At 38.3% G+C, this 288,358-nt stretch overlaps 1 protein-coding gene, 1 long non-coding RNA gene, 1 other non-coding gene and 2 pseudogenes across 5 annotated transcripts; 3 read left to right on the top strand and 2 right to left on the bottom strand.

Moving 5' to 3' along the window:
• Positions 1-67,378: 67,378 nt before the first annotated feature.
• Positions 67,379-227,603, bottom strand: DTWD2 (DTW domain containing 2). 3 transcript variants are annotated; one of them, XM_050795784.1, is made up of 7 exons: positions 227,298-227,603; positions 181,618-181,708; positions 177,273-177,367; positions 169,037-169,229; positions 167,465-167,524; positions 78,975-79,103; positions 67,379-71,532 (listed from the first exon to the last, which is right to left on the bottom strand). In XM_050795784.1, exons 1-7 carry the CDS (start codon positions 227,513-227,515, stop codon positions 71,362-71,364), a joined length of 957 nt encoding a protein of 318 aa, XP_050651741.1. In that variant the 5' UTR covers positions 227,516-227,603; the 3' UTR covers positions 67,379-71,361. The 3 variants fall into 3 exon arrangements, with proteins under 3 accessions (XP_050651741.1, XP_050651743.1, XP_050651742.1); XM_050795786.1 differs by lacking the exon at positions 227,298-227,603 and adding an exon at positions 227,134-227,215; XM_050795785.1 differs by lacking the exon at positions 167,465-167,524 and having other exon boundaries at positions 227,298-227,546.
• Positions 227,604-247,243: 19,640 nt separating this feature from the next.
• LOC126957709 (U6 spliceosomal RNA) lies at positions 247,244-247,347 on the top strand. Its single transcript, XR_007726889.1, has one exon. It is a non-coding gene; the product is annotated as a U6 spliceosomal RNA (small nuclear RNA).
• Positions 247,348-249,478: 2,131 nt separating this feature from the next.
• On the top strand, positions 249,479-250,226 carry LOC126957055 (N-acylneuraminate-9-phosphatase-like; annotated as a pseudogene).
• Positions 250,227-251,143: 917 nt separating this feature from the next.
• LOC126956131 (cation channel sperm-associated protein 2-like) lies at positions 251,144-251,707 on the top strand (annotated as a pseudogene).
• A 479-nt stretch (positions 251,708-252,186) lies between these two features.
• On the bottom strand, positions 252,187-257,235 carry LOC126957054 (uncharacterized). The gene is made up of 3 exons (XR_007726635.1): positions 257,183-257,235; positions 252,857-252,977; positions 252,187-252,347 (listed from the first exon to the last, which is right to left on the bottom strand). It is a non-coding gene; the product is annotated as an uncharacterized LOC126957054 (long non-coding RNA).
• Positions 257,236-288,358: the final 31,123 nt, after the last annotated feature.

Genomic DNA, 288,358 nt, shown 5'->3' with positions numbered 1-288,358 from the left:
AATCAACTAACAATCCCAAGTTCATGTGAGGGACAGTCAGACTGGCCTGTGAGCCAGAATGTCCTTGACATCTATTCCATTCCCTAACTGTTTCACGGCCTCACCACTAGTGACACAGAAAGGTAAAGCTTGACTAGGCGTAAAGCTTGACTAGGCCTTCTCGGCCTTGCAGTTCAGGTCTCTTCTCTGAGCAAGGAAGTGGCTTCGAGAGCCTTCCAACCAACTTCTGGACGCCAAACTACTCTCCCCAGCAAGGCCTTTTCCAGGCTCTCAGGAGTCATCCAGAAGTCCTTACTTCTTCTAGGCATGTTGGCAATATGTATAATTAAAAAACAAGCAATGGACAAAAGTTGGCATCAGACAAACCAAAGTCCTTTACTCCTCAGTTCCACCACCCAATAACCAGTGACTTTTGCTATTTCCTTGCACTTTCTGAGCCTCAGTTTCCTTAGCTATAAAGTTGAAGTAATGGTTAGAAAAAAATTGTTTATACCTGTCCAGTGATGATAGCATTTGGCTTATCCTGTTGTGATGGTCTCAGGCAGAAACCATCCATTTCATGTTGTCTTCTGCTTTGTGGCCCAAATCATCTTGGAAACCCTGACTCCAAGGGTTTTTCCAATGTCAAGGTGACATATTTTGGGATAGCTTATTTTAAACCTCATCATTATCAAATGAACATTTTTAAAACCCAAGGATTTCTTAACAGTTCATTTTTCTGAAATTGGGAAAGGCAAAATCAAGAAGAGCTGCGAGAAGAATATATATAAGACAAATTTATCATTGCTACAGGGCTAACCTAAATAATCCAAGCTCAAGTCAGTGCTACATTTACCTCATAGCCATGGGCAGACCGGCTTTTAGTAGATAGAGACTGACTGAAGGAATCTTACCTGTGTACACTGTTACTAGTTGAGATCCCAGTCTGTTGCAAAGAGAGTCTGACCAAATTTCAGTACAAAATCCACCCGAGAAAACCAGTATCAAAAGCCCATTAGGAAGGGCACTTATAAGGGTTGGGGTAATTACACTTAACTGTAGGATGGTCTTGGTAGAGATTCCTCAGAATTTGTAAATTAGGGAGCTGCTAGAAGTGTTAGTAATTATATCTTTAGAACATAAGTCCATACAGAGTTACTATTAGGTCAGTTTTTCTGTGGTCTTATCTACAACATATGAGCCTGAAAAAAATCAGTGTTAAAAAAGTTTGAATATAGATCATCTGTGATGCACATCATGTCTGGGTCTGGTGCAGTTAATGTTTTGCAAGTAAGGTACATTTTCAAGTTACGGTTTTGCTTTAGGTTTTCACCTCTTCTTTTGGATAAAGCATTTTTTAAAATCTTTGACATTCTTGATAGCTAGTTATTGAAACTGGCCCAACTGGCCCATAGAACTGATGTTAACAGTTTTTGAATAAACATACAAATTGACCCTCCCTGGTGTTAAAACTTGAAACTTAAATTTATCTTATTGGAGTTGCTTCCTCAGGAAACTGACCCTCAGATAAGGAACTAAAACACCAGATCACTCTGTCCAGACAATGAGATGCCAGATCTCTCATCCATCATGACTTTATGTAGCTACATTCCTTCCCTGCTATATAAACCCCCTATTTTAATCAGTTGAGGGAGATGGATATGAGACTGATCTCCCCTCTCTCTAGCTGATGTCACCTGAATAAAAAGCCTTCTTTCCTGGCAATACTCCCTGGCAATACTCATTGTTTCAGTGACTGGCTTTCTATGCAGGAAGCAACAGGGTCCCCCCTCCTGGTATTTCAGTAACAGATTTTGGTTTCCTGACTAGAAATGTGTTGCTCACAGTTCACTGGCCACAGGCCAGAAGAGTTTCAGAAGACCTCCTAGGCAGCTGCCTGTCTTTGTTTTTTTGGCCAAAGGTAAGTTTCAGTCTCTCTCTCTTTGACCCACCACTGCCAGCCCCAACCATCATCCTGATTGCCTAGGAAGAATAGCCCTTGAACATTGACATCTGGGGAGGCTGAGGCAGGAGAATGGCGTGAACCCAGGAGGCGGAACCCAGCAGTGAGCTGAGATCGTGCCACTGCACTCCAACCTGGGCAACAGAGCAAGACTCTGTCTCAAAAAAAAAAAAAAGAAAAGAAAAGAAAGAAAGAAAAGAAAATTGACATCTGCCTCTGGACAGATAAGTGTCTTTTGTGGGTTGCTGACAGCAAATATGGCTCCTCTAGATCTGAGGAATCTATTTGCAGGTTAAACAAGCCTAACCAATGAAGAGAGGAAAGCTCCCTGACTGTTTCAGTTTGGACACTCTTGGGGCTTGTTAATAATTGCTTATTTGTGTCTGTGTGTGCACATCTGCATCTGGACAAGTGAGTGTCTTCTGTGTGTCCAAAAAGCAGGAACTGCTCCTCTTGATTTGGGGAATTCTGAAGGAATTTCCATTTAAGGTTGAAAAATCCAAGCAGCTGAGAGAGGAAAGCACCCGGACTCAGTTTGGACACTTTTGGGGCTTGTTGATCGCTGCTGCAGTTGGACTGTGTCTTGATGACTGCTTAAGTGTATGTCAATGCAGACATGGGAGGCTGTGATTCGATCCCAGAGTGCAGCCCACTTGGGTGCATTTCAGGGTTGGTCTGAAGGTAGTTGTGGGCCAACGGAGTGAGGGAAAGTCTATGGCCATACCACCCTGAACGTGCCTGACTTTGCCCGATCTTGGATAGTCTTTGAATTGTAGTACTGTCCTTAATGGGAAAGCAGGATATATGCCTTGCATCCAGGCTTTTATGCTGCTGTTCTAAGCAGGTCAGGCCTGGTTATTACATGATGTTCCGCAGTGCTGTTTGGTCCTAGTATTCTTTGGAGTCTGAAAAGATTTGGCCTTAAAAAATCAAGCTTCTATGAAAACTGCTTTACCCAAAATTTTGGCTCACAGCCTTCACTGGATTACCTATTAGGGCAAACAAAGGTTAGCTATGTGAACATATTCATAACTCATGGCTAGAATTCCAAGGTAAAAGGTATTGGATCTTTATTTGTAAGTGGGTACATGTGTCTAAATGTTATGTGATGTTTTTACAGAATACCAAACTGGCTTTTAAATAAAGGAATATTCTGGCCAGGCAAAGTGGCTCACTCCTGTAATCTCAGCACTTTGGGAGGCTGAGGCAGGCAGATCGCTTGAGCCCAGGAGTTCGAGACCAGCCTTGCCAACATGCCGAAACTCCATCTCTACAGAAAATACAAAAATTAGCTGGGCATGGTGGTGCAAGCTGTACTCCCAGTTACTTGGGCGGCTGGGGTAGGAGGATCACTTGAACCCAGGAGGCAGAGGTTGCAGTAAGCTTAGATTGCACCACTGCACTCCAGCCTGGTTGACAGAGTGAGACCCTGTCTCAAAAAAATAATAATAATACATAAACAAATGAGCACTCATAAATTAAGTAAATAAGCTTAAGCACTTTCAAGTTACTATGAATTAAGTAAATTCTTAATAAACACGTTGGCTTTAAAATTATTGGTAAAATAAAAATAGAAATGTCTTCAGAATTATCAGCATACCTTTCGGTCGGGTTTTATATTTCTCTCTGCTTGCTATTTAAAGATATTTAAACTATGGTTTGGCACAAAAGGTTATAAGACTATAAACCCAGTCATGAACAGAATGATCTTTGTGTGATTTTTTTTATAAATAAGGCCAATTTAATATTGTTAGTGTAATTTTCAAAAACAGTTGAACCTGAGTTATTGGGAAAATATCCATGTATTTAAAGTTCTTGCTGAGATGAATACCTGATACTCACAGGCTATAAAAATGGTTAACAAGGAAATGATAACTAGCTTTGTCTAATATTTCAGTTCTCATAAGTAACCTAGATAAACTGCTAAAATGAATGAAATCCGAATAGGATAAATGTTGTAGGTAAACTCTTCATGTAATTTAAAATATTGAAATTATTTTGGATGCTCGTTAAATGTCTGTGTCATTCTAAGTAAGAAAGGATTACGATATGGGGAAACAGGTTTTTTTTTAAAATAGTGGAATGTTCTCATCTATAAAATGCTAATATCTGATAGTTCAGGATTTTTGTTCCTAGGTTTTCACTAAAATTTAAAGTTACTAAGCATAAGAATTCTAAGTAATATATAATTCTGTATATAAAATGTGCCATAAAAGATATGCTTTTATTGAGAAAAAGAATAATTTCTTTAATTCAGAAGTTATCTAAAGATTAATTCAAAGTATGGACTTGGAAGGTTATGTCTGAAACAAGGTAGAAAGGAACCAGTAAGTAGAGGAGAGAGATGTGAAAAAGATTGGTCCCCTGTATTAGAAAAGGTTTCTTTAAAATCTTGCCTTGCCGTTAATAAAATTACAAGAGGTTTTGATTTTGATGCTATAACCACTTTTTGAAAACTTACTGGATTCATATCTCAGAAGTGGAACTCTGTTGTGCCTTGCTGTTTTAGCTATTTTGTCCCCTTGCAAAGGCCGGAGATAATAACTCTCTCCTTCAACTTTTTCACAGCTCCTGTAAATTTTTCCCTCTGGTTCTAACCGCAATTGTGACTGGAATGTTTATCTTAAAGGATTAGAAAGCAATGCTTTCCTCCAATATAACTTGATTCTGTACTCTTGGCTTTTTTTGATATGTCTTAATTGCTCCATGTACCCAGAAAACTTCTCATGCTCTTCCCCTGCTCAAGGTACTAGTTTCCTAGTTTCTTGTTTCCTCTGTAATATAATATTCACCCACGACTCTGAACACACGCCTCCTGTGTCTGATTAATTCCAGTACCCTTTTCATCAGGTTATCTAAATGGGCTTCCTATAAGGAGAAGCAATCACACTGCAGAAGATCTTTCTTTGCCTGTTGGTAACTAGCCTAAGAAACAGATTTTACATTTCATCAAGAGAATTTCTATGTCATTGTTATTAACTTTCTGATTGCTTAAAAAAATAGATTTAAAAGAATTAAGGCTTTTACATGCACAAAACTTTCTGTATTACTTTTAAAGTCTTTTTGCCATTAAGTTACAGAGCTTTCACTCCTGGATCTGAAAATGGCACCAACTCCTACTAAATCTTGAACATTAACACCAGTCAAAACCTCGTCTTCAGACCCAGGAGAAGGTGACAATCAAAGTGAACTGCTTTCATGAGACACAGGGCCAGAAACAAACTACTGAATCCCTCTAGGCCCAGGACTATCATAGAAGAAAGAGGCATGAGATTGTAAGGGTCAATTTTGAGGGGTAAAATCCGTTAAGAGCTTTTCTATAAATTAAATGTTACTATCAAGAACACACTGATGCAAGGCCAGAATCTAGGTCCCTGTGTTAGAATAACATATGTTGTTATATTAACCTTTGCTTCCTGGGTGGCCATGGTATGGAGTTGCAACTGTGCTGCATTCAGTTATTAAAGGTAAAGTTACCAGTGAAATTTAGATATGAATTCAACTCCTGGGGAGGTGGTTCCCTGGATGTAAAAGGAAGTACAAACTAATAAGGAAAAAAGCAAAATAGTGAATCCCTTTGTTACTGTTATCTATAATAGTCACAATGGAAGTAAGAGAGTGCTGGGTTGGGTCTTGAGACTGGACCAGACTCAGATGTGGGTCTGTCTGAGCTCAGATCACTAGCCTCAAAGCTACCACAAAAGGGGAAATTATGCCAATGTACTAAGATTACCTCTGAAATCTGTGATTTCCAAGAAGGCAGTCAATGTTGGGGGAAGGGCAAAACAGAGTAGAGAGTAACTGTTATAACCAGAAGGTATAATGTGAAGAAATTATTCCATCTTGTAGATTGGTATCATCAGTTTCCTAAGAAATCTTTACTAAAATCAATTGTGAGTAACTAATTTGGGAGCAATGTCTTTTAAACGCAGCAGAGTGGAAGAGCACGTTTTGGTGGATGCAGGATCCATAGCTCACACTTGAGCAATTGCAGATGGATGTATATATAAACTAGACACACATGACATTATTCCCAAGAGAACAGCCAGCCTTGTGGACTGGGTAAAAGCCATTATAAGAGCTGCTTGCCCTGAAAAGAGGAACTGCTCAGTTTCACCTATCAATGCCAAGTGAAGCACCTCAGATGAAGCAGCGGGTGTGCTTTTGTGTGCAAGCCATGGGGGACTGGCTGTACAATGACAGGAATATTAAACTTACTTTTTGGCTTTTGGTTTTGGGGTTTTTTGTTACTTAAAGGGCTTTAAGGGTTAATGAGTGCCTGTCCACTTCCATTTCTGTCAGGACTAGTACATTTAATTGGCTGTAAGTCTTCTGACTCTAAGTTCTTTGGCCACAGGGTTCCCATTGAGGGACAGGATGGACCCAGGGCACACAGCCACACCACTCCAGCAACAGTATGGGACAAAATAAAAGCTTGGCCATGGATGCTGCCTCTGGCATGTATCAACAAAAGAGGGCCAAACTAAAAATAGAGCCCTAAGTCCCCCATCAGACTAACCAGACCCACTTTTGGCCAAGGAGACCCCAATTGCCAAAAGACAAATTTTATCTGGGAAAAAATCTTGCTCTTTGTCCTGCTGAGGATCTGAGTAGCCCCTGTAAGTGGGTTGGCTCTTATCCCCTTCGAAATGTGTGGGGACCATTTCTCCAGACTCCCTGTCACTTGAGGATTGTTTCTCCTCTGAAACAGAAGCTAGAGCATATGTAAAACAATGAGGAAGTATACCAACTAGTCTCTCAGCGTTTTCTTCCAACAGGGTACAGTTCCCTATAGAAGTGCCTCTCCACTCTTTGAAACTGCAGACCATGTCCACGACCTGGAAATTACACCAGGGTGAAGACCAGCTGCAACCACAATGGGTCAGCTCTTTTGAGGTGTTGCTGACCACTCACTCATCTGTCATGTTAGCTGGGGTTAAGCCATGGATTCATCATACTCAAGTAAAACTAGTGCCTCTGGGATTCATCATACTCAGGTAAAACCGGTGCCTCTGGGATCCTTCCAGGGGAAACAGTTATGGTTTTCTGAAATCTTAGACAGCCTTAAGTTGATATTCAAAACCCAGCCAAAGACTGTAGATGTGAAATCATCAAGTGAACATGCACTTTTCAGGTTGTTATTGCTCTCCAAAAAAAGACATCTTTTTGCCTGCAGGATGCAATGAATCAGGAAGACCTTTGGTAGGTTAAGGATTATTCTCTTGGACTCCCCAGGGGATCCACTCTATATTCTCTGTGATTTTTAAATTTGATTTATCTATGTTATTAATCATCTTAGTTTCTAAAACCATTAATAGAAGTACCCAGATCCTGGTGCTCCAACAAGCCAGATGGCAACCAGGCAGTCATGAGTACTTTCAATTGCAGATGTGATGTTTTCATTCCTCATCATTATCCCACAATGCCCCTCCTCAGCATGAAGCAGCCAGAAGGATCAATGATCAGGTTCCCTATGATTGAGGGATTGATAAATAGAAGGGACTGAAATTGGCCAAATTGGCCCAAAAAACAGATGTTTAGAGTTTTTAAAATAAATATAGAAATTGGCCCTCTCTGATGCTGAAACTTAAAGCTTACATTTGTCTTATTTGAGTTCCTTCCTCAGGAAACTGACCCTTAGGCAAGGAACTGAAACACCGCATCACCACATCCAATGAGATACCAGAGCCTTCATATGGCATGATTGCTTATTTACCCATTCCTAATTTCTGTTTTCCCACATGTAGCTCCATTCCTTCCTGGCTATAGAAACCCCCAATTTTAGTTGGTTGGGAGAGATGGATTTGAGACTGATCTCCCAACTTTATGGCTGACGTCACCTGAATAAAATCTTCTTCCCTGGCAGGACTCGTTGTCTCAGGGACTGGCTTTCTGCACAGCAAGCAGCAAGACCTAGACCAATGTTACCTGGCATTCTGATAACATTGTTGTCCAGTTTAGAAGTGAGGAGACTGAGGCTCAAAGAGGTTGCACACCAGGCACAGTGCCAGAGCCAGCAGTCACACAAGGGTCTGTCTTCAAAACTTACAGTTTTTCCACTAAACTGGGCATTCCCCTGGATTTTGAACCTTGTCTCTGCTATCTATTAACCTTACTGGTAGCAAGGTTTATATTTTTCACTGGAGATATACTCTTTCTTCATGGTGCGTGATCCTGGTGGGATGGTCACTCAGGGTATCCTGGCGTCCCTGACAAGAAAAATTGAAGCGGATCCTTCCCAACTGTCCCTTAATTCCTTCTACCTGAGTCCTTGGGGCTTCCCTTATTTCTGCCTTGTCTGAGACTTGTCTGGATGTTTTTTTTCCTTTGATATGAGTCATCTTACATATTTCTAGTAAATTCTGTTCTTAGTTAAGTCATCCAGAGTCTGTTTCTATTGCTCATAAAATTCCTAATTACAACAATTGTAGTACACACCTCATGGAGGCAGAGGGAAGACTAAATAACATTTTATTTACATAGCAGTTATCCCAATACCTAGTACACAGTAAGTGCTCAAATAAATATCAGTTGCTCTTACTACCACTACTGCTAATAATAATAACTATGAATACCATAGTATAAGACAGATTTGGCTGGGCATGGTGGCTCACGCTTGTAATCCCAGCACTTTGGGAGGCCAAGGTGGGTGGATCACAAGGTCAGGAGATCGAGACCAACCTGGCTAACACGGTGAAACCCCGTCTCTATGAAAAATACAAAAAATTAGCCAGTCATGGTGGTGGGCACCTGTAGTCCCAGCTACTCAGGAGGCTGAGGCAGGAGAATGGCGTGAACCCGGGAGGCAGAGCTTGTGGTGCGCCTAGATCGCGTCACTGTACTCCAGCCTGGGCGACAGAGCAAGATTCCATCTCAAAAAAAAAAGACAGATTTAGCAGCCTCCACTAAAGAAACATGGTCTTCTGTTTCTGATCAAGTACTGTAATTACAGCACTACACGAATTAAGAATCTAATATAAGGATCATTTCTTTGCTGTATTGCTCCTCTTTGACAGAATGGTGATCCCAATTATTTGTGGCTTTATATGGATCTATAGCCTCAAATAAGTCATTTCAATTTTCCCAAGTACTATTACTACACAGTTCACTATTTAATAACTAGGTGCATGGTTGTTCTATTTCATAGTTGGTGAGGTAACTAGCCGACAGAAAGAGACTAATTGGGTTGCCTTACTATAATAATATGAACAAAAACTGAGAGAAGGAAAACTGCCCACCAGAAACTCTTCCATAAAGCAGAAAAGTAGTTCTGGCAAGCAATTACATTTGCCAGCCTTCCTTGCATTCAGGGGTGATTGTTTGACTAGATCTTGCTAATGGAATGTGAGTAACAGTAACGTGTATCAGTTCTGGTGTGCCTTCTCCTCATAGCCTTCCCACTTCCACTGGCTTCATGAAAAGGCCTTTAAGACCCTAAGATATGGTAGAACCAGAAGACAGAAAGAACCTGGGTCCTCATGTTACCACATGGAGGAAAGCTATCTGCCTACTGACCAGGAAAACCCACTGTGTTACACAGCTGAAATTTTGTGGCTAATTTGCTGCACCAACAAATTACCCCAACAAATACAAAAGTTTAATTCCTAATTTAAATATGCATAATTACAAATCTTTCTCTAACATAGCCATAATTTAGAACAAGATATAAAGGAATGGTACTCAACAGCAAATGTTAAGAAATTCCTGAGTAAGCTTCATACATGATTATTATAATCAGCTGACTCCAATGATGTGGTTCTTAGAGACAAATCGTTCTTTATTTTTTTCCCACACATTGAGAACTATGATAAATTCCTAGATATAATAGTGAGTATCCAAAAAAATGACCAAAAGGCAACATAAATGCCTCTTACGAAGAGGAGGAGAGATATAGCTTGCTCCCCATGACGGTTCCATTGAGAATCCTTTCTTGGCCCAAGTATATTTTCCTTCAATCTTTCCTAACAATCAAAAACGTGTCTAAGAAATATATATCACAGCAGTACATCAGAGCAGCTTTGCTTCAAAAAGCCTACAGGCTGCCTTGTTTTGGTCTATACCCATTTGCTTAAATTTTTCAGAAAGGAACAATTCTTTTTGGACATACTTCCATTTAACAATTGCAACATCTCTCCCTTTGGTATCTTTCCAGTTTTCATTTCAAACCATTTGTTTGAATCCAGGACTATGAGAACCCCTTGACCATCTTCCTCCAGTCAAAACATTTCCTCAACATCTGCTTTTACTAATTTGCTAAACTTGTCTCCAGCCTCTGAACTTCAAAGAATCATATAAAAATATTTACTGAATTCTTTTAGATGATCCTTTAAGAGGTGAACATTGATTAGACTGAGTCCTTTCTTTCCTAAATCTGCATTTTAGACGCATTTAAATAGTTTTCAAACAGACAAAGCGGTTTCCTCACATTATGCAACAAAAACTTTAGGTAAAGTAAAATTCTTGTTCATTAGAAAAAGGAATGGACCCACGGAAGAATTCAGGATGGAATGCAAGTAAATACTAGTAGTTAATTATTCTGTTTTTTTTTTTTTTTTTTTTGATGGGAGGGGGTGTTTTGTTTTGTTTTGATGAAAGGATTTAAGGCACGAGCTTTATTTGTTTAACTGCATGTCACTCGGTTTACTGGAAATTCCTGAATGTTTTATAAATTAAAAGGCAGCAGGACGTCATAAAGGATATTAATAGTGTATATATGAAAAAAATTCACATTATTCCCTGGGAAAGGAAAGGGTTGCATTGATAACAAAGGCAAGCAGCACCCACCAAATCACAGGCTTTCATTCATTTCCACAGGTAATGCTATGGCAGCTTTCCACTCTGTTTATCTCTGCTGAATGTAAAAGTTTAATAAGCATTTTGAGTGTCTACTATATAGAAGGCCATGGATATTAAAATATGAGTAAGTCATGTTCTCAGCCTTCAAGGGGTTTCTGGTCCAGGGAAATAGAGGCAATAAAAGGAATTAAATTTGGGGTGATGAAAATGTTCTGGAGATGAATAGTGGTGATGACTGCACAACAGTATGAATGTACTTGAGACCACTGCACTATGCACCTGAAAATGGTTGAGATGGTATATTTTATGTTATGTATATTTTATCACACACACAAAAAGAAGGAATTAGAAACTCTCTCCTCTCCTTCTTCTGTCAGAGAAAGAATGAATCAAAATAAATCAAGTGGCACCAGCACAATTCCTTGGGCAAGAGAGAATTAGAAGCCAATGTGTGTGTTTTTCCCATTTGAGATTCTGTCAGGTCTAGGCAGATGGTAAAGACTCAAAGGCATCTCAGCGCCAACACAGGCTGTGTATTGTTCCTGAAGTGAAAGTCAGAGTCATGCCAGGGGGTAATGTTCTTTCCTGGAAAGGTACTGACTACAGTGTCTCTGAGAAAATTAATGAATAATTTTGGAAAGTGTACCCCATTTAGAGATGACCCAGTAAAGGCAGCAGCTGGGCTCCAGCTCTCACAGAAGGGCAAGGCCGCTTCCTGGGCATGAGACCAGTGCAGTCAAACAGGACGCTATGATGAGAAGGGCTCCTGTTTAGGGCTCTGCTGCACTATCTCAAAATTCTTAATAATTTTTTTAACAAGAGGTTTCACATTATCATTTTACACCAGGCCCAGAAAATTAGGTCGGTAGCAAGTCCTGCAGAGGTAGGAGGACACAGCCCCTTTCTGTTCAGAGCCTTCATGAAGGGCAGAGAAGGGTAATGCTCAGGAGGATGCAGCCACAGACATTTCACAACATGGGAGAAGCCAAAAGAAACCCAGAGAGAGAAATCTCCCATGGAAAGGAACAGAGTTGTCTCCCAGACCAAGAGACCAAAAAATGGGATTGCATAATTTGTGTGTGTGTGTGTGTGTGTGTGATGTGTGTGTGTGTCTATGTGTGTGTGGCAGGGTATGAGCCCAGTAAGGGGTACAGGCAGCATCCACATCACAAATTAGAAATGCCTTCCCTTAGGAAGTTCCGAGTTAACTAGAACTTTGACCTCTATAAAACTTTTCTTAGAATACTCAAACCTTCAAAAAAGATCTTATATATTGACATTAAAGTAAGTCATGTGGGTCTGGTGTAGGCTAATGGAGCTTTCCTTCTGAGCTCTGTTGCAAAAAGGCGTTGTTGCTGACCTCCCTGTCTACTCACACTCCACACCTGCAAGAGGCTTTCTGCAGTAATGGAGACTCCCTAATGCAGGAGGCACCCAAGAAGCTCCAAACTTCATGACTCACCCATCCCATGTGAAGATTTCCCCATAAGAAGAAAGAAGGACTCCAAGACCCCCAGTGTTGTGTTGACATATAGATTATGGCATTATTATACAGTATAATTATGATCTCTTCTTGTGCTGTTTGAAATTTTTTATCATAGGTATATGTAACTGGCTTATTGAACCCTGTCAACTCACTGGGATATAAGATGACTTTTTTTGGCAGTAGCTATTCCTAGATGTCTTATATAAGTAATGTCCTCCTTCATATAATCTTGACCCAGTTCCAAAAGTTTTCAGACACTCTGACTTATACAAACAGTACGCTTTCTGTTTCCATGATTTAGTCCTGTTTATTTAAAAAACTTCAATATCACATCTGATTCAAATCTCTTCTCTCTACTCCCACCCCTGCCCCAAGCATATGCAAGAGCTTTGATTTCACTCACCTGAAGTGGAGTGTTTGACTTCCACACCTCTCCTCTCCTCTTCCTCTACCCACTGTCGCTTGCGACCCTGTCAGGGTGGGGCTGAGGGAGCAAGAAGGGAACAAAAACTACCCTCCTGACTGGGCCAGTCTTGACTGATTTGTTGCAGTCTTGCCTGAGTTTGGTAGTATTAATTGCTGTTTTCACTCATTGTATATACACTCAGGGCAGTTGGTATGGATGGCTAGTTACTCCAACATGGCCCACTGGTAAAAACTCACTACCCTCATCTGATTTTCCCCAATTCCCTAGCAAAGCAGACATCCCAAAAAGAAATAAAAATGATAGTCACCCTTTTGGAAGGTTGCCCTCCCAACCCTTTTTTTTTTAAATGGAAATTCTTTCAGACCTCCTCTTATCCTTGGAGAAAGAAAGCATCTTCTCTCCAAAATGTGAGTGAGGGGATAGCCTCTCTTCTTGTGTTGACAGTGTGGAAGGAGGGTGGTTGGTGGTAGAGCTGGTTTCTGTATTTGTTTCCATCTTAAGCCTGAGGAGTGGTAGCTGAACCACCTATTGGCTTCACTTGAACTAAAAATGTGGGATTTAGCCATTATTCTGGTATAATCTGACAGCTTATTTGTTAACACTTGTATTTTTTCTATTAAAAATAAAAAATAATTATAATAATATATGGCCTATGAAAATATGGTATAGGTAAACACAGAGAACCCTTCATAGAACAGCAAAGGGCTACTTCCCCAATCCTACAGAAGGAAGGATCATGGACAATCTGCTAGAGAAGAGAATGTCTTACCTAAATCATAATCGAAAAGTAGAAATTATCCTACTGGAAACGAAGAGGTAGAGGAGGCTGGGCACGGTGGCTCACGCCTGTAATCCCAGCACTTTGGGAGGCCGAGACGGGCGGATCACGAGGTCAGGAGATCGAGACCATCCTGGCTAGCACAGTGAAAGCCCGTCTCTACTAAAAAATACAAAAAAATTAGCCGGGCGAGGTGGCGGGCGCCTGTAGTCCCAGCTACTTGGGAGGCTGAGGCAGGAGAATGGCGTGAACCTGGGAGGCGGAGCTTGCAGTGAGCTGAGATCCGGCCACTGTACTCCAGCCTGGGCGACAAAGCGAGACTCCGTCTCAAAAAAAAAAAAGAAGAGGTAGAGGAAGGTTAATCAACCTTGGCAATATTGACATTTGGACCAGATAATTCTTTGTTACGGAAGGCTGACATTTTTGGACTCTACACAGTACGTGTCAATAGCACCCCTCCCCAACTTATGACAAACAAAAATGTCTGCAGATGCTGTCAACTGTCTCATCAAGGGACAAAATTGTCCCTGGTTGAAAACCACTGGGGTAGAGTCTTACAGGCAGAGGAAAAAATCATAACCAAAGGCACCAGGTATGGAACAGCATGATATTTCTGAAAACTACACATAGTTCTATATTACTCGAGTACAAAGTGCAATGCCGAGCATGATGGGAGGTAGCAATGACAAACATAGGAGCCTGATAATGGAAGGTCTGGTCGAGAATGCAGATGTGATGCAATGGCATCCCTATGGTGATGGTAAGTCTCAGAAAGGGAATGGCACAGTCAGATTTGAATTTCAGACAGATGCTAAGAGGACATAGGAAGAGTAAGACTTTTGGCAGTTGGACCACTCAGGAGCTATGTCAGAAATCAAGACAGAGATGAGAAAATGCACCTGAACTGGAGGAATGGAAGGAGGGACAGGGAGGGGTTGAATTGTATGTAGGAAGCTTGGGTGGATGGTCCGACAGCTGATGAAAAGAGAAGACAGAAGGACAGGCTTTCACCTTCCTTGCTGGGAAGAAAAGTTTGGAAGGGTTGAGTTGTGGGTGCCTTCTTGTTGGTTAGTTTAAGAACTTAGCCTATGGAAATCTATTTCATCTTCATAGTTTTCTGAATTTTCCAATTCAGAATTCAAATTTTCTGGGAATTCAAATGGCAAAGACACTTAGATTTTGATCCTTTCACCTTAGGTAACTTATTCAACACACAAAGCATTACAAACAACTCAGCTGTGCTTTGTCAAAACAGAATTCCTCATTTCAAATGCCGTTGTGACATTATTTCAACATTGGTCAAACTACCAGTAAAAAGTTGTCATGGTTTTGATATTATCTCTGGAAGGCAATTTAAAAAAAAAAAAATGGGAGGGCCAACGTACCATAAGGAGGAGATGGGTCCTTTCAAAGAAGCTGATACAAAAGGCTTTGCCCCAGGTTGGCACTTTATCCTAGAGAACATGGCTACAATTTCGCTTTGATAGATTGCAAATTAATTCCAATGGAAACTGATTTCTGAACAGGAAAAGTATGGAGCAACAGTATAGATACAAAAGCAAAGCACTGTTGTTGTAGAATTGATGAGCAAACATCATCAGCATTTTTAATGTCCTACATGGGGTGAATCTTTTAAAAAGAGATTTGTCTCCTAAATAAACTTCATGGTAAGCAACCCAGAAAGTTAAGTTCCCTTATTAGCGTCTTTTTCTGTTCTTCTCAATGGCCCAGATCATTTAAAGTGATAAGCAGCAGCTGATAAACAGCAGGTGATGAGGAAGACCAGGAAGGGAAGGCTTAAAGCATGGGCAGAATTCAGCTCCAGTGAACATAAATCTCCACATGCAAATCCCTATCCTGGATGTGTGGCTATAGCAGTGCCCCCAAATGACACAGAAATGCATTTGTCTGATTTCTTTATTTAAGTATATTTTTCATGTGTTACCATTACAAACACATAAAAAAGGATTTCATTTTCTACTTGACATATTCATTCCCAATGGCTTGCATGTCTAAGTGAAGACCTGGAAACTCTCCAAACAACACAAATACACAATAATATGAGAGGAGGAAGGAAACGAAGAAGGTAGGGGTTGAGGAGGGGGTCGAGGTTAAAAGTAATTTGCATTTCTCTTTATGCTCCGTACTTGTTTAACAGGCTGTAATCAATATTACTACTGATTTGGTTCCAGCTAAGCTGCAAGCACAGCTGGTTTCAGCACTAGGAAAACTGACTACCAGATTAAAATATTATGGATAAGGTAGGGTAAGAGTGCCTATATTTCTTAGGCATCTATTAGTTAATGGCATCTGTGTTTCATTCTTGGTTGCCCACTGCAAATTGCTTCACTTTTCTATATAAGATAGTCCTAATCAGTAAAATGGGAATAATGTAGCCGGCACCATTCTGTGAGTATAGGCAGTATCTGATATTAAATTTGACCCCCTTAGAAATACCTCTAGAGCAATGGCAAAGTATGGTCCAAGGACCAGTGGCATCAACCTCATCTGGAAATTTATTAGAAATTCTGAATGACAAGCCCTACATGAGATTTTTGAAACGAATCAGAAATTGCATTTCAACAAGATATACTTAAGTAATACTGATGGATCAGTGCCCTAGAACCCTGCTGCTGACCTGCAAACGGTTCCTAGTCCATTACTAGATAAGTACAGAATTTGGGTGTAAGCAATTAAAACATTTATAGTCATTTGACCTTGTGGTCATATCCAAAGCACATACACAGTGAAGACTCATCTCCTTCGATAGAAATGGACCCAGGGAGGCTCCAGGCCTGGTGTGGTGAGTTGGATGGGACACAAGTTGCTATCAGTCATGGACAACAGAACTACACATCGACATGATGGATTTTTTAAAGGAAATGAAAGAGGGAAAGTAGCCCATTACAGTGTCTGAAAAGCACTACTCTAGAGCATGGGTCAGCAAAATTTTTCTATAAAGGGACAGATAGTAAATATCTTAAGCTCTGTAAGTCATAAGGCCTCTGTCACAACCATTCAATTTCATCACTGTAAAATGGCAATGGGCCATATGTAAGGAAATGTGCATGACTGTGTTTTAATAAAACTTTACTTATCAAAATAGGTAGAGGGTCAGATTTGGCCCATGTCCTGTGCTAACTCCTAATTTAGAGGACCAGTGTTAGCCAAATACAATGCCACCAGAAGATTATGCTGAATTCAGTTGATCCAATACAAACCCTTACCCTTAAGAACTAAGAAGGAGATAAGACACCCAGCTTCCATCTCCCACTTTTGTCGGTGATTTTCCCTACTTGCAGTGGCCATAGCAGAAACAGAACCTTCTCTGCTCCTTGTGTTCCTGTAATAGTGGGAAATCTGCTAGGACAAGGCCAAACACACGTGGACAACCCTCAACTACCATCCTAGCAAAACAAGAGGAAGAAAAAGGAAATGTCCATATTGGAGAAGGAAAAAAATTAATTCTCCCTTTTCCTAGTTCAGGGTTCTGCAAACTATGGCCCATAAGTTAAATCCAGCCTGCTGCCTATTTTTGTGAAGAAGGTTTTATTGGAACAAAGCTATGCCCATTCATCTACATATCACCCATGGCTGCTTTGAGCTAAAGTGGCAGAGTCGGGTAGCTGCAACTGAGACCTTATGGCCTGCAGAGCCTAAAATATTTATTATTTGGGTCTTTACAGAAAAGTTTGCCATCTCTGCTGTAGTTCCTCATGCCATGACTGGTAGCCCCTTGCGCTAGAGAGCTACCAACAAACGGAGAAGATGTAGGTTTCTATGTTGCCATTAATAGGACTGTTGCCAACTGCTTCCTCTGGAAAAATCTTCCTCAGATAAACAAACCAGCACAGACAGGGAGGCTTCCTGCTGAGTTTCTCCCAAGTTTCTTAGTGGCTTTCAAGTTCCTTTTAAGTAGGCTATTTTACTGTTAAAACTACATAGACAGAGTTACTTATTTATGAGGCAGTCTATTAGTCATGTAAAGGCAGGAATAACTTGGTGCCTTTTTACATTAAACTCATACAAAGAATATTAAAAGCCTTGACAAGCTAAAAGCTTGGCAGGGCAGACAATATCAACCTTGCATCTAGGCCTCTGGAACAGTCCCAATGTGGGTGAAGGGAGCAGGGAGAACAGTTGCCAAACAAACGGGGTCTCTTTTTTCCCAGAGAATTCAAGACTGTTTTTGTCAAAGCTTCAAAGAATAGAAAGCATCTTAAATACATGGAGCAAATTCAACAAACAAAACCTTCCGGCCTTTGAATTCATCATAAGTAACACTCCTAACACGGCAAGAAAGTAGGCTGTGATGGTTTGGGTGAAAGCAGAAATCCACAAAAAAAGCTCTGTGTAACATGGTGTTAACAAAACACAGTTGTTTCACTTTAGAGAGTTGGAAAGAAGCAAGTGCTGTTATCATTGACCAAAACTTCTGCAGTGGCTCCTTATAAATACTACTAGTGCCACCTTCTGGTCATCTGATTCTTGGCAGGCCTTTAACACAAGGCCTCACTTTCCCCAATCCAGCAAATGATGTGTATTGTAGAATCATGGGCTCCTAGCAAAAGAGATCTGCAGGGTTCTCTAGAGGTCGTTACAGATTACAGATCACCCAGACCAAGCTTCACTTTCAGGATTTCATATACTTCAAGCCAATGGTTTAGCCTCACTGGAAAAACCAGGAACACTCCCAGTCCTAATTCTTGGCTCCAAAAGCTTGAGAACTCTCTGTCAGCAAGAGAAATACAACTATGCAACTGAGATTTCACTCCCTCCCAGCTCTCCTCATATCCCCAGAGACAGCCAGGCAAAGGGCAAGTCACTGGAGAAGACAAGAACTAAGTCAATATTTGGAGCCACTTTCCCCAGACAAGAAGGAAAGGAAGCCCTACACCACTCAGAATTTGGACCACGTTTCTTTAGCCAGGATCCCATGTCCCCCATGGGAGTATTTTTGGGGCCAAAGAGTGGTAGGAAAGCTTGTTGCTCTTCTGTTTTGTAACTCTTGCTGCAGAAATTTGATTAAATAAATAAGCTGAGGAAGCACCCAGAAGCTGCTGGGCAAAGCCCTCCTACACAACACGAGAATACAACCGATCTTATTCCTCCTAGAACAAGACCTCTCTATACTCCCTGTCTTCACGGTCAGTCTCACACATTGGATAGAGAGCAGAGCAGGGCTCAGCTGAGAGGCTTTGAGGAGGAAGACCGGGAAGGGAAGGCTTAAAGCATGACAGGGAGGTACAGCCCAGTGGGAAATACAGAAGGGCCTCAGGGGAAAGGGAGTTTAGCTTTCTCCCCCTTGACAGAAATGCAGTCCTAGCCTCCCTGTGCTAAATCCTTTCGCTTCTGATTTAAAAAACATTTGGCTTCCTGAAAAGAAAAAGCTATCAGAGGCCTTTTCTTAATCCATCTTGCACATCCTCAGAGTTGATGTCAACAAGCCACAAAGGGAGTTCCTACCAGTCCTCCCTGGGCTGAGTAATGAGGGCAATGAGACAGGGCTAGTATGGTCCTGGATCCCCAGGGGAGGGAGTGGAAGGATGTTCACGGGGATTCTCTGGGTTCTGTCAGGAAGAGGGAGATCCTCTGAGGAGACAAGGCATTTGTCTCAACGAAAAATGGTTGTACTGGGGGTAAATGTCATACTTAATGAAGCCAACCAATGATAAAGGAAGCAAGCTGCCATCTCTTTGGAATGTCTGAAAAACAGTATATGGACTTAGAGATATTGTTATGATTTATAATTATAGCTTCAATTTATTGACAGACACTGTTTTCTTAAATCAGATTGGCGTTTGTTACCTCTGTTTTACTGATAATGAAACTCAGAAATGTTCAAGGTGAAAGGGAACAGGGAAAAGTAAACCTAGCTCTGTCTCCAAAGCCTGCATTCTGTCCACTTTGCCCCATGTCCCCCTTCATTATAGCAGTTGGTTTTCTTTCACAATATAAAGTCTAAAAATGAGCACCTGTATTGAGTTGTCTGCATTTCTGGAACAAAGAACCCGAAACATGGATTTCCACACTGGGAGAATTGCAGAAGTGTTCCTGTGGACAACTGACTCCTGACCTCCAAACTCCCAGCTGAAATGGACCAAGGGCTTAGGAGCTGGCTTTAGCAACAGCTCTTCTTGCAGCCAGAATAAGCCACAGTAGCTATCCTCTGCCAAGAGTCTTAGTTCAGGCTGCATAGACTGGGTGGGTTAGAAACAACAGAAATTTATTTCTTGCCGTTCTGGAAGCTAGAAACCTGAGATCAGGGTACCAGCATGGTGAAGGGCCTCTTCCAGGTTGCAGACTGCTGACTTCTCATTGTATCCTTACATAGAAGAAAGGGGACAAGAGAGTTATCTGAGTTTCTTTTTATAATGGCATTAACCTTGCTTATGAGTGTTGTACTCTGATGACCTAATTTCCTCCCAAAGTCCCCATCTCCTAATATACTGCAGGTTACAATTTCAATGTATAATTTCAGGAAGACACGAATACTCAGTCCATTGTACCAAGTCAACGGGCCAAAATGCACTGCTCATCTCAGCCCCACAGTCATCATCTCACTGCCATCTTTTTCTGTGTTCTTCACTTTTTACCTGGACTTCACGAGGGTGAGAGAAGAGGTCACGATCTGTAACAGGTAGATGTTTTACCTTCGTCCCTGATACACAGTGTTACCAGCCACAGTTTTTCTGTAGCAGACACCAGCAGCTCCATGATCCAGACAGATAAGAAACATCTCCACAGTGACCAGAGAAGACTCCAAAGACAGCGCAAAGATCCAGATAATAACTCATTACCATATACTGGCCTCCTTGAGTCTGCCCTCGCTGACACCCATATGGCACTTTAGGGAGCAGAAAGCAGAGGGGCAAATCCTTGGGGAAAAAAAAAAGAAAAGAAAAATATTCTTTTCTGGTAAGAAGTTTGTACCTTGAATTTAAATGAATATTTATCTGAAAGACACTTGAGCTAACCTAACAGAGTCCATTTAAAAACCAAAGAGGCCAAGTTATCAAGATACCAAGAACTGACAAGTTTTTTATTGACTTTTTTCTTGCTACTGTGTGGAATATGGGACTGAGGACAAAATGAGAGCACTTATAAGAAATAAAGGATACTACCTTTTTATTTTGCATATTTAAGTTGTAATGTATACTTGTCCGATGTTTACTTGTGTGTTTGCATGCATGTTTTATATGAAATAGCTCCTTTTTGACAAAGTTAATCTGGATTTCAGGAAGGCTTTTTTTTTTTAAGTTTCCCATCACATCTTTGAGGACAAGATGGAGAAATGCAGGCCAGTTGGTAAAACACTTGTATGAACTCTCCTGCTGCCTATATTTTGTTCCTCTTTGGACACCAAATTTTCAGGGAGACATTAGCAAAATGGATTTCCTGTAAGAGAATAACTGGTATAATGAAGAATCTGGTAATTCGATCCAAGGAGGAATGGATATTTTATCTTGGAAAAATGAAGACTCTGGGTGAAGTGGGATAAAGCGTATGCATCCGTGATAAAGTGGAATGAGTATCTCTGGGAGGCAACCAAGGTTCAAATCATGAATTTTTCTTTACTACAAAATGCTTTATGTCCTCCCCATACACTGTATGTATTATAACTCTATGGTTCTCGATAATATCTACAGGTCAGGTGAGCAGCGCAGGCTGCTGGGAGACAGAGAGCCAGAACTAGAGAAAAGGGGGTAGATAGCAAATGTAGGAAATGTGGGAGAAGAATCAGCAGCCCCAGGGAGGAGTTAGTAGTCACAAAGTAAGTCCATATTCCACATATGCTATCTCTGGTGCAAGTCCAAATGGAAGACAATAGGGTTCTATCACAAAGAAGTACAGAGAATGAGGCTTCAGAATGGTCAAGTGGGGCAGAGATGGTAAGACAGCCAAATCTGGAGCAGGGCTGTATCCAGGGAAATCAGTCTAGGAGTTGGTGGCAATGGTCATAAACAGGCCCAACCCCTAGATATGAACCCAGAAGGAACACAGCTTGAAACCAATACCCAGTCATCCTGGTGATAAGGGAGATATCCATATCTCAAACACCGTACTGACAGAGCAAGACAGGGAGAAAGCCCATGAAGAAAGGGATTAGTCTGCCTCAGGGGAAATACAGAAAGCTGCCCCCTTGCTAGGCCTACTGGACCATGGACTTACCTGAAATTCCACCTTAGGATGATAATTCCCTTGACTTAAATGTAAATGGACCTTCAGTGTTTCTTATCATAATGCCTGTAATCTCAGGAAAAATTGTTTATTAAACCATTTCAATGCATTAACACCTTAATGAGGCTTAGTTCCAGTAGTGGCACTCATTTCCAGTAGTGGCAGCCAGCTGGGATCCAGGTAGATTAAGAATCTGCTTTGTTTATCTTAGATGACTGACTAGGAGGGTCAAATGAGGGCATTATGCACTGCCTAGGGCTAGAAGACCTTTGCAGGCAGAGCAGAGCAAAAAGGAGCCCAGTGGCCTGAGAATACTAGGTATCTGGAAGCCAGGACAGGTGGAGGATGAAGCCCAGGAAACAGGAGATGGGTAACAGAAGGGTATGTGTGAGGGCCCTGAAGGCAAACCTCATCTACATGACAGTTCAATCGAGAGCCAGGGCCACCCACTGCTGCTGTATTTCACATCTTTCTGACAACAGCAAAATGCACATGCATTCACTCAGCAAATTTATTCGATCATTTGCAAAATTGTTCTTAACAGAATAGCTGAAAGAAACCACTTGTTCATTCATAAAACATAAAGTCTCCAAGATGAGACAGCTTTCCTTGAGGTCCTTAAAACTAAAAAGTAGACATTTGCCTTTTGCAAAATGCAAGGGCCAAACTCCCTCCACCTATTTTTCATACTCAAAACCCAGAAAGTAACTAGAAAATAAGGGGATGGAGGAAGATACTCAGCAAGTCAAACTAAATGCTCCCAAGTCAGTGTATTAAACATATGCACTGGAATTACATGTAAATCATTCAAGTTTTCCTTATCTTAGAAATATAAAACAAGAGGGAAGCCCAGGAATCTCTTTAAATTAGGCACATTGATGGTTCTAAGAAGTGACAGTTATCAGACAAAAATAGAAAATATCATAAACTAAGTAGAAAGCTAACAACCTGGGGTCTTCTGTACAGAAGGAAAGAGCTCTAGTTGTGTCAAAATCTTGAGGACATTAGAAGATTGAAGTTCACATTTCAGACTCAGTTATTTAAAAAAGAATGAGATTAAATGATTGTAAGAATACTTACCTCCATTTAAGCCTAACAACCTTTATTACCTGCATCCCATATTGGTACCCTTCTAGTAACTGAAATTATTTGGCATCTTAGATGTATCCCTGGATGGGCTAGAATTAATAATTAAGTTAGGCCGGGCGCGGTGGCTCACGCCTGTAATCCCAGCACTTTAGGAGGCCAAGGCAGACAGATCACAAGGTCAGGAGATCAAGACCATCCTGGCTAACACAGTGAAACCCCGTCTCTACTAAAAATACAAAAAAATTAGCCGGGCATGGTTGTGGGGGCACCTGTTGTCCCAGCTACTCAAGAGGCTGAGGCAGGAGAATGGCGTGAACCCGGGAGGTGGAGCTTGCAGTGAGCCGAGATCGTGCCACTGCACTCCAGCCTGGGCGACAGAGCAAGACTCTGTCTCAAAAAATAAATAAATAAATAAATAAATAAATAAATAAATAAATATTAATAAAAAGAAAGTTAAACAATTACTTAATCCAATTCCTGGACTGATGAGAGTCAAGTAAGGTGCTTTGCTCAGAAAAAAAATAAGGAAAGGTTTAATATGCCATACAAGTTCAGCTATGAATAAGACACGAGTCTCTCTCAACAAACATGAAGAAAGAGAATTTGTTGGCTGGGCGAGGTGGCTCACATCTGTAATCCCAAAACTGAGAGGCTGAGGTGGGAGGACTGCTTGAGCTCAGGTGTTCAAGAACAGTCTGAACAAGATGGCAAGACCCTGTTGTTACAAAAAAAAAAAAAAATTAATTAGCCAAGTGTGGTGGTTCACATCTGTAGTCTCAGCTACTTGGGAGGCTGAGGCTGGAGGATCACTGGAGCCCAGGAGTTCAAGGCTGCAATGAGCCATGTTTGCACCACTATGCTCCAGCATGGCTGACAGAGTGAGATCCTGTCTCAAACAATAATAATAATAATAATTTGTTGTAGAAATAATAAGGTACAAAAAGATTCCAGAAGAAAAGGACTAGGGAATCGCCAGACTGACCTAACTATGACAATCCCTCACTTTGAAGCCAAGAAGTGGAGTGTGAGAGCACAGAAGCTCCTGACCAAATCCTGTAGTTAGGACCACTTGGTAAGGGTTTCATTCTAACTCACCTGCCAAGATGTGACCCTGACTTAGGTATTTTCCAGAGAGAATGCTATCGTCTGCATGTTTGTATCCCCTCAAAATTCATATGATGAAATGCTAATCCCCAAGGCAATGGTATTAGAAGGTAGGGCCTTCTGGGAGGGCAATTAGATCATGATGGCAGTCTTCACAAATGGAATTAATGCTCTTATAAAATGAACTCAAGGGAGCTCATTTATCCTTCCTACCATGTAAGGACACAGTGAAAGGGTATGATCTATCAACCAGGAAATGGGCCCACATCCAACACCAAACTTGTTGGCATCTTGATCTTGAACCTCCCAGCCTTTAGAACTGTGAGTAATCCATGTTTGTTGTTTATAAGCCAGCTAGTGTATGGGATTTTGTCCTTTGACTAAGAGAAGTAACATACATAGGTCTGAAAAGAGTTCATTCCACCCACAGTGGATTCACACCAAAGACACACCAGCTCACAGAACACCATTTGTTAAAGGATTGCTGAGATTCCTAGGACTCAGACTGGGAGGAGGCAGGATATATTCTATTTAGTATACTCTATCTCAATATACATTTTTAGAAAAGCCTGTATGTGGAGAATGTTTAATATATTGGTTTCACAGGAGTCAACAGGGAAATTTGAAAATGATCAAGTACCGAGAAAGTACATTTTATTGACCAAGCTAGGCTTTTCACAAAATATTTTTCTCAATAAACTACTATGGAAAACAGGAAAATAATGTTTTAAAATAAGATACATTTTGGGACACTCGGTAGACATTGATCTTTCTCACTTCCATTATGCTGTCTTATGCCTTTGATTTTCATCTGAGAACTTATCCGTTGCTCTCTTTCAGTTCACTGGATGCTTCAGGTCTCCAGCCCAGCCCCAGGGGAGAAGTCAATGACCCAGGCCTAAGTCAACCAGTGCATAGCATTTCCCCACATCAGAGTCAAGATGAAGAAGTGCGCATGACCTAAATCAGTTCAACCAGAATTAATCCCACAAGTTTTACAGGATCACCTGGAAAAGAGGCAGAGAGTAGTAAGTCTGTGAGGCTAGAACAGCTGTAGCAATACTGCTGACCATAGGGAATTTAATCCAGATGAAGCAGAAATGAGAGATGGAGAGAAGAGTCCTGGTGATCCCATCTGAGCCCCTCCATCAAACAGCCCTACTTGTACCTTTCACTTTCAACTGGCATTAAAATCTCCTTTTGCTAAGTCCATTTTGGTTGGTTTTCCGTTACTAACCACTAAAATTACTGGCTACAATGATTTCAGATAAGTCAGATGTTACTGTATGGAAATAAATATTTATCAAGCCAATATAAGTGTGCATCAATTAATACTTCTATCCCTAGATTCTATTTTCCTCTTATATTAAACCTCAGGAATTATGAATTCTTCCTGAACATAAGACTACTATTCTTTGTAGCTGTAACCTAAAGCACATTGGACTATTCCTTCTTGTCTTCTTATAACTCCAAAATAGGAATTATAATTTCTTACTGAATTTTCCCTAAATTTTTTCTCACCAAAATTTACTTAATATTTCCCTAAAATTTCTTCACTATTTTTTCACTGAAATCTACTGTGTAATATTTTCTCTAGATGAAAACTTTCCCTGAAAATTGCAAGAAGTGAAAACATTGGCTTTGAAATGATAGATAATTCATAAATTATTCTTAAGGATTATTCTCAGGAATAATTATTTTGTTTGGTCTACATAACCCTAAATAGTGGTAAAATATATAGTAGTTTAAAACATGGTTAGGGGCCCAATCTAGAATAAAGAAAAACTGCCTGTGAGTAAAACAGTCACACATATTTTAGACACGTCTCACATCCACCAGTGTGAGTCGAGTGCAAAGGGTTAATGTAAACTGACCAGGTATTTGGAGGTCATCTTCAAACCCACATCAAACCACATCACCTCAGAGCCAGTTCTAGGACCCTTCACGGGTCAGCCTAATTTCCCTTGGCCCAGCATAAGCTGGCTCTTTCTGTTTGCACAGCAATGCTCACACACCCTAGCCAAAAAAGCCTTCAAAGCATTTCTCTTTGAATGAGCATAAAGTGCCTATTGAGACCAAGAAAGCCTCTTTATGATGGAGTTGACCCTACCACACTGTCCGCATTCCCCAGAGGTATGGACAGTAGCTAGAGCTGAGGAAATGTCATTCAGCAGTTTTTTGCAAATGAAGTTGGAGAAATTTGCATGATACATGTGGAGCCAATTGTTCATATCTAAGCTTATTAGCTGTTTTCCTCCTGAGAGCACAAAAGAGTTACTGAGAGTGAAAAGAAGTTCCATTGGAGGAGGGGAAACCTGAGGGGCCTCCCTGAGTACTCTTCACTGCAGGCTTCATTTCATTCCCAATGACTTCTGCAGAGGCCGATTTAAAGAAGGTCACAGGTATTTACCTTTCTTCCCTGTCTGTTTCAATCTGTTTTATGGAGAAGGAGTGAAAATGCCAATGCCAATGCTCATTCTCGAGCCCTCGGTGCATTCGTTCTGCAGATTTTTTTAATGAAAGGGTAGACTTTTAAAACAACAAAATAAAATGTCATTGGAATAGATTTAAGCTGTACTTCAACTTAAGATAGATTTCATTCTTTAGCTTAGACTGGATTACATTCACCCAGTGCTGTCATTTCTTACTAAGGGAGGAGACCACCCCTCATACTGTCTTATTCCCAATTTCTGCCTCCAAACAAAGAAGAAGTAAAAACTAAAAGGCAGAAATGAAATCCACAAGCAGACAGCCCGGTGCCACACCCTGGGCGTGGTAGTTAAAGATTGACCCCTGACCTAATCGGTTATGTCATCTGTAGATTTCAGACATTATATAGAAAAGCACTGTGAAAATCCCTGTCCTGCTCTGTTCCATTCTAATTACTGGTGCATGCAGCTCCCAGTCATGTACCCACTGCTTGCTCAATTGATCACAACCCTCTCACATGGACCTCCTTAGAGTTGTGAGCCCTCAAAAGGGACAGGAATTGCTCACTCGGGGAGCTCAGTTGTTGGAGACATGAGTCTTGCCGAAGCTCCCAGCTGAATAAAGCCCTTCCTTCTTTAACTCGGTGTCTGAGGGGTTTTGTCTGTGGCTTATCCTGCTACATTACAAGTAATGCTCTGTCAGTACAGAGTAGTGAGTAGTGGTGGGCATTTATGGCCTAACACATTCTTAAATATCTCCCATCTCTGATAGTACTGAAACACTGCTCACATAAAGAACGGCAAAAAACATAAATAATTCTATTAAAAAACGGGCCAAAGATCTGAATAGACGTTTCTCAAAAGAAGACATACACATAGCCTACAGATATATGAACAAATGCTCAATATCACTAATAATCAGAGAAAAGCAAATCAAACCACAGTGAGATATCATTTCACCCCAGTTAAAATGGCTTTTATCAAGAAGACATGAAATAACAGATGCTGGTAAAGATACAGAGAAAGGGGAACCCCCATACACTGTTGATGGGAATGTAAATTAGTATAGCCACTATGAAGAACAGTATGGAGGTTCCCCAAAAAACTAAAAACAGAACTACAATATAATCCAGCAATTCTACTATTGGGCATATATCCAAAAGAAAGGAAATCGATACATCAGAAAGACATCTGCACTCCATGTTTATTGTAGCACTATTTACAATCGCCAAAATATGGAATCAGTCTAAGTATCCATTAACACATGAACGAATATAGAAAATGTGGCAAATATGCACAATGGAATATTATCTGGGCATAAAAAAGAGTGAAATTCTGTCATTTTCAGCAACATGGGTGGAACTGCACGTCTTTATGCTCAGTGAAATAGGCCAGGCACACAAAAACAAGTATTACATGTTCTCATTCATATGTGGGAGCAAAAAAAGTGGATCTCATGAAGATGGAGAGTAGACTCATGATTACCAGAGGCCAGGAATGATGGGCAGATGAAGGATGAAGAGAAGTCAATTAATGAGTACAAATATGCAGTTTGATAGAAGAAATAAGACTGTTAACTATTGTTTACAGTAATCTATTGTACATTTCAAAATAGCTAGAAGAGAAGAACTGAATGGTTCCAGCAAAAAGAAAGGACAAATATTTAAAGTGACAGATATCCTAGTTTCACTGATTTGATCTTTACAAATTATGTGAATGTACTGTATTGTCATATGTGCCCCCAAAACTATGTATATCTATTACGCAACAATGAAAAAATTTTAATTTGTCTAAAGTTGTGTGTGTGTGTGTGTGTGTGTGTGTGTGTGTTTGTGTCCCATAGTAACCTATGGGTTCTTCAGTGTTTTATGCCAGCATGGTGTCATACCAAAAGATATTTTAGTTTTGCATCTAAAATACTTGAAAAATAACTTAAATATTTATAATACTCCTTGCAAAAAAATGATAAAGAAATATATTTAGTGGAAATTCTTTCTTTTTTTTTTTTTTTTTTAACAGAGTCTTACTGTGTCACCCAGGCTGGAGTACAGTGGTGCAATCTCGGCTCACTGCAACTTCCGCCTCCTGGATTCAAGCGATTCACCTGCCTCAGTCTCACAAGTAGCTGGGATTACAGGCATGCACCACCACTCCTGGCTTATTTTTGAATTTTTAGTAGAGATGGGGTTTCACCACATTGGTTGGCCAGGCTGGTCTCGAACTCTCGACCTCAGGTGATCCGCCGGCGTCAGCCTCCCAAAGTGCTGGGATTACACGCGTGAGCCATCACGCCCAGCAGTGGAAATTCTTAAAAGTGCTTTTAGCTCATTTGAATTAGTCATTCAATCTCTCACACCTACAATTCTCCCCTACCCCAGATAAATACTTACCCCTCACTCAGTCCCTTCAAACCAACAACACTTATTCCTCACTCCACTTTCTTTTTGGTCCTTTTCCATATCAAATGTGACTGTTATTCCAATAAGCATCAGTGATCTTTAGCATGTCTTCCCCACTAATCTGTAGGCAGAGTGAGAGAAATAACCATGTCTTTCTTCTTTCCCTCTACATCCCAGTGTGAAGAAGAATGTGCTAAATATAGTTCACTGAACACATTCACATACATACACTCATACCTAATAATGTTTTACAGAATTTAATTAATCCTCTATATACCTTTCAATCACTTACATTGTACACGGTGAGCAATTTTCTAAGTCATTACAATAATTTTCTACAGACAACTTCTTACTGGTTACATAATATTCCGCTATAGACCTGTTTCATAACTTCATCACTTCCCTATCTGAATTTTTTTTACTTTTGTCTGCATATATAATGCAGCAATAAACATCATTGCACATGATTGTATATCTAAGATATTCCCTTAGAATGATTTTCTAAAAGTAGGACCATTGGACTTGACTCAATATGAACTTTTTAAGGTCTCAATATAGACTGCCAAATTGCTTTATAGAACAGTTGTGACAATTTCATTCCCACTGCACATAAATGTGCCCTTCTACCTGACCCCTTATTTACACAGAGTACTGGAGGTTTTTTGTTTTTATCTTTTCAAAATTGAAATTTGAGAAACAATATATTTCTTTTGGATATTTTATTACCTTCAATAAGCACTCACTTGACCTGGGAGGCAACATGTATTAAATCCTATATAATAAATTATACAGTTAAAGTTTCCGAGGTGACCCTATGTCCAAGTTGATATCTTACATTTTTTTTTTTTGAAAAAAGGTGGACTATAAGTGAATGCATCCTCCATGTTCTTAATGTGCACCTCACTAGTGCTGCCAGGAGAGATAGTAGAAGACTGTCCCATGTGTAATAGAAACACGTAAGAAAAACTTTGGAGAGAACACAGAAGATGTTTTGGAGAAGAAAAATAATCAAAAGGAGTTTTTAATCAATGTTCTTTAACAGGTAGACCATGAAGGTAAATGCGTGTGCTAGACTGTTACGGGACTGCATCAATGAGTCACATATCCTGGAATCCAGGTCCTTTCTTGCTTTTCTTTTTATTTATTTATTTTTTTTTTAGAGATGGGGTCTCGCTATGTTGCCCAGGCTGGCCTCAAATTCCTGGACTCAAGCAATCCTCCCCCCTCAGCCTCCCAAAGTACTGGCATCACAGGCAAGAGCTACCGTGCCCACTCCCAGGTCCTTTCATAGTCCTCTCCCACATTGACTCTGAGCTTAGTTCATGACCTGCTTTGGCCAAGGGAACATCAGCAAACACGATAGAGCAGAATCTTTGTAAGTACTTGTCCAATGGGATTTGCCCATCATCATGTGAAAAAGCCCAGGGGAAAGACACAAAGAGAAAGAAGTTTAGTCATACGAATCCCAACTGAGGCACCAGACACATGAGTAAGCCTGTGTTAGACCATCTAGTCCCAACCAAGCTACCAGCTGACTGCAGCCACGTGAGTAAGCCCAAAGGAGACTAATGAAAATATCATCCAGTCGCATTAGTGTTGTTTTCAGTGACAAATTTAGATGGTTTGTTAGACAGCAATTGATAACTGATCCAACACACCCTAGGACAAGAAATGGCACTTATCCAGCACTTACTAAGTTCTTAAGAGTGCACAACCCTGAGAAAAAGACTTGCAAATTAAATCAAGATAACTATGGTGTGGAAAGAGCTGTAATATTTGATAGATAAGGGCACAAAGGAAGGAGTCCTCTGCTTTGGTTAGTCAAAGACTTCACAGAAAAGAAAATACATGAATTTTGTCTTGAAAGATAACCCAGCTGATTAAAAATAAAAAGATTCGAATAGGTACAGAAAACAATGAAGGTATAGAGGTGAGAAATCAACAAGATGTTCAGAAGCCTGTGTATGATTTTATCCAGTAAAAGTAAAGGTAGGTGTTTCAGAGAATGAAAAGATGAAGCACTTTAGACTCAGATAAGGATTAAGTAAATTCTTAGTACCCCATTTTATGAATTTTAGGTGAGAATGTCAGAATAGAAGTCAGTCTGTGCTCTTAAGTCTACACTATTTTGCCTCTCTAAAATTTCCAATACACTTCTGCAGCATCTAAATGCATCAGTGTTCTATAAAGTATCACATTTCAGTTTGAACATAGGTGATAAGGCATTAACAGGAAAAGTATTCAGCAGTGTTAGGTCGTATCTCACCTTGGATAGCTCATAAGTTCATTCCAGCAAATTCCTCACTGAATGTCTAATATCTAAACATCTAATTCAGCAAAATTTTAGAAAAATGTTCTCAAGATTTTTATGGAAATCTGATACGACTTAACCCACGAATATAAAAATTTGCTAAATATAAAAATTTAGCAAGATTTGGGATATAGATATAGAGACCAGAATGACATCCAACAAACATGAAACCAGCAGCAATAACCTTTAAAAGGGTGTACTAATTGTTTATACCAATTATAGGATTAGATCTAAAGTTGTTTTAAACAAGCCACACAATTTTTTGATATGCATATACTTGACAGTAAAATGAAGCAACAGCAGCATTTAATCCTTAGCTGGCAAGAGCAAATTAATTATTAAATCTCCAAATGCTATTTCCACATAAAGGCAGGATCTTACATTCGTAAAAATATAATGTAAAAAAATAACAATAATATGAAGACAAAGTCAAAATTTAGTTTGTAGATATCCATGCTGGTATTGGCTGTTCAACCACTATTGGTGTTTGTAAAAAGAGAAAGCCATAACTTGTAATTTGATCTTGGAAAATGTGCAACGCAGTAAGCTCCAAGACCTGGCCCTCCACAGAGATACACACTACGAACATTAACTGACACCAGGATAGATTGAGTTCCCCTTAACCTCATCAGCTGTTTATATTTACAGAAGAGTCTCCTTTTACTCTAGATAAGGACTGACAGATCATGCAACAAATTACTAAGGGTCAATAGAACAAGAGTTAGCAGTTAATCGATTGCAGAAGGAAAGCTTCAGTGAAAGAAGACAGACCTGTTTTCTCAGGATAATCAAATGCCTGACTCATGTAGACTCATAAAATTGACTTGTTTTTTTTTTTGGTTTTTTTTTTTTTTTTTTTTTTTGGTCTAATTGACTGACACCTGGGTATTATATAAACCTTAGGTGTCCTCAAGATAAGACTTAAAACTATACTACTAAAGCCTGACATCTAATTAGTTTTGTACCACATGAAAAACAGCCCAATGAAATGGATGGATGTCTTTCCCATCAAGACAAGCCTTTGCTTTGAAAGAATCAAGGAGCTCTGTATAAGCCCTATTGAGAACACCTTATATAAGTCATGTCAATGAGATAAAATTTTAGCTATAAACAGTAAAGAAGCTATAACTACAAAATACATGGCACACATAACTATCACTCTGAATTCCATTTTGCCTATTCAAAACTGATCATATTATGGTATATTATAACTTTCGTTCCATTTTAAATTATAGAATATCAGACTTAGGAGGGACTTCAGAACTTTTCTAGCCCAGTAAGTCACCTAAAAAAGAAACCTCATATACAGTATCTCTGAAGATCACACATAAATGTACATGATGAAAAGAAAGAGAATAAAACAGATTATAAAGTTGAAAAACTCAAATCAACCCATTTCATTTCTGAATAGTTCTAATTATAAGAAAATTATCCCATGAATTCGGGCTAAATAAGATTCCTGAAGTTCTACTCAGTGGCACCTTCTGGAAATTCATCTGATTAATGTAGGACATTTGGTCTTGTGTGTATACCAAGCTGTATAACTGAACTTGTTACACTTTGCTCTTGTGAAACTCTTAGTATTTGTTATTTAAGGAAGCCTCAGATAAATTTCTATATTTACATACTAAGATTTTTCAAATGTTTCATTACACATTCTCAAAATGAGTAGTTTTTAGATAGTTTTGATCCAATACCTCCATTAGTAAATATTTTTAAGCATGCTCTCAAATATATAAATATATATTCATATTTATAAGTATATAAATATATGTTCATATTTATAAGTATATAAATATATGTTCATATTTATAAGTATATAAATATATGTTCATATTTATACATGTATATAAATATATGTTCATATTTATACATGTATATATATATTCATATTTATAAATATATAGTCATATTTATAAATTTATAAATATATATAAATTGCATACATGTTTTTATACAATTAAATTAGTATAAGACATATACCAATATAAATTTTTAATAATGTCATTTAGAAAAATAAAGAGTTCTAAACCACCCATTAAACACAGTAGGTTATACACACACATTTATCTCTATCCTCATAAAAATGACAGTAAAAGATTTAAAGATGACAAAAAACTGAAATCTTGTAGGTTATGGAGGGAGGGGGCTTATTCAAAGAAGTGAAGTAACCAGAAAGACAGCAAGTCAGTTCACAACACAAATTTGCAGGAAGACTTAGAGCTACAGACCCAGGCCTGGCCCAGAACCAGATCAGCTCCCATGGACTCAGACTTCAGGATAGCCCCCAAGGACCCCAATCCCAGGCCCATTCTCATGAACCCAGATGTCTTCCAGAGGGATGTCCCACCAGGGACCCACTGGACCCTGCACCAGACCAGAACCTACACATCCAGGCTCCAGGTCCACCTTCAAAGACCTAGCCACCATACCTGTCCACACAGACCCAACTTCAGGCCTACTTCAGTGGAACCAGGACTCAGGACCACTCCAGGTAATTCAGGCACTAGGCTGGCCCCTGTGGATACAGGTACCAAAACCACATACCTGCTGATTCAGACATCAGTCAAGTCTACCCAAGAAGTTCAGTAGCAACCACAGAAATGAACCCTACCAGTCAGCCCACCAAGAATCTCTGAATGAGCTGACTGGTAAAGGACTTTACCTGTCAAACCCAGTCTTTAAAGACTGGAATAGATGTCTACTTCTTCAAATGTGAAATCACCAACACAAGGCAATAAGGATAATGAATAATATGACCAACGAAACAAAATAAAGCACCAGTAACTGACCCTAAAGGAATGGAGATCTATGAAGTGAGTGGCAAAGAACTCAAAATAATTGTCTTAAAGAAGTTCAGTGAGCAGGAGAACATAGAAAGACCACTAAATAATATCAGCAAAACAATACTTAGCAAAATGAAAAGTTCTACAAAAAGAAACCATAAAAAAGAACCAAACAGAAATTCTGGAGCTGAAGAACACAATGACTTTGCTGAAAAATTCCATCAGGAGCTTCAATAGCCAACTCAGTCAAATGGATGAAAGAATCAGGAAGCTCAAAGACAGGTCATTTGAAATTACCCACCCAGTCAGAGGACAAATAGGAAAAAACATTAAAAAGTAAAGAAACCTATGGAACACTATCAAATAAACCAACACACATATGGTGGAAGTTCCAGATGGAGCAAAGAAGAAGAAAGAAGCATATTTAGAAGAAAGAAGCATAGTTTAAAAAAAGCATATTTAAGAAACAATGACAGAAAACTTCCCAAATCAAGGAAGGGAAATAAATATCCAGATCCATGAATAGCAAATAGATCAAATATAAAGAGATATTCAACAAGACACATTATAATCAAATTCTCAAAGTCAAAGAAGAAAAAAAAGAGAATCTTGAAAGCAGCAACAGAAAAGCATGTCACATACAAAATAATCCCCATTAGATTATCACCAGCTTTCTTATTAGAAACTTTGCAGACCAAGACAGCATGGGTTAATATACTCAAAGTGCTGAAAAAAAAAGGGCTGCCAACCAAGAATACTATACCTAGCAAATCTGTTTTTTTCAGAATGAAAGAGAGATGAAGACTCTTAGACAAAAATAAGCTGAGGGAGATCATTACCACTAAAATTGCCTTACAGGAAATGACAACAGGAGTTCTTCAAGTTGAAATGAAAGAACACTAACAAAATAAAAACATATGAAAGTATACAACTCACTGTAAAGTAAAAATATAGTCCAATTCAGAATACACTAATACTATAATGGTGATGCATAAATAATTTTTGACTCTGAGGTAAATGCTAAAAGGCAAAAGTGTTCCAAATAACTAGAGTTTTTAAAAGGTGTTAATGGATACATAATATAAAAATGTGCAAATTGTGACCTTTGGAGTAAGGAGAAGTTAAAATGTTGAGTTTTTGTACGTTATCAAAGTTAAGTTGTAATCAGCTTAAAATGGATTGTTTTAACTATACAATATTTTATGTAAGCCTCATGGTAAACCCACACACAAACAAAATCTGTACTAGATACACAAAAGATAAATAGACAAAAGAAGAAGAAAAGAACAAGTAACTATAAAACAGTTCAAAACAATCAATAAGAACACATGGACACAGGGAGGGGAACATCACACACTGGGGCCTGTCAGGGAGTCAGGGGCTTGGGGAGGGATAGCATTAGAAGAAATACCTAATGTAGATGACAGGTTGATGGGTGCAACAAACCACCATGGCACGTGTATACCTATGTAACAAACCTGCACATTCTTCACACGTATCCCAGAACTTAAAGTATAATTTAAAAACAAAACAGTTTAAAACAGTTAACAAATAGCATTAGTAAGTCCTTACCTATCAATAATTTCTTTAAATGCAAATGGACTAAACTCTCCAATCAAAAGACATACAGTGGCTGAATGGATTTAAAAACAAGATCAAACCTTATGCTGCCTATAAGAGATTAATTTTAGATTTAAGCATACACATATGCTACAAGTGAAGGGATGGAAAAAGATATTCCATGTAAATGGTAACCAAATGAGAGCAGGGGTAGCTATATATCAGAAAAATAAACTTTAAGTAAAAAACCATAAAAAGAGACAAAGAAGATAATTACATAATGATAAAAGGGTCAATTCATCAAGAAGATACAAAAATTATGATTATATATGCACCCAACATCAGAGCACCTAAATGTATATAAAGCAAACACTAATAGAACTAAGGGGAAAAAATATGCAGCAATACAATAATAGTGGAAAACATAAATAACCCACTTGCAACAATAAACAGATCATTGAAATAGAAAATCAATAAGGAAATAGTGGATTTGAACAACACAATAGACCAAATGTACCTAACAGGCATATGCATATATTCCATCCAACAGTAGCAGAAGACACATTCATCTCAAGCACACACAAAATTTCTCCAATATAGGTCATCTGTTAGTCCAGAAAATAAGTGTTGAAATTTTTAAGAAAACTGAAATTATATTAAGCACTCCATAATGATATGAAAGCAGAAATCAATAATAGAAGAAAAATTAGAAAACACACAAATATGTAGGAATCGACCAATACATTCCTGAACAACCAATCAAAAAACATCACAACAGAAATGTTTTAAAATACCGCGAGTAAAAGGAAAATGGAAACACAACATACCAAAACTTAGAATATGCAATGAAAGCAGCACTAAGAGGGAAGTTTATACTGATAAATGCCAATAGATCTCAAATTTAAATACCTGACTTTCAACCTCAAAGAACTAGAAAAAGAAAAACAAATGAATACCAAATATAGCAGAAGAAAAGAAATAAACATCAGAACCAAAATAAATGAACTAGTGACTAACAAAAAAAAAGTAAGAGATCAATAAAATTAAGAGAAGGTTTTTTGAAAAGATGAACAAAATTGACAAACCTTTAGATTCACTAAGAAAAAGAGAGAAGACTCAAATAAATAAAATTTTAAATGAAAAAAGGGACATTACAACTGAAAGAAAATAAATATAAAGGATTGCAGGGCACAGTGGCTCACAACCGTAATCCTAACATTTCGGGAGGCCAAAGTATGAGGATCACCTAAGCCTAGGAGTTCAAGACAAGCTCAGGCAATATAGTGGAACCCCGTCTCTACAAAAATTAAAATTAAAATTAAAGAAATTAGCCAGGCATGGTGGAATGTGCCTGTAGTCTCAGCTACTCAGGAGACTAAGACAGGAAGACTGCTTGAGCCCACGAGGTAAAGGCTGCAGTGAGCCATGATTGCACCACTGCACTCCAGCCTGGACAACAGAGCAAGTCCCTGTCTCAAAAAAAAAAAGAAAAGAAAAGAGTCACAAGAGACTACTATGAACAACTATATACCAACCAATTGGACAAGCTAGCAGAAAGAGTTAAATTATTGGAAACATACAACCAACCAAGGCTGAATCACAAAGAAATAGAAAATGTGAACAGAAAAATCAGTAAGGAGATTAAATCAGTAGTCAAAATTATCTGAAGAAAGAAAAGCCCAGGACTCGATGACTTCACTCATTAATTCTATCAAACTTTTAATCAATGCCAATTTTTCTCAAACTCTTCAAAAAATTGAGGTGGAGGGAACATTTCCAAATTCATTGTGTAAGGCCAACATTACACTGATACCAAAGCCACAGAAGGACAGTACCAAAAAAAAAAAAAAGAAAATTACAGAACAATATCCCTGGCAAATACTGATGAAAAATTTTTCAGCAAAATACTAGCAAATGGAATTCAGCAGCACATTAAAAAGATCATGCACTGTGATCAAGTGAGACTTATTCAGCAGTACAAGGATAGTTCAACACATGCAAATCAGTAAGTATGATAAACCATATTAACAGAATGAAGAATAAAAATGTAGAAAATAATTTATATAATTCAATGTCTTTTCTAATTTTCTCAATAAATTAGGTATAGAAGAAATGCACCTCAATACAATAAAGACCACATATGACAAGGCCACAGCCAATATCATAGTCAGTGGTAAAAAGCCAAAAGTTTTTTCTCCATAAACAGGAATAAAACAAGGATGACCACTCACCATTTTTATTCAATATAGTATTGAAGCGCTAAGCCAGAGGAATTAGGCAAGAGTAAGAAATTAAAGGTATTCAAATTAGAAAGGTAGTAAAATAGTCTCTTTGCAAATGACATAATCATATATATAGAAAATCCTAAAGACTCAACCAGAACACTGTTAGAACTAATACACAAAGTCAATAAAGTTGCAGAATACAAAATCAACAAACAAAAACTAGCTACATTCCTGTACAGCAACTATGAACTCAGAAATAGAAACTAAGAAAATAATGCCATTACAATAGCACCAAAAAATAAAATATTTAGTAATAAATTTTACCAAGAAGGTAAAATATCTATACACTGAAAATTATAAAAGAAACTAAAGAAGATAAAAATCAATAGAAAAGTATCCTGTGTTCATGAATTGGAAGAATTAATATTGCTACAATGTCACATAACCAAAGTGATATACAGATTCAGTGTAATCCCTACCAAATTCCAATGAAATTTTTCACAGAAACACAAAAAACAACCTAAAATCCATACATTAGGACAAAAGACCCAGACTAACTAAAGCCATCTTAAGCAAGAACAAACCTAGAGGAAACACATTACCTAATATTAAAATATACAACAAAGCTATGGCAATCAAATCAGTATGATACCAGCATAAAAAAAGACAGTAGACTGGCTGGGCGCAGTGGCTCACGCCTGGAATCCCAGCACTTTGGGAGGCCAAGGCGGGCGGATCACCTGAGGTCAGGAGTTCGAGATCAGCCTGGGCAATACGGTGAAACCCTGTCTCTACTAAAAATACAAAATTAGCCAAGCATGGTGACACTTGCCTGCAATCCCAGCTACTCGGGAGGCTGAAGCAGGAGAATCTCTTGAACCTGGGAGGCGGAGGATGCGGTGAGCCGAGATCGCATCATTGCACTCCAGCCTTTGCAACAAGAATAAATCTCCATCTCACCAAAAAAAAAAAAAAAAAAAAAGAGACAGTAGACCAATGGAACACAGTAGTAGAGAGTTCAGAAATAAATCTACACATTTATGCAAAATTGATCTTAGGTGAAGTTGCCAAGAATGCAAAATGGGAAACAATTGGTCTCTTCAATAAACGGTGCTGGACAAACTAGACATCCACATTTAGAAGAATAAAACTGGACTCTGATCACACATCATTAAAAAAAGCAACTCAAAATGGATTAAAAAGTTAAATAAAACATGAAATTGTGAAAGCATTAGAAGAAAACTTAGGGGAACCGCTATTTGACATTGGTTTGGGCAAAGATTTTCTGGATATGACCCCAAAAGCCCAGTCAACAAAACAGACAAATGAGATTACATCCAAACACCAGCAAACTAAACTTAACACCTCATTAAAAAGATAACTCACTATGATTAACTGGATTCATACCAGGGATGCAAGAATGGCTCAATGTATGTAAATTAATAAACATAATATATACAATTAACAGAACCAAGAACAACATTCATATAATCACATTTTTATTATTATTATACTTTAAGTTCTAGGGTACATGTGCACAACGTGCAGGTTTGTTACATATGTATACATCTGCCATGTTGGTGTACTGCACCCATTAACTCGTCATTTACATGAGATATCTCTCCCAATGCTATCCCTCCCCCCACTGCCTCCCTACAATAGGACCCGATGTGTGATGATCCCCTTCCTGTGTCCAAGTGATCTCCTTCTTCAATTCCCACCTATGAGTGGGAACATGCGATATTTGGTTTTCTGTTCTTGCCATAGATTGCTGAGAATGATGGTTTCCAGCTGCATCCATGTCCCTACAAAGACACAAACTCATCCTTTTTTATGGCTGCATAGTATTCCATGGTGTATATATGCCACATTTTCTTAATCCAGTCTGTCACTGATGGACATTTGGGTTGATTCCCAGTCTTTGCTATTGTGAATAGTGCTGCAATAAACATATGTGTGCATGTGTCTTTATAGCAGCATGACTTATAATCCTTTGGGTATATCGCAAGTAATGGGATGGCAGGGTCAAATGGTATTTCTAGTTCTAGATCTTTGAGGAATCACCACACTATTTTCCACAATGGTTGAACTAGTTTACAGTCCCACCAACAGTGTAAAAGTGTTCCTATTTCTCCACATCCTCTCCAGCACCTGTTGTTTTCTGATTTTTTAATGATTGCCATTCTAACTGGTATGAGATGGTATCTCATTGTGGTTTTGATTTGCATTTCTCTGATGACGAGTGATGATGAGCATTTTCTCATGTGTTTGTTGACTGTATGAATGTCTTCTTTTGAGAACTGTCTGTTCATATCCTTTGCCCGCTTTTTGATGGGGTTGTTCTTTTCTTATAAATTTGATTGAGTTCTTTATAGGTTCTGGATATTAATCCTTTGTCAGATGAGTAGATTGCAAAAATTTTCTCCCATTCTTTAGGTTGCCTGTTCATCCTGATGGTAGTTTCTTTTGCTATGCAGAAGCTCTTTAGTTTAATTACATCCCATTTGTCAATTTTGGCTTTTGTTGCCTTTGCTTTTGGTGTTTTAGACATGAAGTCCTTGCCCATGCCTATGTCCTGAATGGTATTACCTAGGTTTTCTTCTAGGGTTTTTATGGTATTAGGTCTAACATTTAAGTCTCTAATTCATCTTCAATTAATTTTCATATAAGGAGTAAGGAAAGGATCCAGTTTCAGCTTTCTACTTATGGCTAGCCAATTTTCCCAGCATCATTTATTAAATAGGAAATCCTTTCCCCATTTCTTGTTTTTGTCAGGTTTGTCAAAGATCAGATGGCTGTAGATGTGTGGTATTATTTCTGAGGACTCTGTTCTGTTCCATTGGTGTACATCTCTGTTTTGGTACCAGTAACATGCTGTTTTGGTTACTGTAGCCTTGTAGTATAGTTTGAAGTCAGGTAGCGTGATGCCTCCAGTTTTGTTCTTTTGACTTAGGATTTTTTTGGCAATGTGGGCTCTTTTTTAGTTCCATATGAACTTTAAAGCAGTTTTTCCCAATTCTGTGAAGAAACTCATTGGTAGCTTGATGGGGATGGCATTGAACCTATAAATTACCTTGGGCAGTATGGCCATTTTCACTATATTGATTCTTCCTATCCATGAGCATGGTATGCTCTTCCATTTGTTTGTGTCTTCTTTTATTTCACTGAGAAATGGTTTTTAGTTCTCTTTGAAGAGGTCTTTTAATCCCTTGTAAGTTGGATTCCTATGTATTTTATTCTCTTTGAAGCTATTGTGAATGGGAGTTCATTCACGATTTGACTCTCTGTTTGTCTGTTACTGGTGTATAAGAATGCTTGTGATTTTTGCACATTGATTTTGTATCCTGAGACTTTGCTGACGTTGCTTATCAACTTAAGGAGATTTTGGGCTGAGACGATGGGGTTTTCTAAATATATAATCATGTCATCTGCAAACAGGGACAATTTGACTTCTTCTTTTCCTAACTGAATACCCTTGATTTCTTTCTCTTGCCTGATTGCCCTAGCCAGAACTTCCAACACTATGTTGAATAGGAGTGGTGAGAGAGGGCATCCCTGTCTTGTGCCAGTTTTCAAAGGGAATGCTTCCAGTTTTTGCCCATTCAGTATATTGGTTGTGGGTTTATCATAAATAGCTCTTATTATTTTGAGATGCGTTCCCATCAATACCGAATTTATTGAGAGGTTTTAGCATGAAGGGCTGTTGAATTTTGTCAAAGGCCTTTTCTGCATCTATTGAGATAATCATGTGTTTTTTGTCTTTGGTTCTGTTTATATGCTGGATTACATTTATTGATTTGCGTATGTTGAATCAGCCTTGCATCCCAGGGATGAAGCCCACTTGATCATGGTGGATATGCTTTTTGATGTGCTGCTGGATTCAGTTTCCCAGTATTTTATTGAGGATTTCTGCATCGACATTCATCAGGGATATTGCTCTAAAATTCTGTTTCTTTGTTGTATCTCTGTCAGGCTTTGGTATCAGAATGATGTTGGCCTCATAAAATGAGTTAGGGAGGATTCCCTTGTTTTCTATTGATTGGAATAGTTTCAGAAGGAATGGTACCAACTCCTCCTTGTACCTCTGGTAGAATTCGGCTGTGAATCCGTCTGGTCCTGGACTTTTTTTGGTTGGTAGGCTATTAATTATTGCCTCAATTTCAGAGCCTGCTATTGGTCTATTCAGGGACTCAACTTCTTCCTGGTTTAGTCTTGGGAGAGTGTAAGTGTCCTGGAAATTATCCATTTCTTCTAGGTTTTCTAGTTTATTTGTGTAGATGTGTTCACAGTATTCTCTGATGGTAGTTTATATTTCTGCGGGGTCAGTGGTGATATCCCCTTTATCATTTTTTTATTTCATCTATTTGATTCTTCTCTCTTTTCTTCTTTATTAGTCTTGCTAGCAGTCTATCAATTTTGTTGATCTTTTCAAAAAACCAGCTCCTGGATTCACTGATTTTTTGGAGGGTGTTTTGTGTCTCTATCTCCTTCAGTTCTGCTCTGATCTTAGTTATTTCTTGCCTTCTGCTAGCTTTTGAATGTGTTTGCTCTTGCTTCTCTAGTTCTTTTAATTGTGATGGCAGGGTGTCAATTTTAGATCTTTCCTGCTGTCTCTTGTGGGCATTTAGTGCTATAAATTTCCCTCTACACACTGCTTTAAATGTGTCCCAGAGATTCTGGTATGTTGTATCTTTGTTCTCATTGGTTTCAAAGAACATCTTTATTTCTGCCTTCATTTCGTTATGTACCCAGTAGTCATTCAGGAGCAGGTTGTTCAGTTTCCATGTAATTGAGCGGTTTTGATTGAGTTTCCTAGTCCTGAGTTCTAGTTTGATTGCACTGTGGTCTGAGAGACAGTTTGTTATAATTTCCGTTCTTTTACATTTGCTGAGGAGTGCTTTACTTCCAACTATGTGGTCAATTTTGGAATATGTGTGATGTGGTACTGAGAAGAATGTATATTCTGTTGATTTGAGGGGAGAGTTCTGTAGATGTCTATTAGGTCTGCTTGGTGCAGAGTTGAGTTCAATTCCTGGATATCCTTGTTAACTTTCTGTCTCGTTGATCTGTCTTATGTTGACAGTGGGGTGTTAAAGTCTCCCATTATTATTGTATGGGAGCCTAAGTCTCTTTGTAAGTCTCTAAGGACTTGCTTTATGAATCTGGGTGCTCCTGTTTGGGTGCATATATATTTAGGATAGTTAGCTCTTCCTGATGAATTAATCCCTTTACCATTATGTAATGGCCTTCTTTGTCTCTTTTGATCTTTGATGGTTTAAAGTCTGTTTCATCAGAGACTAGGATTGCAACTGCTGCTTTTTTTTTGTTTGTTTTCCATTTGCTTGGTAGATCTTCCTCCATTCCTTGTTTTTTGAGCCTATGTGTGTCTCTGAACATGACATGGGTCTCCTGAATACAGCAAACTGATGGGTCTTGACTCTTTATCCAATTTGCCAGTCTGTGTCTTTTAATTGGACCATTTAGTCCATTTACATTTAAGGTTAATATTGTTATGTGTGAGCTTGATCCTGTCATTATGATATTAGCTGGTTATTTGGCTCGCTAGTTGATGCAGTTTCTTCCTGGCATCGATGGACTTTACATTTTGACATGTTTTTGCAATGGCTGGTACCTGTTTTTCCTTTCCATGTTTAGGGCTTCCTTCAGGATCTCTTGTAGGGCAGGCATTGATTATTCTAGTTATCCATTCCTCCATTCTTTCTTCAAGATTTTTAGTTTCTTTGCACCAGTTACATAGTTCCTCCTTTAGCTCTGAGAAGTTTGATCAACTGAAGACTTCTTCTCTCAGCTTGTCAAAGTCATTCTCCATCCAGCTTTGCTCTGTTGCTGGCAATGAGCTGCATTCCTTTGGAGGGGGAGATGCGCTCTGATTTTTTGAATTTCCAGCTTTTCTGCACTGCTTTTTCCCCATCTTTGTGGTTTTATCTGCCTTTGGTCTTTGATGATGGTGACATACTGATGGGGTTTTGGTGTGGGTGTCCATTCTGTTTGTTAGTTTTCCTTCTAACAGTCAGGACCCTCAGCTGTAGGTCTGTTGGAGTTTGCTTGAGGTCCACTCCAGACCTGTTTGCCTGGGTATCAGCAGCGGAAGCTGCAGAAGATAGAATATTACTGAACAGCAAGTGTTGCTGTCTGATTCTTGCTCTGGAAGCTTCATCTCAGGGCTGTACCCTACCGTGAGAGGTGTGAGGTGTCAGTCTGCACCTAGTGGGGGATATCTCCGAGTTAGGCTACTCAGGGGTCAGAGACCCACTTGAGCAGGCAGTCTGTCCATTCTCAGATCTCAACCTCCATGCTGGGAGATCCACTGCTCTCTTCAAAGCAGTCAGACAGGAGCATTTATCTCTGCTGAGGTTTCTGCTGCTTTTTGTTTAGCTATGCCCTGTCCCTAAAGGAAGAGTCTACAGAGGCAGGCAGGCAGGCCTCCTTGTGCTGTGGTGGGCTCTACCCAATTCGAGCTTCCCGGCAGCTTTTTTCCATATGATCATTTTAATAGATGCTAAAAAGCATTTGATGAAATTCAATATGTCCTTATGATAAAATCCCTCAACAAACTGGGCATAGAAGAAACATACCTCAAAATAACTAAGGCCATATATAACAAAACCACAGCTAACACTGCATGAAATGGGGGAAAATGAAAAACCTTTTCTTTAAGATCTGGAACAAGACAAAGATGTCCACTTTCACCACTTCTATTCAACATAATACTGGAAGTCTTTTCCAGAGGAATTAGACAAGTAAAAGAAATAAAGGGTATCCAAACTGGAAAGGAAGAAATCAAATTAGCTTTGCTTGCAGAAGACATGATCTTATACTTGGAAAAACCAATTTTCCACCAAAGAACTGAGAGAACTGATCAACAAATTCATCAAAGTTGCAGGATACAAAATCAACTGCAAAACTTAGTAGCATTTATATAAGCAAATGACAAACCATCTGAAAAAGAAATCAAGAAAACAATCCTATTTACAATAGCTACAAAGAATGTAAAATACCTAGAAATCAATTTAATTAAAGAAGTGAAAGATCTATACAAGAAAAACTATAAAACACCAATGAAAGAAATTGAAGAGAACACACGCAAAAAAGGAAAGATATCCCATGCTCATGGATTGAAAGAATTAATGTTATCAAAATGTTCCTACTACCCAAAGCAATATACAAAGTCAATATACCAGTGATAAAATACCAATAACATTCTTCACAGACAGAAAAGAAATAATCCTAAAATTGATAAGGAACCACAAAAAAAACCCTCAAATACCCAAACCAATCCAAAAGTAATCCAAAATAGTAAAAGGAACAAAGCTGAAGACATGACATTATCTGACTTCAAAATATACCACAAAGCTATAATAGCCAAATCAGGATGATGCTGACATAGAAACAGACACATAGACCAATGGAACAGAACAGAAGACACAGATATAAATCCCCACATTTATAGCCAACTCATTTTCAAAAAAGGCACCAAGAACATACAATGAGCAAAGGACAATCTCAGTAAATGGTGAGCTAGACATAGTGGTGCACGCCTGTAGTCCTGTCTGTTTGGGAGGATTTGGTGGGAGGACTGTTTGAGCCCAGTAGTTTGAGGCTATTGTGAGTGGTAATTGTGGCATTGTACTCCTGTCTGGGCAACAGAGCCAGCCATTGACTCTAAAAAAAAAAAAAATAAAAAAATAGTGCTGTGTAAACTGAATAACCATATGCAGAAGAAAGAAACTATACTCCTATCTCTCAACACACACAAAAATAAAATCAAAATTGATTAAAGAGTTAAATATAAGACTTGAAACTATGAAACTACTAGAAAAACCACATTGGTGAAATGCTTCAGGTCATTGGTCTAAGAAAGATTTATTTATGTAAAACTACAACAGCACAGGCAAGCTAAGCAGAAATAGACAAATGAGATCACATAAAGCTAAAAAGCTTCTGCACATCAAAGGACACAACAAAGTGAAGAGATAACCCACAGAACGGGAGAAAATATTTGCCAACTATCCATCTGACAAGGGATTAATAAACAGAATATGTAAGAAGCTTCAACAAATCAGTAACAAAAAACATAAATAATTCTGTTAAAAAATGGGCCAAAGACCTAAATAGATACTTCTCAAAATAAGACATACACACAGCCTACAGGTATATGAACAAATGCTCAACATTACTAATCATCAAAGAAAAGCAAATCAAAACCACAATGAAATATCATTTCTCCCCAGTTAAAAGGGCTTTTATCAAGAAGACATGAAATAACAGATAATGGCAAAGATACAGAGAAAGGGGAACCCCCATACACTGTTGGTGGGAATGTAAATTAGTACAGCCACTATGAAGAACAGTATGGAGGTTCCCCAAAAAACTAAAAACAGAACTACCATATGATCTAGCAATTCTTCTATTGAGTATATATCCAAAAGGAAATCAATACATTCGAAAGACATCTGTGCTCCATGTTTATTGTAGCACTTTGCAATAGCCAAAATATGGAATTAACCTAAGTGTCTATATACAGATGAATAGATACAGAAAATGTGGATGGAACATTACTCAATGGAACATTACTCAGCTATAAAAAATGAAATCCTGTCATTTGCAACAACATAGATGGAATTGGAGGTTATTAAGTGAGAAAAGCCAAGCCCAGAAAGACAAATGTCTCGTGTTCTCACACATACGTGGAAGCTAAAAAAGTGGATCTCATGAAGATTGAGAGTAGACCAATGGTTATCAGAGGCTGGAAAGGGTAGGGAGAATGAGGGGATGTAGAAAGGTTGATTAATGGGTACAAATACACAGTTTGGTAGAATATATAAGGCCTACTGTTTGATAGATCAATATGGTGACTATAGTATACAATAATCCATTGTATTTTCAAAATAGCTACAGGAGAAAAATTTGAATGATTTCCACATAAAGAAGACAAATTTAAGGTGATGGATATCCCAATTTCACTGATTTGACCTTTACAACTCATATGAATGCATTAAATTATTACATGTACGCCCTCCCTCAGCCCACCCCCTAAAAAAAAGAAATATAGAGGTAAGTGGCAAAAAAAAAGAAACACCTCTGGGGAAAAGGAATGGGGGTGGTAATGGATGTAAACACACAACACTATATTTCTGTTATAAACTTCTTTTCATTTTTATACTCTATATGTATTTAACTTACATACCAAAATAAGTTACAGAAAAAAAATAATAATTCTAATATTTTCTTTTAGAACCCAGAGGATTGTGAACTAAACTGTGTATACTCTACTTTGGAGACAACCATTTGAAACAATATGACAAATAAGAACCTATTTCAACAGCAAAACCTCCTAGGAGCTCTGTAACTGAGAAGAGGTCATAGAAAGAGAATACAGAGAGAATACTCCAGACATCTCAAATAATGCATGAAAGACCTTTCATACTGAACCATGTAGTCTGCCTAGACTGAGCTCTAGGAATCCAGCAGTCCAGTGTCCTTTCCCTGCACAAAAACAGAGATTCTCATTTCATGGTGTGCAGAAAAACCACCTGGGGCATTAGTTAAAAATGGAGACTCCATACTCTGCAAGGCTCCAAAGATTTCTATTCAATAGAGAATATAACATTGGAACCCAGGAATCTTCATTTTTACAATCACCACAGGTGATTTTATGACTTTGATGCCCAGATCTTAAGAAAGAATGTCAGGTGCTCTTCCTAAGTTCCATGCTGTAGGGCAGGGATTGGCAAACTTTCTCTGTAAAGTACCAGATAGTTAATATTTTAGGCTTCAACAGTCATACAGTTTCTATTGCAATTACTCATCTTCACTGTTGCAGTGTGAAAGCAGCCATGGATCATATGTAAATGAATGAATGTTACTATGTACTAATAACAATGTAGTTATGGACACTGAAATTTGGATTTTATATTATTCTGACATGTCACTAAAACTTATTCTTCTTTTGATTTTTTTTAACTACTTAAAAGTATAAAAAAAATTCTTAGCTCCAGGGCTGTAAGAAAACAAGTATGGGACTGATTTGCCATCAGGCAGTAATTTGCTGATGAAAGGTGACAACCAATGAGTGCATGGGGGCAAGGAAGCTCCAGAAACCAGAGTTAGAAAATAAATCATTCATTCTCCTTGTCATTCATTTGATAATATTTATATATGACAATATTGGATATAAGGATTAATAAAATTATTTCATTACATGAAGCTGTTTTAGAGACACTGACCCCTGTAATTAAATGTATGTTCATAAGCATCAGTTTTTAGGGTTATATACAGAAGTATTCCTATGACCAGAATATTAGGATAATTCTTTCCTCAGAGTTAAGGCTTCCATAAAGATGGTCTGGCGTCTGTGAGGTTTTACTTGGCTTATATTTTCAAGCACCCACAGTTAGATTAGCAAGCATTCCAATTAAAGTTTAGCTTCTAAATCACCTAATTAAGCTTTTTTCTCTTTAATGTTTAATATAAAAATACATAGACCAGGCTGACATATATCACAATGTTTACCATCAATTTTTATCATTATTCTAGATTGTTTTGTGACTAACCAAATAAACTAATCTGTATATTTTTGTATCTTCAAGTTATAAATGGAAGTGTTTTGAAGGAATATAATAATTTAAGATGACTTCAGAAATAAAATGTGTATATTAAGGGCTCAAATTATATATCTTTGATTTTATCATGAAAAGTGATTAATGATTCCAAAATTTAGTGCAACTTAATGGTCTATTAGAGCTTAAAAATAAAAAAGCAGCAGATACTTCTGCACAGCTTTTGCAGACCTCAGTCAACACTGAAATAATAATGTGGCCTTGGAAATGAATCTGTCTACAATCTGTTAGCACCTCTGCCCCATTTTCCTCTTAGGTACCACTTCACATGCAGATAAACAGTTTTCAAAAAACCAGTGAAACTTTGATTTGTCCCATTCTGAGTGATTCTTACTGATTTGATTAATTATCCAACCTTAAAATTCCTTGAAAGACACTCAAAAATTATGCAAATGTCAACAGCAGTCAGCAGAGCAGATGTGTAGAAATGTAGACAAGAAAAGGCGGCGCTGGCATTTCAACTCTATCCTCGGTTTGTCTCATAGGTACCCTGTGTTATTTCCAATTCGGTCTGAATTATTCCCTGAAATCTCCCTCCTCTCCCTTTCTTTCAATCTCCTCTCCTTCATTCGCTCACTCTCATTTACTGTTCCACACCCACCCTACTCTTGATGCTCTCCAGAAAGGCTAGCCCCTTCAACATTTTTACATTCATCTTCCAACATTAGATTACTTCTTCAGATGCTCACTCTATAACACTTTTAACACACTCTTTCAATTAGGAGTAAAAATAAAAAGAAAAGAAAACATTAAGATCTCACATAAAAACTCTTCCAATTTATAGGAAAACAACAGAAGTATAACCACTTTTGCTTTAGTCTCTGTCATGAATCGCCAATATCCCCTATAAACATTAACTAGAGAGATAAAAACAATGATGGAGTGAATGCTGTGGATCCTGCCTACAATCTTAGCACTTTGGGAGGCTGAGGCCAAAATGCTTGAGGCCAAGACTTCAAGGCCAGCCTGAGCAACATAGCAAGACCCCATCTCTACAAACATTTTTTTTTTTTAATTAATCAGATGTGTTGGCACGTGCCTGTAGTCCCAGCTACTTGGAAAGCTGAGGTGGAAGAATCACTTGAGCCCAGGAGTTCAAGGCTGCAGTGAGTCATGATCATGCCACTGCACTCCAGCCTGGGCAACAGAGCAAGACCCTAATTCAAAAAATAAATAAATATAACAATGGAAGGTGAGCTGCCTCTGAATCTGAGATTGATTAGATTCAGTGCTTCATAGAGTTTCACTGATCTGCTGCTTCTGTTGTCCCTTATGATAGTACTAATAAACTCTTAAGAGTCTATTCATTCTTTAGTTGGTTGCTATGCATTCCTTAGTGTCTGTTCAAGACAGACACTATTCCTTCAAACCAATTTGTTTATTATTCCTATATAATGGAAATTTTTCTCAAGTACTCCAATCAGAAATAAAAGCATGTAAAATGTTTCAAGTGCAGACAGAAGCAGCAGACTATGTCTATATTAACGCTGCCTCAGCCACAAGGAACAAAGATTCTCAACCAAGCAACTCAGTTCAAATTTAACTACTGAAATATGATCTTTTTTTAAAACCAAAAAGACATGTACATCTAAGAAACCTCCATATTCACAGAAAAACTGAAAAAATCCTTAAACATATACAATATTATTTTATTCCATTTCTGTACCATTAGATCAGACAGATGTGTTGAGAGTAATATGTCAGCATCTATACCTACAACAAACAACTTATAGAATAGTGATGGGAGCATGAAAGTGTCTTTCTTAGCATCTTCTTTGACTAGGAGGACCTCCATCTGACTGTTTCCATGAAGGAATATGGGCCCAGTGAGGACAAATCTTTTAATTTTTGAAAGACGCCAGAAATCTGGATCTTTAAAGTGAGATTACCCAACATGAAATGCTAGTAACTAATTTTTAAACAATTAAATAAGTGTGCATGTTGCTTTTAAAAAATGTTAGTCCATGGGCTACCAGTCTGTCATATCTACTCTAAAGAAATTATTCATCATAGCCCTTCCAACTCTATCATCATGGAGCAATTCTTGAATGAATGAGCAAATCTTGAATAAGTCTGTGATAAAACCAAAGCAAGAATTATGTCCTATCTTTCACCTTCCTTAGGACTAATGATGGCATATTTTGGTAAGAGGAATATGGGACCATGATTAGAAGTGGACTAAGGAATCACTCACTTTCTTCTATTCATGATCACCTTAGTGTGTGAGAGATAAAGATGAAGTAGGCTGAGAATGCTCTGTAGAGTCTCACAGAAAGGTAGCTGGCCTCTTGGAGAAAGACGATTTAGCAAACATCTGTATAGAATGATGAGGTGATAGAACAGAGCTAAAGGTCAACGTACCACCATGTCATACATCTGTAACCCTAAGGCTTAGATCCCAGCTCCTGGTCTTGCCAGGGAAAGGGCTAGTGTTTCCCCCACAATAATTCATCTTTAAACCCCACATTCCAAGAGCTGAGTGTCTTGCTAGGAGCCTACCATCCAGCCATATTATGTGCCATGTTATATTTCTGTGCACAGTTCCAGAGGTGAAGGACAATGAGGAACTGCATACCTCCTACCGCTCCTCTCCTCTTAAGTTGTCTCCAACAGATGCTATTACAGGCCTAGGTGCACTGTCAGGTCACTCAATCTTGCAAGGCCTTTAAATGGACCGAGCAGAGGCTTCAGAAAGGAAGCGAGGAGAAGCTCAATATGCAGGTTGAGGTTTTTAAATCAGAATGATGAAAGGAGATTCTTTGTGGTTTGAATACGATCAAGCCCAGTTACCTAGGGTTGAAGGTTAAATGGTGATTAAGGCAGGACAGAAATATAACCACAAATGCATTTACTAGCAATTCCCCTGAGTTAGAACTCTCAGTAATAGGTGACAAAACAAGGTCCAATGAAAGGAAAGTGAGCTGGGATTCACAACTAACAGTGGGAAGCTAATTATTTCTATTGTAGAAAAGAAGACTGCCTAAGGCAAAGAATGCTGCAACATCACAATCTGCAGCTACATCATCAGCCAAGATCAGTTAGTAAAGTCTATTGTTCTTCTACATTCCTGCTGTTTCAGCTCAGCGTAAAAATGACTGATTATAATACTGGTCAAAAAACAGTAAGTTTTCCTTGAAAGATATTTTGTCCTATTAAAAGCAGTTTATACAGATAAAGTCATGTCAGTGTAGGGCTTTGGGGCTCTCCAAAAGGTTTAAAGAAAGAAGAAATGATGTCCACAAACTAGGCATAAACTGGTAAATTGTCTAATCACCCACAAGATACTTGAAAAATTTTTTTAATTTGGAATTTTTATAAAAATGGGGTTTTGCCATGTTACCTAGGCTAGCCTCAAATTCCTGTGCTCAGGCAATCCACCCACTTTGTCCTCTCAAAGTGCTGAGATTACAGGCGTGAGCCACTGTGCCTGGCTAAGATGTGTGAAAATTTTCAACATGAAAACGTTGAAAAGGTAAGATTTAGTTCATTAAGACAGATTGGATTCTTGATAAAATGAAAATAAAGAGGACTGTGAAATTAAAATTAACATGATAAAGACTGGTAATTCCTTTGTTATAGACGTTGAGCAAAAAAATGAAGACTTGATATTTTTGGCCAAAAAATTTATTTAGTGGTACAGTACAGAAATTAATCACTAATGAACAAATCAGAATGAATCCCCAATATCCTGAAGTTTTATAATGTTCAAGTGCTAGACTCGTAGGTAGTGTAAATGTTGACTTTTTGTTTTAAATCAGTGGAATACTTCACAAAGAATTCGTGCTACACAGGTAATTAGGCTTGATGGACAGAAATGGTGAAGTGTTTGGGTTTTCTTAGTAATTCAAAAGAAACAAACTATAACGTCTTCACCATACTTTCACAGTAAAACTAGGTGAATTTCAATTTTCTTCATATTCTGAGCTAAAATTTTTGAATACTTTAATAAACCAAAATGAACAATCAAGAGATAATTTTCTTACCTTTCCAAATGTGAAAAAAGGGGTTTTGGTTCTAAGCACAATTCCAGGGAACATTACTAAAATATTGCAGAATACGTGTACAACCTCCCAATCTTATTACTCTGATGACAATGCTCCTTTGGATGTTTATAACCAGGTATATTTTTAAGAAATCACTTTAATAATTTTATTTAAAATTTTCTACCACCAGTATTTTATAAAGGAATCTGTATGGCTTAGGGAGAGGATGGATATTCTTGAGACCGATGGTTACAGGTGTAGAACTTTATAGGGCTAGAACTCTTCCTTGTCTGAACTATATTTATACCCCTCTTCTCTCCTGTTACCACCTGTTTACAAGGGTCTCTGTAGACTAGTAAACACTTTTTTCTTCGTTTGTCATATATGTTTGACCCTTTTGAGAAAACACATTCATTTTTCATCATGAGCTCCAGAAATGCAATGAAGAAATCTCCCCATCTAGAAAGGCAACCCTGATATCATTCACAGGATGTGAGGATCCTGGGCAGCATACACATGATCCCAAGTACCTTTTCTGCACAGTGGGGATCAGTGTTAGCTGCCTGCTCCAGGACCCGTGTTTCCTCTGTCTGGTGTAACTGCTAATCTAACTGTTAAGTGCCCTTCAGGGTTTCTCTTCTGCTAGTCACAAGTTTTTCTAATAGTTCTCCTTGGCTTGGGTAACTCCCTGAACTCTAACACTATGACAAACCATTAGCTGGTTCATCTTCAACACTCAGCTGGAGATAGTCATAATACATTGTCAAGGGGGAGTAATTGGGGAATGAATAGTAAGTGTAAAGCCCTTAAGCAATAAATGTCGCCTTTTCCTCAAAAGGCAGCATACACATTTTAAAATTCAGCATATAGCAAGGACCATCGTTTCTCTTTGCTATTCCTGACTTTTGAGCAAGTCAGACAAGTTGAGAGTACAATACTCGATATTATGATATAGATTTTATTATTCATTTCCTACTTAAAAGGAGTGGGAAGATCCACTACTGACATTATGTTTAAGGTGCTGCCACAGAATCTGTTCCGGAATTTCTATGAGAATTTTAAAATCTGAGAATCAGGAGCCCAGTTTGCAATAAAATCAGGCTAAGTTCTCTACAAATTAGAGAGAACTTTTGGGGAACTTTTTTAAATACATGGGCAAACAAGTTGAAAGAGGAGAAAGAAGTTCTCATTGGAGTCTCAAACTCCTGGGAAAAAAAACCCTGTAACTTGTGAAATACTAGGATTGTGTACAGCTGATTGGTGGGATCCTAGCAATGCACAATGAGAATTTTCTTTGTAAATTAGAACACTTGGGTTTCATAATTTTATCATTTGAGAAAATCTTTTGTAAAAAAAAATATATATATATATTAGAGATCTATGAGCCATTACTTACCTTACTTACTCCTCATATATACTCCATGCAGGCCTAAGATAACAAGTTAAAAGTAGCTGTCAGATGTATAATGCCCCATTAATTAGCAATTATTTTAGGATTCTTCATATATCATCCCATTTTAATTTTCCATCTTACGACAATATACTTGAGGGCTCTGTATTCCATAACTTAATTTCAGAAATTTTTTTGCATGTTTGATAAATATTTAAATGAATTTAAGAAAAAAGATTATTAGCTTCAAAAAATATATCACTTCCTTTGGGGGGGGTGTGTGTTTGTGTGTGTGCTCATGTACTTGTGTGTTTATGCATAGTGCTGTTCTTATAACCAAGAAGTATTTTTTTAATTTTACCTTTTGGGGAATTTCTGTATTCACATCAAGTAATGCTGGTACAACTCCAGACAGCAAGCTCTCAAGCTCCTTCAGGTTCTATTTTTAAAGAGATTGTTTTGACAGCTCTAATTATGGCATACAGAAATGCCAGTTGGGTAGCTGAACTTGCATTTCAAAGACTAACCTTCAAGAATTGATTTATTAAATATGAAATATGAGCATTAAGAATATCATACATTTTACATAGAATATTTGGGTTCCAACATGATTTATTCTCTGGAATCAGTGGCCAATCCAATCTTTTGCTACTGTCTTACCTGAATTATGCACTAGGCAGGACATTTTCCTGTAGAAAGGAGCAAATAACTAGAACAACCTCTCTGCAGGAAGGCCCTGATAACACATATTACACTTCTTTTTCTGAACTGTACTCTCGTGATAATAAACTGAAGTAGGTTAAGAAAAGAAAATTAATTTTATTATAAGAAACACCGAATGAAGCTTTTATTCACTTATGACAGAGATTTACCACATGGTGAGAATAACATTCTGGACTCAAAGAAAAATTCAGATTCTATTCCCCACTCAAAAAGGAAGTAGATGTGACATGGATTTTAAGGTGATAAATTAGGGAATTAATGATTAGATCACAAGGATTGAGACAAATATTTTAATCTAACAAGTATATATAAGATATTACTGTTGTTATATCCTTCCTTACAAAGACCAAGATAGGATTAAAGGATTTGCTAAAGACTACTGATGCCTACCACTGCGATGAAAAGTAAAAGAAAAGTTAATAGGTCATTTGACTGGAATTAACATTGTTTTTTTCACCTAGACATTTATATCTACAAAAAAAGTATTAACGGGATAGTCATGTCATACAAGGTGGCTTTTTTCTTTTAAGAACAAAGTTTATTTTAGGAATAAATATCTATGTGAAAATATCCTAGCCCTATTAATTTTTCCTATCTAAACCCCAAAATATCGGAAAATCCAAGTAGCTAGATTTTTTTTTTTGCATACATCATTGTAAAATTAGCCATTTTGATGACCCTGAAACAGTGCTCCAGCACTCCGAAATACAATTTGAGTTAGAAAAATACCGATCATGATCGGTAACTTTTCAATGTTAAATATATTTAAATTATTTGAAAACGGATACACTGTGTGCATCTTAACTCTTAAATAACTAATGCAAATAGCAAGAATAATGTTCTCCAACCATTCTAAATAAATGCAAGTTGTACTGTACTTTTAGAGCTGTCAATAAAACTTCAAGAGTGAAACTCAAGGAATACTCCTTTTGCAAGGTTTGTTTTGATGGCTCCCAGTAGATGGACTAGAGCAAAATCCATCTTATGAGATGAAGGAAGGGAGCCCATTTGTTTTATTATTCAGAATAGTCTCTTCTGTATCTTTATCTTAGATGCAAAAAAGGACTTCTGTACCTTACCGAAGAAATTCAGATATTTATTTGCAGCAGTAAACATGAACTGGCTTATATTTTCTAATTCACGCTAAAATAAGTATCCCTATTCTATACTAAACATGTATGATGTCAAGATATTTTAAACACCAAGAACAAAATGTCCTTTTAAAAACTATACTATTCCTTAGTTATTCATTAATTTGACAACTATTCACATTGAACATTAAGGGCTAAGCAATATGGTAGACACGTGAGGAGACAATGGCAAGCAAAAACTTGGCAGAACTTGCAGTGCAGTCAAGGAGATGGATATTAATCAAATAGTTACCCAAATAAAAAATACTGTACCTGCAAAATGGTATCTGTATTAGTCCATTCTCATGCTGCTAATAAAGACATATGCAAGACTGGGTAATTTATAAAGGAAAGAGGTTTAATTGACTCTCAGTTCAGCATGGTTGGGGAGGCCTCGGGAAACTTACAATCCTGGTGGAAGGGGACACAAACACGTCCTTTTTCATATGGCAGCAGCAAGGAGAAGAATGAGCAAAGAGGGAAAACTCCCTTATAAAACCATCAGACCTCATGAGAACTCACTCACTACCATGAGAACAGCAGCATAGGGGTAACTGCCCCCATGATTCAATTACCTCCCACCAGGTCCTTCTCATGACACATGGGGATTACGAGAACTACAATTCAAGATGAGATCTGGGTGGAGACACAGCCAGACCCTATCAGTATCAAAGAGAACATAGCCTTATGTAAAGTGTGTATAACAGGGCTATGTGACTTGATGACATTAGGAAGGTTCTATCAAGAAAGCTGTTAGTAACCCACCATCGGAAGGATGTTAGACACTAACCAGGCCAATAAGAAAGCAAAAGCATGAAAGAGAGAAAGATACAACATGTGCAAATGTCTTAGAGTGGGAGGGAACATGGCAAATATGAGGACCTAAAAGATGATATTCTGTATCTGGGAGAGAAAGGGTAGCAAAGAAGGGAACATGGCACAAGATGAGGCTGTAGATGCAGGTTGACCATATAGAGTATTTTAGCACATATTATGCTTTGGCTTTGTTTTTATTAAGTGCAATAAGAAGCCATTAAAGATGTTAGATAAGAGACATACCTCCACTTTCCATTCTTTTATCCTAACTACCTACAGGCTTTCCACTGACCTTTCTCTCACCGTGTTCCAGGGAAAACAGAATGCTTTATCTAATAATCAATTTGGGAAGAATATCTAGACATGAGTAGTTCAACTCAAAAATCCTTCTTCCCTTTGCAAGTAGGCATGCCTCAGAAGAAATTACAATGTAAATCTTACTTTGGCAGACCTCCAATGAAGGCAGGCTACCTGGTCCAGCACTGGCCAGGGATGGGTGCGCAAATCTACCTGACTCTGAAGCAGTTTTCTATTTAGTTCTCAAGTAAACTACATTCTCTATGCACCACCTGCAGTGATAAGGATAATATTTTGGTTCTTCTTTTACTTCTATTCCTTGTTTTATTATATTGTTTATAATCCAGGCAAAAAGAGGCATGCTGTTTATTAGAGGACCCCTCAGAGACTCAGCAGAACAGTTCTGATGAGGGAGGCTACATGATAAAAGAAGAAATGGATGAAATAGTCGTTGAGAAGAGCAGAAGAGTAACTTAAGAGAAAAGTAAGTACAAATTAGACAAATATGGTGGCCTTTCTTGATGTTGATAATGGATTGATAATACTCAGTGTCCTCTCTTTAAACTTTTTTTTTTAGCACACTCATCTCTTTAAGAGACGTATAAAACAGTCAATACTTGGTCTCAGCCAGGGTTATAGTTTTGCTAGATAATGTGACTTGAAGAAAGAGGGGCACAGGATTTCAGGATATTGGCAAGAGTTTATCAGTTAATTTACTGCTGGATTTCCAAAGCTTAGATCAGTGCCTGACAGTTATTAGATGCTAAACATATATTTGTTGAATGAATGAATAAGATGGTTTAGAAAATAAAGCCGGGGTCTGATTGAGCAAAAGACAGTACAGGGATAAATGAACTGGAAGACTTTCTGAGGTCAAAGAAGGATTACAGTGAAACTATTAATACCTGAACAAGAGGGAAGAAGGCAGGTGGTAAGATACTAAAAGATCATTTTCAAGTTATAGCATTTACAAGTTAAATGGTGGAACACAGGGCAGTGAAATGGGAGGTTGAGGAAAAGTGGAGGAAGTTATTGAGGATGTGGAGGTTAAAAATCTTGGAGACCATAACAAGATCTCAGGAAGGCTGATATCAATACCTGGAAGGGGCAGAAAGAGTATAACAACTGATGCCTCTTCTTCATTCAGTGGGGAATGAAGGAATTGGTATTTCATTAATAATTGGTAAAAAGAGAAAGAAAAAAATTCTTGCCTAATTCATGTCAGTATTTCTTGTAAATCTTCATCAATTCTACTCCTATCTCAGTTGAACTCCTTCTTATCCTTAGGTTTATGATCCAGTTATAACTTTTAGCCAGGATTCATTTCTTTGAACTTAAATATTTGAGTGTACATGAGATGAGTCCAATAAAGTACTAACAAAGTTGTACTTGTAGGATTACCAATGTCATCAAACTGGGATATGAATGAAGCATGGTGAGAATACAGGACAATTTATCACACAGCATAGAAAGTAGGGTGTGATAGTTAATATGAAAGGCTCAGGAGTCATAAAAACCTAAGTTCCAATGCTGATTTTACCACCATTTGCTAGGATTTGCCATTTTCTTTAAAATCTAGGGAAAAAAAAAAAGGCCTCAGCTTCCTCATTTGTAAAATGCATCTAACAACCGAACAAACTTTAGAGTTCATTATGAATATTAAATGAAATAATGCACTTAAAAACTTTGTAGGATCTAAATACATACGAAACATTTATTATTGGTTTTTATTTTGCAACGATTAAAGTATTTTAAAAGAAATACAAAATATCTTACTACATATGTACCTATATCTGTGTGTGTGTATGTGTGTGTGTGTATACACTATCAAAGAGTACAGAAGAGCTGATAATAAATAGCAACAGTCTTCTTCCCTGCTTCTCTGGATACAAGTCCTTCACCATATATGTGACTTGTAAGTATTTTCTCACAGTTTGTGTCTTATCTTTCAAAGAGAAGGAATCTTAATTTTGATACCAATATGTTCATTTTTTCTTTTATAGATCATACTTTTGGTGTTGCATCTGAGACATTTTAGACAAATATAAGGTCACAAAGATTTTCTCTGTTTTCTTTTAAAAATTTTATAGTTTGAGGTCTTACATTGATGTCTAGGATCCATTTACAGTTAACTTCTGTATAAAATATGATGTTTACATAGAAGTTACATGTGTGTATTAAATTGTTCTGGCATTATTTGTTGAAAAGACTATCCTCTCTTACTGAATTGCATCGTACCTTTTCAGAATCATCTTTTATTTTTAAAACTTTTTTTTTTTTAGATGGAGTCTCATTCTGTTGCCCAGTTGAAGTGCAGTGGTGCGATCTCAGCTCACTGAAACCTCCACCTCCCACATTCAAGTGATTCTCCTGCCTCAGCCTCCCAAGTAGCTGGGACTACAGGCGCACACCACCACACCAGGCTAATTTTTCACATTTTTAGTAGAGATGGGATTTCATCATGTTATCCAGGATGGTCTCGATCTCCTGACCTTGTGATCCACTCACCTCAGCCTCACAAAGTGCTGCGATTACAGGCATAAGCCACTGCGCCTGGCCTTAAAAACACTTTTGAATAACAAGATATTCCAGGTTTATTCATGTACATTCTCTACTCCAGTCCTAGAATTAGCTATTTCTCCAGGGAGTGCTGGCTATTTTTAATAAGAAATATGTGTGTACTTCTTTACAGAATTTTGCTGGAAGTCCCACCCAACAACTTTCTTTTTTATATCATCCATACCCAGCTGCAAAAGATGCTAGACAATATAATTTTTTAGTGTGGTAGACTTTCTAGAGTACTGTTGTTATGGAATAAAGATAAGCTACATATTATGAGGCAATTTACATTTGTTCATAAGTTGAATAATGTGATAGAGAATAAATTCTTAAGACCAAAAGCACAACTTACATTGATACGGTTGATAACGTTACAATTAAATTTACTCTAGAATATATACTATTCTCAAAATATAGTCACAGTGGGAGAAGATTTATAACTTTCAAAAGAGAACCGGTGTCAAAATCAACAGAAGCCACACCTCATGAACCTTATCCACTGCTAGGATTAATATAGATCCAGATATCATGGATTTTGAGCTGATGCCATAATTACATGAGTCTTTTTGGGATCACAGAAAGGAATTAGTGAGTCTTGAATATGGAAGGATGTGAATTGTTGCTCGAAAGGCAAACTGAGGTAAGCTGTCTGCAAAAATAGCTGCCAAGAATTCCTACCATTCCCATATGTGTATGCCAGTCTTTTTGTCAAGAGATCGACTTTATATCCTTGTTTGAAACTCAGATCCCCTCATAACTTCTATCAGCTGCTAGAATATAGTAGGAATTACGTTGTGTGAATTCCAAGACCTCAGCTACAAGAGGGCTGGAAGCTTCTGCTTTCATTCCCTTGGGGGCCTGAGGCACCAATGTCAAGTAGTCTGGCCATGCTGTTCCATAGGTCACATGGAAAAAGGCCAAGAGAGCCTGTTTCAGCCATTACAGCTGAAGCAAAAGACATGTAAATGAAGCCATCTTGGATCATCTAGCTCTAGTCAAGTCTTCATATGACTACAGCTGTAAGAGCAATCTCATAACACTAGGAGAGGAAAAGCATACTTGAGACTAGTCCAACTGAGCACAATACAGCTATCAAAATAATGAGCAAATAAATGGTGGTTGCTTTAAAGCATTAAGTTTGAGGTGGTTTCTTACAAAGTAGTAGATATCTACGTGCGATGATATTTGTGAGTCATGTAAATAACTGCCAAAGAGCAACTTCAGTAGAGGAGGATCTTAATAATCAGGTGGACAAGATGACACCATCTATGGCTGTTAGTCTTTTTCCCCAGCCACGCATGCCCTTGCCCAATTGGCCCATGAACAAAGTGACCATAAAGACAAGGATATAAATTACACATGGGCTCAGCAACATGGATTTTCATTTCCCAAGGTTGATCTAACTACCGTCACTGCTGAGTACCCAAAATGCCAATAACAGAGACCAACATTTAACTCCATACCATTCCATGACTAGTTCAGCCAGTCACTTAGTGCCAGGTTGATTATACTGGACTACTTCCATCACAGGAAGCTCAGTGCTTTCTTCTCACTGAAACAGACATTTACCATGGACATAAATTTGTCTTCTCTGCCTGCAATGCTTCTGCCAAAACAACCACCTGTGGACTTAAGAGAAACACATATTCACTACTGTGATATTCCACATAGCATTGTTACTGACCAGGAAACTTCTTTTGTAGCAAATGAAATCTGGCAATGGGCTCTTGCTTATGGAACTCACTGGTATTACCACATTTCCCATCACCCTGAAGCAGATGGCCTGATAAAATAAAATAATGAAATCATTTGAAAATTCAGTTACAGCACAGTAGGATAACTGTATGGCTGAGATAATGTCCTCCAGAAGGTGGTACATGTCCTGAATCAGCAACAAAAATATGGTACCATTTCTCCAATTGCTAGGATCCATGGCTCTAGGAATCACAGGGGTAGAGGTGGGAATGACTCCTCCTTAAACCTTAACCCCAAAGATAAACTAGCAAAATTTTTGTTTCCTGTCCCTGCAATTCTAAGGCCAACTGGTTTAGATATCTTAGTTCCCAAGGAGGGATGCTTCCATCAGGGCATACAACAGTGGTTCCACTAAACTGGAAGCTGAGACTTCCACCTAGCCATTTCAGTTCCTCACGGCAGAAAACCAACAAGCAAATAAGAGGAGGGTTATAGTACTGACTGAGGTAACATAATCACTATCAAGGGCAACTGGGTTGCAAAATACAAAATGTGAGAGAGAAAAAGTATGTCTAGAATGAAGGAGATCCTCTACTGTGTTTCTTAGTTCTCATGTGTCCTGTGATAAAATTTAATGGAAGAGTGGCATCAGCAAAATGGCAAAATAGAAGATCCCCCAGCATCACTCCTCTCAAAAAAACGAAGCAGAAACTATTCAGAGACAAGAATACCACTCTAAATTAACAAGAACTTATGGGAGGAGCAGAGAAACTCCCTGGGCCCACAGAATGGAGAGAGGCCATGATCAGTAAGAGAAACCACCATTTCGGATTGTGCAGCCCTCTCCCCAAATCCTGTATAACAACACTCACAAAAAATTTCCCTAGACTCATGATTTCCAAAAAATTTGAGGTGAACATACAATCTCCCCAATGGTTTGAGAGTCTTTGTGGGAAGTCCACTCCTGCCCACAGGAACCACTGAGAATACCACGAGGATACTAATATTCATTCTAACCAATAGTATACTAGCTAGTGTTCCACTTCCTCTGCATCCTTGCCAGCATTTGTTATTTTTAGTCTTTTCAATAATAGTCATTTTAACTGGGCTGAGATAATATCTCATTGTGGTTTCCATTTCCATTTCCCTGATTAGTGATGTTGAGCTTTTTTTCATTTACCTGCTGGCCATCTGTATATCTTCTTTTGTGAAATGTCTATTCATAGTTATTTTGCCCATTTAGTAATTGAATTATAATTTTTTGCTATTAAGTTGTTTGAGCTCTGTATATATTCTGGTTATCAAGCTCTTCTCAGATGAGTAGTTTGCAAATATTTTCTTCCATTCTATAGGTTGTTTCTTCACTCTGTTGATTACTTTGATGTACAGAAGCTTTTTAGCTTACTGCAATCCCATTTGTCGATTTTTCCTTCTGTTGCCTGTGCTTTTGAGGTCTTACTCCAAAAACGTTTGCCCCAACAAATGTCCTGAAGTGTTTTCTCAAAGTTTTCTTCTATTAGTTTTATAGTGTGAGGTCTGTAAGTAATTCCAGCACTTTGGGAGGCCAAGGTAGGACTGCTTGAGGCTGAGAGTTCAAGACAAGCCTTGGCAACATAGCAAGGCTTGTCTCAAACTCTTGATATGTTGTTTCTACAAAAAACAAAACATTCATAGTGTCAGGTCTTAGAACTACGTTTTAATCCACTTTGATTTTTTTATATGTGGTGAGACACAGGGATCTAGTTTCACTCTTTGGCATACAGACATTCAGTTATCCCAGCACCATTTAGTGACTTCTCATTGTTTTCCCTAATGTATGTTCTTGGTGCCTTCATTGACAGTGAGTTGGCAGTAAATGCATGGATTTGTATATTCTCTACTCTGTTCCATTGGTCTACGTGTCTGTTTTCATGTCAGTACCATGCTGATTTGGTTACTATAGATTTGTAGTATATCTTGAAGCCTGGTGGTATGATGCCTCTAGCTTCATTTTTTCTGCTCACAATTGCTAAGGCTATTTGGGGCTTTCATGGTGCCAGATGGATTTTAGATTTTTTTTTTCTATTTCTGTGAAAAATGTCATTGGTATTAGGATAGCAATTGCATTGAATCTATAGATTGAGTAGTATAGGCATTTTAACAATATTGATTCTTCCAGTCCATAAACATGGAATATTTTTCCATTTCTTTGTGTACTCTTCAATCTCCCTCACCAATGTTTTATAGTTTTCATTGTAGAAATCTTTCACTTCTGTGGTTAATTCTCAGGTATTTAATTTTATTTGTCACTATTGTAAATGGGACTCCTTTCTTGATTTTTCAGATTGTTTGCAGTTGGCTTACAAAATTGCTACTGATTTTTGTATTTTGATTGTGTATCCTGCAACTTGACTGAATCTGTTGATAAATTCTAATAGTCTTTTAGTGGAGTATATAGTTTTTTCCAAATACAAGATCATATCATCTGCAAGGATAATTTGACTTCTTCCTTTCTATTTGGATGCCATTTCTTTCTTCCTCTTGTATATCCTTTCCCAGGGAGAAGATAGCATGTTTTCAGTTGTTCCATAGATACCTACATCATGGTAGACAGAAGCATTTTGCTATTTTCCTTATTTGGAAGTAAAGTTAAAAAGAGTGTGTGAAGGCCAAGCAAAAGTGGTCACTGTATTGTCACAACATGGTTAAACTAGGAACGTTATTTCCCAGAATTCTATTTCCTGTATGCATCCCAGTTAGGGTTGGCCTGAAGAGGAAGTTGCTTGAGATTTGGAAGGTGGAAGTAAAAGAAATGGCCATTATTTTCTGAAGGTCAGATAAGGTGTTAGACAAATGTAAAGCAGTCCAGCAGTTTCCAGCTTGTTCTGACTCTCCTTTCCTCTTGTTCCTGCCTGCTAGTCCACCTGACCAAGAGCAGCACTAGGCCCACTAGCAGACATCTTGACGGGAACCTACAGAGACAGTAGCTATTCTGAGGCAAATTCTCCTCACATTCCCACTTTGGTGGCCAAAAGTGCTTGGCTTCTCAGAAATTTCCTTTAAGATCTCACTTGCTCACCTATGCCAGTGCTTCAGGAGGACTGAGTAGTGACTCCTTTTCTGATCCTCTAATTCCCTCGTTTTGGATCTTCACTTTCCTAGTTCCACTCATAATTGTGTAAGGTCTAATACCTACAGTAAATCCCTTTTCCATAACACTCATATTGGTTCTGTTTCCCAGACTAAACCCTAAGACAAGGCCAAAGCATAGACCATTTCTTAGTCTATTCTGTGCTGCTGTAACAGAATGCCACAAACTGGGTAGTTTATAAAGAACAGAAATTTATTTTCATCACAGCTCTGGAGGCTGGGAAGTCCAAGATTGAGGAGTTGGCATCTTGTGAGTGCCTTCTTGCTGCATTATCCCATGATGGAAAGCAAAAGGGCAAGAGCCTAACAGGGGAACAAACTCACCCTTTCATAATGGTACCAACCCAGCCATGAGGGGACATTCAAACCACAGTAGATCACTTATTTTAAACTTACCTTCTAATACAGGCATACCTTAGAGATACTGTGGGTTCAGTTCCAGACCATGATAATAAAGTGAACATGACAATATTGATGATTGATTCCTTTGATCTATTATTTCTCTGAAAAGTCACCTCCTCCAGCAAGGCTTTTCCCAACTACTGTGACTAAAGTTTCATTATGCTCTCTACTATAGGAGCACTTTCATATCAGTTATCGACATCTGAAATTGTTTTATTATGCTCAACCATCAGAACTTCAACTTCTTTAACGCAGAAATTCTGTCTTCTACATCACTGTATTCTCTAATACCTAAAATCATGCCTGGCACCTAGTAAGTGCTAATTAAAATATCTATTGAATAAATGTATGGCTTATTGGGCTAATTACTGCGAATTACTAAAGAAACTAAAATCTATCTCCTAAACATAAAAGACAGAAGTTACAGAAAATGCTAATATATAGTAAAACCTGATATTTTATGGAAATCTAACCTTATTTCACTGCTAACATATTATATTTATTATCCAAATTAACAGTACATGCATGGGGAGATAATATTAACAGACTCTGCTCTTTGCTTCTAAATACAAGATATAATTCATATATTTCAAATTAAATATTTATTATATTTTAATAATGGGATTAATGAGAGCCATCAATGAAAAACTATGGCAATCACATTTTTAAAAACAATTCAAATAACTTTTCTTATTAACAATTAACAGTAAGAGCATACAACAAAAAATTATTAGTGATTTAACTATTTTTAAGTGAAAATGACATTTAGCATTATATTAGGAATTTACTATTAGATACTAGAAACCACAGATGTTTAGTTCTAAGTAAACTATTACTATATCCCATCAGCAAAGATATTAATGAACTAAGCTAAATGATGACCAATACTCTTTAAAGAAATGAAATCAATTAGCACAAGTGAAAAGTCAAAAAGTGACACTATAATTCATTTTCCCTACTTTAACTTACTAAACACTTTACAAATTAAAGAATTAGTCACTTTGTTAATGATGTATTTTACTTTAAAGATACTCATTATGTCTACTAATCTTTACTTTTACCTTATTCACTAAGTGGATTTTTTTCTTTTATAGGATACCATATATGTCTTGGGTAAAACTATCTATGATAGTTTGCCACATAGAATTTGAATGTGCAAGAGTTCGGAGAGTTGCCAAAAAAGTAAGTATTAAAATATGATGCCAAAACATTGGTTTCCTTTAAATAACTATAGACAATTCTAGAAATGGAAAAAAAGGGAAGTTTACATTTTAGACTCAAAATCACGTTCATTTAAAAATCTTTCTTCATTGATTTTACTAAGAGGCAACTTTAGAAATAAAGCTATTTAATAAAGCTAAAATACTAAACAATAAGTTTATAAAATTTAATGATCATATTGTAGATCATTGCCAGTTTTCCTAACAACTATTTCCCATAAAATTACATTTATATACAAAAAAAATCAAGAAATTTTCCCCTTGCAAATAACACATTTGGAGGCAGAAATGAGTAAATGATATTTGTATACAAAATCAGTAAGGAGTACTCTGTAATGAAAATAATCCTGAGGCAGGTACACTTTTTAAAAATGTTTTCATTGTTTAATATAATTCTAAGTAACAATAACAGTCTTATAGTATAATTTCTTATTCAAATAATGGTTTGTTTTGTTTTGTTTTGTTTTTTGAGACGGAGTCTCGCTCTGTCGCCCAGGCTGGAGTACAGTGGCGCGATCTCGGCTCACTGCAAGCTCCACCTCCCGGGTTCACGCCATTCTCCTGTCTCAGCCTCCCAGGTAGCTGGGACTACAGGCGCCCGCCACCACGCCCGGCTAATTTTTTTGTATTTTTAGTAGAGACGAGGTTTCACTGTGTTAGCCAGGATGGTCTCGATCTCCTGACCTCGTGATCCGCCTGCCTAAGCCACCGCGCCCGGCCTAAATAATGGTTTTTTAAAAAACTTACATTAAAAAGTTTCTTTTAAAAATAATTCTTACGTTGTTAGTTCAAGTGAATTTTTTTTTTTTTTTTGAGATGTTGGCTCGCTCGCCACCCAAGCTAGAGTACAGTGGCACATCTCAGCTCACTGCAACCTCTGCCTCCCAGGTTCAAGCAATTCTCTGCCTCAGCCTCCTGAAGCTGGGATTACAGGTGCCTGCCTGCCACTATGCCTGGCTAATTTTTGTATTTTTTGTAGAGACGAGGTTTCACCATCTTGGCCAGGCTGGTCTTGAACTCTTGACCTCGTGATTCATCCTCCTCGGCCTCCCAAAGTGCTGGAATTACAGACATGAACCACCATGCTCGGCTCAAGTGAATAATTCTTAAAAATTGAAAGACGATTACTTATTTATCTAATATGCTTTTTAGTAGAGTACAGGAGTTGCTATGATCTGAATGTCTGTGTCCCCACAAAACTCACATGTTGAAACCTTAATTCCCAAGGTATAGTATTACGAAGTGGAACCTTTGGGGGATGATTAGGTCACAAGGGTCCCAGAGAGCTAGCTCGACCCTTCCACTAGGTGAAGACACAGCTAGAACGCACCATCCATGAACCAGTGAGTGGGCCCCTCACCAGACACCAAATCTGCTGGGACCTTGATACTGTATTTCCCAGCTTCCAGATTTAGGAGAAATAAATTTCTGTTGTTTATAAGCTACCCAGTCTCTGGTATTCTGAGATAGCAGCCAGAATGGACTAAGACAGGAGCCAAGTGATCAGCATGGTGTAAAAAGTCAGGGATTTCTAGATATCCTGAATAATTTTTAAATATAAAATTGTAAACTGTTAGGATCACTACAGTATCTTTTGTTTAAAAACATGCTATGCAAGGATATATGAGTATTTGTATAAATAACAACAGCTAGTACATACGATAAGAATAGTAGAAAAGGAAGGGGGACAATGTAGGTGATGAAAGAGGGAGAGGAAGACCCTGGGAAGAAGGAAAAAAGTGTGACGAGAAAAGAGAGAGAATATGCTTTAAGTTAATGTAGCCAATAAAAATTTAGATTGGACAATTTAGGAGATAGTAATTCATTCTACAAAAAGCCTACTTATGGGGCAAATTAAATGCAAAGTTTCATTCCATCTACAATGCAATATTATTTATTCATAAAAATATCGATCCATACCTATTTTAAAGAAATACACCTACATAGTAAAATATAGTTATGTAAAACTTTTGAGTTTACTAAGTCGGATCTAATTTTTTACTTGTAGCATCAATAAAATTTACTTCTGAACCAGTAACAATTACATACAAGGGTGAACAATTTAGCTCCCTGAAATTCAGCATCCCTGAAATTCAATGGAAAGGATTTTCTAATAACGTGATCACATTTTTAAACCTATTTAGGGCAACAGTTGAAAACATGTGATGAAGAAACAATAAATTATACAGAAGTGCTCTTCTATATAATTTGCTGAGAGGCCAAGGCAGAAGGATCGCTTGAGGCCAGGAGTTCAGGACCAGCCTAAACAACACAGCGAGACCCCCATCTCCACAAAAATTAAATGAAATTAGTAAAATTTAAAATTAGCTGAGTGTGGTGGCATGGCGCTGAGGTTCTAGCCACTTGGGAGGCTGAGGCGGGAGGAACACGAGCCCAGGAGTTTGAGGCTGCAGTAAGCTATGATTACACCACTGCACTCCAAACTGGGTGACAGAAGGAGGTCCTGTCTCTAAAATATATAAATAAATAAATCACGAACTGGTGGTATAGTGAGGAGCTTATTCCTTCCAAAATCTTTGAAAAATATTACTGGTCATGACTAAGAAAAGTGTCTCTGGAGTCCTAAAGTCAGAGAAAATAATTTTTTCCCAATAGAATTCTCCTATTCCACATAAGAAGTCTTGTAATTCCAACCTGCAGAAAGTTGCCATGCACTGTGACTTACTACTTTGTCTAATCTAGTTCTCAACCCTTTATACTCATGTGCAAGAAACTCTCAATACCTCTCATTACACACAGTGATTTTCAACATACTGTAAATGAGCTGATTAAAAGTTAGGTCACTTTATGTATAAGGAAATACTATTCTCTGAGTTACATGATTCAAATAACTCACAAAACCATCTACACCACATCAAAGTGCAGATGGGGTAAACAAGTAATGCCTATTATCAGCTACAAATTCATAAAACTTGGAACTTCCAGGAAAATCAAGTAAATATAAAGAATCTGAATTTAAATCCAACTAATAAAATAGTAATTTTTAAAAGCCTGATTAATTTTTCAGTTAAAATACTCACATAATACTACATACTTGACAACTTTTAGTAATTAAAATAATGGCTTTTAAAACTTACTTACAGACCGGGCGCGGTGGCTCAAGCCTGTAATCTCAGCACTTTGGGAGGCCGAGACAGGCGGATCACAAGGTCAGGAGATCCAGACCATCCTGGCTAACACGGTGAAACCCCGTCTCTACTAAAAAATACAAAAAACTAGCCGGGCGAGGTGGCGGGCTCCTGTAGTCCCAGCTACTCGGGAGGCTGAGGCAGGAGAATGGCGTGAACCTGGGAGGCGGAGCTTGCAGTGAGCTGAAATCTGGCCACTGCACTCCAGCCTGGGCGGCAGAGCAAGACTCCGTCTCAAAAACAAAAAACAAAAAAACAAAAAACAAAAAAACAAAACAAAACTTACTTACAACTATTTAATGAGAACAGGTGACTAGAGAAGCATTTTATACCACAGATGATTAAATGGACTCACCTTGTTAGGAGGTCAGGAAAAAAAATAAGTAAAAAACAAGTGAAGTGAGTTAACAGGTCAGTAAAATAATTTGGAAAACTATTCATACTTCAAGAAAACTTTATACATTTCCAAGAACACTAAATTTTAAGCTTTTTAAGTCTTCAAAACTACTCTAAAATGTTTTATTTAAAAGATAAAAATAGCAGTTACTCTTAAAAATCAACAAAGTAAAATTTTGAGATACAAAATGGTATATTATGGGGTAAGGGGGGTTTTCTTTTTAAAAAGTAATAATGACGGCCGGGCACGGTGGTTCACGCCTGTAATCCCAGCACTTTGGGAGGCCGAGGCGGGTGGATCATGAGGTCAGGAGATCAAGACCATTCTGGCTAACATGGTGAAACTCCGTCTGTACTAAAAATACAAAAAATTAGCCGGGTGTGGTGGCGGGTGCCTGTAGTCTCAGCTACTCAGGAGGCTGAGGCAGGAGAATGGCGTGAACCTGGGAGGCGGAGCTTGCAGTGAGCCGAGATAGCGCCACCGCACTCCAGCCTGGGCTACAGAGTGAGGCTCTGTCTCAAAAATAATAATAATAATAATAACAGCTAAAAGAAACTCATAAAGTTTAATATCAATGTGAAAAATTAGCCCCAAAAAGAAACTATTATACATTATATGCTGTTTCTTTTCCAGTACACCAAATAATCATTTGATATTAGGTGCTTTATATTGTAAATCAGTTTGTTTATTTATTTATTTATTTTAGATAGGTCTCACTCTGTAGCCCAGGCATTCATTCATTCATTCATTCATTCATTCATTCATTTATTTTAGACAGGTCTCACTCTGTAGCCCAGGCTGCAGTACAGTAGAATGAACATAGCTCCTCGAAGCCTTCATCTCCTACACTCAAGTGATCCTCCCACCTCAGCCTCCTAAGTAGCTAGGACTACAGGTACACACCACCACATCCAGCTAATTATTTTTTTAAGAAATTTTGTATGGAGATGGGGTCTCACCATATTGCCAAAGCTAGTCTCAAACTCCTGGGCTCAAGCAATTCTCACATCTCAGCCTCCCAAAGTGCTGGGATTACAGGTGTGAGCAAACGGGCCCAGCCCTAATTTGTTTTTAAATCCAAAAATAAATCAACAATAGAAGCTAGCACTCTAACTTTTAATACTTCAAAATATTTTCTGCATAGTTTCCCCAAATATTAGCATTCTAATTGTGACCAGCATTATAGCTTTTAATGAGTCTAATCCAAGTAAATAATAAACAAACGAGCATGAAAACTGTGGGAAATAATCATTGGTATATGCTCTATAAATAGTTACCAAGTTTACCTTTAAATTGCATGTTTAGTTTTTCCTTACAACTTAACACCAGATACAGAAACTCTAGAAGTCATAAACAAAGACTAAACAAAATCCCCTCTTCTTGCCAAGATGTGTACATAATTGCAGTAGACTTAGGCTGCATATAAATATATGTTACATACATGTCTCTTATTCCATACAAAATCCCAGCAAATATTTTTCCACAAAGCAGGAGGAATTTTTTCTCTCAAATTCAAAGTTTTTGCCCATTAAAAAGGTTATCTTAAATAGCCCTAAAGAAATATGTTCCGAAAATAACAGTTGTATCATATTCCACTTATTATTTTCCATATGAAAACATCAATAAAATAAGTTTACCAAAGTCAATCAGCCTGTTCAATGAACATTGAAAAATACAAATTTATCCAGAGTGATTACAAATGAAAATGTGTGCTATTTCAAAATTACATGCACCTCTTTAAAAATCAGGGCAATTAATAGAGCACTTAAATCATATTAGCTGAGTTCAAATTTAGCCCCTAAATAATATTTAAAGTTTCCTTATTCCTTTATACTATTTTACAAAATAATAAAACTTGGTAATTATATTTTCTTTTGCTACTTACTTCAAACTATACAGTTAGGACTGCAAACCAATGTAGGTATCTTATATTATTGGTCTACACCTAATTATGTATAAACACTAATGGAAACAACACCGTTCCAATCCACTACGACAATTTCCTTCTATTTTACAAGTAAGAATTTCTAACCCATCTCAACAACGAATCACATTTTAATTTTGGGTTTGAAAACATATATTAGAGGCACATTTTTAAAAACAAGTACAATATGAAATCCTGCTTTTCAGTGAGCCAGTGAATTTTTGTTTATTTGTTTTTATGAATATTTGGTTTACTTCCTTCTTCTGGGTAAGATTAGTATGCAATTCTCATTCTTCTTCAGCAAGTCAAAAACCTACAGACCTAAACTATATGAAAACTTAACTTGGTATTGTTAGATGAAGACAGGTAAGCTAGCACCAAAAGAATAACTGTACTAAATTTTAACGCTATTCATTAACAATTCCATTTTCCTGAGTTTGCGTTTGTTCTTTGGCATTGGTTTAGTATATAATCCATTTTTCAGAAGGTGTTCCTTGCTGAGGCGAATTTGGGCACCATGCTGAAGTTGAAAAGAGCATAAAGCTTGAAGAGGGCGAAGCAAAGTCTGTTAAGAAAAAAAAAGACACTAAAAAAGTGTCTATGACAAATCATGATATTCTATCTACATTTTTCATTGAGAAATAGGAGTCATTATGTTTCTTTTATTATGATTGGCTTTTAACTATGAGAAACAGTAGGCACTCTGATAAATATGTAATTATTTCTAGATGAATAATGTCTTTAAAATTCACACCTTAATATCACACTAAGGAATTTTAGTAAAAACATACAAATACTGATTTTCCACATAGGTAATAAAGTCTGATATTAGTTTTATACATTAACTTATTCAAACACCAGGAAAAACTGTTGCCATTATAACTGAATCTGTAACAAGCAGACTAAATGAAACATTTAAATACAAAGATAAGTACATCAAACAGTCAATTCAGTTTCTATGACAAATTAATGCGAGCTTACTGACACCTGATAACAATTAGATGATGGCAGCAATGGGTAAACAGTTTGCTATTTCTCTCACATTAGTGCCATGGACCACATACAAGTTAGATACCCAGGTTTTGGTGCATTTGAAATCATTCTAACAATATCTGAACCTGTCTAAATTCAAATACCTATAGGCCAGTCACGTAACAGAAACAAGTAAACTAGGTGGATCTTTATAAGCCAACTGACAATAGTGGTGGTTGTAATACAACTGGAGTATATGCTCTACCTAAAGCTATTCAAATTCAAAAATTAAAAAAATAACAACACTATGCCAGTGTTTTAAACATATTTTGGGTGAGATTCCTTCCTTGGGCCTGAGACCCCTGATGCAGATGTTTTCAAAAATATAGCAAAAACAATTGAACAGATTGTTACAGGATCACAAAAGAAACAAAGAAAAACTGATAGATTGATAGATTTAACTACAAAAAATTGACAATGTCTACATGAAAACTTATTAACCCACAAAGAAAACCCCATGTGAATTAATAACTGCAGTAACGGTTCTCTTACACACGGCCAAATATCATTCCTAACTATAATATACACTCTCACATCTGTAATCCCAGCATTTTGGGAGGCTGACGCACAACATAAGTGATAGAAAAGGGGCTAATTAGCTTTAATTTACAATGAACTCTTAAAAATTGTGATAGTCACTGGTAGTTGCTTCTTCGTATTCATTTTCTCCCTTATTAAAATAATTCAAATTATATTCAAGGTAGCAATGTGTCCAGCTACTAATATTACATTGACTAATGACCCAATCTATCCAAGAAGATGTAACTAGAAGTCCTTGGATGGGGCTTCAAGAGATACTCTTTAAAGAGGACAAACTTAGCAGTCATAGGTTTTTGTCCTTTTTTCCTGCCTAGAAAATGATTGAAGGTAGGACAAGCATCATATGACTCCCAGACAATAAACATGAAGATTAAAGCCAAATACATAAGATGATGGACAGAAAGAAAAGAAAACTTGTCCCTGAAGTCTTTTTCAAGCTGCATTCCCAGTCAGGACTGCCCACCTCAGCATTTGTGATTTACAGGAGAAAAAGAAAACCCCATGTGAATTAACCACTACAGTAAGGGCTCTCTTACATGGAGGCAAATATAATTCCTTACTGTAATATACACCCTCACATCTGTAATCCCAGCATTTTGGGAGGCTGATGCAGGAGGATTGCTTGAGCCCACGAGTTTGAGACCAGCCTAGGCAACATGGCAAGACCCTGTTTCTATGAAAAGAAAAGAAAAGAAAAGAAAAGAAAAGAAAAGAAAAGAAAAGAAAAGAAAAGAAAAGAAAAGAAAAGAAAGAAGGAAGGAGGGAGGGAGGGAGGGAGGAAGGGAAGGAAGGAAGGAGAAAGAGAGAGAGAGAGAGAGAAAGAAAGAAAGAAAGAAAGAAAAGAAAAGAAAAGAAAAGAAAAGAAAAGAAAAGAAAAGAAAAGAAAAGAAAAGAAAAGAAAAGAAAAGAAAAGAAAGAAAGAAATTAGTCAGACATGGTGGTATGCACCTGTGGTCCCAGCTACTTGGGAGGCTGAGGCAGGAGGTCAAGGCAGCAGTGGACCATGATCATACCACTGCACTCCAGCCTCAGTGGCAGAATAAGAAACTTTCTTCTTCTTTTTTTTTGAGATGGAGTCTCACTCTGTTACCCAGGCTGGAGTGCAGTGGCATGATCTCAGCTCACTGCAACCTCTGCCTCCTGGATTCAAGTGATTCTTCCGCCTCAGCCTCCCAAGTAGCTGGGACTACAGGCATGCGCTATCATGCCCAGCTAATTTTTGTATTTTTAGTAGAGACAGGGTTTCAACATATTAGCCAGGCTGGTCTCAAACTCCTGACCTCCTGATCCGCCAGCCTCAGCCTCCCAAGTGCTGGGATTACAGGTGTGAGCCACTGCACCCAGTCCAGAATGAGAAACCAAAGAAAAGAAATAAAAAGAAGGAAGGAAAAGAAAAGGGAAAGGGAAGAAAAAAGGGAGGGAGGGAGGGAGAAAGAGAAAGAAAGAAAAAAGGTAAACATCTTGGAAAGGCTCTACACAATATTATTGTAGAAAACTCCTTAAGCATGTTCTCATAATTTATTTTAAAGGAGAAAACAAGAGAAGGAATGCTAAAATAACAATATATGACTTTACATACTTTACAGAGTCAGCACAGTGGACTGATTGGATTCTGAAACATCGTACCTAGGAAACATACCTAGGACTACATACAGAACAAGACAACTGAAGATTCTATTGATATTTTATGACATTTATTAGATTCTTGTATAGAGAAGAAAACTCATACTCTTATGGTCAATAGATTCCAACTTTTACATCCTGAAGACAAGATTCTATCAATTTACTGAGGTAATGAAGAGAATGAATTTTGGAAACAGGCAGATCTGAATCAGATCCCCACTCCATCTCTGTTGGTACTCCCTACAGCTGTTCACAAACAGTCCAGACCTCCTTCTTGACACATGAGTAGACTGGCATTTTCTATCCCTTTTTAAAGTTAGGCACAGCCATATCACTTGCTTTGGTTAATGAAATGTGAGTACAACTAATATGTGTCACCTTAGGGCAGAAGCATTAAAAGTGGTATAGGATTCACCACCTTCCTTGCCCCTTCCTTGATGAAAGTGGGATGAATTATCTAGATAGTTCCTCCATCAGGATGGATGCCTGGGTGACTGCAATGAGCAGAGGTCCTCAGGGTAATCCCACTAGACAAACAGCATGAGAGATGCATAAAGTTTTGTCATCTTATGTGATTTCAACTTTAGAGTTTTAAAGTTGTAGCCTATCCTAGTAAATCCTTTTTGCTGCATGTGAAAAGTGACAGTTTTCAAGGAACCATTACTACCGACCGCTGGTATTGGGTACAGTCAAAACATTCAGGCTATAGAAAAGGTTCTGCCACATCTATCTTTAAAAATTCCTATGATAAAACTTCGTAAGTAGAGAAGGTTCTGTAATAAAAAAGATCCCTAAGCTAAAGGCTTCCAAGGTCTGAAAAGTCCAGTAAACACTGCAGTAGCTAATGAAAGCCACCACCTTTTAGTTCACACTTTCTTTTGCCAATCTACAGGCAAAAATTAGAGGAAAAGAAGGGCAAAAGGATTAACTCTTTTTGAGTGCCTGTGCGGACAACTGTGGCAATTACTCATTATTACCTCAGTTCTTGAAATACTATGAGGTAACTATTTGTATATTACAGATAAGAACACAAGTACAAAGAAATTATGTGGTCTGCCCACTTGCAAAAGTGATGATAATAAGTTGTAATTCAAAACTACTTCAAAGTCCGTATCATGCTACTTTACTGTAGCCATACTTTCAGGTGCTTGAAAAACTGCTCTAGAATAGAGTGAGGATGAGACAACAGACTAACAAAGCTATTCTGTGCCAAGTTCTTTATTTTGAGGAGCCCTGCCTCTATAGAATAAAGCCAAGTGAAAACTGACTCTTCTCTGGTGGGCACGGTAGCTCAGGCCTGTAATTCCAACATTTTGGCAGGCCAAGGCAGATGGATCACTTAAATCCTCTAGGAGTTCAAGACCAATCTGGGCAACATGAGACTCCCCCCGCCTCTCCCATCTCTACAAAAAATACAAAAATTAGCTGGGCATGGTGGCATGCACCTGTAGTCCCAGCTACTTGGGAGGCTGAGGTGGGAAGATCACTTAAACCCGGGAGGCAGAAGGTGCAGTGAATCAAGATCATGCCACTGCACTCCAGCCTGGGTGACAGAGCAAGACTCTGTGGGAAAAGAAAAAGAAAAGCAAAGCAAAGTGAAGCAAAGAGAAGAGGAAAAAGAAAGGAAAAAGAAAAAGAAAATGTACTATTCTCCCCCACCATCTTAAGGTTTTATTAGAACGCCCCTGATAAAACATTATTGGGAAAAAGTGTGTGTCACCACTTTCCTCCCCAGGAGGGAAATAAAACCCCTATGTTCAGGGCAGACTGATACTGCATTTCACAAAGATGCTAATTTATTATCATAACTAGATGCTAATTTTTTTCTTGTAACTAGATTTGAAAAGGCTGGATGTGGGATTTCCCCACTAAGAAAACAGCTTTTACTATAAACTGTGGCTGGAGGCAATTTTTGCCATCTGTAATAATAAGTAACTTGAGATGTTTCGTTATGTATTTCTTCTGTTCACGCTCCCACCATGTTATCAGTACCTCCCAAATCACAGGTCTGACCGTCAAACATCCTTTTTCTACTCCTGGCCACTGCAGTACAATTACTCCTGGCAACCAAAGCAAGCAGAATGAGGGTTCCAATACCTCACTATTACTTTGGGACTTTATGTTTAATTTTATCTACAGACAACAATAACAAAAGCTGAAGAGATAATGGGTCCTGTCACCATTCCATTGTCTTAAACTTTGCCTTTTGTTACATATTACACTCAGAATGTATTTTGCAAGTCTCAAGTTGTCACAATAAGGATTCCTTTTTTGGTTTTGTTTTTTTAAGATATCACATCACAAAGCACAATCTAGCAAGATTCAAGTCAGCCTGTGGCTTTATGTCATCAATAAATGCCTTGGGTTATATAAAACAACAGAATTAATGAAAGAATGAAAAAATGCTGATGAAGAAGAGGCCCTAAAACAACATGAAGAAAGCTGTCCTAAATATATAATGTTATATCATTTTTTCAAAAACGTCCTTATCAGTTAACTTTGAAAGAATTCATTCTAATACTTTGTAGAGTCTAGAACATTTGTAAAATAAAGCCTGAAATATTTTTAGCTAATAGGGTTCCTAAATAAAAGGGTACATTAATTTTTAAATTTATCTTTTTTTACAAGTAGATGGTACATTAATTAACATCAAAATATTATAAAACTGGAGAGAAGGGAGCACTACGAGAATTAGTAGTAGTAGTAGTAGTACAAACCCTTTCCTTAACTGCAACCCTATTATTCTACAACTGCTATTACCATAACCAGCACCATTACTAACATTAAAGGTTACATTTAGGATTGTAGTAAAGATCCACTTCCAATTGTGGGAATAAGAGATATAAGTCCATAGAGAATTCTTTCCAGAACCCAAAAGGAGAGAAAAGTAAGCTTTAAATCTATAGCTAAGGAATATATTTTTCCCTCAAAATTTGAACTTTCAGTGGGTCCTTGTTTGGTCTGATGTTGTCTGATCCTAGAGTTTTACATCAACAAAAAAGAAAATGCAGAGACTGTAGACAAAGCAAGTTTAAACAATAGCACTGAGTTACATAACTCTATTATAAAGACACCTGTGAAGAGCGTGTATGTATATATATTTGCTTAAGAATATACAGAGATGATGGTAAATAAACAGAAAGATACGTATGGGGTATATAAAGTACTATGATCATGGCTAGGGACATGGGAGTAGGTGACATGGTTAGAGGAGATGGAAAGGTGTCTGAGAACACTCCCTGCTCATTTAAAGTAAGAATCTATGGTCCTTCATGAATTTTTTTTCAAAGGCAGAGAAAGTGAAATTGCCTAGACCCAAAACAAAGTCTACTCAAACACACACACACACACACACACACACACACACACACACATACACGAAAAGCCTACTTCTTTCAAAAGAAAAAAAAAAAAGTCTCCAACTCTGACATTTTCCACAGGTTAAGGTAGAGGAGAGGAAAAAAGTAATTCAATGCCTGCTTATAACATTTTTTTTTTTGAGACGGAGTCTTGCTCTGTCGCCCAGGCTGGAGTGCAGTGGTGCAATCTCGGCTCACTGCAAGCTCCGCCTCCTGGGTTCACGCCATTCTCCTGCCTCAGCCTCCCAAGTAGCTGAGACTTCAGGCACCCACCACCACGCCTGGCTAATTTTTTGTATTTTTAGTAGAGACGGGGTTTCACCACGTTAGCCAGGATGGTCTCGATCTGTTGACCTCATGATCCACCTGCCTCGGCCTCCCGAAGTGCTGGGATTACAGGCATGAGCCACTGCGCCTGGCCATGCCTGCCTCTAATATTCTTTAAAGCTCCTTGCTTTTGATATATTTTTGTTCTCTTTAGGATTAATATCTTGGTAGCTAATACATTTACTCTGAACTGAGCTTTCATCTGTTATTGAAATTTCCTTCGTGTTTAAGGCATACTCATAACTGTAACCATAATGGATAATGAGAGAGAAGGCAAGAAAGAGTACCTCACGTGCGTGTGTACATGCATGTGTGCATGCATGTGTTTATGCAGTGTTTTGAAGGCAGAGTTATAAATCCCATTTATTTGTGCTTATTATCCACTGACTTTCTTATTGAGTTGTATTTATCAAAACTTTTCAATAATTAAAAAACCATAACAATTTAGGTTTTATTTCACTATTTTTTCTTTTGCTACAAATGCTAAGTTTCTTATATGTTCCAAAAGACTGAGATGTTAGTAAGCACACTGAAACATTATTCTTTGCTGATGATTATTAATTTTATATGAAATCATCATGCTTTCATAGAAATTAAAATAATTGCAGGTTATAATGTTTTCATATTTTCTAGGCTTTTTTTTTCCAAGAAAAATGTCTTTTTTACATTCTAAGCAAGGTTAATATGAGAAACAGAAAGTTAGTATACCTCCTCAAATAACAGCACCAATGCAAAAATTAAAATGTTGCTATAGAATGTTCTTTTAACTAAAAAGAAGAAAAGGCTGAGCACAAGAGAACACAAAATACCAAAAAGAGAAGAGAAAACACTAGAAGAAAAATCTAGCCAAAAAACTATTTAATGTTGTGCTACTTAACTGTAATTTAGCGTATTACAAATTATTTTTGCACAGCTTAGTATGAATATTTAAATAATGCAATCTGGAATGCTCAACTAACACAGAAAAACACCAGAGGGGAAAGAAGGTTATAAAAGTACATAAATTTCTATCACAGAAGATTCTACTTGTCACATGAGTTACAAATTTAACAAGCATGTCTAAATCTTCTACGTAAAATTCAAGAAAATTCCCACTTTCAAAAACTATAACCTTCAAAAGACGTACCTCTTGTATGTAATTATTTTTCTCCAAGATGGAAAGAGCAACAGCTGCACACTCCAGTGTAGAAAGGCATCTATTAGTCGGTTGCATCCGAATTACATACTGACTAGAAATGCTAGTTTTTAACTGCACCTGAAATCAAACACAAAATAGAATGTAATTTTTGTTTTAAATTTAAAGTTATAAAGTCTGTGTTTTAAATACTAATTACTTTCCTTCCAAAACTGCCAGCAGCTTAGAAGTATTAAATGTATCAATATCTTTTATGTATAACATCCTTTTGTTATTACTGTTAAACAGTAGAAGCAAGAAGATAGCTATACAGAAGAAGACATATCCACAATATATACAAACTACTCCAAATCCAGGGTAAAAAGACTAATAATCCCCTTGCAGTAAAGAGTGAATATACACTTCACAAAAGAAGTTATAAGAATGGCAAATAGGTACATAAAAGAGTGTTCAACATGATCCAACGTAAATTAAAACCACAATAGGGTAACATTTCACACTCAATAGAGTAGCTAAAATCAAAAAGGCTACAGCTAAAATCAAAAAGGCTACAAGGCTACAATAACCAAAACAGCAGGGTACTGGTATTAAAACAGATATATAAACCAATGAAACAGAACAGAAGCCTCAGAAATAACGCCACACATCTACAAGCATCTGATCTTTGACAAACCCGACACAAACAAGCAATGGGGAAAGGATTCCCTATGTAATAAATGGTGTTGGGAAAACTGGCTAGCCATATGCAGAAAACTGAAACTGGACACCTTTCTTACACCTTACAAAAATTAACTCAAAATGGATTAAAGACTTAAGCATAAAACCAAAAACAGAAAAGCCCTAGAAGAAAACCCAGGCAATACCATTCAGGACATAGGCATGAGCAAAGACTTTATGACTAAAACACAGAAGCAATGGCAACAAAAGCCAAAATTGACAAATGGGATCTAATTAAACTAAAGAACTTCTGCACAGCAAATGAAACTATCATCAGAGTGAACAGGCAACCTACAAAATAGGAGAAAATTTTTGCAATCTATCCATCTGACAAAGGGCTAATATCCAGAATCTACAAGGAACTTAAACAAATTTACAAGAGAAAAGCAAACAACCCCATCAAAAAGTGGGCAAAGGCTATGAACAGACACTTCTCAAAAGTCTACATTTATGTGGCCAACAAACATGAAAAAAATCTCATCATCACTGGTCATTAGAGAAATACAAATCAAAACCACAATGAGATACCATCTCACGCCAGTTAGAATGGTGATCATTAAAAAGTCAGGAAACAACATACACTGGAGAGGATGTGGAGAAATAGGAACACTTTTACACTGTTGGTGGGAGTGTAAATTAGTTCAACCATTGTGGAAGACAGTGTGGCAATTCCTCAAGGATCTAGAACCAGAAACACCATTTGATCCAGCAATCCCATTACTGAGTATATACCCAAAGGATTATAAATCATTCTACTATAAAGATGCATGCACACATATGTTTATTGCAGCATTATTCATAATAGCAAAGACTTGAAACCAACCCAAATGCCTATCAATGACAGACTGGATAAAGAAAATGTGGCACATATACACCCTGGAATACTATGCAGCCATAAAAAGGATGAGTTCATGTCCTTTGCAGGGACATGGATGAAGCTGGAAACCATCATTCTCAGCAAACTAACACGGGAACAGAAAACCAAACACCGCATGTTCTCAGTTGTAAGTGGGAGTTGTACAATGAGAACACATGAACACAGGGAGGGGAACATCACACACTGGGGCCTGTTGGGGGGTGTGGGGGCTAGGAGAGGGATAGCATTAGGAGAAATACCTAATGTAGATGATGGGTTGAGCAAACCACCATGGCACGTGTATACCTATGTAACAAACCTGAAAGTTCTGTACATGTATCCCAGAACTTAAAGTATAATAATAAAAATAAAATAAAATAAAATAAAAAATGGGGAAAGAACTCCCTATTCAATAAATGGTGCTGGGATAACTGGTTTACCATATGCAGAAGAATGAAACTGGACCTCTACATATCACCATACACAAAAATTAATTCAAGATGGCCAGGTGGGGTGGCTCACACCTATAATCCCAGCACTTTAGGAAGCCGAGGCTGGCAGATCTCTTAAGGCCAGGAGTTTGAGACCAGCCTGGCCCATATGGTGAAACCCTGTCTCTACTAAAAATACAAAGAAAAAAAAATTGCCAGGCGTGGTGGCATGCACCTATAATCCCAGCTACTTGGGAGCCTGAGGCAGGAGAATCACTTGAACTCTGGAGGCAGAGGTTGCAGTGAGTCAAGATGGCACCACTGCCCTCCAGACTGGGTGACAGACCCAGATGCCACCTCAAAAAAAAAATTAATTCAAAATGGATTAGACTTAAATGTAAGGCCAAGGACTATAGAAATCCTAAAAGAAAACCTAGGAAATACCCTCTGGATATCAACTTTGGCAAAGAATTTATTACTAAGTCCTCAAAAGCAACTGCTACAAAAGCCCAAGAGTTGGCAAGTGGAATCTAATTAAACTAAAAAGCTTCTGCACAGAAAAAGAAACTATCAACACAGCAATCTGAAAACCTACAGAATGGGTGAAATTATTTGCAAACTATGCATCCAACAAATATCCAGAATCTACAAGGGGCTTAAACAAATTTCAAGCAAGAAACAAAGAACCCCATTAAAATGTGGTCAAAGGATGTGAAAATACATTTTTCAAAAGAGGACATACATGTGGCCAGCAAGCCGATGAAAAGATGCTCAGTATCATTAATCATTAGAGAAATGCAAATCAAAACCACAACAAGGCTGGGTGCAGTGGCTCAGGTCTATAATCCCATCACTTTCAGAGGCTGAGGTGGGTGGATCACATGAGGCTGGGAGTTCAAGAACAGCCTGGCCAACATGGTGAAACCCAATCTCTACTAAAAATACAAAAATTAGCTGGGCATGGTGGTACACATCTGTGGAGAATTGCTTGAACCCGCGAGGCAGAGACTGCAGTGAGCCAAGATTGTGCCACTGCACTCCAGCATGGGCGACAGAGAGACCCTGTCTCAAAAAAAAAAAAAAAAAAAAAAGAAAAGAAAAGAAAAGAAAAAGAAAAGAAAAAAACCAACACAATGAGATACCATCCCACACAAGTCAGAAGGGCTATTATTAAAAAGTCAAAAAATAGCAGATGCTGGCAAGAGGTTATGGAGAAAAGGGAATGTTTATACACTGCTTGTGGGAATGTAAATTAATTCAGCCACTGTGGAAAGCATTGTGGTGATTTCTCAAAGAAATTAAAACTGAACTATCAATTGACCCAGAAATTTCATTATTGGATATATATATATATCTAAAGGAATATAAATTGTTCTACCATAATGACACAGGTACTCGTAGATTGATTGCAGCACTATTCACAACAGCAAAGGCACGGAATCAACCATGATGGATTCAGTAAAGAAAGCGTGGTACATATACACCGTGGAACACTATGCATTCATCATTAAAAAAATGAAATCATGCCTTTGCAGCAACATGGATGCAGCTGGAGGCCATTATCCTATGTGAATTAACGCAGGAACAGAAAACCAAACCACATGTTCTCATCTGTAAGTGAGAGTTAAGTACTGGGCACACATGGGCATAAACACAGGAACACAGGCACTGGAGACTACTAGAGAGAGGAGAGAGGGAGTGGGGCAAGTGCTAAAAAACTACCTATCAGGTATTATGCTCACTACCTGGGTGACAGTATCATTCATACCCTAAACCTCAGCATCACACAATATACCTATGTAGCAAACCTGCACGTGTACCCCCGATCTAAAACACAAGTTGAAATTATTTTTTTAAGTCAGAAAATAACAGATGTTGGCAGGGCTGAAGAGAAAAGGAGATGCTTATACACTGTTGGTGGGAATGTAAATTAGTTCAGCCACTGTAGAAATTAGTTTAGAGATTTCTCAAAGGAATGAAAATAGAACCACCATTCAACCCAGCAATCCCATTACTGGCTATATACACAAAGGAAAAGAAATCATTCTACCGAAAAGATACATGCACTCATATGTTCACTGCAGCCCTATTCATAATAGCAAAGACAATGGAATCAACCTAGGTGCCCATATTGGTGGACTGGATAAAGAAAATGCGGTACATTTGCATTATGGAATACTACACAGCCATAAAAAGAATGAAATCATGTCCTTTGCAGCAACATGGATGCAGCTGGAGGCCATTATCCTAAGCAAATTAACACAGAAAATGAAAATCAAATACTGCATATTCTCTCTTATGAGTGGGAGCTAAACACTGTGTACACACCGACATAAAGATAGGAACCACAGACACAACAGGGAGGAGGGCAAGGATTGAAAAACTATGTATTGGGTACTATGCTCACTACGTAGGTCACACCTCAAACCTAAATGTCAGGCAATATATCCTTGTAAAAAACCTGCACATGTACCCTCTGAATCTACAAAGTTAAAAAATTTTAATACTTAAATTTAGGGAGTTTTGTGACTTTACTGGGGAAGAAGATGTGGGGATAAGGAGTGGAGAAAGGGAGTATTTAAAAAGGTTAAGGATTTGTGTCTGAATTCCAGCTTAGAAAGCTGATAAACAACTACTTTAATCAATTATTAACTTTTAGTTGGAAAATTTTAAATTGGTTAACAAGTATTGTTAGTCATAATTTGTATCTCTGGAGGAACTTTGGTAAGTTTATAAAGTGGAGGTAGCTCACAGCATACAAATATTACAATTACAAATTTAGACATTTTTTCACATTATGAAAAGTGGAATACATTTCCATTTAACCTGAGAAATCTATAAAAACTGCTTAGACTTTTGATCCAAATAAGAACTGTGTTTAATTTATAAAACATGCCATGCTTATCTAATCCTTTCCTAGGACTAGTAAAAGGATTGCTTTCTTTTATTCTATGCAACTCTAATTTTAATAATGCAAAATCTGAAAACCTTATGTCAAAATATTGTCATTAATTTCTCTGAGGATACAGGAAAAATTTAACCAGAGCAAAACTTAGCATGTTATTGAAATCTACATCAAGAATATAAATACATTATGTTTTCCAAACATTATGCCTTAAGGTGACATTTTTAGAGCACTCATTTAGAAAATATTCTAAAGAGAATATGCAATTTTTTAAATTATATAGTCATATAAGAAAAGTAGATGTTAAAAAGACCTTTTCTACAACCATTATATTTGTCTAATCACATAAACACAAAAGCAAACACACAAAAAAAATCAAAATAGAGATTTATTTATTCTCCCATAAAAATGGAGATACACCATATTCTTCAAGGTAGTCAACTCAAGAAATAGGTATAAACTTGATACTATGGGAAACTAGTGTTTCATTATCAATTACATCATTCATATGTTTCTAAAATATTTCACATTCTATATAAAGTTACACTTTTTTAAAGATTTTAAATTAATCATAGAAATATGGATTTGAAACCATATAATTTATATTTTTGTTCCTTTAAAATTAAAATGTTGACTGGGCACAGTGGCTCACACCTGTAATCTCAACAACAGGAGGCCAAGGTGGGAAGAGTTTGAGACTAGCCTGGGCAACAAGCCAGTGCCCAGGTGTTAACCATGGTTAGCCAAGTGTGGTGGCATGTGCCTGTAGTCCCAGTTACTCAGGAGTCTGCGGCAAGAGGATCACCTGCGCCTGGGAGGTTGAGGCTCCAGTGAGCCATGACTGCGCCACCACACTCCAGCCTAGATGACAGAGCAAAACTCTGTCTTAAAAAATATAATAATAATCATTTTCAGACCTATAACTAAGTATAAATATGAAATTATAAGAAGTTGTGGTAAAAAGTTTTAATTACATATTTACACTAAGTTCAACCTCTTATAATTACATATTTACACTTAGTTATAGGTTCTAAAAGAAATTCTAAATAAAAAAGTGTCTTGCACAGGCAGTGTCTTGCAAGCAAGGGGTATTTATCACACAGCCTTTAAAATTAACTTTTACTTAAAGCAAGTGATATGGGACTTTTTAAATTTTTATTTATTGTTTTTCTTTATTTAGCCCATTCCTGTTGAATGCAGGCAATTGTTTAATACTGCATATAAATAGATACATAAGTATGTATATTATACCAATAAAGAAAACACTAACCTAAATTTAGACTTATTAAAATACTGATGAAAGATACAGATGTTCATCTGAAAGTCTGCAATGGGAGTAAATATTGGGCCTGGTGATTGGCAAGAATATCTTTAGTATCAAGACTGATATGACAGTTTAATAGAATAGCATATAACTCAAGGTTACCACTCTTGTTAGAAACATACTGTAAAAATTTTGCATTTGTTATTTTACTTTCTATAATTATCTTTTCTAAATATAAAAAATGCATTTTAATTATTAAAGACCCACAAGATTTAGAAATGCATAATATAAAACGTCAAGTGCCCTGTAGTGTCACCAGCCAGAGAAAATGACTATTTACTTCAAGGTATTTACTTTACCAACACCTTAATTTTCAAAATATGATTATAAAATTGTTAATATTTATAAAATAGAATAGGTAATAGTTGAGCTATGAAGTATATGATTAAAACTGACATCCTTGAATCCTCTAATAACCATTTAAGAAATGGAATATGTCCAAAATGACTGACACTGTCAGTATGCTCCTCCCAGTATACTCCAGAGAAAGAGAACCAAGATCCATCCAAGTTCACTTATGAATGTCCATAATAAAACAGTAAAAGTTCTCCTAATAAACCCACCTTTTCTGAAATAGCCACTACTCTAAATTTTTAATAATTCTCTTACTTTTTGGTATCCTAAATAAGACACTGTTCGATTTTGCCTATTTTTGAACTTTATAAAAAGGTTATGTATTCTTCTATGACTTGTCTTTTTAACACTGTTATCTCAGGTATTCATCCATATTATTCCTATAGCTGCGGTATATTCAGTTTATTTCTATCTTATGAATCCCTCTCTGTGAATTTGCCACAATTTATGTATTCATTGAAATATTTGGGATATTTAAAGTTATTTGCTATTATAAACAGTAATAAAAATTAACCCATCTTAGTCTAGAACTACAGGAGTGTCACTAGAGTACACACGTAGGAGTGAAACTGATTTAAGTACTAGAGTAAGCACATTTGCAATATCATGAAACAATGACAAACTGTGTTCTAAAGTAGTTATACACACCCTTCAGTTCCGAATAAGAGTTCCATCTGTTCCATGTCATCTCCTACATTTAGTATCATCAGACTTTTAAAAATGTTTGCCAATCTAGTAGGTATAAAATGGTTTCTCATTGCGGATATTTTGTATTTTTCTTTACTACATTATTCATCAGTTTATAAAGCTATTTTATATCCTTTACCTTCACTCCAATGAGGCTTTGATGATGATGATGACGATGATATTATTATTATTATTATTATTATTATTATTATTTTGAGACGAGGTTTTGCTCTTGCTGCCCAGGCTGGAGTACAATGACATGATCTTGGCTCACTGCAACCTCTGCCTGCTGGGTTTAAGCGATTCTCCTGCCTCAGCCTCCCAAGTAGCTGGGATTACAGGCACCCATCACCACGCCCAGCTAATTTTTTTTTGCATTTTTAGTAGAGATGGGGTTTCACCATGTTGGCCAGGTCTTGAACGCCTGACCTCAGGTGATCCGCCCACCTCGGCCTCCCAAAGTGCTGGGATTACAGGCGTGAGCCACTGCACCCAGCAGCTTAGATTTTTATTGTTCATGTTATAAATGAAGAAATGTAGATGCACACATGTACTTCCATTTAAAAAAAAGTTTAAAAACTGTAAGAGATCTTAATAGCAGTCTCTACTCTGCCACTAACTAGATGAGTGAACTTTCCTAGTCATGTGTGTGGAGGTGTGTATATGTGTATGTTAAGCTTTTGTGGTTTTTTTTAATGAAGTATAACCTCTATGTGTACATATGTATACTTATATAATATAGAGTGTATAAGTCTTAATATGTGTCAGGCTTGATATATTTTACAAAATGAAAAGTTTTACTTTGGCCATATGTTGGTTTTTTTTTTTTTTTTTGCAGTTTCCTAATGACAAATGCTATTGAGAATCTTGTCTTATGCTCTCTGGCCATACACCTTTTTTTGTGAAATGCCTGTTTTAAGTCTTTTACTCATTTTACAAATATTGGGCTGTCTTCTTAATTTTTAGGAGTCTTTAAAAATTATAAATGTCTTCTCACTGTGAATTATATTTTTACTCTAGTGTCTTTTGATGACAAGTTATTGATTTTAATGAAACATAATTTATAAATATTTACTTTATGGTTACTGCTTTTCATATTGTGTTTAAGGAATCTTAAACACCAAAGTCACCTAAAAGAAAAGGAAACAGTAACTAGCAGATACACAGTGCTGGTCACCTGCCTGTTCCCACTAGATAGAGTGGAAAATCTGATGATTCACCTAGTATTGAGTGGAGTAGAGAATAGGCAGTAGTATATGAAAATATAAGCCAGATACCATGACTCACACTTGTACTCTCACCACTTTGGGAGGCCGAGACAGGAGGATCACTTGAGCCCAGGAGTTCAAAAGCAGCCTGGGCAACATGATAAATCCCTATCTCTACAAAAAATACAAAAATTAGCCATATGTGGTAGCATGCACCTGCAGTCCCAGCTACTTGGGGAGCTGAGGTGGGAGGATAGCTTGAGCCCAGGAAGTTGAGGCTGCAGTGAGCCAGGATAATGCCACTGTATTATTCCAGCCGGATTACTACAGAGACTCTGTCTCAAAAAATAAATAAAAATATATATAAATATATATTAGTTATGCTGCTATAACTTATTATATATTATATATAAAAGCATAGTATGTTTACAATATGGATTGTATTTAATATATTAATAATCTTAAATGAATATATAACATATAAATTAACATTCTTTCCTTTCTTACACAGAATGTATGCTATAAACATTGTTCTGTACCTTGCACTTTTCATTTAAATTACTCTTAAAAGTATCTAAATATCATTCCTTTCCATATTTCTTTTATATGTCTTTTTATAACAGTAGAATACTTGATTGTATAGCTATACCATAGTTTATTCAAGCAGTCCACTTTTTTGATATTTGGGTTGTTTTTCTAGTCATTTGCTATTTTAAGAAAAATAATAAATAGCTTTGTGTTAATCTTCCTAGGAATTGCTGGGTCAAAGGGAAAATTTATATAAATATTCATTAAATATGATCAAGTTACCCTCAATAAAGTGGTAACATTTTGCATTCCTAAAACAATATATGAAAGCACAAGTTTCCCCACAAGTTCATAACAGAGCATATTGTTTAGGATTTTTGACCACCTGATAGGTCAGAAATGGTATCTCAGTATAATTTTAATATGCAATATTCTTATTAGGACAGAGGTTGAGCCTTGTTGCCATATGTCTAAGGGCCCATTTAAACTTATTTTTTTCTTTAAGTTGTCTATTAATATCTTCTGCCTATTCTTCTACAAGATTAATGGTCTTTTCACTTTTAGAAATGATTGCATTACATAAGTCGCAAATGTTTTCCTGGTTTATCTCTTGTCTTTTGACTTTAAATCCACATCCACTTTGGGGTAAGCTAAATGCAAACTGCCTCCACTTCTCAATAGAAGTCAGGATGAGAATTCATTTGTATGCATGACTTCATTGCTTTACACTAGAACTGGGCTTTAAAGGACAATTTTCTCTAATTACTTACTAATTAATGTTTGAAAATGCCTTCACATAGAAGGGTTCTAAAAACAAAATGATGGTTGTTGCTAAATGTCTCCCAGTGGTTACCTGGATTAGAGTTAAATCATTTAAGCAGACATTGTGCAATGCAGTTTTTATTGGTGGGTTCACCTGGAAGTTACTTAGCCTAAAGTCTGATGTTCTAATGATACCATCAGATTGAATTTGATGATTAGAGTGAGCTTTTGGTAAAGCCCACTTAAAAGATTTCCAAACTAAAATAATTTCACTCTTGGGGCTTCATCTACCCATTTCAACAGTGCTGAGAGCAGGTACAGAAATTTAAAAATTTTTCCCTGAGGTAAATGTTGGCCTTGCTCAAAGGTATTAAGGTATTACCTTTATTTGTCCTACTTATAGAGGTAGCATAGCCTTCTACTGCAATAGCTGCCCTATAAGATCCTCAATCTCACCCTCAGTTTGGCTGATAACCCAAACACATAGGTTTTAACTAAACTAGTTTTTTTAAAAAAGAATAATTTCAAACTCACTATTTCTCAGTATTTTTTCTTTCAATAAACATTTATTGAGTACCAACTATGTGCCTGGTACCTAGAAAAGAGACTGGGATGAGGCAGAGACAGCAGGGGAGAAGTTCCCTGTGTCATTGGTCAGTATAGCCAAAAGAGCAAAAAATGAACATAAACACACAAAAATAATAGTACTTAGTGGTAGGTCCCAAAAAGAAAATAAAATGGGCTGATAGAAAGTAACTGGAGAGGCTCATTTAGAATGAGTAATCAGGGGAAAGACTCTGTCCAGGGAGGTAACATTTGAGCTGAGAGCTAAAGAGCTAAAACCGCAGGGATCTGGGGAAGCAAGTTCCAGGCAGCGCGAGTAACAACTGTAAAGGTGCTAAGTCAGAGGTCCCCAGGCCCCAGGCCATGGACTGGTACCATTCTGTGGCCTTGCAGGATGTGAGTGGCAGCAGATAGGTGAGCAGGCATTACCGCCTAAGCTTTGCCTTCCATCAGATCCGCCACAGCACTAGATTCTCGTAGAAGCGCCAACCCTATCATGAATTGCACAGGAGAGGGATCTAGGTTGCACATTCCTTATGAGGATCTAACTAATGCCTGATGATCTGATGATCTGAAGTAGTTTCATCCCAAAACCATCACCCCATTCGTGGAGAAACTCTTCCAGGAAACCAGTCCCTGGGTGCCAAAAAGGTTGGGGACTACCGGGCAAAGCAATAGCGGCATGTGCAAGGAACAGCTAGAAAGTTGGAGTGTCTGGACCATAGTGAGTAAAGAAGGGCATCCTTTTACATCCACGGAGTTTTAGATATCTATTCCTAGGGTAAAGCAAAAAGAATGTTAGAAATGGGGCAGATATAAACGAGAAGGTATCAAGGCAGCCTTGGTTACTTTATTGTCTTTGTATACAGGTCTTTTAGTGTGATTTAAAAATTAAAAAAGTGAAGATCTTGAATTTGCATCTCAAAACAGGGAATCCACTTAATATATTATTTACTTTGAAGAAACACAAAATACTATACATATATACCAATTTATATTATTATACTTCTTAGTTGGTAAAACAGTGTTGGTTTTCTACCTAACAATAATTTACCCCACCTTCCTTGCCACCAGAACCCCCAATTTGTTCAGATGTTCAGTTAACAAAGTACTCAGAGAAGGTGGGGCTAGCCTCAGGGAATGAATTGTAAGTACAAGCAAACTGTGACTATCCCATTATTCTTTCCCAGTGATTAGTTTAGGGGTCTTCATATGAGTCAATTTTGGTCAATGAGACATAACAGGAAGTCTGCTGTGGCACTTTTGGCAAAGTTTTATCTGATAAAAAGAGAGAGAGATGTTAAAAAGGCTATATCCCTTATTCTTCTTGCTTTGGACATTCTTATGTGAAAAGCTGATCCAGAGCCCTGATCTTGCTGAACTGCTGACTTAGCCAATCCTGAACTACCTACCTCTGGACTTTTTATGAGAAAGCCCGTATTTTTTCAAGCCACGTTTAATCACATACTCTGTTATATATAGGGAATGGCAACCTCAATAACACAAGTGGACACTGCATTATGTTTTTCAGTTCATAGCTTTTACTTTAAGTTATTTAACTTTATACTTTTTACTTTCCTAAATGTTCCAAATTATAAAAACAAATAGCTGTCCCCAGAAAAGGCAGAAGTTCCACAGATTCCACAATGGAATGCATACTATAAATCAAGTATGCATAAATTATATGCTGCCTATATTCTTCTGAATCCTTTCCACTGTGCATTCTATCTTTAAATTAATTACATGTCATCATCCACCAAACCAAGTAGGCATTAAACCATAGAGGAAAACATCTTATTCAAGAAGTCCTTTCCTATAAGAAGGAATACACATTTCAATGCACTTCCATTCTTTTGAGTCAACTGCATAGCTATTGCATAAAGAAGTCCTTAATAACAAATACAGTTACTTTAATTTTTGTGGGTGAGTAATGTGTGTGTGACTTCATACAGAAAAGAGACCTATGACTTTTAAGTTAATAAAAAAGTTTCCAGTTCAAAAAGGTTTTGAGTCATTGTATTAAAGGATTTGTGGACATAGAAGACATGCAGCTTGAGAGGAAAAGGTAATTTTGGACATTCTCATGGAAGGAGCAGATCCAGAGCCCTGATATTGTACATTTACAAAGTACCTAATAAGGTTTTATAAATACTATTATCTCATTTAATTAGTTTCCAAGTATATATAATTGTTCCTGTTTCCAAATTAGGAGACTAAGGCTCAAAAACAGAGTACACAATATGCCCAAAGCCATTAGCTAATAAAAGGGTTGAAACCATGTCTGTCTAGCCAAGGATCTTTCCCTTGCACATCAGGCATTAATACCAAAGATGGCATTAAAAAGTCCTCCGCAATCTGGGCCCTATCTTACTCTCTGGCCTCTTTTTTTTTTTGCCATTTCATTAGTTGTACCTTATTTTGCAAGAACCCTGACCTGCCTGTAGTTTCTTACATATATGATGCTCTTTCTCTCCTCTGAGACTTTGCTCCTACCCTCCCTCTTTATATAAGTGTCCTTCTCTTTCTCTGCTCATCTTCCCCTGGATGACTTTTACATATTCTTTAAGTGGGTAACACCCCTCCATTAGGAAACATTCCATAATTTCCCCTGCCAAAATACATGATATTTCTCTTCTCCCAAAATACCTACTTCCATTGTTCTTGGCATACTGCATCATAAGTATATTCGTGCATTTGTGCCCCTCAACTCTACTGTGATCCTTCAGAACAGAAATGTTCCTTTCCCCCCATCTTTGTATTTGCACCTAACAAAGGGACTGGCACATAAAATATACTGAATAAAATTTGCCTGATAAACACATGTGTAACCAAACACACTAGCCAACCAGTCACATTCCTTTCACAGGAAAGGCAGAAGTTTTACCTTTTAATTCTTTCTATGTTTTCCTTGACACAGAGAAAGTACCCTGGAATAGGATTTCATTTATATTGACATAAAAATACTCAAGATTTATGAAGAATACATCAAATTGGGAAGTAGTTTCTGAACTAAAATACTGATAATTATGAAAAGAATGCATATAATAGCACAGCTCTCCAGAAGGGCTTTTAATCATAAAATAATGCATGGCCCCAAACATGTTTCCTATCTCTGTTTTAAAAGTTACTATTAAAAGTAAGAAACATACAAGGAAGCTGGCCTCCTAACAACCAGTCAGTAAATTCTGAAATGCAACTTCAGCAAGATTTGCTTTAAAATGTTTTAGTATAATAGTAAAATAATTTTTTTCTTTACTTTTTCCTTGTTCTATCTTCAGCCAGATAAAATACTTTTTTTTTAAGTAAAAGTACTACACAGCTAAAGAAAGGACAGAACTGCTTCCCACATTGCTGCTATATTTAATGATATACCAGAGTTTATATTTTGCATCCACGCTTTTATTTGCCTTCTAAATGACTGCTATACATGAAGAGAAATATATGAAGTAGAAAAAAAAATCAGTTTGAAATGGTTGGTTAAGAGGCTGGTGAAATGGTAACTACTGTGATTTATTTACATTTGGCTCATTTTTAATGAACTTTTAGCATTAGAACTATGAGATGTTCCTAAGTACAGGACAATAAAGCAAAACAAAGTTCCCTAGCCGGATTAGGAAATTACTTTCCATTAATTAAAAATATGTACTTTTCCTCATCCATAGACTTTAGCACACTATTTCCTTAGCCATAAGTTAGCCAAGATTAAACAGATAAAGAAGCAGAAAAAAAATGAAAACTACAAAAACTTACTTCTCTTATTTTTCTGCTTATAGTTCATAAACATTTTATCATGTACTATATCATTATTTTATGCAGCACTACAATTTTAATAATAATTAATGATTAAAGCAATGTAAATAACATCACTGAAGGCGATGAGGAAGAATGGAGCTGGTATAAGTTACTTTGGAAAATGATAACTGGATACTGTTAGGCTAAAGACACAAAGAACTATATATAAACATAGCACTCTAGTAGGTAAATTTGTTTCTTGTGGGGGTAGGCATTAACAATTCTGAGACTAATTTATACGTATACTCAGTTTGAACACATAAATTACAGAGAATGGGAACCAGGTTTCTCAATGGCAGAGAAAGAAATTATACATAAGCAAAGAGGAAAGGCTAGAATGAACGGTGTGGTGCTGGATTAGAGTTTGAGATACCAGTATAAACTCATTTATCTTAACATATGGGAAATATTAATTAAAATTAATAAATTAAATATTTTATTTAATATATTAATATTTTAACATATGTGCTGCTAGATACAGAAATATTATATATGTAAGTATACATGGGTTAGTATACACAGACATATTTCCTAGGGCTGTCAACTGAGAGAATGTAGAAGCAGTGACACTGCATAGCAAGGAAGACACCTAGAGCCCATACCTTGGTTTCTAAATACAATTCATCAATAAAAGGAACCCAGGCTCCTTGGAGAAATGGGTGGTTTTAGGGCTAAAGCAGGAAAATCCAGATGAGCCTGGAGAACCTGGTAGTGACAGAAGTTAAGAAAGTCCTTAAGAAAAGAAAGGGAACAAGGGGTGGGGCATGTCAAAAGGATCCAGGAACCAATCTGAAAGAGCTCCCAGTGACCAAAGCTAAAACAAGTTGAGCAAAAAAAAAAAAAAATAAAGATAGAATTGGATTATAAACCAAAGAATAAAACAAATATCCCTGAGTCAATATTGACGTAAATGTTTAAACAATAACAATTCGTTAGAAGGAAAGAATTGTTGTAGATACTCCTTTACAAAAAATTTCAAGTAATATATTTAGATATTCCTGTTTCCAGGAGGTAGATCTTAATTCTCTCCACCTTGAATGTGGGCTGAATTTAGTGATTTAATTCCAACAAATAGGGAACAGAAATGAAAAATAGTAACTTTACAGTGGAGAAAGATGGCAGACATCACCTTAAACAAGTGATTCGGGTTAACAAGACCAGTGACAAGTCATATTGATATCATGTGCCCCTGAGATGATGAAAAGCACACGTTTGTTTGTTTTTTTTTTTTTTTTTTTTTTTTTTTTTTTTTTTTTTTTTTTTGAGACAGATCTCATTCTGTCGCCCAGGCTGGAATGCAGTGGCATGATCTCGGTTCACTGCAACCTCGACCTCCTAGGTTCAAGTGATTCTCCTGTCTCAGCCTCCCAAGTAGCTGGGACTATAGGCACCGGCCACCATGCCTAGATTATTTTTGTATTTTTAGTGGAGACAGGGTTTCACTATGTTGGCCAGGCTGATTTCGAACTCCTCACCTCAAGTGATCTGCCTGCCTTGGCCTCCCAAAGTGCTGGGATTAGAGGCATGAGCCACCAAGCCTGGACACTTCTGTATTCTGTATCAAGATCTATAACCCCAATATCATGAGAAGATAGCAGATAAACCCAAATTGAGGACAAAATACTTGACTAGTACTCTTCATAAGTGTCAAAGTCATGAGAAATAGGACTATGTAAAACAGTAACTACAAAATTGTCAAGAATAGAGGAGACTAAAGAAACGTGACTAAAAAACATGCTATGCTGGGTTGGTCCTGAAATAGAAAAAGAACATTAGTGGAAGAACTGGTGATATCTAAATAAAGTCTGTAGTTTAGTTAATAATACCGTACCAGTGTTAATTTGTTAGTTTTGACAAATGTACCATAGTTATTTTAGATGTTAATATTGATACATCTCTGATGAGTATCAGAGGGCTCTTGTCTCACGCCTAATTGGATAAAACAACACGGACACACATGGAGTGGTTTTAAAGAGCAGAGAGTTTAATCGGCAAGAAAGAAGGGAGACGAAAGAAGGAAGAAGCTCCCCTATATAGACACAGAGGGAGGGGGGCTCCAAAGCCAAGAGAAGAAACCCAGAGTGCCAGGCAGATAACAGCCAGTTATATGAGGAGGCTGGAAGAGGTGGTGTCTGATTTGCATAGGGCTCAGGGGATTGGTTTGACCAGGCATGTCATTCACTTAGCCTGAAAAAACTAGCCCTCCCACCCTAGACTTTTAATATGCAAATGAAGTACGCCATGCTGTTCTACACACGTGGGGATACGTGGGAACAGCCATGATGCCAGACACATGTGGGGGCAAGGGCAAGAGGACAAGGTGGGATTGAATCGCCATGTTTGGGTGGACCCAGTTTCTAATGGCCAACATTTGTACATCAAAGGTTGCTGGCAAGCTCTAAGAGCCAGGGCTTTCCCACTAGAAAGAAACGTTTCTGGAGCTGCTTTAAGAGACAAGAACTTTCCAAGGACCCCTTTTCCTCTCTGTCTGGCTAAAATAATTTCCTTTTTTTTTTTTTTTTTTTTTTTTTTTTTTGAGCCGGAGTCTCGCTCTGTCACCCAGGCTGGAGTGCAGCGGTGCAATCTCGGCTCACTGCAAGCTCTGCCTCCCGGGTTCACGCCATTCTCCTGCCTCAGCCTCCGGAGTAGCTGGGACTACAGGCTCCCGCCACCTCGCCCGGCTAGTTTTTTGTATTTTTTTTTTTTTTAGTAGAGACGGAGTTTCACCGTGTTAGCCAGGATGGTCTCGATCTCCTGACCTCGTGATCCGCCTGTCTCGGCCTCCCAAAGTGCTGGGATTACAGGCTTGAGCCACCGCGCCCGGCCTGTTTCTTAATAACTCCTATAACAACATTAGGGAAAGCTGGGTGAGAGAGATATAGAAAATCCCTGTACTGTCTCTGCAGATTTTCAGTGAAATATTCCAAACTAATAAGCCTTTTTTTTTAAGGTGATATAAAAATCAGTGAAAGAAATAAGGATAAAGAAAGTCACAGCATTAAAAAAGAAAATGTGGCTGGGTGTGGTGGCTCACCCTTATAATCCTAGCACTTTGGGAGACCAAGGAGGGAGGATTACTTGAGCCCAGGAGTTCCAGACCAGCCTACACAACAGGATGAAACCACATTTCTTTAAAAAATACAAAAATTAGCCAGGTATGGTGGCACGAGCCTGTAGTCCCGGCTGCTCAGGAAGCTGAGGCAGGATAATCAATTGAGCCTGGGAGGTAGAGGCTGCAGTGAGCCATGATCACACCACTGCACTCCAACCTGAGCAACAGAACAAGACCCTGTCTCAAAAAACAACAACAACAAAAGAAAATGTAATTACATATGCTGTCACATCACAAAAAAACTAAATCCATTAAGTCCTTAAGGAAATTAAACTATTTCAATGTCAAAAACTAAATCTAGGTATTGGCATCATTTTTTGAAGTCTTTCCCACCTTCTCCTACAATGGCTTTCTTTTAGTGTTAATTTTATATTTGTTTCAATTTAATAATGCTTCCAGAGATACTTTATGCCTAAAGCAAATACATATATATGGTGTCTCTCCCATCCTCATTTTTACCTAAATGTCACTAACACTATACACACTGTACCACAACCTTATTTTTTGTTTTTTTTCCCATTCACAATATAGCTTAGGGACCATTCTACAACTTTTAATAACTATCAACTGTATTGAATGCTACTGTTGATGAAGTAATTCTTCAAAATAAATTATGCTCTAAAAATATAAACAAAGACACAGGACTGGGTGGAATTAGCTTATGCAAAAAATAATTATATGTTTGCAAAACCAAAAAGAATTTCATAAAAATTAGTTTAAAAAATTAATACCAAAATAAAAACATTCAAATCTAAAGTGATGTCTCTGCCACCTTTTCCACATTATTGAATGTGGAAACAAATTTTAAATTAAAAATTACAAAGAAAACATCGCCAGTTAGAGAAAACAAGTATTTCCATGAATCTCACAAAGCAAGTAGGCAAATGTTTTTGGATTAATAAAATGTAGACTTGTTTATTGCCAAGAGTAAGAATCTGCAAGAGTTTGAATCATCAAGGACAAACTGAAATAGATTTTTCTCAACACTTAGGTTATAAATAATATGCTAAAAAGATACTCAAATTAACAGAATTTTCTTAATTTACCTAGTTAAAAACCAAAGAAACTGGAAAATACAAATATCATTTGCGATAAACTGTGTGTGTGTGTGTGTGTGTGTGTGTGTGTGTGTGTGTGTATATATACACTGGAAATACAGTAAGGAAAACTTGGACTATGCATAAACACATTTTAGTTATTTGGCTAAATTGAAAATATATTGGTATCATTAAATGTGAAAAAAGATATACTTAACTGAATATGTCCACATTTAAACAAAGAGGAAGGTTTATTTGCTCTAATTGCATTTTAATTATGCAGCCCTATTCAGAAGAGTGGGAAAATGCAAGATACTATTCATTAAGATTTTAATTTTGTATGGCAGATAACTTCTTTCATGGAAAAAATATAGCAATATTTACATTCATAACTTTGTGAAGACTGTATTTGAGAACTAGAACACCTCTGTTTCAGGGGACGCATCCTGCTGCCTGGGCTTACATATATGTGCTTCATGTTTATGTTTACATGTTCAAAAAAATAAAAGAATTTTTTTCAAATAAGGGCTCAATGCCTTCACTGCCCAGTCTTTTACGTTTCACTATAGGCCTACTAGGCAAAAGATTCAAATCTTTTCCTACTGTTGCTTTATTTCCAATATAACCAACAGGAACAAAAGATTCAAAAATAATATAATAAATAACATTCTCAAATTATTACAAAGCAAAGAGCTATAATTTAAAATTTTCTACCAATGAGTATTTTTTTATGTTTATTGACCAGTCTCCAAAAGTAGAAGTTAATTGCCTATGTTATTTAAAATGTTCCACACTACTGGAGAAGGTAAGTATATTAAAAAGAGCTTAAATCATGTTGAAGAAAACCATAAACATGTAGGGAGAAAAAAAAGAAATAACCAAGTGTTAAACTGGTCTCATATATACTCTAAGTACAAGAGGAATTGGAAATAAAGAAAAAACAGAAGACCACAAGGAAGAAGTAAAGGATATAAACAGTGTTATCAGAGGAATCTTTCTAAGAACTAGAGGAAGAGACAAAACAAGTAGCTCAAGTCTTAAGCTTATTGCTTAAATACCTATTTGAACTTTTGCTCACCCAACTTGTAACTAAAAGCATTGAGAGATTATTAGGGCCCATTCTTCTTCATTATATTTTCTAGTATTTAGGCTATTCAACAGTATGAACCAGTATCTGCAAGGACTCATAGCCTTTCCTCTTAAAACATAATCAACTTTAAATCTAAGAACCAAAAATATTATTTAAACCTCAGTAAAAACTGCAGTTAAAAAAAAAACACACTATTCTTATGTCCTATTTACTTCCAACTAAGATTAACAAATATACATGATGTTTTAACTAAACAAATTGTTTTTAAAATACTAACTATAAAAAGAACCACTTAAAATACTAGTGGCAAAACAGAAATGGATGCTATTAAAAATATCAAAGAAGATAAAGCCATATGTTTTTCACCTATTCCCAATTCTAAAATTCTAGCAGACTTATTATGTGTAAAAACTGTACAGTGCTATGTTACCACATATCATAATGCTCACTTATAGAACTTTTCTTTTTAATTGTTAGGTTGCCAAAGCCATACTGCGTATTTTTTCATAAACACAGAATAGCAGCCCTACCTCCTCTTAAATGCAAATAAAATCCTTTTTACCTACAAAAATTGTTAATGAAAGCATATATTGTCTGAAAAATTTAAACACACATACACACACACACACAGCATATAATGTACATGCCTTTCCAATCTCATGACTAATTATTCGCTTCATAACCTTACAATACACCCACAAGTGAGTACTTACAATTTCTGAAATACATTTGAATTTGAATTTGAGAAAAAGCATTCCTTCACAACCGGTAGACTTCAATCTAGACTGATTCTAGCTAGCTTCACGAATGATAATCACTTTAAAATAAGATACAAAAGCAATGTAAAACATGTTAAATGACATTACAACTGTCATACTTTATGCAAATACAGCATAAAGGAATAAAGCACTTGGCTGACTCAAGAACCACTGCTTTGGACTCATGAGTATAAATATGTACTTCCATGTTTACTTTCCCTTCAATTTGTTTCTAAATATACTATATAACAAAAATATGGTCTATGTAAAACAATAAAAAACAAAAATATTAGAGAAACAGAATCATACATTTAAATACATACATATTTAGAAAGTGAGAGAAAATAAAGCTTAAAATTTGAATCTTAATATTTTGGCATAGCTATGTTTTCTCAAACTTCCTTTGAAGTTAATTTTTAAAAACTGTCTAAATACATACAAATGAAAAATTTAAGACACACAAGAGTAGATGAAGAGCGATTGTATCTCAAGGAAAAATTATACTTCTTATTTTGCCTTACTTTAGCCTCATTTTTTAAAGCTACCAAACTGATGAGAGCAAAAGTGTCCTCATTTTATCTCACTGATTCACAACAAACATTTCAAAAATGGAAATAATTTTCCTTTTATTCATAAAGAATATAACCTATCTCCTTAGGATTCAATAAATCTAAAAAATAAGAACCACTTTTGATTTGCAACACATACTTAAGCAAGGACCTTACCTCTCTTGTAGACCTTAATATCATCAAAGCTTGCTCCAGAGCAGTTGACAACCAGTAGAAGTGTATGACATGTACCGAAGGTCTAAAAGAGGTACGTGTGTGTGTGTGTGTGTGTGTGTGTGTGTGTGTGTGTGTGTGTGTGTGTCTGTCTGTCTGTCAGTGATTTCTGGGAAGGAGAGTAACTGATGAGCCTTAGAAGCAAAATGCCTTAACATATTCCATTTTAGAACAACCAGGCAGTTATGAATCTAAAAACTGCTAAATTGTAACCTGCCTTTAAAAAAATCTCTCCCACTTAAAATTAATCAGTTGTTTCACACCAGAGAAGTCACTTAAAGTTCTTGAATTAGTTTCCTCACATGGAAATTTTGAAAGTACCAAAGACCTTACAGTTTAAAAATTTTATGATTCTTTAAAAAAAAAATCATCAAAAGCATCCAAACTTTCAAATCGTTTCTACAGACAGCATACTAGTGATTACAGAATCAGACACATACTATTTCCCATGAGAAAGCCATGGTTCAATTACATTCATAATAACACTGATGCAAAAATTCTGGAGTCTTCATAAGCAAATTGAATCCAGCAGTGTGACAAAAATGGAGTTCAAAAGATGGGAAAACATAAATGAACATTAATACTCTACAAGGGAACACAGAACACTTGAAATAAATTGAAAGGTAAAATATATAAGAAAAAGAAGAATTTTATGTTTTAAAAATATAAATTCTTCTTCAATTAAACTACAAAGTCAATATGATTTCAAAGAAACACCAACAAATACATTATAATTGTTGTCATAATTAGAGTTGAAAAAAAATATTTTTAGGCTGGAAAAAAAACAGGAAAATTCTGACAAATGTAGTAACGACTAATCTACTAAATATTCTACCAATCTACAAAAATACATTAAAAACTTACAGTTAAAGAAAACTACATTTATATTGGCCTGAAATGGACAAGCACATGACAAAATAGAATAATGGAATGAGGTAATGATTTATAAACTTTACAGGAAGAATATGTAATAGCTTAGTTCAAAATTGAACAGCATACATAATCTAATTTACCTCAAAATAACTGATCAGAAAGAAAAAATTCATTCTATGGATCCAAGATAGAATTACTTACTCCAAAAGACTTTAAAGAATTCCACAGGAGAAAAAAAAAAATTCCTTACAAGTATACTCCAGCTAAACATCTGTTCTCTAATTAATAATTTACATTATCTATCCTCCACCTTTTTAGCAAGACAATTTTTCAAGACAGCAGAATGATTAAAAACTCTCTTGAGCCAGACACCCTTCAAAACCAGGACTGTCACTTTCTAACAGCATGTCCTTGAGCAAGTTACCTAACCTCTCTGGACTTCCATTTTCATAACTAAGTATTATGGAAACATCTCAGAGAAATACATATGGTTACATCAGGTTGTCAGATTGAGCCCAGGAACGTATTCCCTCCCACCTAAAATGTCTTAAATTAATAGAAAAGAAAAATTTACATGAACATGCAGTCATCTATAACACACTTAAAAACCATAAACCACACTGCTGAAAGAAATTAAGGAAGACACCAATGAATGGAAAAATACCCCATGTTCATGGGTTAAAGGACTTAATATTGTTAAAATGCCAATACTACCCAAAGAAATCTACAAACCAATGCAATTCCTATCAAAATCCCAAGTCTTTTTTGCAGAAGTAAAAAACAAAAACAAAACAAAAAACCCTAAAATTTATATGGAATCTCAATAAACTACAAATAGTCAAAACAATCTTGAAAAAGAACTAAGTTGGAGATCCCATACTTCCTGATTTCAAAACTTAAGCTACAGAATCAAATAGTGTAGTACTGGAATAAAGGCTGATTAAAACCAATGAAACAGAATAAACAGCCCAAAAATAAATACTGGCATAATGGTAAAATGATTTTCAGTACAGGTTACAAGACCATTCAATGGGAAACAAACAATATTTTCAACAAATGGGGTCAGAAATAGGAGATACCCACATACAAAAGAACGTAGTTGGGCCCTTAGCTTACACCATACACAAAAAATTCACTCAAAATGAATCCAAGACTGAAACATAAGTGCTAAAACTATAAAATTCTTAGAAAAAAAAAATAGGGGGAAATCTTTACAACACTGGACTTGGGAATTGCTTTCTTGGATATGACACCAGGCATATCCAACGTACAGGCAACAACAACCAAAAAAACAGATAAATTATACAACCTCAAATTTTAAAACTGCATCAAAGAACACAAGAAAGTGAAAAGGCAACTCACAGAATGGTAGAAAATATTTGCAAATCATACATCTAATAAGAGGTTAATATCCAGAACATATAAAAATTCCTACAACTCAACAACAAACAAATAATGCCTCTAAATCCCAACACTTTGGGAAGCTGAGGCAGAAGGATCACTTGAATCCAGGAATTCGAGACCAGCCTGGGCAAGACAGTGAGACTGTCTCTACCAAAAAAATTAAAAACTAGCCAGTTGCAGTGGCATGTACCTGTAGCCCCAGCTACTCAGGAGGCTGAGGCAGAAGGATCACTTTAGCCTGGGAAGTTGAGGCTGCAGTGAACCGTGACTGCCACTGCATTCCAGCCTGAATGAGAGCTTAAGACCCTGTCTTTAAAAAAAAAAAAAAAAAAAAAGGAGGGGGTGGGAGGGGAGATTTTGGCTACACTACAGCATGGAAAATCTTGGAGAACATTATGCTAAGCAAAATAAGCTAGTCACAAAAAGACTAATACTGTAAAATTCTACTCATATGAGGTAACTAGAGGAGTCAAAGTTATAGAGAAACAAGGCAGAATAGTGGTTCCCAGGAGTTGAAGCACAAGAAAAAAGGAAAGTTATTATTTAATGCATACAGTCAGTTTTGCAAGAGAAAAAGAGTTGTGAAAATGGATGGTGGTGGTGGTTGTAAACTATGAATATACCTAATTCCACTGAAATATATATTTAAAAATGGTTAAGACTGTACATTTTATATGTGTATTTTACAACTTTTTTTTTTTTTACCAAACATTAAAAGAGATATCAGTTGATGAGAAATTGTTGGGATAGAAAATAGCTGGTGAGTGGATGGGATCGGATTGGTAGAAATGAAGTCAACCACAGCACAAAACTGCTAGAAAAAACTACAGCAGATCCACAAAAACTCCATGCTCAGGAGAAATAATACAAAGATTGAGGAGGGGTTCCTACTGCAATCTTTAGGATAATTAAACAACACTAAGGAACTAGACTACCCCTACCTATACTAAAACCCTCTCCCATATCCTAAGCTTCAAGGAACAGAGAAATTTTTGTTGCCAACCTAAAATACAAGAGCTGCTCTCTTTAAATATAATAAATAAATAACAGCATACCATAACATAATGTTCATCCTCCCCAGTAAATCAGGAAATGCAGTCAGTAAGATCTCTTTCCACAATCAATTTGGTCAGATTTTAATCATTAATTCAGTAGGTATGGAAAAACAGATACCCCAATATATTAACATAGCCTTTGTTATGATAACTTTATAGTTTTTATATCAATTTAAACACTTCGTCTGAGCCATTTTACTTCTAGTTATCTTATATGGCCTGGATGTGTATCTCTCCAAATCTCATGCTGAAATGTCTCATGCTCCAATGTTGGAGGTGGGGGCCTAGTAAGAGGTGTTGGATCATGGAGGGAGATACCTCATGAAAAGCTTAGAACCATCCCCTTGATGATGAGATTCTTGCTTTATCACCACTTTGCACAAGAGCTGGTTGTTTAAAAGAAGCCTGGCACCTCCTCCTCTCCCTCTTGCTCCCTCTCGTGCCATGTGATCTACTAGCTTCCCTTCTACCATGATTGTAAGCTTCCTGAAGCGTGCCCTCACCAGAAGCAGATGCCAGCACTGTGCTTTGTGTACAGCCTGAAGAACCATGAGCCAAATAAATCTCTTTTCTTTATAAACTACCCAGCCTTAGGTATTCCATCATAGCAATGCAAACAGCTTAATACATTATGTATCGCAGATAAAATATTCACATACACAAATGCATAATGACATTTACTATAGCACTATTTACTTAATAGCATTGAACTAGACACAAACTAAACATACATCAGAATGGCTGAATAAACTACAGTACAACTATTCAATGGAATGTCATGAAACACTTGTTTGACTGGTTATTTATTTGTGTATTTTAATTTGTACCAGCATTCCTCAGAGATATAGCAGGTTTAGGTTCCAGACAATGGCAATGAAGCAAATACCACAAACAAACAAGTCACAAATTTTTTGGTTTCCCAGCACACATAAAAGTTTTATAGTCTATTAGGTATGCAATATCATTTTGTCAAAAAAAATTTATATATCTTAATTTAAAAATACTTTATTGCTAAAAAATGCTTACAATCATCTGAGCCATCAGTGGGTCATCCTCCTTCGGTGGAGGGTCTTGTCTCAATGTTGATGTCTGCTGACTGATAGGAGTGGAGGTTGCTAAAGGTTGGGTTAGCTGTGGCAATTTCACAGAATAAGACAATAATGAAGTTTGCTGCATCAATGGACTCTTCCTTCCATGAAGGACTTCTCTGTAGCATGTGATGCTGTCTGACAGCATTTTACACACAGGAGAACTTCTTTTTTTCCACAGTAAACTTTTTTCAAAACTGGAGTCAATCCTCTCAACCCCTACTGCAGCTTATATAATATTCTAAATCATATATAATAACTTATATAATGCATATATTACATAATATACAATAATAACTAAGCTTATGTAATATTCTAAATCTTATATATTCTAAATTTTAATATTCTAAATCTTACATAATATTCTAAATCTTTTGTAGTCATCTCAACAATGTTCACAGCATCTTCAGCAGGAATAGATTCCATCTCAAGAAACCATGTTCTTTGCTCATTCATCAGAAGCAAATCCTCATCTGTTCAAGTTAAATTATGAAATTTCAACAATTCATTCGCATCTTTAGGTTCCACTTCTAATTCTAGTTTTCTTGTTATTTTCACTAGATCTGCAATTACCTCCTCACTGAAGTCTTGAACCCCTCAAAGTCATCCATGAGGGTTGGAATCAACTTCTTCCAAACTCCTGTTATTATTATTTTGACCTCCTCCCATGAATCACAAATGTTCTTAATGACATCTAGAATGGTGAATCCTTTCTAGGAGGTTTTTAACTTACTTTTTCCAGATCCATCAGAGGAATCACTATTTATGACAACTATAGCCTTATGAAATGTATTTCTTAAATTATAAGACTTGAAAGTCAAATTTACTCCTTGATCCACGGGCTGCAGAAAGGATGCTGTATCAGCAGGAGTGAAAACAACATGAATCTCCTTTATACATCTCCATCAGATCTCTTGGGTGAACAGTAATATTTTGAAAGAAATCTTTTTCCCTGAGCAATAGGTATCAAAAAGGAGCTAAAAATATTCAATAATCCATGCTGTAAACAAACGAACAATCATTCAGGGTTTCTTGTTCCAGTTGCAAAGCACAGAGTAGATTTTGCATAATTTTTAAGGGTCCTAGGTTTTTCAGAATGGTAAATCACCACTGGCATCAACCTGAAACTCACCAGCTGCATTATCCCCTAACAAGCCCGTCGGGCCTGTATTTTGAAACTCTGAAACCCAGGCACTGATTTCTCTCTCGCTATCAAAGTCCTTCTAATAGAAGGCTATTTTGTCTACATTAAAAACCTACTGTTTAGTGTAGACGCCTGCATCAATAATATTAGCTGGATATTCTGGATAGCTTGATGCAACTTCTACATCAGCACTTGACAATTCACCATGCACTTTTTTGTTAAAGAGATAGCTTCTCAAACCTCATGAACCAACCACTGCTGGCTTCAAACTTTTCTCCTGTAGCTTCGTCACCTCTCTCAATCTTAACAGAATTGAAGAGAGTTAGAGCCTTGCTCTGGGTTAAGCTTTACTAAGGGAATGTTATAGCTGGTTTGATCTTCTATCCAGACCACTCAAATTTTCTCCATATCAGCAATAAGGTTATTTTCACATTTTTATCATTTATATGTTCACTGGAGTAACACTTTTAATTTCCTTCAATAAATTTTCTTTTGTATTCACAACTTGGCTAACTAGCTTGGCACAAAAGGCCTAGCTTTCAGCCTATCTCTGCTTTTGTCATGCCTTCCTCAATGAGCTTAATCATTTCTAGCCTTTGATTTAAAGTAAGTGACATGTGACTCTTCCTTTCACTTGAACATTCAGAGGCCATTCTAGGATTACTAATTGGCCTAATTTCAAAATTGTTGTATCTCAGAAAATAGGACAGCCTGAGAAGAGGAAGAAAGAGAAAGGCCAGTACGTGGAACAATCAAAAAACACAAAACATTTATTAAGTCTGTCATCTTATACAGGTGAGGTTTGTGGCACCCCAAAACAATCACAAAAGTAACACCAAATATCACTGATCACAGACCACCACCATAACAGATAAAACACCAATGAAAATGTTTGAAACATTGTAAGAATTACCAAAATGTGATGCAGACATGATCTAAGCACATGTTGTCGGAAAAATGGTGCTGACAGATTTACATGAAGCAGAGTTGCTACAAATCTTCAATTTGTAAAAATCGCACTAGAAGATGGCCAACTAGACAGAAGCAAGTGGAATAGCTCCCATGGAGGAACTGAAATGACTGGCATGCTTGAAACAGATCTTCAGAGGGATGGCGCTGACAGTGAACAGAGGGAAGACACAGAAGCTGGGCAGAAGGAAGAGAAAGATAGGAACACTGAAAGGGCTAACATGCACTGGGACTCAATTTTGAGCCACAACAGCCCCAGGGAAGCAGGTGAGTTGAAAAGGCGAGGAGTAACCTGCTCTCACCATGGGCTTCTGGATCCCTGGCAGGAGGGGACCCCTTGACCACCACGGACACTGAAGTAGCAGGAAAAGCTGCTTAGAGAAGTAGTGGGGCAGCAAGCCGATATGGAACCCAGATGGTTTGGTGCAGGAGTGTCTATAGTGGAGCACAGCCCGGAACAGCCATCCCACTAGGCTCAACTTGCTCCCATAAGAGACTTTAGCCCTAGGGGAAATGTCATACCTGAACTCACACCTGAACTCTGCAGGGCAGTCTTGCACATCAGATAGGGCTCCTCTGACCCAAGCACCTCTTAGTTGGCTGGCCTCTCCCAGGGCCCCAGCCTAGTCACACTTGCTTAAAGAGCAGTCTCGTGTGCCCTGGGGGCCTACACCATAGCTTCTGCACAGACAGACTGTGTCTGACTGGTAGAGAGCTTCAGCAAGGCAGCTCCTACAGCCATACATGAGCCTGCATGCAGCTTCCTCATACTGCAGCATACCTGCAAGCCCACAGCAAATCCCCACCTCACTTTGCTGGTACATGTCTTCACAGTGAGTTTTGCTTTACTTGCACCACCCACATGTGAGAGTGCAGGACGCCCACCACCCTGCCAATCCCCACTGATGGCTGCCTTGGCGGGCACACAGCCAGTATGGTCCGCTTTCACCAGCAACCCACCCTTGCACTAACCCTGCAGAGAGAACAAGGAATCCTCCTACAACCTGAGAGACACTCCATCTTGAGGGGCACAGAGAAGGCACCTAGACCTGTACCAACCAGCATCCTGCCCCAAGCCAGCTCCATCTGAACTACAACAGAGCAGAGTCTCCAGGAGGAAGCCCCCTCTACTCACCCCACACAATTTGCCTTGCCTTCGCCACTGTGGTGAATGCCAGCAGGCAGGCAGGCACCCCTGCATCCACTAGCACTCTGCTGCACCTCAGACCCCCAAGTGCAGTGAATTCCAAGGCTTGAGGAGCCATTTTTCCAACAAAGTTTGGGTGCAATACAAGTCTCCAGGAGTTACAGCACTCAGTCTAAGAGGTGGGAGTTGAGCACTGGCCTCGTAAAATCTCCCAGAAACAAAACCAGTTGACTGAATCCACCTTATTCCACAATAAAACCCTCAAGGTCATCATACAAGATAAAAGAAAACGAAAACCCATTCAAGGGTGAGCAACCTCAAAGACTGAATGTAGATAAGCCCACAAAATGGGAAAGAATCAGTGCAAGAATGCTGAAAACTCATAAAGCCAGAGTATTTTCTTTCCTCCAAATGACCACATCACCTTTCCAACAAGGGTTTGGAACCAGGGTGAGGCTGAAATGAGAGAAATATAATTTAGAATATGAATATGAACAAAGTTTATTATCTACAGAAATACATTAAAACCCAATGCAAGGAAGCTAAAAATCATCATAACACAATGCAGGTGCTGACAGACAAAAGAGTCAATATAGAGAAGACTATAACCAACATGATAGAGCTGAAAAACACACCATAACAATTTCACAATGCAGTCAAAAGTATTAACAGCAGAACAGACCAAGTGGAGGAAAGAATCTCAGAGCTTAAAGACTGGCTTTGTAAAATAAAACAGGCAGACAAGAATAGAGAGAAAAGAAAGAAAAGGAATGAACAAAACCTCCAAAAAATATGTTGTCTTACGAAATGAACAAAACCTCCAAAAAATTTGTTGTCTTATGAAAAGAGAACAAATCTATGACTGATTGGGATACCTGAAAGAAATGGTGAGAAAGGAACCAACTTGGAAAACATATTTCAGGATATCATCTAGGAGAACTTCCCCAAGCTAGCTGGAGAGGCCAACATTTAAATTCCAGAAATGCAGAGAGCCCCAGTAATATACTCCATAAGAAGATCAACCACAAGACACACAATCATCAGATTCTCCAAGATCAAAATAAAATAAAATAAAATGTTAAAGGCAGTCAGAGAGAAATGCCAGGTCACTTACAAAGAGAAACCCTTCAGACAGTGAACCCCTCAGCAGAAACTATATAAGCCAGAAGAAACTGGAGGCCAATATTCAATATTTCTTAAAGAAAAGAAATCCAACCCAGAATTTCATAACTACCAAACTAAGATTCATAAGGAGGAAAAGATAAGATCATTTTCAAACAAGCAAATGCCGAGGGAAATTGTTAGCATCTGCCTTACGAGAGTTCATGAAGGAGGTATTAAATATGAAAAGGAAAGACCACTACAGCCACTACAAAAACAAACTGAACCAGTGACACGATAAAGCAACCACATAAACAAGTCTGCAAAATAACCAGCTAGAATCATGATGACAGGAACAAATCCACACATATCAATACTAACCTTAAATGTAAATGGGCTAAATGCCCCAATAAAAAGACACTGCATGGCAACCTGGATAAAGAACCAAGACCTATTGGTATGTTGTCTTCAAGAGACCATCTCACAAGCAGTGATATACATAGGCTCAAAATAAAGGGATGGAGAAAAATCTACCAAGCAAATAAAAAATACAAAAAAGGTAGGGGTTGCAATCCTAGTTTCTGGAAGAAAAAAAAAAAGACTAAACCAACAAAGATCTTAAAAGACAAAACGGTGCATTACATAATGGTAAAGGGTTCAATTCAACAAGAGCTAACTATCCTAAATATGTATGTGCCTAACACAGGAGCATCCAGATTTATAAAGCAAGTTCTTGGAGACCTTCAAGGAGACTTAGACTTCCACACAATAACAGTGGGAGACTTTAACACCCCATGGACAATCTTACACTAGCAAAATAACTACAAACTATTTTGTATAAAAACTAACAAAGATATTAAGGGCCTGAACTCAGCACTGGATCGAATGGCCTTAAATAGATATCTACATAAATCTCTGTGAAAAACAATAGAATATACATTCTTTTCTTTGCCACATAACACATACTCTAAAATTGATCACATAATTGGAAGTAAAACAATCTTCAGCAAATGCAAAAGAACTGAAATTACAATAAGTAGACTCCTGGACCACAACACAATCAAAATTAAAATCAAGACCAAGAAAATTCACTCTAAACCATACAATCACATGGAAATTAAAAAACCTGCTCCTGAATAACTTTTGGGTAAATAATGAAATCAAGGCAGAAATCAAGTTCTTTGAAACTAATCAGAACAAAGCTAAAACATGCCAGAACCTCCGGGACACAGGTAAGGCAGTGTTAGAAGGAAAATATATAGCACTAAATGCCCACATCAAAAAGTTACAAAGATCTCAAGTTAACAACCTAACATCTCAACTAAAAGAACTACAGAACCAAGAGCAAACAAATCCCAAAGCCAGCAGAGGACAAGAAATAACCACAATCAGAGCTGAAGGAGACTAAGACATGAAAAATCGTGAACTGAAGGAGACTAAGACATGAAAAACTATTCAAAAGATCAAGGAATTTAGGAGTTGATGTTTTGAAAAAATTAAAAAAAAAAAATAGACCACCAGCTAGACTTATGAACAAGAAAAGAGATATGATTCAAATAAACACAATCAGAAATGACAAGAGGGGTATTACCACTGACTCCACAGAAATACAAACAACTATCACAGAGTAGTATCAACACCTCTATGCACATAAACTAGAAAATCTAAAAGAAATGGATAAATTCCTGGACACATACACTCTCCCAAAACTGAAACAGGAAGAAATCCCTATATAGACCAATAATCAGCTCTGAAATTGAGGCAGTGATAAATATCCTACCAACCAAAAAAAGCCAAGGACCAGATGGAGTCACAGCTGAATTCTGCAAAATGTACAAGAAGAGCTGGTATCATTCCAACTAAAACTATTCCAAAAGATTGAGGAGGAGCGACTCCTCCCAAACTCATTCTGCAAGGCCAGCATCATCCTGATACCAAAACCTGGCAGAGATACAACAAAAGAAGAAAACTACAGGCAACTATTCTTGATGAACATCAATGCAAAAATGCCCAACACAATACTGGAAAACCAAATTCAACAGCACATCAAAAAGCTTATCCACCACAATCAAGTAGGCTTTATCCCTGGAACGCAAGGTTAGTTCAACACATGCAAATCAATAAATGTGCAAACAGAACTAAAGGCAAAAAACACTCATTATCTCAATAGATGCAGAAAAGGCTTTCAATAAAATTAAACATCCATTCATGTTAAAAACTCGCAGCTGGACGCGGTGGCTCACGCCTGTAATCCCAGCACTTTGGGAGGCCGAGGCAGGCGGATCACGAGGTCAGGAGATCGAGACCATCCTGGCAAACACAGTGAAACCCCGTCTCTATTAAAAATACAAAAAAATTAGCCAGGCATGGTGGCGGGCGCCTGTAGTCCCAGCTACTCAGGAGGCTGAGGCAGGAGAATGGCGTGAACCTGGGAGGTGGAGCTTGCAGTGAGCCGAGATCACGCCACTGCACTCTAGCCTGGTCGATACTGAGAGACTCCGTCTCAAAAAAAAAAAAAAAAAACAAAAAAACAAAAAAAAAACCTCTCAAGAGGCCAGGTGCAGTGGCTCACGCCTATAATCCCAGCACTTTGGGAGGCCGAGGCAGGTGGATCACAAGGTCAGGTAGGAGATTGAGACCAATCACAAGGTCAGGAGATTGAGACCAGCTAACACGGTGAAACTCCATCTCTACTAAAAATACAAAAAGGTAGCCAGGCGTGGTGGCAGGCACCTGTAGTCCCAGCTACTTGGAAGGCTGAGGCAGGAGAATGGCATGAACCTGGGAGATGGAGCTTGCAGTGAGCAGAGATTACACTACTGCACTCCAGCCTGGGAGACAGAACAAGACTCCATCTCAAAAAAAAAAAACAACTCTTGAGAAACCAATCATTGAACAAACATACTTCAAAATAGTAAGAACCATATATGACAAACCAGCAGCCAACACCATACTGAATGGGCGAAAGATCAAAGTATACCCCTTGAAAACCAGCACAAGACAAGGATGCCCTCTTTCACTACTCCTATTCAACATAGTATTTGACGTCCTGGCCAGGGCAATCAAGCAAGAGAAAGAAATAAAGGAAATCCAAAAAGGAAAAGAGAAAGTCAAACAATCCGTGTTGGTAGTCAACATGATCCTATACCTAGAAAACCCCAGAGTCTCATCCCAAAAGCTTCTTGAGCTGATAAACAACTTAAGCAAAGTTTCAGGATACAAAATAAATATGCAAAAATCACTAGCACGCCTATATACCAACAACAGTTAAGCTGAGAGCCAATTCAGAAACCTACTCCCATTCACAACTGCTACAAAAAGAAAAAAAGACCTAGGAATACAGCTAACTAGGGAGGTGAAAGATCTCTACAAGAACTACAAAACACTGCTCAGAGAAATCAGAGATCTCACAAACAAATGGAAAAACATTAAAATGGGCATACTACCCAGAGTAATTTATAGATTCAATGCTATTCCTATTAAATTCTCACTGAGATACTTCACAGAACTAGAAAAAAAAAATATTTTAAAGTGCATATGGAATGAAAAAAGAGCCCAAATAGCCAAGGCAATCCTAAGCAAAAAGGATGAAGCTGGAAGTATCACACTACCCGACTTTGAACTATATATACTACAGGGCTACAGTAACCAAAACAGCATGATATTGGTACAAAAACAGACACATAAACCAATGGAACAGAGTAAGGAACCCAGAAGTAAGCCCACACACCTACAACTATCTCATCTTTGACAGACCTAACAAAAACGAGCAATGGGGAAAGGAGTCCCTATACAATAAATGGTGCTGGGATAACTGGCTAGTCATATGCAGAAGATTGATACTGGACCCCTTCATTATACCATATGAAAAATTCATTCAAGATGAATTAAAAATTTAAATGTAAAACTCAAAACTATAAAAACCCTGAAAGACAACCTAGGTAAAACCATTCAGGACATAGGCACGGGCAGAAATTTCATAACAAAATCTATGTTGACACTGTCAAAAGCAATTGCAACAAAAGCAAAAATTGACAAATGGGATCTAATTAAACTGAAGAATTTCTGCACAGTAAAAGAAACCATCATCAGAGCAAACAGACAACCTACAGAATGTGAGAAAATTTTTGCAAACTATGCATCCAAAAAAGGAATACAATCTATCATCTACAAAGAACTTAAACAAATTCACGAGAAAAAAAAATCCTATTAAAAAATGGGCAAAGGATATGAACAGACACTTTTCAAAAGAAGACATACATGTAGCCAACAGTCATATGAAAAAAAGCTCAGTATCACTGATCATTAGAGAAATGCAAATCAAAACCACAATGAGATACCATCTCACACCAATCAAAATGGTTATTATTAAAAAGTCAAAAAGTAACAGATGCTGGCAAGGTTGTAGAGGAAAAGGAACACTTATACACTGTTAGTGGGACTGTAAATCAGCTCAGTCATTGTGAAAGGCAATTTGGAGATTCCTCCAAGACCGAAAGTCAGAAATATCATATGACCCAGAGGTCTCATTACTGGCAATATACTCTAAGGAATATAAATCATTCTACTATAAAGATACATGCATGTGTATCTTCACTGCAGCACTACTCACAATAGCAAAGTCATGGAAGCAACCTAAATGCCTATTAGTGATAGACTGAATAAGGAAAATGTGGTACATATTCACCATGGAATATTATGCAGCCATAAAAAAGAATAAGATCGGTCGAGTGCGGTGGCTCACACCTGTAATCTCAGCACTTTGGAAGACTGAGCAGGTGGATCACATGGTCAAGAGTCCGAGACCAGCCTAGCCAGCATGGTGAAACCCGTCTCTACTAAAAATACAAAAATTAGCTGGACATGGTGGTGCACACCTGTAGTCCCAGCTACTTGGGAGGCTGAGGCAGGAGAATCACTTGAACCCAGGAGGCAGAGGTTGCAGTAAACCGAGATCACGCCACTGCACTCAATACTGGGTGACAGAGTGAGACTCCAGCTCAAATAAAAAAAAAAAAAAAAAAAGAACAAGATCATGTCCTTTGCAGGAACATGGATAGAGCTAGAGGCCATTATCCTTACTAAACTAACGCAGGATTAGAAAATCAAGTATCACATGTTCTTACTTATAAGTAGAGCTAAGTGATGAGAACACATGAATACATACAGGGAAACAACACACACTGAGGCCTATTGGAGGGTGGAGAGTGGGAGGAGGGAGAAGATCAGGAAAAATAACTAATGAATACTAGGCTCAATACCTGAGTGATGAAATAATCTGTACAAAGAAACCCCATGACACACATTTACCTTTGTAACAAACCTGCCCATATACCACTAAACTTAAAATACAAGTTAAAAAAAACTTTTAATCGCACTATCTGCAAAGTGCAATAGAGTGAATACAATACAAAAGGGGTATGCCTCTATATCTTATGCACTGACACAGAAAGATAACTACAAATGAAGAATTATATTTTTGGCAGTTAAAAGAGAGTTTTAAAGTTGAACTAGTGTTCAATTCACATCCAGACTGCAGTATTTTTGTCACTTTAAATAAGCTGTTTGACATTTTTCTGTTGTGAACAAAAATCTTTTATCTGTCTAATTCTTAGACCCACATTTTCCTCCACATTTTACCATCTCTAAAATTAGGACATGTCTTATAATAAACAGAATTTTAGATTCCCAAACATCAAATACAACCTGTTTTAAAAATTAATGAGCTCAAAAACACTTATCAATCAGATGTGTGTAACAGTTGGGATTCCCTTTGGAATTTTAAAAACGCTCTTTAAAGCATGCCACCTAATTTTCAAGTGGAATGGGGTTTTTTTTGTTTTGTTTTTTTGTGTTTTTTTTAATTAGATTCTGGGCACAACTAAACCATTATTACATTTACTTATTTCCTTTTAGAAAACACATCTCAGTTTTTTTTCCATTTACAGATTATCTTAATTCTCACATATCTGTTGGGCTATAGCATCTCTACAAACACATACCACTGGAAAATATACACTAAAATGCATTTAAATGGTGTTACTCTTTATGTAAAGTGTATTCATTATTCTGAAAACAAAAGGCTATTGAACTAGTTATTTTTTACATATAAAAATAATATTATCTTTCTCATACATTTCATACTCTTTCCCAGCAGACTAGTCTAAAATGATTAAACACTGAAATAACTATCAAAACTCATGGCTAAACTTATACATGAACCAAGACCTTAACCCCTTTAGTTTGAAGAAGTATTTTGTTTGGGGGTTTCTTTAACAATTAAAACAAGTATGTTTTTCAATATTTTTATACAGCTTTTTGGAACTTGCTGAAAACCATTTCAATCACCTTAAAGTTAAATCACCACTAAACTTAAAATACAAGTTAAAAGCTTGTATTTTAAAAGCTCTAATGCTACCAGCAAAACGTGTTACATGCAAATGATTTGATCTTAGCTGATTAGTAACTTCATCCAACAGAATTAAACTCTTAGTTTTAGTTTTAATATTATACATTAGATTTTGAATGTATTCTAATATACATCTATTTTGGAGAAAAACACTTTATTTTTGCAACAAAATACTTAACATGCTAGCTACCTTGTGTTTCTCATACTATGTTTAAATTCACACAGAAAAAGCAAATACAGTACTAAAGGTGTAGGTACCATTTTTAAAATATCTATTAAGTCACACAAATTTCACAAGAATTTGATTCAACTGATATCTTTGCTTTCTGTTTTACCATAGGTTAACATGACTCTAAATACCATAATCTAAGACATAATTTTTTAAAATCTTCATTGCTAATTTCAAAAAATATAATTTGAGTATTTAAAAAGTTCATATGCCTAAGAAATAACAGGGCTTATGAGTATTAATAATTTGAAAGTATTATTTCTTTCTAATAGCTAACAGCATTATTTGAAACTGATATATTTCTAGAACCTCAGTATTTCTTTTAATAAAGAAATGAAAATCAAACACTACTGGTCTTAGAGAATGTACTAGTCTGTTTACACACTGCTATAAAGATACTACTTGAGACTGGGTAATTTATAAAGGAAAGAGGTTTAATTGACTCAGGGTTCCACATGGCTGGGGAGCCCTCAGGAAACTTACAATTGTGGCAGAAGGTGAAGGGGAAGCAGGCACCTCTTACATGACAGCAGAAGAGACAGTGAGCACAGGAGAAAACTGTCACTTTTAAAACCATCAGATCTCGTAAGAAATCCCTCACTATCACGAGAATGGCAAGAGAAAAACCAGCCCCATTATTCAATCACTTCCCAACAGGTCCATCCTCCAACACTGGGAATTAAAATTTGACATGAGATTTGGGTGGGGACACAGAGTCAAACTATATCATTCTGTCCCTTCCCCCTCCCAAATCCCATGTAATTTGCACATTTCAAAGCCAATCATGCCTTCATAGCAGTCCTCCAAAGTCTTAACTCATTCCCACATTAACCCAAAAGTCCAAGTTCAAAGCCTCATCTAGGACAAGGCAAGTCCCTTCTGCCTGTGAGCCAGTATAATTAAAAACAAGTTAGTTACTTCCAAGATACAATGGGGGTACAGGCATTGGGTAAATGTTCCTATCCCAAATGGGAGAAATTGGCCAAAACAAAAGGACCACAGGCCACATGCAAGTCTAAAACCTAGCTGGGGTGTCGCTAAACCTTAAAGCTCCAAAATATCCTTTGACTCCATGTCTCACATCCAGGGCAAGCTGATGCAACAGGAGGACTTCCAAAGCCTTGGACATCTCAGCCCCTGTGGCTCTGCTGGGCACAGCCCCTATGGCTGCTTTCATGGGCTGGCATTGAGTATCTGTGGCTTTTCCAGGTGCATGGTGCAAGCTGTCAGTGGATCTACATTCTGGGGTCTTGAGGACAGTAGTCCCCTTTTCAGAGCTCCACTAGGCAGTGCTCCAGTGGGGACTCTGTGTGGGGGCTCCAACCCCACATTTCCCTTCTGCACTGCCTTAGCAGAGGTTCTCCATGAGGGCACTTCACCTGCAGCAGACTTCTGCTTGTACATCCAGTCATTTCCATACATCCTTTGAAATCGAGGGTCCCAAAACTCAACTCTTGACTTCTGCACACCTACAGGCCCAAGACCACATGGAAACTGCCAAAGCTTGGGGCTTGCACCCTCTGAAACAATGTTCTGAGCTGTACCTTAGCCTACCCTTTTAGCAATGGCTGGAGATAGAGCTGCTGGGCGCAGGGCACCAAGTCCTGATGCTGCACAGAGCAGGAGGGCCCTGGGACCAGCCCACAAAACCATTTTTCCCTCCTAGGCCTCTGGGCCTGTGATAGGAGGGTCTGCCATGAAGATATCTGAATGCCCTGGAGACACATTCCCCATTGTCTTGCCTAGTAACATTCGACTCCTCATTACACACGCAAATTTCTACAGCCAGCTTGAATTCCTCCCCAGAAAATGAGTTTTTCTTTTCTACCTAATGGTTGGGCTGCAAATTTTCCAAACCTTTATGTTCTGCTTCCCTTTTAAACATAAGTTAACAAAAGTTCCAATATCAAACCATCTCTTTGTGAATACATCTAACTGAATGCATTCAGAATAGGCCAAGTCACATCCTGAATGCTTTGCTGCTTAGAAAATTTGTTCTGCCAGGTACCCTAAATCATCTCTTTCAAGTTCAAAGTTCCACAGACCTCTAGGGCAGGGACAAAATTCAGCCAATCTGTTTGCTAAAGCATAGCAAGAGTGACCTTTGCTCCAGTTCCCAATAAGTTTCTCATCTCCATCTGAGACTACCTCAGCCTGGACTTCATTGTCTATTTCATTACCAGCATTTTGGTCAAAACCATTCAACAAGTCTCTAGGAAGTTCCAAATTTTTCCACATTTTCCTGTCTTTCTGAGCCCTCCAAACTATTCCAACCTGTTACCAAATTCCAAAGCTGCTTTCACATTTTCAGATTATCTTTATAGCAGTACACACTCTGTCAGTACCAATTTCCTGTATTAGTCCGTTTTCACACTGCTATAAAGACACTACCTGAGACTGAGTAATTTATAAACAAAAGCAGTTCCATTGACTCACAGTTCCGTGCATGGATGAGGAGGCCTCAGGAAACTTACAGTCATGGTAGAGGACAAAGGGGAAGTAGGCATCTCTTACATGGCCACAGCAGAGAGAGTACACAGGGGAGACTGACACTTTTATAATCATCACATCTCATGAGAATTCCCTCACTATCACAAAAACAGCATCCCCACGATCCAATCACCTCCCACCAGGTCCCTCCCCTCAACACATGGGGATTACAATTGGAAATGAGATTTGGGTGGAGAGACAGAGCCAAACCATATCACAGGATAAAACTTACTCCAAAATCTTTTTACAGGAGAGAGAAAATAAATAAAGCTAACAAAAATGACACTTGAAAATGGTGGGACTATGAACTTTACAAATATTTATAGTTCTGTAAGTAATGAGCAGAAGAGACAGAATTGTATAGTTCAAAATTAGACAGCAGATTTTTGTAAATCTGTAAAAGCTCTTTTTCTGTAGATACAATTTTGCAGTTACTAAACTGGAAAGGAACAGGCAAAAAGAAACATGAGGACTATGATGAACATTTCTCATCTCTGTTTAATCAAATCTAGAATGTTCTTAATAAAATTTTTCCAGAAGCACTAACATTTGAGAGTAATGTATACTTCTCACTTCACTAATAGATCTGTGCTTTTACATACACATATACACGTAGTTCCTTTTGTATGTTTTTCAAAAACACACCCACAGAACCTGAACAGTACTAAATTCTTCATTCTCACTGGCTACTTCAAGAAATATGCTATCTTACTTATCCTGAGTTCTAGAAATGCTAACTTTGTAATATATTATTAACCTCCTACTCTCCTTCAGAAATCAGTGTCTAGGAACCACATCAATAACACCAGAAAATAATTCCATGTTATGTAAATTTGCCATAACTAAAAGTGAACTAAATTATCGACACACTCATACACAAAGTTCATCAAACACATATTTAAATTATCTTAGTACAGGGTACTGTACTACTTTACCCAACTCAAAAAAAATTTATTTCCTGAAAATATTTCACACTTTAGCCAATTAAAATTTTAAAAAATCATATGCAGTTTTTTCCTTTCACAAAAATTATTTCTTCAAATATCCTCTAACACTTTGTATCCTATTTCTCTCGACAGTTAAAATTTTAAGCTTTTAAAAACCTTCCAGGTTGGAGCCAGGTGTGGTGGCTCACACCTGTAATCCCAGCACTTTGGGAGGCCGAGGCGGGAGGATCACAAGGTCAGGAGATCCAGACCATCCTGGCTAACACAGTGAAAGCTCGTCTCTATTAAAAATATAAAAAATTAGCCGGGTGTGGTGGCAGGCGCCTGTAGTCCCAGCTACTTGGGAGGCTGAGGCAGGAGAATGGCATGAACCCAGGAGGCGGAGCTTGCAGTGAGCTGAGACTGCACCACTGCACTCCAGCCTGGGGGACAGAGCGAGACTCCGTCTCCAAACAAACAAACAAACAAACAAACAAAAACTGTCCAGGTTGGGTATAGTGGCTCATGCCTATGATCCCAACACTTTGGGCAGCCAAGGCAGGAGGACTGCTTAAGCCCAAGAGTTCAAGACCAGCCTGGGCAATATAGGGAGATGAAGTTATCTACAAAAAATTTAAAAAACACACACACACATTGGCCAGGTGCGGTGGCTCATGTCTATAATCCCAACACTTTGGGAGGCCGAAGTGGGCAGATCATGACGTCAAGAGATCGAGACCATTCTGGCTGGTATGGTGAAACCCTCTCTCTACTAAAACTACAAAAAATTAGCCGGGTGTGGTGGCAGGCCCTGCAGTCCCAGCTACTCAGGAGGCTGTGGCAAGAGAATCACTTGACCCCGGGAGATGGAAGTAGCAGCCAGCCGAGATCACGCCACTGCACTCCAGCCTGGGTGACAGAGCGAGACTCTATCTCAAAAAAAAAAAAAAAAAAAAAAAAAAAAAAAAAAAAAATTGGCCAGGCGCAGTGGCTCACACCTGAAATCCCAGCACTTCGGGAGGCCGAGGTGGGTGGATCACCTGAGGTCAGGAGTTTGAGACCAGCCTGGTCAACATGACGAAATCCCTTCTCTACAAAAAACACAAAATTAGCCAGGCATGGTAGCACACACCTGTAATCCCAGCTACTCAGGAGGCTGAGGCAGGAGAATTTCTTGAACCTGGGAGGTAGAGGTTATAGTGAGCCGAGACTGTGCCATTGCACTCCAGCCTAGGCAAAAAGAGTGAAACTCTGTATAAAATAATAATAATAATAAAAAATACTAATAATAAATTAGCCATACATGGTGGCACGCACCTGTAGTCAGCTACTTAGCAGACTGAGGTGGGGAGGATCCCTTGTACCTGGCAGGTTGAGGCTGCAATAAGCTGTGATCACACCACTACACCCCAGCCTAGGTGACAGAGTGAGACCCCTGTCTCATAGAAACACACACACAAACACACACACACACAAAAAAAAAAAAAAAAAAAAAAAAAAACTAAAAAACCTTTCCTAATCACTACCTGTGAAAAGAATGGGGGTTTGGGGGGAACTTCCTAATAAGCCAGAAGCATACAGAAACCACTATCCACTTTAATCTGGTTTATGTTTTATTATAAATTGTGCTTATTCACTGCAATTATTCAATTAACATACTGTCTATTCATCTCTGTACAATGATGTCTCATCTATCCATCCATCTATCCTCTAATATTTACCAAGTCTCTGTATGTAACCGGCACTGTTCTAGGGCACTGGAAAAAAACAACTGAAATGTTTGCCTTCAAAGAGTTTACAGTTACTGGAGATTGAGGATGATCAAGAGAAAATTCCTTTCTCAATTATCTTGCAGTCTACAAAGAAATGCAGGCAAACTCAACGGACAATTATTACAGCATGAAATAAATCCCTGTGAAGGAATATGTTGTGGGTACTATGGAAATAGTGGGAAGAAAAGTCTAACCTTATAACAGCATATCAAGGAAATCAAGTAGAGGAAATGCAATTGAAAACTGGGCTTATGGAACAAATACAAGTTAATCCAAGGAATATGTTTGAGACTTCTAGATATGCAAGGAATGGCAGGTAAAGCCAACAGGTAAGAAAATTCATATAGAAGTTAGGGAATTACAAAGAATCTATTATTAATGGACATAGAATTTAGGTGGCTAATAGAGAAAGAATGCTGTATACTACATTGTGTAATACAAGTTCTATTACGTATCCATTATTATTTCATCTATATTCACTTTATATTTATATAGTTTAAAAAGCTGAATGTTTCTATGAAATTTTTCTTACAACTGCATGTGAATCTACAATTATCTCAAAATAAAAAGTTTAATTTTAAAAAGCTAGATGGGGATTTTTCAAAATAGATTAGGATATCATTTTAAGCATAATTTCAGTAAGAAAATGTAATCCTTTGATTTCTTAACTCCAATAATTTTATAAGGGTAGAAAATTTGGGTAAGAAATTAATGCCGCTAAAGAAACCCAAATTAACAATAGGAAAAATACCGTGTTTATCTGTTTTACAATGTGTTGATCCATTCAGGATGCTCTCCCAAAAAGAAGTTAGAGGAAAGCAATTTAAAATTGGTATTACTAGCAAAAAAAAAAAAAAAAAAAAAAAGTTCTGACTGGTTTGGGTGGCTAGAAACTGTATGGTGTAGTGAATATGAGTAGTTTCTGTCCATTTCAAATCCTGGATCTGCCACTTTCTTAACTTGCTGGGGGTCTTTTAACTTAAAATTCATGATAAAAATATTCTATCCTCTAAAAGTTTGTGCAAGAATATCAGATACCGGGATATACCCTAATAAAGTTAGTTCACGGCTCTATAGAGTGATTCACAGAGATTCCCAGTTCATTTGATATTTGTTCTAGATAACTGGCACTAAGTTTGGACATGTGCTTGGACCAGGTTTTGATTGTCTGGGAAGACCATGGGTGATCAATAAAGACTGTGTACATGTCCAAATGTAAAGATCTACACTATTACAATAAATATTGCTTATCCCTAAGACAGATGGAGTACACCCAGCCACATGAGATGGTTCCCTCCACATATCAAAATCAGTATATTGCTCTAGCCTTCTGTATACAAAACCATGGGTCTGATGGGGAATGTTGAACTTCTAGATGTTTTTCTTTGGTTGGCTGGTGTTTTGTTCAAGACAGGGACTCGCTCTTTTGCACAAGTTGGAGGGCAGGAGTGCAGTCATGGCTCACTGCAGCCTCAAACTCCTGGGCTCAAGCAATTCTCCTGCTTCAGCCTCCCGAGTACCTAGGACCACAGACGTGTACCACCATACTTGGCTAATTGTTCCGTTTCAGTTTTTTTTTTTTTTTTTTTTTTTTTTTAGTAGAGACGAGGTCTCACTATGCTGCCCAGGCTCGTCTCAAACTCCTAAGCTCAAGGGATCCTCCTACCTTGGCCTCCCAAAGTTGTGGGATTACAGGCATGAGTTACCATGCCTGGCAAGTTCTAGATGTCTTCATGCAACCCTTACTCACTGGACAACACCATCTGCAGCTGTGTACACCCCAGCAAGAATTCTGAGGCTGGAGACTATTCCTGATCTCCTTAGCTATGACACACTTTCATCTGTTTCATTTTTACTTTTTTAATACTTTACTCAAGTGAAATTGACATAAACTGCACATATTTAAAGCATCCAATTTGGTAAGATTTGACATATGTATATACCTGTGAAATCATCACTGCTTTATGATTTTCATAAATGATGTTCACAAACGTTATGATTTCATAATGATGTTCACATCATTATGAACATAAGCATGGCACTCCTAACCCTTTGTAATCTCTGCTTCTTGTCTCCTTCTCCTTCCTTCATCCCATCAAGGCTAGCAATGATCTGCTTCCTGACTATACATTAGTTTGAATTTCCTACAATTTTATATAAATGAAATCATACAATAGGTACTCATGTTTATCTGGATTCTTTCAGATTATAATTATTTTCACATTCACCTGTGTTATAGTGTGTATCAATAGTGTACTGCTTTTTACTACTTAATAGTTTTTCGTTATATGGATATGCCATATTGTTTATCCATGCACCTGTTGTTCCTAGTTTGGGGCTATTACAGTTAAAGCTGTTACAAGCATTTACATGCAGGTCTTTGTATGGACATATACTTTTCATTTCTCTTGATTAAATACCTAGGAGTAAAATAGCTGGATCACGTTACCTGTATATTTAACTTCTTAAGAAACTGCCAAAATATGTTTCACAGTGATACTATCATTTTACATTACCACTAGCAATGTTTGAGAGTTTCAGTTACTCTCCACAGCTTTGCCAACACAAGGCACAGTTCTTAATCTTAACCATTCTAACAGGGGTGTAATGGTATCTCTTGTGGTCTTATTTGCATTTCTCTAATGACTAATGTTACTAATATCTTTTCGTGTGTATTTGACATTCATGTATCTTCACTGATAAAGTGTATGTTCCAAACTTTTATGCGTTTTTTAACTGAGATGTTTACTTATAACTAAGTATGAAAGTTAATTACACATTCTGAATACAAGTTTTTTCTCACATAATTCCTTAAAGACATTTCTCAGTCTGTGATTTGTCTTTTCATTCTCTTAATGTATGCCCTTTGTGTCTTTCAAAGAGATTTTTAATTTTGATGAAAGTCCAAATCAATCTGTTTTTTTATGGCTCATGCTTTTGGTGAAATCATAGACAAACTCAAGATCACAGTGAAAATTCCTCTTAGGGCCCTGGCCTGGTCCTTCCCTCACAGGTACTTCCTGAAAATAACAAGCCAAGAACAATTCATCTCATATAAAGATTAGTACTCAATCAATAAATAAAACAGCATAGAATCCATATAAAGCGAATACCAGAAAATGAGAAAAATAAACTGGAAAAACAAATGACTAAGGCAGAATAATTTAACATCAAGTAATAAAGTACATTCATACAAGAAATTCAAGGCAACTATAAAAATGAATAAAGAAGCTCTTCATATACAGATACAGAACAGGCCCTAAAACCCATTACAAAATGAAAAAAGCAAAATAGCAGATATTATCACATATCTAACAAGGGGGGATATGCATGTATATTTAGTTGTATATAAATAAAACTATTTTGAAAAATAAACAAGAGTTTTGATACATACATTGTCTCTAAGGAGAACTGGGTAGATGAAGCATAGCAGTCAGAGAAAGACTCTTCACTGTATACTCTCTCTTATCTTCTGATTTTTCAGCCATGTAAATATACTACTTTTACAAAAAATTTTAAATCTCAAAAAATGAATGATAGTTTTTTCAACAATTATTTCATTTTTGTGATATAAGAAAGTGATTAAGTCACTTAAGTCACTGCTTTCTAAGACTAAAATGTATCTCTTAAGAAATACAATTTTTCATGAAAGAATGAAAATCTACTTAGCTATCCCCTGAAACTCAAGATCCTCTGGCTTCAAAACTATATGCATCATTCTGTTACAATTTGGTAATAATATAATACAAAGTAAAATCTATTAACCAAGAAAAGATAAACTGAAGTGGGTAAGTCCATTTTCTGACCAAAGAAAGTAAATGTCATATAAAATACCAATAAATAACACTTGGTGAGTACTCAGTACAATCAGAAGCCATCTGAAGTGCTTTGCATGTATTATCTCACAACCATCTGTTAAGTAAATGCTATATTATTACCATTTTACAAATGAGGAAACTAAGGGCAGAGAGGTAATTTGCCATGTCAAATAGCAGATAAGCTGCAGAGACAGGAATAAAGTCAGTCTGACATCAAAGCCTGGGCTCCTAAGCATTAAGTCGTATTGTCTGTCCCACACATTTCATTACGCTAGGTACAATAAAGTTCCAAACAAATACTCTTATACTTACCTCAGTAACTCACATTTTGCACATTTTAAGGTTCTTAGATTTTAAATTAATTCATGTAAATGTCTACATATCTTTGAAAACAAGTGGACTTTATTTTAGACAGAATGCAATCCTAAGGATGCAAATTAAACCAAACTCCTGATTTCATGAGTTTTGTGCTCTAATTACATAAATTTCTATTCATGAGTTTTGTGCTCTAATTACATAAATTTCTATTTCAGAAGTCAAATAAATGTATAGTGGGGTCTTTTGGTTTTCCTTTTTTTTTTTTTTCTTTTGATACAGAGTCTGCTCTGTCACCAGGCTGGGGTGCAGTGGCACAATCTTGGCTCACTACAACCTCCGCCTCCCAGGTTCAAGCGATTCTTCTGCCTCAGCCTCCAGAGTAGCTGGGACTACAGGCGCACGCCACCACGCCTGGCTAATTTTTGTATTTTTAGTAGAGACGGGGTTTCACCATGTTGGCCAGGATGGTCTCGATCTCTTGACCTTGTGACCCACCCGCCTGAGTCTCCCAAAGTGTTGGGATTACAGGAATGGGCCACTGCACCCAGCCCAAAAAGTGTTTCTTAAAATGTCTGTAGTTCATTTGTGTTAAATTAGTTTGGAAGCTAACAATTTTAAATAAAGAAAATGTGCATAATTAGTAAGCAGATAGAAGAATAGAGCAGAAATATGATGAGAGCTAAATGTAAAATTCTGTAAGATGAAAAGTACCTACACATTTATATAACAACTCTACCAATAAAGAGATTTCATTAGTAATTTCCAAATGCAATGGAAGAGGTTTTTACTATAACTTCTTTCCTTGGATTAAATTTGGCTAAATTTCTCCATTTGTATTTAGATTGTTTTCAAAATCTACAAGAAAATTATCCTGATTTTTTAGAAAAAAAATATTTCATTATTAGTATAGCAATGTAGTAGAAGGTCAAGTATGTTTTTTTAGCCATCTGTTCCCACTATGCAATCCACATCACTCATAAACAGAAGCAGTTTTACCCACGATGCCCTGTAATTGAGGCACATAATCACACCAGCTGCCTAACTATGCTAAGCATGTCTGCTATGCCAACAGCTCTTCTTTCTCTGAATTAATTATGACTACTGGACCAATTTAATACAGTGCTTCTCCAGCATTACCTTTGCCAACAGTGACAGCTGTGGCAAAAAAGTCTACAACGCATACACTGCTACTCACAGCCTACTCTCAATTGTGGCTATGCAAAATATCTCTGAATAATGTACTCCTCTGAAAGAATGTAAGCAATTAGAGGCTTAAACACCAGCAGTCTTATAACACAGCTCACTAGAAGTTACAGTAAATGATATAAATACAAAGCCATTTCACTTTATTAGATGCTTTCAGATATGACTGTAACACAGTAAGATACATTGAATGACAGCACTAATATTTAATAAATAAATGAAATGTATTATAAACCTTTACTAACAGAATGGTTGAAATAATAAGGATAACTAAGAAACTACTAGTGACTGAATTAAGACCAAACTGCCTTTCGGCCTCTTGGCCTCAAACATTCAGAAAAAAAACCAACAAACTTTTATACAAGCAAGAAAATAAAATAATCTAGCTCAATGCTAATAAAATATATCATGTAAGCTATATGTGTAATGTTAAATTTTCTAATAGTCATATTTAAAGGAGTAAAAAAGGTGAAATTAATTTTAATAATATTTTATTTAACCTTACAGATCCAAAATAAAGTATTTTAACATGTAATCATTACAGATTATTAGTAAGAGATTTTGTTTTCAAAATAATCTTTGATCTCCAGTGTGTATTTTATCTATACAGAGCATTTTCATTAGGAAGCCAAATTTTAATCAAAAATATTTAATCTATATTTAGATTTTATCAAAAAGAGTTGAAAAAAGTAGTTCACACATCTAAGTTGTGCCAAGCACACCTCACATTTTACAATAAGATAATCATGTAAATACCTTCAAATAAATACTTTCCTTTAATATTCACACATTGACAAAATTGGTTTATCTTTTTAAAATCACTAATTTAACTCAGAAGCAAAAGCATATTGGTTTAAAAACTATGACAGTTCACAGTAAGTAAACTCACTAAAACCATAATGACATATGATAGAAATTGTTCTACATCTTTACATCTGTACTGAGGATTCTACATTTTAATTGCTGTGATGGTTACATGAAATGTATATTTGACAAAAAACATTAACTATACATTTTAAATTCATTTTATTTTATATAAATTATACTTAAATTAATTTGAAATACCATTTCTCACCCGTCCAATTGACAACAAACATTCAAAATCCTGACAACAAATTTGTGGGAAAGGCTACTGGGAAATACACATTGTCATAAAATAGCGGAAAATCAATGGAAGGAAATTTTATAGTATTTAACAAAACTACATATGTATTTTCCATCTGATCCTACTTCTAGCAGGTAAAAAAAAAAAAAAAAACTTCTATAAATATGAAACTACATATGTACAAACATTATTCAACACAGCATTATTTGTCAGGGCAAACATTAGAAACAATCTAAACACATTTCTATGGAAACTGGTTGAATAACTGTAATTTATCCACTTAAAGAATGTAACAAAGAATACAGAGGCTATAAAAAGAATAAGGAAGATCTCTGAACAGATAAGGGAGTGACTACCAGGAAAATACTGTTAAGTAAAAAAAATATATATATGCAAAGGAACATATACAGTACTGTACTTCTATATTTAAAAAGCGGAAATGAAGGGCCAAGCGTGGTGGCTCACGCCTGTAATCCCAGCACTTGAGAAGGCCAAAGCGAGCCAATACTTAAGATCAGGAGTTCAAGACCAGCCTGGCCAACATGGTGAAATGCTGTCTCTACTAAAAATACAAAAATTAGCATGCTCCTGTGGTCCATCTACTTGGGAGGCTGAGGCACGAGAATCGCTTGAACCTGGGAAGCGGAGGTTGCAGTGAGCTGAGATCGCACCACTGCACTCTAGCCTGGGCAACAGAGTAAGACACGGTCTCAAAAAAGAAAGTGGAAATGAGACTATTAATCTATACATGTGTGTATGTGTGTGTGTATCTGCTAGTTTTCTGAAAAATGCAACAGAGGAAAAATAACCAAGAAGCCAATGAAATTGATTACCCATAGAGGATATGTGGAAATAAGAAAGAAGGGACATAGAAAGAAATGAGACTTCTGAGTATATATTTTTATAATTTTTCAATTTTTGTAGATGTGATCAAATTAAAGATGTTCAGATGGGGAGATTATACTAGATTACATGAATGATCCCAATCTAGTCACATGAGTCCTTCAAATCTTTCCCAGAACTTTTACCAGTTGGGTCAGAAAGAGGAGACTGAAAAAGGAGGACAAACCACGCAGGCAATCAACCCACCATTGCTGGCTTTAAAAATGAATGGAGAAGACCACAAGCCAAGGAGCACAGATAGCCTCTAGAATCTGGGAATAGCCTTCAGCTGGCAGCCAGCAAGAAAACAGAAATCTCAGATCTACAAGCACAAAGAACTGAATTCTGCCAACAAGCCAAATGAGAAGGAAACAGTTTCTATCTCAGATCCTCCATAAAAGAGAACACAGTTGGCCAACAAACTGATTTTATTCCAGTGAGAGGGCAGAATAATAAATTTGTGCTGTTTTAAGCCACTGAAGCTTGTGGCAATTTTTAATGATTACAACAGAAAACTGATGCAGGTCAGGCGTAGTGGTACACGCCTGTAATCCCAGCACATTGGAAGACCAAGATGGGCAGGTCACCTGAGGTCAGGAGTTCAAGACCAACCTGGCCAACATGGAGAAGCCCCATTTCTACTAAAAATACAAAAATTAACCACATTTGGTGACGCACACGTGTAATCCGAGCTACTTGGGAGGCTGAGGCAGGAGAATTGTTTGAACCTGGGGGGCGGAGGTTGCAGTGAGCCGAGATCACACGCCACTGCACTCCAGCCTGGGTGACAGAGGGAGACTCTGTCTCAAAAAAAAAAAAAAAAAAAAAAAAAAGGAAACTGACACAGGTTTTAAAAGTATCTATACTCCCCTGTATAACATACCACCAGTGTCTTTCTTCTAGTCTTCATCATCTGTGACTTAAACTCTAGCAAACTGCTCTGACTTCAATCCTGCTCTCTTCTAACTCACTTTTAAACTGACAGAAAAGCGATCCTTCTAAAATGTAAATCTGATTAGAAAAGGCCAATTCACTCTCTATCCATCCCCACTTGTAATTCAATATGTACAATCCCAAACCAACTCCTAGCAAGATTTTTGTTGGAAAACAAAAAAATGATTCTAAAATTTATACACAGAAATTCAAAATAAAATTCAAAACAATTTTGATCAAAAAAAGAGAAAGAATAGAGTTTAAGGGATATACTACCTGATTTCAACTCTTCCCACAAAGCTACAATAATCACAGCAGTGTGGTATTGGTATTTAAAGACAGACATATAAATAAATAGAACAGGAAAGAGAACCCAAAAATATACTCACACATATTTGTTCAAGGTATTTTCAAAAAATGAATCAAGGTATCCCTGATGAACACAAATGTAAAAAGTATCAACAAAATACTAGCAAACAGAATTTAACGACACATTAAAAAGACCATTTACCATGATCAAGTGGGATTCATCCAAGGAATACAAGCATGTTCAACATACGCAAATCAATAAACATAATACATCACATTAACAGAACCAAGAACAAATGTTTCAACAGATGCTAAAAAAGATTTCAACAAAATTCAACATCCTTTCATGATAAAAACCCTCAATAAACCTGGTATAGAAGAAACATACCTCAACGTGATAAGGGCCATATATCACAAAACCACAGCTATTATCACACTGAATGGGGGACAACTGAAAGCCTTTCCAGTAAGAACTGAAACAAGACAAGAAAGCACACTTTCACCCATTGTTATGCACCATAGTACTGAAAGTCCTAGCTAGAACGATTAGGCAAAGGAAGAAATAAAGAACATCCAAATTGGAAAGGAAAAAGTCAAGTCAAATTAGCCTTGTTTGCAGATTACATGTCCTTATATTTTTTTAAAAAATCTAAAGACTCCGCAGAAAACACTTAGAATTAATACATTAAATAAAGTTGCAAGATGGGTACAAAATCAACATGCAAAAATGAACAGCATTTCCATACAGTAACAGTGATCAACCTGAAAAAATCAAGCAAGCAATGCCATTTATAATAGCTACAAAGAAAAAAAAAACACCTACAAATAAATTTCATCAAGGATGTTACAGATCTATATGAGGAAACCTGTAAAACACTGAGGAAAGGAATTGAAGAGAACATACAAAAAAATGGAAAGATACGCCATGCTCATGGATTGCAACAATTAATATTGTTAAAATGACCATACTGCCCTAAGCATCTTCAGATTCAATGCAATCCTTATCAAAATACTAATGACAGTCTTCATAGAACAGAAAAAGGAAATCCTACAATTCATATGAAACCACAAAACATGCTGAATAGCTAAAGCAATTCTGAGCAAAAAGAACAAAGCTGAAGGCATCACATTATCTGATTCCAAATACTATAAAGCTATAGCAAACAGAACAGTACGGCACTAGCATAAAAGGACACATAGACCAGTGGAACAGAATACAGTACCCAGATACAAGTCCACACACTTAATTACAGACAACTCCTTTTCAACAAAGGCACCAAGAATATACATTGGGGAAAGGGCAGTCTCTTTAATAAATGGTGATGGGAAAACTGGATACCCACATGCAGAAGGATAGAATTATTATATACCCCTATTTTTCACTATACCACCAAGCCTCAGTTCCTCATATAACATAGAACCATTAATAATATTCATTCAAACCGCCTTACAATTTGTTTAACGAATAAAATTATATAATTCACACAAAATTATTTTCTTTTCTAATATGCAGTAATATCCCATGAAGATGTCATTTATTGCTATTAATACTCAAAAATAAACATGATTACTGAATATAAATTATGGTTGAATAACATTCACTCAGGAGTTCTGAACATACTCAAATGTAAAATTATCAAACTATGAGCTAAAATATGAAACAGCCACTGACAGGATTCAAGGATTTTTCATGTTATTCATAAAGAAGGCTCCAAGGGCTCTTACGAACTATAAACCAGTGAATAAACAAGAAACATTTCCAATCACAGGCTGGAAAAGTTTCCATATTAAGAATAATTTCCAGTAATAAAAAGCAATAATATTTTCTACAAAGAGAATTCATGCTTCCATAGTTCTTCTGAAGAATAAAAATTATAGTACATCTGAGCCTGTAATACTACATGTAGGTCAGATTTTTCATTTTCAAGTGAAAAACATGAGTCTGAAAAAGGTTAAGATAAAAACTAGAACATATACTCTCTGAGGAGGACAGAATAAAAACATTAATTCTCTTAGAAACATAAGAGCCAAAAAAAAGATGTTACATATGTTAATAAAATCAGAGAAGGTATAGATAACATGAGCACAGAATTATTAAATTCCTTAACACTTTAAAAAGATGGTTTAGGGAAAAATTCTAAAAAGTAACATAAAACATTTATAAAATATGTGGCCGAATAGGGAGTTCATTACATCAATTAATACAGCTAAGAATAAAAATATGAGCTATTTCAGAAGTACAAGATTATTGAACAAATGATCTGCCTAGTCAGGGTAATCTGATTTCTTAATTGGCATTTCAGGGCTCTAATACTGGAGAGCTCACGTGCAGGCATTCCAGTCAATGGCCCCAGCTGAGTACAACCTTTCACCCATCCCTGTCAAAGTGCCAGGTGTGTACATAAAGCTGTCTTGGATTATCTTGCCCAGCCTAACCATTAGACGAAAACCACGAAGTAACCTCAAAGGACACCAAATCAAACCATGACTAAACTCTTAACAAATTCATAAGATACAATTAAATGGTTGTTGCTTTAAGACACTGTTTTGTAGGAGTTTGTTATGCAATATTTCGGGAGGACCCAAGACTACAGTCAGGTTTAGTGATTCCCTGGGACTCACAGAACTCAGTATATAGTGGAACTCATGGTTAAGACTTATTACAGTGAAAGAATACAAAGCAAAATCAGGAGAAAACACACATGGGACACAGTTCAGAGAAAACCAGGCACAAGTTTCCAAGTGTCTTCTCCCAGTGAAATCACATAGGATGTATTTACTTAAATCTTCTAGTATTGAACTGTAACATGTGTGAAGTGTTCTCTACTAAAAAAGTTCATTAGAGACATAGTATCTCTAACTTGAGGTTTATTGGAGGTCACCTTGTAGCACTGAAGTGCTATCTAGTGTTCCCGAGCTCAAGAAGACTTGTGATGTTTCTCGTGAAAAAAACGCATGTCAGAAAAGTTTAAATCAGACATGAGTTATAGTGCTATCGGGCATAAGTTCAATGTTAATGAATCGATGATATTTATGAAATATGGTGTATGTAAAAAGAAACACATGTAAAACAAGGCCATGTTGTACTGCTTGGTTATCTGTGATCAAAGGCTAGTAGGAACCTAATCCTATATTCCCCCCCAGGGACAATGGTTCAGTATTCACTAACATAGTGTTCACAGAAACTTTCTAGAACCCAACTGTCACAAATAAGCACTAACTGCATATACAAGCTTTTTCTGGAAGTCGAATATATATACAGAAGTGCCCAAATCATAACTATACAGCTCCATTAATCCACAAAATGAACACCCTTGTGTAACTAGTACCCAAGAAGCAGAATATAACCAGAATCCACAGACCACCTCATACTTCATTCCTGTCATTATGCCCTCCCTATAAAAGAAACTACTACCTTGACATCCAAAAACCATAGTTTTGTCAGTTTTAAACTTTATATAAATTGAATAATTAAATCATGTAAGTCATACTTTTTTTTTTTTTTTTTTTTTTTTTTTTTTGAGACGGAGTCTCGTTCTGTTGCCCAGGCTTGAGTGCAGTGGCGCCATGTCGGCTCACTGCAACCTCCGCCTCTCGGGTTCAAGCGATTCTCTTGCTTCGGCCTCCCAAGTAGCTGGGATTACAGGCACACCTAACCACACCCTGAAATTTTTTATATTTTTGGTAGAGAGGGGATTTCACTATGTTGACCAAGTTATCTGGTCTCAAATTCCTGACCCCAATTGATCTGCCCACCTCGGCCTCCCAAAGTGCTGGGATTACAAGGCATAAGCCACCGTGCACAGCCAAGTCATCCTTCTTTATGTCTGGTTTGTTTCACCAACAGTTTGTTTATATAATTCATTCATGTTGTTATGTGTACTTTGGTTTTTACTACTGTAGAGCGTTCCATTACATATAACACCATTTGTTCATTCTGTTGTTGACAGGAACTGGGGTTATTACAGATAGTATTAATATAAATAATGTTAATAACTTGCTAGCTTAATATTTTTAAAAACTTTTTCCCTTAATTACATTAAATGCAAATATTTTTAAAAAGCCACTTGTCACATAAACATCTCTAAATCAGTAGATGTAAACACAGTAATGCTACAAAACTGCAGGCAAGTTAACAGAGATGGTTCAGGAGTGAAGAAAAGAAGTATGAAGTTGTGGCAGTGAGCTAAATAAAGGAGCATTCATTTTACAGAAAAAAAAACTATCTAAAACTATAGTCATAATCCTGATATATAAAGAAGATAAAGTATTTTGTTTTAAGATAGACTGGATGACAGAGTTGATAGATTAAACTAAAACCAGTGATGAAAAAATGATTCAAAATCGAGGGCCAGGCGCGGTGGCTCACGCCTGTAATCCCAGCACTTTTGGAGGCCGAGGAGGGCAGATCACGAGGTCAGGATATCGGGACCCTCCTGGCTAACATGGTGAAACCCCGTCTCTACTAAAAATACAAAAAATTAGCCGGGCCTGGTGGTGGTTGCCTGTAGTCCCAGCTACTCCAGAGGCTGAAGCAGGAGAATGGCCTGAACACGGGAGGCGGAGCTTACCGTGAGCCGAGATCGCGCCACTGCACTCCAGCCTGGGCGACAGAGACTCCCGTCTCAAAAATTAAAAAAAAGATTTGAAAAAGACTCAAAATCGTATTTCCTACTATACTTTTAGTGGAGGTACTCAGTGATAATGATTATCAGAATAATTATCGCTACTCATTTATGTATTCACATATATTTTACATTCTGCAAAGATTCAACTGTATTATAAAATGTAAATATAATTACATTTATAATTACTTATAATAAAGACTTTTAGAACTTCTAACATCACTCACTTTGTTTTATCTAAGATATTTTACCTGTATTTTTTCGTAGTCATGAGACAATCAACACCCTATGATTTCCCTTTACATGATAATATTCTAAATACTAAAAAAGGGGAGGGGAGAATTCCAAACACACGTAAGTATTTACATTGCGCAGTAGGTATGCCTAATAATCCAGGGATTCAACAAACATAATAAAAACAATGAAGCAGCACTGAAACAATCAAATTTTGAGAAAAACCAGACAATACAGTTTCACAATCTCTAATCAGCTTCATTTTTTAAAATTTGATCTTCTCTACTGAAAATCAAATTAAAACAGATACCAGAATGCCTCTCTGATGATTCTTTTATCTAAGGCTTGGTATCTTGCCTAAGTCACAACTTTCATGTAGTTTAAGAAAATGCTATATTAGTACACATATATTAGAGTATACCATATGGGCTTAAAGGAGAAAGATAATCTTGTATCCAGCTAAGAAAATATCTAGAAAGTGTTACCACGGGCTACAAGTTAAATCTGAGACCTGTCAATAAAAATTAAAATAATAGTTAAATGTCTCCTAACTATCCATAAAGTAGATTATTTCCTCAGATTATCAAGATTAAAATGACTTAATTGGGAATTATTATTATTAAGAAATAGTGGTCTCACTATGTTGCTCGGCCTGATCTTGAACTCCGGGGCCCAAGCGATCCTTTTGCCTCAGCCTCCCAAGTAGCTGGGATTTTAGGCACAAGCCACTGCATCTGGCTCAGAAATGTTTATTCTCAACCCAAGCTAAACTCGTAATTAAATCAGGTGATTGACTCTAACCTCCAATTCTTTTTAATAATTCATACTTAATTACTTATTTTTAACAATTTACCATTAAACATATTCTAATAATTGTCTATATAATCACATAGCAATCCCTCCTCTCACCTTATGATACCAACACATATTGTGTATGGAACTGGTGGCTTCTTGGTCTCGCTGACTTCAAGAATGAAGCCGCAGACCCTCGCGGTAAGTGTTACAGTTCTTAAACATGGCAGTCCGGAGTTTGTTCCTTCAGACGTATCTGCAGTTTCTTCCTTCTGGTGGGTTCGTGGTCTTGCTGACAGGAGTGAAACTGCAGACCTTCAGGTGAGTGTTACAGCTCTTAAAAGGTGGCGTGTCTGAAGTTGTTCATTCTTCCCGTGGGTTTGTGGATACGTCTCGCTGGCTTCAGAAGTGAAGCTGCAGACCTTCGGGGTGAGTGTTACACCTCTTAACGGCGGCGTGGAATCAAAGCGTGGAACCAGAGTGAGCGGCAGCAAGATTTATTGCAAAGGGCCAAAGAACAAAAACTCCACACTGCGAAAGGGGACCCCAGCGGTTTGCCACTGCCGACTCCTGCAGCCCGCTTTTATTCCCTCGCCTGACTCCACTCACATCCTGCTGATTGGTCCACTGTACAGAGAGCTGATTGGTCTATTTTACAGAGAGCTGATTGACCCATTTCACAGGGAGCTCATTGGTCTGTTTTGATGGAGTACTGATTGGTGCATTTACAATCCTTGAGCTAGACACAGAGTGATAGACGGAAAAGTTCTCCAACTCCCCACTAGGTTAGCTAGATGCAGAGTATTGATTGGTGTATATGTAATCCCTTAGCTAGACATAAAGGTTTTCCAAGTCCCCACTAAACTCAGAAGCCCAGCTGGCTTCACCCAGTGGATCCTGCATTGGGACTGCAGGCGGAACTCCCTGCCAGTCCCGAGCGGGGCCTGCACTCCTCAGCCCTTGGGCGGTTGATGGGACCGGGCGCCATGGAGCAGGGGGCGGTGCCTGTTGGGGAGGCTCCGGCCGCGTGGGAGCCCACTGCCGAGAGGGGGTTCGGACATGGTAGGCTGCAGGTACCAAGCCCTGCCCCACAGGGAGGCAGCTGAGGCTTGGGGAGAATTCCAGCACAGCACAGGCAGGCCGGCACTGCTGGGGGACCTGGCGCACCCACGGCAGCTGTTGGTCCGGGTGCTAAGCCCCTCACTGCTCTGGGCCGGCAGTGCCGTCCAGCCGCTCCAGTGTGAGGCCCACCGAGCCCGCAACCGCGGGAACTCGCACTGGCCTGTGAGAGCCGCTGGCAGCCCCTGTTCCCACCGGCGCCTCTCCCTCCACACCTCCCGGCAAGCAGAGGGAGCTGGCTCTGGCCTCCGCCAGCCCAGAGAGGGGCTCCCACAGTGCAGTTGCGGGCTGAAGGGCTCCTCAAGCACCGCCAGAGTGGACGCGGAGGCTGAGGAGGTGCTGTGAGGGCTGCTAGCACATTGTCACCTCTCAATATCACTATATCTAGTGATCCTGAGAAACAAAATAAGTGATGAAAATATAATTTTTTAAACTGATGAAGTACTAAATAGTGGAAAGCTACAAATGTGCTACTTGAAATATCAATTATCAAATGTTCAAAGCCAAAAAGAAAAAAAAAGTCCTTTGTGTTAAATAGTAACTGAAACATAGTAGAAACTCAATAAATATGTATAGAATGAGCAAAGTATAAGTAGGTACATCTGGGGGAATGTATAGCTAAAATTATGGCGCACATGAATATATAACAACCAAAATCTATTTATACTTTAAAATAGATCAAACAATATATCACAAACTGGTAAAGGTACCCAGATTTCTGTAAATCAAATAATTATATCTTCAGATAAGAGAATCTTTACAGTTAAATTTAGTTATATCCATACATTCATCATAATTATTCTTCAACATAATTATCTCAATGGGTTTTCTTTATACTTAGAAAATACATATGTTTTTAGTTTCTGATCAATGTAAACAGTAAAAGCATGAAAGACTTTTTTTTCAATTACAACCACTCCTGGAAACACCCATTTGGAAAAAGTAAGCCTGTTACTCTCTATGGTAATCATCACATTACTTACAGTGTTCTTAATAACTACTGGAACTCATATAGAAATTTTTGAGATATCTTTTACCATGTATACACAAATGGTTGCCATATGGATCTTGAGATGTGGACTATATGCAAAGCTGTTAATGATCTCAAAGGACCAGATGCTCTAAGCTTATGAATCATTACAATGTTATTAATATCCTTTTATACCACATAAATAGTTTGGATCTTTAAAAATATCTGATATTATGTTACATCCTTTGGGTATGTCTATGTTATATCACATCATAACTAAAACCAGATTTTAGTACTAATAAATTTCTATGTTTTTAACTTAGTCATTAAAAGAGTATTTAAAATTACAGTCCTAGTGAAAATATTATATCCTAAAATTCCACATTTTTCACCAAAAATTTATTAATACTCATTGTGCTAAAATGGTTTAAAAAAAAAAAAAGACTTAAGTCAGTATGCCTCTAACAAAGTGACAATATTGCCTACAAGGTTTTTCTGGGAAACAAATAAGACAAACATTACACAGCTGTGAAAACTATAAACTTATCAATGTGTTTTTATAAGTACAAAAAATACTGATAATATTTCTTTGTCTAAAAAGACAGGGACAGAAATTATGAGAGACAAATGGAGAAGGTACACCTTATTAACTAAGAAGTAATAAATAACCTTCACATAGTTCCACTTTTGCTTTGTTTTTCTTGAAATATCAGAAAACTATAATCTAGTGGGAATATTAATCAGTGTTAAAGAGTTGAAAAGATTCCAATTGCACACAGTGAAAATTCAATTATACTTGAAGCTGGCTTCAAAATACTAATACAAGTATGATCTTGTCTCCAGAAGCTAAGCAGAATTTTCAAGGAGAATATTAGGATCTCTAAATCTCTAGCTAAAAAGCAGATTCTAACCACCCACATATGTTCTTTAAAAGCTCATTAAGTATTACAAACATTATGTTCTGTCATTATGAAGATGAAATCCCATTAAAAATAAAATTGAATTTCCTGGAAATGTAAAAAAAAATTATGAGAAGCAACAAAAGGGAAATAATAAAATCTCTACCATCTTTATCATCATCATAATCTTGTCTACTTATATATATTTGAATTTCAATCAAATGAAATAGAGTTAAAGAGAAGTAACAGTTATCTCTAAAAATACAGCATTCATATTAGAGAATTTTACATATATATTAGTATGAAATTATGTCAAAAGGATAGAGGATCAAAATCTCTGTACTTCCTTATTTAGGATTATAACCAATATTTTTAATGCATACTATTGTGTCTGTACTAAATTTAGGTTTACACCAAGACTGGTGACTCAATTAGAAAGATATTTAAAACAATGATCAGATACCACTTTCCAAAATTTACAATAATAATAAATACCCAGGGCTGTTGAGATTATGAGACCACCAGTGCTCTCACAGACTATTAGTGGACACTGACCTGGCAGTATCCTTCAAGATATGAAATACACACACCTTTTAACCCAAAATTCACTTCTAGAAATCTAATAAAAATACTCACATGTTCAAAAAGCTAATGTTTTCAAAGATATTCACTAACATATACCAATAACATCCTCAGTGTCTAATAAAAAGAATAGCTAAGTGTATTATCATACTTATACACTGAACTGACATAGAAAAATATCCATGACAGTATAAAAATAAAAAGCAAGTTCCTGAATAATATGTGTAAGAATGACACCATTTTTTGTATAACATATGCATGCACACACATGTTTATGTAGGAGGAATAAAACATTTTTTGTCCGTTTTTTAATCGACTGACATTAAGGTTTCTGCCTGTGTTTAGAAAAATTCCTTACATAAGATGGGTATACAGACAGAGAATCAAAGACCAGTAGTATCTCTCCTGAATTTGGAAATAGTGGCAAGTTAAGAAGCAAAAGAAAATAAAATAAGAAATTGATAGAAGAAACAGACATGCAGAGAAAAAGAGAGAGAACATGGCAAGAAACAAGAACTGGCAGCATGTGAAGAAAGAACAGGGTTATGAAACATTCAATTTTGAATAGTTCACCTTATTACAACTCTCCCCTCACCACTTTGGCTACTCCAACATTCACTAAAGTCTACATATACAAACAAAGGCTTTGTGAGAGTGACACTGGGTAAATTGTAGCCAAGGAGCTACATTCCAACTCTGAATAGGCAAGAAGCAGAGAACAGAATATTCAGGGGAGGTAAGAGTTTAGCAGCATAGGAACTCTGAGAAAGAGGTGACCCTAACATTTTTCCAAGAAAATTCCAAAGCATATTCGATAAACACCTTCACACAATTTTATTTAAATCTCAAAAGATAGAGCAATCTCTGCTAATAACTGCATATGTATGTATGTATATGTGTGTATATATGTGTGTGTTACATTAATGTATATGTATAAGCATATGTTTTAAAAAGAAAACATTACATTACCCACATTTGATTTGTTAAAATATATTTTCTCTTTTATTTCACATTGTAAATATTTAATGCTCCTTTCTCCAAGGAATAACTAATGGAATTTCCGTTTTAACTTTGAGAACACAGGCCCTCCTAATTAGCAACTGGAGGAATTGCTAATTAGGAATTCAGAAAGGAGTCTCAGAAAAATGAGAAGAGATGCTACTGCTCTCTCCCCTGCAGCTGCAGAGCGTAGAACATTCTGAGTAAGAGGGCCTGTCCTGATAAGATATAGAACTGAAAGCATTCACAATATCATAAGTCTAGTATAGAAGCTGTGTATAAAGTTATAACTGTAATCATCCTGTTCTATTTTCTATGATAAACAGTTCTTACAAATGTTATTTGTTTCTCAAGCCATCTGGAGTCAAAGAATCTTACTATGTCCTGTGATTCTAACCTCTATCTAAAAAACTCTGGTTTTTTAATTGGTTGTCTTGTTTCAAAACTGATTGCCCTGGTAAGACTATTTTAATAACATTTCTATTTCTGAAGATAAAAATATTTATCTTTGGATAACTTTTTTTTATAAATATGGCTTTGCTAACCTGAAAGGCTTTAAAATTTTATCTCTTCCCACTCTTCATGCATAAAAGTAAAATGAGCTAACTAATCTGGTAGATTCTTTATTTTTTAAAATCATGTATATGACTTTTTAAATTAATTAATTGAATTTCATCAAAATTAAGAAATTCTGCACATCTCAAGAAACTGTTTCAAGGATAAGAAGACACACTAGGAGAAAACATTTGCAAATCATATATTGAGGACTTGTATCCAGAATATGTAAAGAACTCTCAGGCTCATTAACAACAAAACAAAACAATATAAAAATGAGCAAAAGATGTGAATGTACACTTCACCAAAGATGATAAATAAGCACATGAAAAGATGTTCCACATCATTAGTCAGTAGTAAATGCAAATTAAAACCACAATGAGATATCCCTACTCAACTATTACAATAGCAAAAATTTCAAAGACCACCCATACCAAGTGTTGTTGGAGATAAGAAGAAACAAGATTTCTCATAAACTACTGGTAGGAGTGTAAAACGTTAAATACTACAGCCATTTTGGAAAACAGTTTGGTTTATTAAAGTTTAAAATACACCTACCATAGAATTGAGCCATTCTACTCCCGGGTAGTTATCCAAAAAAAAAGAAAGCATGCGTCCACACAAAGACTTGTATAAGAATGTCAATAACCATTTCATTTGTAAAGCCAAAAATAGAAAACAACCCAAATGGTCATTTGCAGATGCCCAGATAAACAAATTGTAGAATATGCAAACAATGGAATATTATTAAGCAATAAAAACAATGAACTTCTGATACATACAACAAAAATGAATTGTCCAATAATTATGCTTAATAAAATGAAGCCATTAAGAGTACATAATCTATGATTATATTTATATAAAATTCTATAAAACTCAAACTAATCCATAGTGACATAAACAAGATCATGGTTGCCTAAGGATAGGGAAAGCGTAGGAAGAAAAGATTACCACGGGGATAATCCCTTGATAATCATTTAGAGAGCAATGGATATCTTCATTATCTTGATTGTATTAATGGTTTTACAAGTGCGTATGTATGTCAAAACTTAGCAAACTGTACCCTTTAAACATTCAGTTTATTGGATGTGGATTAAAAAATGGAAACAGAATTATACAGACCCAAAATAAATATAAGACAATGTTATATCACATTTTTAGTAGCCTTTATGGAAAGAAAAGGTAATTAAACACTGAGAGGGACAAATTACAATTATCAGGCTTTCCAAAGGCAAAGAAAATGAGACTGGGAATATGACGACAAACTATGCTAACATAGCTTTCTTTACCTGGAAATTTTCCTGTCTACTTTAAATGATAATCCACAGAACCATGTTCCAATAGAAACTATGCTTAAAGGTACTCACATCAAGTGGAGCATGCAGTATGTCACAACATCATTTCCCATGAATTAGAAAGTTTCCCCACCTCTCCTTTCATATACAGTTTTGCCATTAACTAGCTGACACTAATTAGGAATTCATTTAACTGCATTGGGATTAATTTTTGTTCAACATTTCAAGTGGTTATTTTAGACCTGTATTAGGATTCTCCCCAGAAACAGAACTATTACGATATATAGAGAGCGTGAGAAAGAGATTTCTTATAAGGAATTGACACATAATTATGGAGGATGATCAGCCCACATCTGCAGTGTGAGCCAGCAGGTTCAAGACCCAAGAGGCTGGGCATGGTGGCTCACACCTGTAATCCCAGCACTTTGGGAGGCCGAGGTGGGCGGATCACCTGAGGTCAGCAGTTTGAGACCAGCCTGGTCAACATGGTGAAACTCCATCTCTACTAAAAATACAAAACTTAGCCAGGCATGGTGGCACATGCCTGTAATTCCAGCTACTCAGGAGTCTGAGGCAGGAGAATCGCTTGAACCCGAGAGGCAGAGATTGCAGTGAGCCAAGATTGTGCCACTGCACTCCAGCCTAGGCGACAGCAAGACTCCACATCAAAAAAAAAAAAAAGTCCAAAGGCCACCCAGGAGTCAGTGGCACAGACAAAGTCCAATGGCAGTCTGCTGGAGAATTCTTCTCTTACTCAGGGGAGGGTCAGTCTTTATGTTCTATTCAGGCCTTCAACTGACTGGATAAAGCCCACCCATATTATAGTGGACAATCTGCTTTACTCTATCAATAAAAAAGTTAATCTCCAAAATACTGGGAGAAACACTCAGAGTAATGTTTAAACAAATATTTGGGCACCCAGTGGCTCACTCAAGTGGACACATAAAACTAACCATCACAGGACCATATGAACTTGCCTTGAAGATGAAGATGCCTTGCACCTCTAAAATTCTTTAATTTCATGTTTATTAAAATTGAGCTCAGGACTTCTGTGTCCATGAAGATGAAACAGATGTAGTTTTCCCTATTTTTCCTCCTAAGTACAACAAAAAACTCTGGACATTGCATATTAAAGAAAACATGAAAAGACTGAAAAGTGACGAGAAGAAAGAAGACCTGCATAGGGACCTCAGGATCCTCAAGACCAAGGAGTGATATGGGTGAGTTCCCTGGATTTTCATTTTGCCTCATATATGCCTGGCTTGAAGCTAAAACAGTTGGCAGCCAGTGTATCTAACACCCTAGATACATGAATGAGTGCCAAAAACAAAAACAAAAAATCCAAACTTCATTGCATTTCTGGAGAAACTATGGCTCAGAGAAATTAAATGAGTAGTGTTAGTCAAAAAGCTAGTAATTAAGGAAACAGATTTCAAACGTGTATCTTCTAATGTCAAACCATGTCTTATATGGCCTAGAATAAATAACAAATGAGTAAATTCAAATTTGTAGAGACTGAATTATGAATGCAAGATAAACCAACTTCTAGGGAAACCAACAAAACAAATGCACCCCACACCACCACCAAAAAAAAAAAAAAAAAAAAAAAAAAAACACCTCACTGATACCCATCAAAATGAACAAAAGTAATAGAGAAGAAAATGTAATCTGAAGACCGCACCACCCTTCTGGTTAAAACATTTCAGTTGCAGATGATGAAAAATTAAACTCAAATCACTTACGCTAAAACACAATTGATCAGGAAGAACATCAGTGAGAAGGCAAAGTAGGAGATCCCAGCCTTCCGCCCACAAAAAAAAACTATTTTCCCATAAACAAAAATAGCTCTGAAAGAGCTCAGGAGTTAAGGAGCTGCAGCAACACAGTAAAGCAAGAGCCCAAAAATAACTGCCCAAAGATGGAAAGAAGAACAGACTCATTTTTCCTGAATGAAGCCAGTGCTTAGCAATACAAGGAAACTCCCTGACCCAAGAGTTCCCTTCACAAGAGAAAAGATTAAGGTTAGCAACCAGTTTCTCCATCCTTTTAGGGTTCTGCTTCAGTTATACTCCACCCAGATCAATGGGGAGACCAGCATAGCTGAGTCACCTGGAAACAGCTAGGAACAAAGAAGTGTGTGGCCTATTGGCATCAACCACATGGCAGGTTGTGGCCTTCTCAGCAAAAGACTCTAACACCTTTCAACATGGAGAAACTCAACTCAACAGCCCTTGGGGTCACTGCAGATGCTCCACAGCTGTGAGCACTAAGGACCTCAAGTGTTCATAGCCATGAACCCCAGAGGCCTGCTTTGCAGAGAACCCAAGAAGCTTTCACCACTGAAGAAACCAATAGCCAGCAAAGCCACTGCAGACCCCCGACAGCTTTTACTATCAAGGGCCTACCTGTTTTTCACCTTCTCAGACTCCACTTGCCTAAGCTACCTAAGTAAGCATCACCATGAGCAACCTAGCCCTGGGAACAAGGGCAGCCACCCCACACATGTCCACTACCACCCCAGGGCCCTGCCACCAGGTTCAGCTTCCACCAGCGTGCACACTCCTGCAATTAGACCCTGCAAGCGCACACAAGCAGATTTCAGGGCTGAAGCCCCAGTGCCAGATCCACAAGCACACAGATAAGAGTCCAAACAGTCCTCACAGCTACCAAGGACCTCCCACAATTCTTGCCACCAATGACTATGTAGCTGACAATAACACAAGAGAGCTGCCTGAAATGACGAGACACTGTGCCCCTGCCTCAGACCTGGAGCCACTGTATTTCCCCGTACTTAGCACTCCATACCATGAGACCTGGTTCCATAGCATGCTACAATATGCCCCCCAGTGAGCCCATCTGTGCTCTCCTCCTGCACATAAGATATTCATTTACTGAAGCCTGTGATGGAAGTAGCAGGCCCAATTATCTCCAAAATGACTTCAGGGTTATTCTTTCATTGTCTTGGTGAACAGCACCTGGCTTTTGCCCATCCATACCAATCTCCTTATAACACATGAACATTCATTGAGCCACACCATTAGTGTTCTCTCCCAAACACACTTTTTCATTCTTTAAAACATGGCCAGGGTGACAATTTTCCAAATCTTTAAAAGTTCTGCTTCCCTTTTGATTATAAATTCCATCTTTAATTTGTTTCTATCTTTTTGCATTTTACTATAAGCATTCAAGAGAAGCCATGCCTCGCCCTCAACACTTTGCTTAGAGATTTCTTCCACCAACTATACTTTTTCACTGCTCAGCAGTACTGCCTTCCACAAATCACTAGGACATGAACACAGCTCTACCAAGGTCTTGACTACTTAATAACAACATTAGCCTTTCCTCTCATTTCCAATAAAATCTTCCCATTTCCATCTGAGACCTCATCAGAATGACTTTTACTATCCATATTTTTACCAACATTTTAATCATGACCACTTAGGCCACTTCTAAGAAAACTGGGGCTTTCTCTGCAGTTGTCTTCTTCTGAGGCCTCGCCACAATTGCCCTTAATGCTCCATTCATGGCAGTGTAGGCTTTTTCTAGCATGTATGCCAAATTCTTCCAGACTCTCCCCACTACCCAGTTCCGAACCTGCTTCCACATTTTTAGTTATTTGTTACAACAGCACCCCACTTCTCAGCACCAATTTTCATCTCAGTCCATTCAAGCTACTGTAACAAAATACCTTAGGTTGGGTAATTAAACAACAGAAATGTATTTTTCACAGTTCTGGAGTACAGCCTGAGAAGTCCAAGATCAAGGCACCAGCAGATGTGGTGGCTGGTAAGGGCTTGTTTCTCAGAGATGGCACCTTCTATGTATTCTCAAATGGGGGAAGGCACAAATAAGCTCCCTCAGGCCTCTTTTAAAAGGGCACTAATCCAATTCATGAAGGCAGAGGCCTCGTGACCTAACCTCTTCCAAAGTCCCCACCTCTTAATACTATCACCTTGGGGGGTTAGGTTTCATATACAAGTTTTGAGGAGACACAAAAATTCGACCACAGCACCATATATCTGATCACGACAATCTCCAAAATACATAAGGAACTTATACAACTCAATAGCAAAAACTCAACCCAATTAATAAATCAGCAAATGACCTAAATAGACATTTCTCAAAAGAAGAAATTCATGTAAGTACGGCACACTAACTGATTGTGCCACTGGAACACCCAAAAAGAAGAAATTCACATGGTCAACAGGTATATAATCTCTAATCATCAAGAAAATATAAAGCGAACCCACAATGAGATATCAGCTCACATCTGTCAGAATAGCTATCAGCAAAGACAAAAGATAACAAATGTTGGCAAGGATGTAGAGAAATGTGAATTCTTATACACTGTTGGTGGGAAAGTAAATTGATATAGTGTATGGAAAACAGTAAGGAAGTTCCTCAAAGAAATAAATATAGAACTACCATATGATCCAGCAATCCTACATCTGGGTATATATCCAAAGGAATTGAAAACAGAATCATGAAAAGACATCTGCACTCCATGTTCACAGTAGCATTATTCACAATAGCCAAGTAATGGAAACAACCTAAATATCCTTCAATGGAAGAAAAGATAAAAATAAAATGTGGTGTGTGTGTACATATACATGCACACACATAAACACACACACAACGTAACATTATTCAGCCTTAAAAAAGGATTCTGCCATTTGCAACAACCTGGATGAAACTGGAGAACAACTCAAATAATATCAATAGGGCCCAATCTCCTTCTAGCTATTATCTCTGTACTTGGCTCTGCTCTCATAGACCAACTCTCACTAGTGCAAAGATGACCATCAGCAACTCCAAATTTCTATCCCTACTCAGTGGCATATGTGTGGGCGTGCATTTGATGCACTACACAAGGTACCAAAACAAGGGGGCAAAGGAACTGAATCTAACCAACACCAATCTAACTCAGCCCTGGCATATATGAGAAAGAGGCACACTTTTCTTCACACCAAGTCATCTTCAGCAAGTTGTGCATTAGAGGACACCTTTCTATAATTCATCCATCAGAGGGACACTGTTTGGTAATTACTTCATAGAGATATAATGTAAGCTAGCAGAAACCTGACTCAAACAGAAATCCCAAATTCACTCTGATTAAATGTAACTGTTTTGACTTGGGACACAGATCTATCTCTGAACTAATCACTCTAGCCTAGAGCCTAGATTTTAAAAATCTCCACCTGAAGTACTTGGACTGAAAATGACAGGGGTAATTTCCACCCAAAGCAAGATCAGTGTGATATTTTAAAGGAAGGGAGAACTGTACAGAAGTCAGCAAAAACAACAAATGTCCATGGCTTCACAGTATCTTTAGAAGAAAAAATTCAAACTTCTTACTAAGGCCACAAGGCCCTGCATCTGGCTCAAGCCTATCCCTACAAGCCTATCTTGACCCATTCTGTCCCTCTCTCACTAAGCTCCAATGGTCTTCATTCAGTTCCTCAAACATGCAAAGCTTTTTCTGACTTCAGGTCCTTGCCCCTATTGTTTTACTCTACTGAAATGTTTTCCTCAATTTCTTCATGGCTAATTCCTCATCTTTCAAGACTAAGAGCAAATGTCAGCTCCTCTGGCAGGACTTCTCCAGGTATTCTCTATCTCAATCTCCTGCTGCTTCCCTTTGAAATATATATGGCAATATTTTATTTATTATGTTTATTTTTGTCTTTTTTCCCCAGCTTACTATAAACTCCATGAGAAAAACAGTACAATTCACCAGTAACTTATAGCATTAAAGGAACATAGCTGAACTGCAAATGAATTGGGTAAATGTATGGATTAATCAGTGAATTAACGGATCTATATTGAAAATAAGAAAAGTCCTAAACACAAACTAAACATACCAAAGCTATCAACAAGATGCAATTTAATTTGATCCACATTGAAAGTCAATGCTTGGTGCTGATAACTAGTTTGTAGGCATAGTTAGGGCTCATTACTAAGTGGAAGACATTCTTATTAACCCACTTATGCCTAGCGTTCTGTTATTGGAACGCTAAGCATGTGGGAGTTATTTATATCCTACTGCTCAGGGTCATCGCCAAAGTTTGATTGCAAAAATTCAAAAAATTGCCACCTTAGCTATAAATGGATTAACAGTTCTTCTAATTGTCCCTAGCTTAGAAGGGTAGGGGCCAGGGACATGCCTCATTACGGGAGGGTGAAAGTACTCCAACCTGGAGCTCCTTCAACATGAAGGATTTCTGCCAGTAGATTACCTTTGGACACAAACTGTAACTCTTCCCTGGGTCTTCAGCCCATTGGTATACTCTGCAAATTTTGATCAAGCTTCCACAATCACATGAACCATATACATACATACACACAGACACACACACACACACACACGTGTGTGTGTGTGTGTTTCTGTCTCTCTGGAGAACTGACTCATCAGTGAGTATGGTCTATAGAGTTTTAAAATTAAAAAGATGTTAACTAAGAATTATATGCAAAACCAAACTGTATTTCACTTGTCGCAAGAACAAAGATTCTTAAGTATATGAGAGTTCAAGAAGTGAATGAAATCTTTATATCTTTCTGAAGTTTGTGTTAAAAACATAGTCTAGCTAATCAAAGAAGTGAATAACCATAAGAAGTCATAAAACCTGGGAAACTACAGAAAAAAGTACTGCTAGTGAGCAATAAATCAATTTAAACACAATTTAAATAGCTGGCAAACACCATTATAAAACCAAATATAACTGTTTAATCTTTCAAAGAAAGCTACATCATATGAAAATAATAATGTAATAAATTTGATAAAATACAACAAAAACTGCTGATTAGGCTGGTAGTATAGTGGTTTTTATTTTCATTTTACAAGAAGGAAAAAAGCAAAAGAGCATTAAAAAGTGTGAGTTAAACCAAGCATACAATAAAAATAAATATAAATGAAATAAATTAATAAGTATTAATGTATGCCCTTTTCTTTGTATTTTATGTTTATGATTTTGTCTCGCTGACCTTAGGTATGCCTTCTTATCAGATATATAAAAGCCTAGGGCAGCTTTGTATCCTTGGTGGTTTCACCTTACTCTGGTTTAAATGTGTCCCCTAGAATTCATGTGTTGGAAACTTAATCTCCAATGTGACAATGTTATGAGATAGGGTCTAATGTAAGCATTTCTGTCATGAAGCTCCACCTCATGAATAGATTAATACCATCATTATTAAAAAGGCTCTAGGAGTGGGTTCTTTCTCCTACTCTCTTTTTGCCCTTCCACCTTTCACCAGTTGAGGACAAAGCACACCATCTTGGAATCAGAATCACCAAACGTATCAGTGCCTTAATATTAGGATTCCCAGCCTCCAGAACTGTGAGCCAGAACACCCAGTCTGTGTCATTCCATTATAGCACCACAAACCAACCAAGATACACCTATATCAATTATATTAGTTACTTATTTAAATGTTTGAGCACAGGTACGATGCAAAATCCTTTGCTACAGTATATATAAGGCATTTAAAATAACAGCAAGAAAGCAATTAATTTAGTACCAACCAATCCTGCTCTCATGGAATTTACAATATAATTGGCAAAATATAAAAAATAAAATTTAGTAAAGATAATCCAGTAATACATTAAAAAGATAACAGCTGCACTCCAGCTTAAGCAGCAAAGCGGACTCTATCACTTAAAACAAGTAAAATAAAACAAGTGAGGGTGGTTTCTTCCAGAATGCAGGCACAGTTCAATATTAGGAAGCATTCATATAATTCATTAAATTATTAAATCAAAGGACTAAGGCCATGTGGGTACTGAATACACATTCCATAAAATTCATCAACATTCCTGGTTTTTAAAAATCCTTATAAAACAAAAATATATTAATATATATTTAATTTTTCTGGCTCATGCCTATAATCCCAGCACTTTGGGAGGCTAAGGCAGGTGGATGACATGAGACCAGGGTTTGAGACAAACATGATAGAATCCCATCTCTACTAAAAATACAAAAAGTAGCTGGGCGTGGTGGCACGCGCCTATAATCCCAGCTAGTCAGGAGATTGAGGCATGAGAATCACTTGAACCCAGGAGGCAGGGGTTGCAGTGACCCAAGACAGGGCTACTGCATTCCAGCCTGGGTAAGACAGTGAGACTCTCTCTCAAAAAAAAAAAAAAAAAAAAAAAAAAAAAAATATTTTTTCTTAATATGGAAAAAAAAGCCTGTATCATGTTTAGTGATCAGGTACTAGAAGGCTTTCCATTAAAATCAGAAATAAAAATAAGGATTCCCACTAACCAGGATAAACTCCCAAAAATGCAATCAATATGTAAGCTAATCATTGAAATTTGACTGAATCCAATTGAAATTGAAATTTAACTGAATCTTCCCATGTGTGGTGACTGGAACCCTACAATTTCAACTAAACACTAGGAATTCCATCTAGGTGTGTGAGTGAAAGATCAAGTGACTGATGGTTTTCTAGGTATTTCAGGATCTATTCCTCTGGTTACCCTTGTCCTTTACCATCAAGACTGACTGTGTCTACATATGGAGGATAATTCTAAAAGTAAGAGGAAGTTCTGATATCCAAATAGGAACTACTCCACAACAATAATGCAATGTGAATGAGCACTCTTAAAGATAAAGAAGTTGGATATACAACAAAAGGGAAAGTAAATTCCCAATAAGGGATTGGGGTTGAGGGAAGGGTAGCTACTAAGGACATTAAATGAAGCCACTCACATTTCAAAAACTTGAGAAATTGGTTGAAGATCTGAGCCAACTGGAAGACAGACAACTAATATCTCAAGGAAGCATTCAAACCCACAGTATGAAGATTGTTGGACAAAAAGGTTAGGTGTATAAAAATGCCAATTCTGTTGCCTATCTGATTTGCTTGTCACCTTCCAGTGTTTACTCTCATATTTTATCTAAATTTAGAAACAAAGGATATGTGGTCCATGATTATTGTTTTCTTGTTTAGGGGCAGTAAATAAAAGAGATCCTATACTCTGATTTATAATATATCACTAGTCTATTAAAAGACATTAAGGCCAGGCGCAGTGGCTCATGCCTGTAATCCCAGCACTTTGGGGGGCCGAGGTGGGTGGATCACCTGAGGTCGGGAGTTCGAGACCAGCCTGATCAACATGGAGAAACCCCATCTCTATTAAAATACAAAATTAGCCAGGCCTGGTGGCGCATGCCTATAATCCCAGCTATTTGGGAGGCTGAGGCAGAAGAATCGCTTGAACCCGGGATGCAGAGGTTGCGGTGAACCGAGATCGTGCCATTGCACTGTAGCTTGGGCAACAAAAGCAAAAGTCTGTCTCAAAAAAGACATTCAAAGAAAGTAAATCTAATAAAACAGAAACATAATAGAAATGATTTTGCCTTTCAATTTAATGTGGAAGAATCTTTCCTTACGTATCTAAAATGATACAATTTTAGTCATAGTTATTACTCAGAAAAAATCCAAATAGCCTTTGTCACTAACTTGTCACTAACTCTAGTGTTCAGAGTCTAGTGTCACTAACTCTGGATCATAAAGATCCAGAGGAATGCTCCTTGCTTTTCTTTCTGACCCCATTAGAACTACAACTAATAACAATTATACTCATCAATAAAACTGGACCTCATGAAAATCTATGGAAATTGAGGTTGCTCCCTTCATCCTAACTTGGGTATCATAAAAAGTATTTTAAACTGACAAAAATATAATATACTAACCTAGTTTTATTAAATTATTTATATGTAGATGCTTATAATTTGACTACCAGACCAAGTAGCAAGATAGATGAGACAGAGAAGAAATCTCAAATTCGGGTTTAAGTTAACTGCTGATGTGCTATTACCAGACAATGACAGTGTAAGAACTACAATCTTTTTACCTGCATGTCTTAATAACTGAAAGAAAATAAGAAGGACATTTTACAAAAGGACGTCTTACAAAAAGAGTAGCTCTAACAGGTGATGAGGGTCCCTTTCCCTAAAATAAAACACATGGAAAGAAACAATAGGGAAGGGAAAAAGAAACAGCCAGGTGTTTGACTCTTAGGTCATATTAAGGATTTATCAAAATAAGTGCACCTATGTTCACATGCAAGAATACAATCCATTTCAGAGACGATATTAGTCGTTCTCACACTGCTATGAAGAAATACCCAAGACTGGGCAATCTATAAAGAAAATAGGTTTAATTGACTCATAGTTCCACAGGGCTCAGGAGGCCTTAGGAAACTTACTATCATGGCAGAAGGAGAAGCAAACATGTCCTTCTTCACATGGGGGTAGTAGAAACAAGTGTCAAGCAAAAGGGAGAAAAACCCCTTGTAAAACCATCCGATTAGCCGGGCACGGTGGCTAACACCTACAATCCCAGCACTCTGGGAGGCCAAGGCAGGTGGACCACTTGAGGTCAGAAGTTTGGGACCAGCCTGACAAACATGGCGAAACCCTGTCTCTACTAAATTATTAGCCAGGAGTAGTGGTGCGTGACTGTAATCCCAGCTACTCAGGAGGCTGAGGCAGGAGAATCGCTTGAACCTAGGAAGCTGTAGTGAGCCGAGATAGCACCACTGCACTCCAGCCTGGGCAATGGAGCGAGACTCCATCTCAAAAAAAAAAAAAAAAAAAAAAGAAAACAAAACAAAAAAAAATAACAAACCATCCAATTTCATGAGAATTCATTCACTATCACAAGAACAGCATGGGGGATCTGCTCCCATTATCTAATCACCTCCCATGAGGTCCCACCCCCAACACATGGGGATTACAATTCAAGATGAGATTTTGGGTGGGGACACAGCCAAACCATATCATGGATTAATATATTCATTATTCAGATTTTCAGAGGCAGCACAGAAGTCAGGAAGCCTAAATTCTTTCCGTCTTTTTGTTTGTTCTTCTAAATATACAAGTAATACATTGCTCACTGAAAACGTTTGGAAAATAAAAGAGGGTAAGTAACATCAAATGGACAATCTGACCGCCAAGAGATGACATTTTATATCGGTCAGGTTTCTTTTTCTTTTTTTTTTCTTTTTCCTTTTTGAGACAGAGTCTCCCTCTGTCACCCAGGCTGGAGTGCAGTGGCACGATCTCGGCTCACTTCAAGCTCCGCCTCCCGGGTTCACACCATTCTCCTGCCTCAGCCTCCGAGTAGCTGGGACTACAGGCACCCGCCACCACGCCCGGCTAATTTTTTGTATTTTTTAGTAGAGATGGGGTTTCACCGTGTTGGCCAGGATGGTCTCGATTTCCTGACCTCGTGATCCACCCGCCTCGGCCTCCCAAAGTGCTGGTATTACAGGCGTGAGCCACCGCGCCCAGCCCGGTCAGGTTTCTTACTTACAAATACCAACCAATCTGGCAAAAGTAAACAGAACAGGACTTTACTGTGGCTCAGGCCTATGATCCCAACACTTTGGGAGGCTGAGGCAGGCAGATCGCTTGAGGTCAGGAGTTTGAGACCAGCCTGGCCAACATAGTGAAACCCCATCTCTACTAAAAGTACAAAAATTAACCAGGTATGGTGGCGCAGGCCTGTGGTCCCAGCTACTCGGTAGGGTAAGGCAGGAGAATCGCTTGAACCTGGGAGGCAGAGGTTGCAGTGAGCCAAGATTGAGCTACTGCACTCCAGCCTGGGTGATAGAGTGAGACTCCATCTCAAAAAAGAAAAAAAAAAAAGAAGAAGAAGAAGAGGTCTTTATTATGCAGTTCACAAAATCATTGACAGAATTATAGAAACAGACTCAGAATTAAACTTCCAGAAGCAATATCCGAAGCTACCACAGAAGGCCTGATGAAGATGATGCATTCTTACTTTTACCATCATCAAATGCCAAGAACCCAACTTTATTACAAATGCTACTGCCACCAATGCCAACACCACTCTTGCATCAAGAATGTGATCTCAGCCGGGAGCAGTGGCTCACGTCTATAACCCCAGCACTTTGGGAGGCCGAGGCGGGCAGATCATGAGGTCAGGAGATCGAGACCATCAGGGCTAACACAGTGAAACCCCGTCTCTACTAAAAGTACAAAAAATTAACCAGGCGCGGTGGAAGGTGCTTGTAGTCCCAGCTACTCGGGAAGCTGAGGCAGGAGAATCGCTTGAACCAGGAGGTGGAGGTAGCAGTGAGCCAAGATTGCACCACTGCACTCCAGCCTGGGTGACAGAGCAAGACTCCATCTCAAAAAAAAAAAAAAAAAAAGAAAAAGAAAAAGAATGTGATCTCAGGCAGGCACAGTGGCTCAAAACTGTAATCCCAGTCTTTTCAGAGGCCAAGGCCCAAGGATCACTTGAGCCCATGGGTTCAAGACCAGCCTGGGCAACATGGTGAGACTCTGTCTCTACCAGGAAAAAAAAAAAAAGAAAAGGAATGTGACCTCACAACCACTGGAAAACCTATGCTGCTGCTGCTACACTCATAACCAAAAACAAGACACATTTGCCACCACTCATACATCAAAAATGGAGATTTGACACAGGGTCCCTTCCTGTCACTTGTCAAAGTCTCACGGGTGGCTCTGACCTGAAAAGTAGAGGTCATTTGTCTGATGCCTAGCTGCAAGATACACATTCATATATTTATTTAATTATCCTGACAGGAAACACAGGTTCTAGATAATTACTCACAGAGCATCTTATGCCAGTTCCCTCGATTCCCTATGGTGCAAAACAGTAAAAGCAGATGTCATCATCTGCTGGTGCAAGAGTTGGAAACAAAGGAGAGGAACTCTGAAATTATACAATGCAGAGCTTATATAGGAACTGCCAGCACATGTGCTCCTCCTTTCCTTCAGAGAGAAGGTAAACAAATCCTTTCTGTGGAGAGAAGAAGATGGTCTCTAGGTTTTCAAAACCTTTGAAGTATGAGCAAATGACTCAGGTTTTATTATCATTAGAATGCAAACTAATGGCTTCTTTAGGTCTATCACCTTTAGAATGTGAACAAATGGCTGTGGGTCAACACACAATCTCAAACTTCAAAGGCATGTGTACCATTCATACATCCTTTAATGCAGGGGCCAAGTGTTCTGTGCTCAAAAAATCCTGAGTGTGCAGAAACATGAAAATATTAACAGACTATTGTTTCCCCATTTGGGAGATTTACAATCTGAGCTGTAATTTGTATCATATTTAAGGTTCATAACAAGGGAATTCCCAGAAGATGATTATACTCAGTCATGCATATGATAGCTATCTACCACATCGCTGTTTAAACAGTATGATGTTTATCATTCCTGTTTTTTCTTATACCATCTATGCTTATATTGAACCAAAGATCATCTCATATTTATACTACGTTTGAAATTTTATTCTCATGTAATTAAATTATCCTACAAACAGTAGCATTTCACACTTCAAATAAAAATCTTAGGCATAAGCCTTACATGTAAGAGATATTCATCGGCAGCTGGATTGTTTGAAATGGTGGTAGAAAACTAGGATCCCCACCAATTAGTCTACTTTCTTTGTTTCATTATATATTACAGTGTAATAAAAATAGAAAAAAAAGTTCAAATTAAATGTAATATGCTTGAATCATCCCGAAACCATCCCCTACCCCACCTCTGGTCCATGAAAAAAAACTGTCTTCCACAGATCCTGTCCCTGGTGCCAAAAAGACTGGGGACCACTGGTTTAAGCTACTCAGTCTTTGGTATTTCGTTATAACACCCTGAAAAAACAAAGACAGAGTCCAAGCCAACTAAGACATATCTACATACATTAATTTCAAGGAATGCTTCCGTGAAAAGGAAAACTGGAGTATCATATATATTACACTGTCATCCTGTTTCTTTTTAAAAGAAAAAGATAAAGAATACTATACCTGTGAATACCTATTATTGTAGTATATATGAATATAGAAAAACTTTTGGAAGCAAAAGCAATGTGCTTATAACTCTAAATATCTAAAGGTATGGGTAGGGAAGTACAGGTGTGAGGTTACCTGGAATGGGAGCAGAGATTAACTTTTGCTTTAAACACAGTTCACTTTGTTTCAATACATAGATTAAGAAAATGCACATCTTCCTAATCCTTTTTCATTAGGTATTTTTAAATTAAAAATGTACTTTAGATTTTATCTAATTCTACTTCAGCATCAATCAATGAAATCACAATTTCAAAAATATTGAACTAATTTGTATTTCTATAAAAAACAGTACTGACAGGTGACAACGTGCTAGCAGCCCTCACTCTCAGCGCCTCCTCAGCCTCCAGCCTCAGTGTCCACTCTGGGAGCCTTGAGGAGCCCTTCAGCCTGCCACAGCACCGTGGGAGCCCCTCTCTGGGCTGGCTGAGGCCAGAGCCCCCTCCCTCTGCTTGCCGGGAGGTGTGGAGGGAGAGGCGGCGGCAGGAGCCGGGGTTGTGCTTGCGGGCCAGTGTGAGTTCCGGTGGGCGTGGATGCAGGCTCTGCGGGCCCCACAAGCCCCACACACGGAGCGGCCAGCCGGTACCACCAGCCCAGGTCAGTGAGGGGCTTAGCACCTGGGCCAGCAGCTGCAGAGGTTGCCCCGGGTCCCCCAGCAGTGCCCGCCCACTGGCACCGCACTCAACTTCTCGCCGGGCCCTAGCTGTCTCCCCACTGGGCAGGGCTGGGGACCTGCAGCCCGCCATGTCTGAGCTCCTCCCCGTGTGGTGGGCTCCCGCAAGGCCTGAGCCTCCCCCACTGGGCGCTGCCCTCTGCTCCGTGGCACCCGGTCCCATCGACAGCCCAAGGGCTGAGGAGTGCAGGTGTGGCTCCGGACTGGCGGGCAGCTCCGCCTGCAGCCCTGGTGCAGGATCCACTGGGTGAAGCCAGCTGGGCTCCTGAACTGGATGGGGACTTGGAGAACTTTTATATCTAGCTGGAGGATCGTATGTGCACCTATCAACACTCTGTGTCTAGCTCAGGGTTTGTAAATACACCAATCAGCACTCTGTGTCTAGCTCAAGGTTTGTGAATATACCAATTAGTACTCTGTATCTAGCTAACCTAGTGGAGACTGGGAGGACTAGCACTCTGCGACTCTGTGTCTAGCTCAAGGATTGTAAATGTACGAATCAGCACTCTGTGTCTAGCTCAGGGTTTGTAAATACAGCAATTAGCACTCTGTGTCTAGCTCAGGGTTTGTGAATACACCAATTGGTACTCTGTATCTAGCTAACCTAGTGGAGACTTGGAGGACTAGCACTCTGTGACTCTGTGTCTAGCTCAAGGATTGTAAATGCACCAATCAGCACTCCGTGTATAGCTCAAGATTTGTAAATACACCACTCTGTACTGTGTCTAGCTCAAGGTTTGTAAACCCACCAGTTGGTACTCTGTATCTAGCTAACTGTATCTAGCTAACTAGCACTCTGTGACTCTGTGTCTAGGTCAAGGATTGTAAACATACCAATCAGCACTCTGTCAAAACAGACCAATCAGCTCTCTGCAAAGTGCACCAATCAGCTCTCTGGAAAATGGACCAATCAGCAGGATGTGGGTGGGGCCAGATAAGGGAATAAAAGCAGGCTGGCGGGCCAGCAGTGGCAACCCACTTGGGTCCCCTTCCACACTGTGGAAGCTTTGTTCTTTCGCTCTTTGCAATAAATCTTGCTGCTGGTCACTCTTTGGGTCCACGCTGCCGTTATGAGCTGTAACACTCACCGCGAAGGTCTGCAGCTTCACCCCTGAAGCCAGCAAGACCACGAACCCACCGGGAAGAACAAACAACTCCAGACACGCTGCCTTTAAGAGCTGTAACCCTCACCACGAAGGTCTGCAGCTAGAAGGAAGAAGCTCCAGACACATCTGAACATCTGAAGGAACAAACTGTGGACACACCATCTTTAAGAACTGTAACACTCACCGCGAGGGTCCGCAGCTTCATTCTTGAAGTCAGTGAGACCAAGAACCCACCAATTCCGGACACAGTACTAACTCATAAAACATTATGCTTTCATACAGTAATATATTTTGTTGGCCAGGATACTACTTAGAAATATTATAGCTATAGTCCTAAGATTAGTCTGTTTATATCTATGTGTTATAGTCAATTTTTGATATTATTATGCTACATTCATAAAGTAAATGGGGAAGCATTCTTTTTGTTTTCCATGACCTGGGTTAGTACACTTGGATTCAAGTTTCATATCTGCCACTAATTATCTGTGTAACCCAGTAAGAGAAGTGAGTTCACAGTTAAGAATTCAATAAAGAATGGATGGAAATATGGAGGCAGGGAATTCCATGTCAAGACCTCTGATAACCCTTTTTAAATTATCCTTCTGCATATAGGAAGATCATAGTTCCTATTATATCCTATTCTGTCACACAAAATCATACACCCAACGGAAGCAAATTTATTTCAAGTTAACTCAAGTTCTATTTGTAAATACTATCTACAACCTCAGAGATAAGCCTCCTAGCCTCTGAGGGGTAAACAGCACCCCAAAACATAAGCCAAAAAGATCCAGAGGTGTGGATATATTCTGCAAACAAAATTATGAATAATATGCAAAGGAAAAAAAGTAAATCCCTTGAGAGGCTGAGGCAGGAGGATTACTTGAAGTCAGGAGTTCAAAACCAGCCTAGGCAACATGGTGAGAGCCCTTCTCTGAAAACAAAGTGTTTAAAAATTGGTCAGTTGTGGTGGTACACACCTGCTGCCCCAGCACTGAGGTCGGAGGCTAAGGTGGGCAGATCGCTTTGAGCCTAGGAGTTGGAAGCGCAGTGAGCTATAATCACACCAGTGTACTCCAGTCTAGGCAATAGAGCAAGACCCCATCTCTTAAAAAAAAAAAAAAAGAGTTGAATCCCTGGATAGACCAATAGCAGGCTCTGATATCGAGGCAATAATTAATAGCCTACCAACCAAAAAAAGTCCAGGACCAGACGGATTTACAGCCGAATTCTACCAGAGGTACAAGGAGGAGCTGCTGCCATCCCTTCTGAAACTATTCCAATCAACAGAAAAAGAGGGAATCCTCCCTAAATCATTTTATGAGGCCAACATCACCCGGATACCAAAGCCTGGCAGAGACACAACAAAAAAAAGAGAATTTTAGACCAATGTCCCTGAGGAATATCAATGCAAAAATCCTCAATAAAATACTGGCAAACTGAATCCAGCAGCACATCAAAAAGCTTATCCACCATGATCAAGTGGGCTTCATCCCTGGGATGCAAGGCTGGTTCAACGTACGCACATCAATAAACATAATCCAGCATATAAACAGAACCAAAGACAAAAACCACATGATTATCTCAATAGATGCAGAAAAGGCTTTTGACAAAATTCAACAGCCCTTCATGCTAAAAACGCTCAATAAATTCGGTATTGATGGAACGTACCTCAAAATAATAAGAGCTATTTATGACAAACCCACAACCAATATCATACTGAATGGGCAAAAACTGGAAGCATTCCCTTTGAAAACTGGCACAAGACAGGGATGCCCTCTCTCACCACTCCTATTCAACATAGTGTTGGAAGTTCTGGCTAGGGCAATCAGGCAAGAGAAAGAAATCAAGGGTATTCAGTTAGGAAAAGAAGAAGTCAAATTGTCCCTGTTTGCAGATGACATGATTGTCTATTTAGAAAACTCCATCGTCTCAGCCCAAAAATCTCCTTAAGCTGATAAGCAACTTCAGCAAAGTCTCAGGATACAAAATCAATGAGCAAAAATCACAACCGTTCTTATACACCAGTAACAGACAAACAGCCAAATCATGAATGAACTCCCATTCACAATAGCTTCAAAGAGAATAAAATACCTAGGATTCCAACTTACAAGGGATGTAAAGGACCTCTTCAAGGAGAACTACAAACCACTGCTCAGTGAAATAAAAGAGGACACAAACAAATGGAAGAACACACCATGCTCATGGACAGGAAGAATTAATATTGTGAAAATGGCCATACTGCCCAAGATAACTTATAGATTCAATGCCATCCCCATTAAGCTACCAATGACTTTCATCACAAAATTGGAAAAAACTGCTTTAAAGTTCATATGGAACCAAAAAAGACCCCACATTGCCAAGACAATCCTAAGCCAAAAGAACAAAGCTGGAGGCATCACGCTACCTGACTTCAAACTATACTACAAGGCTACAGTAACCAAAACAGCAAGGTACTGGTACCAAAACAGAGATATAGACCAATGGAACAGAACAGAGCCCTCAGAAATAATATCACACATCTACAGCCATCTGATCTTCGACAAACCTGACAAAAACAAGAAATGGGGAAAGGATTCCCTATTTAATAAATGGTGCTGGGAAAATTGGCTAGCCATAAGTAGAAAGCTGAAACTGGATTCTTTCCTTACTCCTTATACGAAATTTAATTCAAGATGGATTAGAGACTTAAATGTTAGACCAAAAACCATAAAAACTCTAAAAGAAAACCTAGGTAATACCATTCAGGACATAGGCATGGGCAAGGATTTCATGTCTAAAACACCAAAAGCAATGGCAACAAAAGCCAAAATTGACAAATGGGATCTCATTAAACTAAAGAGCTTCTGCTCAGCAAAAGAAACTACCATCAGAGTGAACAGGCAACCTACAGAATGGGAGAAAATTTTTGCAATCTACTCATCTGACAAAGGGTTAATATCCAGAACCTATAAAGAACTCAATCAAATTTACAAGAAAAAAACAACCCCATCCAGAAGTGGGCAAAGGATATGAACAGACACTTCTCAAAAGAAGACATTCATACAGCCAACAGACACATGAAAAAATGCTCATCATCACTGGCCATCAGAGAAATGCAAATCAAAACCACAATGAGATACCATCTCACACCAGTTAGAATGGCGATCATTCAAAAGTCAGGAAACAACAGGTGCTGGAGAGGATGTGGAGAAATAGGAACACTTTTACACTGTTGGTGGGACTGTAAACTAGTTCACCCATTGTGGAAAACAGTGTGGCAATTCCTCAAGGATCTAGAACTAGAAATAATATTTGACCCAGCCATCCCAATACTGGGTATATACCCAAAGGACTATAAATCATGCTGCTATAAAGACACATGCACACATATGTTTACTGTAGCACTATTCACAATAGCAAAGACTTGGAATCAACCCAAATGTCCATCAGTGACAGACTCGATTAAGACAATGTGGCATATATACACCATGGAATACTATGCAGCCATAAAAAAGGATGAGTTTGTGCCCTTTGTAGGGACATGGATGCAGCTGGAAACCATCATTCTCAGCAAACTATTGCAAGAACAGAAAACCAAACACCGCATGTTTTCACTCATAGGTGGGAACTGAACAATGAGATCATTTGGACACAGGAAGGGGAACATCACACACCGGGGACTACTGTGGGGAGGGGACGGGGGGAGGGATAGCATTAGGAGACATACCTAACGTAAATGACGAATTAATGGGTACAGCACACCAACATGGCACATGTATACATATGTAACAAACTGCACATTGTGCACATGTACCCTAGAACTTAAAGTATAATAATTAAAAAAGAAAAAAAGAAAGAGAAAAAAAAAGTAAATCACTGATTTGTTAGACCATTGGTATTTTGAATTTAACACTCAAGGGTTCTGGCTCTGCCCCAAAGGAGAAAGACATTTCAAAACATGAAATTATTTTGTTGCGGCACTTATTTAAAGCATATTTCCTGGAAGATACAGTACACAAGTCACTTAACGCACAGTAAGTAGAAGAGTCTATTCAGAATCTACATCTCAATGCGACTGTGTTAAAATGTAAACCAACTCTGAATGCTGATAGAGATTTTAAAAACTGAAGTTTTGGATAAAATAAAAAGAATAACGATGTGTTTGGCAATAGATCAGATACATAGCATAAACCAGTCTGTAACAGCTCTATGTGGACACAAGAAAAAGTTCATAAAAATGTTTTACCCAAAGAGTGCTCCCAACAGCACTGTGCTTATCAAGTGAGAAATTTAAGCTTTAGTGGAAATTTTAACAGCAGTAGAGAAAGGATATGCAACTACTACATGGAAATATGTTTATGAAGAAAGCCAGGAGCCTCTACAAACACTTCCATATTACCTGGCATTTATTCCTAGCAAATGTCAAGGGTCTTGTGTGTAAAATTCCTCTGGGAAAGAGGTTCACTGCCAAATGGTCTGGATATATTAGAATTCAAGATTAAAAGGAGGCCAAGTTAATGGGTTTGCATTACAATTCTTTCATTCCTCAATTATGTAAGTATGAAGTTCACATATGGTTAGTTACTGATTAGGAGGGGGAAAAAACTATATTTCTTCTATAAACACAACACTTTGGACTTTAATTCTGATATTTGTTTCCTTTCTGCCATTTTTCTCTCATATATTTAGAGCAAAATTTTTATACTATTACAGAAACTGAATGGATCAACTAAGTAATAACTAACAATTCTACGCAAAAAACAGGGGTGGGGTATATGCATATTGAAGGCATAGTGAGAAAAAATAACATTACATTTAGAAATAAAACCGAATTAATTTAAAAACATTATTTACAGATTTGGGAAACTTATGCAAAAACTGATTTAAATTTTCTTTTAACATTTTTACTTTGTAGACAAGCCTATAAGAGAGAATTGTTAAAACATATATATACAGCACCTTGAATAAACAAAAAAATAAGCAAAAGACTATATTTACAAATAAACTATGTATAGTAGACTACAGTATATAGGGAGTTTTTTGTTTGCTTAGTCATACTTTTAAATCATCCTTCTGAAAACAACAGCCCACGTCCTCTGAGGAACTTCCTAATTCACGCACTCCTCTTGTCAATAATGGTATCACTCTCCACCCCAACCACAATAAAAGGGCCATCCAGGATTCTACTCTGGGAAAGAGAAACCATCTTTCTGTTAGCATAAATAAAACCAGGAGGTTATTTTTCTTTTTTGAGAACTCCTGAAAACTTTTTATTCTTATTCTTTTTTCTAACCAGCACATTGCCTGGTATATACTGCCAGGTAGGCATTCAATAAGCTTTTTTTTTAAAACAGGCAATTTATAACACTGGGAAAATTTCATTTCAGTGAAATGATAATCATGTTTTTGGAAACACTGAAATGAAATTTCACCTTATTTCCCCTTATAAATTTTACCTCATTCTCACCTTGTTACAGGTAGTAGGATAGGCATGAGCAGGGCAGGACAGAGCTCTCCCCCTACCCACTAGGAGTATCAGGTGAGGTTTGACGATTGTCACACTGCTCCTCTAAAAATGATAATTTGGCAGCCCACCCAGGGTGCCAGAGAGAGGTCATTTCCTGATGATCCACAGCTACTAAAATTAAAGTGTTAGTTGAATGCAGTTGCCAGGGAGAAAAAACTTCCTGGGCATGCTCACTAAGAGACAAAATGGCGAAATATGACCTTCCAGGTATGTGCCACCAGAAAAAGGGAAGAAAGCCTCAGACAGGCATGCATGCAACTTGCTAAACACACTGCATGAGCTCCAAGGGTAAGGGAGACACTGCGCATGCAGGAAGCCCACCCTAAGGGAAGGATCATGGGAAAGAGGCGAGCCTATAAAGCCCTAGGATCTTTGACCTTCAGGCACCCTCTTGGATCTCTTCCAAGTGAACTTTCCTTTCTTTCCTGTTCTAAAGCCTTTTAAACAAACTTCGACTCCTACTCTGAAACGGGCCTCAGTCTCTTCCTGCTTTAGGTCCTTCAAAGTCTTTCTTCTGAGGAGGCAAGGACTGAAGTTGCTGCAGACCTGCACCTATGTGCTGCTGGTAACTCAGGGTAACTCGGATCTCTTCCACCAGTAACAGCCTGACTCTAAATAATAGAAGTTTTGTCCCTGCTTTTATAAACCACCTCAGACAGACACTGGAACATGTTAGACAACATTTAAATGCTTTGGGAGGGCATAAAAAATTCTTTAAAAATTCAAGAGCTGTCATAATTGCCGGAAAGACTGGCTTCTTCAGCCCAGTGTGGCTTCACACTAGTCAGAAGACACAGATTCTGTATCCCTCCCCTACCAGGGACCTCCAGGAAAACTCCTTTGGTTGATTCTCAAGAGTCTTCCAAAAAGGCAGAGGGCAGACAAACAGACAGGGGCCGTGAACTCCTCCAACTGCCCCAGGTCTCACACAGCTGTTTATCAACAGTTTAGCTACTGAGCATGTCATATCATACTGGAGGTACCTCCTACCAGGAGGATATTAATCTCCTGCTTCCTACAAGTAACTTCCAGTACAGGAAAGAAGTCCATTCATAAGAGAAAATCAGACCAAAACAAAGAGAAGCATACCCTAAAAACAGAACTCTCTAACAACCAGATCCAGCAAAGTCTGAAGCCACTCCTACTCACTCTGAACCTCACTGGTACATGATCTATATATGTCCTTGTTTAAGTTAGTTTGAGTCGAAATTCTGTCAGTTACCCATGAAAGGGGCATGAATATTTGTATTCATCTACTAAAGCAGGCCCCTAGGAAAGTCTATTATGTAATTAAATGAATTTATCTTCATCCAGAAAAGCTGGGGAATAGGGATACTAATTAACTAAATCTTGTAATACACTAAATATGTGAACAGGCAATTTTTCAAGAATTTAAAAATATATTTTAAAATGAACAAACTTTTAGTGTTACATAAGGTAGTTTAGAATTCACCATAAAAATCACTACAATTGCCACTATCATTTTACATTTTATAGCTGTCCGAAAACAAGCATATAGTTACTTTAAAAAATCAATACCTTTTTCAGCTCAATTTACCTATTTATCTGTTTATATATATGTTTTTTTAAAAACAGTAAATGTACAGATTTCATTGCTTTTGTGCAACAAGTTCTAGAAACATATTTTGTCTGATCAAGCCGTACTAATATTTGGACTGGATACATGAGACTCTAAAATTCCAAAAATAATATTAATTCTAAGATAATCCATATTCCTCATGTATATTTAGATGAAACTGTACCAAGACATGTAACATTTGAGTTTTCATATATTGGGTGAGGTTTTTAATTACTATTTTTTTTATTTCCTACAAATATTTACAAAAAGACCATCTTGCTGGCCTAGAGCTAGCAAAACATCAATTTCAAAAAGTGAAATCTCGCCAGGTGTGGTGGCTCACACCTGTAATCCCAGCACTTTAGGAGGCCGAGGTGGGCAGATCACTTGAGGTCAGGAGTTCAAGATCAGCCTGGCCAATATGTGAAGCCCTTTCTCTACTAAAAAATACAAAAATTAGCTGGGCATGGTGGTGCACACCTGAAGTCCCAGCTACTTGGGAAGCTGAGACAGAAGAATCGCTAGAACCCAAGAGGCGGAGGTTGCAGTGAGCCAAGACTGCGCCACTGCACTCCAGCCTGGGCAACAGAGCGAGACTCCATCTCAAAAAAAAAAAAATGAAATAGTGAAATCTGGATATCTATTCCTTGCTCTCAAATGAGTCAGAAAAACATAATTATACACATACATGCATATATACATAAAGGAAGAGTAAGGCAAACATGGTATAATGTTAATGCTTGAGGAATCTGGATTAGTGTATTCAAGGGTACTTAGTATTATTCTTGAAACTTTTCTGTAAATTTTAAGTTATTTACAGAATAACTTAAACTAATCATATGACAAGGATCTTGTCATATGATTAATAGGGTAAATGATGATTTTTATAAGAACATTTATTTTCTATCTTGTGAACTTTTTTTTCATATCTTTGGCCTGCTTTGTATTTAGATTTTCACATTTACCTTATTCATTTCTAATAATTCTAAGCCTATGAAGTCTTTATCTGATTTGATAGTTCCTCAGAAAGCCATTTGCCTTTTCACTTGAGTCTATGTGATATTTCACATGATGTAATCAAATCTATCTAATGTTTCCATGAAGTATTTTGCTTTTATACTATGGTTGTAAAGCATTACTTATCTCAAGTTTACATATCCACCTGCATTTGCTTCTGGTTTGAAAAAACAAAAAGAGGAGAAGGAGATAGAAATGTATAGTATAGTAAAACTGAGAAATTATTTATATATTTCCTAATCTGATGCTCAATTTAAAGGAGAAAATAATTCTGATGAATTTTATCTTTTAAAATAGATTTAACATTTTTAACGTGACTGTGTGCTTTATCTCTGTGATAGCTGTGTAGTTACCACAGAACGAAAAGATTAAAGATGTAGACATAACATATGCATGAAAAAATTTTTTTCAAATGTTTAGACTAAAATGTTTTACAGAAGTAACACTTTTGTTAAACTTTCTCTGATATTTAAATGTAATGTGAACCTAAAATTTTATCTGGGATGTGCCACAATCTAACCGTATCCATGGCTTTTATGAGTTAGACATAAACTCGTTATGTGGAAGACAACGAATATCAATGAATATTCAGGAAGTCAGAGAAATCTAAAGCTATTCTATGTAAATATCCTGAATCGAAGTTTTCCATTTAGTAACAGTATACCACTGTGGTTGAGGCTGCTGGCTTTAGCTCTAACAAGATGGGTTCAAATTGTGGCTATGCTGTGAAATAGTTATGTGATCTAAAGCAAGTTATTTAATGTCTCTGTACTTTGGTTTCCTCATCTGTTAGCTAAGATACCAATACTTATTAACTCATAGGATTTGGGGAAAGATAAATGAGTCAATACATGTAAAACATTTGGAATTGGGACTGCTCCATCAAAGCACTCAATGCATTAGCTATTTTTTGTAATTGTGTCATGTATTTTAGTCTCATCTAAAAACTATGTCTGCATTTTGGTCAAAGGGAATAAAAACTATAAAGAATTTAAGTTTAAAACCTCAGAAGTCAGGGTTCCATTGTTATTCTTCACTAAGTGTATGGCTTTTATGCACCCAACAACAGAGCAGATAAATAACACAAAAACTACTGGGAATGCAGGGATAACATCGTTAAAAATACATAAGCACTGAAGCTTTTCATAATCCTTTTTCAGTATCAAACAGTCCAAGTATACTAAAAAATAAAAACATAAAGAAAAATACAATTAACAAACTTAAAAGCAATAGTATGAATACTTACATACCTAAATAGAGAATGTACATTTTTACAGTAATAGAACATGAACAAAAATCTACCAGGTACCTATTCACACAGAAATCATAAACTTATTCAAAATAGTGTGGCTAATGCTGTTTTATCACGATTCCACCAAATCAGAAATAAAAGTAAAATAATGATGAAAAGTGTTAAAACACTTAAGAATTAAGAACTCATTCATAGTATGGAGATTCCTTAAAGAACTAAAAGTAGATCTACCGTTCAGTCAAGCAATCCCACTACTAGGTATTTACCCAAAGGAAAAGAAGTCATTATATGAAAAAGACACATAAGCAAAGCGTGATGCCTCATGCCTGTAACCCCAGCACTTTGGGAAGCCAAGGGAGGGAGAGGATCACTTGAGCCCAAGAGTTCAAGGCCAGCCTGGACAACACAGTGAGACCTCATTTGAATTTAAAAAGAAAAAGACATATGCACAGTCATGTTTATAGCAGCACAATTCACAATTGCAAAGACATGGAACCAATCTAAGTGCCCATCAACCAATGAGTGGATAAAGAAAATGTAGTACATATACACCACAGACTACTACTCAGTCATAAAAATAAACAAACTAATGTCTTTTGCAGCAACTTGGATGGAACTGGAGGCCATTAATCTAAGTGAAGTAACCCAGGAATGGAAAACCAAATTCCATTATGTTCTCATTTATAAGTGGGAGCTAAGCTATGAGGATGCAAAGATGTACATAATAAATTTTGAGGACTCTGGGTGGGAGGAGGGAGGTGAGGAGTAAAAGACTAAATATTGGGTACAGTGTACACTGCTCAGGTGATGGGTGCAGTCTCAGAATTCACCACTCAGAATTCTCAGAATTCACCACTACAGAATTCATCCATGTAACCAAAAACCACTTGTACCCCAAAAGCTACTGAAATTTTTTTAAAAAGAATTCACTGATAACCCATGGGTAGAAAGAAATCAAAACAACTTATATCAATGTTACTGATAAAAGAACACTTCAATCCAAAAAATGGGATACCATGACAGTTATACCAGCAGAAATACTGCATCCATCTTAACCCTTTTATTCAAAAAAGAAAGTGATTTTTTTTTTAGAGACAGGGTCTCCCTCTGGCACCTAGGCTGGAGTGCAGTGGCACAATCATAGCTCACTGTAACCTCAAACTCCTGGGCTCAAGTGATCCTCCCACCTCAGCCTCACAAGGAGCTGAAATTTTGGGTACAAGCCACCAAGCCTAGCAGAACTCAGAAATCTTAATAAAGAAATTTATTAGTACTTGTTTTAGTCAGCTCAGGCTGTTATAACACTCATTTCTCACAGTTCTAGAAGCTGGGAAGTCTGAATCAGAGCACCTGCATGGTCACAGTCCTGGTGAGAGTTCTCTTCCTGGCTTGCAAATGGAAGTCTTCTTGCTGTGTCCTCACATGCAGAGAGAGAGAGACAGAGAGCGAGAGACAGAGAGAGAGAGAGAAAGAGACAGAGACAGAGAGACAGAGAGAGGCAGAAAGAGAAAAGGAAATATCTCTCATGTTTCTTCTTCTAAAGGTACTAATCCCATCATGAGGGCTCTGCCTTCACAATCTAATCACTTCCCAAAGGTCCCATCTCCAAATACCATTATATTGGAAGTTAGGGCTCCAATATACGCATGGGGTTGGGGGAGGAACAAGGAACACAATTCAGTCTACAGAAGTACTCTTAGTAAAAATGTTATAAAACCAGAAAAATAATAGAAGAAAATAAGCCCAAAAAGATGAAATATAAAATTGGTCAAGAAAAAAGTTCAATGTAATGAAATAAAAATAAACTATAATAGCCAATATAAACAACCTAAAAGCTTATACTTTTAAAAGCTCTATAGAGAAACCCCTTTTGAATCTATTTGTGTAAAAAACGTTTGTGCATGTGTGTGTATGTCTACATCTGTGTGTGTATGATTAAAAACAAGAAAAAAATGCATTCCTGAGAAATTAAAATATTTATTTAAGACTGTATATAAGTACAGGGCAACCAATCTGCCAACTTATAGAAAAGAGATCATTCCCTAGGGAAATATAAAAGTTATTAAAAACTGATCCAAATAGAAGTAGAAAGCTTGAATAATTTCCTTAGAAGAGTTTGAAAGAAGAATTTAAAAACTATCATTTTTAAAGAGAACAGAACCAAGTGATTTCACCAATGAGTTCCATCTAATTTCTAAGATGCATGGAATTCTAGTATTATTTAAACTATTCCAGGTCGATAGCAAAATATTAAAATCTCTACAATTTACTTTGGAGGTTAACATTATCTTAATACCCAAACCTGACAGTGGACCAAAAATACACATAATTCAATGCCATTAAATAAAATATAATTTCCAGCAATATATCAAAAATGTTTAATAGTTTACTCAGTAGAGTCCATTCCAGGAATACAAGAATGGACCAATATTAAGAAAGGTGTCTTCATAATTAATTACATCAAAAAACTGAAGCTTAAACCATATAACTATAATAATGAATGACAAAAAGTATTTCATAAAAACTTAGTCATCCCTAATAAGAACTAGGTAATTCAGTAACCAAATAATAGTATTTAAATAAGACAATGCTTCTTAACAAAACACATTAATACATAATAAAAATAATCCTTAGACTTCTCTGATGAAATATCTAAGAGACTCAGTATAGCCAAATGCCTCAACTACAGTAAAATTTGGCAGTAAGACAGAAGAAATTACAAATTTGAAATTTAATATATATATATTCAAAATATATATATATTCAAACTCATAAACATACATACATATGTACTATATATTCACACACAGAAATACCACCAAATTCATATATAAAAATGCATATGTATCCCTTCACAGAAAACATACACAATATACCTAATTATACATTTATATTTATTCTCTGTTAAAATTACTGGTTTACCTGTTTGGGATGTCGGAACAAGGAATTCTTATAGAAAATGTCCTTAGCCTGGCTCCATGTACCATCAATGATGATGATTGTAGAAGGATAAACAGGAGAATCTAATATAAATTCTTCCAAATTAGCAGCTTCAGCCCCAGGATATAATATTAATGTACCAGACTTCCGGCAAACAGTTGAAAGTTCAGGATCTCTGAAAAAGTTTTTTAAAAATATATCTTTATTAGCTTGTGAGGAAAAAAGGTTTTATTATGCTTACTGAATTTCCTAATAAAAGTTTCCCTATATCTAGTCATTTGTCTAATCAAATATAGGTATTAATTAGTTTATAAAGTATGAATTTAAAACACTCAAAATTTTGTGTACTCTATACTGATTTCTTCACCACAATTCTGCCACTCACCTCTAGGCTTTCCAATCCTCACTATTCTTCTATTCTTCTCTATTAAAGCTTTTCTATCCAACTGCCAGTGACATAACTTTAGCCCTTCCAAAGAATTCTTCCTTTTCTCACTAATATTTCATGTGTAATCTGATCCACTTTACCAAAGTAAACAACTGGCATTGCCTAACAATCCTAGCACAAACAATCCTAACAATCCCAGGGCAAAATCTAGTAGCAATGGAAGAACCATAAAGAGAAGTTAGGTTGCACAGGCAAGCCACATTCTCAAATTCACCTTTGTTAAAGCCAACTAAATATGGCCTGAGAAGGATTCCATACTTCTAAATTTGAGTCCTTGTGGATGAAATCTAACCTATCTTAATAGGCAGACAAGATTGAACATCTAACTTAGGAGTACGCACCTGTAACAATGGCTGAGTCTTGGCCAATCCCAGTGGCCACACTTCAACCACTTACAGACTGCTAAGTGTTCAAACTGTGTTCAAATAAGGCACACCCCAACCTGTAACCAATCCAGCTGTTTCCATACCTCACTGCTGATTTCTGTATGTCACTTCCCTTTTTTTTTCTCATCTACAAATTTGTTCTGACCACAAGGCATCCCTGGAGTCTCTCTGAATCTGCAGTGATTCTGGGGGCTGCCCGATTCACGAATTGTTCATTGCTCAATTAAATACATTTAAATTTAATTTGGCTGAAGTTTTTCTTATAACACCTTATATGATCTATTGAAGGAAACCAAAATATTTCACTTCAAAATATACTTATTTGACATACGTTGAGACGGCTGTTTAGAGGGCTTGCAAACAGCAGTAGCCTTGAAAAGCTGTTGCATCTGTAGAGAAAAACAGATGGCAGCCAGGCTTTCTCTGAGGACCTTCCCTTGTCCAGATTTAGGAAATAATAACTGAAAGTCTAACAACCTTAATTGTCTGAAAGAAATATTTACCCTCTATTCTCCATGAAGGCTGCTATCTGTGCAGTTTCATCTGCATAACAAGACCACTTGTGCTAGCCAGGCCTCCTCTTCTTCCCGTTCCATGTGTTTTTGCCATAATAACCGGCTTTGCCAGGCTCTAAGCCCCTATTCTTTCTGTAAACCTCAAGATGACATAAAAGCATCAACCATCTGGCCATTTCTTTGAGTTCTTATATCTCATAAGACTCCCTTACACATTAATAAATTTGTATGCCTTTTCTCCCTTTAATTTGTCTTTTGTCAGATGATTTTTAGCAGACCTTCAGAGGGTGAAGAGGAAGGTTTCCCTTGGCCCCTACACCATCATCCAGTTCAATTATAGAGTTTGTTGGTTCAACATTCATTCAAAAATGTGTCAAAGCTTTTTGGTACTGGAGATAAAACAACGAATGAGACACCCTTTGCCCACAAGCAAAAAAACAAAACATTAAGGGGAAAGTAGACAAATTATCATTGTTCTTGGAAATATAATTTGGACTTCCAATTTCAGCTCAGAAATAAAGAGCTTGAAAGTCATCAAGCCCATCTTCACAAGAAAAATGCTAACAAACTGAAAATTAACAACTTTTCTTAGATCCATCAGAGAACTGAGGCCCCAGGGCAAAAACTCCAAAAACCAGAGAAAAAAAAAAGTAACCATCTCGAAATAGCCCACAGCATTCTCCATAACAAAGGCCTTTCCCTCAAGAGAAACTACTTACCACAGCTTTTTTTCTACCTATTATTTAACCACAAAAAGAAATTAAGTACTAATGTATGTTACAACATACGTGTTACAACCTTGAAAGCATTATGCTAAGTGAAAGAAGCCAGTCACAAAAGTCCAAATACATTATTTCATTTATATGGAATATCAGATATCAAATATGAATATCAAATAGGAAAATCAATAGAAACACAAAGTAGACTAGTGTTTGCCTAGGATTGGGAAGGTGCAGGGAGTTGGAAACGATGGAGGGCATAGGGATAGGTAAGTAATAGTTAAAGGTAGAGGGTTTCTTTTTGAGGTGATGACATATTTTAAATTGGTGATGGTTGCAAATATCTTTGGATATAGTAGAAACCAATTAATTTGTACATTTTAAATTGGTAAGTTAAATGGTATGTGAATTACATATCAATAAAACCCTTTCAAAAAAAAAAGGGGGAGAAAGATATATGATAATACTAATCAAAAGATAATTCTAGGCCAGGCACAGCGGCTCACCCCTGTAATCCCAGCACTTTGGGAGGCTGAGGCAGGAGCACTGCGTGAGCCCAAGAGTTCAAGACCAGCCTAGGCAACACAGTGAGACCCCCATCTCTCCAAAAACGTTTAAAAATTAGCCAAGCATGGTGGCGTCCACCTATAGTCCCAGCTACTCGGGAGGCGGAGGCAGGAGGATCGCTTGAGCCTGGGAAGTCAAGGCTGCAGTGAACCATGATTGTGCCACTACACTCGAGCTTGGGCAACAGAATGAGACCTTGTCTCAAAAAAATAAAAAAAGGTAACTGCAGTAGCTATATTAACTACAGACAAAGCAGACATCAGAAGGAAAATTATCAGGATGAAGAGAGGCATTACATAATGACAAAAGAGTCAATTCTCCAAGAAGACATAAAAATCTTTTAACATGTATGTACTTAACAATTCACTGTTCACAATATGTAAGGCAAAAACCAATAGAACTGAAAAGATAAATAGACAAATCCAGTAATATAGTTGGAGACTCAGTACAACCTTGTCAGTAACTGGTAGATCAAGCAGGCAAAAAATCAGTAAGGATATTGTTGGCCTGAACAGCATTGTCAATCAACTTGATCTAATTGATATTTATAGAATAGTTCACCAACAACAAAATACACATTCCTCTCAAGTTCACATGAAACAGTCACCAAAACAGACCACATTCTGGGCCATAAAACATACCCCGACAAATTTAAAATAGAAATCATACAAAGTATGCTCTCAGACTACAATAGAATTAAATTAGAGCCAGAAAACTTGCTGGAAAACTCCACAATATTGGAGAATAAACAACACACTTCTAAATAAACCACGGGTCAAGAGATAAGTCTCAAGGGAAATTTTTAAATATTGTGAACTAAACGAAAATGAAAATACAACTTATCAAAATGTGTGGGATGCAGCAAAAGCACTGCTTAGAGGGATATTCGTAGCATTAAAACACACATATTAGGAAAGAGGAAAGACCTGAAAATCAACAGTCTGAGCTTCCTCCTTAAAAACACAACAACAACAACAATAAAAGTTAGATAGGGCTGGGCATGGTGGCTCATGCCTCTAATCCCAGAGGCAGGAGGGTCACCTGAGGCCAGGAGCTCAAGATCAGCCTGAGCAATGTAGCAAGATTCTGTCTTGACCAAAAAAAAAAAAAAAGGCTAGAGAAAGAAGAGCAATTTAAGCCTAAAACAAGCACTAAAAAAAGAAAAGAAAGAGTAAAACCTAAGATGGAAATCAATGAAGTTCAAAATAGGAAGACAACAGAGAAAATCAATGAAACCAAAAGCTGAGTGTTAACAGAAGGAATTGTGTCCTCCCCAAAATTCAAATGTTGAAGTCCTAACCCCTAGTAGCTCAGAATATGATGGTATTCAGAGACTGATAAATCACCTTTAAAGAGGTGATGAAGTTAAAATGAAGCCATTAGGGTGTTCTCTATTCTAATCTAACTGATATGGTTATAAGAGGAAATTTGGACACAAAAGAAGAGATGGCAGGGGCACACCTGTTCAGAGGGACAACTATGTGAACAAGCAATGAGAGGGCAACCAACCGCAAGCCAAGGAGACGCCTCAGGAGAAACCAAATCTACTGACCTCTTGATCTTAAAGAGTTCTAAACTCAAGAACTGTGAAAAATAAACTTCTCTTTGGCCACCCAATATGTCGTATTTTATTATGACAGTCCTAGCAAATTAATACACTGGTTCTTTGAAAAGATCAATTAAATGGATAAAACTACACCTAAGGTAATCAAAAAAAAAAAAAAGAGCAAAGACACAACTACCAATATCAGAAATAAAAAACTGGGATCATTACTGATTCTATAGTCATTAATAATAAAGAAATACTACAAAAAACTCAATGCCCACAAATTTCATAGTTCAGAGGAAATTAATTCTTTGAAAAACAAACTATCAAAACTCACACAAGGAGAAACAGGAAAACTGAAAAGCTCTATGTCTATCAAAGAAACTGAATCAATAATTAATAATCTTCTAAAAAAACAAATCACCAGGCCCAGGTGGTTTCAGCAGTGAATTCTCTCAAACATTTCAAGATGAAATGGTATCAATTCTCTACAATCTCTTCCAGATAATAAAAACAGACAGAACATTGCCTAATTCATTCCATAAGGCCAGCATTACCCGCATATCAAAACCAAATAAAGGCACTACAAGAAAGGAAAACTATAGATCAATATCCCTTATGAACATAAACACAAAAATTCTCAACAAAATACCAGCAAATTAAATCCAATATGCATAAAAACTTATCTACCATCACAAATCAGATTTATTACAGGGATGGAAGACTGGTTTAACATTCAAAATCAATAAATGTAATCAACCACATCAATGGACTAAAGAAGAAACATCAAAGGACTGTACCAATTCACAAAGAAAACGTACTTGACAAAACCCAAAGCCCACTCATGAGAAAAATTCTCCACAAGCTAGGAATAGGGGAGAATGGCCTCAATTTAATACAGAACATTTGCAAAATACCTATAGCTAGCATTATACATAACAGTTCTCTAAGACTGAGAACAAAACAAGGATGTCCTCTCACCACTGCTATTCAACCCCTAGCTACTGAAATAAGAAAAGGGAACAAAAGACATACAAACTGGAAAGATGAAATAAAACCATATATATTCCTCAGATGACATAATCATCTATATAGAAAAGCCCATGGAACTGACCAAAAAAATAAAAATTAAAAAAAAATAACCTCCAAGAACAAGTAAATAAGTACAGCAAGGTCACAAGATATAAGGTTAATATACAAAAGTCAACTGCTTTCCCACATACCAACAATGAAAAATTCACATTTGTAATTGTTTTAAATACCATTAAAATAGCCCTCCAAAAATGAAATTCTTAGGTGTGAATCTAATAAAATATGTAAAGTACCTGTATGTGAAAAACTACAAAACACTGATAAAAAGCAAAAAGGACCGGGCACAGCAGCTCACATCTGTAATCCTAGCACTTTGGGAGGCCAAGATGAGAGGATCACCTGAGGTCAGGAGTTTGAGACCAGCCTAGTCAACATAGCAAGACCCCATCTCAATTTATTTTTTAAAAAAAATTATGTTTATATGAATGAACAAAAAGGTTTAAAATCTGTTATCTAATCTTCTACTAAAAAAAAAAGAAAAAAAGAGAAATTAAATCCGAAGCAAGAAAAAAATTGACAATGAAGAGTAGAAATCAATTAGAAAATCAAACAGAGAAAAATACAAAGCCAAATCTTGGTTCTTCAAAGAGATCTACCGAAACAGACTAAGAAAAAAGACAAGACACAAATTACCTAAATCAGGAATTAAAAGAGGCTACCACTACAAATTCTACAGACATGACAATAACGATAAATAAATGCTACAAGCAACTTTATGACAATAAATTCAACAATTTAGATAACTTGTACCATTTCTTTGAAAGGTACAAAATATAAAAACTGACACGAACATAAATAGAAAATATGAAATTCCTTATGTTTAATAAATGAATTATATTTGTAAGAAAAAAACCATCCCACAAATTATAATATGATCAGGTGGGTTTTATCTTAGAAATAGAAGGGTTTTAACATGCAGAAATCAATCAATATAACACACTATATTAACAGAATTAAGGAGAGAATCTACATGATCAGTTCAATAGATGGATTTCACAAAATTCAACAAACACCCATTCATAATTAAAATTCTCTGCACTTTAGAAACTGATAAATTACATTGTATAACATGGTTATTAGAGTTAACAGATTGTATACTTGAAAACAGCCATGAGGGCAGGTCTTAAATGTTATCACTGCAAAAAAAAAAAAAAAAAGTAAAACTATTGTTATAAATTTGTTTAATACAGTGGTTGCCTTGACATCCATTTTAGGCCTGACATAAGTTATCCGTAATCCAGCCAACCCTGTCACCTTTGGCCTAGTTAAAACTTTCTCTCCCTGTGTGGTGTTTGCCATATAGCCTACTTGTTCCTCACTAATCCAAAACCCAACACATCCCATAGCTGCTGACCACAATAAAACCCAGAGTCATATGAATAATACCAGAGTCATATGAATAAGCTCCCCCTTCACATTGTTCTCTTTAAACTAGCCAGTCCACAACCCACAGGGAAATCCCAAGGGATAATCCCCACAGACCTTAATAAAGGCATAATCCCACAGGTCTCCTCTTCCCGCCCACCCAGCAGCTGAATCCCCTATTTCCAGACTTCCCTTTGGCCTCACATTGGCATCCTAACCTCTCTAGTATCTATGTGTAATAAACTTCTTTCCTTTCATGCATTTTGGCTTCACTTCCTCATTGTGTCTCTCCTGACACAGCCATACTATAGTATTCTCAACATTATTGAACGTTTTAAACAAATCTTAACTGTGTGAGGTGATAAATGTGTTAATTAGCTTGACTGTGCTAATCATTTCACAATGTACACATACATCAAAACATCATACTGTACATGATAAATACAACTTTTATCTATCAATTATCCTCAATAATGCTTGGGGGGAGAAACATACAGCTAATATCATAGTTAATAATATCCACAGAGTTTGGGACCAAGGTAAAGATGTTGGCTTTCACCACTTCTAATAAACATTATACTAAAAGTATCAGTTATTGCAATGAGGCAAGGAAAAAGAAAGGATAAGTATCAGAAAGGAAGAAATATAAATGATCCCATTTGCAGATGACAATGCTGCTTACATAGAAAGTTCCAGGGAATCTACAAAACAATTTCTACAACTAACAGATGAATTTAGAAAGTTACTGGATACAGGGTTAATATATAAAAACCAATTGTTTTCTTATATACTAGAGGCAAAAATTTACAAAGGACACCAAAAGCAGTAAGTCTCTTAATCATTCCCCCATGATTTCATCATGTACTCTAACAAAAGCCTAAATTAATCATTCAGTTACTACATTTATATTGACAATTCTAATCTGCTTTAATTTAAAATTCATCAGCAAATAATAATTTATTGGCCAGGCACAGTGGCTCATGCCTGTAGTCCCAGCTGCTCAGGAAGCTGAGGTGGGAGGATCCCTTGAGCCCAAGAGGTGGAGGTTGCAGTAAGCCAAAATTGCACCACTGCATGCCAGACTGGGCAACAAAGTGAGATCCTGCCTCGAAAAATAATAATAATAATAATTTACTAAGTAAGCACTATATTAGGCACCATAGGGAGAAAAAAAACTGAACTAAATCTAATACAAGAACCCTACCAAAAAAAAATGTTGTGGAAGATATTTAAAAAAAAAAAAAAGAACCCTACCATCTACCAACTGGAAGGCACTTTTAACAAAAATGATATAAGCACCAAGTATATTTGCCTTTTAAGTTAAACATACTTTAAGTTAAAACATACTTTTAGGTTAAATATTCCTTTGCTTACACATTATTTATTTTTTTATTTCTGATTTTGTTTTGTTTTGTCTTGTATTATTTTGTGTGGTCGGGGGTTAGCAGAACTTAAATTTTTGACTAATTTCCACTCTTTAGACCACGAATAACCCGAAAGAAATGAATAAGTTGAACGAAACCATTTTTAAAGATCTGTGTAGAAAAGAATTATTTACATTGCCCTAACAGTTAATTTACCTTTCTTCACTGAAGCGACGACCAATCTTTACTTTACACTTGTCCTGGGGGAGGCATGCTGCTAGTAGAGGAACTGTACGCAACACTTTGTTTTCCTTTAATTAAAAAATGAATTGAAACATAGATTTTTACTTAGATATACACACTTTTAAATATTTTATAATGAACATCTGATTCATAACTTTATGTATAACTTTTACAAGCCTTTTACTAAAGACCACAGTTTAATAAAAAGAGGTAAAATTTCTCTGATTTATCAGTATTAACCATAACACAAGCATACCTTTTTATTCTATTTGGGTATGTTTACGGGTTTACTGATCAAAGAAGATTACATTAATATATATAATGATTAAAGATTATTAAAATGTAAATTTGTGTTTAACTAAATTGAATCATTTATTCTGACAAGTTTTTCATTTCACAAGTAATTACATTTTGCACTATGTCAGCTTGAAGATAATTGCCTAGATCTTTATGCCCAAACAGCAAGGAAGTGCTCAGAAAACAAAACAATGGGTTCTTCCCAGCATAGCCTCTTTATTTAAATTAAAAATTTTTTTAAAAAAGGAAAACAAACAACGTGGTATGTCGAAGGGACATAGAAGTCAATCTTAAAGAGCTCCCAATGGCTAAAACTGAACAATCTGAGCAACAAAATAAATAACACAGTACTGGATTATAACCCAAAGTACAAATTGGAGTCCGGAATGATATAAATAAATGACTTAATAAATAAATGGGGGAGAAGAAACAAATCTTCCTTACAAAAGAATTCCAAATAATAAATGTAAACACTACCCCCTCCAGAAGGTGGAGCTTAATCTCTTCCTCCCACTTGAGTGTGGGCTGGATTTATGGCCTTCCTTCCAAAGAATATAGAGTATGGAAAGAGAACAAAAAAAATAACTTTAGAGTGGAGAAATCTGGTGGCCGTTTCTGAAAATGCCATTAACTTGACTGTCATCAGTGGTTTCTTCAATGTCCTAGCTTCCAACACTGGAAACTATCTTTCTTGTTGCCACGAGAATTCTACCTTGAATCCCATAGAGCCATGTGATTAGTCACTCTGCCTTAGGTGGTTTTAGGACATTTTCCAATGTTTAATACAGTGTTCTTCTCCCCTTACCATCACCATGAGACTGTGACACAGACTTAATCACTTTCTAAACCTTTATCAAAGTAATACATGTATATATGTCAAATTAAATAGTGCCAAAAGATTTAAAATGCCACAGTTGTTCCCAGATGTACTCCCCAGTACCACTTACTGGAGGCAATCACTTTAACTCTTCTGGCTATTTCTTCTGGTAGTTACCTCCATATAACCACATAATAAACATTGTTTTTCTATTTCTTATCAATTTTAGATATTATCCAAAATCTACCAGTTATCATCATAACAGCTAATATTAAGGCACACAATTCTAAGTGCAATACACAGACAGAAATATATCTTTTGTCATATCCATTTTACTAATGAGGAAATTGAAACACAAAGATGTTAATTAACTTGCCCAAAGTTCCATAGTTTATAGAACTATTAAGAATTTGAGCTTGGGCAGTCTAGCTCCACAGCCCTTAAGTACTGCCTCTCATAACAAATGAGGATTTAGCTATCTAACACCACTCCTTCCTCTCACATCTAATATTATTAGTTAAGTCAATAAAGAGTGTTACATCTTCACGACTAAATATACATTATTCACAAAGGCCAAGTCGTTTAACATTTCTTTCTCGTAAAGCTTTTTGTTATTTTTGAGATAGCTTTTCTGTTTTTATCCTTAAGTAATTTTATATATATGTATACCTACTCTTTGAAATGCTCCATCATATCACCTCCATATCATCTACTCCACCAAGTCTTCTTTTCCCAAAGCCCCCTCCTAAAGCCTATCTAAATGGTTTTTAATAACTTTTTTATGGGAGAGTCAAAAAACTAGCATATCCTTTTATTGGAAATGGTGTGCTGAAGTTAAGCACAGGCAGCCCAGCACTCATAAGTTAGATGAAAACTGGAAAATTCCTTTGCTGAGAATGGCTGGGCAGGGTGGCTCATGCCTATAGTCCCAGCTCTTAGGGAGGCAGAGGCTGGAGGATACCTTGAGCCCTGGGTTTGAGACCTGTCTGGGCAATATAGTGAGACCCCATTCTTAAAAACAGAAAAAAAAAATAATAGAAAGTTCTTTGCTGAGAAGGAAAAACTGTATGGATGCATTTGTATATGCATAAAATATATTTGTAGCACACACAATGATGAATGCATCATCTAAACCATAGATTAATGGTAAAAAAAAATAAATTAAAAATAAGATATTTGAAAACATTTAAAAAAAAAAAAAGGCCAAGCATGATGGCTCATGTCCACAATTCTAGCACCGTGGGAGGCTAAGGCAGGAGGATCATTCAAGGCCAGGAGTTCAAGACTAGCCTGGGCAACATAGTGAGATTCCATCTCTACAAAAAATAGAAAGAAAACATTAATATTGCCACAAATCAATGAAAACACCCATATTAAAAAAGCTATCTTATATCTGGAACCACACAATAATGAAAAGGCGCCATACTGTGTCTACTGCAAAATGAACACAGTACTTACCATCAAATCTCAAGTGGTTTGGGGTTTTGTTTTGTTTTGTTTTTTAAGATAGGGTCTTGCTATATAGCCCAGGTGAGAGTGCAGTGTCACAATCATAGCTCATTGCAGCCTAAAACTCCTGGGCAGAAGGGATGCTCCCACCTCAGCCTCCCAAGTAGCTAGGCCTATAGGCATGTGCCACCACACTTGGCTAATTTTTTTATTTCTTTATAGAGATGGGGTCTCACTATGTTGTCCAGGCTGGTCTCAAACTTGTGGGCTCAAGTTATCCTCCTTCTTCAGCCTCCCAAAGTGCTTGAATTATAGGCATGAGCCACCACTCCCAGCCTCAAAAGTCAGGTTTTAACCAAAACTGCTATGGCCAGCAAGCTATCATTTTACATAAATTTTGAGCTGTACAATGTTTTAAGTTTAAATGCAGTAAAATAGTGCTAGTGACCAAAATTGTCATAATCCTGACAAAAGCATGATGCTGTTAAGACTGAGAAAAAGGTTAGGCCAGGCGCGGTGGCTCACGCCTGTAATCCCAGCACTTTGGGAGGCTGAGGGGGCAGATCACGAGGTCAGGAGATCAAGACCATCCTGGCTAACATGGTGAAACCCCGTCTCTACTAAAAATACAAAAAATTAGCCGGGCATTGTGGCAGGCACCTGTAGTCCCAGCTATACTTGGGAGGCTGAAGTAGGAGAATGGCGTGAACCCAGAAGGCAGAGCTTGCAGTGAGCTGAGATCGCGTCACTGCACTCCAGCCTGGGCAACAGAGCAAGACTCCATCTCAAAAAAAAAAAAAAAAAAAAGGCTGAGAAAAAGGTTGCCCACCGAGAATTGTTTGTACATGGGAGGCAGAGATTGCAGTGAGCTGAGATTGTGCCACTGTACTGCAGCCTGGGTGACAGAGGGAGACCCTGTCTCAATAAATAAATAAATAAATAAATAAATAAATAAATGTTTCATTATTTGAAAGAGATAAAAGATTAATTTCTTTTATACTTCTGTTAAAGTCTTCAAGTGATCCAGACTTGAGAAATTTAAAAAATAATTATTCCTTCTTAGAACGCTTCACTGGGTCTATGATAACCTCAGTTCCTAAATACTGAAAGAGTTTTAACTGTAGTTTACACTAAATATACTTCACAGTATGCATTGAGTAGTTTTGTATTAATTATAACTTCCTCCCCTCTTCATTAAGCAGCTAATCAAAAGTTACAAACACACATACACGCTGGCACACATGTATAATTGTACCTGTACAAGAGAGTATTAATTTTAAAATCTTTACCTATAACATGCATTATGAAATATACAAGTTTCTTCTATTCATCTAAAATAAACCAAAAATTTATTTATACATTCACTTTGTAAGAGTAAAATGCCAAAGTTACCTCTACTGTAGCAAGAAAAGACATCAAGGAACATACGCTATGACCAAAATTTAAAAAGCAATGATTTTCTTAGCTCTTTATTCACAAAATCTCCTTATTTCTTCATACAAAATTATTGGAGTTTTACATTTATATACTATTCAGTAACATAGATTTTGTGAAATGTTATCTCTCTCTAGAGCATATGACTCTATACTACCACATGAAATTAAAAAGAAACTATTTTTTTCCAAAGAGAAAGTATTTATCATCAACTTCTTTTCAGAAATGCTAAAGAGCTGGTAAAGATAAGTATGTTTATCTTCGTGTTTCCTCTTGTGGACTCATATTCTATTTGAAATCATGTATTTTACAAAATCTTACCTCTGCCGGATGCTGAATTATGTACAAATGGGTAGAGATATGCAGAGGTTGCGCTGGGAGAAATGGACACAAACACACTTTCTGAGGCCGGCTGAAGGGTAAAAAGAAAAATAAAACTGGTAAATTTTAAAAATACAATGATATAACAATTTTTAAAAATGAACTTAATCCCACTGAATTTATACAAAGAAGTTTGCTAAAGCTGCATTCTTTTCAAAATGAAATACCAAAACTGAATTTAATCAATCAGACTTTAGACATGAGAATTTGGAGAAATTCAAGTAAATTCTTTACCACTTATATAGATTAACGTACCTCAAAAAAAAAAAAAAATCTTACCTTAGTTATATTTAGAGAAAGAATACCTATAAGTTATCTGGTCCCTTTATTCAAAAAATGACACTTCTGATTTGCATTCCAAATCAAGAAGAGATCTCACATCAAAGAGAAACCTGGCAACTCTTCTATATCACTTTAAGTTGAGTAAACAATAAGATGATAAAATATTAAAATACAATTACCATGTAGAGAAAAATACTAATCAAACTTAGCCATCAACCAATACAGAGAGCTTAACAATTGGGAGAAGAAATTCAAATAGACGCCACCAAATTGTATTTGGCTAGAATTATACCAGAAGAGTATTTGCCTTTTCCATTTAACTTACCTTTTCTTACTGTTTGTCATTTTTATTTTACTTACTTTTTAGTGCTTTACTATTGTTTAGGTAACTCTTACACACAATATAAAGTTCGAATAGAATTAAAGGGTATACCTGCTATCTCTGTCCTCCAGCCTACGGTATTCTCTTCCTTTAGGGGCAACCAATGACCGGTTTTTTATGTGTCCTTCCAAAGGTATTATATGAATAAACATTTATATTTTACCATTAAATACTACATTTGGTATGTGTATTTATAACATGAAATTCATGGCCAGGCACGGTGGCTCACGCCTGTAATCCCAGCACTTTGGGAGGCTGAGGCAGGTGGATCACCTGACGTCAAGAGTTCGAGACCAGCCTGGCCAATGTGGTGAAACCCCATCTCTACTAAAAATGCAAAAATCAGCTGGGCATGGTGGTGGGTGCCTATAATCCCAGCTACTCGGGAGGTGGAGATAGGAGAATTGCTTGAAACCAGGAGACAGAGGTTGCAGTGACCTGAGATTGTGCCACTGCATTCCAGCCTAGGCGACAGAGCAAGACTCCATGTCAAAAAAAAAAAAAAGAAAGAAAGAAAGAAAGAAATTCATTAAGCAGTCGGATCCCAGATATGGGAGTAAATGTTTCACAAACGATCACAGGCAGGTGTTATAGCCATTACAACAGTATACAAATGAATGCTATATTAAAGGGAATTTCCAATACCATACATACAAGCTGACCACTGTTAACTCTTTCCTCAATTTTACTTATTTGGAATTTTAGACTGAGGTTAAGAAATGCTTATTAGTAAACCATACAGTGTGGGTAAATTGGCTCAAACATCTGTTAAATACACCCTCTCATTCTGCAAGAAACTGCCAAATCTATGCTCTGGATGAAGAAATTATTCAGATATCTTAGGCAGAAGTAAAATCATATTATACATGACTCCACCTCCTCTTTCCAACCCCACTGAACCTGGAATGGAAGCTTAACCCAAGGAAAATCAATACACCTGATTTCCAGTGACTTCTGAGATGATTCGCTATGATTGTTCTGCCCCACACTGGATTTCCTCTCAGGAATATAAGGAGATTTTTGAGATAGAAAGTCTTTCTGTGGTCACAAGAGTAAACACAAAAGAGGGACAGACACCAGTTGATGGAACTGGGTGCACTGACAAACAGATCAAGCACTGCTATAAGAAAGGATTCCTCACTCAGTAGAAAGAGGAACAGGATGAGGTACATTCAAATTCTAAAAACCGAGATTCTGACTTTTTTTATTAAGTTAACTAAAACCAAAAACTAAAATGATTCAAAGAATAAATACATCACAGAACAGAAGAACCAAGTAAAAACTGATGTTTCTCCAACCTAACCAGGCAAATTTAAATGAAGTATCTATATCCTAATAGTATTTCAATGTGGTGGGTGGGGTAGAGTTTGACTTTGAATTTTTTTAATAAATCTATTCAAATGTTGACTGAAGAAAAGTTGTTAAGCCCATAAACATTAGCTTCTATCTTAAAAAAAAAAAAAAAAAAAAAAAACAGAATCTCACTCTGTCACCCAGGCTGGAGTACAGTGGCACAAACTCAGCTCACTGCCACCTCTGCCTCCTGGATTAAAGCGATTCTCATGTCTCAGCCTCCTGAATCGCTGGGATTACAGGCACACATCACCATGTCCAGCTAATTTTTTTTATATTTTTAGTAGAGAGAGGTTTTCACCACGTTGGCCAAGCTGGTCTCGAACTCCTGACCTCAAGTGATCCGCCCACCTCAGTCTCTCAAAGTGCTGGTGAAACAGAAAATTTTCCTTGACCCCTTCCTGGGCCTCATGACAGGAGTGCCTCACTTACTCGGTCCACAGCTCTCAACCCCTGGTGGGACAGGGAGCAGCAGGTGAACAGGTGCAGGAGCCAGAGCTAGCACTTTTGGGTGCTGGCAGGAGCAAAACTCCGTGGGCTCCCCCCCACCGCAGTGTCTAGGGGGGTACTCGTGACCCCTGAAGCCCCAGAGGGCATGAGTTACAGTGCTCCTTTAGCTTTGCCGCTCACACCTGTGGCACCCAAGCTCTTGTTCAGCATCCAGTAAAAATCGGGTCACACGAATGAATTGAAGAGTGGTAAATACGGAGGATTTTATTGCCAATGAAAGTGGCTCTCAGAGGGAAGGAGAGCTGGAAGAGGGATAGAGCAGGAAGGTGATCTTCCCCTGGATTCTGACTGTCCCCCACTGGACTCTCCGAAGCAACACCATTAAGCCATCCCCCTGAGGTCAAGCTGCTTTTCTCCAATGTCAAACTGCAGTCGTACCATACAGCTGCCTTTCCTCCTCTCCCTTTCTCTTCCCTCTGTCAGTTGAGTCAGGGGTTTTTATGGGTACAGGATGGGGGTGGAACAGGCCATGTGTGGTTTTGGAAAAGACAACATTCGAGCGGGAAAACAGGAATGCATGTTCTCACTTTGGGGCATAGTTCCAGGCTTGAGGGTGGGGCTTTGCCAGGGACCTTGCCCTTTTCTGCCCAGAATTTCTCTGCCTCCTGTTCCTATCACTGGGATTACAGGTGTGAGCCACGACACTCAACCAATTTTAATCTTTTACAGATAAAAGTCCTAACTTGTATCTGTAAAAGATTAAAATGTTATTGGGGCAACACAGAGTGTTTTTACCTAAAAGGTTGATTTCTAACCTTTAGTAGATGAACTACCTATTACACTGTTTTTATAATATATATTATCATTCATCAAATGTGTTATGCAACATTTGTTATTAAAGTGAGTCTAACTTCAATTCATTTTGGGGATTTTTAGAACTACACAAAACCACAATATACCTGAAGTTCCTCAGTAGTATCACAAAATCAACTTATTTGAACTGCCCTTTTTAAACATTCTACAAAAATTGATAATTTATCCTCAATGGACTCAGTGAAAATGTCAAATAAGATGAATTTTTTTCTTTTTTGAGACAGGGTCTTGCTCTGTCACCCAGACTGGGGTGCAATGGCACAATCAAAGCTCACTACAGCCTCAATCTCCCAGGCTCAAACAATCCTCCCACCTCAGTCACCCAAGTAGCATCTGGGACTAGAAGCACACACTATCACATTTGGCTAATTTTTTATTTTTCTGCAAAGCCAGGGTCTCACCATGATTCCCAGGCTGGTCTCAAACTCCTGGGCTAAAGCAATCCTCCTGCCTCGGCCTCCCAAAGTGTTGGGATTATAGGCGTGGGCCACTGCACCTGGAATTTTTTTTTTTTTAATAAATCAAACTGTAATATTTTGGCCTTTTAAAATGCAGCTTTAAATATCTAAATTAACAACCAGGTGTGGTGATTCACACCTGTAATCCTAGCACTTTGGGAGGCTAAGGCAGGCAGACCACTTGATCACAGGAGTTCAAAAACAGCCTGGGCAACATAGCAAAACACTGAGCATGATGGTGAGCACCTTTAATCCTAGCTACTTGGGAGGCTGAGGCCAGAGGATCACTTGGCCCAGGAGATTGAGGCTGCAGTGAGCTATGACTGCACCACTGCATTCCACCCTGGGTGACAAAGCAAGATCCTGTCTCAAAAAAAAAAAAGAAAAGAATAGAAAATAGAAATAACTAAATATAACTCTCTATAAAAATCAAGTTATCTTCGTATCTTGGAACTATCACGCACGTCCATGTGAAGAGACCACCAAACAGGCTTTGTGTGAGCAATAAAGCTTTTTAATCACCTGGGTGCAGGCAGGCTGAGTCCAAAAAGAGAGTCAGGGAAGAGAGAGAGGGGTGAGGCCACTTTATAGGAGTTGGGTAGGTAGTGGAAAATCACAGTCAAAGGGGTTGTTCTCTGGCAGGCAGGGGCGGGGGTCACAAGGTGCTCAGTCGGGGAGCTTCTGAGCCAGGAAAAGAAATTTCACAGGGTAATGTCATCAGTTAAGGCAGGAACTGGCCACTTTCACTTTGTTTGTAATTTTTCACTTGCTTCAGGCAATCTAGAGGTATAAGTGCAGGCTTGGGCTCAGAGGCCTGACATTCCTGTCTTCTTATATTAATAAGAAAAATAAAACAAAATAGTGTTGAAGAGTTGGGGCAGCAAAAATTTTGGGGGGTGGTATGGAGAGATAATGGACGATGTTTCTCACGGCTGCTTCAAGCGGGATTAGTGTCAGGGTGGGAACGTAGAGTGGGAGAGATTAAGCTGAAGGAAGATTTTGTGGTAAGGGGCAATATTGTGGGGTTGTTAGAAGGAGCATTTGTCATATAGAATGATTGGTGATGGCCTGGATGTGATTTTGTATAAAATGAGACACTAAACAGAAAACACAGAGTCCAAATAAGAGAAGGAGAAACACAGGTATTAAAGGACTAAGAAATTCGGAGGACCCAGGACATCTAATTAGAGAGTGCCCAAGGGGGTTCAGCATAAGTACTTGCTTGGTTCGCAAGTTTTTGGGCTCTATCCTTGAGTTTTTTTATGTTGTCATATGCCAGGTCAGACTGATTTAGGTAAAAACACTCTTCATTAAAAATATACAGAGTCCTCTTTTTTTAGCAGTGAGTAAGTCGAGGCCTTGGCAATTTTGGAGGAAACACAAATGCAAAGCCAGCAATTGTTTGTTAAAGAAGGATTAGAAAAGGCTAGGAGAGAGTGAGTGAGATTGACAGTGTGGTGAAGATAGCTGGGGAGACGTAGAGGGTGGCATAAGAAAGGGAACGAGAATAAGAGTGAGTATAAAAGTAAAGAATAGGACTTCATCAGGATGAAAGTATTGGAGTGTACCTTGCAACTGAAGATCTTCTATCCACTTTACGAGAGACTTAAGGGTGGTGGTTTGAGGTAAAACCAGGAGATATCAGTTATGATGGTTTGCAGGAAAAGTATAAACTGGCAGTGTAAACAAGGGCAGGGCATTCACAAGTAGTTGAGAATGGTGAATAGGAGCATGACTAGACAGAAGACAGTAGGGATGACAAATTTTGGGGGCACAGTCCAAATGAGGGGCGTGGGAGGACTGTGTAAAAGCCCTGTTGTAAAGTGTAGGATAAGGAAGAAGAGACCTAATAAAAATGAAAGGATGTATTAGGCTTATAAGGGTTACTACTTTTCTTCAGAAATGTGGGTGAGTTTAAGGAAAGTAGGGGAAAGTACTTGAGACTTCTAGGAGGAAGAGGAGAGACCAGGCTGGTGGTCTGATGGACACAGCTTTATTCTGGAACGGTGAACCCAATGGGGAGGGGTCCTGCAGGCAGACAGCAGTTGGGGTATTATAGATGACTAAGTAGGGTCCAGTCCTTCGAGGTTGTAGAGTTTGAGGGGTCAGATTCTTAACAAGAACTGATCGTCCAGTTAGGGTGTCTTTATATGGCTAGGAATCTGAAGTAGGCAAGAGAAGATTAGCAGCCTGGGAATTTTCAGCCTGAGGGAGGACTGGAAGATAGTCGCTTAGAGGACTGGTGTCTGGGATGAGGTTGGGGCTGAGCAAGAAAGTGAATTATGTCTGACAGAAGGGAACAAATGACCGTGGTGGCCTTCTCAGACCCTGAGGGAAAGGCCTCTACCTATCCAGTAAAAGTGTTTTCTCAGACCAAGAGGTATTTTAGTTTTCTGACACAGGGCATGTGAGTAAAGTCAATTTGCCAGTCCTGGACCTCCAAGCTTGATGTGTAGGGAAAGGAGGGGGCCTGAATAATCCCTGAGTAGTAGTAGAATAGCAGATGGAACACTGAGAAGTGATTTCCTTGAGGACAGACTTCCACAATGGAAAGGAAATGAGAGGTTCTAAGAGGCAGGCTAGGAGCTTGATACCTAAATGGAAGAAGTTGTGAAATAACGACAGAATAGAATGGGCCTGTGAGACTGGAAGAAGATATTTTCCTTGGTCTAAGAATCATTTGCCTTCTGTGGAAAGAGACTGATAGGTGGAAGTTTCAGTGGAAGAGTAGGTGGGAGTGACTGTTGAGAAGGAGATAAACTGGCCATGAAGGAAAGAAGTTGGGATGCTGGCTGCTTCTTTAGCTACTTTATCAGCATAAGTGTTGCCCTGAGCAATGGGATCTGATGCCTTTTGATGGCCCTTGCAGTGACTGATTCCAGCTTCCTTTGGAAGTAAAGCAGCCTTGAGAAGAGTTTTTATTAAAGAGGCATTAATGATGGAGGACCCTTGTGTAGTAAGGAGACCTCTTTCAGCCCATATAACAGCATAGTGGTGCAGGATATGGAAGGCACATTTAGAGTCAGTACAAATATTGACACATAGTTTCTTTGCAAGAGTGAGGGCCCAAGTTAAGGCAACGCGTTTGACTTGCTGAGAGGTAGTGCAGGGGGGCAGAGTGGTAGGCCCAATGATAGATGTGGAAGATACTATAGCATAGCCTGTTTTAGCTGGTGAGTGGTGATTAGGCCTAGTGGAACTGCCATTAATAAACCAACTGTGATCAGGGTGAGAAACAGGAAAAAAGGAAATATAGGGAAATGGAGTGAATGCCAAGTGGATCAGAGAGAAACAGTCATGGGAGGTCAGGTGTGGTATCAGGAATAATGGGGGGGGCAGCCTAAAACAGTAAGGTCAAGTTGTTTGGACAGAAAGGCTACAGGGCACAGTCCTGGCTCTTGTGTAAGAATTCTGACTGCACAGCCCTGCACTTCAGCTGTGTGTAATGAAAAGTGTTGGGATTAGTTAGCGAGAGCTAGTGTGGGAGCAGCTTCTAGGGCTGATTTTAAGGAATGGAAAGAGGAATGGGGAAATGATTTAGGATCTATGGGGTCAGCTAGGTTTCCTTTTGTGAGTTTATATAATGGTTTAGTCAGGATGGCAAAATCAGGTGTCCAAAGGTGAAAGTACCTAACCATGCCTAGGAAGGAAAGGAGTTGTTGCTTTGTAGAAGGGGTTGGGGTTTGGGAGATTAGTCGGACATGATCAGCAGGGAGAGCACGTGTGTTTTTATTAAGAATTATGCCAAGAAAGGTAACAGATGAGGAAGAAATTTGGGCTTTGAAGGGGGATGCGCGATATTCTTTTGAGAATAGATGTTGGAGAAGCAGAAGGGTTTATTGGGAAGATTTGTAGGAGGGGCTATAAAGTAGAAGGTCATTAAAATGCTGAATAAAGTGAGAAGCAGATGGACGGAAAGAAAATAAATCATGAGAAAGGGCTTGACTGAAGTAATGGGGGCTGTTCCTGTAGCCTTGCGGCAGTACAGCCTAGGTAAGCTGCTAAGCCTGATGGGTATCTATTGGGGTCCGCGTGTTTCCTAAACAAAGGAATAAACACACAAGACAACACAAGACAAGACAAACATGGCAGCCGCTTCGAATGGCGCGCTCTGCTTTATTTTATACAGTCGTTTGTGGAATGTTGCCAAGTCACAAGAAACATTGTTGTTCTTCTGACCTTTCTCTGACTTTCTGGATTTTCAAGATGTTTACACACAAACAAGCCTCCAACACCCTGCTTCGTTTGCAAGAGCAGGACTTATCAGGAACGCCCTGCTTCGTTTGCAAGAGCAGGACTTATCGGGAATGCCTGGTTTCGTTTGCAAGAGCAGGACTTATCGTGAACGCCCGGCTTCGTTTGCAAGAGCAGGACTTATCAGGAACGTCTCGTTTGCGAGCACGTAGTCCTCTACATGTGTCAGGGTCAGTCCAAGTGAAAGCAAAGAGAGGTTGGGATGAAGGGTGCAAAGGAATAGTAAAGGAAGCATGTTTGAGATCCAGAACAGAAAAATGGGTTTTGGAGGGAGGTATTGATAACAAAAGAGTGTACAGGTTGGGTACTACAGGGTGGACAGGCAACACAATTTGATTGATAAGGCATAGATCCTGTACTAACCTGTAAGACTTGTCCAGTTTTTGGACGGGTGAAATGGGGAAATTGTAAGGAGAATTCATAGGCTTTAGAAGCCCATGCTGCAGCAGGTAAGTGGTAACAGGCTTTAACCTTTTAAAGCATGCTGTGGGATGGGATATTGGCATTGAGTGGGATAAGGGTGATTAGGTTTTAATGGGATGGTAAGGGGTGCATGATCAGTCGCCAAGGTAGGAATAGAGGTGTCTCATACTTGTGGATTAAGGTGGGGAGACACAAGGGGAGGATGTAAAGGAGGCTTTGAACTGGGGAAAAGGTGGCAATGAGGTGTGGCTGTAGCCTAGGAATAGTCAGGGAAGCAGATAAGTTAGTTAAAATGCCTAGACCTAATAAGGGAACTGGGCAGGTGGGGATAACTAAAAAGGAGTGCATAAAAGAATATTGTCTAAGTGGCCGGGTGCGATGGCTCATGCCTGAATTCCCAGCACTTTGGGAGGCTGAGGCAGATGGATCACAAGGTCAGGAGATCAAGACCATCCTGGCTAACATAGTGAAACCCCGTCTCTACTAAAAATACAAAAAATTAGCCAGACATGGTGGTGGGCGCCTGTAGTCCCAGCTACTCAGGAGGTTGGGAGAATGGCGTGAACCTGGGAGGCAGAGCTTGCACTGAGCCGAGATCGTGCCACTGCACTCCAGCCTGGGCAACAGAGTGAGCTCCATCTCAAAAACAAAAAAGAATATTGTCTAAGCTGGTACCAGAGTTGGGGAGTTTTAAGTGGTTTAGAAGCCTGGCCTGGCTATCAATACCTACAACAGTTATGGAGGCAAGGGAAACAGGCCTTTGAAAAGAAGGTAATGTGGAGTGGGTAGCCTCCGTATTGATTAAGAAGGGCACGGCCTTACCCTCCACTGTAAGAGTTACCTCAAGCGCCTGTGATGGTCCAGGAGGCTTTTGAGGCAATTGGGCAGCGTCAGTCTTCAGCTGCTAAGCCGAGAAGATCTGGGAAGGAGTCAGTCAGAGAGCCTTGGGCCAGAATTCCAGGGGCTCTGGGAGTGGCTGCCGGGTTGGAGAGTCTGATTTCCAGTGGGATCCCTCACAGATGAGACATGGCTTAGGAGGAATCCTGGGCTGCAGGCATTCCTTGGCCCAGTGGCCAGATTTCTGGCACTTGAAGCAAGATCCTGGGGGAGGAGGTCCTGAAGGAATGGCTGACTGCTGTGGCTTAGGTGTTTTGAAGTTCTTCTGTGCTGGAGATGTGGCTGGGGTTTCTCTCACAGCAGAGGCAAGTAATTGCAACTCAGAAATACACTGCTGCTTGGCTGCCTCTTTTTTATTATTGTACACCTTGAAGGCGAGGTTAATTAAATCCTGTTGTGGGGTTTGAGGGCTGGAATTTAAGTTTTGGAGCTTATTTTAAACATCGGGAGTGGATTGGGTAACAAAATGTATACTAAGAATAAGACGGCCTTCTGGCCTTTCTGGGTCTAGGGCGGTAAAGCGTCTAAGGGCTGTTGCCAAACAAGCCATGGACTGGGCTAGGTTTTCATATTTGATTAAAAAAAGCCTAAACACTAACTGATTTGGGAGAGGTTGGATAAAGAAGAAGGAGCAATAACCTTGACCATGCCTTTGGCTCCAGCCATCTCTTTAAGAGGAAATTGTTGGGCAGGTGGGGGAGGGCTAGTCACAGAATAAAACTGTAAGCCGGACCGGGTGTGAGGGAAGGAGGTGATAGAAGGATTATAGGGTGGAGGAGCAGAGGCCGAGGAAGAATTGGGACCTGGTTCGGCCTGGCGAAGGGCAGCCTGGGGAGGAGGGGAGAGGTCATATAGGTCCGTAGAAAAGGAGGATTCAAAGGACTCGGAGCTTGTGGTGGAGACAGAAGGGACAGACAGGAGAGAAAGAAGAAAGATTTGGGATGAGTCGCATTGGGAGCAGAGATTAGGAAGGGACTGATATGTAAAAGAATGCCTAGACATCAGGCACCTCAGATCATTTGTCCATTTTACGAGAAGAATTATCTAGATCTTGTAGGATGGAGAAATCAAAAGTGCCGTTTTCTGGCTATTTGGAAACACTGTCAAGTTTGTATTGGGGTCAAGTGGTGTTGCAGAAGAAAATAAGGCATTTAGGTTTTAGGTCAGGTGTGAGTTGAAGAGGTTTTAAGTTTTTGAGAACATAGGCTAAGGGAGAAGGAGGAGGAATGGAGGGTGGAAGGTTGACCATAGTGAAGGAAGCAAGCCCAGAGAAAAGACAGGGTAGAGACATGGAGAGAAGGGGTGGGGGGGGGTACTTGGCCCACCCCAGGGAGATGGTGCTTGCCACCAAGGTGAAGGATCAAGGCAGGCATCCCCGTGGTGATCAGAAATCCCTGAAATGTGGGTGAATAATCAGGCAGGCGCCCCCACAGTGATTAAACATCAAGGGAAGGCTGTCTTCCCAAGTCCATGACCGGCACTGGAGTTTTAGGTTCACAGATAAAATGTGTCTCCTCTGCCTCTACCAGAAAAAGAAAGCAACTGAAATTAAGGGAAGGGAGAGATTGAAAGGCGGCGCAGAAATTGAAAGGAGAAAGGGGTTGAGGGATAGTGAGAGAGGACAGAGAAGACAGTAAAAAGAGGTCAATTGCCCGATTTAAAATTGGTGAGATGTTCCTCGGGCTGGTTGGTCTGAGGACCAGAGGTTGTAGGTAGATCTTTCTCACAGAGCAAAGAGCAGGAGGACAGGGGATTGATTTCCCAAGGGAGGTCCCCCAATCTGAGTCATGGTACCAAATGTTTCAGCACCAAATGTCACATGCGTCCATGTGAAAAGACCACCAATCATTTGTGTGAGCAATAAAGCTTTTTAATCACCTGGGTGCAGGCGGGCTGAGTCCAGAAAGAGTCAGCAAAGGGAGACAGGGGTGGGGCCGTTTTATAGGAGTTGGGTAGGCAGTGGAAAATTAGAGTCAAAGGGGTTGTTCTCTGGTAGGCAGGGGCAGGGGTCACAAGGTGCTCAGTGGAGGAGCTTCTGAACCAGGAGAAAGAATTTCACAAGGTAATGTCATCAGTTAAGGCAGGAACTGGTCATTTTCACTTCTTCTGTGATTCTTCACTTGCTTCAGGCCATCTGGATGTACATGTGCAGACTTGGGCTCAAAGGCCTGACAGGAACCTTTAAGAAGATTTAGAAACTTTGCTCCAAAAGCCTATTTAAAAGTTGGTTGTCTGGAACTGGTTAGATTCTTAGCCCACAACAGCAAAGTATTTAACCCATAAATCTGCAGTATTTACAAATATTACTTTAAGTACAGTATCTAACCAGGACCACATTGTTTATGCTCCAAGACAACGCCTCTCATCTCATTTGCAAGTCTCTGTTACTCCCAGGGCTGAATTCGCTTTCTTTTATTTTAGTCATATGTATTTCCTTTAGATTCCTATTAATACTTCTATTTAAACACTTGACCACATCATACGACAAAATTTTGTTTTCACATCTTCCTCTCACTTCTAGATGGTGAACCCTCTAAGAGCAGAGTTTTCATTTAATTTTTGTATCCCCTAGTACAGTGATTGCCAAACTTTGCTGTTATCAGAATCACCTAGAGGACTCATTAAACTAGATAGCTGAGCCCCAGCCCTCAGAGTTTCTGATTCAGTAAGCCTGAGAATGTGCATTTCTAACAAATTCCTAGGTGGTGATGATGCTGCTGGTGGGTAAGAAGTGAGGGGGTGAAGAATGTGAAGACCTCAGTTTGATGCGCAAGGCTCTAGAGGTGTCTGCCCCAGTGGGTTTTATTTTTCAAGTGACTTGAGTTCATTCGTATCTACATCCTGCCCACTTACCCATTCCTGTCTACACATCTGAAGGTTGGCAAAGCTTGATGAACTTTTGTGAGAAGTAGTAAGCAAAGAATAATAAATAATAAAGCTATGGAAAAGCCTTCCCCCTGCATGAAAATTTGAACTTCACTTAACTAACGAGCTCTGTTACCCTGGCAACATGATAAATATATTGCTAAACAACACTGTATGTGATTTAAATGACAACTGACTGGTAGATTGATTGCATACAGACTAGAGACCTATAAAGACCCTATGGGGACACCATACTTTGGGCTTCCCTAAATTGGGACCCTAGAAACTTGCTATAGAGTTGTTACAAAAGACGTTGGCTCCTGTGGGCATAAAGTTATTAGGTTGCCATATCTGCCTAGTGTGGAACATATCACCTTCCACCTGAGCTGGACTGCTATGCCAGACTGCCACAAGGATGCCAGCAGAAAAGGGTCATCTAAGGTTGCTCTACAATGCAACAAATGCAAGTTTGTGGCTCCTGGTCTATATCTTTCTGGTATTAGGTGTGGCCTAAAGTAGTCTTATGCACCTGAATGTCTAGCAACTGGTGCTCTGCCTGGTATCTTATCCCAGATATCTGCAGAACTTAAAGATTCACTTAGTTCAGGTCTTTGCTCCAATGCCCCATTCTAAAATAATCCAAAGTGGGGCATGGTGGCTCATGCCTGTAATCTCAGCATTTTGGGAGGCTGAGGAGAAAGGATCACTTGAGCACAGGAATTCAAGATCAGCCTGGGAAACATAGCAAGACCTCACCTTTACTAAAAAATTAAAAATTAGACACGATGGTGCACACCTGTAGTCCCAGCTACTTGGGAGGCTGAAGCAGGAAGATTGCTCAAGCCCAGGTGTCTGAGGATGCAGTGAGCTATGATCAACACCACTGCACTCCAGCCTGGGCAACAGAGGGAGAAAGACCCTGGCAATCAATCAATCAATCAATCAATCAAATGATCCACCTTTTCTCTCACTATCACTCTCTATCCCCTTATTCTGACTGATTTTTCTTCACAGCATTTTACTACTATTTGACATCATGTTAGCTGAATGTGGGTTTCCTTCCCTAAAATATAAGCTACAGGGAGGCAAGGACTTAGCCTACCTTTTTCACTGCTATATCCCCAGCACCTGGCATAGTAGGTGCTCAATAGATATTGCTGAATACATAAAAGAATTTTTTTTTGAGACAGGTGTCACTTTGTCACCCAGGCTGGAGTGCAGTGGCATGATCTCAGCTCACTGCAACCTCTGCCTCCTGGGTTCAAGCAATTCTCGTGCCTCAGCCTCGCGAGTAGCTGAGATTACAGGTGTGAACCTGTAATCTGGCTAAATTTTGTATTTGAATAATTAACGTATTTTTGGATTTTTTTGTAGAAGTGAGGTTTCTCAAATTCCTGGCCTCACGTGATCCACCCACATCGGCCTCCCAAAGTGCTGAAGTTACAGGTGTGCGCCACCGTGCCCAGCTGAAGGAGTATCTTTACATTCCCTCTTCTCTACACCTTTGAATGCTTTTCTCCTCCTATACAATTTTCTATCCCATTCTTTCATTTTTTTATATATCAAAGTTTGATTTCTCCTTTATGCCCTCTCTGGTACTTAAGTAATTCGTTTGTATTACAAATGAAATTCAGAGTGTCAGGTCTTCCTTTATTATACTTTGTGATAATTTTGATAAGTGATCGCACACAAAAGGCAAAAACATTTACTGAAGAAAACAGTTACTAAAAAAATAGCTAAGCAATTTATGTGTAAACACTATAAGCATGATTTAACCTAAAACTAATTGCTTTGGCTCGTCATTTTATATGCTCACAAAACATCATTATCTATTTACTTTAAAGCATATTCTCTTTATTAACCTAATTTTAATTAAAATTACTTCAAACTAATAAAACTGTAGTTCTTTAAAACATTTCAACTAGCTTTATATTTAGCAAGTTACTTTATAAGATGCATTTCTGCTTATTACCTTACTATCAATCTTTCCTCCCCGACAATGCTCTGCATGCATGATAATGGTGATTAGCTGACCGTTAAACCATCTCATCCTAAACTAGTGGGTAAGTGCAGAGTAACTGCTCTCCTCATTCTAAAATCTCTCTAGAAGGTTTAAATATTTAAATTAATAATGGATTGAATAATTTATAAATTCAACAAATTTTTATTCAAATATTTACTGCATATCTAAGTGCCAGATATTAGGCGTTTGGGACAATAAAATGAACAAAGATTCCTACCCTCATGGAGCTCATTTGTTCTCACTGCGCCAGAAATAATTTTTTTAAAGCTCCTTGCTTCTCCAGGCATAGTAGTGTGAACCTGTAGTCCCATCTACTCAGGAGGCTAAGGCAGGAGGATCACTTGAGCGCATTTTGAGGCTGTAGTAGTACACCCAGTGAACAGCCACTATGCTCAAGTCTGGACAACACAGCAAGACCCCCATCTCAAAAAAAAAAAAGTTCCTTGCTTCCTATGAACTATTATGTTTGACAGGCAAAAACTATCACATAACTACATATCAAAACTGATTATTTGTAAATAATGAATATTCTTTTTTTAAAATCAAGCTACTTCTAGGAGTTTATATAGATATGAGGAATAAAAATTAATATCTAAAGAAATATAAACTGGTCAACTGGGTATAGGTTAGGGGAATAACTATTATAATGTCACTGCCAATGTTATTGTCCTGCTATGTGACCTTGGGCATGTCACAGATTTTCAATTTCCTCCCTTACAAAACTGGTAACAATAAGGCAAGAAGAGAGTTCTGGGGAATAACTACTGCATTACAGGCAAACATTCCGGCTATTATTTTGAGCTAATTTATAACAGACTGACCAAAACAGGTGCTGAGGTTTTTCCCTTTTCTATATTTATAATGTATTTACAATGTATTTTTCCACTCATGGGGGTTTATCTTCTTTAAAACCTGTACAACCCAATTAATGTTAATTACATTCTTAAAATATAAATGAAACCTTCAAATCATTTCCCCAAGGAAATTTTGTGAAATAAGCCTTTTCTTCTTTTCTCATTAAGGATGTAGAAATACACGGGCTTCCTGTCAAACTAAGACCGACTAGCCTCCTAAACAAATGCTGTAATACAAAGATAATGTGTATCACTCCGGGCATACTGTCTCTGACAGCCTGCGGGCTAATAAAATTATATCTGACATATGACTAGAGGTGCTAGGACCTACAAAAACATCTTTCAAAGCTTTAATTAAATTTCTTATATACTATTCACTGAAAGCTTTTTTCTCACAGTACTGATTTTAATCAAGATAATCTGAAATAAGTAAATTTTAAAGATTAGTGAGCAGATTCACAAGTACTCTTTTTAAAGGATTTCTTTTACCTACTAAACAAAAGCAAATGTGGAACCCAGAAAAACAGTGCACCTCAAATTTACTAATACTCAACAAAATTTTTATACTCCCAACAGAGTGAAAAAGCAAAGAACAAAAAGTTTCATAGCTTTTCATTCAACTAGTTGAATAGATACACTGCATTACACATAAAAATGGCAACAATTTTTCAATTTTAAAACTGACTTTGGAAAACTAAATACCATAGTGCCCTCTGCTGTCATTTTAAAGAAACTAAAGTGATCTATAAGATAAAGTCATTTTCAAATTTCTGAAACTATATATTCAACATAACCAACAAAAGTAGAAACAGCTTTACATTATTAACATTATAATACATTTTCATCTCCAAAATAGAAGTAGGTAACACCTTCCATGTCTGACTGCTTCAAGTACAAACAACAATAATATTCCCATACCCTGCAAAATTGTTTTCCTTACTACATTCTCTTATAACTGGCTTTAGGAGTGGAGGAAGGATAGACTTAGGAAAAAAAAACACCATTACGATTTTTTTTTTTTTTTTTTCTGAGACACAGTCTTGCTCTGTCACCCAGACTGGAGTGCAGTGGCCCGATTTCAGCTCACTGCAACCTCCGCCTCTCAGGTTTAAGCAATTCTCCTGCCTCAGCCTCCCAAGTAGCTGGGATTACAGGTGTGTGCCACCATGCCTAGCTAATTTTTATATTTTTAGTAAAGATGGGGTTTCACCATGTTGGCAAGGCTGGTCTCGAACTCCTGACCTCATGATCCACCCGCCTCAGCCTCACAAACTGCTGGGATTACAGGCATGAGCCATTGCACCCAGCCACTGTTGTGATTTTTTAATCACAGTGTGAAGTTGTCCTGTCCTACAACAGTGATATATATAATATATATCTGTTTTAAATATACATATATACTTTTTTTTTCTTTTTGCAAATTGGGCAGCCTCCCACAACAGAATAGATTCAGAGACACTCCCAAGAATAAATGTCTTTAGATGAGAGTTTCAGAGACCTGTGTCCCGGAGGGCATGCCTAGAGCAGTGAAGAAATTATCAAGTTTATTTGAACTGTGGACTTGCATCTTACTATCCTTAACAGGGAATCTCACCCTAAATATTTATTGTGCTTTGAGATAATGAATAATAGTAGTGAGACTCCACTATACTATCATTACTGACCAAAACATTTTTAAAGATTTTATCTCACCAATACTTCTTCCTTTTTTGATATCTAGTTTTGTGTATGTTTTATGAGGTGCATCATATACTAATATATAATAAGTGTATGTAATTAGAGAAAAATAAGCCTACCTATTAAAATGCACCCTAATTTTTTAGAATCAACTGCAGTATGTAATCAAAATAATTTTATCACTGGCCTAGATATGTTTGTTCCTACTAGGTCTATAATTAATAGAAGTTTTCATGTGAAACCAGAAGTTGGTTATATGAAAGAATAAATAAGACAGACCACTGGCATCCAGGCACAGTGGCTCATGCCTGTAGTTCCAGCACTTTGGGAGGCCAAGGCGGGAAGATCACGAAGTCAGGAGATCAAGACCATCCTAGCTAACACGGTGAAACTCCATCTCTACTAAAAATACAAAAACAAAATTAGCCAGGCGTGGTGGCGGGCGCCTGTAGTCCCAGCTACTCCAGAGGCTGAGGCAGGAGAATGGCATGAACCCAGGAGGCAGAGCTTGCAGTGAGCCAAGATCACGCCACTGCACTCCAGCCTGGGTGACAGAGCAAGACTCCATCTCAAAAAAAAAAAAAAAAAAAAAAAAAAACCACTGGCTAGACTAACAAAGAAAAATAAAGAATCAGAAATGACAAAGATAACATTAACACCAACCCCACAGAAAGACCAAAAAAAAAAGGAGACTATTAAGAACATCTCCATGCACATAAACTAGAAAACCTAGAAGAAATGGAAACCACAGGCCAATATCCTTGATGAACATAAATGCAAAAATCCTCAAAAAAATATTAGCAAAACGAATCCAGCAGCACATCAAAATCAAATCCACTGCAATCTGATCAAGTAGGTTTTATCCTTGGGATGCAAGAGTGGTTCAATATATGCAAATTAATAAATGTGATTCATCACACGAAGAGAACTAAAAACAAAAACCACATGATCATATCAATAGATGCAGAAAAGGCTTTCAATAAAATCCAGCCTCCCTTCATGTTAAAAACTCTCAACAAACTAGGCACTAAAGGAACTTACCTCAAAATTATAAGAGCCATCTATGCCAAACACACAGCCAACATACTGAATGGGCAAAAGCATTCCCCTTGAGAACTGAAACATGACAGTCTGCCCACTCTCACCACTCCTATTTAACACAGTATTGAAAGTCCTGGCCAGAGAAATCAGGCAAGGGAAATAAATAAAAAACGTCCAAATAGGAAGAGAGAAAGTCAAACTATCTCTGTTTGCAGACAATATTCCTTTTTACCTAGAAAACCCCATAGTCTGCCCAAAAGTTCCTAGATCTAATAAACAACTTCTGCAAAGTTTCAGGATACAAAATCAATGTAAAAAAATCCGTGGCATTTCTGTACACCAATAATATCCAAGCTGAGTGCCAAATCAAGAACACAATCCCACTCACAATAGACACAAAAAGAATAAAATACTTAGGAATACAGCTAACCAAGGAGGTAAACAAATCTCTACAATAAGAATTACAAAGCACTGCTCAAAGAAAACAGAGATGACACAAACAAATGGAAAAGCATCCCAAGCTCATGGATAGGAAGAGTCAACATTGTTAAAATGACCATACTGCCCAAAGCAATATACAGATTCAATCCTAGTTCTATCAAACTACCAATGACATTCTTCAGAGAATTAGAAAAAAAAAAAAACTAAAGTTCATAAGGAACCAAAAAAGAGCCTAAATAACAACTGCAATTCTAAGCAAAAGCAACAAAGCTGGAGCAAACACATTACCAGACTTCAAACTATACTATAATGGTACAGTAACCAAAACAGCATGGTATTAGTACAAAAACAGACATACAGATTAATGGTACAGAGTAAAATAAAGCCACATACCTACAACCCTCTGATCTTCAACAAAGCTGACAAAAACAAACAATGGAGAATGGATTCCCTATTCAATAAATGGTGCTGGGATAAGTAGCTAGCTGTATGTAGAAGACTGAAACTAGACCTCTTCCTTACACCATATACAAAAATCAACTCCAAGATGGATTAAAAACTTCAATGTAAAACCTAAAATTATAAAAATCCTGAAAGATAAACTAGAAAACACCACTATAGATGTAGGCACTGGCAAAGATTTTATGATGAAGATGCTAAAAGCAACTGCAACAAAAATTACAATTGACAAACGGGACGTAATTAAACTAAAAAGCTTCTGCAAAGCAAAAGAAACTTATCAACAGAGTAAACAGACAACTCACAAAATAGGAGAAAATATTTGCAAACTATGCCTCTGACAAAGGTCTAATATTCAGAATCTATAAGAAACTTGAATCTACAAGCGCAAAAAAAAAAAAACCATTAAAACGTGAGCAAAAGACATAAACAGACATTTTTCAAAAGAAGACATATACACGGCAAAGAAGCATATGAAAAAATGCTCAACATCACTAATCACCAGAGAAATGCAAATCAAAATCACAATGGGATAGCATCTCACACCAGTAAGAATGGCTACTACTAAAATGTCAAAAAAAAAAAATCAAAAGATGCTGGTAAGGCTGCAGATAAAATGGAACGCTTACATACTGCTGGTGGGAATGTAAATTAGCTCGGCCACTGTGGAAAGCGGTTTAGCAATTTCTCAAATAACTTAAAACAGAATTACCATTCCATCCAGCAATCCCATTATTGGGTATATACCTAAAGGAATATAAATTGTTCTACCATAAAGACCCATGTACATATATGTTCACTGCAGCCCTATTCACCAGAGGAAAGATATGGAATCAACCTAAATGAGCATCAGTGGTAGACTGGATAAAGAAAATGTGGTTCATATACACCACGGAATATTATGCAGCCATAAAAAAGAACAAAATAATGTCCTTTATAGCAACATGAAGCTGGAGGCCATTATCCTAAGTGAACTAACACAAGAACAGAAAACCAAACACTGCATATTCTCATTTATAAGTGGGAGCTAAACACTGAGTATACATGGATGCAAAGAAGGAAGCAATAGACATTGAGGCCTAATTGAGGGTGGAGGGTGGGAGGAGGGTGAGGATCAAGAAATTACCTAGTAGATACTATGCTACTTACCTGCATGACAAAATAGTATGTACATAAAACCCCATGACACACAATTTATCTATAGATCCAAACTGCACATATACCCCTGAAACTAAAATAAAAGTTTAAAAAAAAAAAAAAAAGAAAGTTTTAGGGAGTGTTATAATTAAGAAAGCTTCCAAGAAGCCAGATGCCTAGAAAACAAAAGTCTCATGTCTAGAGAGATAAATATGTACAGTAGCTAGAAAAGCACCTACTAAAACTGTGATGCCAGTTATGGATCAACTAAGACTGAGAGTTCAGTTAACCTATTATTTACTTCCTTTCTTTTTATAGAAATATAAACAAATACAAAATATAGCAAACAGCTTTCTTAACAGCAAATGAATTTAATCACTCTTTCCTCTGCAAACTATTATTTTATGTTTCCACAGTTTGTCTTAAATATTACTTAGACATGTTTTCTCTCAAACTTAATTCACTATATGTTTAAAGGAAACAATTTCTTAATCATTTTTGTATGATCCCAACTGTGCATTTACTGGGTACTAGATATTGAATAAATAATGACTAGACAAATAAAGAATGTCCACATGATTTACTCTATCTGAGCCTCCAGGTCCTCATGTAGCAGAATCCTCTGCTCCTTATTCACTGGCTGCGTGAACACCCATCCTTACAAGCAGGAATCAAAGGTTAAGGTAGAGAAACTTCTGCACAGAATAGAATGAGAAGACAATGTTATCAGGAAACACAACTATTTTGCCTATTCTCTCATCTCCTTCTCTTATCTAAAAACTGTCTATATTTTAAAACACAGATTTTTGTATACTTGCTTTATTGGGGGGAGCATACGTCCTCATTTTACATCAATGTCCATTTTCTCAAAAAAGCAAAAAGAGAGCTAAAAATTTTCTCTGCTACAAAGTAAAGAAAATATATTAAGATTTAGGTTAGTATTACATTACTACATAAGAGAATACAATAGTGCTACAAATAAGCCACTGATTTTGAGAGTTAAAATTTTTCTTTGCTGCCGGGCGCGGTGGCTCACACCTGTAATCCCAGCACTTTGGGAGGCCAAGGCGGGCAGATCACCTGAGGTCAGGAGTTCGAGACCAGCCTCAACATGGCAAAACCCCGTCTCTACTAAAAATACAAAAAAAATTAGCTGGGTGTGGTGGTGGGCGCCTGTAGTCCCAGCTACTCGGGAGGCTGAGGCAGGAGAGTGGCGTGAACCCGGGAGGCAGAGCTTGCAGTGAGCCGAGATCGTGCCACTGCACTCCAGCCTGAGTGACAGAGCAAGACTCCGTCTAAAAAAAAGAAAACAAAACAAAATTAGCCGTACATAGTGGTGTATGCCTGTAATCCCAGCTATTCAGGAGGCTTAGGCAGCAGAATTGCTTGAACCTGGGAGGCAGAGGTTGTGGTGAGCCGAGATCGCGCCATTGCACTCCAGCCTGGGCAACAAGAGCGAAACTCCATCTCAAAAAAGAAATTCCATGCTATAAATTAGATAAAATATATTAACATTTAGATTAGTATTACATTACTATATAAGATAATACAATAGTGCCACAAATAAGCCACTGATTTTGATGCCTTCCCCCTAAAAAAGTGGTTTTCATCAATGCAACACCTATATACAGCTAAGAATTGAGTACTACTGAAAGTACCAGAATGACAAAATTCCCATCACGAGGCAATTTATTTATGGTGACCTGCAGCATTAACACATGGAAAATTATTAATTTGCCCATAACTTCTGAATCTAAAAAAAAAACCCTAAAAGAAGCTGGATATTAGCAAACCAGACTAATTTCATAAACAGTAATGATATTTCATGGAGAATAAAAAGGAAGTGGAATAAGGGAGTAAAAATAAAAGAGGGGAGGAAAAGGAGAAGGGAGAGGAAGAGAAGGGACAGGTAAAGAAAAAGAATTTAACATTTAATGCACAATTTAATATTTTAGGCACTATGCTAAATACTTTATTTGATTCTCACAAAACCTGACAGCAGGGGGTAGTATTTTTAGCCTAACTTAAAGATGATGAAACTAAGGCTTAGAAGGGTTAAGTAACTTTTTCAAGAGAAAACAGAGTTGGGGCTATAGCATGGTTCTGTCTGATTCCAAAATGTATGCCTTTAATCAATACATTTGACCGAGTCCATATAAGCAGTTAATGTTCAATGAAAAGTTTTAACACACAGCTCTATCTAGCTGCCCTAGATCCCAGAAGACCTAGCACTAGAATTAAAACATTTGGAGATAAATAAACAAACCTGAGGGTCTAAAGAGGATCCAGAAGCAAAAGGTTAAAGCCAAAACATTCATAAAATTCCTCAGTATAAAATGACTAAAAGTAATTAAGGATATGTGGTTAAAGATACCAGAAGAAATATGAAGAGGCTGGCCCACAGGAAGCTAACAATATAGTAGAGAAAAAAGACAAAGTGAGGAGTTAGAAGAAGAAACTATTCAAACGTGGGAGATAGCTAGAAAGATAAGAAATGGTTTCCATAAGAAATGGAACTTGAGCTGGACCTTGAAATAGAGTACGATTGCAGACAGCAGAGATGAGGGAGGAGCTTTTCCCAGGGAAAGAATAACAGAACAAAGGCATAGAGCCAAACATTAAAAAGCACCTGTTTTGGGGGAGCAATTCAGTGCAGCTGAAGAAAGGGGTGTGTGAAGGAGGAAGAGATGAGTGGACAGGCTGAGGACTGACCTGCAGGACATGGATGTTACATAAAAGATTCTGAACTCCTTTCTTTACCTAAAATACAAGCATTGAAGTTCTCCAGGAAAGGAATAAAATGAGCAGACAGACATGTTAAAAATATAAAGAAATTCATTAAAAGGGAATTGAACAGATGACAAAATGCAGTTTAGAAAACTACTTCGATAGGCACAGGACTGAAAAAATTCATTGTCAAGTGATGGCACAGAGAAAAGCCAGGTACTAAAGGGTAGTTTAAATACCCTCTCCCCTGTCAAGTTCCAAGCAGGGGTCCCTCCCACCTCTGCACTCCTAAACCACACTATTCATGTTATATTACAATTATTGACTTATCTGTGTTTCTCCCCTTAAAGTTCCTTATGGTAATAACCAACTTTCATTCATTTTAATACCCCCAGTACCTAACTTGGTGAAAGAAGACACACAATAAGCATTCGTAGGCCAGGTGCAGTGGCTCACACCTGTAATCCCAGTACTTTGGGAGGCCGAAGCGTGTGGATCACTTGAGGTTGGGTGTTCAAGACCAGCCTGGCCAACATGGTGAAACCTCATCTCTACTAAAAATACAAAAATTAGCCAGGCGTGCTGACTCACACTTGTAATTCCAGCTACCTGGGAGGTTGAGGCAGGAGAATCACTTGAACTCAGGAGGTGGAGCTTGCGAAGGTTGCGGTGAGCCGAGATTGCACCACTGCACTCCAGCCTGGGCAACAGAGCTAGACTCCATCTCAAAAAAAAAAAAAAATTGCAGAATGAAACATCTGAGATGTGTTTACTCATTAATGAGATATGACTGCAGGATGAGACTGGTTCCAAATTATACTTCATATAAGGCACCAAGCTGTGGTCATTTGGTGGCTGAAAGAGATGCCGGGAAGAAGTATCTCCTAATTCCTTGTTTTTCACTTGTCACTGGGCATTATGCACATACCAGTACTTCTCTTGGGAAACTCATAAAGATACCAGCTATGGTTTGGGTGCAGTCACGCATTGCCTGGTACCGTGGCCAGAAAAATACCTTAATAGTATCAAAATCCCACCATTTCGCCTAACGTCTGTATCAGTTTTCCCAGACGTGGGATTTGGCCGTTTCTCTATCATTTTGGCAAATTTACAAAAGTAAACCTCAAAAAATATGATGAAATGTTCAAGTTTAAAAAAGCATTGAACAGTTACCTGGTATATGTGGGTGCGCAGTGGTTGTCATAAAGGGTTATGAGGAATTTCTGTATGTTTCATTTATTTCTGTAATGTGTGACTTTTTCTTCTGAAAATACACCTCTTTTGTGTTCAGAAAAAAATACATTTTTAAGAAACATTGAATAGATGTCACCTCAAAGTTACTCCAACAATCTGTGGTTTTCAGATCTTTTCACCAGAAAAGATGTTTAATATTTTCTTATGATCATACTCAGGCGAATTAGTTGATGATATGCTATAATGCCAGTCTTAAATATCTTTAGTACTTTACATGAGGCAAAGTAATAAAATAGTAATTATACAAGGAAAAGTTGATAGGAATGATACCTAAGTTAATTAAACTGATAAAAGTTATCACTATCAAAATCCATCTCCTGGTATGTTGCTTTTCCTAACAGTTCTCCAGAATTACAAATTAAAAGTCAATCAGAGGCCAGGCACAGTGGCTCACACCTGTAATCCCAGCACTTTAGGAGGTTAAAGTAGGAGGATCACTTGAGGTCAGGAGCTCAAGACCACCTTGGCCACTGTGGTGAAACCCTGTCTCTACCAAAAATACAAAAATTAGCCAGGCATGGTGGCAGGTGCCTGTAAGTCTCAGTTACTCGGGAGGCTAAGGCAGAAGAATCTCTTGAACCTGAGAGGTGGAGGCTGCAGTGAGCCAAGATTGTGCCACTGCACTCCAGCTGGGCAACAGAGGAGGACTCCATCTCAAAAAAAAAAGAAAAAGTCAATCAGTACCTCCATTTCAAAAAAAAAAAAAACAATAAAAAGTCAAATAGTAACAGAAGTATGGGTTAGCAATTCCAAAACAACTATATGTGTAGATTATGGTTGAACAAATAAGCAAACATGTTGTAGATAAAGAGAGTCAGATTTCTTATTGTCAACGAAATAAACTACAATTAGAGTAAAGAAGAAGGCTAGAATGAACCCTGTGGTATTGGATGAAACTCATGGTTTCTTTATACATGTGTATGTGTACATATAGATTTAGAAATAGATATAGGTATATGCATGGGTTAGTATATACACAGAAATCCTAGATCTATCCACTAATAAGATAAACATCTCAGTAGCAATGAGCACACTGAGCACCTGGATCTTGGTTTTGAACATCATTTTGCAATAAACCAGGGCTTCCTGAAAAAGTGGTTCATTCTAGGGCTGGGGCAGGGAAAATATAAGATAAGCCTGGACCCTCTTACAGTGTCAGAAAGTAAGAAAGTTCTCAAAAAAGGATAAGCATGTCAAAAGGTTCCAAGAACTAACCTGAAAGAGTTCTCAATGACCCAGGAGGGAACAATTTGAGCAGTCAAATAAATAAAACTAGTATGGGATTATAATCCAGTAATAAAATAAATATCCATAACTCCGTACAGATATAAGCAAGTAATTAAATAAATAAAAGAGGAGAAAAAGACATAGCTCTTCCATAAGAAACATTCCAATCAATAAATGTAGAAAGAATGGGGAAAACAGAAAATCATTATCAGAGCACCACAGCCATAATTGTTGCAGACAAGATGGATACTAAAATCAGTGGGCAAAAATTTGAGCAGAAACAGTATATTTGCGAAGTCTCAAAGTAAATTCCTCCCCAAGATATTTATTAACTACAAAGGGAAGAGGAGTAATTACATAGTAGAAAAACACAGCAGAGACCACATTAACCAAATGACCATGTTAATTTCACCAAGAATAATGCATATTGATATCACGTACCTCTGATATGATATTTGCTAAAAAGGGAACACGTAGCTAGTCTTACCAAAAATGTATAACCTTGCTCTAATCATGAGAAATCATAAGTCAAACCCAACTTGAGAGAGATTCTACAAAATAACTGACCAGTATTCTCCAAAAGTACCAAGACCGTGAAAAAAAAAGAAAAACCTAAGGAATCATCACAAACTAAAGAGAACTAACAAGACATGACAATTGTTGCAATGTGGGATGCTGAGTTGGATCCTGGACCAGAAAAAATGAACTTGAGTGGAAAAACTGGTGAATTCTGAACATAGTTAACAATACTGTACCAGAAGCAGCTACAGTCAGTGGCTATCACAGAGAAGAATGAAAACAGCAAATGAAATTCTGAAACTTCAACTGAGGTATCCAGGTTCTCACACTGGGACTCACTAGGTGGATGGCTCAACTCACAGAGAGTGAGGAAAAGCAAGGTGGGGAGATGGCCCCTCCTGAAGCCAGGGGAGGCCCTACCCCCAGCCAAGGGAGGCAGTGAGTGTGTGACCCCACCCAGGAAACCATGTTTTTCCCATGGATCTTTGCAACCTGCAGATCAGGAGATCCCCTCGTGAGCCCACACCACCAGGACCTTGGGTCCACAGCATAACGCTGTGCGAAGTCTCAGCAGAGTGGCTCAGGCATGCAGAGAGACCCAGGAATTTTGCATACTCTGGCCCTGGGAATTCCAGCAAGGCGAGAAATCCATCCATGCCTTCCCCTAGGAAAGGGGCTGAATCCAGGGGGCCAAGCAGCATCGTTCTGCAGGCCCCATTCCCATGGCACCTCACATGTTAACAACCACTGGCTTGGAATTCCAGCTGGCCAGTGGCAGGAGGCTGGAGACTGTCTGAAATGAACCAAGTTCCTGGGGGGCTTGAGGGCAGAGGCAGCTGCCATCTCTGTGGTTCTAGCCTGCCAGCTCCTCTGGGGAGTCCAGGAGGTCTGGAATGGGAGGAGTTTTCCATAACACAGCAGACTGTGGTCAGACTGTTTCTCTAAGTGGGACCCTGCTTCATCCCTCCTCACTAGGTGGGGCCTCCCTGCAGGAATTTCAGCTACACTAGCCAGAGTTATATGAACAGATCTCTGATCACTCCCTGGGACTGAGCCACCAAAAGGGGGTGGAGGGCAGGGCAGGGGGAGAAGCGGTGACTGTATTTGCAGTTCAGCCAACTTAGTCTTTCCAGCCTGCTGGCTCTGGAGAGTCCAGGCAGTGTGCACAAGGAGGATTCCCCTCAGCACAGCACACCCACTCAGCCAAAGGGCAGCTAGACTGCTTCTTTAAGTGGGTCCCTGATCCTGTTCCTCCTGACTGGGTGAGAACTCCCAGTAGGGGGCTCCAGACACCTTCTACAGGAGCATTCAGGCCAACATCCAGTCAGTGCGCTCCGGGACAAAGCTCCAAGAAGAAAGAGCAGGCATCTTTGCTGTTTCGCAGCCTTCAATGGTAATATCTCCAGGTGTGGGAGGACCAAGGAGACTAGGGTCTGGAATGGAACCCCAGCAAACCACGGCAGCCCTATGGAAGAGTGGCCTGTTAAAATAAAAACAAACAAACAGAAAGCAATAACTACAACAACAACAAAGACCCCACAAAAACACCATTCAAAGGTCAGCAACCTCAAAGATAGAAGGTAGATAAGCCCACAAAGATGAGAAAGAATCAATGCAAAAATGCTGAAAACTCAAAAATCCAGAGTGCCTCTTCTCCTCCAGATGACTCTCCAGCATGGGTACAGAACTGGGCTGAGGCTGAGATGAATGAATTGACAGAAGTAGGTTTCAGAAAATGGGTAATAAAAATCTTCGCTGAGCTAAAGGAGCACGTTCTGACCCAATGCAAAGAAGCTTAGAATCATGATAAAACAACACAGGAGGTGATAATGAGAATAGCCAGTTTAGAGAGGAACATAAATGACCTGATGGAGCTGAAAAACACAATATAAGAAATTCACAATGCAATCACAAGTATCAATAGCAAAGTAGACCAAGCAGAGGAAAGAATCTCAGAGCTGGAAGACTATCTTTCCAAAATAGTACAGGAAGACAAGAATAGAGAAAAAAGAATGAGACTGAGTACAGTGGCTCACGCCTGCAATCCCAGCACTTTGGGAGGCCAAGGCAGGCAGATCACCTGAGGTCAGGAGTTCAAGACCGGCCTGGCTAACATGGCAAAACCCTGACTCTACTAAAAATACAAAAAGTAGCCAAGCATGGTGGCATGCACCTATAATTCCAGCTACTCAGGAGGGTGAGGCACAAGAATCACTTGAACCCGGGAGGCAGAGATTGCGGTGAACCAAGATTGCACCATGGCACTCTAGCCTGGGCGACAGAGCGAGACTGTCTCAGAAAAAGAAAAAAGGAAAAAATAAAGACGATAAACAAAACCTCTGAGAAATACGGGATTGTGGAAAAGGACCGAACCTACAACTGACTGCAGTACCTGAAAGAGACAGGGAAATTGGAAACAAGCTGGAAAACGTACTTCAGGATCTCATCCAGGAGAACTTCCTCAACCTAGCAAGACAAGCCAACCTTCAAATTCAGGAAATTCAGGGAACCCCAGTAAGATACTCTACGAGAAGATCAACCCCAAGACATGTAATCATCAGATTCTCCAAGGTCAAAATGAAAGAAAAAATGTTAAGGGCAGCCAGAGAGAAAGGCCAGGTCACCTACAAAAAGAAGTCCATCAGACCAAAAGCAGAACCCTCAGTGGAAACCCTACAAGCCAGAAGAGATTAGGGGCCAATATTCAACATTCTTAAAAGAACTTCCAACCCAGAATTTCATATCTGGCCAAACTAAGCTTAATAAGCAAAGGAGAAATAAGATCCTTTTCAGACAAGCAAATGCTGAGGGACTTCATCACCACTAGGCCTGCCTTTCAAGAGCTCCTGAAGGAAACACTAAATATGGAAAGGAAAAATCATTACCAACCACTACAGAAATCCACTGAAGTACACAAATCAGTGATACAACGAAGCAACCACATAAACAAGTCTGCAAAAAAACCAGCTAGCTTCATGATGACAGGATCAAATTCACACATAACAATATTAACCTTAAGTGTAAATGGCCTAAATGCCCTAACTAAAAGACACAGAATGGCAAGGTGGATAGTCAAGATCCATCTGGATGCTATCTTCAAGAGACCCATCTCACATGCAAAGACACATATAGGCCCAAAACAAAGGGATGAAGGAAAATTTACCAAGCAAATGGAAAACAGAAAAAAGCAGGGGTCACAATTCTAGTTTCTAACAAAACAGACTTTAAACCAACAAAGATCAAAAAAGACAAAGAAGGGCATTATATATGGTAAAGGGTTTAATTCAACAAGGAGCGCTAACTATCCTAAATATATATGCACCCAATAGAGTAGCACCTAGATTCATAAAGCAAGTTCTTAGAGATCTACAAAGAGACTCAGACTCCCACACAATAATAGTGAGAGACTTTAACATCCCACTGACAATATTAGACAGATCATCAAGACAGAAGATTAACAAAGATATTCAGGACCTGAACTCAGCTCTGGATCAAGCAGACCTGATAGACATCTACAGAACTCTCCATCCAAAAATAACAAAATATACATTTTTCTCCTTGCCACATGGCACTTACTCAAAAATTCATAACATAATTAGAAGTAAATCACTCCTCAGCAAATGCAAAAGAACTGAAATGATAACAAATGGTCTCTCAGACCACAGTGCAATCAAATTAGAACTCAAGATTAAGAAGCTTACTCAAAACTACACAACTACATGGAAATTGAACAACCTGTTCCTGAATGACTCCCGGGTAAATTATGAAATTAAGGCAGAAATCAAGAAGTTCTTTAAAACTAATGAGAACAAAGAGGCAATGCACCAGAATCTCTGTAACACACATCAAAAAGCTAGTAAGATCTCAAATCAACAACCTAACATCTCAACTAAAAGAACTAGAGAAACAAGAGCAAACAAACTCCAAAGTTAGCAGAATTGAAGAAATAACCAAGATCAGAGGAGAACTAAAGGAGATAGAGACATGACAACCCATTCAAAAAATCAACAAATCCAGGAGCTGGGTCTTTTTGGAAAAAAAATAATAATAAATAGCTGCTAGGTAGACTAATAAAGAAAAGGCGGAAGAATCACATGGACACAATCAGAAATGATAAGGGGGATATCACCACTGACCACACAGAAATACAATCAACAAAGAATACTATAAACACCTCTATGCACATAAACTAGAAAATCTAGGAGAAATGGATAAATTCCTAGACACATATACGCCCTGCCAAGACTGAACCAGGAAGAAACTGAATACTTGAATAGACCAATAATGAGTTCTGAAACCGAGGCAGTAATTAAATAACCTATCAGCCCCCAAAAAAAGCCCAGGACAGGACAAATTTACAGCTAAATTCTACCAGAGTACAAAGACGAGCTGGTACCATTTCTACAGAAACTATTCCAAACAATTGAAAAGAAGGAACTCCTCCCTAAGTCATTTCATGAAGCCAACATCATCCTGATACCAAAACCTGGCAGAGATACAAAAAAAACTGCCCTCCAATGTCCCTGATGAACATCAATGCAAAAATCCTCAATAAAATACTGGCAAACCGATTCCAGCAGCACATCAAAAAGCTTATCTGTCATGATCAAGTGGGCTTCATCCCTGGGATCCAAGGTTGGTTCAACATACACAAATCCATCAATGTAATTCACCACATAAACAAAACCAAAGACAAAAACCACATGATTCTAAGGCCTTGCTTTATGAATCTTGGGTGCTCCTGTATTGTGTGCATACATGTTTAGGATAGTTAACTCTTCTTGTTGCTTTGATCCCTTTGCCATTATATAACATCCTTGTTTGTCTTTTTTTTTTTTTTTTTTTGTTTGTTGGTTTACAGTCTGTTTTATCAGAAACTTACAGTCTGTTTTATCAGAAACTAGGATTGCAACCCCTGCTTTTTTTTTTTTTTCCTTTCCATTTGCTTCGTAAATCTTCCTCCATCCCTTATTTTGAGCCTATGTGTGTCTTTGCATGTGAGATGGGCCTCCTGAATACAACACACTGATGGAATGGAATGTCTCCGTGTAAAGCTGACCATTCCCATTCATTCTATTCTGAGATAGGAGAAAACCGCCCTGGGGCTGGAGGCGAGATATGCTGGCAGCAATACTGCTCTGTTGCTCTTTGCTACACTGAGATGTTTGGGTAAAGAGAAACATAAATCTAGCCTACATGTATATCAGGGCACAGTACCTTTCCTTGAACTTATTCATGATACAGATTCCTTTGCTCACATGTTTCCCGCTGACCTTCTCCCCACCTGTTGCCCTGCTACACTCCCCTCACTAAGAGAGTAAAAATAATGATCAATACATACTGAGGGATCTCAGAGGCTGGCACCAGTGCGGGACCTCCATATGCTGAGCGCTCGTCTCCTGGGCCCACTGTTCTTTCTCTATACTTTGTCTCTGTGTCTTATTTCTTTTCTCAGTCTCTCGTCCCACCTGATGAGAAATACCCACAGGTGTGGAGCGGCTGGCCCCCTTCAAGCTTCTGCACAGCAAAAGAAACTATCATCAGAGTAAACAGGAAACCTACAGAATGGGAGAAAATTTTTGCAATCTATCCATCTGACAAGGGCTAATATCCAGAATCTACAAGGAACTTAAACAAATTTACAAGAAAAAAAACAAACAACCCTATCAAAACTGGGCAAAGGATATGAACAGACACTTCTCAAAAGAAGACATTTATGCAGCCAACAAACATATGAAAAAAAGCTCATTATGACTGGTCATTAGAGAAATGCAAATCAAAACCACAATGAGATACCATCTCACACTAGTTAGAATGGTGATCATTAAAAAGTCAGAAACAACAGATGCTGGAGAGGATGTGGAGAAACAGGAACGCTTTTACACTGTTGGTGAGAGTGTAAATTAGTTCAACTATTGTCGAAGACAGTGTGGTAATTCCTCAAGGATCCACAACTAGAAATATCATTTGATCTAGCAATTCCATTACTGGGTATAAACCCAAAGGATTATAAATCATTCTACTATAAAGACACATGTACACGTATGTTTATTGCGGCACTTTTCACAACAGCAAAGACGTGGGACCGATCCAAATGCCCATCAATGATACACTGCATAAAGCAAATGGGGCACATATACACCATGGAAAACTATGCAGCCATAAAAAAGGATGAGTTCATGTCCTTTGCAGGGACATGGATGAAGCTGAAAACCATCATACTCAGCAAACTAACACAGGAACAGAAAACCAAACACCGCATATTCTCACTCATAAGTGGGAGTGGAACAATGAGAACACATGAACACAGTGAGAGGAACATCACACACTGGGGCCTGTCATGGGGTAGAGGGCCAGGGGAGGGATAGCATTAGGAGAAATACCTAATGTAGATGACAGGTTGGCGGGTGCAGCAAACCAACATGGCACATGTATACTTATGTAACAAACCTGCACGTTCTGCACATGTATCCCAGAACTTAAAGTATACTTAAAAAAAAAAAAAAAACCCACGTGATTATCTCAACAGATGCAGAAAAGGCCTTCAATAAAACTCAACATATATACACACATATATATATTTTATATTTATATATATATATATATATATATATATATATATATATATATATTTTTTTTTTGAGAGGGAGTTTTGCTCTGACTCCGAGGCTGGAGTGCATTGGTGCAATCTCAGCTCACTGCGACCTCCACTTCCCAGGTTCAAGCGATCCTCCTGCCTCAGGCTCCCGCATAGCTGGGACTACAGGCATGCACCACCACACCCAGGTAATTTTTGTATTTTTAGTAGAGACAGATTTCATCATGTGGTCCAGGCTGGTCTCGAACTCCTGACCTCAGGCGATCTGCCCACGTCAGCCTCACAAAGTGCTGGAATCACAGGCAACATCCCTTTACGTTAAAAACTCTCAATAAACTAGATACTGAAGGAACATACCTCTGAATAATAACAGCCACATATGACAAACCCACAGCCAATACCATACTGAACAGGCCTGGTGGCAGACGCCTGTAGTCCCAGCTACTTGGAAGGCTGAGGCAGGAGAATAGCATGAACGCAGGAGGCGGAGCTTGCAGTGAGCCAAGACCGCGTCACTGCACTCCAGCCTGGTCAACAGAGAGACTCCATAAAAGCTGGAAGCATTCCCTTTGAAAACGGGCACAAGGCAAGGATGCCCTCTCTCACCACTCTATTCAACATAGTATTGGAAGTTCTGGCAAGGGCAATCAGGCAGGAGAAAGAAATAAAGTATACTCACATAGGAAGAAAGGAAATCAAATTATCTTTGTTTGCAGAATACATAAACCCGTATTTAGAAAACACCATCCTCGCAACCCAAAAGCTTCTTAAGCTGGTCAGCAACTTCAGCAAAGTCTCAGGATATAAAATCAATGTGCAAAAATCACAAGCATTCCTACGTACCAACAACAGGCCAGCAGAGAGCTAAATCATGAATGAACTCCCATTCGCAATTGCTACAAACAGAATAAAATGCCTAGAAATACAGCTAACAAAGAAGTGAAGGACCTCTTTAAGAAGAACTACAAATCAAGGAAATCAGAGAGGACACAAACAAATGGGAAAACATTCCATGCTCATGGATAGGAAGAATCAATATTGTGAAAATGGCCATACTGCCCAATTTATAGATTCAATGCTATTCCAATTAAACTACCATTGACATTCTTCATAAAATTAGGAAAAACTATTTTAAAATTCATATGGAACCAAAAAAGAACCCAAATAGCCAAGACAATCCTAAGGAAAAGAACAAAACTGGAGAGGCATTATACTACCTGATTTCAAACTATACTACAATACTACAGTAATTAAAACAGCATGGTACTGGTACAAAACCAGACACATAGACTAATGGAACAGAATAAAGAACTCAGAAATAAGACTACACAACTACAACCATCTGATCTTCTACAAGCCTGACAAAAACAAGCAATGGGGAAACGATTTCTTACCTTTTTTTTTTTTTTTTTTTTAAACTTTTTTTTAAGTGGTGGTGGGAGAACTGACTAGCCATATGCAGCAGAAAGTTGAAACTGGACCTCTTCCTTACACCTTATACAAAAACTAACTCAAGGTGGATTAAAGACGTAAATGTAAAACCCAAAAACCCTAGAAGAAAATCTAGGCAATACCATTCAGGACGTTTGCATGGGCAAAGATTTCATGACAAAAACATCAAAAGCAATTTTGCAACAAAAGCAAAAATTGATAAATGGGATCTAATTAAACTAAAGACCTCTGCACAGCAAAAGAAACTATCATCAGAGTGAACAGACAACCTACAGAATGGGAGAAAAGCTGGGCAATCTATCCATCTGACAAAGGTTTAATATCCAGAGTCCACAACGAATTTTAAACGAATATATAAGAAAAAAACTAACAACCCCATTAAGAAGTGGGCAAAGGACATGAACAGACTCTTCTCAAAAGAAGACATTCATGTGGCCAACACACATACAAAACAAAGCTCAACATCACTGATTATGGAAATTCAAATAAAAACCACAGTGAGATACCATCTCATGCCAGTAAGAATGGTGACTATTAAAATGTCAAGAAATGGCCAGGGACAGTGGCTCACACCTGTAATCCCAGCACTTTGGGAGGCCAAGGAGGGTGGATCACTTGAGGTCAGGAGTTAGAGATCAGCCTGGGCAATATGGTGAAACCCCATCTCCAACAAAAATATAAAAAATTAGCCAGGTGTGGTGCTGCACACCTGTAGTCCCAGCTACTTGGGAGGCTGAAGCAGAAGGATAGCTTAGGCTAGGAAGACAGAGGTGGCAGTGAGCCAAGATCACATCACTGCACTCCAGCCTGGGTGACAGGGTGAGACTCCATCTCAAAAAATAAAAAACAGAGGCTGAGAATGGTGGCTCATGCCTGTAATCCCAGCACTTTGGGAGGCCGAGGAGGGTGGATCACAAGGTCAGGATATCGAGACCATCCTGGCTAACACAGTGAAACCCAGGCGTGGTGGTGGGCGCCTGTAGTCCCAGCTACTCAGGAGGCTGAGGCAGGAGAATAGCGTGAACCTGGGAGGCAGAGCTGGCAGTGAGCCAAGATCGTGCACTGCACTCCAGCCTGGGCAACAGAGCAAGACTCCATCCCCCCAAATAAATAAATAAGTAAATAAATAAATAACAATAAATAAAAGGTCAAGAAACAACAGATGCTGGTGAGGTTGTGGAGAAAAAAGAACACTTCTATACTGTTGGTGGGAGTATAAATTAGTTCAACCATTGTGGAAGACAATGGGGCAATTCCTCAAAGATCCAGAAGCAGAAATATCATGTGACCTAACAGTCCCATTACTGGGTATATTTCCAAAGGAATATAAATCATTCTGTTATAAAGATATATGCACGTGTATGTTCACTGCAGCACAGTTCACAATAGCAAAGACATGGAATCAACCCACATGCCCATCAATAATAGACTGGATAAAGAAAATGTGGCACATATACACCATGGAATACTATGCAGCCATAAAAAGGAATGAGATTATGTCCTTTACTGGGACATGGATGAAGCTAGATGCTTTATCCTCAGCAAACTAATGCAGGAACAGAAAACAAAACACCGCATGTTCTCCCTTATGAGAACATACAGACACATCATGGGGAATAACACATATTGGGGCCTGTCAGGAGAGCAGGGGGCGGGAGAGCATCAGGAAGAATAGCTAATGGATGCTGGGCTTAATACCTAGGGGATGGGTTGATGTGTGCAGCACCATGGCACATGTTACCTATGTAACAAACCTGCACATCCTGCACATGTACCTTGGAACTTAAAAGTTGAAAAGAAAAATAGTACTGTACCAATGTTCATTTCTTCATTTTGGTAACTGAACTTTGGAGGTAATTCTCCATGGGTCTCTTACATTTCTGTATGTTTTGTGAGTGAGACAAAAACCTTTTGTTCTAGACTATCTTTTCAAAGGTATCTACATGGTGAATAGCCTTGGAAGACAGGTAAGTTCTCCCTCTGGAAAAAGAGCAGGTTTACTTGCAACTCATTATTAAAAAATTCAGGAACACACTAAGTTCAAGGTCCTTCAGCCAGGATGCAAACCCACTATGTGCACAGCATCTACCTAATTATCTATGAAATCCCTGTAGGGGTTGGAGTAGGAGGGGAGAACAAGGCAAACAACACAAACATGAAGGTCATATTCCCTATTGTGCCTTGAGTAATAAAGTCCTTTGTCTTTGGCCCAGGAATTTCATGTCTTTTGCCAGCGTCCATGAAACTGTGACAGGCTAACTTGTCCACTTGCAAATAAGATAAATTCTCAGGCCCTTATAGTTCTATACAGTACTATGGTTATGTATAATAACCATATTGAGTTATTGGGTAAAAGATATACAGGAACTCTCAGTACAATTTTTACAACTTTCAGTAAGTCTAAAACTACTTCAAAACTAAAAGTTAAGAATAAAATCAATCAGTAGCCAAATACTAACTCTCCATGTCAAAAATAATAATAATAATATAATAGTTGATATGGTTTGGCTCTGTGTCCCACCCAAATGTCATCTTCAATTGTACTCCCATAATTCCCACATGTTGTGGGAGTGCCCGTGGGAGATAAGTGAATCATCGGGGCAGTTTCCCTCATATTGTTCTCATGGTAGTAAGTCTCATGAGATCTGATGGTTTTGTCAGGGGTTTCTGCTTTTGCTTCTTCCTTATTCTCTCTTTGCCTGCTGCCATCCATGTAAGACGGGACTTGCTCCCCCTTGCCTTCTGCCATGATTGTGAGGCTTCCCTAGCCACGTGGAACTGTAAGTCCATTAAACCTCTTTCTTTGTAAATTGCCCAGTCTCCGGTATGCCTTTATCAGCAGCATGAAACCGGACTAATATAATAGTAATGGTGTCATCATTGCCACTATATAATTGATATATATTACATCAGGTTCTCTCAAAGAATTCATGGTTTGCTATAGCAATGGTAATTATTGCATTTTTTTCAGTGAGTTATTCTGGGGGTTTGCATTAAAAGATTCAATTTCAAGCACATTAAGTATCATATATATGCTTTGTTAACTACTTAGGTAACTGTGTATCATCAATTTCAAAGACAATTGTGCTTTCCAGAATTCACTCTACTAGGGGTGAATGTGGAGTGACTCAGGAACAAATTACTCTCCTATGGCAAGGGAAGACTGTACTTAAATACCACAAAGATCTCATTACAAGGCAACTTGCTTTCAGGACAGTGTCATGACTTTTGCCACAAGAGCAATTATAATGAGGTAAGTTTACTTATAAAACCAAACAAAAAATAAAATAAAAATAAAAAAACTTAAAAAAACAACATCATCTTCCAAAGATAGGTATTAACCGTTACATTACCTCATAAAAGTTATGCATACTTCCTGTATTAATTGCTTTCATGTACATTAATCTGATCCTATGAAGTAGGCTATTTGTTACAGATAAACAAAAGCACCAAGAATTCAAGTACTTCACCCAAAGTTGCACAGTTGATTAGTGCAAAGTTGGTAAAACAAAACCAATTCAGTTGTGTTCTTATCACTACTGAACAATATCTTATATTTTCTTTCTTCTTTAATCATCTCATACTTCATTTCAAAATTAATATATTTTCTAATGGTTAAAATGGTAAATTGGATGTTTTATGTATTTTACCACAAAAAAGTTCTGAAGCTTTATAAAACATATTTTACATGTTAACCAGAATTCACTTTTCTTTCATAAGTCAAGGCAAAGCATTCTCAGATTCCTAAAATTAAATGTAACTAACATTTATTGAGCATTTACTATACAAAAGGCACTGTTCTAAGCGCTCTATTGTATTAAATGATTTGATCCTCTTAAGAACACTGTGAGGTAGAGATAACTATTATTGTCTCACTTTTACATTTGGCAAAGGTGAAACACAAAGATGTTCAGTAACTTGTTGTTCAATGTCACAGAGCCAGAATTTAAACCCAGGCAGCCTAACTTTAGAGCCCACTCATTACAATTCGCCTGCCAAAAGAACTTAACAGACATTTTTCCAAAGAAGATATGCAAATGGCCGAAAGCATGAGATGTTCAACATTATTAGTCAGCAAAATATAAATCAAAACCACAATGAAATATCACTTCATGCCTCCTAAGATGGGCATAATAAAATGGATAATAGTAAGTGTTGGCAGGAATGTGGAAAAAACAGAAGGTGCATACATTGCTGGTGGGAATGTAGATGGTGCAGCTACTGTGGAAAATAGCTTACAATTCCTTAAAAAGTTAAACGTAAAACCATATGACCCAGCAATTCCACTCCTAGATAGTAATGGCAAAAACCACAATTGCTTTTGCACCAACCTAAAATATATATTTAAAAAAACCTGAGAGCAGGAACTAGAGCAGATTATTTGTATACCAACGTTCATTGCATCATTATTGACAATAGCCAAAAGGTAAAAGCAACCCAAGTATTCATCAACAGAGGAATGGATAATAGATCAACAAAATGTGGTTTAATACATACAATTCACCCACAGAATTAAGTGAAATTTTCATTCATTGCTACAACATGGATGGACCTTGAAAACATTATGCTAGATGAAATTAGCCAGACACAGATAGACAAATATATGATTCCAGTTAAATTCATAGAAACAAAAAGCAGAATAGAGGTTACCAGGGACTGACGGGAGGGAAGAATAGGAAATTATAGTTTAACGGACAGAGTTTATGTTGGGATGATGAAAAAGGTTGGAGTATAAATCGTGGTGATGGCTATACAACATTATATATTAATGTAACTAAACTGTACACTTAAATCGTTACAATGATAAATATTATGTTGTGTAAATGTTACCACAATTTTTAAAAAAAGAATTAGACTGTCAAATAACTTGTCTACATAAACAAACAGATCAGAGACATTTGTATCAGGTCAATTTCTCTACTCTTTGCAAGGTCAACAGGCTCAATACATAACTTTTCAACTAGGTTTCCAATAGTGAAAAATGAAAAACAGGCCGGGTGCGGTGGCTCAAGCCTGTAATCCCAGCACTTTGGGAGGCCGAGACGGGCGGATCACGAGGTCAGGAGATCGAGACCATCCTGGCTAACACGGTGAAACCCCGTCTCTACTAAAAATACAAAAAAATTAGCCGGGCGAGGTGGCAGGCGCCTGTAGTCCCAGCTACTCGGGAGGCTGAGGCAGGAGAATGGCGTGAACCCGGGGGGGCGGAGCTTGCAGTGAGCCGAGATCGCGCCACTGCACTCCAGCCTGGGGCACACAGCAAGACTCCGTCTCAAAAAAAAAAAAAAAAAAGAAAAAGAAAAAAAGAAAAACAAGCAAACAAACAATAAACTCAGCAGAAAAAAAAAAATCCAACTTCTCTCTCTCTCTTTAAGAGATGGGGTCTTACTCCGTCACCCAGGCAAGAGTGCAGTGGCACCTTCTTACCTTACTGCAGCCTCGAACTCCTGGGCTCAAATGATCCTCCCACCTCAGCCTTCCCAAATCTGCCTTTCTAACATAAAAGTGAAAAGCCAGCAATAGAAATGAGAATTTCATCACAGACCGATAAAGAATTCAGGAGATACAGGCTTGACTTTAAAAACTACAATAATTTAAAAATTGCTCATCTCAAAATAATTAAAAATACCTATGACCAAAGGTAAAGGAAAAGAATCTTTAGATTAGAAGAAGGCAAAGAAACCCCTCATGTAAATACTTATTATATGCAAGAAAACAAATGCAGTCATACTGCTCATTTAAGTATAATTCATTATTACGTGGTATAGCAATAAAAAGATGAACGCTAAAGCAGCTCTGCCTCTTATTAGCCATCTGACTGTAAGAGTCTATAAAACGGAATAACACTATTTAAATCATAAGGTTGTCTCATGTATTAAATAGAAATGTAAAAGTACTGTGAACTCTTTTCAAGTGATACCAAATTTTAGGCAAGACTATTTCTGAATATATTCTCTAACTACATAAGCACTAATAGAAACTATGAATTATTAATTTTGGGCAAATGAACTCAAGGAATTAATGTGCTTTTACGGTCTTTGAAGAAAACTTCTACCTATCAGAGGGTAAAAATATAATTCCTATTTTTCCTAGGGAAAATAAATCAGACACTTAGAAAGCTCTAATGTGGTTTTTAAAACTGGCCATTCCTCTTTGAAGACTTAATTAAGGTTATGAAAAAATTCCCTCTTGACATATAACACCTTTGCTCAACTTTGGACATACAATTAGCCTGCACAGTGATTTGTAAATCAGTTAGCTTTCCACATATATTACGAATGAACTATTTCAAAGAACATATTTTCTATACCAACAGGAAAGAACAAATTAATGTAATAATTTTCTCTTGAGAATATATCTTTAATATGTACAAAAATTAAGCTTCAGAATATCCAAATTTTTACCCTAAAAATCATCAATAATCTAGCCTATTTTAAATTTACCAAAACAGTTTTCTTTTTTCTTTTTTTTTTTCCTTGAGACGCAGTCTCACTCTGTCACCTAGGGTGGAGTGCAGTGGTGCAATCTCGGCTCACTGCAACCTCCGCCTCCCAGGTTCAAGAGATTCTTCTGCCTCAGCCTCCCAAGTAGCTGGGATTATAGGTACTCACCACCAAACCTAGCTAATTTGTTTGTATTTTAAGTAGAGACGGGGTTTCACCATGTTGGTCAGGCTGGTCTCGATCTCCTGACCTCGTGATCCACCCACCTCAACCACCCAAAGTGCTGGGATTACAAGCATGAGCCACTGTGCCAGCCCAAAATAGTTTGTTTTCTAAGTAATGATACTGATTCAACAGTTTCAGTTATTCTACATTAACTACCCTGGGAATTACCGCTTTTCACTTTTCCCACCAAATTTGAAGACCGATTTACCAGTTGCTCAGTCAGACAACCACAATGATGTACAGGAGACCCAGAATCAAAACATAAATGCCTATGAGGGGCCAGCAGTTAACCACTAATGAGTTCAGCAGGAATGACTAGGAGCTATGGTGACCTGGAGAGATCATGCCCAATATAAGGGCACAGCCAATAATACTGAGCTTAACCAAATACTGTTCAGGAAGGTGGTCTCTGAAGCTGTCAGATCTTTCCACTGTCAACAAAAGCCAGAAATCTGAATTTTTATATAAAACATCTTGATTTTGAACTATTAGCAACTAATTTAAAAGCTGATAAAACACAGTTCAAAGCAAAACATCTGTAGACTGCCAGTTTGTGGCTCGTGCATTCTTCTTAAACACCTGCAGTCTTCCCTTCTCTCTCTCCTTCCCTGACTTTATCTTTCTCTCTTATGATGTTCCCCCCATCACTTTTTCCTCCAGAATATCCAAGCCTAAAGAATAAGGAAAAGGTTATGACATGTGGAATTAAAAAGCCAGAGAAAATACTAAAACTCAGCATCCTGTTACTAACTTAAAAAGCCTGAAAATCTTGCAGTGTTAGTGATGCCATTTCAACTGGTGACAATACCTACTGTACAAACAAAATCTTAATGCTTCTTCAGCAAGGAGCCTGGAGTGAGATCAAGTACTTGTATGAGCTAGGGAGCCAAGTGGACTGGAGCTAGAGACCCAATTCTGCTACTTGCCTGTTACCTCTATTTCCTCATCATTTAAAAGCAAACAGTAGCCAGGCACAGTGGCTCTCACCTATAATCCCAGTACTTGGGAAGCTAAGGCAGGCTGATGACCTGAGGTCAGGAGTTTGATACCAGCCTGACCAACAGGGCGGAAACCCTGCTTCTACTAAAAATACAAAACCTAGGCTGGGCGCGGTGGCTTACGCCTGTAATACCAGCACTTTGAGAGGCCAAGGCAGGCGGGTCACCTGAGGTCAGAAGTTCGAGACCAGCCTGACCAACATGGAAAAACCCCGTCTCTACTAAAAATACAAAATTAGTCAGGCATGGTGGTGCATGCCTGCAATCCCAGCTACTCAGGAGGCTGAGGCAGGAGAATCGCTTGAACCTGGGAGACAGGGGTTACAGTGAGCTGAGATCACGCCATTGCAGTGCAGTCTGGGAAACAAGAGCAAAACTCTGTCTTAAAAAAAAAAACTTAGCCAGGCATGGTGGCGGGCACCTGTAGTCCCAGCTACTCCAGAGGCTGAGGCAGGAGAATGGCTTGAACCTGGGAGGTGGAGGTTACAGTGAGCCGAGATTGCACCACTGCAATCCACCCTGGGTGACAGAGCAAGACTCTGTTTCAAAAAAAAAAAAAAAAAAAAGCAGCAGCAATCTAAACAAGAACTAAATAAAATATTATCATATATAAAATACCTAGGCCTAGTATGTGCCTGGTAGATGGCTGGTGTTTAGTAAAAGGGTGTTAAATATGTAGAAATGGTTTATTATAATTCTTACAGCTTGTTACTTTTGAAAAGAAAACACTCGAGACACAAAAACTTCCATCTCAGGGTCTATCTGATTCAGTTTGTGTGCATGCTCTCCCTGCTGTTTCTTCCCTTAAACGGGATTTAAAACACACTGTTTTTAGACATTATTCTATTATTCCTATGACCAATGATTTGCAAGTCGTTTATGACTCATCCTCAAATGCATAGCAGTAACTGCAGAAGATACAAAAGTACAATTAAGATGCCTAAAATATTTCTGGAATGAGGCCCTAATTCTTCCCAGTCAAGCTTGTATCCTTTTATCACCATCCAGTTGCTTTTTTTATAAAATGAAAAAGTATAAATTATACAGCAAAAGTCACCTACAAAAGTCAAACTTGTCACCACCTTTCAAATATAAAAATATTACTGTGGCTGGCTTGTTGGGTTATAGAGTATTAGGCCCAAACTCCCTGACATAGTTTATTTTGCCCTTTCTGAGGCAACCACTACTAATCTCTGCAGCCTTGTCTTTCACCACTCCATCCCTTCTCCCAAACTCTCCAAATACACTATACATTCTATGCCCTAAACTCTCATACATACTGTTCCCTCAACCAGAGCTCACTTTTTCCTCCCTCAAGCCCTCCCCCAGCCAGTCTCTTCCCTAATTAATCCTAAATATTAGAATCCAGGTTAAATATTTTGTTATGTCCTTCAGTCTCAGCTTACATGTCACTTCTAAGATTTCCCAGATCTTTTCCTCATCTCCACCACACAAACTTAGGGTTAGTAGCACCTTTTTATATGTTCCTATAACACCTCACATATACACATCTAAGAAAGAAGCTGATAGTGTAGAATTCAACAAGAAAAAGACCACATGCTTACGTGCATTTTACATATATACACATATATACATACATATACACACGAACATTACATTTTATTTCCTAACAAAATTAAAGACTCTAGTAAAATCTCAGAAGCACTACTTGGTGAACATGCACCCTTTCGTCTTTTGACTCTTACTCCATGACAGCCTAATTTCGAAGACTGCCGAAGGATATCAAACACATATAAAAAGTGTTTAAATCTTTCCAATCTGAGGTCATATAATTTAAATAAGATGTTTAAATTAGCAAAATGATTTTAACCTGAACAAAGTTATTTTACAAATGCTTTTACTTTGAAAAATTCAGAAAACACTTTTTGCTGTTTTCTTCAGCGCCTCAAAAATTTGATGTTTGTCAAACTCTTTTTGAATACATTCTCTACTACGTACAAGGATGCATATAACAAAAGTTTCACTGTGGTTCATTACCTATAATTTGAAAAAGCTGCCCTACATCATCGGATTTTTAATCTGAGGGCTCCCCATTTAAATAGATATGCCACTTTCCACTAGGTCCTGATCTATAGGAGAACTGAAGTCATCTCTTTTTCATCTTTGTATTTCATAGTCTATCACACTGTATGGAAGTAGGGTCTCCAAAAATATTTGTTGAACAACTGAATTTTACCAAGTAGTTCAACAAATCTTTTGTGCACCTACTATGTCCCATGACCCTCATCCTTCTTATTTTATCTCAAATAACGCTAATGATACATACTCTGGGGAGATCAACCAAGGCTTTGTCTTTATCTGAAAAAAAAATAATGTTATATGTTCAGGAATGGGGGATAGGAAAGGTATTCTAAGAGGTAAATGGAATACAGGCAGGTTTTGTAAACAAGATATACATAGAGGACAGAATACATTTATAGAACCTATATCCGGCAATAATAAACTACAAGTTTGGGATCTTTTAAAGAATATTCCATTCATATTGAAGATATGTTATATTTCTAACAAGCAAGATTCTGCTGAGTTTGCACTTCCTGAACAAATCTAATTTCTGGAACTCCCTTAGGCTATGACATTTGTAATAATGTGTTCAGAGAAATGAATATAGTTTAAGTAAATAGTCAAATAACTGTGACTCAATGATCAATCAAATCTAAGAATGCATTTTTAAAACTATTTTAAGCATAAATGTAAAGAAGTTCACGCAGGGTACTAGTAGAACTCTAATAACCTAATGAAATAAAATATAAAAAGCCATCAATCCATTTCTGTCTTATTGACAACACCTAAATATTCTCCATAATTCTAGAATTATATTCTACCTAATTAAAGCAAATAAAATGCATAGCATGCCAAGAGGGAGGAGAGCTTTTCACAGGTAGCAAATTTCACCAGAAATAAGCGAAGTGCAGAAATGTTGGGAAAAATTGTAATCCTAAGGTATTAACTAAATGTAACTGAAAAAAAGACAAAATTCAGCAAGTCATTTTTATTTTTTAGAAAGCATCATAAAATAAATCTCTGCTAAACAGATTTTTAACTATATATTTATAATTAACAATTCTGAACAGACTAAAAACTACATAATAAAGCTAGCACAGTAATTTAGCCTTTGATTTATATTTGAAACACTTTTCTTTCAGTATCCTATTGAGACTCCTCCAAACACTTTTAAATGTTTCCCATAACCCCCTGAGACAACTTGTTTAAATTAATTACATTCACAAACCCCTATGTTCAAATTCACAGTGCCTTCTAATCACAAATTTTCCATCCTCCTCAGAAGTCAACTATACATAGTATACTTAGAAAATATAAAAACATTCTATATTTAAGATCCTTTCCTCTTAAGTCTTACAATAGAGCCCTAGGAAAAGGTCAAAATGTCCAAAGTAACAAACTCCAAGTACTCAAGCAGTAAAGACCTTCAACCATATTCAGTCCTTCTGTTCCCCTTCTTGGAATGCTTTTCCCCAGGCTGGAATCTTCTCATCTTTCAAATCTCAGAGATAGTTCACGACACGATCTAGCTATTTTTTATAAGAGCATCCCATTCCTTTCCTTCATTGTTTTTTTCCCAGTTTGTAATTACATATTGGATAGCTTGTTTGCTGGTTTATTATCCGTATTCAGTAAGAGAATAATACATAAAGACACGGACTCCATTGCATTGTCAGTGATTATCAAAGCACTCAATAAACACCTGATAAATTAATGCACAGATCTGGTGCTCAGAATAAAGGTCTGAGACACATTGGGATATAGATGATAAATTACCATGAAAACTGATTTTAAAAATTACCAGTGGGACGTCTGTAGGGTTAGAAGAGAGCCTAGAATGAAGACCTGAAAAGGCCCTATATTTAGAGTTCTGGTAGGATAGGCAAAGGAGACTGTCTCTCTCCTTCAATCCACTTTATGTGTTTTAACTGTGATACGACTATGCCACTTAAGTATGACTGTGTAACTATACTACAAGTATTATTGTCATCACCCCTTATTTCCCTATCGGACGCTTAAGTTTCTTGGAAACAGAAATGATGTCTGCTCATTCCATGACACGCTTAATATATTGCAGGAAGTAAGGTTAAATAATCATGAACCTGGAAAAAGGGCTTCTTACTAGGTAGCTGTGCCCGGCATTTCCGAGATTTCCAACGTGCACCCGCCAACTCCGCCAACCTAAGCGCAGAGCTGCCCGAGCCGCCGATACCCCGGCAGGGGGCGCCGCAGCCTCCTCCAAAGGCCGCTGCCAGCTGCAGTCCCCGCCCCCGGCCCCGCGGTCACCTGCAGCGGCTGCATTCGGGCCTCCGTTTGGCCGGCTCCACCGGCAGCTCCCACAGCCGGTCCGCACTGTCGTCGTCCGCCTCTGCACCCAGGGCAGCCGCCGCCGGCACTGGGCCGCCCTCCTGCCGCTCTTTGGCGTTCGGCGTCTGAGACCTTGAGGCCCCAGGAGGCCGCGCCACGGGCTCCTGGAGTATTCGCGCCTCTTTCTGCGACTCCATGGCGGACACTCCGGTCAGGCCGTGGCATCGAAGCCCGGCTACCACCAGGGGGCGCCACACGCTGGAGAAACCGGCCCGCGTCGCGTATCGCCATGCACGCACGCCACGTACAGGGGGCGGGTCTCCGAAGTCCAGGCTCGAGGTTCCACCCTGCCGCTGGGAAGGAACGAGCCGATTGGCCCGTGCCCATTGGGACCGGGTAGGAAAGTGTGGGCAGCGTTGGAGTGCTGGTGAGGTTAAGTAGCCTCACCGGGAGAGGTAAGGAAAACCTCCCCGAGAGCACCCCAGTACCACGCCCGAATTTAACCCCTTTAAAAGTCAAAATAAAAAGGAATTATGCATTTTCTGCCTTGGGATGGCAGTTTAAGAATATGCAGGATTTCCACAGTGCATGCATCGCAGTTGCAGCAGCTGATGTACTTATTATTTAAAGGCCAACAAAGGAGAGGTTATATCCACTGGAAACTACTCACAGCTGGTCCGTTTCATTATATGAAATTCCTGCTCTTCTATGGCTTGTGCTAATAAGACATCAAGCACACTATTTTACACTGGACACCAAATATTTCTTAAATTAGGTTTTTAGATTGTCCCGGATCAGGAAGCAATAGGAGAGCTGGCCTGGGGTACCAATAGGTTTTATGTATGAGGAAACAAGCCCTAGAAAGGTAACATTGCCCAGTATTTACAACTACCGGATACGGCAGTATAGCACAGTAGCTGTTTTTTAAAAGCCAAAATGAAATATATGTTAGAATGAAGGCAGAAATGCTTTTTACCCAAGATGGGTGTCGAATTCCTTTTATTTATTAATGCTTTGTGTTACTTCCAGCAGTACACAACGTTTAAACAGAGAATTAAGCTTGGTTGTCATCAATCATGTGAATTAAGTTTAGGAATCACAATTGTCTTAACTCTATAGTTGTAATAGCTTAAATGTGAAGCAAAGTAGACAACACAGAGTAATAGAGCAAATACTGTATTTCTTAAAATGTTTATTTCACTTTTAGATTTTTCAGTCATCTTAAAATCAAGTTTGTGAAGAAAATACCGTGCTGTTGTTTTCAACTATCCTACATTCTTTTCCCTCAGAAATAGCACCTCTCTTTTCCTTTGGAGCATCCTATTTGAGAGAGAGAAAAAGCTGAAACACCCGGCTGGTGATGGGTGTAGAGTGGGAGAAAGAAAGCAATTATGCCATTTGGAATTGGAGGATAAACAAAACCCAGAAACTGTAGGGAAGGAGGTGAATCAGAAAATTCATCTTGGCTGCAGATTTAGGTTGGGGAACCAATTCTTTAACTGCCAAAATTAAATTCTCATGTGACTTATCTTTAAACGAAAGGAAGCTGCTCATCTTTAATTTCAAGAGGTGAAATGTGCTCAAGTCATGTAAGGTCCCTCGACTCCCAGTTGTGTGGTGTGAGATGACAGATGATAAGGAAAAAAAAACTTTTTATCTAAGGAATGCAAGCAGTCATGTCTCACTCTCCCTTGAGCTAAATAATTAGCTCTTGAAGCCACTTGCTATGCAAGCCCTAGACTGACACCAAGTAGCCATAAAATGCCATATACCCTATAGTTCAACCACATGTATAGCCAATCACTAACCAATGTTATTTTTGCAAATAAATGACATTTCCTGAGAAATAACTTTTGTAATGCCCCCCTCTGCTGATTCATTCTCTTTTCTTTAAAAACTCCAGCCCATTTGTTTCTCCATAGCACTCTCCATGGCAACCTGGAAATATGTCCTAGGCCGCAGTCCTCAACCTTGGCCCAAATAAACTCTCCATATTAATTTTGCCTCTGCTCCTTCCTTTTAGGTTGATGTGAGCCTACTTATTTTGGGCTTCCTTTTTAACACCCCATATCAGATTATTGGCTTTACCCTTCAAAGTATTCAAAATCCAAACATTTATCTTGCCTACTACTTCTGCCCTAGTTCAAGCCCCCATCATCTCTTACATAGAATATTGCCAAAGACCTAAATGGTCTCCTGCTCCATCTCTGCTCCTTATGAAGAAAATCCCCTGCAAGTCCATGGTAGAATCAAAGAAAGCTTCCATCCAGGCAGGACACAGAATTGAGAAAGGAGGGTCATTTTTCTCTATGGGAAGCAAGAAATTCACCCAATATCCAGGTTTGTGAACAATGACCTTCAGAAGCCTGAGGAAACTTGCAGGTGAGGTTACCACCTTGGGGCAGACCCAGGTATCAGACCATCAGTGACTCAGCTTCTGGGAAGTGCCAAGACACCAGAAAGGGAAGTAAGATACCCTTTATGGGATACAGCCAACTTACTAGTGTCAAGATAATGTATTGAGATGTTAATGTATGTTTTGTTTGTCTCCCAACTTCAGGTAGAAAACCAGACTTTTATGCTCCTTTGCCTCAGGGGAGTTTGGGTAGTAAAGACTGAGGACAATCTTAGGACCATGCCTGGGAAAAGGACCATCCTGGGAAAAGGAGATCCTGTTACTGGAAGAGGAAAGGGCCTCAGTAGTGTAAGGGATTGAATATCATGCCAGGCCTGCAGTATGAGGATTCGGCATTGTATAAGATTTGATTTAAATGAAATAAAAACATGGTATTTCTTGCTGTATTCATTTTCTATCACTGTGAAACTAATAACCACAAATTTAGTGGTTTTCTCCTTTTTTTTTTTGAGATGGAGGCTTGCTCTGCTGCCCAGGCTGGAGTGCAGTGGCGCGATCTGGGCTCACTGCAACCTCCGCCTCCTGAGTTCAAGCAATTCTCCTGCCTCAGCCTCCCAAGTAGCTGGGACTACAGGCTGCACACTGCCACACCCAGATAATTTTGTATTGTTAGTAGAGACGGGGTTTTACTGTGTTGATCAGGCTAGTCTTGAACTCCCAACCTCAGGTGATCCGTCCGCCTCGGCCTCCCAAAGTGCTGGGATTACAGGAGTGAGCCACTGCACCCGGCCACTTATTTTTCTTTTAAGTGAAAACCAAGTTTATTAGGAAAGTAAAGGAATAAAGAATGGCTACTCCTTAGGCAGAGCAGCAGCTTAGGCTGCTCCACCAAGGATAGTTATTTCTTGATTATATATTAAACAAGGGGTGGATTATTTATGAGTTTTCTGGGAAAGGGGTGGGCAATTTCCAGGACTGAGGGCTCCTCCCCTTTCCAGACCATATAGGATTACCTCCTGACATTGCCTTCGCATTTGCAAACTGTCATGGTGCTGATGGGAGTGTCTTTTAGCATACTAATGCATTATAATTAGCATATAATGAGTGCTGAGGACGACCAGAGGTCACTTTCTTGGCCACATTGGTTTTGATGCAATTTGACCAGCTTGTTTATCACATCTTTATGATCTGTACCTTGTGCTGACCTCCTGTCTCATCCTGTGGCTTAGAATGCCTAACCTCCTAGGAATGCAGCTCAGTAAGTCTCAGCCTTATTTTACCTAGCCCCTATTCAAGATGGAATTGCTCTGGTTCAAACGCCTCTGATATATTTCCCACCTCCCTTTTATAAGAGAACCCTTAATGCTAAGCATTGTAGAGGGACAAAGATCCATCTGTAGCTTCTTCAGGCTGAATAGGGGTGATGATATTCCTGCCTAACTACTAGGATCTCTTATATTTGGGGTAGAGAGGAGCTCAGTCAGAAAGCATCAGTATGGTGAGGGCCATCCATAACTCTGACAAAAGGCGATATCTGGAAGATTAATAAGTGTTTGCTTTAAGATAACATTGAGTAAACTTATCCTGAATTCTTACATGGAGAGTACAGCAGCAATATATTCCACAACAGTAAAGCAAAATAAGCAAAATTATCCCAAGTAAACTAGATAAAAAAGCTTTCCATGAACTGGGCAATTTGAAACCAAGCTGATATAGTGTCACTACCTGATTCCAGTATATGCCCAGAATTAGAATATTGATCTAGATTTTTACATTATCCATCCCCCTTGTTTCATTTGAGCAGCAGCCAGAGATCACTGATTGGTTCACAGGAATAAGCAGTCAGTCTAAATTTCAGGGGAAAAAAATTCTCAAAAAGAACTGATGAGGTTAGAATCTAATAACAATTGTACCATAGTTCTTGAAACATAGTTTTTCTCTCTTCAGTCTCCCATTTTTACTAAATACAAATTATGGTAAACCGATTTGCCTTATTATACTTGGCCTGATTATTTGTATAAAGTGCAGCAAGAAGAATTATTTGCCACATAGGCTTATTTTAATTGGTTTTGATGGAACTTTTATTCCATCAAAGAAATCTTAGATAAGACTTTTTTTAAAAGCCCAACCCAGCTATGGGGTTGTGCTGTCAAATACCTATGAGTTGGGTAAGTTCCTCTTCTCTTGAAGTCACAAGATAATCTGGGGCTCCTGGGCCTGTCAAAAACTGACATTCTTTACTTATCACAAGTCCGGAACTCTATACAGGTACTATATAGACAAGGTATGAGGTGAGGGCAGTTTCCCAAGAGGCTTTTATTGGCTTTGTAAGTCAAATTTGATTCCTTAAAAGAAAGCATGCCATTCCAGTCAAAACCTTGGTAAGGTAACCAGTGTCTCCAATTGTGTCCTATTACAAAAGAAAACAGATACTTATTGCACTTATGCAAATAACTATATTGCCATAAGTTCAGAATGCTCGCAAATAATTTCCAATTCTGGAGAAATCAGGTAGAGATAAATAAATATGCTCCAAATTTTGTTTACAGGAATAGACTTTACTCAATTGTTAAAAGCTGTAAGTAGCTTGAAAGTTTTCTTGGCTCTGAAAAACAAAACAAAGTATCAGCAATGTTTTAAGCAAAAAGTCAAAAAGATTACTTCAGTCTTCTATTAGTTCAGTCTATGCAATTAACTCCTGTTCTGCTTGATATTCATGAACATTTCAGCTCTCCATGAGAGTCCTGAAAGTTTTTTCTTCTACTCTAATGTTACAATATCCAAAGTTATTAGAAATGTGCACTTAAGAGCACCTGTCAAAGTCCTATAGCTGATTATAAACCATCTTTTGAAGAGGATCAAAATAAGACAATTGTCTGTGGATGACAAAGTCTTAGGACAGCCACTATTAAAAACCACAGTTGAAAAGAAAATTTGGTTACTTCTGTAGCATACAACAATTTTACATAACAATTATAACTATTAATAATATACACTAAGTCATATTAGAATTATAAGAGTTTACATGATTTTGGAATACATACCAATTACATTTATACAAGTACAGCCTGAAGAAAGCCAAACACTATTTTATATTTGATAACACTTCCTGTATGATTTTTATTTTTATTTATATTTTTGAGACAGAGTCTCACTCTGTCACCTAGGCTGGAGTGCAGTGGTGCAATCTCAGCTCACTGCAACCTCTGCCTCCTGGGTTCAAGTGATTCTCCTGCCTCAGCCTCCCAAGTAGCTGGTATTACAGGCACACACCACCACACCCAGCTAATTTTTCTGTTTTTAGTGGAGACAAGGTTTCACCATGTTGGCCAGGCTGGTCTCGAACTGCTGACCCCAGGTGATCCATCTGCCTCAGTCTCCCAAAGTGCTGGGATTACCAGTGTAAGCCACCATGCCTGGCTCTACATGATTTTTATACCAAATAAGCCAAATATGTCTCTGTAGAACTTTAGGGGACCTAATATCTAAAAGATTAATTGGGTCAGAAAAAGACATAATTTAGAGTATGATTTTGGAAAGTTTGTCAGACATCAAAGGTTTAAAACACAATATCACAAAATAGAATCCCAGGCCACCATAAGTTATTCATTCAGGCAAAATGATGACTTAAAAATATTTTTAAAGGCAAAAACTTTTATTCATTAAGAGGGAAGACTTAGCTTTCTAAACAATCTGAGTCTTTTTTTTCTTTCCTTTCTTTTTCCTATATTTTATTTAAAAGGCAAACAAAAATCTTTCTTTTTTCTTTGATAGTACGTGAAAATCTTGTTCAAGAGAGAAAGCCAAATTTTACCCTTTGCATTAGTGTACTATTAATGTCAACCCCAATCTTTAATAAAACTTTACAGACAAATCTATCCAATTTTCATGTCTGGCCATAAGATAAGATTCTCATAAACCTTTTATAAATCTTTACAAATTTTTGTTAAAGAACAGATTAGTGCTATAAGAAAAACCTATCATGCTTCTATTCCGATGTTCAAATTATGAAAAAACTGAATACCCTTTTAACTTTAGCCAATATGTTCACACATAGAATTTCTTTTACAAGACTAATCTTTCACAAACTTTCCACAACTTACTCAAACCTTCAGCTTTATTTTACGTAACTTAAGACAATCCTTTAACCCTTTAGGCACACACAAAAAAACTACATTCCCATGACATCTTATAATCTTTTTTTTTTTTTTTTTTTTTTTTGAGATGGAATCTCACTCTGTCACCCAGGCTGGAGTGCAGTGGCACAGTCTCGGCTCACTGCAAGCTCCGCCTCCCAGGTTCACGCCATTCTCCTGCCTCAGCCTCCCAAGTAGCTGGGACTACAGGTGCCTGCCACTACACCTGGGTAATTTTTTTTGTATTTTTAGTAGAGGTGGGGTTTCACTGTATTAGCCAGGATGGTCTCAATCTCCTGCCCTCATGATCCACCTGTCTCAGCCTCCCAAAGTGCTGGGATTACAGGTATGAGCCACCGCGCCCGGCCGACATCTTACTATCTTTTATAAAAAACACATTTCACTTTCCTTACACATCTTGCATGTAAAGCTGTTTTTATTTCCAAGATTCAACACTCCACTGTCAACATTAGACAGATCAACGAGACAGAAAGTTAACAAGGATATCCAGGAATTGAACTCATCTCTGCAGCAAGCAGACCTAATAGACATCTATAGAACTCTCCACTCCAAATCAACAGAATATACATTCTTCTCAGCACCACATCGTACTTACTCCAAAATGGACCACGTAATTGGAAGTAAAGCACTCCTCAGCAAATGTACAAGAACAGAAATTATAACAAACTGTCTCTCAGACCACAGTGCAATCAAACTAGAACTCAGGACTAAGAAACTCAATCAAAACCGCTCAACTACATGGAAACTGAACAACCTGCTCCTGAATGACTACTGGGTACATAACGAAATGAAGGCAGAAATAAAGATGTTCTTTGAAACCAATGAGAACAAAGATACAACATACCAGAATCTCTGGGACACATTTAAAGCAGTGTGTAGAGGGAAATTTATAGCACTAAATGCCCACAAGAGAAAGCAGGAAAGATCTAAAATTGACACTCTAACATCGCAATTAAAAGAACTAGAGAAGCAAGAGCAAACACATTCGAAAGCTAGCAGAAGGCAAGAAATAACTAAGATCAGAGCAGAACTGAAGGAGATAGAAACACAAAAAACCCTCCAAAAAATCAATGAATCCAGGAGTTGGTTTTTTGAAAAGATCAACAAAATTGACAGACCACTAGCAAGACTAATAAAGAAGAAAAGAGAGAAGAATCAAATTGACGCAATTAAAAATGATAAAGGGGATATCACCACCGACCCCACAGAAATACAAACTACCATCAGAGAATACTATAAACACTTCTACGCAAATAAACTGGAAAATCTAGAAGAAATGGATAATTTCCTGGACACTTACACTCTTCCAAGACTAAACCAGGAAGAAGTTGAATCCCTGAATAGACCAATAGCAGGCTCTGAAATTGAGGCAATAATTAATAGCCTACCAACCAAAAAAAGTCCAGGACCAGATGGATTCACAGCTGAATTCTACCAGAGGTACAAGGAGGAGTTGATACCATTCCTTCTGAAACTATTCCAATCAATAGAAAAAGAGGGAATCCTCCCTAACTCATTTTATGAGGCCAACATCATCCTGATACCAAAGCCTGGCAGAGACACAACAAAAAAAGAGAATTTTAGACCAATATCCCTGATGAACATCGATGCAAAAATCCTCAATAAAGTACTGGCAAACCGGATTCAGCAACACATCAAAAAGCTTATCCACCATGATCAAGTGGGCTTCATCCCTGGGATGCAAGGCTGGTTCAACATTCACAAATCAATAAACATAATCCAGCATATAAACAGAACCAAAGACAAGAACCACATGATTATCTCAATAGATGCAGAAAAGGCTTTTGACAAAATTCAACAGCCCTTCATGCTAAAAACGCTCAATAAATTCGGTATTGATGGAACGTACCTCAAAATAATAAGAGCTATTTATGACAAACCCACAGCCAATATCATACTGAATGGGCAAAAACTGGAAAAATTCCCTTTGAAAACTGGCACAAGACAGGGATGCCCTCTCTCACCACTCCTATTCAACATAGTGTTGGAAGTTCTGGCTAGGGCAATTAGGCAAGAGAAAGAAGTCAAGGGTATTCAGTTAGGTAAAGAAGAAGTCAAATTGTCCCTGTTTGCAGATGACATGATTGTATATTTAGAAAACCCCATTGTCTCAGCCCAAAATCTCCTTAAGCTGATAAGCAACTTCAGCAAAGTCTCAGGATACAAAATTAATGTGCAAAAATCACAAGCATTCTTATACACCAGTAACAGACAAACAGAGAGCCAAATCAGGAATGAACTTCCATTCACAATTGCTTCAAAGAGAATAAAATACCTAGGAATCCAACTTACAAGGGATGTAAAGGACCTCTTCAAGGAGAACTACAAACCACTGCTCAGTGAAATCAAAGAGGACACAAACAAATGGAAGAACATACCATGCTCATGGATAGGAAGAATCAATATCGTGAAAATGGCCATACTGCCCAAGGTAATTTATAGATTCAATGCCATCCCCATCAAGCTACCAATGAGTTTTTTCACAGAATTGGGAAAAAAACTGCTGTAAAGTTCATATGGAACCAAAAAAGAGCCCGCATCTCCAAGACAATCCTAAGTCAAAAGAACAAAGCTGGAGGCATCACGCTACCTGACTTCAAACTATACTACAAGGCTACAGTAACCAAAACAGCATGGTTCTGGTACCAAAACAGAGATATAGACCAATGGAACAGAACAGAGTCCTCAGAAATAATACCACACATCTACAGCCATCTGATCTTTGACAAACCTGACAAAAACAAGAAATGGGGAAAGGATTTCCTATTTAATAAATGATGCTGGGAAAATTGGCTAGCCATAAGTAGAAAGCTGAAACTGGATCCTTTCCTTACTCCTTATACGAAAATTAATTCAAGATGGATTAGAGACTTAAATGTTAGACCTAATACCATAAAAATCCTAGAGGAAAACCTAGGTAGTACCATTCAGGACATAGGCATGGGCAAAGACTTCATGTCTAAAACACCAAAAGCAACAGCAGCAAAAGCCAAAATTGACAAATGGGATCTAATTAAACTAAAGAGCTTCTGCACAGCAAAAGAAACTACCATCAGAGTGAACAGGCAACCTACAGAATGGGAGAAAATTTTTGCAATCTACTCATCTGACAAAGGGCTAATATCCAGAACCTACAAAGAACTCAATCAAATTTACAAGAAAAAAACAAACAACCCCATCAAAAAGTGGGCAAAGGATATGAACAGACATTTCTCAAAAGAAGACATTCATACAGCCAACAGACACATGAAAAAATGCTCATCATCACTGGCCATCAGAGAAATGCAAATCAAAACCACAATGAGATACCATCTCACACCAGTTAGAATGGCGATCATTAAAAAGTCAGGAAACAACAGGTGCTGGAGAGGATGTGGAGAAATAGGAACACTTTTACACTGTTGGTGGGATTGTAAACTAGTTCAACCATTATGGAAAACAGTATGGCGATTCCTCAAGGATCTAGAACTAGATGTACCATATGACCCAGCCATCCCATTACTGGGTATATACCCAAAGGATTATAAATTATGCTGCTATAAAGACACATGCACACGTATGTTTATTTCGGCACTATTCACAATAGCAAAGACTTGGAATCAACCCAAATGTCCATCAGTGACAGATTGGATTAAGAAAATGTGGCACATATACACCATGGAATACTATGCAGCCATAAAAAAGGATGAGTTTGTGTCCTTTGTAGGGACATGGATGCAGCTGGAAACCATCATTCTTAGCAAACTATCACAAGAACAGAAAACCAAACACCGCATGTTCTCACTCATAGGTGGGAACTGAACAATGAGATCACTTGGACTCAGGAAGGGGAACATCACACACCGGGGCCTATCATGGGGGGGGGGGGGGAGAGGGGAGGGATTGCATTGGGAGTTATACCTGATGTAAATGACGAGTTGATGGGTGCAGCACACCAACAAGGCACAAGTATACATATGTAACAAACCTGCACGTTATGCACATGTACCCTACAACTTAAAGTATAATAATAATAAATAAATTTATTAAAAAAAAAAAAAACACATTTCACTTTCCTTACACATCTTGCATGTAAAGCTGTTTTTATTTCCAAGATTTGTAAAGTCATGTGAACTAAAAGGCATTACAGTTTTTACTTTTCTGACAAAATATTTGAGTTAAGCATGTATTATTTTTAAAACAAATAAAGCTCTTTCATATGTAAACATCACATACACAGCCAGGCACGGTGGCTCATGCCTGTAATCCCAGCACTTTGGGAGGCTTAGACAGGTGGATCATGAGGTCGGGAGTTTGAGACCAGCCTAGCCAACATGGGGAAACTCCGTCTCTACTAAAAATACAAAAATTAGCCAGGTATGGTGGTGGGCGCTTGTAATCCTAGCTACTCAGGAGGCTGAGGCAGGAGAATGGCGTGAACCCAGGAGGTGGAAGTTGCAGTAAGCCGAGATCATGCCACTGCACTCCAGCCTGGGTGACAGAGCAAGACTCCATCTCAGGGGAAAAAAAGATAAATAAATAAACATCACACACACATCACATATAAATATAGACAGAAGAAGATCCAGTAATTTTAAGATTTTTCATTTGCCAGTTTTTTAATTACTGACTCCAGGGTGGAGCCCTCGGGAGGAACAGGGCCAGGAAAACATGAAGTTTCTATGGCCTGATAAGCAGGCACAGCTGAAAGGCAAAACATCTCTCAGAATTAAGGGTCTCCTTTTTTACCAGATCTTGTATCCCAAAGAAAGAGAAATGCTATGGAATAAGTGCAGTGATTTTTGCCATGCATTTCATTGCAAAGCAATACAAAACCAATCAGCCCATTCTGTGATTAGCCCATCTTTCATGAGAGCCTTATCTCTCAGTAGGGTGTAGGGACATTTTCATTTCTTTTAGGTAGCTAAAGGCATGTTTCTCTAATCCAAACACGCAAAGAGCTATCTCCCCATAACCGCCATTAGCCAGCCCCAGAAGTACATTTCCTATCTGGTTATTATACACCAAAGCTCTCTCATAGTGCGAAGTAATTTCTGCTTCCCCCAAAAGTCAAAACCATGAGATAAGGCAATGCAAAATAGAACAGAGCTTTAGATTTTGAGAAGGATTTATCTGCTTTCAATTCCAGGGATTTCATGAGGACAACAGAGGTTTTTCCCAAAACAGTGTCTGTGGTGCCTCCTCTGTTTTTCCCAAGGAGTCCCAGGCTGTTAAAGCTTGAATATCCACTTTTAAATAAGCTGATTTTTAACCATAGTGCTCTTTAAAAAATCTTTTTAAGTCTCTTATTACATGACTTTAGCCAGGCCAAACAGCCAATATTTTTGTGCTCAGAGAAAGGAAAATTCGAGACAGTTAGTAGAGGGGAAGAGAATCAACAAATAGTGAAGGTCACACGGACAAACCAGAAAGGACTCATTCCCTAAGCCGGGAATTGAACCCTGAACCTCGGCCACCATTAAGAAAAGATAAAGCCTTAACCGCTAAACTATAGCACTGGGCAGTTTCTGATGCTTTTTCCCAGAAGGAGCCTAAAGCAGCCAATTTTGTGCTTGCAATGGGTTTTAACTGCTCAAGACAACTTTTAGAGCTAACTATGACATGAACCCCAAAATTCCTGTTCCCTGGAAGGGGGAGACCAAGCAAAAGTACTGCCACATGGTTACAAGGTCAGGCTCCCAAGGACATTTTTCAATGTGTGGTCTCTGGGCAAGATGTTTGTCCTGAGTAACAGAAAAGAAAGGGAAAGGAAAGGGAGAAAAGCATTGCCTGAGACAGGGTGGGGAAGGCAAGGCACCCAGGGAGGCCAGAGAAAGACCCACCCAATGCAGTGACACTGAATCAAAAATTCAGGCAGCCACTTGTCAGTTGAAGAGGGATCTTTTCCAGCAGCCCCATCAGCTCTAAAGTTTCTCACTTTGGGGAGGAAAAAGCTCCCCATGCCCCACGGTCCTGTACATGACTAACCCTGTCACCCATAGCCTTCAGCAAAGAATGCAAGGCAGATTAATCCGAAGAGAATAGTGGTTAACTTCCCATAATACCAAATCTATTTTTAACCAAAAGGGACTTTACTAAGAGGGTGGCCTCTAACCCCATAAATCTTAGGAAGGAGTCTAACCTTCCTAAGTTCAGCCTTGACTCCAAGTTTGGTCAAGCATCCTTGCCTTTTATTAAGAGGGGCTTTTAACCCACTCTGTCTTAGGAGAGACTCTAACTCCCCTAAGTTGGGCCTCTAACCCAATCCTATCCTTTACCCAGTTACCCCACCACTCACCCAAAGTCAGCCAATCCGGTGCTGCAGTCTGTTTCCTTTGAGTCCAGGGTCTCCTCTTTGGGGTTCATCAGGAAGATGTTACTGGAAAGGGGTCCTGATCCAGACCCCAAGAGAGAGTTCTTGGACCTCACACAAAGAAGAGTTTGAGGCAAATTCATAGAGTAAAGTGAAAGCAAGTTTACTAGGAAAGTAAAGGAATAAAGAATGGCTACTCCATAGGCAGAGTAGTCAATTTAGTGGCTTTTTAACAGATACTTTTTTCCTCCACCCCCTCCTACATATACATACATTATTTATCTTACAATTCTGTATGTCAGAAATCTGACATACATCCCACAGGACTAAAATCTAGATATTGGCAGGCTGGATTCCCTTGGAGGCTCTAAGGGATAATCTATTTTCTTGCTTATTTAGGTGTTGGCAGAATTCAGTTCCCTGTGGTGGTTATTTTCTTGGTGACTGTCAGCTAAAGGCTAGTCTCAGCTTCTAGAGGTAACCCACGTTCTCTGGCTCATGGCCCCCCATCCTCCATCTGTGAAGCCAGCAGGGGCAGGTTGAGTCCTTCCCATGTTCGGAATCTCTCCTGCCCCTTTTTCCATCACATCTTTCTTTCTTTTTTTTTTTTTTTTTTTTTTTTTTTTTTTTTTTTTTTTTTTTTTTTGAGAGGGAGTCTCGCGCTGTCGCCCGGGCTGGAGTGCAGTGGCCGCATCTCAGCTCACTGCAAGCTCCGCCTCCCGGGTTTACGCCATTCTCCTGCCTCAGCCTCCCGAGTAGCTGGGACTACAGGCGCCCACAACCGCGCCCGGCTATTTTTTGTATTTTTTAGTAGAGACGGGGTTTCACTGCGTTAGCCAGGATGGTCTCGATCTCCTGACCTCGTGATCCGCCCGTCTCGGCCTCCCAAAGTGCTGGGATTACAGGCTTGAGCCACCGCGCCCGGCCTCCATCACATCTTTCTAACCAACTCTCTGCCTTCCTTTTCCACTTCCGTTTCTACCCAGATAATCCAGGATAGTCTCCGTATGTTAAAATCAAATGGTTAGCAAACCTAATTCCCTTTTGCTGTGAAGTAGCATATTCACAAGGTTTTATACCAGAGGACAAAGATCACAGGGCTCAAAATTCTACCCACCATAAATTTGCTCACCGGAACTCCTGCTTGCAAATTCATACAAACTACGTATGAAAAAAATGGAAATACATATACCAAAACAATCAATATTTCTGTCAAGATACTGAGATTAAAGGTCTGGGTGTGGTTTTCTTATATCTTACAAATATTGTACACAATGACATGTAAATACTACTTTTAGAAGAAGAATATGGAACATTAACTAGACATCAAAATCTAACAATGGTCTGATTAATACCAAGTTATGTAAGTAGAAGATAGTTTCTATTAATTCCATTATTTGGTTTACTTGCTGACCTTTCCTTAATAATATATTTCTTTTTTTTTTTTTTTTTCTTTTTTGAGATGGAGCCTTGCTCTGTCACCCAGGCGGGAAATGCAGTGGCATGATCTCAGCTCACTGTAACCTCTGCCTCCCAGGTTCAAGCCATTCTCCTCCCTCAGCCTCCCAAGTAGCTGGGATTACAGGTGTGTGCCACCATACCTGGCTGATTTTTGTATTTTTAGTAGAGACAGAGTTTCACCATGCTGTCCAAGCTAGTCTTGAACTCCTGACCTCAGGTGATCTGCCTGCCTCAGCCTCCCAAAGTGCTGGGATTACAGCCATGAGCCACCATGCCCAGTCATATTTCTAATTTTTTAATGTGAATTAGTAGTGAGTCCAGCGATGCTAATATTTAATGCAAGGTCCTCACATATACCTATCGTGATTATTTTTATATATAAATTATTCTTAAGTGACTTTGTTGCTGATAGAGAGATGTCCTTCTTTCTGTCAACCTCCAGGTTGAGATAGTTTTTCTCAGGGCAGGGACTTCCTTCACAGCTTCATGCCTTTCACCCTTTCACCCAAATTGTCACCAATATGTCCTGAACCATTTCTTCATTAGTTATACCATTGGTATAATTCTTGTCTTTTTGTTTCTTTAAGTTTCCTGACACTAGCTATCTATAAAAATGTCTTTTTCTGCCTGATTTTCCTCAGGGATCTGTTCTAATTTTTGTATTTTTTGGCTGTGCAGTGTTGCTTTTATATTTTCTTAAAATTCTAGGTTAATTAAATTGGATATTTATTACTTCTTCTTTTCACATGTGAAGACCCACTATATTATTTCTTATCCATACATAGAATATATAATCTTAAAATAATCTTAGTTTTCTGCCTGCAGGAATTTTTTTTAGATGAATGTTTCCTAGGCTGAACTAGAACTCCTGGCCTCAAGCAATCTTTCTACCTCCTGATTAGTGGGAATTATAGGCACCGACTGCTGCACCCAGCAAAGGATTTTTTTTTTTTTTTTTTTTTTTTCTTTCTCTATCTTGGTGAATACAGGGATTATTTTTTAAAGCACTTTATTTGCTTGGATTTGTTTGTTTCACCAATCAGTTTTATAACAGGATATATATAATATTATGTAAATATATATTATATATTATATAAATTTATATATTATATATTATATAAATTTATATATTATATATAATATAAATTTTTATATATATATATTTTTTTAGGCAGAGTCTCACTCTGTCACCTAGGCTGGAGTGCAGTGGCTTGATTTCCCCTGCGGTCAAGCCATTCTCCTGCCTCAGCCTCCTGAGTAGCTGGGACTATAGGTGCACACCACCATGCCCAGCTAATTTTTGTATTTTTAGTAGAGACAGGGTTTCATCATGTTGGCCGGGTTGGTCTCGAACTCCTGACCTCAAGTTATCTGCCTGCCTTGGCCTCCCAAAGTGCTGGGATTACAGGCATGAGTCACCACACCCAGCCAATTTTATATTTTGAATTAAATATTCCTACTGGGAGTTAAATAATTAAAATTTTAAAACCAAATTCTGATGACTGGGAATTTAACTTAACTATCTGAATGAAATACAAATTAACTCCATTACTAGAATCATCTAATTCTCAAACAAGAATGGAATTTAAAGATTGCGTAGCACAGTAATCCTCTAGCCTGGCTCACATTGGAATCACTTGAGGAACCCCCAGGCCAATTAAATTAGAACCTGGTATGGGGGAAACTTGCAGGCATCAGTACTCCTAGGAAATCTGTCTTGTAGCTTGAATTGGAAACCACTGATGTAATCTAAGATTTTACTTCTACGGATGAGAAAGCTAAAACTCAGAGAGGAAAATGACCAGGTAGAAAATTCAAGCCTCCTGACTTCAAACCTACTGAGTTTTCTACTCCACAGATTGTTCTCCATCTTTGAGGTGTTTGAAGGTTTCTCTAGAGCATTCATAACTGTTCATAAAGTTCTAGGTTCTACCTCAAACCTAATGAAACAGAATTTGTCACTCCTTAGGTAATCCAGATGACCACCAAAGTTGAGAACCATTGCAAGTTACCTAAAGTGATGAGGTTTTTATCATATGAAAACAATATAACTTACATTTCTCTCTTCCATTTTTTAAATTGATGGCTCTTTGTTTTTGTTAGATTACATATTGCTACTGTTTTTTAATGTACCACAATCCAATTTGGGGGACATTTTCAACACAGCAGTAATTCATTACAACAACCATTCTTCTTTCCTTTGTTTTTCCTCCCCTTTTGTAGTCCTAAATTCTACAAGATGTTGAACTGAGGCAGTAAGTAATTGAACTGGAAAAATATGATGCAAAATGATTAAAACTAGAATGTCTAAATAGCTACAAAGGCCTTGGCAGATATAATTGTTTAATTAGTCTAGAAAAATATAATTTAATTAATAGTTCAGTAAGTCTTAGCAAGAAGAACATTTATTGAAAACTTTCGCCGGACACAGTGGCTCATGCCTGTAATCCCAGCACTTTGGGAGGCCGAGGCGGGTGAATCACGAGGTCAGGAGATCGAGACCATCTTGGCTAACATGGTGAAACCCCGTCTCTACTAAAAAAAATACAAAAATTAGCCGGGTATAGTGGCGGGCACCTGTAGTCCTAGCTACGCGGGAGGCTGAGGCAGGAGAATGGCGTGAGCCCAGGCGGCAGAGCTTGCAGTGAGCCGAGATCATGCCACTGCACTCCAGCCTGGGTGACAGAGCGAGACTCCGTCTCCAAAAAAAACAAAAAACAAAAAAACTCTCCATTTGTCAGGCACTATACTAACCACTTTACATGTAATCCTAAGACTATCTCATAATCTCAGGATTAACCCTATAAGGTAAATATTATGTTTACCTCTACAAAGAAAAAGACTAAAGAACAGAGAGGTTAAGTAACACCAGGCACAGTGGCTCACACCCGTAATCCCAGCACTTTGGGAGGCCAAGGCAGGAGGACCACTAGAGGCCAGGAGTTTGAGACCAGCCTGGCCAACATGGCAAAACCCAGTCTTACTAAAACTACAAAAATTATCCGGGTGTGATGGCAGGCACCTGTAATCCCAGCTACTCAGGAGGCTGAGGCAGGATAATTGCTTGAACCTGGAAGGTGGAGGTTGCAGTGAGCCGAGATCTTGCCACTGCACTCCAGCCTGAGCGACAGAGCAAGACTTCATCTCAAAAAAAAAAAAAAAAGAGAGAGATTAAGTACCTTGGTCACGGTCACACAATAGTAACTTTCAGAATTTATAAATTGGAATCATTAACAAAGATGTCCAATGCCAAGGAACTTGTCTGTCTCCTTAAAAGCACTGAATAGACACAAATAGTTCTAGAAGTTAGTAGTATTGAGTACAAAGAAGAACTGCTGAGAAGGCACTGAGCTACTTTCATTTCCTATACTTTATATTAACTCAATTTTTCAAGAATTCTGGCTCTCCTCATGATTTTCTGGAAATTTTAGCTTCAAAACTTGACACAGGAACAAAACAGAAGCCCTGAATAGACCAATACCATGAAAAATGTGTCAAAGAACTGCCTCCAGTATACTCTAGGCTCAAGTAATTCTGCAAATGCATAATTTCAAACATTAAAGGATTAAATGTGATTAAAACTGTCTTGGAAACATGGAAAGCTATTTAGTTATTTATTTTATTTTATTTTATTTTATTTTTGAGGCAGAGTCTCACTCTATCACCCAGGCTGGAGTACAGTGTCATGATGACGGCTCACTGCAGCCTTAAATTCCTGGATTCAAGTGATCCTTCTGCCTCAGCCTACCAAAGTGCTGGGAGTACAGGCATGAGCCACCATGCCTAGCTCAGATCTTGGTTTCTAATATACTGAAATATATTAGTTTATATTTAATGCTGCTTAATTAAAGGAACAAGGGTTCTTTGGAGAAATGGTCAATTCTAAAAAGGGGACAGGAAATAAACAAGATAAGGCTTGAGAATCTTGTAGTGCCAGAAAGTAAGAAAGTATAAAAATAAACATAATTTTAAATAATTCGTAAGCATAATGATGGAGGTACATCAAAGGGACAGAGAAGCCAATGGAAAGAGCTCCCAGTGACCAATGCTGGAACAATTTGAGCCACAAAATAGCTTAATAAATACTGAGTCTGGGCACAGTGGCTCATGCCAGCACTTTGGGAAACCAAGGTAGGAGAATTGCTTGAGCCTGTGTTCCAGACCAGCCTGGGAAACATAGTGAGACCTTGTCTCTACAAAAAATTTAAAAAAATAGCTGGGTATAATAGCATGCACCTGTAGTCCCAGCTACTTGGGAGGCTGAGGTGGGGGGATTGCTTGAGCCCAGGAGGTTGAGGCTGCAGGGAGCCATGATTGCACCAGTGTACTCCGGTCTGAGCAAGACCCTGTCTCAAAGAAAAAGAAAAAGGAAATATTGGATTATAACCCAATGTGTAAAATGAAAACCCATGAGTTTATAGTGATATAAATAAATAATTGAATAAATAATTGTGGGAGGAAAAACAAACCTCCCATGCAGAAGAATCCCAAGTAATTTATGTAGGTACTCCATTCTCAAGGAGGGGGAACATAATTCCTCACTCCCTAAGAGTGGTCTGTGCATGGTAACTTTCTTCCAAAGAATACAGAATGGAAAGGGGGTGGGAAGAGAGTAATTTTTCAGTGGAAAAATTTGACAAACACTAACTCATGGTCAACATGAGCACTATAAGTCATGATGGTAGTGTGTGGCCTTGTACCATGTGATGAAAATGGCAATTGGTCTCTGTGGTCTTACTTCCAAAACCCATAACCCCAGTCTAATTATGAGAAAAACACCAGACAAATCCCAATTGTGGGGTATTCTATAAATTATCTTATCACTACTGCTCAAAACTGTCAAGGTTATTAAGAACAAAGCAAAACAAAAGTCTGAGAAACCATCACAAACAAGAGAAGCCAAAGAACACATGATTAGCAAATATAATGTGGTACCTTGGATGGAATCCTGGAACAGAAAGAGGACATTAGGTAAAAACAAAGGACAACTGAATAAAGTATGGATTTTAGTTAACAATAATGTATTAATATTGGCTCATAAATTATGATAAATGTACAAGACTAACTTAAGATGTTTATAATAGAGAAACTGGATACTGGATATGTAGTAACTTTCGGTACTATCTTCACAATTTTTCTGCAAATCTAAAACCAATCTGAAAAATATTTATAGTTTTAAAAAAGATAATTGTAGGCAGTTAAAACATAAACTAAAACAAAAATTAGCCGGGCGCGGTGGCTCAAGCCTGTAATCCCAGCACTTTGGGAGGCCGAGACGGGTGGATCACGAGGTCAGGAGATCGAGACCATCCTGGCTAACACGGTGAAACCCCGTCTCTACTAAAAAGTACAAAAAACTAGCCGGGCGCGGTGGTGGGCGCCTGTAGTCCCAGCTACTCGGGAGGCTGAGGCAGGAGAATGGCGTGAACCCGGGAGGCGGAGCTTGCAGTGAGCTGAGATCCTGCCACTGCACTCCAGCCTGGGCGACAGAGCGAGACTCCGTCTCAAAAAAAATAATAAAAAAATAAATAAATAAAACAAAAATTATCTTCCATAATAGAAACATGAAATACTTAGGACTAATCCTAATAGGAAATTAATAAGACCTATGGGATGAAAAGACATAAAACTTCAGAGTGTGCTCGCTTCAGCAGCACATATACTAAAATTGGAATGATACAGAGATTAACATGGCCCCTGCACAAGGATGACATGAAGGAATTAAAAATTAAAAAAAAAGAAAAACCAACTTCACTAAGTGATGTGAACATTTTTAATAACTAAAAGTGTATAGCATTTGCCTCTATAGAAAACTGAATATCACTACCACGTTGTTTCTTCCCAAACTATATAATGTTAATTCAATCCTAAAAGGGGTTTATTCACTGCTGGTGAAAATGTAAAATGATAGTACTATGGCAGTTTCTTAGGATTCAAATACATACCTACCTTTGGACCCAGCCCTTTTACTCCTCTTCAAAAGAAATGAAAATACATGTTCACACAAACACTTGTAATTAAATGTTCATAGTAATTTTATTTGCAATATCCCTCTCAGTGGGGGCTGCTACAATAAAAATACCATATACTGCAGAAATTTATTCCTCACAGTTTTGGAGGATGGGAAGTCTAAGATTAAGCCACAGGCAGATTCAGTTTTTGGTGAGGTCCCACTTCCTGGTTCATAGACAGATGGCCATCTTTTCATTGTTTCTTCACACAACAGAAGAGGCAGAGGAACTCTCTGAAGCCTTTTTTATAAGGACAGTAATCCTATTCATGAGGCCTCCAGCCATATGACCTATGATCTCCAAAGGTCTCACCTCCCAACAACCATATGACCTATCATCTCCCAAAGGCCCCCACTCCAAACACCGTCACATTGGGGATTAGTTTTCAACATATGAATCTTGGGAAGACACAAACATTCAGCTTATAGCCATCTTAAAACTGGGGGAAAAGTCAGAAATATTCATCAGTAGATCAGTGGATAAAGAATATGGTGTATCTATACAACTGGAATAATACCCAATAACAAAAGAGGAATTAACTACTAATAACTGCAACAATATTGTTGAATCTCAAAATAGTTGTGCTGAGTGAAAGAAGCCAGACACACACCATATAATTCCACACATAAAAAGTTCTAGACAATGCAAACTAGCATATACTGACAGAGAACAGATCAGTGGTTGCATAGAGCCAAGGGCAGAAGTGGGGTTATATGCAAAGTGGCTCCAGAAAACAGAGATGACAGAAATGTTCCATACATTGTGTAATACAAGTTTCACAGGGGTTATACATCTGTCAAATATCGCCAAATTTTACCTTTTAAATATATGCAAGTTACACATACATTTGTATGTATGTAAGTTATACCTCCAAAAAGTTTTTTAAAAACCTAAATCAGGTGGGGGCCAGAGATGGCAAAATAATTTTTTCTTATTTGAGAATAGGAAAGAAAAAAATTTTATAAAAGGTAACGAGTGGGTCCTGTCAAATGAAAAGCAAATCCAGATTTAGTAAGGACACACTTTGTTGGAAAAGGGTCTCTTTCAATAGGAGAAGGAGAGCTATTGCAATAATAGGAACTATTTGACCATAATACCTGCAAGCTTCTCAAGAGTTAGCTGAAAAGAGGTTTTCTCTTACAGAGAGGAGTAAACTAGATTAGAAAGATTTGGATGTGGGCAAGTGGGATAAGAGAATGGGGTTAAAGAATGTTTTCCCCTGAAGTCAGCCTTCTCTCCAGAGCTGCTGTTGAAGAGGGGTTACATGCTGACTCAGACTGAGGATGGGCCAAGGTTCAAGGACCTGGGGAATAGACAGAATAACTTAACCAAAGTGTGATTAACAAGCATTTTGTTCCCACTGATCATTAGTACAAACAAGTTTAGTTAATCATTTATGAGGCAAAGAGTGGGAATTTGGAGTCTGTTTCTGGCCTTGTCATAGGTGAACAAGGCAGTATACATGAGTTTTATCTAAATTATATGGGAAAAGGTGCTTCTTTTCAGCAAGGCCTTTCTGAAACACAAAAGGGTGGGGGATTTCTCCATCTTTGCTCTTTTCCAGGAGCACAGAACTTAGGTAAAATTCAACACTGTCAGTTTCTTCTAGACAAGGCTTCCATGTTGCACAATTCTAGAGGGCATTTTATTCTTTCCCAGATAGGCATATAAAGATATGGTAATTAAGACTAATCAATTGAAAAAAATAGATAACTCTTGAAGAGAATTTATTACAGTACACAGAACAACCTAAAACATGATTTAAAAAAATTTAATACCCATCAATGAAAAAAAATCACATATTATTAAAAGTATGACATTGCCGGGATGCCCGCTTCACATGTGCAAGGGTGACAGGAGCCATGGGGGCTACGAGGATGAGCCACATGCTGGCCTCTTTCTTTGACCTAGACAACATGCTCATCGACATGGCCGGGGCAAGCAGGAGAGACCTGTCGGAGGTGTTAAAGTTCTTACAACCAAAATATAATTCTAAGAAAAGGCTGAAATCATCTGTGATAAAATTCAAGTTGAACTCAGGAAGGAATGTTTTCATCCTTACAGTACATGCATTACTGATCTAAGGACTTCAATTGGGAAGAAGCAATCCAGGAAACAAAAGATGGTGCCGCCAATAGAAAATTAACTGAAGAATGTCACTTCCTTGGGAAATCTACATGTTTACAGCTTATGACACTAGCAGAAAATATCAAAGTCATGCTCTCCGAACTTCGAAAGGAGGCCCGCCTACTTTTATGAAGGAATGGGGACAGACAGACCCAGAGAGAGAAGATTGAGGCTTGTGCCTGTCAGTCGTATTTCCACACTATTGGAGGTGGAGAGTAGAGAGAGAAGCCAGCACCATCCATATTTTATTACTGCTGCAGTCTTCTCAAAGTACAACCTGGGGACTGTGTGACAGTCAGTAACACATTAGAAACCGACGTCCAAGGAGGCCTCAGTGCAGGATTGAAAGCAATGGTCTGGATCAATAAAAATAGAACAGTGCCACTGAAGTCTTCCCCAGTTCTGCATTACATGGTTTCTTCTGTGCTGGAGTTACCTGCTCTCTTACAAAGTATACACCACAAAGTCAGTACGTCCAGTTAAAGCACATAAAAGGGCATGATTATAAACTTTAGAATCAATTTGCAGAGTTTGAACTAAGAAATGTTAGGGCATTCCACTTACTATGGTCCAGAATAACTGTACTTATGATTTAATGATGAATATTGCAAAGGTCCTCCCAACCCTATTGCTTTTAAGTTTTAACAAACAACCATTGACTGGTATTTATATCTGAAAATTCAGATTGCATTAATAGAAAGTAGTATAGCCCAGAAAATTTGAGGAAATATATTATTTGTTAGTCTGTAAGAGATTTTTAAAATAATTTTATTAATCTTTTAGTATCTTGGCTGCATGATACCAAGCAGGCTAGCTTACACATGGATGCACAAATGCCAAGTTTATCTTCTGGCTTAAAAATACATATTTTAAAAAAATAGATTTTCTAAAACACATAATAGATTTATCACAGCAACTGAATCTGGTTAATATGAAATAAGTTCTAAGTCACATGCAAATCAAGGTATTTCATCATGAAATTATTTTGCAAGTTTTTAAAACATAAAACATAATTTTGCCTACTTTGGAGGTATACTTCCTTTTCTATTATGAATCTGATTTTTTGTCATGACCTTTTTTTTTTTTTTAGAGGAGGACACAATTTTTTTTTTCGGGTGTGTGATAGATTTCTCCAGTTAAAAAAAAAAAAAAAAGAAAAAGAAAAAAAAAAAAACTTAAAATCTACACATGGTCGGCTGGGCGGAGTGAGGCGGCTCACCTGAGCGTGGCTGGGCCCAATCCTGGGATAGGGCTGGGGCTGGGAATGGGGTGCAGTGAGGCTGGGGGCCGGCTCTGAGCTCATCCTGCGTGTGGGAAGCGGGGCTCAGGGGGCGCCAGAGCTGGAGGCGGAAGCGTGAAGTTAGCACTGAGTGGACGAAGAGAACCTGGGCTGAGCAGACATGGCCAGTTATCACCAAGAAGGGCAGATGCAGCTGCCCCTAGTTGACGCCATTGGTTCATGTCTCATCGATACTTTCTCATCTAGCATTTGCAAGGCTTGAGTCAAGCTGTGCCGTGGCACGCTATCAGGGAGTTACTTGATCCTTCCCGCCAGAAGAAACTTATGTTGGGAAATCAACACCAGCTAGTGTGCTTCTCTGTAAAGGCTCAACGTATACGACAGATTTCACATGCGCAGAGGCTGTTGAGCAGGCTTCATGTGCGCTGCAGTCAGAGGTCACCTCTTTCTTTGTGGATCGGATGGGTCCTTGGGTGTCCTCTCTTCACAAACTTCATCATCTTCCTCATCTTTTTGAATACGATCGTATTGATAGTTGAAATAGAATTGCTGGAATCCGCAAATACCTAACTGTGGCCATTGAAGCTGACCTTGGAGGTGGTAACTTGGTTATCTTGTTTATTTTCATCCTGGTGATCCTTCTTATGTGGCTATCCAGCTTGTCCCTTTTCTGGAAGAGTGGAATGTCTTTAACTTTGTTGTTACCATGTTGTGCAGGCACTGATGAACTTGGAAGACAAGTAAAGCGATGGATGGCTTCAATATCCTTGGGCCCAGCAAAAGATAATGAAGGGAATTGTTGGAAATAAAGAATTCAAAACATAAATGTCTGTTCAGATAGAAAAATAATCTACAGATGGTCCTTCTTTCTCACCTGTGCACAGTGAGCTTGTAGCTTCCTTGTAGTCTTTACCTCTCAAGGAAATGTTTTTACTATCTTTTCCTAGACACACAATGGGGTTGAGGGAGCTAGGCTGTCTTGCTGGAGAGAAGTGCAAGCCACATGGCACCAAAGGTCTTTTTTTCTTCAGCGTATTCATAAAAGCAAAATGTCTTTGGTGCAGCCTAACCATGCGGCCCCCCTTCTGTTCTCTACTGACAGTGGTTTCACCCATATGATGAACAGAATAGAAAATTCAGTTTTGCTATGAGCCATTTCCAGAATTGGAAATTCCATAGTTATATGGATGATTGCTCTGGTAGACTGGTTGGCATGTGTGATGCTGGGGCTCATTCTTTTAGCTGTCCCACAGGATGGATGTAGGCAGTGTCACATTCATTATGCTTAGGATAAAGGTTCATCCCTTTTACATAGTGGTGACAAATCTCAACAAGATTGTTCCTAGGATGTTAAGTGAGCAGTTCTTCAGCAAAAATGATGTAGGAGAAAAAAAATGGAATTTTTTAATTTCCTTGTCTTCACAGTTTGTATTCTACATAGTACAGTAAGACAATGTTAAATTCCATTTGCACCCTTCCTTAGGCAAAAACTTTGTGGTTATCTACCTGCTGAGTGGAATGTTACTGAAGATATTTTCAAATATTGAAATAAACCTATGATTTTATTAATTTTTTTTGTTTTAGACTAAGATTCCTTAAAATTAAAAAATTTTAAAACAGTGAAATAAAAGTATGATGTTGGGAAAATGGAATCTTTGGATAAAAAGCAAATTAGAACTAAACATGACATTAAAAAAAAAAAAAGCAGGTCACAGAGAAAAAGTTGAATTTAAAAATGATACTACCAGGCCAAGCATGGGAGGTTGAGGTGGGTGGATCACGAGGTCTGCAGTTCGAGGTCATCCTGGCCAACGTGGTGAAACCCCATCTCTACTAAAAATACAAAACATGAGCTGGGCATGGTGGCACACACCTGTAGTCCAAGATACTCAGAAGGCTGAGGCAGAAGAATGAGTTGAACCTGGGAGGTGGAGGTTGCAGTGAGCCCAGATCATGCCACTGCAGTCCAGCCTGGCAACAGAGTGAGACTTCATCTGAAAAAAAAAAAAAAAAGATATCATATTTTGTAAATTCAGAAAAAATATACCTTAGTATTTGTTTGATATCTCTATAGGAAAGGTCTTTATAACCATAAAGGCAGTGCAACAAAAGCATAAACAAAAAATGTTTATTTGATTAATAAAACCATAAAACATTTGTATCCAAGACCAATGTAAACAAAATTTTAAAACACCTAATAAAATCTACTACTAAACCAGGCACCATGGCTCATGTTTATAATCCCAGCACTTTGGGAGACCAAAGTGGGATGATCGCTTGAGCCCAGGAGTTCAAGATGAGACTGGGCAACACAGCAAGATCCCATCTGTATTTTCAGTAAATTTTTTTTTAAAGATTTTTTTAAAAATCTGCTACTACACTCCCACCCATAAAGAGCAGATATATCTTTAACTTGGAAGTGGTTGCTGATATGGAGGAAGAAAAGATTTGGAGAAGTTACATCTTGAGACCATTGAACACAGACCTGATAATCAACGAATGTGCACAGATGTGACCAAAAACCTGATTTGCAGTATCTCCTGCCTGGAGCCCCACTTTTCCTACTTTTGATCCAGCACCAAAGAGGAAAGGTTAGCACAGAAGGAGGCCTCTAGAACCCTAATCCAGCCCTGCTATTTGCATCCACTACAATTGGTCAGATGAATACTAAGTGGTACTGATTCTTAAATGTTTTAATATTACCCTTGATTGTATAGCTATCACTCAAGAGCATTTTTAGGACCAGTAGGAAGAACCATCTCCTCCTTCTCTTTCTTCCTCCCACTTGTGCTATGATAGAACTATGTTAAAGAAGTTTACTTTTGTAATTACCCAGAGGGATGAGAATGAAGATTATTTACTGAAAATGTTTGGCATTAGGAGACTGGAATAATAATAAAATAATTATCTATTGTCAGGGGAAAACCCCACCCCTGATATTTATTGTGGATTCTTTTCTATTTCCTGAGTGTCTCGGCTGGTTTGAGAAATAAAGGGAAAGAGTGCAAGAGAGAAATTTTAAAGCTGGGTGTCCAGGGAAGACATCACGCGTTGGCAGATTCCGTGGTGCTCCCCGAGCTGTAAAACCAGCAAGTTTTTATTAGCAATTTTCAAAAGGAGAGGGAGTGCACGAATAGGGTGTGGATCACAGAGATCACATACTTCACAAGGTAATAAAATATCACAAAGCAAGTGGAGGTAGGGCGAGATCACAGGACCTCCAGATGGAGCGAAATTAAAATTGCTAATGAAGTTTCGGGCACACATTGTCATTGATAACATCTTATCAGGAGACAGGGTTTGAGAGCAGGCAACCTGTCTGACCAAAATTTATTAGGCAGGAATTTCCTCATCCTAATAGACCTGGGAGCACTACAGGAGACCAGGGCTTATTTCATCCCTTTGGCTTCGACAGTAAAAGGTGGCCGCCTTGAGGGGGCCGTCTATAGACCTACCCTCAGGGCTCATTCTCTTTCTCAGGGATATTCCTTGCTGAGAAAAAGAATTCAGTGATATTTCTCCTATTTGCTTTTGAAAGAATAGAAATATGGCTCTGTTCCGCCTGGTTCACCAGCAGTCAGAGTCCAAGGCCATCTCCCTTGTTCCCTGAACATTGTTGTTATCCTGTTCCTTTTTTCAAGGTGCCCAGTATTGTTCAAACACACATGCTCTACAAACAATTTATGCAGTTAACGCAATCATCACAGGGTCCCGAGGTGACGTTCATCCTCCTCAGCTTACGAAGATGACGGGATTAAGAGATTAAAGTCAAGACAGGCATAGGAAATCACAAGGGTATTGATTGGGGAAGTGATAAGTGTCCATGAAATCTTCACAATTTATGTTCAGAGATTGCAGTAAAGACAGGTGTAAGAAATTATAGAAGTATTAATTTGGGGAACTAATAAATGTCCATGAAATCTTCACAATTTATGTTCTTCCACTGCGGCTTTAGCCAGTCACTCTGTTCGGGCTCCCTGACTTCCCGTAACATCTATAATGCTAAATAAAACATTTGTCAATAGGGGTAAGAAATGAGGAGCGAGTGAGAGAAAAGCAAAGCTCAAAGACAACAGATGGGAAGGCACCACAAAGAGGTAATGGAAGATAGCCTCCTATTTGTCTGTGGCAACTCACACTACCTCTCATCAGGGATTCCAAAGCTGATATCAATAGTCTAGGCTTATGGATATTGTTCTGTATGTTAAACTATCTAAGGAGATAAAAATCTCAACCTTGGAATTCCTTGAGGAACATCCCCTCTTGAAATTTTGAGCCCTAGGAAGCACCTTGGTCTAACATGTCATCTGTTATCTCCTCATTCTAGCCAATAACTAAAAGTCATAAGCCCTGAATTTATCTCTCCTTTTGAATTATTCTGTTTTGAATTGAAGTGTAGACAGAAGTATAACTTCATTTAAAAGCATCCTGGCAGTTGCCTTTTGCTTTTTATCCTTAAAGCCTTGAGAGAAAATGTTGGAAAATAATTATTAGTAGATTTTGGGTTTTAATGTTCAAGTTCCATAATCAGTATACACAGAGTCAAGATCCTTGAGCAGAAAGAGGCACTTTTGCTCATCTGCTTCCTCCAGAGCAACAACCCTGTATGTGAGTTTCTATGGTAGCCTGAAAGAACCTTATAATTAAGAACTGTCTTCCAACAACCTGCCCTTCATGTAGTGAACCTAACTATTAACAAAGAGCCTCAGAATGGTGCTAGAATTCAGTCTGAGACTAAAATATGGGGACACAAACCATCCTTATATAATTATGAAATTCTAGAACCACTGGGCTCCTCAGTGATAATCTTGTATAACCTTATACTTAAAGAAGCTAAGAACCAGATATTTTAAGTTACTAGTGAAAGATTTGACAGAAGGCAGTGGTATATAGAACCAAGCCCCCACGGTATAACAGAATGTCCTTGTATTTGGGAATTAAACACTGAAGTATTTTGGGATAATGAAGTAGCATGTCTGCAACTTATTCTTAAATGGCAAAAAGTTTGTGTGTGTGTGTGCGTGTGTGTGTGTGTGTGTATAGGGGGAGAGAGAGAGAGACAGATATTGCTTTGTAATAGGATGAAAACAGATGGAAAGAAATGCACAGATTAAATATGTTTTAAAGTCAAGAGATTAGCTGATGGTTTAAACATATAGGCTAAATGAAAGAGAATCATGGGAAACATAGATTTTGGACTGGAGTAACTGAGTGATAATGGTATCATCACATGAGATAGAGAAGACTGGGGTGATCAACATGTCTGGAGGAGAGGGGTGGCAAAATGGGATACCAAGAATTCTGTTTTGTTCGTGCTATGTTTAAAGTACCACATCAAGGTATCAAGTACACATTCACATATATGTGTATAGGTATGTGTATATACATATATATATATGAGAGAGAGAGCATGGCTATATTATGAAAAAGTCAGAGATAAAAACAAAGATTTTAAATAAATGGTGGTATTATTCCATGTGATTTTGATTTTTTTAAAAACAGGCATTCAAGTGTGTCTTACAAATACCTACTGTTTGCCTGATTTCAGAAGGGGCAGCAAATAAAATGAGCCATCATTTTCCTATATATAGCCTTTACTAAAGCTGGAATAGCTCCATGAGATCTTTTCAAATCCCTTTGATTGTACTGTAAACTTTTAACAGATCTGGAACACAAAAATGACCATTGGTTCTTCTATAAACATCTGTTTTCAGAGCCGGGTGCAGCGGCGCCTGCCTGTAATCCCAGCACTTTAGGAGGCGAGGGAGGAGGGTCACTTGAGGCCAGAAGTTTGAGACTAGCCTGGGTAACTCGGCAAAACCCTGTCTCTACAAAAACCAAAAAATTAGCTGGGCATGGTGGCTCGCACCTGTGGTACCAGCTACTCGGGAGGCTGCAGCAGGAGGATTGCTTGAGCCCAGGAGGTCGAGCCTGCAATAAGCCAAGATTGCACTACTGCACTCCAGTCTGGGTGATAGAGTGAGAGCCTATCTCATAAAAGAAAAAGAAGAACATCTGTTTTTAGTTTACTATTTGTGGGGGTGGGAGTTGGTGGAGAAAGGAATGGAGAACAAATGAATTAGGGGAAAATCTAGTAATTCTCAAAACAAAAGTAAATCATTGAAATAGTATATGTATGAGTTAACAGAAATGAGTCAGAATTCTAAAATAAATATCCTTTGAATTTCATCATACCAACCTAGAAATTCCTGCAGAGATGAATATGATATAGCCTTGCCACTGGCATACCCCTTTCAATCTGAAAGAGAGCAGCATTATGTTGAATTCCATGCTGTAGCAAATGGTACTATATCAAAGCCCTGGTGTTATTTCTGAAATTATAACTTTGCAATTTGTAAAGTCCTTTTACCAATACTATTTAATTTTGTACTTCCCTACAGCCTTAAGATAAAAATAAGATATGTATTATTACCTGTATCTGATAGATGAAGAAAATGACAGTCTCTGAAAAATGAAATGGCTTGTCTAAAGTAACATGGCAATCTTAAGTGAAAAGACTATGTTTAGAAGTCAGATCTTCTAATTCCTGGCCGACTGCTCTTTCTGTGACATCATAAAGCCTTTTTCATCCTTCCCACATTGTTGAATAGTTATTTACTAGCAGTTTCCCACATTTTATGAGATACAAAATCAAAATAACGTAGAGTAAAATGAATGGCTGACATCATGAAATTACATCAGAAATAGCTAAGATTAAAGTTTATATTTCCTGAGTCACTATTTCTTAACTAATCCATTAAATATTCACTGTTGATTCAGCTATAGATGTTTACCATTGTTTCTTTTGGCAGTAACTATGGAATACCTTGAGCTAAAACTATGGGGAAAATATGCCTGGCATTCCCAGCACTTTGGGAGGCCGAGGCGGGTGGACCACCTGAGGTCGAGAGTTCAAGACCAACCTGACCAACATGGAGAAACCCTGTCTCTACTAAAAATACAAAATAGCCAGGCGTGGTGGCACATGACTGTAATCCCAGCTTCTCGGGAGGCTGAGGCAGGAGAATCGCTTGAACCCCGGAGGCGGAGGTTGCGGTGAGCCAAGATCGTGCCATTGCACTCCAGCCTGGACAACAAGAGCGAAACTCTGTCTCAAAAAAAAAAAAAAAAAAAAAAAGAACAGAAAAAAGAAAAAGAAAAAGAAAGAATGCTTGGGCTGAGGGTGGTAGCTCATGCCTGTAATCCCAGCACTTTGGGAGGCCGAGGTAGATGGATCACCTGAGATCTGGAGTTCAAGACGAGCCTGGCCAACATGGTGAAACTAAAAATACTAAAAATACAAAAATTAGTTGGGTGTGCTGGCGTGCACCTGTAATCCCAGCTACTCAGGAGGCTGAGGCAGGAGAATCTCTTGAACCTGGGAGGCGGAGGTTGCAATGAGCCGAGATTGTGCCACTGCACTCCAGTCTGGGTGGCAGAGTGAGACTACATCAAAGAAAAAAAAAAGAATGCTTATAATTCCATTTCTCACTAATTTTACGATATATTTTTCCAAGTTTCCAAAGAGATAATGGTTATGTTGTACAAGCAACATACATGTTTTTACAACCTTTTTGCAGGAGGAAGTTTAAAAATTGCTAAAGCAGAAAAAAAAAAGGGGGGAAGTTTAAAGAAAAACTAAATATAGAAATAATGTTAGACTATCAGATGTTAGAATGCATGAGTAGAGTTATTGTGGCAGCCACACATGGGAAATCTTAGCTTTTACATTTTGGGACATGTTCTACACAATACCCCTATTCACTGAAAATGCCATTATATGAGCATATGATGGTTGATTGATTTTGTTTATTTTATGAGAGATGTGAGTGCAGTTTAAGTATAGCCCAAAGAATAGTAAGTTGAAATGTTTCTCTTCTAGATATCATGTTTCTCTTCTAAAATAATCTTTTTTATAAAAAAAAAAAGCGTTTATTCTTATATTCATATAATAGCTTTTGAATACAAGCTCCAAAATTAAAATTAAATATGGTAACAAGTCAGCTGACAACAGTTAATTTTGCCCCAAGTCATATAATTACAGTCTCAATTGACTTGTTATTTACCCTTAGAAAGTCACTCTAAGCCGGCTGTGGGGATTCGTCCCTGTAGTCCCAGCTACTTGGAAGTCTGAGGCAGAAGAATCATGTGAGTCCAGAAGTTGGAAGCTGCAGTGAGCTGTGATTGTGCCACTGTACTCCAGCCTGGGCAACAGAACAATACTCTGTCTCTAAAAAAAAAAAGTTACTCCTATACTAAAAACACATACAGTGACCCATAACTGTTACATAAAACAGACTAATAATTGAAGATTTAAAAGATTCATACTCTGCTATGCATATATTCAGTTAAACCAGAATTATTCTAAAACAGTAAAATCCATAATGTGGAAGATCAGTAGTGTATATATAATCCAGAATAGTCCATAACCCTGAAAGAGAAATTAAGGACATGGATTTTGGTAAGATATGAATATTTGACATCCTGATAGTTCATACCTCCTTAAAAAGATGAAGGTGTATTATGAATACTAAAGATCTGACTAGATAAGAGCTAAGTTTTATATTCTGGCTCCTAACTACAATATAACTACAATATTTATTTTCTTTATTTTCTTTCCTTCCTTCCTTTCTTCCTTACTTCCTTCCTCCTTCCTTCCTTCCTTTCCTTCCTTTCTTCCTCCCTTCCTTCCTTCCTTCCTTCCTTCTTTCCTTCCTTCTTTCCTTCTTTCCCTTTCTTTCTTTCTTTCTTTCTTTCTTTCTTTCTTTCTTTCTCTTTCTTTCTTTCTCTCCTCTCTTTCTTTCTTTCTTTCTTTCTTTCTTTCTCTCTTTCTTTCTTTCTTTCTTTCTTTCTTTCTTTCTTTCTTTCTTTCTTTCTTTCTTTCTTTCTTTCTTTCTTTCTTTCTTTCTCTCCTCTCTTTCTTTCTTTCTTTCTTTCTTTGTTTGTTTGTTTCATGGAACCTTTCTCTGTCACCCAGGCTGCAGTACAGTGGTGTGATCTAGGCTTACTGCAACCTCCGGGTTCAAGTGCTTCTGCCACCTCAGCCTCCTGAGTAACTGGGATTACAGGCCCCACCACCATGCCTGGCTAATTTTTGTATTTTCAGTAGAGACAGGAATTTCACCATGTTGGCCAGGCTAGTCTCAAACTCCTGACCTCAGATGATCCACCTGCCTGGGCCTCCCGAAGTGCTGCAATCACAGGCATGAGCCACCGTGCCCAGCCATCCTAATTACAATATTTCAAATAAAAAAATTATGATAAATAATCTTAAAGAGTCTGAAATCAGTTCTGCTATAGATAATTCATAAAGGCTGCCCAGCCCATTTCTGGCTCCCAGTCTAGTTTCCTGTCCCCATACTCCAAAGTCCTCTTCCCAAGAGAGAAGTTCTTGATTCCCTGCCTGGCTCCAAGCTTTGGAAACAGTGCTGCCTTTCCTCAGGTAGGACAGCCCAAAAGTTATTTTTTTATTGTGCTTTTTCATATTTTCTAAATGTTCTATAATAAAGAATTTTAAAAATCAGTTTTTAAGAAGCAATAAAAATATTGTAAGGGATTTACATTCAATATGCTAGTGATTCAGTAATAAGTGATACGTGATGTTGTCATTTGTTGCATCCTTGTTCTGATTTCCCATAACAATTACCATACTCATAACCTAGGCCTTCCTGGTTGGAAATTGTCTTGTTCCCTCTGCCACCACAGAGGACTTAGAGCCCTTCACTGAGCCCTGCCTCCTGCCACTCTCATCCGTGGAACTGGGTCCCTGTTAACTGCTGGCTTACTTTTCCCATATTGCATGCCATAACAACACTCATGCTCAGGTTACTCCTGTTACACCTGTGTGAACCTTCCTGATAGGAACCATTTTCTGGCTCACCACTACTACCTGTTGCTGTTTTCCCTAGAGACCAAGTTCTGTAAGTCTTGAGGAGGTTGCAAACCGATGGTGTGTAGGGCAAATTTAGCCCGCTAACATATTTGGTTTGCAACATTCAATGTTTGAAATGTTTACATTTGAATGCCCTTAGGCCAGACATATATTCCCCAGTTCGCCATAGTCTCTAGTACTCCCTACTGTATATCTGCCCCTTTACTGGTTTACTTACTTGCCTGGAACGTGAAGTCATTTAAGTTAGATCCTTACGGAGAGAGTCCCTCCTCTATCCCTACAGAACTTATCATCTCAGTTGGGCTCTACTTACCTAGTGCCTCAGTAGAATATCTAATTCTAAGTCTCAATTTTGCCTAGTCTTTCCGGCTCCGTTGATGTCAGCAAGTCCATTGTGGGAAATAACAATACTGCCTCAGTTGCAAGAAGGAGAGCCAGGAAGATGGTAGATATTGGATGCTACTCTAGAATTACTGACTTGTTTACTACGTCCCTCCAAATTACAGCTTTACAGCTGCTCTCAGAAGAAATTAAAAAAGAAAGAAAGAAAGAAAGAAAGAAACTCACCAGAAGAGGGAAGCAAAGAACAGCCCAGATTTGCATAAACATACAAATCTGATGACGACTGAAGTAAGCATTACTGCACTTATTGATGACCTTTAGCAGCTATCACAAGGATGGATGTTCATTGCCCAACCTTTCCATATGTAGTAGGTCCCGAAAATGTACCCAGTCCCAGGCCCACATTCACTATGAATTTAATCCTTTATTCTCTACTGCATATTGAGAATTTGTTGAGTTTGAGAAAACATAGCATGTCAGTTAGGGGGAAATTTGGAGGGGGAAAGAGTCCAGATAGGGGGAAGATTGAAGGAGAATCAGAATAGAATAAGAAACAAGCAAGCAAGCATGCGTGGAAGTAAAGAGGAAGGTGGGGGCCAGGCATAGTGGCTCACAACTATAATCCCAGCATTTTGGGAGGTCTAGCGGGTAGGATTGCTTGGAACCAGGAATTCAAGACCAGCCAGGGCAACAAAGCAAGACTGTATCTCTACAGAAAGAATTTTTTTTTAATTAGCCAGGCATGGTGGAACACACATGTGGTTCCATCTACTCAGGAGGCTGAAGCAGGATGATCCCTTGAGCTCATGAGTTCCCAGGAGTTCAAGGTTACAGTGGGCTATGATCACACCACTGCACTCCAGGCTGGGTCACAAAGTGAGACCCCATCTCTGAAAAAAAAAAAAAAAAAGAGGAAGGGAGGAGGAAAGGCAGGGGAGCAGGAAAGCAAGTTAACAATTTATTGAGCATGTACATGTGTGTACTTGATCCTTTTATAGACATCATTTCATTTAATACTCACACCTTACTAAAGGTCACAGGGGCTCAAAACAACAAAGTTGGAATGTATGTGAAGCCAAATACGTGACTCACAAGTCCATACCCTTTTGATAACACAACAACTCTCTCAAAGGTGATTTATTTCATTTTATTTTATTTTTTTGAGACGGAGTCTTGCTCTGTAGCCCAGGCTGGAGTGCAGTGGCCGGATCTCAGCTCACTGCAAGCTCCGCCTCCCGGGTTCACGCCATTCTCCTGCCTCAGCCTCCCGAGTAGCTGGGACTACAGGCGCTGCCACCTCGCCCGGCTATTTTTTGTATTTCTTAGTAGAGACGGGGTTTCACCGTGTTAGCCAGGATGGTCTCGATCTCCTGACCTCGTGATCCGCCCATCTCGGCCTCCCAAAGTGCTGGGATTACAGGCTTGAGCCACCGCGCCCGGCCAAGTGATTTATTTTAATCTGTGCAGCAAACTTTTACATAAGAGTTAACCAAACACTAGTTGAATGAATAGATAAATTTAACTTTGAAAACAATCCTGTGAGGTACAGTTGGCCCTCCTTATCTGTAAGTTTCACATCCACAGAGTCAACCAAACATAGATCAAAAATAGTTTTAAAATGAAAAACAATACAAATGTTAAAGACATATATATATAGAACAACTATTTACACAGCATTTACATTGTATTATGGATTATAAGTAACCTAGAGATGATTTAAAGTATACAGGACCATGTGCATAGGTTATATGCAAATACTATGCCATTTTATTTATATGAGAGACTCATTTATTTATATGAGAGACTTAAGCATCAGTGGCTTTTGGCATCCACAGGGGTCCTGGAACTAATCCTCCCCCTGATATGAGGGAAGACTGTATTGTATTTTTCATTTTCACAGATGAGGAAACTAAGGGTCACAAAAGTAAAATGTCATGCTGCCAGCCAAGGGCTCTTGCAAACATCTGCAGTATCACTGGGTGTGTATGCCACAGGCAGAAGGGTTACCCTATTCTCTGGGCATCTTGCAAAGAGGTGAGTGAGCTAAGTAGGGCCAGGGTGCAGCTGGATGCATAACAAGGCTGTGCTTAAAGAGAGGAATCCACCTTTGTTCCTCTCCCCTTTATAGGGCAAGATGAAAGTGGAATTATAAGCAAGGGACATAAAGTCTGGTCTGAGACACTAAATGGTCTGAATTTAGGTGCCAGTCATCTGGCAACACTGCTCATTAGTTCCTATGGAAAGTTGATTTTAGTCACAGTTCTGCCCACTGGAAGAAAGGGAGCAACAGGTACCAAGAGAAGTTGTTTCAGACATAGCCGCTTTCACTGGCAAAAGGAGAGGAGGCCCCAGCTTCAGCTAATTCATCCAAACAACCTAGAGAGAACTTCTACTGTCAAGATGTCTTTAATCATTCACCAAAAGTAGTGACAGAGCCAGGACTTGAATCCAGGTCTCTTTATCTCAGAATCCAGGTAGGAGCTATAAAGCTAGTCCTTCATGAGTGAAGGACAAGAGCCATATCCAATAGCTATAGCAAATTTGAGGTTGTTTCACATGACTTATTTGAGATTTCAGTTGTTCAAATGGCAGGTGAGAGTCAAACAAGGAAATGGTTCCAAGAGAATGATCCATTCATAACACCCCAGACATGGCTAGGGACATGAAGAGGAAGAACTGGGAGGAAAAGGGTACCTCAGAGATTAACAAAGGAATCACTCAATTTTCTTATTTATTTATTTACTTACTTTATTTTTACTTTAAGTTCTGGGATACCTGTGCTAAACGTGCAGGTTGGTTACATAGGTATACATGTGCCGTGGTGGTTTGCTGCACCTATCAACCTGTCATCTAGGTTTTATGTCCCCCATGCATTAGGTATTTGTCCTAATGGTCTCCCTCCCCTTTCCCCTCACTCCCTGACAGGCTCCAGTGTGTTATATTCCCCTCCCTGTGTCCATGTGTTCTCATTGTTCAACTCCCATTTATGAGTGAGAACATGTGGTGTTTGGTTTTCTGTTGCTGTGTTAGTTTGCTGAGGATGATGGTTTCCAGCTTCATCCATGTCCCTGCAAAGGACATGAACTCATTCTTCTTTTATAGCTGCATAGTATTCCATGGTGTATGTGTGCCCCATTTTCTTTATCCAGTCTATCATTAATGGGCATTTGGGTTGGTTCTAAGTCTTTCCTATTGTTAACAGTGCCACAAAAAACATACGTGTGTGTGTGTCTTTATAGTAGAATGATTTATAATCCTTTGGGTATATACTCAGTAATGGTATTGCTGGGTCAAATGGTATTTCTGGTTCTAGATCCTTGAGGAATTGCCACACTGTCTTCCACAGTGGTTGAACTAATTTACACTCCCACCAATAGTGTCTTCTTTTGAAAAGTGTCTATTCATATCCTTTGCCCACTTTTGATGGAATTGTTTGTTTTTTTTTCTTGTAAATTTGTTTAAGTTCCTTTTAGATTCTGGATATTAGACCTTTGTCTGATGGATAGATTGCAAAAATCTTCTCCCAGTCTGTAGGTCGTCCGTTCACTCTGATGATAGTTTATTTTGCTGAGAAGAAGCTCTTTAGTTTAATTAGATCCCATTTGTCAATTTTGGCTTTTGTTGCAATTGCTTTTAGTGTTTTAGTTATAAAGTCTCTGCCCATGCTGATGTCCTGAATGGTACTGCCTAGGTTTTCTTCTAGGGTTTTTATGGTTTTAGGTTTTATGTTTAAGTCTTTAATCCATTTAAGTTAATTTTTGTATAAGGTGTAAGGAAGGGATCCAGTTTCTCCTTTCTGCATATGGCTAGCCAGTTTTCCCAATACCATTTATTAAACAGGGAATCCTTTCCCTATTGTCAGGTTTTTGTCAGGTTTGTCAAAGATCAGATGGTTGCAGGTGTGTGGTGTTACTTCTGAGGCCTCTGTTCTGCTCCACTGGTATATATACTGTTTTAGTACCAGTACCATGCTGTTTTGGTTACTGTAGCCTTGTAGTATAGTTTGAAGTCAGGTAGTGTGATGCCTCCAGCTTTCTTCTTTTTGCTTAGGTTTGTCTTGGCTATATGGGCTCTTTTTCAGTTCCATATGAAATTTAAAGTAGTTTTTTCTAGTTCTGTGAAGAAAGTCAGTGGTAGCTTCATGGGAATAACATTGAATCTATCAATTACTTTGGGCAGGATGGCCATTTTCACAATATTGATTCTTCCTATCCATGAGCATGGAATGTTTTTCCATTTGTGTCCTCTCTTATTTCCTTGAGCAGTGGTTTGTAGTTCTCCTTGAGGAGGTCCTTCACATCCCTTGTAAGTTGTATTCCTTATTTCCTTTGCAGCAATTGTGAATGGGGTTCATTCATGATATGACTCTCTGTTTGTCTATTATCGGAGTATATGAATGCCTGTGATTTTTGCACATTGATTTTGTATCCTGAGACTTTGCTGAAGTTGTTTATCAGCTTAAGGAGTTTTGAGGCTGAGATGATGGGGTTTTCTAAATATACAATCATGTCATCTGCAGACAGAGACAATTTGACTTCCTCTCTTCCTATTTGAATACCATTTATTTCTTTCTCTGACTTGATTACCCTGACCAGAACTTGCAATACTATGTTGAATAGGAGAGGTGAGAGAGGGCATCCTTGTCTTGTGACGGTTTTCAAATGCTTCCAGCTTTTGCCTATTCAGTATGATATTAGCTATGGGTTTTCATAAACAGCTCTTATTATTTTGAGATATGTTCCATCGATACCTAGTTTATTGAGAGTTTTAGCATGAAAGGGTGTTGAATTTTACCGAAGGCCTTTTCTGTATCTATTGAGATAATCATGTGGATTTTGTCATTGGTTCTCTTTATGTGATGGATTATGTTTATTGATTTGCATATGTTGAACCAACCTTGTATTTTAGGGATGAAGACGACTTGATTGTGGTGGATAAGCTTTGTGGTGTGCTGCTGTATTTGGTTTGCCAGTATTTTATTGAGGATTTTTGCATTTATACTCATCAGGGATATTGGCCTGAAATGTTGCTTTTTTGTTGTGTCTCTGCCAGGTTTTGGAACCAGGATGATGCTGGCCTCATAAAATTAGTTAGGGAGGACTTCATCTTTTTCTATTGTTTGGAATAGTTTCAGAAGGAATTGCACCAGCTCCTCTTTGTACCTCTGGTGGAATTTGGCTGTGAATCCGTCTGGTCCTGGGCTTTTTTTGGTGAGTAAGCTATTAATTACTGCCTCAATTTCAGCATTTATTATTGTTCTATTCTGGGATTCAACTTCTTCCTGATTTAGGAAATCACTCGATTTTCAACCTTTTCAGTTAAACTCATTGTTTGAATTAAAAGACAACTTTGTAAATAACTGTACTCACTGTTCTTCACCAAAAGTCTCTTTATGAAGAAAATTTCTGTATAAACAAATATAAGAGCTCAAAGAGCGTTTCTACTCTACAACACTTGGCTCTCTCTCACTCATTTATGTCATTTTTGCTTTTAAAATAAAGTTGACTGTATATAAGAAGTCTTATTGTGAATATGCTTGTAAATACGTATTCCATAAATTTTTTAATTTCCAATACTTTTGCAAATACCTATCCTGTATATATCTATCTCATATATATGTATATATATATTTTTTTTTTTCTTTTTTTTGAGACGGAGTCCCTCTCTGTCACCCAGGCTGGAGTGCAGTGGTGTCATCTCAGCTCACTGAAACATCCGCCTCCCAGGTTCAAGCGATTCTCCTGCCTTAGCCTCCCTAATATGTGGGATTACAGGCACCTGCCACCATGCCCAGCTAATTTTTGTATTTTTTGTAGAGACAGGGTTTCATCATGTTAGGCAGGCTGGTCTTGAACTCCTGATCTCAGGTGATCCGCCTGCCTCGGCCTCCCAAAGTGCTGAGATTTCAGGTGTGAGCCACCGCACCTGGCCTTCAATTAATTTTGAAATCATAATTGAGCTCTTAAATACAGATTTCTTTATATTAGGCTCACAGAGTTCTAGGACTATTATAATAGTGATTTACTTCTGTATAGATTTGGAGCAAAGACTTGCATTGTTTTTTTCTTTGAAAGGTTGAGAGCTGTTTTGTTATGTCATGTGAAGAGCTGTTCTTACTAAACTGGTACTGATCTAATAAATCTCCTGTTTTTATTCCTTTCTATCCCAAAATTGAACCAAAGATGACAGGAAATCAAGTTTTTTCAATTCATTTGTTTATTCACAAACAGCTCATTTGATGAAGTCATATTACCTCCTTTTTGCATGAGATCAAAATCAGGGCCTTAGCGTTCATTTATTCCTACATTTGCTCCTTGGAGGCACGGATCTGTGGATCAAATGACACATTGCTAGTGTTTATGAATCACAAAGGCCACTTAAAAACAGAACATTCACCCTGTAGGTAGATTTATTTTTTCTCTCCCTTCTTGTCTTCTATTTTCTCACCGCTTCCTTTCTTGCTTTCTTTCATTTTTTTCTTCTTTTAGCTGTACACACTATAACTCATAAACAAAACTAATATTAATACAATTATGTTTTATGATAACTGGAAATAACTGAGTATTAAAATATGATCATGAGAAAGTAAAGTTTTTCTTCCTAGATTTGTACTATATTTTACTGTCTAGATATATCTTATTATATTGCTAATGTAATATTATGCTTTGAATATTATAGTTTTTACAAGACCATTTGTATATGTGTAGTTTTTACAAGACCATTTCTTGGTACTTGGGATCAGTAGGTTAGTGAGTAGGGGGTGTGACTTACATGGTGTTTCCCCAGAAGCATGTACTGAGACAAGAATTTGAATATAGGTAGTTTACTTGGGAATTGAGTCCCAGAAGCACCAGTAGAGGAATAGAGCAGTGATCCAGGGAAGGGAAAAAAGAAAACCGATAATGTTACCTTCATCAAGCAGATTATAGTTGTGGACAGTTGAGGCTCAATTCTGTTGGATAACTCTGGCAGACGGGTAGAAGTTGTAGCTGAGTGATCCCACTGAGAGCCATGGTCTCCATGAGGGAGAAGAGAGATACAGATATGGAATGAGGGAGAATAAGAAAGACCCTGTGGCATGTGAATGCAATTATTGATATTTGTATGAACTCAACATTTTTTAAAAGCGTGTATGTGAATGTGTGTGTATGCATACACTTACATGTGCACAGAGCATAACTAGTGGGAGATTCAGGGTTTTGTCAACATTTGGATCAAAGTTTTAAAGGAAGGCGCCTATCTCTGAAGGAAACAAGGTAAATGGTAGTGACCTGAAACAATGAGAAATCCCCAAAGGGGAAAGCTACAGGTAAAAAGTTTTCTCCTCCTTTTTGGACAATATACTTTAAGAGGTCTTCTCTGCACTGAAGAGGAAATACTTTGCATTTTTATTTAATGAGGAGATCACTTAAGAAGTAATTTTATTTTCTTTTTTCTTCTTTTTATTTTAATACCACTATACTAATGAGGAAGAAATCACTTTTTTCTTAATCAGTTCAAGAAAGTAGGGTAACATTTGCCATAAAATAAAGTTGTCTTCACTTTTATAAAATAAACATAAGTGAATAAATTTGCAAACTTAATATTTGATTTTTTTTTAAAGTGGGTTGTGGGAAGAGGGGGTGTAGCATTAAGTGAAAGATTCAGGCCAGGTGCAATGGCCCACACCTGCAATCCCAGTGCTCTGAGAGGCCAAAACAGAAGGATCACTTGAAGCTAGGAGTTCAAGACCAGCCTGGACAAAACAGCAAGACCCATCTCTACAAAAAATAAATTCACCGGGCATGGTGGTATGCACCTATAATCCTAACTACTTGGGAGGCTGAGGCAGCAAGATCACGAGTCCAGGAGTTCAGCTATGATCTATGATTGCACCACTGCACCCCAGCCTGAGTGACAGAGTGAGTCCACATCTGTTAATAAATCAATCAATTAATTAATTAAAAGATTCGGGTCAGGCATGGTGACTCATGCCTATAATCCCAGCACTTTGGGAGGCTGAGGTGGGTGGATCACCTGAGGTCAGGAGTTTGAGACCAGCCTGACCAACATGGTGAAATCCTGTCTCTACTAAAATTACAAAAATTTGCTGGGCATGGTGGTGTGCGCCTGTAATTCCAGCTCCTCAGGAGGCTGAGGCAGGAGAATCACTTGAACCCAGAAGACAGAGGTTGCAGTGAGCTGAGATGGTGACACTGCAGTCCAGCCTGGGCAAGAGAGCAAGACTCCATCTCAAAAAAAAAGAAAGATTTGATTCTTTTTTTAAAAAAAAACACAGTGTGGATATCTGATTCTAATAGTGGCAGACAAAGTGATATAGTTGACTGTGTCCCCCAAATTTCATGTGTTGAAAACTTAACTCCCAATGCAATAGTGTTGGGAGGTGGGGCCTCATGAGATTGTCAAAAGACGCTAGAGAAAATTATCTCTAAATATGTTGAGTTTACTTGGGCATAGAAATAAGGATTATAATCTGGAATTCATGACATGGCAAATCACCAGTGCATTCAGTGAAGAAAGGGTAAGGAGAGCCTTTACTAGAGAAAAGATTTACATACGCTGCTTAGAAATGGCTCATTGGTCATAGAGTTTCTAAGCCAGAGTTGCTGTTAGTTCATTGATAGAAATGCCATTACTGGGCAAATGTTTTTCCAGGAATAGCTTAACTTAATCACTGCAGTCTTAAAGAATGTCTTGTGACAAATCTTTTTTTTTTTTTTTGAGATGGAGTCTCACTCTGTCACCCAGGCTGGAGTACAGTAGCGCGCTCTCAGCTCACTGCAACCTTCACCTCCCAGGTTCAAGCACATCTCTTGCCAAAGCCTCCTGAGTAGCTAGGATTACAGGCGCATGCCACCACACCTGGCTAATTTTTGCATTTTTAGTAGAGACGGGGTTTCACCATGTTGGCCAGGCTGGTCTCAAACTCCTGACCTCAAGTGATCAGCCCGCCTCAGCCTCCCAAAGTGCTGGGATTATAGGCATGAGCCACAGTTTCCGGCGGTCTTGTTATAAATCTTATCAAACGATGTATGAAAGAAGTGAAAGGAGTTTTAGAAAGTTTTGGGACCGGGCGCGGTGGCTCAGAAAGTTCTTGGAAACAGTTAACATGGTGAAACCCCGTTTCTATCTACAGATATGTAAGCATGGCGGAGCCTCTGAGATCCGGCCACTGCACTCCTTCAGGACTCCGTCTCAAAAAAAAAAAAAAAAAAAAAAAAAAAAAAAAAAAAAAAGCTGTCCCAGATATTTTGCCCTGTGGGGTGGGGATACAGAGCTAAACCATATCAATCCACCCCAGCCTCTCCCAAATCTCATGTCATTCTCACATTTCAACACGCAATCATGCCTTCCCAAAAGTCCCCAAAATAAAAAAAAAAATTTAAATAAAAAAAAAAGAGGCCGGGCGCGGTGGCTCAAGCCTGTAATCCCAGCACTTTGGGAGGCCGAGATGGGCGGATCACGAGGTCAGGAGATCGAGACCATCCTGGCTAACACGGTGAAACCCCGTCTCTACTAAGAAATACAAAAAATAGCCGGGCGAGGTGGCAGCGCCTGTAGTCCCAGCTACTCGGGAGGCTGAGGCTGGAGAATGGCGTGAACCCGGGAGGCGGAGCTTGCAGTGAGCTGAGATCCGGCCACTGCACTCCAGCCTGGGCGGCAGAGCGAGACTCCGTCTCCAAAAAAAAAAAAAAAAAAAAAAAAAAAAAAAAAAAAAAGAAAATCATTGCTAGTCCCTTGGGCAGATGATATAACTCATACAAATACTTGTATAGAAGAAGCATATTCTGAGTATTCAAAAATTGAATCACAGACTCAGAGGTAAAAAGATACAGCCTCAGAAAATGTGGCATACCTAAAATATCCGTGAATCTTCTTACTCATTTAAATAAACTAAATTTGAATTTCAAATTCACTGACTTTTCCTACTTCTATGATGTGAGACAGGAAGCATCCTTCAAGATTTATACTTTTAAAAAAATAAATGACTACTATATGCTATTTTTCAACAGGACGAATGTTACAGGAAATGAGCATACAAAATAAGAAACAGAAAGTGGAGGCGGTTAGCAATGGCTTTAATTTGGCTCCTTACTTTCATACAGACAAAAACACCTGCTGAGAGCTTCAAATACTATGCATGTGCTGAGGATTCTCAAATTTACAACTTCTGAAAAAATCTTTTCTCTGACACCTCCATGTCCTCCTGTTCATTCTTCAGATCTCAGCCTAAAAAAGGTCAATTCCCGGAGAATCCCTTTCCTGAGATCCAAGACTAGGTCAGTTTTAAGACAGGGGTTTTCAATCCTTTTGACCTTGATCCACCATAGGGAATATATTTCATATCATGATCTGGTGCACATACATGCAAATATGCATTCTTAGATGATTATGTCTATCTGCCAGTCACTATTATAAAGCATTAGGGATACAAAGTGAATAAACGTATAAAAACTTAGTTTTAATGGAGTTTACATTCTAGTAATCCTATTTCTGCCTTTGCCTTCCTTAAAACTATTCTCAATCCTGCAGCCAAAGTGATCCTATTAAAACATAAATCAGATGTCACTTTTTTGCTCAATGCCATCCAATGACTTCCCATCTCAGAGTCAAAACCAAGGCCCTGCCTACTACAAAACACATAGCCTTACATGATTTGCCCTGCCAACCATGACTCACCCTCTTTCCCCGTCACCTGCTAGTCCTCCCCATGCACTCCCCTTCAGTCATGTTGGCCTTGCTTCTCTTCAGACTGGCCAGCCACACTCAGGACCTTTGCACCAACTATTCCTTTTGCCTGGAATGTTCCTCCTCCAAGTATCCATAAGGCTAACTCCCTCAATTCTTTAAGATCTTTAACCACAAGGTGCTTTCCCAAATAAGTCTCCTCTGGCTACCCTTTTTAAAATGTTAATCCCCACCCTTCACATTTTATATACTCTTCTTCCTTGTTCTTTTGTTTTTCAGTTTCTTGTCATCTTATAATATAGTCTATGCTTTATTAATTTATCTTGTTTATTGTCTATCTTTCCTCTTGAAAGCATACTCTATAAGCCCCTGGATTTATATGTTTATTCACTGACAATGTAAATGGAAATCAAAGCTTCACAAAAGAATACTTGTCCTTATTATCTGTGATTTACTAGGACTTTTTATTATTTATTTTGTTAAAAATACTGGTCTTAAGCCACTAGATAGATTTCATGACCCACTCATAGATCATGATCCACAGTTTAAATTACACTGCCTTAATGAAAGCTTTCATTGTATCTGATAAATTTGTTTCATAGCACATCACAACTCTGTGTGTGTGTGTGTGTGTGCGTGTGTGTGTGTGTGTGTGTTTATTGCCTGCCCTACTGTGGGTCCTATGAGGGGCTGAAAAGTCAGGGCTGCCTTACTCACTGCTGTTTCCAGCACCTAGCATAGTACCATAACAAGTCCATGTCATGTGCACACAGAAGTTAAAAGGGAGCAGAAACTGTAAGCGGAAGTTAGCCACCAGGAAGACAATGAACAGAAACACAGAGGGAAGTAGAAACCGACCCATGAAAGAGAGAGACAGAGCTGTACTTCCAGTTCTCAGCCCATAAGTTTTTTTACCCCTGTTCTTTTAGACTGAGTTTTTGTTTTTTGGAACTAATGCTACATTAGTAGCAGATGAATTAAACATCTTGATCAATCAGAGCAAACAATCCAAAAACTTCAGTAAAATAAATATCAATAGTTTCTAAATTTTAGGAAAGTGATATTGGGTAAATGGAAGGATTAATTTTGTAGTCTGGAGACGGGGAAGACAGAAAACCATGTTTGCTTCTGTAGCCTGCATGTCCCTCTACCACCTAGCCAACTGGCTTTGCTCTGCAGCTTAGCTCTGCCACACAGAAGGGCTCCTGCCTGGCCCCTTACCCTATAGAAGGAAGGATAACCTACACTGTTTTAGGAAGATGCTTTCAAAGGTAAATGGAACTCATCGGAGTGATCTCTCTCTCGGTGTCCTCTCTTTTAGGAGGCTTACGTAAAATAGGTCTGATCCTCACTCAGGGAAGTGTCTAGGTTAGTAATCCAGGCCAGCTCAAGTTTAGATATTTGGACTTGCTCTTTTCCACTCTAGCACATTTCTCTCTACCTCATTTTATATAAGAATTATAGGCCAGGCACGGTGGCTCACGCTTGTAATCCCAGTTCTTTGGGAGGTCGAGGCAGGCGGATCACAAGGTCAGGAGTTTGACCAGCCTGGCCAATACCCTGTTTCTACTAAAAATCCAAAAATTAGCTGGGTGTGGTGGTGGGTGCCTGTAGTCCCAGCTACTCGGGAGGCTGAGGCAGGAGAATCGCTTGAACCCAGGAGGCAGAGGTTGTAGTGAGCTGAGATGGCACCACTGTACTCCAGCCTGGGTAATTGAGTGAGACTCTGTCTCAAAAAAAAAAAAAAAAAAAAAAATTGTATAATCTGAGATTCAAATTTGACCATTTAGATGGTCCAATCTAACTCACTACATTCTATATTGAAGATAGGAGACAAAACCTCAGACAGAAATAGTGTTCCTATGAATATGTTGTTTTTTGTTTCTCATATATATATATAAATATATATATATATATGAAACCACACACACATATAATATATATTTTTGGTATTATTTTACATTCATTAATTATTTTACTTTCATAAATTTCCTTAGTAGTGACAGACTTATCCATAAAGCTAACAAACGTTAAGCTTCAGTGCTTCACATTGCTTGGGCCCCTTCTAAGAAATGAAACTAATTTTGTCTATTATTTTGAAGAGGGCCTCTCAAACTGCATAATCTTCACGCTCCATAAAGTTTGGATCTAACTATACCTTCACGAATGTTATCGGTTGTATTGGCTGAGTAGGGTTAAAGGTTTCAGGAACTCAGGTTTGACCAGCAGCCCTAGCTCTCATAAGGAAAAAAAGAGACAGTATAATAATAATATAATAATAATATATAGGCCAACAACAGAGAAGTCCAGTCCTTTAATGCTTACTATATCTAAGAACCTTCAAATCTGCAAGGCTATGTCTTTCTTTCTGAAAGCAAAAATTGGGGTATAATGTAGGGTTGCTATTTATCCCATCTATTACAAACTTTTGGTGGCAGGATAAAAAAAAAATCCTTGCCTTTCTCAGGAATGGAACTGTTCTGTTCACTAAGTTTCCTTCTGACCACAGCATCTCCAAAGCCTCTGCAGCATATGTGCAGTGAGCAGCCCAGAAGAAGGCTGAGTACAGTGTATGAGACTGCATCAATGCATATAAATTGACTTGAATGATAATTCCAGAGTCATTACAAGCTTCGTCTTTTTTTCAGTCAGTAAAGCTTAAACAGTGAGTTCTTACGTGGTCTTACTATCATGAGACAGCAGCAGAGCTGCCCTCAGGCTCAACACAGAGTCACCCAAGGAACCAGCAGCCTCTTGGAATCATCGAATATCAAATGGACCTTTCCTGCACATACTCAACCTTCCAAAGTAGTGTTAGATACCGGCAAGAAACACATACTAGACCCAGGATGCACCACAGGACTTTATATTTATCTCTGGCCATCTTTAGCCTGAACATTAAGGTTAAAACAAGTATGTTGGCTGGGTGCAGTGGCTCACGCCTGTGATCCCAGCACTTTGGGAGGCCGAGGCGGGTGGATCACCTGAGGTCAGGAGTTCGAGACTAGCCTGGCATGGTGAAACCTCATCTCTACTAAAAATATAAAAATTAGCCAGGCGTGGTGGTGGGTGCCTGTAATCCCAGCTACTCAGGAGGCCGAGGCAGGAGAATTGCTTGAACCTGGGAGGCAGAGGTTGCGGTGAGCTGAGATTGCACCACTGCACTCCAGCCTGGGCAACAGAGCGAGACTCTGTCTCAAAAATAATAATAATAATAAAAAAGAAACCAATGTGTCAGGCACTCTGCTACATACTTTTGCTTATATTAATGCATTTAATATCATTCTTGCCATTTGTGAAAAGCCTAATATTATCTTGTTTTCCAGGCTATGACAGTGCTTTATAGCCTAAGAAATGTTCACATTTACTTGCATTCTTATAGACAAAATTATTCAGCTTTCTATGGTGAAATTGCAATTATCTGTGATGGTTGGGCATTTGAGTGTTTTATATACAACATTTGAGTTAATATTTTTAAAATGTAGACTATAGTATATAATATTAAAATTATACTTAACTGATGCCTGTAATCCTAGCACTGAGGCTGAGGTGGGAAGATCCCTTGAACCCAGGAGTTTGAGACCAGCCTGGCCAACATAGTGAGACCTTACCTCTACAAAAAAAAAAATTAAAAATTAGCATGGCAGCATGTTCCTGTGGTCCCAGCTACTCAGGAAGCTGAGGTATTAATAGGAGGATGGCTTGAGCCCAGGAGGTCAAGGCTGCAGTGAGCTGTGATCACTCCACTGCACTCCAGCCTGGGCAACAAAGAAAGATTCTGTCTCAAAAAAAAAAAAAATATATATATATATATACACACAGACACACACACACACACACACACACACACAAACATATACATATATATAATATGTTTAAATCTTTGATTCAGAAAACTTTTGAGGTTCTTGTCCAATCTTGGTCATTATTATAAATTCTACTATAGGCTGGGCATGGTGGCTCACACCTGTAATCCCAGCACGCTGGGAGACGGAGGTGGGCAGACCACTTGAGGTCAGGAGTTCGAGACCAGCCCTACTATAGGCCAGGCATGGTGGCTCACGCTTGTAATCCTAGTACTTTGGGAGGCTGAGGCGAGTGATCACATGGTCAAGAGAACGAGACCATCCTGGCTAACATGGTGAAACTCTGCCTCTACTAAAAATACAAAAAAAAAAAAACTTAGCTGGCCACGATGGTGGCAGCCTGTCATCCCAGCTACTTGGGAGGCTGAGGCAGGAGAATGGCATGAACCCGGGAGGTGGAGCTTGCAGTGCCTCCAGCCTGGGCGGCAGAACAAGACTCCTTCTCAAAAAAAAAAAAAAAAATTACAGAAAACTGATTTGAATGCAAACTAATTTCATGATTATCTTGTAATATTAAATGCAGAAAAAATAGTTATTTGGATAATCTGATAGTTTGGATGAGAGATAAATAAAAGTGTATTATAATGGTCAATTCTCCTAATTAACAAGATATTAAAATACGTATTTTTAATAGTGTGTTTATTTTTATTGTGATAAAATATATATAACATAAAATTTGCTATCTTAACTATTCTTAGATGTAAATTCAGTAGTGTTAAGTCCATTTACACTGCTGTGCAACCAATACATTATCCATCTCCAGAACTTTTTTATCTTCCCAAGCTGAAATTCAGTATCCATTAAACACTAACTTCCCATTCCCCCTTCTCACAGTCCCTGGAAACCACCATTCTACTTTCTGTCTTTGTGAATTTGACTACTTTAGGTACTTCATATAAGTGGCATCATACAGTATTTGACTTTGTGAATAGCTCATTTCACTTAGCATAAATGTCTTCAAAGTTCATCCATGTTGTAGCACGTGTCAGCATTTCCTTCCTTTTTAAGGCTGAATAATATTCCATTTTCTGTAATACCACATTTTGTTTATCCATTCATCTGTTCATGGACATTTTGAATTGCTTCCATCTTTTGGCTATTGTGAATAATGCTGTATGAATGTGGTTGTACAAATAGCTGTTTGAGTCCTTGCTTTCAATTATTTTGTGTGTATACCCAGAGGTGAAATTGCTGGGTCATGTGGTAATTAATTTTTAATTTCAAGAGGAAACACCATACTGTTTTCTTTTTTTTTTTTTTTTTTTGAGACGGAGTCTCGCTCTGTCACCCAGGCTAGAGTGCTGTGGCCGGATCTCAGCTCACTGCAAGCTCCGCCTCCCGGGTTGACACCATTCTCCTGCCTCAGCCTCCTGAGTAGCTGGGACTACAGGCGCCCGCCACCTCACCCGGCTAGTTTTTTTGATTTTTTAGTAGAGACAGGGTTTCACCGTGTTAGCCAGGATGGTCTCGATCTCCTGACCTCGTGATCCGCCCGTCTCGGCCTCCCAAAGTGCTGGGATTACAGGCTTGAGCCACCGCGCCCGGCCACACCATACTGTTTTCAACAATAGATGCAGCATTTTACATTCTTGCCAGCCATGCACAAGGGTTCCAATTTCTCCACATCCTAGCCAACACTTGTTTTCTTTTATTTCTTCCTTTTTTTTTTTATAATAGCCATCCTAATGGGCATGAAGTGGTATCTCAATGTGGTTTTGATTTGCATTCCTCTAATGACTTATGATGTTGATTATCTTTTTATGTGCTTATTGACCATTTGCATATCTTCTTTGAAGAAATTTCTATTCAAGTTGTTTTTCAGTTAAGTTTTTAATAGGCATTCTCTTTTTACTGATACAAAACATTTTGTGTATTTATGGGGTACATGTACATGTTAGTATTTGTTATATGCATAGAGTGTGTTATAGTCAAGTCAGGGTATTCCAGCTATCCATTACCTTGAATATTTATCATTTCTATGTATTGGTAACATTTCAAATTCTCTCTTCTAGCTACTTTGAAATATACAATACATTGTTGATAAATATAGTCACCCTACTCTGCTACATTGGGGCTTATATCTTCAAATGTATGTATGTGCCCCACTAATCAACCTCTCTTTATCCCCTCTTCCACCCACATCTTTATCCCCTCTTCCACCCCCACACTCTTCCCAGCCTGTGGTATCTATCATTCTATTCTCTATATCCATGAGATCAACATTTTTAGCCCCCACATATGAATGTGAACATGTGGTATCTGTCTTTCTGTGCCAGGCTTATCTCCTTAACATAATGACCTCTAATTCTATCCATGTTGCTGCAAAGGACATGATTTCAAAGAAGACATATTTTTTGAATTTGTCAGTTATGCCCAGATGACCCTGAAGCATCTTGAAGTGTCATAAAGCAAGGAAATGCTGAAACTAAACAATGAACAGATGGGTGCAGGGCTCTCACCTGTAATCCCAGCTACATAGGAAGCTCAGGCAGGAAGATCCCTTTAGGCCAGGAGTTCAAGACCAGCCTGGGTAACATAGTGAGACTTTGTCTCCAAAAAAAAGTTTTTAATTAGCAGGAGGCCAGACATGGTGGGTCACGCCTGTAATCGCAGCATTTTGGGAGGCTGAGGTAGAGGATCGCTTAAGCGATCCTCTTAAGCCCAGGAGTTCCAGACCAGCCTGGGCAATATGGTGAGATGCCCCCCATTTCTAAAAAAAAAAAAAAAATTGCCAGGAGTGGTGGCATGCCCCTGTAGTTCTAGCTACTCAGGAGGCTGAGGCATGAAGATTCCTTGAGCCCTGAGGCAGGAGGATTCCTTGGGTCCAAAGCTGCTGCACTTCAACCTGGGCAACAGAGCTAGACCTTCTCTCTAAAAGAACCAAAAATGAAAAAATAAACAACAATGTAGGTATGTCAAAGCAACATTGGAGCTGACTGAAAGAATTTCCAATGGCCAAAGTTGAAACAGTTTGAGCCACAGTATAAAATGGCATTGGATTATAAACCAATGTATAAAATAAAATCTATGAATCCATGCTGATATAAACAAATGATTGGATAAATAAATGAGCAAGGGAGAAAAGACAAATCTCTCATGCAAAAAAAATTCCAGATAACTTATATAGATATTCCACCCTCAAGAAAGGGGAACTTAACTTCCAACTCCATAAGTGTGGTCTGTGAATAGTGACTTCTTTCCAAATAGCACAGTATAGGAAGGAGGGAAAAATAATAACTTTCCAGTGGAGAAACTTGACACAAACACTGTGTCAGCCAGGTGATCAAGGTCAACATGACCAGTGATAAATCAGTTGGTAAATGTAGCCTTAATATTATGTGACGAAAATAGTACTTCAGCCGGGTGCAGTGGCTCACGCCTGTAATCCCAACACTTTGGGAGGCCAAGGCAGGCAGATCACCTGAGGTCAGGAGTTCAAGACCAGCCTGACCAACATGGAGAAACCCCATCTCTACTAAAAATACAAAATTAGCCGAGTGTGGTAGCACATGCCTGTAATCCCAGCTACTCAGAAGACTGAGGCAGGAGAATCACTTGAAACCTGGGAGGCAGAGGTTGCAGTGAGCTGAGATAGTGCCATTGCACTCCAGCCTGGGTAACAGAGCAAGACTCTGTCTCAAAAAAGAAAATAGTACTTCACCTCTGTGGTCTTCTCCCAAAATCATATAACTTCAGTACAATCATGAGAAAACAATCAGAGAAACCCCCATAGAGGGATATACTATAAACTACTTTACCAGTACTCCTCAAAACTGTCAAAATAATCAAAAACAGAAAATATCTGAGAAAGTGTCATAGGCAAGAGGAGCCTAAAGACACATAATAACTCAATGTAATGTGATATGCTTAATGAAATCCTGGGACAGAAAAAGCATATCAAGTCCAAGAAATATAAATAAACCATGGACATTAGGAAAGAACAATGTATCAATATTGGTTCATTAATTTTAACAAATATACTTTTTTTTTTTTTTTTGGAGACAGAGTTTTGCTCTTGTTGCCCAGGCTGGAGTGCAATGGCACGATCTCAGCTTACCACAACCTCCGCCTCCCAGGTTCAAGCGATTCTCCTGCTTCAGCCTCCCAAGTAGCTGAGGTTACAAGCACGCACCACCACACCTGCATAATTTTGTGTTTTAGTACAAAATTAGTACAAAATTCTCCATGTTGGTCAAGTTGGTCTTGAACCCCCAACCTCAGGTGATCCGCCTGACTTGGCCTCCCAAAGAGCTGGGATTACAGGCATAAGCCACTGCATCCGGCCTACAAATATACCATATTAATGAATGTTAATAATAGAGAAAGCGGTATGGGGTGTATGGGAATACTGTACTATCTTCTCAATTTTTCCGTAAATCTATAAGTGTTCTTTTAAAAGTCTATCATTTTAAAAAAGTTTTCAGTTATTCTAATAAAAGCATATCATTTACACATTAAATCATATTTTCTGTTTAGTTGAAGTCATTTTAGGAGGCTAATATTTGTGAATCTTTAAAAATTTATGCCACAAATAGGCTTCATTCTACTTTAAAGTGAAATAAGCAACTGATTTGATTAATCTAATTTATGGTATGCTTTTGATATTGTGTGGATTTTTTTTAATTAGCAAAAAAACTAAATTCAACAAGAAATCCTTCTTTCAATTTATTTTATTTGACAAAATTACCAGAAACCTACAGAAGCTATAAAATTTCTTAACTAGATATTTCATATGGAAGGGAGGAAAAGTTTTTATCCCTTACACAAAAAGGTTATTTCAGAATTGATCTATACCAAAATTAAAACATCTTTTGAAGTTTTATAAAACAATATGTTAACATACAACTCTCCAACCTTGTCATTTTCTAGCACCTTTTATCTGTGCAGTCAGGCATTTCACAGCACCTTACGATACATTTACAGTGACTTTTCCTAAATGGGAGAAGCAGAGGAGTCAAATGACTTATACTAGATTCTCCATGAGTCAGAGGTACAACTGTTCCAATGAGTCATTACCTATTAGTTCTAAAGTAATTGTCAGGAGAATCGTTTAAACATAAACCCCACAAATCATAGAAGGAAAGAACATTTTAAAACATAGCTATTTTCCTACCAGTTTTTAACAATAACTGGTTTGAGAATAAATTTAGAGGGATTCAAATACCTAAAGACATTGTTAAAATGAAATGCAAAGATATAGATTTTCGTTTGTTTGTTTGTTTTGAAACGGAGTCTCACTCTGTCACCCAGGCTGGAGTGCAGTGGTGTGATCTCGGCTCACTGCAACTTCTGCCTCCCGGGTTCAAGCTATTCTCATGCCTCAGCCTCCCAAGTAGCTGGGACTACAGGTGGATGCCATCACGCCTGGCTAATTTTTGTATTTTTAGTATAGAAAGGGTTTTGCCACATTGGCCAGGCTGGCCTCAAACTCCTGACTTCAGGTGACTCGCCTGCCTTGGCTTCCCAAGATATACTAATATCCGTTACATTTATGATAGCCTACATAGGAAGTACATTAGACAAGTCAATAGTTTTCTTTTTTCGTTTTTTTTTTTTTTTTTTTTTTTTTTGAGACAGAGTCTTGTTCTGTTGCCCAGGCTGTAGTGGTGCAGTGGCATGATCTCGGCTCTCTGCAACCTCTGCATTCCGTGTTCAAGTAATTCTCCTGCCTCAACCTCCTGAGTAGCTGGGATTACAGATGCCCGCCACCATGCCCAGATAATTTTTGTATTTTTAGTAAAGATGGGGTTTCACCATGTTGGCCAGGCTGGTCACGAACTCCTGACCTCAGGTGATCTGCCCACCTCAGCCTCCCAAAGTGCTGGGATTACAGGTGTGAGCCACTATGCCTGGTGACAAGTCAATAGTTTTCTACTAATTCCGTCATTACTATCTGGTATCCTGGCTTGTAAGATAACCACCTGATAAGTAATCTAACAACACTGTGGCAGAAAATATAATTATAGAATTATTAGATGGTATAAAACAAGAACATCTGATCACAGAGTTTTTGCTACTTTGTCCTTTAGTGATAAAGTTTCTTATGAAAACACACACCAGAAATAAAGCACTAATATTTTGTATACAAGTCTAAACTTTTATAATAATTAGTTCTCACATAGACTAAAAAATAGGTTGGGCCCAGATACCCTTGTTTTCAAATTATGAAATGTAAGATTGTGCTATTAAGAGACTGTATTTCAGACAACCCATTTAAAGCAGTGTGGTTTTAAAAAGTGAATAATAAGTAGGAAAACACTTGATCTAAAGCTCACTGGGAAAAAGATACGTTAACATAAGAGATCGAATAATTCTAGAACGGTATGACATTGGCACAGGAATCTCTAACCTTGTTGGTGGAGGCCTATGAGGTCAGTAAGATTGTGTGCCAAGCAAACAGCAGATTCTAGTCAAATTCCTGGTTACCTGGTTACAGTATTTGATAATGAAAAATGAAAACCTTGTTCTTTTTAGTTAGTACATGTTCTGTTAGTATAAATTTATAGTGACAGTGAGACACAGGACTAGCTGGATTTCCCAGGCGGACTAAGAATCCCTAAGCCTAGCTGGGAAGGTGACCGCTTCCGCCTTTAAACATGGGGCTTGCAACTTAGCTCACACACGACCAATCAGATAATAAGGAGAGTTCACTAAAATGCTAATTAGGCAACAACAGGAGGTAAAGAAATAGCCAATCATTTGTTGCCTGAGAGCACAGCAGGAGAGACAATGATCGGGATATAAACCCAGGGATTTGAGCCCGCAAGGGCAACCCCCTTTGGGTCCCCTCCCTTTGTATGGGAGCTCTCTTTTCAAGTGCACTCTTCCGGTCCCTGTTGGTTACGGTTGGAGCTGAGCTTTCACTCGACATTCACCTCTGCTGTTTGCCACAGTGGCAGACCCGCCGCTGACTTCCATCCCTCCGGATCCGGCAGGGTGTCCGCTGTGCTCCTGATCCAGTGAGGCGCCCATTGCCACTCCCGATCAGGCTAAAGGCTCGCCGTTGTTCCTGCATGGCTAAGTGCCTGGGTTCATCCTAATGGAGCTGAACACTAGTCACTGGGTTCCACGGTTCTCTTCCATGACCCATGGCTTCTAATAGAGCTGTAACACTCACCACATGTCCCAAGATTCCATTCCTTGGAATCCATGAGGCCCAGAACCCCAGGTCAGAGAACACTGATGGCTTGCCACCATCTTGGAAGCTCAGCTCTGGGAGCAAGGACCACTGCCTCCCCAACCCCCACCCCCTCCACCCCTTCCCCCCCCCAATAATAAAACTCTGGGACCTTGCGGTAAGAGTATATGTAACATAATATAAGGTAAGTAGATCCAGCAAAATGGTATTAACTACAGGAAATACCCAAAAGCCTTCATTAGAAAGGAATATTGGCCAGGCGCGGTGGCTCACGCCTGGAATCCCAGCACTTTTGAAGGCCAAGGCTGGTGGATCACCTGAGGTCAGGAATTTGAGACCAGCCTGGCCAACATGGTGAAACCCTGTCTCTACTAAAAGTACAATAATTAGCTGGGCATGGTGGTGGGCACCTGTAATCCCAGCTACTTGGGAGGCTGAGGCAGGAGAATTGCTTGAATCCCAGAGGTGGAGGTTTCAGGGAGCCGAGATCGCGCCATTGCACTCCAGCCTGGGCCACAAGAGCGAAACTGAGTCTCAAAAAAAAAAAAAAAAAAAAAAAAAAAAAAAAAAGCAATAACCTTATCTTTAGCCTAGCTCCTCTATTCTGCCAGCATTTGCGTTTTACACATTTTTAGAGTTGCCCAGTGGGTCTATTCCTGTTTACCTCACTTCTCTGTTCTTCTTCCCTGTTTTCCAGTCCATCAAGGTCCCAGCATACAAACACAGAGCATAAATAATTAATTCCAGAGCAGTCACGTTGGATATTGCGGTGTTTGGGAACAAAACTTTTATATGGCACTTTCCATTCAGTATACTTTGTTGAACCACGTAAACTGCCTTACTATTCATGGGTAATTTGTTTGGATATGGGAATTGGTTCATAAAATAGAAACTTAAATTGAACAGGCATTTAGTGAAATTGCATTTTCCTTGATGATGCAGGTCTGTCTTAGACTCTAGTCTCGACAAGCTAGTCTCGAACTTCTGACCACAGGTGATCCACTCGCCTTGGCCTCCCAGAGGGCTGGGATTACAGGCGTGAGTCACCGCGCCCAACCTACGATGATTCCTTTTAGAGTACAGGGAGATGTAGAGATAAAAGAAGGGATAATGGGCTGGGTGTGGTGACGCACACCTGTAATTCCAGCACTTTAGGATGCTGATACAGGAGAATCACTTGAGTGTAGGAGTTCGAGACTAGGCTGGGGAACATATTGAAATCCCTGTCTCTACAAAAAATAGAAAAAATTGGCTGGGCACGGTGGTTCATGCCTGTAATCCCAGCACTTTGGGAGGCCGAAGTGGGTGGGTCACCTGAGGTCAGGAGTTCTAGACCAGCCTGGCCAACATGGTAAAATCTCATCTCTACTAAAAAATATAAAAATTAGCCGGGCATGGTGGCAGGCACCTGTAATCCCAGCTACTCGGGGGGCTGAGGCAGGAGAATCGCTTGAACCCAGGAGGCAGAGGTTGCAGTGAGCTGAGATTGCGCCATCACACTCCAGCCTGGGGGACAAGAGCAAGACTTCGTCTCAAAAAAAAAAAAAAAAAAAAAAAAAAAAAAAAAAATTAGCTGGGCATGGTGGTGCATGCCTGTAGTCCCAGCTACTTGGGAAGCTGAGGGAGGAGGATCACTTGAGCCCAGAAAATTGAGGCTGCAATGAGCTGTGATCATGCCACTGCACTCCAGCCTGGGTGACAGAATGAAACCTTGTCTCAAGAAAAAAAAAAAGGCCGGGCGCGGTGGCTCAAGCCTGTAATCCCAGCACTTTGGGAGGCCGAGATGGGCGGATCACGAGGTCAGGAGATCGAGACCATCCTGGCTAACATGGTGAAACCCCGTCTCTACTAAAAAATACAAAAAAAAAAAAAAAAACTAGCTGGGCGCGGTGGCGGGCGCCTGTAGTCCCAGCTACTCCGGAGGCTGAGGCAGGAGAATGGCGTGAACCCGGGAGGCGGAGCTTGCAGTGAGCTGAGATCCGGCCACTGCACTCCAGCCTGGGCGGCAGAGGGAGACTCCGTCTCAAAAAAAAAAAAAAAAAAAAAAAAAAAAAGGGCATTGTGCAAATGGATTAAGCCTAATCTGACATGAATTTTGTCCCACGTGACAAGATTAAAGCAACGACAAAGAATTTCCTGATATAAAAGTCATCTTCTTCACTAACAAACCAACTCAAGAAGACACTTGCTTTATTTTATATATATATATATATATATATATATATATATATATTTTTTTTTTTTTGATAGGAAGTTTCGCTCTTGTTACCCCAGGCTGGAGTGCAACGGCACAATCTCAGCTCACTGCAACCTCCGCTCCTGGGTTCAAGCGATTCTTCTGCCTCGGCCTCCAGAGTAGCTGGGATTACAGGCACGCGCCACCATGCCCGGCTAATTTTGTATTTTTACTAGAGACAGGGTTTCTCCATGTTGGTCAGGATGGTCTCGAACTCCTGATCTCAGATGATCTGGCTGCCTTGGCCTCCCAAAGTTCTGGGATTATAGGCAAGACCCACCACACCCAGCCATTTTATTATTTTTTAAAAAAACAGGCCGGGCGCGGTGGCTCACGCCTGTAATCCCAGCACTTTGGGAGGCCGAGACGGGCGGATCACGAGGTCAGGAGATCGAGACCATCCTGGCTAACACGGTGAAACCCTGTCTCTACTAAAAAATACAAAAAACTAGCCGGGTGAGGTGGCTGGCGCCTATAGTCCCAGCTACTCAGGAGGCTGAGGCAGGCTGAGGCAGGAGAAACCCGGGAGGCGGAGCTTGCAGTGAGCTGAGATCAGGCCACTGCACTCCAGCCTGGGCGACATAGCGAGACTCCGTCTCAAAAAAAAAAAAAAAAAAAATTTTGTAATCTACACTTTGAGCAACTGGCTTCTTTTAAACATTATTTAAAACCAACAATTTTAACATCCTATTAAGTTTGTTCAAATGGGAGTTTAACTATACCGAATTTTTCCATTTCATAAACTAATTTATAGCAAATGGCCAGTGGGGAGAAACAACTCTTCTAGGAAAAAACTGAATCTGGCATTTACGGGCTGAGCCAAATGTCTGCTTAGATTAAATGAGATGTGACAAAAATCAGTATGAGTGCTTGTCCTTGTAGTGAGAAAAAAATAATTTAAAAAAAATCAATCCAGGCATGATGGCTTATGCCAGTAGTCCCAGTTATTTGGGAGGCTAAGATGGGAAGATCTCTTAAGCCCAAAAGTTTGAGTCCAGCTTGGACAAAATGCAAGACCCCATCCATAAAAAAAATAATAAATCTAAATAAATAAAATGAAAATCAGTATTAGAATATGTCTAGCCCAGGCATGGTGGTTCACGCCTGTAATCCCAGCGTTTTGGGAAACCAAGGCAGGCGGATCACAAGGTCAGGAGCCCAAGACAAGCCTGGCCAACATGGTGAAATCCTGTCTCTAGTAAAAATACAAAAATTAGCTGGGTGTGGTGGTACATGCCTATAATCCCAGCTACTCGGGAGGCTGAGCAGGTAGGAGAATTGCTTGAACCTGGGAGGCAGAGGTTGCAGTGAGCCAGGATTGCGCCACTGCATTCCAGCCTGGGGGATAGAGCAAGACTCTGTCTCGCAAAAAAAAAAAAAAAAAAAAAAAAAAAAAAAAAAAATTCGAATATGTCTAGAAGAATACCCAAAACACACAGTGATCAGCTCCAGGAACTGGGTGGCTGGAAGACAAGGGCAGGAGAAAAACATCTCACTATATACCCTTTTGAATTTTTGAATTTTAAACCATATTAATGTACTATCTATTCAAAAAAGGAAATAGAATTTTTTAAAAATTAAACTAACAGTTTCCCTTGAAATATTATGAAGACCGATAACATAATCTACTGGGAAAACCCTATTCTTAAAACAGTAAAATACACAGCAAATGCCACCCTATCCCTCAGGTTAATGAGCTGTGCTATCTTGCAATCAGGAAGAATGCAGTCAATCAAGTGTCTTTTAGAGTCAAAGAGCAGTACTCCAAAAAGCCATATCCATAATTATATTTCATTGTGTGCCATCATATGTTATTTAATATGCTCATTAGGGTGAAAAATGGGTGTGGTTCCAAAATTAAATCTTTCAGCTTTATGGATAAAAGGGTAAGTTAAAGTACAAAGGGAAAATAATGTTAAGCTTCTTTTTCTTTTTAAACCTCAGAAGGTTTTATTAATCTCAAGACTGACAGACACAAAAACCAAACTTTGATAAAGGAGATGGACAAGAACATACACAATAGATTATGAATTATTCAGTATAGCCTATTTTAAATCCTGCATTTAAAAATACTTCTGACAGGCGCAGTGGCTCACACCTGTAATCCCAGCACTTTGGGAGGCTGAGGCGAGCGGATCACGAGGTCAGGAGTTTGAGACCAGCCTGACCAACATGGCGAAACACCATCTCTACTAAAAATACATAAAATAGCCATGCGGGGTGGCGCAAGCCTGTAATCCCAGCTACTCAGGAGGCTGAGGCAGGAGAAATGCTTGAACCCGGGAGGCGGAGGTTGCAGCGAGCCGAGATCATGCCACTGCACTCCAGCCTGAGCAAAGAGCGAGACTCCGTCTCAAAAAAAAAAAAAAAAAAAAATCTATATCTATATATCTATATATATATGTACTTTCAGTATTGTTACTACTGATGGGGATTAAAATGATTGAATCTGCTAGTAACAACAAAGAAAATATCTTGGAATTACTTTTCTTTAATACTAGTATCAAGAAATTTGATAGAGACAAAACTGCAGGCAGCCAGGTATATGTAAGAGGCAGGAGAACATAATGGCAATAGCACTTTTTTAGGCCCACTTCTCTGACCCTATCTCTAGCTCTATGCCAACACACTTTTCTTCCCTTCCTTCCAATAGATTGTCCCAGGCAGCAGGAATTGTAGAAACTGTCTCTGGACAGGTATACAAATAACTAAACAAATATCATAGAGCTAATAAATGATAAACACCAGGAGCAAAGTGCTATGGACGCACAGAAGCATAGCTGGTGGTATTCTGACCTGGCCACTTTCTAGTGCTATGAGTACTGGCGTTGCCATAGCAACATCCTGGTAAATGAAGATAAAGTTTAGATTAAGGGCTGTGGTAGAGGAAACAAAATTTAATAAACAATCTATTGTAAGTACAGTATATGAATGGGTACATATAACTTTGCTTCCCCTTGGGAATTAATGGCAATTTTTTTTCTGCTAAAATATTTTGTTTTCTCATCTTGGCACACATAGAGGAAGTAAAAAAATAAAAGAATATAAAAAAAGAAAAACAAATTTGTTAACTTATTACAATTTTAAAAAATGTTTCTCTCTTTAAATGATGGGTGGCAGTGCTATGAGTATTTGAGTGCAATTCATAATGTAAAACCTCTGTTGTGCTTTGGAATGCATTTGAGGAAGAAGGGAGTTAAATCTTCACCTTC

The sequence above is a fragment of the Macaca thibetana genome, chromosome 6 (genome assembly GCF_024542745.1).
Source record: "Macaca thibetana thibetana isolate TM-01 chromosome 6, ASM2454274v1, whole genome shotgun sequence".
Lineage (NCBI taxonomy): Eukaryota > Metazoa > Chordata > Mammalia > Primates > Cercopithecidae > Macaca > Macaca thibetana.
This window is presented reverse-complemented; position numbering and strand designations above follow the sequence as displayed.

Bases quoted from the DNA above. Each gene is read 5' to 3' on its own strand.
- DTWD2 (XM_050795784.1), bottom strand. From the start codon at position 227,515: ATGGAGTCGCAGAAAGAGGCGCGAATACTCCAGGAGCCCGTGGCGCGG. The intron at 177,368-181,617 runs GTAAGATTTTGT...TTTTAATTAAAG, and splicing joins TAATTCAGCATCCGGCAGAG to GAAAACAAAGTGTTGCGTAC. The intron at 71,533-78,974 runs GTACGTCTTTTG...TTTTCTTAACAG, and splicing joins AAAATAATTACATACAAGAG to ACTTTGCTTCGCCCTCTTCA.